This window comes from Helicoverpa armigera, chromosome 21 (genome assembly GCF_030705265.1).
Source record: "Helicoverpa armigera isolate CAAS_96S chromosome 21, ASM3070526v1, whole genome shotgun sequence".
NCBI classification, from domain to species: Eukaryota; Metazoa; Arthropoda; class Insecta; order Lepidoptera; family Noctuidae; genus Helicoverpa; species Helicoverpa armigera.
Genome location: NC_087140.1, coordinates 1,497,496 through 1,727,553, shown reverse-complemented (window position 1 = coordinate 1,727,553; position 230,058 = coordinate 1,497,496). Strand labels below are relative to the sequence as shown.

Sequence of the window (230,058 nt, the reverse complement as noted above, 5' to 3'; positions counted from 1 at the left end):
TAGATATAGGAGAAAATTTTATGGCCAGCATACTGACTAACGCAAGATTGATCTAATGAAAACATGTGCATAAGAAAAAAGAGATACATTTGTATGTACAATTTTTTCCTAACAATGTGTCCATCAGAACATCAAACCAGCAACATTGAATTCCTGTCATTGTCATACTAATGATCAAAGAATGCAATGTTTGTTTGTTGTAGCTCTTGTTTTCAATATGAATAACTATTATTAAAACATTGTGTTCTGATTAAATGAATGTACATTGAATTCTCTGATATGCTTCTCTGAGTGTGTTTCATCACGACAAAGTTAGCAAGATCAAATTGACTCTCTCAGAAAGGAAAAAAGGCCAGTCCTCCTTCCTGACAGAGAATTCAAATGATCCAGTTGTATGACGGGAGAGAGTGTTAGACTTTTACTGAATAAAACCTATGGTAACGTGGCTCTAGATTTCTGGAGTATTTTGTCTAAAGGGAGCACGGTAACCCTTTCGTACAACCCGCAGTTCATTAAGCCTGGTCCGATTCTTGCAACTTGGTGAGGGACGAATTGCAGTTTCCTTCTTTTCTAATATACACACTGTGCTTAATTAAAAAGTCTTACAAAAACTACGCCATAAATTCTTCAGTGAAAATATTTTGAAGTTACAACAACCTCAATATGTCCAGTTAAACGAAGCATGAAACATTAACATTATATAACAATAATTTGTAACGACCTCTGCACAAGGTCACTGGAACATTGAAGTTAATTAGTAACTTATAATAATTACTACGTGTAAAGTGCTCGTACATCAACACTCAGGCTTCCGTGATCCGGTGTTCGAAATATATGACTTATGGTGAATTTCTATAACCTATCTGATTATTGAATTAAACTAGAAATTGAATTTTAACACTAGCCCAGATTCCTATTCCTAGTTCCTACGTATGTAATCCGAATTTTTTTTGCTGTTGACAGCTGTCCATTTTTCAAGGGAAATTAGCATGTTTGATTGTCAGGACTGTCGATTGCACCAAAAAACGGCCAGACCATACCTTGTATTATGTGGAGTAGTTAAAGATGTCATACGGGGACTAATCTAAGAATTGCTTACGTGAACCTAAAGAAACCATACTGAGCAATCAGTGTCGTTCCGTTTGAAACATTAATATTGTAGCGAGTTACATCCTCTTTCATTGAACATACAACCTCCCTCCTCCCATCAGACATCACCACAGCGTGAACTTGCATCTAATGTGAATATAAAGGCGTATTACTCCGAGATTACATGCAACGTGATAATGCACCGTGAACTCGCTCTGTGGGAATGCTGCATATCTTCATGCCGATGCACTTCTGGGGAAAACTATTATACGAGATGACAGGAACGCTATGGTTCTTGAACTTGACATATGTTTCAATTAAAAGGTTTTATCTTGATGATACAACGTGGCTTGCCAACCTGCAATATCCAGCATAAGTTAAATAAAGTGCTTTGTACAGCATCTATTTTGCATAAAAAGACATTTAATACCTACAAAATCATTTACTAAGTATCCTTCCTTCCATAATACATGAGCATCCTACTTATTGCAAACAAGCTTCTACCAGCGGTGTTATCCAGGTCCCGTGAAAACTATTCCACGATAAACAGAATTTCTGGCACTGAGAGAATATTTCAAATCAGGTCAGTAGGTACCTAGTTCGTAAGATTGGTGAATTCAAAGTAAAAAATCTTCAACTATTAATAATAAAGAATAGTCGAACATAGCAACAAGCTACTGTCATCATCAACATCATTAGCTTGACAAAACTGTAAGTCAAGTCTCTCAAAAGCTAATAAAGTACCAAATATACAGCTTCCATATTTAACAATAACGACTATTTATAAGCGGGTCAGCATTACAGTGAATGAATTTATTCTCTTTCTTATAAAAAGTAATGTGTTTTAAATCGACCAAAATTTAATAGCATCCTAGCACAGTAGGTCAAAAGGCTTGTATTATATCACGTGAAAAGTGCAAGGCATTTTCATCTCTACATATATCTATAGTAAGGTTGATAATAGGTTGAAACTATCTCTCAAGTGTGGTGTGAAATTGTGTAACTTTCGGAAATGCGGTGTTAATGGCTAGCCGCAACACACTTGACCGTTGTCATATTTTTCTAGTTACTTGAATACATCCGTTTTATACGATGTTAATTTTGTTACGTGTATTCAATCTTCTACATATATCTGTCATGATAAAAAGCCTACACAACTTTACTGTCCAATTTATGTATACTACCCACGGAGGACAGAAGATACTACCCTTCCCTTATACCTCACCTTAAGAAAGCTTAGAGACAAAGTGAAAATTGCCACTTAAACAACGATACTTTTTTATCCTTAACCCCTGTCTCGTCCATTATTTTTCGGTTGACTAAGTATCCTTTTAAACACCAATACATCGTCCTATTTATCCACAAATTCGTCAGTTTTTGTCTCTTCAACCGGACATGACAATCCTACAAGCTCATAGACAGGAAACCCTCCGTTCAGCTCACTGAACGAATCGATTTACTAACAAAAAGACGATCTGTTTGTCTGTATCACTCATGGAGAATCAAATGACAAGCGGAGGTGCCATAACCAAACATCTCCTAAGAAAGTAGCGCGCCAAAATGTGGGTGTTCGGGGATCGAGGAACGTTACTGTCTTCGTCCTTATACGCCTTCTTTGGACCCGACCATTTTTTGTAATACCAAAAATCATTGTCAGCTGTCTCAATAAACCCGAGCGCCTCGTTAGTTCACTTGTAACTGATCGTTTTTATCATGCTTACCGTGCCTATTTGAGCTAGAAGGAGGCGCCTAACCTACCTGCATCATGGCATCTCCGCTCATCATTCCTTACTCCGTGGTATCACTAGACACGGCGAATTTACTCTTTTACATCGGTAGGTAACGTTGTGAGAGTATTGTACCGGGGACTTAGTGCAACGGAAGTGCAATGATCTCTAGGCAATAAGTGAAGGAAAAAAGGAGAAACTATCTATTAGGTATTATATCTAGAAAAGTTATCTATTAGGTTCGAATACCGTGTAATTAATTTTATAGTTGGGTGCGGGCCGGATAGTGATTTAAATATAGAAATTCTGAAATGAGAGTAGCTTAGGCAAATAAGTTTTGATATCTTTTCAATCTACGAAAATAAATAGACAGTTAAAAGTTCCAAGAAGCCTTCATTCCTGTAAACGTCATCAAGATCTCTGCCTGATGTTATTATATGACTATACATACAAATCAAATATAAACACACGCACACACACAAGCGCACACACCCATTCACACCGACACTCACATGCACACTTAAATGAATATGTTTTAAATATAATTATAATTTAATATAAGCTAGTATTAAAACTCTCCACCTTCTTTAAGCTGTGCCCTATAGGGTCCATATTGTCACTAATGTAAATGTACCACCTGGTATAACATATGGAATGCTAATAAAGAATTGAGTATTGAGTATATTGTCCCACACCAACTCAGTTAATTATTTTCCTCAAAGACATCACTGCCTGATCAAACATAAATAAACGTAATGCCCATTTTACCACCTCAAGAGCAATAATTTGTGGTCAACTGACATACACATAGCAATAATAAATCAAACCATATATAGCAATAAGCTGCCCTAGTAATGACTACCTTCGGTTAATTAAACCAGGCATAACTACACACGAACGGTCCAGAAAGTGACAGTTAGCTCAGTAACCACAGGGCGGAAGTTCATCGACATTCCATGTCGATACGCAATACTATCCATCGACATCTTTTCCCAGCACTCTCTCACAAACATTGTTGGTACTTGAGATTATCTACAACAAGGCATGGTATGTAAATAGGCCTTATTAACAAGTCTGATGTCTTGATATGTTTTTATCCGACTGACGATAAAGGTACTGTTTTTAAATCAAAAGATTTGAAGACAACATTATCTTTGTTCTTGTTCAGCTCTAATGTAGTTTCTATTATTGTACCTAAGCATATGGGTAGAGAGAGGAAAAGAGTAAAGTTTCCCATATTAATTATGCAGTACGAATCCTCTCAATACCTCTATGGACTCTAGGTGATACAATGAAAACTCATTCATTCAAGTTTTTTAAGACTACACGACACCGTTAGGTTACATGGCACCGCAGACAAAATCCATTACATAAATAAAATCCGCCACATTTTTTTTTTTTATTACAAAATAATTAACGTATAAATAAAGCCCATTAGATAACGTTGTAATTGACACTGCAATAGGACAGCCGTGTGTAGACTAGCCTCAGATATTATCTAACCGACAACTTTCCTACAAAAATACTGAGTCCGTTATTACGTCATCACACGGGTTAATGCTGTTAATTCTATTGGTTTTGTGAAGGTTCCGTATATGTAAGTGATAGTGGTGCAAGAATATAAAGTTCAGAAACTATAAAGAACATAGTTAATATAGAAAACTAGGCAATTTGCTTCCTTCTTCTTCGCTTCTTTTAACTCTATTAATAAATGACTACATGTCTGTAATATAAACTATAAATGATCTAGACTTCATCTTATTCCACCTCTGATAAATTCAGATTTGAGAAATGGTATGTACTGAAGGCTACTGTGATACTGACAAGTTTTGTTATTTTTAAAAAAACACATTAAAACTGCTGTAAGATTTTCCTTTACCCCGAGCCAGGAACTGCTTCAGGCACAAGTTTTCTCAAAATAGTAGGTGTTAGCTAAGCTATCAACAAGTTATTTATTGAATACTTTTCTTAATCAGTAGATCTAACTGAACCCTAAATGCATCAGTCTATCAAGTGGTCAGTCACGCACGCGCGTCTCAGTCGCCGCGGCCTCGCACTCGGCACTTTCAAGAGATGCGCGATTACGGCATTAGCACTCCAAACAATTATTATGCTTTGTTTACACCGTAATCTGTAGGACGTGGAAATATTTACTAGTATAGAAAATTATAAATGTAGGTACAGGTGATTTATGGTGTACGTGGTTACATTATCAAATCATTATTTTTTATTCTATGACTGAAATTGTAGAGTTGCTGTAAAGATCTAAAAAATATATGTTTAACGTTCTTCACATTATAATCAATATCAATTAAGCCTAAAAAAAATATTAAACTCGCAATTAAGCCTAAATCCTGAAATTAAATAACTTTGGCCAGCGCTGAAATCAAATCTGTAATCTACTCTGCGAGAAAGTCATGTATCTTGATTTCACCCAAATACACAAATACCTGATTCCACAATTAAACTGGATCTTATCACAACAAATCAATAAATAAAACATACTATTGCCGGCCCTACCATCCCTAATAATTAGTCATAGAATGAATGAAAGCACGTCTGCATTATGCAATGAATGACGAATGTACAAGTGAATGGTGACCGAGTGAATGAACAGAAACTGTCGCAGTCCGTCTCGTAGTAATGCCTGATGACAAATGATAGACGATTATGTAGATGTGGCTAGTATTAACATGATGGCTGAATGTTAATCAATTAGTTTACATATTAAAATTATTCTTTTCCTAGAACTTCTTTATTAAATCTAGAAATATTAGATTAATCAACAATTTATATTAGATCATTAATCTCATCTGTCTCTCGAATATCTTTGGCAGTCGTTGCCGGTAGTCAAAAGGCGAAACGTTTGAAACTAATCTTAGTGAGGGATATCGGATTGCCCAGGTAACTGGCTGTCACCAACTGGCACTCAGCTGCATCCGTTTAGATTGGAAGCCAGCCGGAGGCGGACCCGAAATAGTTGGGAAAAAGCTAGGCAGATGACATTACCACTGGTATGAAAATCCATTAGGTACAGGTACGGTAGACCGCACATCAGTGGTAACTGTCATGCACCTTAACTCAATAGTAATAAGTACGATTTTCCTATAAAACTGTTACCACTGACCTGACGTTGACTGTACTCCCAGATGAAGATAAAGTCATTAATCATTTGCCGACAGCTATTTCCAAGTGTTCCCCCTGACAGGCGCACTATCTAATAGATAAGCATCTGAACATCTGTAAGCTTGTAACTCGTTTGTTACGTAAGAACGGTGAGTTGTGAACCCAGGTTCAGTCAGTCTGATGACTTATGAATAATTTTTGTTACGTCATTACATATTGACATATGTTTTAGAACAGTGGTTCTTAACCGGTGGTCCGCGGACCACTGGTGGTCCCTGGAGGCATTCCAAGTGGTCCGCGAAGCTTTGTCCATCCATCTTACTTGACCAACAGAAAAAAATTAAGGTTTGAAATGTAGCCGTTTTAGGTAATTTTGGTTCTGAGTCTTAAAAATAATTAAATTTCCTGCTCGCTTCGCTCGCGTATTCAGAAACTATTATGCCCTCGTTTTACATTTGTCAACAAACAAAAGTTAAAGTACCTACGTTTGGGCTACATTGTACGTAATTTTGGTTCTGAGTCTTAAAAATAATTAAAATTTCCGCTCGCGTATTCAGAAACTATATGCCCTCGTTTTGCATTTGTCAACAAACAAAAGTTAAGTAGGTACGCTTGGGCTACATTTTACGTAGTTTTGGTACTGGGTCTTAAAAATAATCAATTTTCCGCTCGCTTCGCTCGCGTATTCAGAAACTATATGCCCTCGTTTTTACATGTGTCAACAAACAAGAAGTTAAGTACGTTTGGGATACATTTTACGTCCGTACGAGTCCGAAAAAAATTGGCATGCAACATGGGCATGTGTACGTCTTTCTTTACATTTACTTACCTACAAAAGAATAGAGTATCTACTTCCGTTTTGTAAACGCTGAACATTGCGTTTGTCAAAGCTATAATTCGTCCGTGGTTTTCAACCCTTCTGATTGTAAAAACAAGCATAGAAATCTGTTGCATGAGCATGATACTGTCGACATGCGTTTAGCTTTGAGTAGTGCTGAACCAAAAATTCAGAAGTTAGTAAAGAGAATGCAGTCACAAAAATCTCATTAAATGAAAATCTGTAGCTTTTAGTTTTTTGCTAATTAATAAAGAAATGAGTGCTAATTATAAAGTGTGCTTGTATTCTTTATCAAAGAACTATCAATTTAGGCAAACCAATGAGGTGGTCCCCGGCAAGACAAACTTTGGTAAAGTGGTCCCTCATGACAAAAAGGTTAAGAACCACTGTTTTAGAATCTTTGAGACTGACACTCCTCCTGCGTTCGTTTTCATTAAAACATCAGAACCAAATAGGCAAGAATTGATGAAAACATGATACTCTGCTGGATACAAGTTAACGTATGGCTCGGTTTCTGACCGTCGTTGCAATATCTTTTCATTTTTAAGGGAAAACCATAAACTGCCAATGTGCTACGAAACTAGCCAATAGAACCGCTCCCGGCAGTTATGAGGCTAAATGATTATCAAAAATTTTGTATTCATAGACATATAAGAGTTTTTTGTGACTGAAGTGACAACATATTAATCGTTTATGTAGGCTATTAACCTGTCTTATCCACTATTATCCAGAAGCCATCAGAAGTTTTTGTCAAGCTCTTACTCAAGCTTTATGCCATGTATTCCCCATAAGTCGATGTCACAAAAACCTGGTACCGGTCTCGGAAGCCGGCGACTTTATCGCGAATCAATCACCTTTCACCGAGTCGCAAGCATTTATTATTATAATTAATTGTCGCGTCTGTCTGTGTGTGTCAACTTTCACTAGCACTTGTTTTATCTTTTGTCTTCGATTGGCCGGTGGCTGGTGAGGAAATATTGGCGATTCATCTGTATGTTTATGCCTATGAATCTTCACTATAAATAGTTATACAACAACACTGTTCTAGTATCATCTCCCGACCCTTTTCCCAACTATGTTGGGGTCGGCTTCCAGTCTAACCGGATGCAGTTGAGTACCAGTGTTTTACATGGAGCGAATGCCTATCTGACCTCCTCGAACTAGTAATCCAGGGAACCTTATACTCCTGTGTAAGACCGGTGTCAGACTTACCAGGTATATGGTGACTGCCAAGGATGTTTTATGACAACCAATAATATTAGGTATCTAATAGTGATATGTGGATAAAAACTGCAGAAACAAATGCATTATCAATAACTGTGACGAAAAAAGTTTGCATGTTTTCAAAGATAGATTTCCAAACACAAGCTAGGAAGTTGAACATAATGCATGATGCCGTGCACACAAAGTCTAGAACTAACATGTAGGTAACTACAAGTAATTGGTATGAGGGAACAAGTCACGCTTTCGTTACGCATTCGGCAGCTTCACCCGGCAATAATCGGATAGTTAGCAAAAATATATAAATACTCTTACGTGTAAAGTGTAAATCTTCTTGCGTAACAGAATATTGGTGGATCAAATTGTTAACTGGAATTATATTTGCAAAAGCGGGTATACCAATGAAGTGATTGAATCAATATTTATTGTCCTGTTTACTTAAATTGCGTTATGGCTTTATGACATTATTGTAATTAAAATATTAAATGTTAAGTACTAAATGGTAGGCCATTAATTATATTGGCGACTAGAAGTAAGATTAATTTAGAGCAGTCCAAGAGTTTCGCGTATTTCCTTCCCGTATCATGATGTAATGAGTATGGTATAAATAAGTAATGTCTAAAGGAAATTGGTTTTCATCAGCCACATTTTTTTGTAGATACGTTTTCTTACATAATTCTGTATTACAGTATTTTTGTTACCTTTCTTCTTTTCTTCATCAAACAGTGAACTGCAGATAACATTACAAATTATTTGAGTGTTTGTTCGTCCGCGGGATCCACGTAGGCCTTTCACATCACATAGCTGTGTAATTACATAAAAACTGTCATGTCTCGTTGTGTATGATACCCAGTGTAACATAACGCAAAGATAGCTATGCAGTAGGCATATTGAGAGTAGGGAGACTCACCTGAACGAAATCTGGTGAGTAATCTAGTACAACCTAAACCTTAGTTAAACCTTAGCTGCAAGTCAACTCTCATTTAGTGCATACAATGCAAATGCACTGCAACCTTCAAAGTTCATGATACTACATGAAAAAAAACTCTAAGAAGAGTTAGTATCAGAATGAGTACGAAGTGTAATAGTAAAATTTCGTTTCAACCATTCGTCTCTTCAATTCGTTCGGCATCTTAAACGTTTAACCTACATTATTACACTTATCATGTTCTTTTATTTCCATCACCAGTTCTAATAGGACAGCTAATCACCAGCTCTCAATGTCAAGTTGGCCACACAATCAATACTGTTGAACACAGGCGGCGCCGCGGTAATTGTTGTCAAGCATCCGTCACTGTCATGACGCGGCTGCTATTGTCGAGATGTAAAGCTGGTGATTGGTTGATGATGACTGGGACAGTGTAAACTGTTTGTCATTACAACTTGTATGTTTATGATGAAGGGATAAGTACAGGTGTGCCGATATGTAGGTAAGAAAATGTACAATACTGCTGTTGGAGTTAGCAGAAGTGATACATAATTATTAATGACGTACCTACATTATTTCAGTATCATGGTCATAATAGCAAATAGGGTGAATAGTAGAGAAAATCTTTCTCGGACAGTTTTCCAAGTCCGGAAATCCTTGCACACCCTTTACTCTCTGACTGTTTCCTATTTTAGTAGTCTTATTGAGTAATTTGTGCAGATACTACTCATTCTATTTTTGGGTCTTTTCATATGAAGAAGACTGAAGATAGAAGCTTACTGTAAAGCCACTTATCTTCGTACGCAAATTGACAGTTTTGAACAAAGTAAATGTCAACGAACTTCGTACAAAACGTTCCTCATTCCATAACCAATACAACGAGCGTAAATAAACGCTAATTGGAAATCGATAAGCTAAAAAACTTAGCGCTAACACTATTTCGATCGCTAATTGATTAAGAGAATCAATTATAACGATTATATTCACGATAATCGATTTCTTTTCAGCAATTTACACATTCGTTCGATACATTACGTTTTGGATGAGTACGCACTAGTCTAGCAAAGTTATGCATTGATTACAGATCATTATTCCTACTGAGATTGTTTTACTTTTAGCTGAATTGCTGGAGAATAAAGCTATACTTATTCACAGGGTGGGAAAGGTTTTATTCCGGCTCACATCCAGCGTCATGAAGAATTTTTTTACGATGGTTCGCTATCAAAACTCCTTAATGAGCAATTGCAATTAAATAAATGTGAATCAATTGCTGCTTTGAAAATACTAACGGATTTGTTATGAATATGGCAATGTTTATTTAAATGTTTAAGTTGGCTACATGTTGTTAATATGTCAATGTTGGTATAAGCTCTCTCCCGTTCTATTGTTCTAAAAGGCAACACGTTGTACAAATTATATGTTCAAATAAAAGACAAGTTAGTCCACCGAACAAGTCCTGTTTAATTTCAAAAACATCAGGTTATGGGCCCAGGCACGGCCATAACAGCTTGATGTAGATTACTTGCGGTGGCAGTAAAAGTAAAATCGACGAGAAGAAAAAAAGTGAGGTTGTCACTTTTGCGGCATCGGCTGACGGCTCGGCCATTGCGGAACAGCGGAACATCGTCGAGAAGGAGTACTTGTTCTTATTTGGGAGAGGAGAAGGTAAAAATGACGGAAGGAAATAACAATAACGTCAATGTGATCAAGTTAGAAGGAGCCAGAAATTGGAATTTATGGAAATTCCAAACAACAGTACAATTGAGGGGCCATGGATGGTTAAATATCGTGGAGGGAAAGCAATTGAAGCCCGAAGTTGCCGCTGAGATACCGGCATGGGAGTCCAAAGATGCCAAAGCTCAAACGTTACTGGTAACACGAATGTCAGAAGAGGCAATGCTACATATTATTACTTGTACGAGTTCTGCGGAGATGTGGCGAAAACTTCATAGTGTTTATGAACAGAAAACGGAGACCAGTGTGCACATTATACAGCAGAGATTTTTTCAATATAAGTTCGAAAGAGGAGTCGACATGTCTGTTTTCTTATCTAAGATACAAGAACTACAAAACCAATTGAAACAGATGGGTGAAGAAATCTCAGATAAATTTGTAATCACGAAGGTGTTGATGTCGCTACCAGACGAATATAAACATTTCATTTCGGCCTGGGAGTCGGCGCCGGATGACAAACAAACGTTTGAAAATTTAGTGGCCAGACTACTGATTGAAGAAGAGCGAGTAAAGGAAAGGAACGAAGGAGCACAGCAAGCAACACCGTCTGCATTCTTTGTGAAGAATAAAGGTCCAGGACCGTCAAGAGGTTTCAAATTTGGTAAAAGCGGACAGTATAATACCGAAAGTAAAAGCAACAATAAAACTAACAGTGAAGGGAACATGAGTAATAATAATAACTGTTTTTATTGTGGGAAGTTCGGACATTTTAAAGCTCAGTGTCATTTTCGAAAACAAAGAATGTCAAGAAGTGAAAATAAAACGAATAGTAATGCGTTCGTGGTGTCTAATCTGTCGCATCAACTGCAAAAATCTAAGTGGCTGGTGGATTCTGGTGCCACTGAACATATGTGTAGAGACCGTGCATTGTTTACATCATTCTCAAATACTTCGCCAAAACCTGTTATCATCGGTAATGGAGCAGTGATAAATGCGATTGGTTATGGACAGATAACAGTTCAAGTGTCAAACGGAATGAATGGATTGACACAGTCATAGACAATGTCTTGTATGTTCCTGAACTAAAAACGAACCTGTTTTCGGTAAATCGCGCCACAGACAAAGGTTATGTTGTAGTGACAGATGACAGTTCATGCAAATTTTACAAGTCAAATAAAATTTGCGCTGTTGCGGAAAGAATTGGAAATTCTTTTTACTTGAATTTACGCTATAATAGTAATGGTGAAACTGCGAGTACTGCAGAACTAGCGTGGAACGATTTAAACGAGTGGCACAGAAGATTGGCGCACCAAAACTTTACCTATGTCAAAGATATCTTGCGAAAAAACAACATTGTGGTTAAACAAACGTCCAACCCGATGTGTGAGAGTTGCTTGGTCGGGAAAATTCATAGATTGCCATTCAATAGAAGCGAATTCAAGAGTACCAGGACATGTGAGTTAATTCATGTTGATACATGCGGTCCCATGGAGGAACCGTCAGTTGGTGGGTCAAGGTACTTTGTTTTGCTAACAGATGACTATTCGAATTTCAGAAGTGTGTATTTTGTGAAGACAAAAGATAGGATTAAGTATATAATTGAGGATTTTATAAATAAAGCCGAGAATAATACTGGAAACAAGGTGAAGACAGTCAGAAGTGATAACGGCCTGGAGTTTGTGAACAGGTATGTGAAGGAAATGTTTACAAGACGTGGAATAACACACCAAACTACAGTACCATACACCCAGAGCAAAATGGAAAGGCAGAGAGAAAATAGAACATTGGTGGAAGCGGCCAGGACAATGATACATGAGAGAAATTTACCAAAGAAATTATGGGCAGAAGCCATAAATACTGCAGTGTTCGTGTTGAACAGGACTGGGAAGAGTCACGAGGATGGGCGATCTCCATATGAGGTATGGACTGGAAAACATATAATATCATGGAGTTGAGAGCTTTGGTACAGAAGTATATGTACACATACCAAAAGAGAAGAGACTGAAGTGGGATCCGAAAGGAGAGAGGGATTGATGGTCGGATATGAGGAGAATGTGAAAGGTTACCGTATTTACTATCCTGAAAAGAATGTAGTAGAAACAAAAGGGATATTGTATTCTTACAGCAAGAAGAGAAGGAGAAACCCTAGTGAAGAAAGGTGAAGAGCAAACTGTGGTGTCCTTAGACCTTGAAGAGGACACAGGGCAGGAGAATAGTCCCGATATTGATGAGGTAACAACCCACAACCACAACGAGGTAGAGACATCCCACATGAGTAGTGACTTAGCAGACAACTCTGAAGATGACAGTGACTACTTGCCATGCAGTGAAGAAGAACAGTTATTGGAAGATATTGTTTTACCTGTAGAAAGGAGCAAGCGTGAGCGTAAAAAAACTGACTTCTACAAGTGTAATAACGTAAAATTAGAGCAAAGTGAGTGTGAACAACAAGATATAATGAATTTAAGTGACATTTTTGCTCCAGTTGCTAAGCTAGCAACTTTTAGATTGTTTGTAGTAATTGCAACAAAATATACTTTACCTATACACCAGATGGATGTCACTGGAGCTTTTCTATATGGTAATATTAAAGAAAATGTATATGTAAGGTTACCAGAAGGGGCATACTCAGGAGAAAACAATATTGTAAAGTTAAACAAGTCACTGTACGGGTTGAAAAGTTCACCTAAAGCTTGGAATATTAAAGTTGACTCTGTATTAATTAGAGATGGTTTTATAAGGTCTAAATGTGATCCATGTTTATATAAGAAGTATAGTGGTAAAGATAAAATATTTTTGTTAATATATGTAGACGATTTGTTAATCTTTGGAAGTAATGAAAGTGAGGTCACTAACCTAAAAACAATGTTAAGTAAAGAATTTAAAATGAAAGATTTAGGGCTAGTTTCAGAATTTCTAGGAATACATATAAACCAAAACTTAGAAAAGGGTATAACTACATTGTCACAAAGAAAGTACTTAGAAAATGTATTAAAAAGATTTAATATGGAAGATTGTAAACCTATGTTGACACCCTTGGATAGTAATTTGAATACTAAAATGTTTGATTCAAATACTTATTGTGATATAGACATTGAAAGAGTCTGTAGGCAAATTATTGGCTGTCTTATGTATGCTGTCTCAGGCACTAGGCCTGATCTGTGTTTTGCAGTTTCCCTACTAAGTAGATATCAGAAATGTGCTAATAGTGCATTACTTAGTTCACTTAAGAGAGTATTGCGTTATGTGAAGCATACATTAGATTATAAAATAGTATATAAGTGTGATGATAGTGTATTACAAGGCTATTGTGATGCAGATTGGGGAGGTGATCAGAGGGACAGAAAGTCCACCTCTGGCTATTTGTTTACTTTTGCAAATTGTTTGGTTATGTGGTGTTCAAAGAAGCAATCTTCTGTAAGTTTGTCTTCAACTGAAGCCGAATATGTTTCTATGAGTATGGCAGCAAGCGAAGCGTGCTGGCTTGTTAATTTATTGCATGATTTTGATGTTCAGAATGATAGCCCTGTTAAGTTGTATTGTGACAATCAGGGAGCTATTTTGAATGCAAGTACAGACTCACTGAAACGTCTTAAACATGTTGACATTAGATACCACTGTGTTAAAGATTTGATCAAAAATAATAAAATTGATATTCAGTATATTAATACTTGTGAACAATTGGCAGACATGCTAACAAAGTCGTTAAGTAAGGAGTTGTTAATTAAGTTTTTAACACAATGCAATGTCAAGTGGTAAGCTAAGAAGTAGAGATGTTTATTTGGTAATGTTTTAAGATGTTTTAAGTTTTGTTTTAATGTTAATGTTATTTGTTTAAAATGTATAAACATTGAGAAGGGGTGTTATGAATATGGCAATGTTTATTTAAATGTTTAAGTTGGCTACATGTTGTTAATATGTCAATGTTGGTATAAGCTCTCTCCCGTTCTATTGTTCTAAAAGGCAACACGTTGTACAAATTATATGTTCAAATAAAAGACAAGTTAGTCCACCGAACAAGTCCTGTTTAATTTCAAAAACATCAGGATTTTTTTTACTTTTGAGGTTCTTTGTATATTTGATGTGAACGAAGATGACTTAATACAACGACAACATACTGAATAGAAAGCAAGAGTTTCGAAAGAGCTCTTCAATACACATAAATATTATAAAAGGACTCTTGACATTCTACTCACGATTGTGGACAAGCGGTGACTCATGCGCAATTAGCCAACACTTGTACTTAGGTGCTATTCTTCCAAAATTTTATGAAAGTTAATTTTTGGGTATGTAATTAGTTAAGAAAAGTTGATTATTTATTTATTTATTGTCATCAGACAGATGATTAAATTGTTTTTAGATGTTCGTTTTATAATTTCGATGCTAATTTCGATAAAAAACTTTTTTACAAAAAAAGTAAACCGACTTCCCAAAACACTAAAAAGCAAAAAAAAACTATTTTTAGGTGCATCGGCCTAGAATTCGGTGTCTAATGGATGTTACTAAGTTAATTTTGCCACCGACTTCTAGGCCGATGCACCTAAAATAGTTTTTGCTTTTAGTGTTTTGGGAAGTCGGTTTAATTTTTTTGTAAAAAAGTTTTTTATTTAAAGCTTTTCAGTGATACGTATAGTTGTCACTATCCATACAAGTGGGAAGTTCTCATCAATACAAAGAATATAAGTCCAAATACGAGGTATTTTACATATTCAGTTGTCGAGTTCCCTCGACTTTCTCTGGTCTCCATCATCAGGTCAGCTTCAAACCTTCACTGTTGCAAAGGTCTTGTCAATACAAATAATTTGAGCCCAAACACGAGGTAGTTTACATATTCAGTTGTCGAGTTCCCTCGACCCTTTCTGGTTTCCATCATCAGATCAGCTCCAAATCTTCACTGTTGAATAGTGCTTTTAGGCGTACACCCAAGTATCAAGTTTTTACCCTATGTATGCCTACAACTTTCGAAGGTTGCCCTCGATTTCTCAGGGTTTCCATCATCAGATCCTGACCTGATGACTATGGGACCAACTGGCAGCTATTCCGAGTCGAACAAAAAAAGAATCACGTAAACCGGTCCATAAACCTCGGAGTAATCGATGTACATACATAGAAAAAAAAAACATACCGGCCGAATTGATCATCATCCTCCGAGCCTTTTTCCCAAACTATGTTGGGGTCGGCTTCCAGTCTAACCGGATTTAGCTGAGTACCAGTGCTTTACAAGAAGCGACTGCCTATCTGACCTCCTCAACCCGGGCAACCCGATACCCCTTGGTTAGACTGGTGTCAGACTTACTGGCTTCTGACTACCCGTAACGACTGCCAAGGATGTTCAATGACAGCCGGGACCTACAGTTTAACGTGCCATGCGAAACACAGTCATTGGTGTCTAAGATATACTTAGAAAGTACATACAAACTTAGAAAAGTTGCATTGGTACCTACTTGCCTGACCTGGAATCGAACCCGCGCCCTCATACTCGAGAGGTTGGTTCTTTGCCCACTAGGCCACCACGACTTCCGAATCCTTCACACCGGCCGAATTGATAACATCCTCCTTTTTGGGAAGTCGGTTAAAAATCAAACGTATTCAATAAAACCGTGTTCCTTATCCCATCTCTTTCCTAATTACTAACAAATACTGCAATCCTCTTAAGTCAAATGGGGTAATCTGCACTCATATTTGCACTCTCTAGCAGCTGAATAATTAAGGCTATAGAAAAGTATGATGTAACAAATAATGCCTCCTGCTTGTTACCTCTAAAATCCACATAATCGAAAACCCAGTGCGTGTCCATCAACTCGCGTGTCCCGCTAACATCGCGTGCTAGTCACAATGACGTGCATCTGCATTACAGAGCTGCATCAGATACTAGCGGTGACACTTTACTTACATGGAATGTGCACTGTACTGTCAGTAGCCAGACAGGCAGGTACGAGGTGTACTGAGCTTAGAATGGCTATGGATAAGCTGGTAGATAGGTACTTAGTTATGAGATGAGCACACAAAATTCAGATCAGCCACTGTTACAGAACAAAGTGCACATGGCTGTATGACAGATAGGGGTGAAAAACTTGAAAATTGTGGCACGTATTTCCATAAGGCCATATCACCAATGAATAAAGGGACTAATGAGGAAAGTATAAGTACACTAACCAAGAGCGATCCCAGTTTCATTTTAATTATTTTCTCATTAACTGATCTCAATAGTTTCCGGCGGAGGGTGAGCCTGGTGTTCTGTAATACAGGATCAACCTACCACAGACACCAGTCTCTATATCCAATGAAACGTGTACTACCATATTCTTGTACTTGATGATGAGAAATAAATAAAATGATTGATCGCTGCACTACCTATATTTATTCCAAACTTCCAGACAAAATAAGCTCACATCCATGTGCCCTGCAATAGTTCCCATCAAAAGAATCAAAAGCTTTATTAAGTGCTTGATTTATTAGCTAATCAAGTATTGAAGTTGGCAACAGGCGGTTTTCATCTCCACAACTAATATCATAATCACATTATGTTAAATTCGTCCCACGCCCAACACTCTATCTCACAAGTACTAATGTACTTTCGAAGTTAGTCTGGCGCTAGTTGACACTGCGCAGGTAAAAGCCAGAGCTATTACCTAATTGATTACATAACGCTTTGCTCATTACATCTTATTTGTGCTAAGATTGGACAAGTGTAGTGTTTGTCCTGCTTTTAGTGGTAGATGATGGTGTTCTTAGGTGAATACGTAATATGACAGGTTTGCAATTAATGCTGTAATCATTTTGTTTTGGTTTATTTTGAATATTGAAATTATTGGCCTTCTGGTGCACTGACTTGGTACATTGACATTGCTGACTGATGGGCAACCACTAAGAAGAATGCTATATTGTATTGTTGTTGACAGGCCTTGGTGAACTCTAAATAAAAATTACAAATTAATTTGGAGACTCTCACTGATTAAAACTCATCCAGCATTACTCGATGAACCTACCTTTTGATTCTCATAGCCACCTATTCAAAGTAAATCATGTATTTTTTAAGTATCTGTGATTTATTTATGTGATGCTTATTGATCCCATTGTATTCTCATCCTATCATTGGTCCCGCTCGTGGCACCGAACCGTTTAACGTCGCACGCGCACCTCGCATCACCCATGTATCGTGTCGCGATCACTTACCGATTTATCATAAGTGGCCATAATTGTCACATGGTATTATGATGGATATTATTCGAGACTAGCTTCTATGCATACTATTATTTAGGAATCTATTTTCAGTTTCAGTCGGCACTCAGCTACATCCAGATAGACTGAATTTAATTTAGTGATTAACTCAATCAATACAACATACCTAATTAGCAATACTTCTGCACTGCTTACTTATTTATCCAAAACGGCCGGTACCCAATTACATTAGATTTCCTTTTAAAAGCATTCACACCCATTCCTTACATGCTTGAAACACCCGTCAGTATCGTCTTCCAATCGTCCGCAAACGAATCAGTCTGCAAAGTCAGACTTGGCGTTTATATTGCTAATAAGACGCGCAATATGATAGTGATGAATGAAGGAGTAAGATAAAATTATACAATTATGTTCATTCTGCTGCACAGTACTTCCAAAATTCTGGTCTCTCGAGTATGTTACATCATATAAAACAAGTTTCTATAACTATTAAGCTTGTTTGACAAAGTGACAAAATTTTACAAACTTTCTAAATAAGTACCTACCTATGTATGTATAGTAAATCGATCATAGTTATTTATTAAATGAGACAGTTTACATTGCAGCTGTGAATTTAAGTTTTTTTTATCAAACACTTGTAGACTTAAGTCGATGATTTGTTTGATTTATCCAAAACTGACAGGAGTTGCTTACGTAATTTTAACACTCAATGGGTTTCATAAAGCCATGACTAACATTTTGTTGTTGATTTAGCCAATAACTATGTAGACTTAGGAAAATGTGCAGGTTCTCAGATGATGATGTCCATATCTGTTGGCTAGAATTATTCTTTATATTCATCTAATTTTGAAAACCTTTTGATAATGTTTTAAATGGGATTCCATAAACACCAGCTGTCTAAACGTCTATTTCTTTCTGTAAGACTCACTTTACAAACACAACTAGGTTCTCCTAAATTAGAACCGTATGATCCTAAGATTGTTTGCATACATATGCAGGGTCATGCTCGATCATGCTCGGCATCTGGGGTCATCTCGCCGTGCCCACAATGGTGCGAAAGTGCATCACAAACAAACGTAAACATTAGATGTGCACTACAGATAGTGCATCTCTCCTATGATGTATTACGAGCTTATTATATTGTGGTTTTCTCGTCCGACCTTTCAAGGGACGGGTATAGGTACCTCGGAGAAAAACGGAATAAGAAGATAGTAAGTAGGTATTTTCAAATAAAGATACTTCAAGAAACTAATAAATCGTTTTCCTTTTAATTACTAACTCTCATAAATCTTACGCTGAAAAAAATAAACTCTTGAAAAACCTTCAAGCGTGCCTGCCCATGTTAAATCTCTGCCATCCTCTGCCTTGAATTTAGTATTTGTAGGAAGTGTCTATGGTAGACAGTGACCAAAGCCATCGATTGAGCTTATGTGGTACAGATAGAGCCAGCCCAGTACACAAATAGTTATTATAACATTTGCAGATGTATTCAGAGCAGAGTCATAACATCGCTTATCAGTTCTAGCACATAATATTTCCGCAGTAGGTCGGCGGTACTACAAGTATGCCGTCGGCAGCCATTTAAATAAAATTTCAATAATCTGAGCTATCCCCCCGCGCCGTCATGCGTGTCTCACCCCCGCTCGCCCGCACGCTAATAAGTGAAAGTTTATCACTGTGATGGAAATATTAGTTTGGTGAGTGGTACAAAGTTATAAGCGAAGCTTCAATGTTTTATGATTTTTTCTACGCTTTTTAGAAGTCTATATTTTATGTATTACTCTTTATTATTTATTATGTTCTTACGTATATGTGCATTGGATATACTTAAGACGTCTCTTCCTCCTTGCGTCGTAATTCCTCAATGCTGAGGGTCGTGACCTCAATGTTTTTTCACTTTCGAACGTATGGTATTCTTCCATCTTCACATCAGTTCAATCACTTAATTCAGATAAGTTTCAAATATAATTGTGTAAGTTCTATCATCATTTATTTGATATCTTAGAGTAACAAACATAGAAACGCTTCAAATCAGGACTCCATACTTACTATCTGGCTTCTTAAATCCGCTACAGTTTATAACTTACACATTCTAATCAAATACTTGAAGTCCATTATAGGAAATATCTCCATAAGTTAGATTGCCATACATTACAAACATAATTATAGACAAGTTGGTACCAAACATATGTCGGTTCGGATAATTATTGGCTTATAATGTGGCCCCGGGGCTAATGATGGACCATTTAGTATTTCAACCCACTCGTTCACTATGGATTGAAGAATTCAGAAAATGGAAAATTGTAGAATTTTCTAGGTGTTTACGTAAATATATATTGAGCACTTAGGACTTATTATATACTTTACCTAAAGACTTTTGGGTTGGTTGTAGTTCTTCAGTACCTTGGATGAGAAGCGATCAGACAGGCAAATGAAAGTATCTTGAAAACATGTGTATACTCCAACTCTATATAACCATGTCATACAGAAAATATGCCTTATAAAGTTATAACACTTACAGAGTGGAAATAAAATACTCGTTCATGTAATAAAATATAAATAAAGTCTAGAGGAAAGCTAGTGTTAAAACTATACCAATCCTTTCCCCATATGAGAGTTTATGTTTTCCAATAAACCTTGATATGCGTCCCGATTGTGGGGGAAAGCCGCACACACACACACACACACAGGCATGGGGCACATACGCCATAGTTCGTGGTTCACCATCGTTCGCTATACAGCTTCATTCAACTTTCGCTTTTGTCTCGCGTGATGAGCCGAACGATGGCTTTTTGCCATAAACATGAAAATGTATGGGTTCATATTATTGTACTAGCTTCAACGGTTTCACCCTTGTAATATTTACCTTCCTCGTTTAATGAGCTATAATAGTACCGAACACTTGAATTTTTTTTTCAAATTGGCCCTGTTCTTTCTAAAATAACATATCCACGTCCACGATAAGAGTACGCCCAAAGTTTGGACTCAGGTTTTAGCTGAAGACTGGAATTGAACTACAAACAAACCCTTTTGGTTAATTATATTAGTAATAGACATAAATGCACTAAGCCTTATGTGATACTTATCTCTCCACAAATAGACAAGCACATCCATCCACTATTGAATCCCCTACAAAAAGCAGGTGCTACAAGTAAGAGCGGCTCCTAGGAATGTGCACAACAAATGCGATGCTATTTTTATTGGCAGCACACTTAGGACCAGTCGGACAGGGCCGCCCGGTAGAAAGCGCCTTACTTATCGATACCACGACGAGACCAAATATAAAGCGGTTTTAGGGAAAAGGGTGTGTAGACTTAATCGAAGTGCTCCTGGTACCTAGTTAAATGCAACAATGGAAAGGAGCAGAAATGTTACGGAACTTTTTCATGATATCTCATGCCATGTCTTTTCTCAGTAAATGTGAATGAGATTCAAAGTTTAATAGCATTAAACTGTTTTATTATGCTATGCATAGAAAATATCATTTACCTATAACTATTATGTGGGAGGTGGGAGTACTCAAACGATCGAGAGGTGTGGAGGCAAAATGGGGCGGCCTTTGCCCAGCAATGGGACAGTACAACTAAGAAAAAAAAACTATTATGCAAAAACTGAACAGGAAAAAGCTAGGCCAGATGATGGGCTACATAAATCAGCACGAGCCTTTGATAAATAATCAGCTGAACTTAGTTTTCATTGCGAACACAATCAAAGATTACAATAAATTGGTCACGAGCAATGTGATCACAACATGCGCAGTGTCAATGTCGGCTTACGTTCCAATTTACCCAAAAAGGATATTTTATAGCGCTGACGTAAAGTTGTTTTGAATAAGCGGCGCCAATGCGGGCATCAATATAAACATTCATTTTATAGATTTATGTACCTATATCCGATAAAAGATTGAGTTAATAAATTACAATAATTAAGTGAACTAACCTCCTACCATAATGTTATTAATGTACTGATTCAATAAAAAAAACTAGATGGATATAATTAACTTTAATGGCACTGGTTTCTTTCACCAGCTATCCTACCTATAGCTCTCAATTTACTTTAGATTATCCTTTGCAAATGGCGCAAAATTACCTCCTTGTCTTCAGCTTAAAGTCGTAAGTTTCTGATAAAGAGTAAGACAGCATCACGTCTCAGATGTAGTCACCTGGTGAACATGAATATTATCAGCTCCTCACATCACGGGAGTGGGTCAGCAGAGCCGGAGCTCGTTCATCAACCGCTTTGTAATTATGCATGCAACTGCATGTGCTGTTAATGTAAACAATGAGGATGATATCTGAATAAATAATATAATAACAATGTTTAACCACAATATTGTACCTAGCTTGATTGTCATAGCAATACGCGCGCATGTGAATTTTTAACTAGTTGTGGTCAAGACGAGAGCGTATGTTCCTTGAATATTAGGGCGTAGGTATAGGCCTACCACACTGGTCATGACTTACACCGGCTTCCCACGATGCGTGTTATCGAGGACGCACGCCGACGGACGCCGACCAGCACAGACGACGCACCGTGGGAATGGCCTCATCCGTGGTCGTCTGCAACGTCTGCAGCGGTGCGCCGGTATCAGTCGCGAGGCGGTAACTTCAAAGGACAGGGATTTTATGTCAATCGTTAATTTTCTACCGTGATCCCACTGCCATGTGTGACAAAACACAAAATAAATAAAATTAGATATAATATATCGAATTCAAATGTTAATGTAAGTGTATATAGACATATTAAGTCGTTAAACGACTTTTGTTGTATGCTGATATCCACCAGCGCCGTGGTTTCTATTTACTTCTACTACTCGTAGATCGCATAATTTGGTACTTGTTAATTAATATCACAGCCGCTGCTGCAGCGACGACACGTTCTCTTTCACTTTGCATTTTGAAATGAAGTTATAAAAGATCTGCACAGACCGACACAGACCGACACGCACCGTGGGAAGATCCCTGTCCGTGTGCGTGGCCGTCCGTGAGCGTCGGCTGTGGTGCGTGAGAATCCGCAGAATCACGCACCGTGGGAACCAGGCTCTAAATTGGAAGATACGGAGGATATGCATGCGTAGCTGATACAATTAGAATTTTTAAAGGGAAATAAAACACCTAAGAAACACTGATATGATATTTTAATGTTTTGCTGTATCTCCATATATAATTATCTACCCGTGTAGTCTTACCTTGAACAACAGTAACGTGTAAGTGACAACGTCCTCGTGTACCGCGGTACAGGACATTGTCTACACTATCTATTTACAACTTACATCTAACTTATCCTTACATACTAGGGAAAGACAAGAGGACAGGAACAGAGCAGATACATGCTGATTTCGGACATATAATTATGCTAAGCGTTTTCCCGGCTTTGAATGCAGCGATATAAACTAGAAAATGGTACAAAAATAGTCTATAAGCAACGCTTCAGAAGCGAGTCTCCTGAAGCGTTGCTAGCGCTCGGGCTGTGGGTGGCGGCGGCGGGCGGGCGCTGCGCCCGCGGGCCCGGGACTCCCTCAGTCGCCTCTTACGACTTGCGCGGGACGAGAAGCAGCTGATCCTTCTATGTTTTTCTCTCATTCCCAGACCAGCATGGAAAATACCTGCTTCACGTACACTAACATGCGTACACCGAACTAAATTCACATTGATTTCGTAGCGTGTAGCATGCTATTGTACGTGACCTGTGTAGAGGGGGTAATACTCGTGATGGACTTCATTACCCCAAGGAAGCTCCAAAGAGTGATTATGTTGTTTTGATAAAGATACAAGACCTCATCATATCCATCATATAACGAGGCTTGTAGTTCGCGACCGTGGTCACACAAGTGTTGAGTAGAGCAACTGTTGTGAATCATTCGCTGACAGTGATGGTGAGCTGCTTGCTCCTGTTGTTCTCGAAGCGGTCCATGGTCTTGATGTCCATGATCATGGTGAGCGAGATGCCCAGCCCGACCAGCATGATGAACGATACCATGATGCCTGACCTGCAAACAAAACGAACATTACTCAATCTGCTGACTTTAGAAAAAAACAATATAAGTTAAGGACAGTAGGTACTTACCAGATCGGTACAGTTGTGAAGCCGATGCAGTCGAAAGCATCAGCGAACTTCTCCGTGCTGTCCATGAACATTTGCATCTGAAAACATACAGTTAGTAGTTATAAGAGTGTGAAGAGATAATAAGCTTTCACAGACATTGTTGACTTGTTCTTACCTGTACATCTGGCAATACTAGCGTAGCGTCTTCGGAAGAGTAGACCAGCGGCAGTGAGCAGTGGTAAGACTTGCCGAGCACCGCGGATGGAGCGTCTAGTGGAGAAGGCGCCTTCAGGCTGATGCCAGTCGTCTCCAAGCCGAAGCGAACCTCCACGCCTACCGCCGTCCACCATCCGCCTGATTGCTTGAAACTGAACTCGAGAGTTATCTGAAAGAATAAATAAATCTAGTTATCTTTCACCGTTTAAAGTTTATAAATGGAGTTGCTTGTATATTTGTCTGTCATGACCTTATCCCTGCTGTCTCCATCGACGAACCTCACGACCATGATGGTGTAGAGGCGAGTGGGCTTGATGGTGGGCTCGCCGACCGGCGTGCTGAGCCTGATGGTGGTGCCGTTCGTGCGCCGCAGCTCCGGCCAGCCTGACGAGTACAGGAGCGCTCCTTTGCCGGGAGGACCTGGGAAAACACATACAATAACAAGGGATAACAAGGGAATCAATCCTGTTAGCTATGTTAAGTTCCAGGCTATTTGAGTTTCATCCTTACCTGTAGCGTTATAAAGTGCAAACTTCTGCATGACCTTGGAAGGTCTCTCGTCCTCAGGAGAGGTGGTCGACGAGGCGGACTCGTTCTGCGCTTGGCGTCGAACCCGCGCCCATGGCTCGCCGTCGATGTAGTCAGCTGATTGGCTCTGAGATACCGAGTTACCTGTAACGTTGGAATATAAGGGTGATATCAAGTTGTGCAGATGATAAAACAAATTCAGTTTCTGTATCTGGTGTCATAAATGTTTGAGTGAATGTCTCATCTACATGTCCCATGCATGTTACCATTATGTTTATTTGTGAATTATTTTATCGTTCGCATGAAGAGCACCTTTCTGAAAACATTGTAGGTACAATAGTACATATTACACACCTAGTATGCCGAGCACCCTGCCGGTGCCGTAGATGTCCTGCAGGCGCGCGAAGGTCTCCGTCATCTGCGCGTCGCGCTCCGACCACGGCCCCTGCAGCGTCAGCACCTGTGGGTGACGAGGGTGTGTAAACCAACGACAACCTTGCCTTGCTGGAGGACAACCCCTCACCGAACAAATAGCTCGAAGCCACCGCGACAAACTTACTAACTATCGAGACATACTTTCCAAAAAAAAAAAACTATTTTGTAAATATGTGACTTTATTACCAGCGCCAACTGCCTTAAAGTACGATATTCGCAAGGGAAGTGATATATCCCGATCGTTAAGCAGCTCACTAAGGTCACTCCTCACCATTTTGTTCGGTTATCAGTCCGCCCTTTGGCAACGTCCAAGGTCATCGTTGGTTTAAGGAACACCCCAATATAATATTTTTTAATCATATTGGATTCCCTACGTTAAACTAATACAGGAAGAGATATTAAAAATAATTAATAATAGATACAAATTGTTCTTAAAGACTAAGTTATAGTAACAAATTAGGTAAGAACTTAATGTAAGTTATGGCTCTATATAGGTAATACTCATAGAAAGTAGAATCAATTCTGTGCTCGTAGTAATACAATATCTCAGTGTACCAAGGAATTAAATCTTTCACTTTCTTTATCAACACTGTCAGCATTTGCAGCAAGTATTCCCACGGCACTTGGACTGTCCTAACATATATACATATAAAGTAGTAAGTAGTGTATGTAGGAGCGGCACCCACCTGCGTCTCGTTGCTGATGTAGTCGGGGTGCACGTCGAGGAAGTCCTGCGTCAGCACCAGCGTGCTCTGCCGCTCCAGCATCTTCCTGAGCCGCGGGAAGTAGCCGCTCGACAGCGGCACCGAGTCCTGGTTGTTGAACACCACGATGGCCGCCTGCTCGCCGTAGATACGCATCAGCTCATCCTGGTCTAAATACTTCAACGCGGGGCGTTTGTATTTCTCCAAGGACTTGGGGCCGAAGAAGAGGAAGGGCCCTTCCAAGTTGGCTTGTACTGAGTACAGGTATAGCAGCAGCAGCTGCAGCCCGTGACGCATGTTGCCGGGGCGAGGCGCGGCGCGAGACTGCGCGGCTCGGGGGGCCCGCATCGACCGCGGCGTCGCGCATGCGCGACAGCCCCACACATAGCGTTATGTAAGCGCCCCCTCGCTACCTAAGGGTTGCTGCGCGTCTAGACTTACTATGTATTTATCAATTTGTTGAGCTTTGAGAGCTTCCACAGACTAATTGAATTTCCTGTGAATTGGAAGCTTAATTAAATTCAGATATGCCATTAAAGGGTAGGTATTAAGGGGTGACTACTGCGAGGGTCAAACCATAAAAGTAATTTGAATGATAAATTAAACGTGTTAAATTCTAAATATTAATAAGTAGGAATTACACTCCAACATGTATTTTTGTAAAGATAAGATTATCATAAAGTTGAGGTTGTGAGTGCATTACATACATAGGGTGTGAGTACTCGGCGGGTGGTGGCGTGTCAGTAATGGGGGTCAAATGCCATTCAATGATATGTCATTGATTCATTATTTAAGCAAGCCCTCGAATTACAACAGTTTGTTGACGTCCTTACGGTACTTCGTAATAAAAAAAAAAGTTCCAATAAGGTGGAATAATAAGTGCGATTCGAATAGATTCCCTTAATAAACCTAATGATTTAGGATTCTAATGAACAAAAACATAAAAAAATATACTTGTCTTAAGTTGCATGTTCAGAAGTTTTGAGAGCGGGCTTCGGTCATAGTGGTGAACAATAAAACAGCAGACGTTTGTAACAAGTAATATATTAAATACATATGTACAGTTTGGCATGCAGTAGACAGTACAACTAGAGCCTCGCGAGGCGCAGCGCCGCGCACAGCAGCAATAGCAACGCCTGCGCCGGTGACGTCAGCGTCGCTGAAGATGGCGATGACGAGAAGAAGTACGAGTTCTCTGGAAATTCACAAGTTTAGAAAACGTGAGAAAACACCTTATAACCTTTTTTCCGGATGGGAAATCATCAAATGACTCCTCCCGCAGTGAGGAAGCGTCAGACTTTTACTGACTAAAACCCATCATGTTCCATCGTAGGCCTTTTATGTACCAGGGCCGCGGTAACTCTTGTGAACAATCCCGCAGCAGCGGCAGGCCTTGAAAACAAAGTTTAACCTGCGCTTTGCATAGTGTCTTGTATAGTTAAGCCGCGCGGGTGCTTAATGCAGTTTTAGGCTTTGAGAAGTCATTGTCGTCAGAGCTTATTTCTTGGATTTTATTCTCACGTTATGTTATATGCCACAAAGGGATTAAAATGAAGTTTTAATTGTTTTAGAGAGCAGTAGCAATGAGAAAATTTCGCGCCTTTTCGTCGAGTGTTCCTAGTTGCCACAAAAGCATAGAAACATCCTCTTTTTCTGGGACATCACGCAATAAAAGACAACTCTCAAACAAAACAGAATCTCCCTTTCTGTGAAGGAGCTGTGGCAAAATTTAAATTTCATTTAAAAAAATATTTAATAGAAAACTGTTTTTATAATGTTCACGAATTTTTAAATAAGTAATCTAGTTTATGTAATGTAATGCCGTGTAATGCCGTGGGACGCCGGCTTAGAATTGCGCTCCCCCCAAATCATCCCGTGGGTGTCGTAAGAGGCGACTAAGGGACAAACCGGAGGTCGGGCAGCAGCGTCCTCCGCGTACTGCATACCCTCACTGCGATCGCCAACCCGCCTGCCAAGCGTGGCGATTATAGGCAATTACCCCAATGAGAAGCACAGAAACCAGGCCCCAGTCCCCGGCAGCTCCGCTATCCCTGGCGCGGGTAGCGGTCAAGGTAACGGCGGAGCAGGGGGTGCTAAGAATCTCCGGAAGAGATCCGGCTACCCACCCCCACGACGACTGGCCCTGGTAACACACAACATACGCACATTGAGGACTGACGAAAAGATCTGCGAGCTGGAAGAGGAGTTGAGCAAGTTACATTGGGACATCATAGGGTTATGCGAAGTCCGTAGAGAGGGAGAGGACACCGTAACCCTGAAGTCTGGTAACTTGCTCTACTACCGGGAGGGCGACCAAAAGTCCCAAGGTGGTGTCGGGTTTCTCGTTCACAAGTCCCTCGTAAACAACATAACAACCATCGACAGTGTGTCGAACAGGGTGATATACCTAATACTCAGAATATCCGAAAGATATTCGCTGAAGGTCATTCAGGTATACGCACCGACCTCACACTCCGATGATGAGGTGGAGACTATGTATGAGGACGTAAGTAGGGCCATACATAGTTCCAAAACCCACTTCACTGTTGTTATGGGGGATTTTAACGCTAGGTTGGGCAAGAAAAGCGGTGATGAGTTGAGAGTGGGGCAATTTGGATACGGGCAACGGAACCCTAGGGGACAGAGGCTGGCTGACTTTCTGGAGAAAGAGGAACTCTTCATGATGAACTCTTTCTTCCAGAAGCCGCCTCACAGGAAATGGACCTGGTTGAGTCCCGATGGTTTCACGAGAAACGAGATAGACTTCTTCATGACCGACAAGAGACGGATATTCAGTGATGTCTCTGTGATCAACAGGGTAAAAACCGGAAGCGATCACCGAATCGTAAGAGCCTCACTGAATATCAATGTTAAACTTGAAAGGTCCAGTCTGATGAAGTCTACGCTCCGACCTACTCGGTCCCATATTCAAAACCCGGAAAGCTTTCAACTCGAGCTCTCTAATCGCTTTGCTTGCCTCGAGAACTTAGTGTCAGTGGACGAGATCAACGACGGGCTAGTGGAAACTGTCCGCACGGTAGGGGCTAAGTTTTTTAGACCTTGCCGTAAAGATAGGCCTCATAAACTGACCGACCAAACCTTAAACCTCATGGCTGAACGACGCTTGCTACAGTTGCAGTCTTCCCACGACGCGAAGTCATATAGGCAGCTCAATAGACGAATATCCAAGTCCTTGCGACACGATCTGCGTCTCTTTAATACGAATCGTGTTAAAGAGACCATACAGCGAAACCAAGGCTCCAAAGTGTTCGCAAAGGACAAGTCTATTGGGCAAAGCCAGATGACTAAGCTGAAACGGGAGGATGGCAGCATAGCGTCGACCAAGGCAGAGGTTTTAGGCGAGATTGAGAGGTTCTATGGACAGTTATACACTTCGGTCGCAAAGCCCGTCAACAGCTTGGCAGGAGATCCAAGAGCCAAGCTGTCCCGACATTATACCGAAGATATCCCGGACATCAGTCTGTACGAGATTAGGATGGCCCTGAAGCAGCTTAAGAACAACAAGGCGCCGGGTGAGGACGGAATCACTTCAGAGCTTCTGAGAGCGGGTGGAACACCGGTACTTAAAGTCCTCCAGAAGCTCTTTAACTCCGTCCTGTCCGAGGGCAAAACGCCTGAAGCATGGAGCAGGGGTGGGGTGGTGTTGTTCTTCAAAAAAGGTGACAACTGCCTGTTGAAGAACTACAGACCCATCACACTTCTAAGCCATGTTTATAAGCTGTTTTCAAGGGTTATCACGAACCGTCTCGAACACAGGCTTGATGACTTCCAGCCTCCCGAACAAGCCGGTTTCCGAAGAGGCTTTAGTACCATAGACCACATCCATACGCTGCGGCAAGTTATACAGAAGACCGAGGGTATAACTTGCCATTATGCTTAGCGTTTGTGGACTATGAGAAAGCCTTCGATTCGGTGGAAACATGGGCGGTACTTGAGTCACTCCAGCGATGCCATATTGACTATCGGTACATCGAGGTGTTGAAGTGTTTGTATAATAACGCCACCATGTCGGTCCGGTCCGAGTACAGGAGCATAGCACGAAGCCGATTCCATTGAGAAGAGGCGTAAGACAGGGGACGTTATCTCCCGAAACTGTTTACCGCCGCAATGGAAGACGCCTTCAAGCTCCTGGAATGGCAAGGACTTGGCATCAACATCAACGGCGAATACATCACTCACCTTCGGTTTGCCGACGACATCGTAGTCATGGCAAAGTCGATGGAGGAACTCAGTATGATGCTCGAGGGCCTCGACCGAGTTTCACAACGGGTGGGCCTGAAAATGAACATGGACAAGACGAAAATTATGTCAAATGTCCATGTTCAGCCCACCCCAGTCTCTGTTGAAGCTCGGTACTCGAAGTTGTTGACTCATATATCTACCTAGGACAAGTAGTCCAATTAGGTAGGTCCAACTTCGAGAAAGAGGTCAACCGCCGAATCCAACTCGGCTGGGCAGCGTTCGGGAAACTACGCAATGTCTTTTCGTCCGACATACCTCAGTGCCTCAAGACGAAAGTCTTCAACCAATGTGTGTTACCAGTGATGACTTACGGCACCGAAACGTGGTCTCTCACTATCGGCCTCATCTCAAAGCTCAAAGTCGCTCAACGAGCTATGGAGAGGGCTATGCTCGGTGTTTCTCTACGTGATCGAATCCGAAACGAGGAGATCCGTAGACGAACCAAAGTGACCGATATAGCCCACCGGATTAGCAAGTTGAAGTGGCAATGGCAGGCCATATTGCTCGCAGAGCAGATGGCAGATGGGGCCGAAAAAGTGCTGGAGTGGAGACCACGGACTAGCAAGCGCAGCGTAGGACGTCCACCAACGAGGTGGACAGACGACCTTATAAAGGTCGCCGGAAGACGCTGGATGCAGGTCGCTTCCAACAGGTATCTGTGGAGATCAAAGGGGGAGGCCTATGTTCAGCAGTGGACGTCCTATGGCTGAGATGATGATGATGATGATGATGAATCTAGTTTATATCTTAGTTTAATTTACTTTTCATATTTTTAAAATTATTTTAGAAATGTAAGCATTATCTTTTATTTAACTTTTGTACGCCCTTGTGGGCAAAACATGCAAGAACTATGATTTTTTATGTAACACCCTGCTTTGCAAACCTGTTTTGTACTGCATACTCATGTTTTGGACAAATAAATAATCTTTATCTTTATCTTCAAAGTGGCGACCTGTTGATCTTCCTCCGTGGTGTAGCTTAGTCACCACAATGTGTTGTGACACGGTCACCAGGACTCCTGGCACAGTGCCAGCCTGTTGAATACTGTATTGTTTTGTTGTGGCAAGCGAGAGAGAACACATTACACTGTTGTTTTGTTTTCCCTAGTCTAGATTTTGTGGTTGGTGTCTTTGAGCTAAAGTTATGAACATCTTTAAAAGGTCGATCACGATGAATACCATAACACGCTTAATTTTTATTTAGTGGACATGTTTTCGATAGGTATCTATAGGTTTTTAATCATATACTAAAGTCGGAATAGTCGAAAATTCATCACGCGTGAAAATCTAAAGTTGAACATGAGATAAAATCATAAGGTAACAGAAATGTTCCTCTCATCTCATACAAAACAGAATTGATAGCTCAATAAATACTACATCCTGACTCTAGAAATACTCCATTAGAGCTTGTATTTATTGATTGTGAGCCGCGGGCTCGGTTATGTACCACCTCTGTGCTGCCTATGTACCCGGCGCACATAGGACTTAACATATCGACCGGTGAGTTCCCGCGCATGCGTCCCGCGCCCGTGCCAAGTGCACAAAGAGATGCACACAGCTGCAGGGAACTGTGGTGTATGTACGATGTTGCAGCGGCTGTGGGAAGCTGGGTGTGGTCACTCGCCAGCTTTCTAGAAAGTTCCACAGTTCCCCATGTGGAGTACCAGTGTTGGTGATTGAACGTGGACCATGACCTACGACAATGTGTCCTTTGTGAACACGTCTTGTGTGACTATAAGTGAAATAAGTTTTGGGATCGGTTTAATAGTTTCAAAATTACTAACAAATGATAAAGTTGTAAACATTAAATAACTGTTATTTTCAACATAATCTGATCAATTTTGCGAGTCTTTAAACCGACACTTTATTATTGACACAGAACATCTATTCAACGAATTTAAATAGGTAAATGATTAATAGGTAAGGAATAGGCTAAAGCTATAGGCGTCTCAAAACGTTCGTTCTAATAGCACAAACCATTTATGAATCAATTTTGACTACCAAAACATCATCATCGTTAGACTTTTTTATCATCCCACTGGTATTAAGGCCTTCTCTCAAGCAGAGAAGGATAAATATTAATAATGAGACTTGTGACTATAAATATATTCGAAGTAATCATTCATTAATACTTCAATGTACACAGTATTATTAGGATACTAGTCAGATATGAGAATGGCTGGGTTTATAATTATTCCCGCGACTAGCTCTATGTACCAGAGGCTGTTTGAGTCTCGTATATCGTATGTGCCGCGAGTCTGTGTGCGAAATTAATTAAATCCTTGCGCAAATATACTATGTATACTTGTAACATGGCCGGAGGCTGCAATATTGAAATTGGACGACATAATACCGTAGTAACTAGGTATTTATTAGTTTGAAGTTATGTGATAATACCAGATTGTAATACAGCCGTTCTATTAACATAAACTTGTTTTTTACTTTTGTATGCCTTCATTTAGGAAACAACTGGCGTACCTAAATTTTTAACGCCTACAAGTTTTGCAGAAGCAAACGTATCTACTAGCAATAACGATTCCAATTCGGCGCGTATTCCAGTTAGTAGCGTAGTTTCTGAAGAACAACAAAATAGTAAGTAGTAGCTTTGTACAGAACTGTGTTAGTTTAGTTGGACTTACTTTTGCTTTCATTGGGGTCGGTGGTGCCGCACGGCCGGTACGAGATGGTCTTCTTTCTCTTGGTGTTCACGTAGCCGGGGATGAAGATGCTGGGCGAGTCCAGCCGCCCTGACGCCAGCAGTCTGCAACAAACATGGTCTTCTGAACTATTCTTGTAAATAATTTGACCTAGCGGGATGAGGATCAACTTTTTTGACAGCCGTTATAAAATGACGATTCAAGCCTCAAATGGCGATAGCGATCACTATCGTGATACATCAGCAGATCATTTGGTGCATCGGGGCTGCAATATACAGTATATGTAGGCAGTACATACTTGGTGAAGTCTAGCTCGAGGCGGTTGGCGTGGGGCCCGGTGAAGTGCAGCAGCAGCTGGCCGCAGTGTATCGGCTACAGTATGTGTAGGCAGTACATACTTGGTGAAGTCTAGCTCGAGGCGGTTGGCGTGGGCCCGGTGAAGTGCAGCAGCAGCTGGCCGCAGTGTATCGGCTACAGTATGTGTAGGCAGTACATACTTGGTGAAGTCTAGCTCGAGGCGGTTGGCGTGGGGCCCGGTGAAGTGCAGCAGCAGCTGGACGCAGGTGCCGCCGTGCAGGGCGCGGGTTCGCCTGGCATCTACCGACATCATCCACTCCGGCACACCCAGCACACGACGCATGTCCTCCAGGAACATGCCGCTACACAACATAGTTACATTAGTTTGTGACGCATACAACGACTGGTATTGATATCAAGTGTTTTGAATGAGACGCAAAACTGGCACTTTGTAGTGTCCTACAGTAGTGGATTGTCAAGCACTGCAGTACGTTGAGTAGTTTCGCGCCCGAGGAGGTCAGCTTCTGGGCTAGAAAAGGTGCAGCTGTAGCGTGGCTGCGGCTTTTATGAAATGACTGTTTTTGCGCGCACTTACGATGATCGCATCGGCCACACGTTTATTGTGTGCTTAATGAATCCGAAATAAATTCTTGGGCCCTTTATTTATTTAAAAACATACATACTATCATTACAGTTTACAAACCAATTTGATAGAGATGTCCACAATAGCTACACATACAAAAATAATAAAATGTAACTTAAATCTAATACAAAACAAAACAACACGAGAAATCAAAATAATTATACCAAAATTATAAAAAAATTAACACTAAATAACACAATAAAATCTCCTAATAACTATAACTAATAATATTTAACAATACTATTGCTAATTCACTCAGATTGCACGAAAATAAATCTATTCTCTCATGCACTTCGTTTAATACCCGTATTGTGCGGGTGAAGGGTGCCTTCGCCAGCAGATTGGTTCTGGCTGCCGGCACTGCCAGCAGTGGCGGCCGCCGCCGTCTCCACACGTACCTGTCCGGCACGCACAGCTGCAGGTGCAGCACACCCGGGTTGTGCGCCAAACCTCGCAGGAGCTTCACCGCATATACCGCGATTTTGTTCGCTTTTGTCTTAATAAACGAATGTCCACTTTGTAGCATGTGAATTTGATTGACGAATATGGTGCAAAGTATGCTAGCTTGCCGTGCGGCCTGGCCACCTATTGCGGGGCACATAGACACACACCAGCTGATCTCAAACGTCAGATCATCAAATCCTCTAGAATCTATTATTAATTTACCGATAATACACATTACCTTAGATATATTCAGTTTTTCTCAATAAATACCAAAAAAGTTTAAATAATGACATGGTATACTTACAGCACGAATCGCGGCGGCTTCATAATATTGACGTACTTGATGATGTCCTTGTCGGGCTCGATGTTGGCGCAGGCGAAGCGCTCGGCGCTGCGCTCGGGGCCGAAGATCACGACGGAGCGGCCCAGCGCGCTCACTGTGCCCTCCAGCGGGAAGTTGCTGTCCATGAACATCTGACGCTCCGCGCCTATGTCTAGCGGGGACAAATTTATTTAATACACTTTGGAAGACTTATAGCTATATAAAAACAAAACTTCAGAGGGGTCAAGGGACACCCGGATGGAATGGAACGAAATTCCTTTCGATTAATTAGTGAGAGTGACAAACAGAGAGACGCCGCACAGCTTACAATAGCTTACTATAGCAAAAAGTGTCGTGACAAAGTTTTCGTAAGAATTTTTTCCGTCTAGCTCCCTTTCACAACGCGCAATAAGGAACTTCGTTCCAATAGAAAGAAGTCATAGACGACAGAGAACCAATGAATGAAATCCTCGCTTATAAATATTAATAACGTGTTAATAACGAGAGTACATAAGGAGAATACAAGTTACTAAAGTCAAAGTCAAGTCATTCGTAGGCCAAGGCCAAATACAAATAGTAACAAATAGTACCATTGCAACATAACAAAGTGATCGGAATGTGTATGAGTTGGTACTCACTGATGGTGCCGAGGCGGGCGGTCAGGTCGCCCACGTCACAGCGCAGCGGGTTGTCCGGACCGCACTCTTGCTGGTACAGGTCATGCTAACACACGAAAGTTTATATTTATAACAAGCTAGAAAATACTAGAGACACCAGTTTCATTATAAATGTGACTAACAAAACTTTATACTAATCTAGGATACATAGGAACTTACGAGTGTTTGAAACATACCGTGTTGCATTCCAAAACAAGGCTGGCTTTTCGAAAGATTAAACAAAAGTTATTATTTTTTTCAAGCACTCGACATAGAAAATAATTCTGCTCTGCATATAGGAGCATTTTTTTTTATATTGGGGCACCTTTTCACTCCCTGGTGGTTAGACCATGGTACGTTATTGATTCACTTGTGTTATGGGTGTTAACACAACTGATAAACTACATGTAGCTACATATATACATAGGTGTAAATATCTACATATTAAAACACCCAGACCACGGCCAACAAGTATGCTCATCATATAAATGTTGATCGAACCGGGAATTGAACCCAGGTCCTCAGGTTTGGTAGTCGAAGTCGTTAAATACTCGGTTATAGATATTATAGTCGGTGAATGAATAGTGCAGTTTGTGAAGCTAATATTCCTCACATTGAGCGGATCAGCCAGCTGCGTGAAGTAAGGGTTCCAGCGGTAGCCGCCGGCGACGCAGCGCGTGTTGGTCACCTTCACCGCCGCGTCCACGCCCACCGGGTTCACGAAGATCGCCCAGTTGTGGTTACGTGTCTGCGAGGAGACAAACAATAATGCTGAAGATTTTATTCAATACTAGCTTCCGCCCGAGGCGAGTTCGGTTATATCGCATTTCCAAGAGAATACTTCAAAAGTCCGGGATAAAAACTATCTTATGTTCTTTCTCAAGGTCAACTCTATTTCTGTACCAAATTTTATTAAAATCAGTTAGACGTGAAAGCGTAACAGACACAGACATACAGACAGAGTTACTTTCGCATTTATAATATTAGTAGGTATTAGTAGGTAAGTAGGGATTAGTAGGGATTATCTATATTTATCTTTATTTAGACATAATTATCATAATTATTTAATGAAAAGATTTTAATTTATCTTCAAAAATATTTACAATATATTGAAAAAGGTTAGTCTTGAGAAACTTGAGGGAGAACTTGAGGGCCGCCTAAAACTGTAGGAAAATTAAATAAAATATTTTTTTAGATATTACTCACGACATTAGTGTCCCTGAGCCCCGGGTGTCGCAGCTTGACCTCTATGATGGTGTCGCTAGCACTGCCGTCGTTGTGTATGAGCTGCGTGAGGCGGATGTACCCGCGCGCGAAGCCGCCGGGGTGGTGGAACGACGCGATGGCGCGGAGCTCGCGAGCCTCCGACGGACTGTAGCCGCGCTCGATAGACGAGCATGCCCAGCGACGGTTCTTCTGTAAGTCACAACTAAATGGTTACTTATTTCACATTAATCAATACATAGTGCCTGCTATTTCCCACCATTCCAGGGAAATTCTTCGTTATTGTCACCTTTACTATCAAGTTTGTCATCATCGTAATTGTCATTATGTTCACCATCGTCATGTATGTCATCTTCATTTTGAACATTATTGACAGTCAGAGAGTCTGATAACCAGCCTTAAGAAAGGGTATCATTGTACCCCGGGTGACTGAGTGGAAGAGATCAGGCGGGCAATCACTATGTAATATTTACCTACATTTAGTTCATTTGTTAAAGATAAGTTAACATGTGCAAGTGACAAGTGATAAAAGCATGCGGGTGGGTATTTTTAGTACATGCGCGAGTCGCTAGCTACTTGCACCGTTTAAATGCACCCAAAGCGAGCTACCCGCGTGCTACTGCTGAGCTCGAGCACATAGCTCGTGCCTACTGCCTGCGCAAGGAGCCCGACTCTCTACTTGCTCCAGATATTTAGCAGCTTGCGCACAGTCCTCACCTTCTTGTGCAGCACGAGTGACCTGCCCAGTATGCTGTGCGGGCCGTAGAGAGAGCTGCGTCTCGTTGTAGGCGGCCGTCAGCGACTGCGCCTCCACCAGCCCGTACTTGCCGCCCAGGTCGCCCAGCTCGTACTGGTCCGCCGTGCCTGAACCACACAAATAATAAATAAAACATAACACAATAAAAACATAAAACGTAAATATCGGTCCTTCTTATGATCTCTCCGGTGGTGTCGGATTGCCGTCTCATCGGGCGCAGAGAGTGCACCTGTGTCTAGATAAAGGCTTGTGTACCACAAAGTCATGCGCAGCTGGCTGATCTCCTTCTATGAGAACGGCCGCAGTGACCGACAATTGGCTAAGAAGCCATGTAGTCGTGAGATGCAGCTAAAGTTACGGGTTAGGATACAATATGTATGTAAATATGATGGAGGTATATAATAAATGAACAAAATAAGCTACCTTTGGTGGGCGGTGGGCTGAGGCTCTTGTTGACGTGGAAGGGGTTGAAGGTATCGTACAGGGTGGTCTTCTCGCACGGGAACTCCAGGTCCTTCTCCACCGGCACCTGCAATCAGCATACAATGGCGTCAAACAATTGCTACCAATATATCGTATGCAGGGTATACAGACGGTACTTTATTAAAAGGAAGCTAACGCTTAAACGCAGATAATTTTGTATCGCGAATTTTTTAATATTTCTTTTCAGCAAGGACATTGATAGATAGTAGATAAGTCGTCGAGTTCGAAATAAATTTTAGTTAATTTCCAAAAAAAAAATGTTTTCGTCTTTATCTAACGTTTTCCAATAAACCAGGTAGACTCTATGATTAATATGATTAAGGTGATATGAAAACTGCTGTAAGACATAGGCCCAGCACACACCGCTGGAAGCGCGGCGGAACGCATTTAAAGAAAACAATTTAATATTTTATAAAAATTAATTGACTTGACACGGACTGCAAAAGAATAAATTCGCATGAGCCGCTCGGGCGGCTTCAAGCTACCACAAGAATCCGGCGCGGTTCCTGTATGTGCTGGGCGATAGTTCGATGCTGACCGCATGTATCTTGTAGTTGTGAACATCTTGCAGGCCTTCTAGCGCCACGTGCACGTTGGCGACGTCGTACTCCGACTGCTGCGTCACCTCCAGCCGCCCGCGCGCCGCGCCGCCGAACCAGCCGCGCGCCACCGCCTTGCGACGCGGCAGCCCCGACACGCTGACACACCACACAAAACAATACTACATCGGGTCGGCATTAATTGCCACATCTGAGCGATAAAATCAATCAATCAATTTATTTCTTTCTCACCATCAAAATACATGAATTTGATAGATACAAGTTGCTTTAAACATAGAGACTGGTGTCTAAAGTAGATTAGTCCCGTACTACACCGAGACCAAGCTTACCCTCCGCCGAAACAAAAATCTTAAAACTATTGAGATCAAATTATGAGAAAAAATATCGAATATGTGTAGATGAATATTCGGATATCACTATGCGGTCGGCAGCCGAACCGCAAGAGTCAACTCATACCGTTCAGCTTTAAATGATGAATTTTACAAACCAAACAAGTATAATAAATTGTTCGATATATACTGCCGAACCTATAATGCCAACCCGCTTCACATCTCTTGGAATTTTAATACATACATATATTTAAAAAAAAAAACTGATTGTAATCTATCCAGATGAACGACTATTTTCGATCTTTTGAAGCACATACAGAAAACGCATTCTATATAAATGTAAATAGCAAAAGCATAAAAGAGCTATATTCTCACATGGAGCATGCCATCCTCTCGCCGCGGGCGACGGGCCCGTGGTCGTCGTAGATGACGAGCGACTTGCGCATGATGGAGAACTTGCCGGCCAGCGCCACCGCGCCGTCTGTGAACAGCCGCCGCGTCAGCCGGGCGGAGTCCCGCTTGCGGCCTGCCACCGCCAGCGTGCCGTGTCTGTGGGACGAGGACAATGGCATAATTAGAATTAACTTCCAGTTATAAGGATTGGCTTCCTATATGGAGAAGTTTGCGGTATAAAATCCCCAAGTCTGGGAGTGATAAATTAAGGTGTCATTCCCAACTGTTACTGCAGCAGACATTGTTGTCATCATTCCGTATCAAACTACATCACGCAGATTTGAGAACTGCCACTAGTTCCACAGTAGTTCATACAGTAGTTACCTGGTAGTGAAGTCTCCCAGCCTGCACAGCCCCTCCAGGCCGGGCCGGCAGTAGGACTCGGGATGCCTGGTGTCGATGTCCAGCGCATGCGGCTGGTACACCCTGCCGGCGCTGAGGCACCGCGCCGTCCAGTTGTAGTAGTCGGCGCCCGGCGCGTGCTCGTGCAGCGCCCAGCGGTGCCCCGCCGTGTTGTTCACCGTGGCGCCGTCCGCGTGCACCTGACACACAATACCACCATATAGTCACAACAGACTGCCTCGTTGGTCTAGTGGTCGCAAGCGCGGCTGCTGTGCTCGAGGTCTCGGGTTCGATTCCCGGGCCGAAATCGCTTTGTGGGTTTTTTAAAAAATTCACAAAGCAGTGTGGAAGTTGGTGATTAATTCACCCGTGCATCGGAGAGCACGTAAATGCGGGTCCTGCGCCTGATCTCTTTCAGGTCGTGTCGGATTGCCGTCCCATCGGGTTATGAGGGTGAAGGAATAGGGAGTGCACCTGTGTCTGCGCAAATGCTTGTGCACTATAATATGTCCTGCGCAGCCGGCTGATCTCCTTAAGTGAGAATAGCCGCCGTGGCCGAAATCGGCCGTGGACGCCATTATTATTGTCACAACTGACAAAAGTATCAAAACAAGATCTTAATCTTAGCATTATAACGCTACGCGTTACCGACATTGAAGGTTGAGTAAAATCGTAAGAATCAATTTAGACTTTGTTCACTAGAACCTATTGAACTCAAGGTGAGCCTACCCCACATAAGATCCATATCGAATAATCAAGAACTGTAACAGTCAATATAGTCTACATTTTATAAATTAATGTGTATTCCTAAGTGGAAACATATCATTATATGTAGTTTCCTTCATGTCCATAAGCAAGCATGCAGTCGCATTCAAGTTGTTAATCAGTCTCCAATACGCCAATACGTCTCTACTCCGTTTTGATTGAATTTTCTTTTGCGTAGTCCGAAGCGTTTCATTGCGTCCACAACGATATCCTTATACGCAAGTTACAATATTACGTCGTACAAAACGAAGTTTTAATGGTGATGGAATCATATTGACATCATAGGTTGCAATGTATAGCTATCTACGCTGCTCAGTCTTTAGTCCAGCCTGTTCAGTTAGGTGGGCCTCGGGGCTTGATACTTGGTCCGTTCTTAACAATTATTTACCATCTAAAAAACCTATGTATGTGATGAAGTGATATTTGCAGATAATATACGTTATCTCTCATTTTCATGAACAAGATTTATATAATATTCATTATATGTCAAAAATTTGTAATATCAATCAAAACAAATTTTGTCTGTACCTAAACAAAGTAAAGTCACTCACCAATCCTTCGACAATGATGGTGGTGTCCTCCCAGGGCCGGTCCTGCGGCTGGCGGAAGATGATGCGGCCCACCAGTGGGTAGCGGAAGATGACCTGGGCGGAAGACATCGGCGTCTGGTACTCCGTCTCCGCCTCATACTGCAGGATCGTGCCGCACACGTCCTGCTTCGGAGACCGTCTGCAAGTAAGCCGAGGAGTTTGTGAGATGACATGCTACAACTTAGTTTTTCGTTATGTACTCGGCCTCTTTAGACTGCCTCGTTGGTCTAGCTTTCGCAAGCGCGGGTACTGAGCACGAGGTCACAGCTTCGATTCCCGGGTTGGGCTTGCTTTGTGAATTTTAGAACCTTTCACAATGCTGCCCGTAGCCTGGAAGTTGGTTATTGATGCACCCGTGCATCGCAGAGTACGTTAATGTCGGTCCTGTGCCTGATCGTGTCCGGTCGTGTCGGATTGCCGTCCCATCGCGCTATTCAAGTGAGTGCACCTATAAATGCTTGTGCACTATTTTATGTTCTGCGCAGTTGGCTGATCTCCTTATATGAGAACAGCCGCCATGGGCGAAATTGGCCTTGGACGTATTACTTCGGGCCTGTAACGTACCTCTCGACGAGCAGCGCGCGATGCAGCACACTGCTGGCGCCGTGCAGCGGCAGGTACACGTCCCAGTAGGCGCCGCTGAGCTCGTGCGCCAGCCCGGCAGCAGGTAGCGGTGGTGCAGGTGTGTAACGTACCTCTCGACGAGCAGCGCGATGCAGCACACTGCTGGCGCCGTGCAGCGGCAGGTACACGTCCCAGTAGGCGCCGCTGAGCTCGTGCGCCAGCCCGGGCAGCAGGTAGCGGTGGTGCAGGTGTAACGTACCTCTCGACGAGCAGCGCGCGATGCAGCACACTGCTGGCGCCGTGCAGCGGCAGGTACACGTCCCAGTAGGCGCCGCTGAGCTCGTGCGCCAGCCCGGGCAGCAGGTAGCGGTGGTGCAGGTGTGTAACGTACCTCGACGAGCAGCGCGCGATGCAGCACACTGCTGGCGCCGTGCAGGCAGGTACATCGTCCCAGTAGGCGCCGCTGAGCTCGTGCGCCAGCCGGGCAGCAGGTAGCGGTGGTTCAGGTACTCCGTGCGGTCCTTGTGCTTGCCCAGCAGGTCGCCCACCGGGTACTGGTCCTGGGTACCCATGCCTGTAATTTGTGAGTGTAAGTCTAAGCCTAAGGTTGCGCGGTCCATTTTAACAAAGTTTTGACCAAGTACCTCCAAGAAAACATTATCGTTGCCATCAGTCCATAGGTGGGTAGGTAAACATTGGGAAAATACCTATCATAAAACATGTTAGTACTGCGTATCATATGGAAACAAACGATAATATTTCACATACTTACCATTTACAACTTAATCTCTTCATACGTAACATATTTAAACAACTGCGAATGACAACTTGCTCACTATGCTTTCAAAAAATGTACATCGAACAATGATAAAGTTCCTAGCATTCCTAATCACACTATACTATTCGTAGGATTGTCGCAGTGAGATCGAGTGGTTATTTTGGAAACAAATGTGTCGATGGTCGTCGGCGCGTCACATCGCCGCGGTAAACACGAGTGTTGGCTCCGCACCAGCTGTCCACGCGATCTTATACATTCTACTAACTATGACGAATCTCATATCATATCGTTTATTGCATTCCATAATGTATATTAGGTGAAAATATAAAAATCGATAGTCACAATTATGGACCCTGATGGGCACAGTAAAATAATTAGAAGAGAGGGAGGCGTTTAATGTTAGACAGTAGTAATATATTATTTACTCATTTCAAAACATATGTACCAACTAGAGGATGCAAAACTGCAAAAGTATCTTGAATAATATAAATAATGATACGTCCCAGTGTTGTTGTCGAGATGAAACAGGGCCAACATCTATAAATACTTCTACATGAATCACTTTCTAATTGTTTCCTGAAAGAGGCATCTTCTAAAGTTTCTAGTACAAATGTTCACAAGAATGTGTAATTGTGTATTCTCGCTAACTGAACTGGGGAACCTAGATACTATAATTAGCCGCGCGTCTGAAATAGAACATTCTTTACGTGTGAGCTTGTCTTGTCGATATAGATGCCTAATTTTCCGCTAGCGTATATCCTAATCCCATATTTACATAATAATTGTATCTACGCCTTTCTATTATTCTGTCAGTTTATTTTACTAAAATTGGCCACAAACAGTCAAGCTTGAACAGCCACAGACCTATTTGGATGATGTAGACACTTAGACACTGATAGAATTTTGAGCTGGCTTTTATCTTGATATGTGAAACCTTCATGATTTCATTCCAATCCTTCAGGAAACATGCAACATGGTATGTCTTAGAGTAGGTAGCTAAACACAAAAATGCCCCAAATTTAAACTCACCCGGCGGAGGCAGATTCGACAAATCAATGTTAGTAGGATTATAGATCCCTCCGGTAGTGTTGCATATAGAGGCGATATCGTCCCCCACGAGCCTCGGAGGCAGCTCCTGCACGCTGTACTGCAGCACGGAGCTCACGAAGCGCAGGTTGGACTCGTAGTCCTGGTCCGATGCGCCCAGCTGGAAGTTCGTCCACGTCGGGTCGAACGGCGAGCGCTGGGTGAAGTCCACTGAACCGCGGATGCCGTCCATGTTTATAAGGGCTCTGCAATTTTGGATTACTATTAAAACAACGAATAAGTAAACAAACAAAGTAACGAACTTCCATCCCCAATGTTACGAGAGGATAAAATAATGTCTTCATTGAATCAAACTACGTATTGAATTATCATACTCACTTAGTACTCTTGGCCTGCAAAGGCCTTAACTTGGCACACGCAAGGAAACTATCAGAATGTCTGTTGTCGTAGATAACGACGTAGAGACTCCGCCGCGTCACCTCCATGTCTCCGCGCAGCACGTTGATCACGTCATCCTTGAACAACGTCTTAGTCTTCTGGACGTTCGCGTCCGTCGCCACCTTGATCAGCCCCAGCCTGCTGTCCAGGTCCCCCACGCTCATCCCATCCCCACTGTTCTCGGGATCAAACACCAACTGAAGAACATTACAATTGTCCTCGTAGTTACCCTTGTCGGCATCAAAAATGTCCGTCACAAACAACTTCCACTTGTGTTCTGTAAACTGCACTTTTTCTGAAACGGCTTTGGTATGATATAAGTCTGCTTGGATATAGGAGTCTGATTCGTCAGACTCCTTGGCTGAAAGCCACCTAAAATGCAATGTCCCCGCTACTGGGGAGGTAAACCTAGCTATAGCATTTTTCTCATAAGTCTGGTCTGTTGATAGAATAGATGCACAAATGACTCTATCTCGTTCTGCTGTTTCAAATACTATGCTCTTGCCCCAGAGTCCGTCGGGACCTGTCAGAGTGTTCTTGCTTTCAAACTCAGCATGGTCCTTCCCCGGGATGATGAGGTAGCCTAACTCTTCGGTGAGATCAATGAGCTCCTTGCCCAGGTTAGCGTCGGAGCAGCGCGCGTCGGAGAGGTCGCGGTAGTCGACGGGGAACTCGTGCACGGTCCAGCGCCACACGCCGTCGGGGAACTGCAGCGTGGGCTTCAGGTTGGTGCGGATGCTGATCAGCGTGTCGTTCTTGTGCGAGAACTCCACCTCGCCGTGCAGCCCGTGCTGCGACAGGTACGCCCGGAGCACCAGACATTTTGATATTTCTGAAACAATCCGAATTATGGTTTACAGGAACACACTTAAACCTACGTGATTCAAAACATCCCAAAGAAACCATTTATCACCCTGCGTATAATCGACTTTATTTAACAAGCTTGAAGATTCATGGAAGTAGAAACTCGTGCCTTCTCGGCACTATAAACCGTCGTATTTTGTAAACATCATGAATGATGCAGAGACACCGCCGTACTACGTATTTACGTTACTTTCGATTGTGCGCCGCGTATTGTGATAATACCCAAAACATGAACGTGAGAAGCCCACAAAAATACACAAACCTCCGCAAAGGAAATCTGATTTGGTTGTTTGATTTCGTAAATATTTTTAACAGCTAAACTGGTTGTGCCTAATAGGATGATCCCAAGCCAATTGAGCGTGACCGGTATGCAAATTCAAAATAAGGATGTTAATAATAATTTCCACCGAGATGAGAAAGGTTTTATTCCGTCAGGGTGTTCCACCACCTCTCTAAAACTCTTGGGTATTCTCTTAACTATTATGAGTAAGTATATGAAGAATCCTGTAAATTTTTGTGGAATTAGTCTGGTAATTTTTTTTTTTTACTTTTGGACTCCAACATCTAGAACCTAAAGGTCCACCTAACCACTATTGTTTATTTGATAACATAACAGTACACAAACTTGGCGACATCGCCAGTCATATGTTACTTAACATTTAGCCCACACATTCCTATGTCCAGTTACGTGTGCTGTCTCCGAACGTGCTCGCCATCACAACTAGCTGAACTAGCACGCCGCCCGGCGTTGTCTGCGCCCTGAGACACTTCATGCTTTTGTTGTTAATGCACAGACAAAGATATCTTGCGCTTATTGGAAAGTTCATTTCGTAATGACTCAGTTGCAAATTGTTTGCTGGTTTTGTTAATGATTGTCACCTAATGCTTAAGAGGATTCCTTTACGTTGCGTTAAGTATGTTTTCTGTGTAACCTTATGTTATATCTAAGTTTACTATAAGTTATAATCTTATTTGTGACTCTAAATAGGATAGTCTAAGTACCTATTGCGAAACAATGATAAATAAGAAAGTTATCACATAACTAAAAAGTTACTTAATGCTAGTTCAATAGCAGTTATTCGTCAATCCCTACACTAACTTAAAAGTTAAATCAATATAAACTTCTACTGTAAGTACTTCCGTATCTATATTTATCCTAAACTTAAACATGACCAACAAAATAATAGAGAAATCGACTCAAAACCTGTCTGTCAGGATTGCTCAGTTAGGAAGTTCGAGCAGAGCTCGTGTCCAACTTACCAACACTTATCAACACTAAGTACACTAAACACAAGAACTTTGGTCTCACATGACTATACTCGTAACTCATTGTCACTGCACTAGTGTAGCTGCCTACACCGACTTCGCACAACGCGTCATGCCACCGGTTTCTCTCGCCGAGTGAAAGGCACTGCCTCACTTCAAACATTCAAGTATAACTTAACGAACGAGACAGATACATGTAAGAGAGAAGCAGAATGTTAAGGTCGTATGGAAGGAAATGACAAGACGTCATGCAATGATGAAGTTTTCGCGGTAAAACGGAGGAAATGCGCGGATTCTTTGCCGTAGTCCGGAAACATGCAATCCTTGATGGCATTGTTGTTATGCTCTTCCAAGTAAAACTTAAGAGAAAACAGTTGATAGCATAAAGGCCAAGAGAGGAAAAAACAGAAGGACGGACGGACAAAGTCGAAGTCTAAGTAACAGGGTCCTTTAATACCCTTGGTGTACAGAAAATAGGAAGATCAATATTTTCGTTGCTTTAATAACAAAAATAAAGTCTTGACTAAATAAGTAGTCGCACATACTTCTCCGCTAGGCGTTACACCTCAGTGTATGAGAGATAAATGTTAGCTAACATGACCCCCAGTTTACAATGTCAACACACAGAGTGTTATTTGGATATTACTTAACAACTATGACATGCGTTAAGTACACGCAACTAGTAATAAAGTACAGATAGTCTAAAGCCTGAGGCAGACCAAAGGCTTGTTTCCATCCGACTGCAAAAACTAGTTCTCTTGGGACACGAGAAGAACCGCGAGGAAAAGCTATCAAGATTATGGAACAACTTACTGCTGCCTACTTGAATTATGTCATCATTAGAATTAATGAGGTTTCATTAAATTCGCGATTACAGCTATTACCGGCTAAAATTCCTCCAAACATAAGTATCGCTTGGAAGCCAAGAAATTGTAAATTCGGTTAACGGCCAACATAAATCGCAAATACTCTCAATGTCAAAGTTAATTTAGTTCTGCATCTGTTTCTACATCTAAATTATATTAATTTGGATGTCTCACATTAATTTCTGAAGTCTTGCTTCTTACAATCCGAAGCATCCAAGATGAACTTATTTTAGTTAGGTCTTTGTAACTAAGTCTTCGATCACAGTTCTCGAACACAAGAAGAGTCAATAAAATGAAGAGCCTATTGTTATGGGCACATCTTATTAAAGTGTAACCGCTTTTAATATCAAACAATTATTAAAACATGAATGTTGCCTGTGGTATGTGACGATTGACCATAATAGCCGGATACATATATGTACCAGCTTTATGTGTTTCAAATCGCTCATAAATCTGTTGCTCTTCGATTTTACACAAATAAATTGAAATATTTCTGTACGTAACGTCGACGGCGCGGGCGTGCCAATTATGTATTCCCAACTGTTGCGAAATCGTAAATAAATACTCCAACACTCCCTTCAATAGTAAGCACTAGCACTCCTAACAACGCATGGTTATCCGAATGGAAAACTTATAGAGAAAGCATGTGCCCGTAAATTTAGCCACTGCACCTTTTTATCGTCTCTTAGGACCGTATCTTGTAATTATAAAAATTATAACACAATTCGAATATGAATATCGAATTATGATAATGTAAAATCCTCGTGTTTAAAGCTATCTGAAGCTAAAAACAAACGTTACGCATCCATAGAGACGAGCATCGAACGTAGAACCGAAAAAGGCTTAGATACTGACTGATCCGCACCGACACATGGAAAGAGGAATATCTCACTTGGCAAATGAAGGCCACCACGTCAATAGATGTTAGATATCTATTTTTAGATATTGAGAAAAAGATTTCGTCAAAGGGAGTACGAAAAAGTCATTACCTTAATAAATAGTATAGGTTATTTCATTACATTTGATAGCCCGTAGTTTTCCACAGGCTCAAGAAGTAAGCACTAGATAGATTCTTTAGTTTTTACTAGTCGGTTAACAACAGAGGCGGATCTATCCCATACTGCAGAAAACTCACATACGTTCATATTCATTCAGTAGTAGTCAAGGTACAAGAGGAGTACCTAAGGGAGAATATCATAAAGTAAATAACCACTAGAGAGCGCACTCGCCAATTTCTTCTAAGAACACGACTCACCACTGCGGGCAGGGGGGGGCGACATAATCCGCGGCTACTATTGGTCAGTTCACGGTCGCTACTAAAGGATCGTACTGATCGTAGCCTTATAGTACGCAAAATCACTAACTTTGGCGAGCGTCGGGGCACTGTATGCGCAGTCAAGTGGTTTTATAGTCTTTGGAGAATATAGAGAGAGTGCTATTGGACTATATGGGGGAGTACATAAAAAGACGAAATAAGTGAAATATCAAAAGTAAATTAGGGTGCTGGGATCCGCCACTCATTGAATATGGTTCACCTCACCACACGTTTGTTACATCAGCAATATATTTCGGAACGGACAGCAACAACAAGTCATGTATTACCGAATATCTACAAAGATAAGCTCATGCAGACTTTTATACTTAAGACTATATTCACTCTCAGTAAGTACCACCAGGGAAGAATAGAATCTGATCCTATCGGAATTAATAGTCTCGATTTCAACAATATATTGATGCATTCACCGCCAGAAAATCATGCGTTGTCTTAATGTTTAGGATGGAAAGAAAACATAATATTATGCACAAAATAGACGGCCTTCGTTCTACGATTTGTATCACGTTCATAGTGATTCTGATCAAAAGCTCACGTAGACACACACAGTCGAGCCAGCAGGATTACGGAGAAGTACAGTGAAGTCTCTTTCAATGCGGAGAAATCATTAATTGTTCCAAAAAGTCTGCCGATATCCTGTGACCATCGAATCGAAGCCTAGAACTGAAAAGGCAATCGATGGTTGGGTTTTGGTTATATAATATTTATATTGATCTCTCATACTCAAACAAATGATTGTACCTACGTGAAGTGAATGCATCCATATATGCAAAACCTCAGGATGTTAATAGTTGTCCTAACTATATATTATGTCAAAAGAAAGTTGCAGTCTAGCTTATATATTTCTTTACATAATTTGCTTACGGACTGTACTTTTGCTTCATAGAAACTTCTAACGTCTACCATCCGTGAGCAAAATGAATTGTGTTGGTTTAATAGTAACCGAGCAATAATCGGCACTGCCACAGAGACGAGTTTCCTCATCAGCTGATCTTCATCGAGTATGCTGTAAAGTGGAATTTCTGCCGTATCTCTCGCAAGTCCAGATGAAATAATTCGAATGTGTGACGTAAGTGCGCCCGCGCCGCGCCGCGCAGCTATTCCTGGCGCAGGCTGAGTCACGCGCTGAAATAAGGTCATTGTAATCCACACCGATAGGATCGCCGTTCGATTCCCGGCTCGCGTGATGTGTACATGCATTTTCATACCTACATTTTTAGAATGAGCCAGAAGATTGAAATACAAATTATTACAGATTTCTATATTGGCTATGTGCGCGACGGTGGCGACGCGTAGCGTTTGCAACATTTGCGGAAGCTGTCAAATAATAACCATGTAAACATTATAATTTTCTTTGAAAATATAAGTAAAAATATAATTAAAATAGTATTTTTGACATTATTTAAGTGCAATTTATTCAATAGTTTTACTGTAAAATGAATATATAATAATAAAAACCGGGTTTGAAACATCCGCATTTGTTTCCAATTTCTGCCATGTTGTGCGCTGCGGTCGTTATCTGCCCGCCTCTACTCGTTTGCACATAGCCAATAGGAAAAATGGTTGGCGCTCACTGAGCGAGTCTACACTCAGTTCAACAGTGGACGGCAATACGCCGATATGATGATGATCCATGCTTAATATAATAATAAACCTTCCTTATTATATTAAGCATGTGTTAAAGTTGTGTTAAAGCCTGTACTACTCTAAACATAGATATCTTCAGTATCTAGAAATATGAACGATAAGGAACAATTTTGCAGACATTAATCTTATTTGTTAAATTACCACACGATGTTAATCGGCAGTCAAATCCATTTGCAACGTGAAATTCATTAAAAATCTAATTAATGAAGTGATGTGAGTGCAATCTGGAGTTATGATCTCCCCGCGCTAGCACCTCAGCGCGCTCGTTACCGACAAATGTACGACATAATTTTATGATTAGTGTTTTTAAAGTATATCTCAACATTGCTGGAATGAACACATAAATTGTCACTAGTATTACGAGAGCCGCATCCAGTTTTATTTTGCAAACAATCTTGTGCTATTGACAAAAATGTGAAACATGTCCATTTCGCATCTATGTATGTGCATAATTTTGAAGATAAATATTATGATTCTATGCAGATTCCAAATCAGTGAAATGGCTTAGTTTTCTTTGCAATCTGATTGGAATCACTTGAAACTGTGCATAAAAGAACAGATCCTAAGGCCAAAGAGTCTTCGGCATAAGAGCGATTAATTTGTGTGTGCACTATGTCAAGTTCCGCACATCTGAAGTACGAGAATCGTCTTGGCAATAAATACATATCTACTGTAGTCGAACCTAGCTCAGAGTACCGAGCCTTCTAGCCACATTTTTCTGTATAGTCATGTATTCTGACTTCCGAATTTTTCTGTTTGTAGATGGATTTTTATCTTAATATATATAATGTACCTGGTTACCGTATGAAGTTAACTATAGATACGAATAACCCTTAAAGTTGGCAGACTTTAAATGTCAGACTTCAGAATTTGATACACTCCGGCCTTGACTTTCAATCAAATTATGAAAGTATGGAAAAGTTGGCACTTTCTGATCATCAACATACGTCATACTCCTCCCATGACACACGTGAGTCAGGTTCCAACTGTCGCGAGAGGCTCGACAGGCACGCCGCGCGCCTGCCAAGTGGCACCGCCCGAGCTGCTGCCAGTGGCGCAATCATTACTGTCCCAACAATCGATACTGTTGGGAAATGCATCGACACTTTCGTGTTCTTATAGCATTTCTACATTGTAGTTGAACATGGAATTTTACGGGCATAAAGTCATTTATCTCGGATCACCATAGCGTGCTGAGTTTATGGGTTCAATAAGCGTGAAATTCATAAAAAATATGTGGAGTTTCTATACTGTTGGTAATAGTGGTAGTAAAGGATTATCAATCAATATTAATGGGCAATCGGCTTATTGCAGGCCCAAAAGATTCGTATGATTCCTTTACCATCCTCACCTTTGTCTAATTAAACTAAAACCAAGTAAACCCACTTATGTAAATATAGATTAAGTTTATTTTAAAATACTAAACCCAATCTCATTAGGTTAGGTTTAAAGTCAAACATATGCACTACCGTGACTGCTGTGGGAATGCAATTGAGTATGTTTACACCTGTGGAGGCCGGTAATCCGTCAGCTGCGGAAACCCTGGCCTCAATAGTGGCACCAGTGCGTCAGAGTTGCATTGATGACACTTATATGTAGTGTACTTCATGCAATATAACAGTATTATTTCTAGAAAGGATAAGGAGTCCTGATAATTATGTGAGGCAACATTCGATACAAACATGGTAACGTACAGCAAACCTGAAGAATGCTTTATTCATCATCTAACGAGCCTTTTCTCAACTATGTTGGGGTCGGCTTCCAGTCTCTAACGGGATGCAGCTGAGTACCAGTGTTTCAAAGGAGCGACTGCCTATCTGACCTCCTCGACCCAGTTACCCAGTTACCAGTTACTTACTGGCTTCTGACTGCCAAGGATGGTCAACGACAGCCGGAACCTACAGTTTAACGTGCAATCCGAAACACACTCATTGGTGTCCCAAGATACACTTAGAAAGTACATACAAACTTTGAAAAATTGTTAATTGTTTGTCATTTTGCCAGAAGAGATTTTTTTACCTGTTCACCTATGTTAAATTGTAATTAATTGATGCAATAAATGTGACGGTCATGTCCCTTAAGATATTCCATTCTTGATACTTCCCTTTCTCAAAAATATTGTAGCATTTCTATGCATATAAACATCCACGGTCTGAAAACGATCTATTCCTATATTTGGAGCTAAGCTATTCAAAAACAAAATGTATTCTTTCATGTTTGATCTTGTAACTTGTCTACGTGTTACTTATTTCACTTTGATCAACTAAGTAATCTTTCTTACTTAAAAACTTTAAAACATGGTAACCGTGGTTACTTTGGCGTAGCAGTTGTCCCTGTAACTCATTGAACAAGTACAACATCGTAAACTAGGCTACTTGAGGTGGACTCCGGTGTTGGCAGACGACCAAGAATGTCCCATATATCCAATGACTTTCCAATAACAGTGCATAAAGAATTTGGGACTGTGTGTCTGTATGCTTCCGTAAGAGGAGCACCCAGAGGGAGTCTCATATTAAGAAGTGACCCACATTATCAATGCTAAACTAACTATATCTGATCTGTATTGATTCCAAGGTGTGTAAATACAACGGCGTGTGCAGATAAGTCCAAACCTATGGAAGGACGAAAAACTATAGAAAGAAATATGACTACTTCCATAGAGATATTGATATAAACTATAACGTTGAGTAAGAAGTATTCCTGGAATATTGCTTTCATAGTAATCTAATCATCCTACAATTATCTCTCGATACGCATGTCTGTTGGATTATAAAACTTATGTTGCAACACTGTTAAAGACTTCTAACACCACATTAGCTCTTGAGAGACCTGAAGTTGATGATGTTAAATCTCTAAAATCGACCACACCAAAAGGTCGCCTGCGGCTGATTCGAAAAGAGCAGAGAAAACTCTGACAAGGCAACACTTGTTATCAAACCATAGTCTACCTAAATGAGTATCTAATTTAGAGCATCCATTGAAATACTGTATTGAGCAGCTTTCATAAATTGACATTAAAAAGCCAGTCATAAAGAAAGCTAAGGCTGTTAGCCGAGTCCATGTAACATATATACTATGAAAAGACATGGCTTTTGTAAAAGACGATAGTTAAGGTACAAACCAATAGACCTACAGAATTCAGCGAGTTTATGAAGTTCACTACCTGTAACACTAATGATATCCTAATACAACGGTACTTATGTGTAGATATTAGCTACCACTTGAACGCACTGAAGCGTATAATATTGAACAGATAAACGGGTAACTTCTTAACACAGAACTTAAATCAGAGAATCATCAGCTGCTAGTGAATACAAGACCAGTGTCCTGAGCTGCTAACCACAACTGAGTAGAGTCGCAATAGCTACGTGAAATACAAGACAACCCAAGGCTACGTATGTGGGGCTGGATTAGCAGCAGCACGGAACAAAGTATTTCAAGTGGCAATGGATACGGCCGCGGTAAACTTCCATTCAATAAAGTTATATTTGTAAAGAATTGAGCGGCGTTCGTTGTACCCAGGAAACTGCCCCACCACAGGTGAGCTGATTATTTTTAAATCCAAACAAAAGCGTTGCCACGGCTGAGCCGGCGCGCCGCCCAAACTGTTCTGATGCCGAATCGAAGACTATCGTATTTGTCGAACTAAAAAAGGAATCGCGAGCGCAGCGGTCGTGGGGAGGGGAGAGACGGAGGGGGGATTCTCCTGGATCTCCGAGAGGGAACGAAAACTCGGAGTCAGGGTGGGACTGCCGAGCGGAACAGTCTCTCCTTCGTCGATCGTCCAACACACAACACAATGGTAAGTGTTAGACACAGTGACACCCAGTGAATACACAAGTGATAGTAAAGTGAATTGTGATGAAGTGGTGAACACTTTGAAGATATCCGCGATACACATCCCGATGGAGAAGTCACCGGCCTAACAGATAACAACGCGAACAGAACGGAACAACGCCGCGGTTAGATCATAGTGAACCCGTCGACTGTGATACTGCATCGTGATATAATTATTTTTCAACACTGAACACGCTTAGAACGGTCTTGCGAATATCTAGTAGTACAATGAACATTAATATTATCCGGACGTCTAGAACTTCGAAATCAATCAATAAGCGGTAGCTGATGCTTATTTAAAAAAAAAACGGTTGTTAAAATTAACTTCACGTAATATCGAACAGCTGTTAACATCTAAATAATTCAATGAACATCACACAATCATAATAAAACTAGAAAATATAATGTTGGATCATACAACAGTACACGCTTAAGACTTAACACGTCAATAGTTATGGCGCTCATACAAGATTTACTCAAAGCAAATCTTTAAACAATATTAGCAATCAAACTCAATTCATTAATTCAAAACGTAATAACAAATATAAATAATTAATTAATACCTGAAGCTGAAGAAATGGGAGCACGCGCGCTTCTATAAATAACATGATGTAACTGAGCAGTGGTGATGAGGCGGGCGTAAGCGAAACTGGGAGCTAAATATAGAGGCGCCTCCACGCCACGCCTAAACGGGACTGGGCCGGTGAAAACACGCGGTAATTATCTTGCAATCACTGACCAAAAACAAAACAACCAACCTAATGATCTTCATGACGATTTCCAAATTTCGCTTTATTTCAAAACTATCACCGTAGCTGCTATTTTCTAAATAAATGATGAAGGCAAATGGAATTCTTGAACGAACGAACGAAGGCAAACAGAACTAGGTACGGTTTAAAACAATCAAATCTATTAAGCAACGAAGCAGAACCTCCTACAACTCCAATTCAAAATCATACAAGCACATCTTGTTATCTACACTGGGAACACAATACACTAAGTCGAACTTAAGGAATATGAACGAGAAATCACTAAAGATAATATTTATTTCCAGGCGGATAAAGATAAGAAGGTAAAGAAGAAGAAGGCAAAGGAAGATGCACCAGCAGAAGAGGCGCCAGCTGCGGCTGCGCCCGCCGCCACTGGTGGCAGCGACAGGCAGTCGTCGCGTGGAAGCCGCAAGGCCAAGCGCACCGGCTCCAATGTCTTCTCCATGTTCTCACAGAAGCAGGTCGCTGAGTTCAAGGAGGTAAGCAAAGAAATACAATATTATCCTCTAGAGAGACTACAATAAAGAGAAGATTCAGTCTAAATCCCCTCTCTCGCTGAAATTACATTATTTTGCTGATGTTTGGGAACCATGTAGTTCGATCCATTTCGATCTAGGCTAGAAATACATATAAGAGCAATCTAAGCAAAATCATCATTCTATGAAATTGAATACAAACAAAGCTGACTACGTCAACTAAGTAGAACTTGAGGATCTGTGTCACAATCGTGTTTAGCTCGTGCTCGGCTGCCTGTTTAGTAAACACAGCCCGCTATCTCTTGTTTTCATTGTCTTTAATTACGCATACATTTTCAAAATTGTGGGCTCGTGACGTCCTTAGTTTACAACTTAGCACAGCTTAGATTGCCAATTCGTAGATTGCCAATTATCTTTGCATATCCTGATCCTTCCGCAAACCGTTGCTGTATTTATTATTTTTGTATGGAATAAATAGTAATGAATCGTCTCTGTTCTGCAGGCCTTCCAGCTAATGGACCACGACAAGGATGGCATCATCGGCAAGAACGATCTGCGCGCCACCTTCGACTCGCTCGGCAGGCTGGCGTCGGAGAAGGAGCTCGACGAGATGGTCGGTGAGGCCTCTGGCCCCATCAACTTCACCCAGCTCCTGACCCTCTTCGCGAACCGCATGTCCGGCGGCTCCGACGAGGACGACGTCGTCATCAACGCCTTCAAGACCTTCGACGACGAGGGCAAGATCGACTCCGAGAGGCTCAGGCACGCCCTCATGACCTGGGGCGACAAGTTCTCCGCCGACGAGGTCGACGAAGCGTACGACCAGATGGACATTGACGACAAAGGCTTCATCGACACCGCGAAGCTGATCTCCATGCTCACCGCCAGCGCGGAGGAGGAGGAGGGCGGCGAGGCCGCGTAGATATTCCATCGAGTCACCATCGAAACAAGGTGTTGAGACGCAGCGCAAGCAGCACACCGCCCGGCCGCCGCACGGTTCTACTCATCGGATTAAAGAGCACGATGTGAACCGACAACATTTTTTATTTAATTTCTTTATGTAATTAATTTATTGTTTCCATTTTTTTAATTTATATATAATGAAAATATAGTTCTACTATTACCAAAGTATTGTGTAGTACTGTCCCCGTACTATGTTTGACCAACTACAGAAGGGATATTTATAAGGAATACTATGTATTCATATTCTGTTTCAAATAAAGAATCTATAAAGTCTGAACTAAATGACATGTGTCCAAACGGTCACACTTTTACAGAAACATGAATGTTATCATTACACCACACTCAGCACAAGGCACCTGCATTCAGACACGGCCCCCTCGTGGTACACAATCAGTAATGGCTACATAGAATTATGTATATTCATACCTACATTATATGCACATTCAAAAATTGGAAACTTTCCCCGATATTCACACTTAACATTTAAATAAGAACGCATACGCAAAAATTACCAAGAGCAACTTCCTTGTACCTACACACTTTGAACATAATATTATACCAATACAAGAGCCTGGAAGCTGACCCCAACATACTTGGGAAAAAGGCTCGGGAGATGATAATTATACCAATACAAACCAAGCACTCAGTAAGTTATATTAGTAAAACAACAACAGATAGATAGAGCAAACAAGAACATATGCTTTTTCCCTTTATAGTTGTTTACAGAGCTACATATAATTGCCAGCTTAATGTTTATCTTACCCTGATGAAAAAAAACCTTCAGGTCAGTACCGTAACTAGGGCGGTGCCAGCGGTGCCCAGGCACAGGGCGCAGACCCTGGAGGGGCGCAGAAATGACCAGATCAGTATCTAGTTTTGTTTCATACATGGTAGTTAGTAGGTACATTTTGTTTTATTGCGAATATGGTGTAGACGCGCCCTCTGTACTGTCTATATCTATATGCCATTTTTCAAGCGATCTTGAAACAACAACACTTGTAAAGGTACAAGTTGGCAGCCGACCGCAGGCGACAACTGCAGACGACATGTCGTCGCTTCATGCAACTACGGAGGGAATTTCATAGAAATACATAGAAACCAGTAGTGTCGTTGCGACACGTCGCGTCGTCTGCAGTTGTCGCCTGCGGTCGGCTGCCAACTTGTACCTTAAAGGTGGTTTTATATTTGTCTGATGTGTCGTGACGTGACGCGTCAGAACGGTATCGGTTTCATACATTTAGTACTAGCTGGTGCCCGCGACTTCGTCTGCGCAGGATTAGTATTTCGAACTGAATGATGTCTGACATGGCAGATGTAATTCTATTTGCAGATGACACTTCCCTTATTTTTAAAATTAATAGAAAAGAATCTAGCCATGTACATGTAGATGATTGCCTGGCTACTCTTTCAAAATGGTTTGCTGCCAATAATCTATTACTAAACAGCACAAAAACAAAATGTATAAAATTCGCGTTACCCAATGTAGCCCAAGCTGATCTCAACATCACGCTTGAGGGCAATAAACTAGACTTAATTAAAGAAACCACCTTCTTGGGCATAACCTTAGATTCAACTTTACAATGGGGTGCCCACATTACAGCCTTGTCGGCTAAACTTAGTTCTGCAGCTTTTGCAGTAAGAAAAATAAAGCAACTTACGGATGTAGCAACGGCTAGGCTAGTATATTTCGCCTACTTTCACAGTCTAATGTCTTATGGCACTTTACTGTGGGGGGCAGCGGCTGACGTAGAATCTGTTTTTATACTCCAGAAACGGGCAATTCGAGCTATATATAATATGGGACCTCGCGAATCACTGAGAGAGTTTTTTAAAGAAATCAATATTCTCACGTTGCCTTCTCTCTATATTCTTGAAAACATCATGTTTGTTCGAAAAAATTTACACCGGTACGAGGTAAAAGGCGACATTCACAATATTAATACTAGAAATAAGCATAAAATAGTCGTCCCAAAATTTAGATTAAGCAAAACAAACAAATCGTTTCTAGGGAATAGTGTTCGGTTTTACAATAAGCTACCTAAATGTATAACAGACCTTACTGATAAAAAATTCAAGAATGTCGTCAAGTCTACTCTTATTAAGAGAGCATACTATAAAATCAAAGACTATATTGACGACAAGGATGTATGGCGTTAGTCCTACATTGCACAAGTGGCTTCCCTGGCGACTGGCAGGCTGTCTAGGAATATCTCTGTCCTCATTAATGTTCTTGCTCTTATCATGTTGTTATTATTATTATTTCTTTTTTCTTTTGCTTTATATAACTTGGTGTGTTTAATTTATTAACTTCTTAAAATAGTTTGTTTGATTTTCTCTTATAACTTCCTAGTTCAACTTGCATTGTATAACTTTCTCAAAGTCAACCCAAAAAATATTGTAAACATTTCTTTTTCATGTTATTATCGTATGTATCAATACATACAAATTGTAACACTTATTATGTTTTTAAAAAGAGTAACCATGGAGTTTCTTGCCCGTTCTTCTCCATAGGAAGCTACTTTTGGAATGGGCAACTAGAAGCAAACTTATTTATAATTTTGACGTTCATAAGTGCTTGTAAAGGCCTACATGAAATAAATGATTTGATTTGATTTGATTTGAACAATATGTTTATAAATTGTAGCCTATGTATCATCATAGCCATGTTTATAATCGAGAATCGCTTAATAAAGGAAATATTTCATATAGCTAATATAGCAAAATACGTCCTTTAGTAATTTACACAGCGCTCATAAATGTTTAATTAAAACCAGGGTGAGGAATGCTAGCAAATTCCTATCTATCTGGAGATGATTGATCTGACAGTAATTAATAGGGAAACCGATAACTCAGACGATAGGCAGACTACTAGAAATGTACCAGGAAGAAACTCTCAGCCTGAATTTTCCTGGAGTTGCAGGCCCCAGATCAAAACTACTTGCGACGAACTAAAATCAATGATTTTCTCATATTTTATTACTACGTGGTGTACTCGCATGTGATTCTGGATACCTGTTTGTACTTATTAAAATAAGCTAAGCGAACATGAACAACTAATAGAACAACTGCACATGACTACTATAAACTTTTAGGACACTGACTGAGACCTGACTTTTTGTATAAAAAGTTTCTGAACGAGTTATTGATTGTCAAAGTGACAGCGCACGTTTATGCCAATGGAGTCACTGTCACTTGTCAGTGTCACAACAAATACTTGTTTTGTTGTGTTGTGAATGTTTGTAGTTTTGTAATCGACAATGACGGCTGAAAACAGCGAGAATACAACGAAGACATTCAATTACTCGTTCCCGACATGCATCAGCGAGGAAGTGCAGTTCAAGCTGGAGGTGCCGGTGGAGATCCCGCACGCCGGCTCCACCAGGGAGCTGGTGCAGCGCGTCATCAGCATGTTCCACATCCCCGTCTACTTGGAGGAAGGTACGGAGCTGTGCCCGCTATCATCTAGGAGGGCGGACCAGTTTCGTCTCGCTAGGTGTGCGACCACTCGAGTATCGAGTATAGTTAACTCGTTATCATGAAACCTCCCACTTCCTTGCAATCAGTACCAGTGTTTACATTTATGTCAGTGTGTTTTGGGAATGTACACTGCAGATATTCTTAATTTTACACCATCTAATCTAGATTATTATCATGGAGCCCAACTTTTATACTTAAACCAAATTGCTTTTAAAATTGCAGACCTAAATGAAAAATTAGCAAAATTTGTAGCTGAAGAAACCAAAAACTTTCACAATGAAAGAGACAGGAAGCTTCTGAACCAGCTGAAGAACAGTGAGATCAATGTGGAAGGCATTGTGAAGGGCTGGGAGAAGCTGTTCAAGGACAATGTCATGGAGTTTGCAGAACAGAAGGGCACCTCCGATGAGGAAGTGTTCGCAGCCGCCTACCACAAGCTGGTGCACTCCCCACTCGAGACTATCCTACAAGTAGAGAACTCATACGCTAAGACTGTCATGAACACCCTCAATAATAGGGATGAAGATATCAAAAAACTCACACAGAAGTAAGTTCTGCTCACTTGAATGCCCAACATTGCATGATAAATCAATAGCTCATGCTTTGTCTCATTATAAAATCCTTTTCTGATTACAAATATTTCACTAACAGACAAACAGAGGAGATGGAAGAGAAAGTCCGTCTACTGAACACATCAACAACAGAGGAAGAGATCAATGAGCTGGCAGCGCAGCAGTTTGAGCAGCAAGCCCTGGTGGCCGGCCGCTGGGGGTCACAGCTAGACGCACTGCGGCAGACGCAGCGGGCACAGCACCGCGCCTGGCTCATGAACACACTGGAGGAGTATCAAAGCACCTCTGCACTCAACACACCCAGGTATGACTGACTATGACACCTATGACTTTGCATTTGAAGTAAACAGCTGCCAAACCAATTACTGTGCAGTCTGGAGCAATGGCCGTAGCATCTACTGTGGTAGCTAATATCTAGTGCGGTAGTAAGTAGTGTGGTGGCACCATTGGTATGCCCCATGCAGGGCTTTATAGTATGCCCACTACCCTAATTCCTTTTTCTTCTTTTTATGTAGCCCCTGATCTACTCCTCCTAAGTACTTCTTAAGTAGTCCCCTTTTATTTATTTATTTATTTAATATTTCTGCACATTTTGTACAAGGGCGGACTTAACGCCTTAGGCGTAACTTAACTTAACTTTTTATGTATTGCCTGATATCTACTTTCTTATGTATCCCTACATACTCCCTAATGTATTTCCTTATCTACCTGCATATATACTTATCCATATACTCCCCGTATGCACTCCCTCAAGTATGTTCAATGCTTTTCATTGACACATGGGGCAGTAGTTGAGTATGATTGTGTGCAGCAACTCACCGCTGGGCACGTTCTCCCCGGAGGCGGGCGGCGCGGCGGCGCCGGCGGCGGCCAGCGAGCGCCTGGAGGAGAGCTTCACCATCCACCTGGGCAGCCAGCTCAAGCAGACGCACAACATCCGCATCGTCGCCATGGACCTGCTCGACCTCTGCTCCGTCGACCATGTCGACAAGTCAGTCCTCACTGCTTTTCATGTCTTCATTCAATGATATTTTAGTAGTGTTAGTTTTTCCAACGTAATGTTTATGTGTATACGTTTGTTCCTTTGTAATGATCGCGTTTGATTATTGTTATGTCAAGTCATTGCGGACGTATGTAAGCATCATCACATCGAGGAAATTACTAAATGCAACAAAAAACAAAATGGCGCGCACATATGAGTATCAAATTGAAAAGATGTATCTATTAAAGTTCATTTCTTTGAAAACTCAGTTTAAAAATGAAACGAGGTTAAAATCTATGTAAAAACAATAATAAAAATTACTTAATTAATTGAATTAGCAGTATTTTATTTGTTTAATATGTATTTATTTGAAAAGTCTTATCAAGATTGTCACAAATGGAGTATTGCACACGATGTTCTAAATTCAAATCACTTTGCCGCTCTAGAGGATAAAAACGGCTTTTGCGCTCAGATATCAAAGGGTAAAACTACTCTTTCTGAGATGGTGGGATGAAAATGTTATTTATGTATGGGCGTATGGCACAGCCCGAGCGAGTCGTCGCGGCGGCTGGGCACGGCGCTGTCGCTGTACGGCTCGGAGCTGGCGGGCGCCGTGCTGCTGACGGAGGCGCCGCCGCGCCGCCCCGCGCCGCCCACCACGCTGCTGCTGCGCGCCGCCGAGCGCTCCACCGAGCACCACTTCGCCGACGCCGACCACCAGCTGCGCACCATCAGCGAGAAGGTCCAAGAACCGGTATGTTAACACTTACTTTTACTCAATAGCTAGTGAATGGATTTTGACTTTTGATATATAGAGGTGTACTTAATCGATGAACGCCATATTTCGGCCTTATTAAAGGCATAGTGATACCCGCTATAACTTGTCATACTCTGTGATAAGGTGGAGCGGCGGAACACGCAGCGGCTGCAGCAGGCGGACAGCGCGGCGGGCTCCGGCAACGGCTCGCGCTTCAAGAGCAAGCGCAACCTGCAGACCGGTGACATATTCATCACCAAGCACAGCAACCTGGCCGAGGTGCACGTCGTCTTCCATCTCATCGTCGACGACTCCTCGCTCAGATCTGGTCAGTCCCGCAGTACTCCGCTTCAATTACAAAATTAGAGCATGACCATATTGTAGATCAGCTCTTTACCAACTCTTAGAGACCGGCGGGCGCCGCTTGACGGTACGGCGCAGCATAATTAGGTGATGAGTGAAAGTATAACTTACTATTAATTACAGTAGAGGTGTAGCAATGAAATCGAAATTTTCTGCTCTTCGCTTTAAAATGCACTGCGTGACACTATGGTTTTAATGTTAATTTACAGGAGACATCACATCTCGGCACCCTGCTATTTTGGGTCTGCGGAACATCCTGAAGGCGGCGTGCAGCAACGACATCACCAGCATCTCGATACCGCTGCTGCTGCGCCATGAGATGTCCGAGGTATAAGTCAAACACTAAGCAATTCAGTTTTGTTGAACGTCTTTATCTTGGGACTGACTGGTTTCTTTAAAAAATTTAAAAGTTGTTTCACTGCCTAATTCATAGAGGAAGTGTACTAGGCAAGCTTTTAATCCGCGGGAAAGATTAGGAAGTAGAAGTTTCCGGTGGAGGAGTAGTAATGCGGGGTTTGTGCTTAGGAGATGACGGCGGCGTGGTGCGTGCGGCGCGCGGAGCTGGTGCTGAAGTGCGTGAAGGGCTTCATGCTGGAGGCGGCGGGCTGGGGCGGCGCCGAGCTGCGCACGCTGCACTTCGCGCTGCCGCCGCGCGCCGCGCCCGCCACCTTCGCCGCGCTGGCCGCGCTCACGCCCAACATCTTCCGCGTCTCCAACCCCGTCAAGTTCCGCACCTGGTGCTGAGCCCACTCACACATACGAGCGGGCGACGCGACGCGACGTGTTGCACTCGAGGCGACTGTTCCATTATGTAATCAAAGTAGCTTATTCAGTTATAACTTATTCCTTAGGCTGAAAATTGGGCGTTGTTTAGAGCGTGCAGGCGAGCGCTACTAAATGCATGTTGAGACTGAAGTCAGTGGAAAATCAAACAGTTTTCCAAAACAACTAATTATTGTTGTTCGGTAAAAAGCTATAACTTAAGAGCAGGAAAACTCCTTAAGTTAGAAATGTAGTATAAATAAATATCGCAACTAGCTTTTGCCCGCGACTTCGTTCGCGTGAAATAGTGACTTCCGGCAGATTTTTGGTTTGACCAATAGATGGCGCTACATGGAATAAATTGTATTTATATATATTTTTTTTGTAATAAGAACTATTCTATGTCCTTTCTTAAGTTCCAAACTATGTCTGTACGAATTTCACACAAATCGTTACTGAAACGATTTGTGTGAATAAAAACCAGCATTCATGGACACTGCGAACGAACGAAACTTTTATTTCCCGATCGTCCAGTGTTGAAGAAAGGGTGTTACCGAGCGGGAACAACCCGCGCGAATTAATTGCGGCCATAGTTCAAGATGACAATAAGTTACTGTAACATTCCAAATCAAATCGGTGGACGGTAGATAGGATTGAGTAGGGGGTAAAAAACAGTACAGTATTCACGAAATTGTTTATTAAAAGCTATGCAACAACATTTTTAAAATATCAATTCCAAATCTTATATTAATAATTTTGACTCTTGTCAGTACGTATATCTTGTCATTTTTCAATTAATTCAATATTGTACTTTGTTCCCTATATATTGCCTACTTTGCATTTCGTACTTCCAGTTACCTGCAACTATTTCATGTTTTTTTTAATAATGGAAATCTGCCAAGTTTGTAATTTTCATCAAGGTAAAAAGATAAAAACTTATGATTAGTTATGATACAATAAAACAATAATCTACGAATTATGAAAACAATAACATAATCCAAGAATATGTACTAACCACTGAACAATGTGCGTTCACTAGCACCGATCAGCTTTTAAACTAAATGTGTTTGCATTCAGGATCCCGACATTGTATCCTTCTCAGTAAAATATAAGATGTATGCAACATGTGCTAGTTTGTGTTACAATTAGCGTATTAAAAAATAAGAAAAACCTTATAGCAAAAAGAGCTTACAAATATAATTGAAATGAACATGATAAGAGAGAAGCTACTTTGTGAAATATTGTGCTAAGGTATTTATTCTGATGTAAATCACTGGGCACTGGCGGACCACAGCGCGGTAACTCCAGATAACTACTTGCTCTACCAAGTATCAGAGAAATGTTAGAATTTTTAAAATCCATCATAATATACCTAGATAAAATCTATTAGTCAGAGGGTAAAACATTGATGCGGTTTAAAATAAATTATATTCGACTGGAACATAATCCATAATAGATTCGTTGTGGACTGAGTATGAATAAAATCGCCCGGATATAAACTATTATTTCATACTTTGTACATAATATTACTACAAGAACACAAGGTCCCTGAGGAACGCTAAAACATAAAATTATCCCAAAATATAGCGCGCGGCGTCAAACATGCGCGCATCTGAAACAAAACTTAGCGTCGGTCACATTGTCTCACAACATATACACATTGTAACATTGCGACGCGGTCCTTCGCGACCACTGCCACGGCGATGACCAACAATAAATAAACGTCTTGTTTTACTTTATATAGTTTTGTTACATGTATCAAAATATTTAAATTTTCTTCTTTTCTTAAATTCATTCATTCATTCAGTCATTATTTGTAATTATAAGTGTGTAAAATCATTATACTATAAGTGTTTAAAAAGTATAAAACTGTATAGTTATGTATATATTGTATCATGTATAGTTTGTAAGCAATAAATATAAATTATTTATACTTGGAGTTTGTTATGAAACCCTGAGTCTCACCTTATGATAAGTATTATTTGTACTTGAGTTTAGTGTAGCACGTTGAATGTTCGTTATCTCCGGCGACTCCGGCCCGCGGTCTTGCCTGTTCACAGACAACGAAACATCAGAGGTTTACATCAGAAACAAACGAGTGAGAACTGTGCCATCACCACAAACCAAATTACTCGTGACGTCATTCTTCTTTGTACGTTTTATACATATACTCCCTGATTTACTCTCCTATATACTGCCTTAGTTAATTCCTGATGAACTCCCCCTGTATACTCCCTTATGTAGTACCTCTACGTAGTCTCTTTTGTTCTCCCTTGAGAACACTCTTGTGTTCTTCCTCTATAAACTCCCTTAGAATGCTCTCCCTATGTACTCGCCCAGTAAGTATATTCCCTTATGTACTCACTATTCACTTACTTATGTCCATTTTTATGTGCTACCCTATAAACTATATGTATATTCCCCCTGTATAAACAGTTACATTATAAACCTTCCTATTAAATCTCTCTATGTATGAAAAACCGCATGAAAATCGGTTGCGTAGTTTTGAATATTTAAGCGTACAAAGGGACAGAAAAGGGGACTTTTTTTATACTATGTAGTGAAGGAACATAAACATAAGATACATGCACGCGAAGTAGACAAGGATATAGAGTAATGTGTAGAGGTACCTGCGGGCTGCAGCGCGGGCGCGGCTGCCTTGCCGCGAGCTCGCTTGCTGCGCTCTGCACACAAACATGTCACGTTACTCCATTGCATTGTGTCATATTATACCCAACATCAGACATCATGTAACATTACCTTGCACAGGTGACGGCTCCACCGCAGTTGCTCTTTTACGCTTTCCAGTCTGAGTTACAGGAACAATCTCACTTTTTGCCTAGAAACACCAGTCATATATAAATCATTGGAACAAGAAGACTTTCATTTTAGTGAAATCTAAATACAAATGAATGATTAAGGTCTGGTTTCAATGCTATGTGCCAGATAAAGACTTCTTATAATTTCTACTAAATATGTATTGCAGTGAAACTAAAAGTTATAGTTTATCTGTGAGAGAAGGTCCTGATAGGCTATAAAGAGGCTTTATAAATAGATTTACCTTTCTGCCTCTAGCAGGTTTGTGGTTGGGGTCGGGCGACGGGTCCGGCTTGCGCAGCTTGGCGGGCGCGGCGGCGGGCGCGGCGGAGCTCTTGCGCTTGCGCGAGGCCGCACCCGCCGGCGCCGAGGCCACGCCGGATTTGTCTTCCTTATTATTACTCGCCTTTTTATTGGTGGCGGGTGGCGCGTCTGTCTTACGAGATTTCCGAGTTTTGGTAGCAGACCTCGCCACGGACTCGTTGTCTTCAGACTCCTTCGCGTTGGTCTTCCTTCCTCTGGTTTTGGGTTGTACTTCGGCTGGACGAGTAATTCTCTTAGAGTGTGTTTTAGGTTGAGATTTGTTGGGAGATTCGGATCGGCGATTCGGCGGCGGGCGGCGGGCGGCGCGGGGCTTGAGCTGCGGCGAGGGCTTGCTGACGGCGAGGGTGGCGCGGAGCACCTTAGCGCGCGTACTCTTTGGTGTCTTTGGTTTTTCGTCTTTCACAGATTGATTGTTTCGAGTGGCGCGAGTTTTCTTGACACTAGGCTTGGGCGTCGCGGGAGGCTCTGGCTGTTTTCGTTTTCTTGACGCTCTGGGCTTCGGACTCATTACGGGAGATTTCTTTGCGACGACCACCTTCGCACCGCGCTTCTTAGTGTTTGTTTGAGGAGTGGAGGGAAGAGTAGACACATCTTTTCTACGAGACCGAGTCGTTTTGACTGGAACAGGCGTCGCTACTTTTTTAGTAGCTTTAGTTTTTTTAGCAGAACTCACTTTTTTAACAGGACTCACTTTTTTCGCTGGACTCACTTTTTTTGGAGAACGCACTTTTTTAACAGGACTCGCTTTTATAACTGTGCTTGTTTTGGCCTTAGTTGTGCGAGTATTCCTAGTCTTCACGGGACTTGTCGTTTTCGCTTTAATAGTGGTATTTCTAGCTTTGGCTTTCTCTTTTTTGGGGCTAGTATTTTTTTTTGGAGTCTTAGGTTTGGCCCTACTGCGAGTCTTTTTAGGAGAAGGTTTCACTATTGCAGGAGTTGTCGCGTCTTCTACATTTTCAGTATTAGCTCTCGTGCTTCTCGCGTTCTTCTTTGGTTTCTCTTCGGATGCTCTGGAAGGAATATTAAAATTATATTAAATGTAAACGGATCAAAAACGTGGGATAATGTATGAAAATAACGAACACAAGTGGATGCGGCAGTACGTGTACGTACGTGGAGTGGTGGAGAGCGGCGATGGGCGACATGCGCGCCAGCCCCTGCAGCCCCGCGGCCGCCGCCGCCGCGCGCGCCTTCAGCGGCGTGGAGTGGCCCCGCGCGCGCTTCTTGAGCGGCAGCGGCGCCAGCGAGCGCTTCTTCAGCGGCAGCACCAGCGAGCCCGACGCCCGCCCGCCGCGGCCGCTGTGTCGAGCCTCTTCCTCTAGCGCCTGCTCCGACTTGGACCTCCGCGCCTTCGATCTGTTCGCGGCGGAGTCGTCGGCGGCCTGTAAGGACTCCAGGTAGTTCTTTATTTGCAGTCTCTTGTTCAACTCCTGTTCCAGCCAACTGTCGGAGTTCGTCACCTGATCTAAGGATGCGTGTAATGATTTAGTTTTCAGAGCTTTCGTCTTCTGAACTGTCTTCTCGGTGGAGAATGTTTTAGAATAGACCGCTCTGATCTGCTGCTTGCCGACCAGCTGATCGAACAGGCTCTCCGCGCGCGTGGACACGGTCGCCGACGACAGGTTGGACAAGTTGAACAGCTCCTCCACTCCGCTGACGTCACTCAGATCGTTCCGTGTCTCGCGCCTGAACGTTCGCTTCACCCCTCGCACATCGCTCAGATCGTTTTTAGGACTTCGTCTTTTTAAAATTCTTTTAACTCCAGATACATTCCGTAGATCATTGGCAGGACTTCGTGTTTTAAATAATTTCTTTACGCCCCTTACGTCATCTAATTCGTTTCTGGGCGATCTCCTCTCAGCGGTTTGGAACAACGCTTTGACGCCGGTGACGCGGCGCAAATCATTTTTGGGCGAGGAAGCGAACACCTGTTTAACTCTGACGTCACTCAAGCGGTTCCTAGGGCTCCTGGCGAATATGTTCTTGAGGCCAGTGACGTCGGTGAAGTCGTTCTTGATGGAGCGGCGGGCGCGGGGCGGGCGGCGCGGCGCGGGGCTGGCGCTGCGCGGCGTGCTGAGCGGGCTCACGAACAGCTCGGGCGTGTAGCGGTCGGCGTGGTCGGGCGGCGCCTCGTCGTCGAACTCGCGGCGCCGCGACAGCTCCGTCATGCTCTGCGACAGCTTGCGCTTCACCGGGCTGCTGAACAGTTGCTTCACGATGTCGGACTCGTTCAGGTCGTCGATGATGGACCGCTTCGACTGCGGCTTCTTGGCCGTCGAATGTTTGTTCTTCACCGCCTCCTGAACTAACTTGACGGCGCTCTTGGGCGTCGCCACTTCACCGTTGTGGGTCTGGTTTAATTTGTCCACAGAGTCACTGCTCAACCTCAATCTAGTTTTTCTCACACTGAAGCTCATAGACTTAGATTTAGCCCCGATTCTGGTCCTAGGTCCTGAGATTCCTCCGATTGTCTTTCTTTTAGTATTGAATGAAGTCCTGCCTTTTCTTGTAGCTTTTTGTGAAACAAAAGAACTTTGGCTGGAATCTAAAAGGCTTTGAATACTCAGAACAGGTGTGCTGGCTTCCTCGGGACTATGTCTATTTTCCGGTGTACTGATGCCTTCGTTTTGCGCTGGTGAATGCGTGGGCGTCGCTACAGTATCATCGGCAGCCAAACGTGTGCTAATTCTGATAGATTTTGAAGTGGTGCTGATGCGTTTGGAGGTCCTCGGGGAGTCATCGTCGTCTTCGAGCAGCAACAAGTCAGTGTCGTTGAGACGCGACCTGCTGCGCGACGCGCGCGATATCCGAGTGCTGTTCACCGTTATATGCTTCTTGGCATCCTCCGTGTTCTCGGGGGTCGACAACGATTTCGATCGTTTCGATTTGGACCCGCGGACTGTGGAGCGCGATCCGTTCACGGAAACATTACTGAAAGTGTCGAGGCTCGGGTCGGACCGAGATCTAGGAGTGGACGGCCGGCCCTTAGCGTAGGGTGTGCTGGAGCCCAGGAGGGTCGCGTCAATGGTGGAGCGAGTCTGCCGCCCGGCGGCGGTGCGAGGAGTCCCGAACGTCGTGAGGCCGGAGCCGGCGGAGTCGTACACGGAGTCTTCGGTGTCCACGGACACCAGGTCCACGATGGAGTAGGACTCCAGCGCGCGCGGCTCGCGCGGGCTCAGCGTGCGCGTCAGCTGCGCCACGCCCGCGCCGCCCGAGCGTCTGCCCAGCGCCCGCGCCACCAGCATGCTGCCGCGCGAGCTGCGCGCCGCCGAGCGCGGGGCGGCGCCGGGGGAGGCGGTGGGGGACGCGGGGGCGGCGCCCAGGCTGCGCTGCAGGAGGTGTGCGGAGCGCGCGTGGATGGAGCGGCGCGGGGAGGGCGAGGGCGCGGGGGAGGGCGCGGGAGAGGGCGCGGGCGAGGACGAGTAGCGCAGCGTGGCGTCGTCGTCGGAGGCGCCGCCCGACGCCAGCATCGCGTCCGACGCGCCCGAGTAGTTCTCCAGGTTGCTCAGGTCGAACTTGATAGACTCCGCCTTCCTGCTGCCGCGCTTGCCGGAAGGATCTTTCAGGGCCGACTTTCTGGGACTTTTCGCCGCGACCGACTTCCTGGGACTGTTATGTCCTGACGAGCGCGATGCTCTGTTACTATTTCGTAATGATGAATTGCGTCCGTCTGAATCGGAGATCTCAAGGATTGTTACCTAAGAAAAGAACAATTTGAAATTATGATATTCTATTTAACATGGAATTGGTTTATAAAAATTCTATTTAAGTAAAAAAAGTTAAGTTTCGTATATGACCTACTGCCACAGTAATTTCAACATTCCACCTACTGTGACAGTTATGTACATTGTACAATATAAAGTCAATACATTACAGGCAGTATCTAAGTGCAATTTAGATATGAATGAGCGCGGTGACGTGAGCACCGTCGACGAGGAGCTAGCACTGACCGAGCGGCTGGCGGCGGGGCGGCGCGGCGCGGGGCGCGGGGCGGCGGCGGGGCTGGGCCTCTTCACCAGCAGGGCGGGCGAGCTGGCGGCGCGGGACACCTGCCCCGTCATCAGCCGGAGCGCCGCCTGCTTGGTCTCGTCTGCACACAAGCGAACCCTCACTCACGGTGCAAGCGCATCACACATACACAACATTTTAAACAACAGATTTATTCTATAGATACAATGCTGCTGAAAAGTACGAATATTACAGAAAAAAAAAAGAAACAATGTGCTTGATTGTATTACTTAGGTACTTAATTGAAAGAGACTTACTTTGTGCTAAGTACTAATTTAATAGAGTATTATTGAACGAATCATAGGTATCGCGCCGTGATGCACCAGCCAGTCAGTGGTTGATTACGTAATAATATGTAAATCGGTATGCGCGCGAATATATGATAATGAATGACGGCGCGACTAGAATGGCGCTGTAAGTGGGAGTTATCGTACCGATATATTTACCAACTTTATAATTCAAGGTCGCTGCACTCCTACAGCACAGTCTGCTTGTGACGAACTCCGCTCTGACCTCGCTAGTCTGACGCGACACTCGCACTCCGGAAATACATTAAGCTACCCGCAGTTCTATCTTCCACAAGTTTCAATTCATATCAAAGTCCATCTGATTGAGTTCATCAGGTCAGAGCGCAACGTATAAGGCGAGCGGAGCCAATACAATGGTGCAATTGGGCTGTTCTGTTTTACCGTAAGTATCATGTATTAGTTTCAATTTTGTTTAGTCTCTAAAATTAAAGAAATGTCTGGCTGCCTACTGAAGGTATGTAGGAACTTACCCATTTTAAGCGGTTCTTCGATTTTAGTGAGTTTCAGCTTGTGTGCGCTCTGCGCCCGCTTGAGCACGGCGAGGCGCAGCGGCGTGGCGCTGGCGGCCGTGCGGCGGCGCGGCGGCGTGGCGCCGACGGCGGTGCGGCGGCGCGGCGGCGTGGCGATGGCGGGCTGGCGGCGAGGCGGCGTGGCGCTGGCGGCGCGGCGGCGCGGGCTGCGCTTGCGGGACTCGATCCACAGCGTCGCCTTGGTGGTGCCGTGCAGCTGCGCCGCGCTCTTGGGACTCACGCGGCTGTTGGACTTGCGCTTCCCCTTGTCGCTCTCTGCGTCCGTGACGGACGTGTCCGCCTCACCCTTAGATGTTCTAGGCCGCTTGTTCCCTTGTACCGGCGTCCTCGGCGCGTTTTTATCTAAGACAAACGCACATAAGAAATGCTATACCAGTGGCACGTATGTAGGGCTGGGTAAGTAATTGTAAGAAAAGACTACCAATTGGCTGCGCGATGTCTCTTCTCTGCGGCTGCACAATGGCCACCTGTTTGCCGCCGGCGCTGCCTGCAACAACCCAGATCTTGAGCAAACATCCACGTTTTGTTGACCACACTTGACTCTTGACTCTACTTGACTCTACACATGAAACTTTCGAGCGACAGCAGACGGCTGTCTAGAGTTTCGCGAAGAAACAACGATCGATCGATCAGGTGCAGGACCGCCATGCTTTGCGAGGCATGGAGCTGTATCACCAGACTCCAATTTTTAAAAGCTTTTTTATATAACTTGCAATCTATTACTATATTAGAATAAAAAATAAAAGGAAACAATCAATCCAAATTAAACAAAAAGAGGTCGTTAAAACCCACAAACACCCATCAACCGTGGAAATGTATAATATGTGTGGTACGCACCAGGCATGGAGGCTCTGTGGGACATCTCGATGGCGCGGCGCAGCGCGGGGTCGGGCGCGGCCGCCGGCGCCGGCCCGCTGCCGCGCCGCAAGCCGCGCCGCTTGCGCCGCGACACGTGCAGCGCTGCGCACACAAACACGCTCTCACATCTGACACATCCGCCGAGCTATGCCCACTCGCGCACTACGTACCCGGCTCGGGCGCCTGCGGGCGCGGCGCGCTGGCGTCGGCGTACTCCCAGCGCAGCTGGCGGCCGCCGATGCTGATGACGTCGCCGTGCCGCAGCGCAGCCACGCTCACGCACCGCCCGTTCACCAGCGTCTCCTCCTCGCACACGTTGCGCACCACCGTCTGACCGCACAACTCTTATTCTATACATATTCTCAATACATAAACAAATTACTGAGTTTCTATCAATGGATTCGTGTTAAGGACTCCCACACAAAACTGTGATGCGATTTTGTCCGGCAAACCGTTTAGTAGGGTAATCGTACCTTCAAGTGTGTCATTTTTTTGGGCATGTTGATAATAAACTCCAAAACTCTTCAAATGAGCAGTTGTTCATTCTAAATTAATTTTAAAAATATGTTCTTCAGTTCTCAACCCATAGTACTTTCTAATAAATAGCTGAACCCAGAATCTTCTTTTCCTTTTATTTCTATTAAACAATAACAGCATTGCAATAATCTTTTTGGGATCCATCTTACAAATCCTAAAAACACATCCAATATGACACACTTGATACACTTGAAAGTTGTTACTGTATCAAACCGGCTGCTGAACATAATCGCATTACATTACAGTTTTGTGTGGGCCCTTAATAATCTTTACAATACAATTGTAGTTCTAATTAACTTTTATCTAATTTTTGTTATAACGGCAGTATTAGACTACTCATAATATAATGATCAGCGTTCAATGTAAACCTCAAAAAAATTAATGTGGGCAAAACGGCATGCAGATAGTGGCATACCACCCCAAATAATTCTCATTTCCATGTACAGAAATCAGTTTTCTACTAGTAGTTATTACATGCATACAAAAAAATAACTTAGCATAGACATTGTGCCAGAATGGCGACCATCTGACATCCCAGTGAGTGTCAACTTGGCCAACTCCTTTAATATATTATGATTATAACATTTCCTTAAATCATAAACATTTAAAGTATATTTGTACATAGTTTCTATAGCAATAATAGCAATTAAATTGTACAAATAAAGTTATTTACACCAAACCAAACCTTGTTCTTACCTAAGCAGTATAGTGCTGGTTGCAAGTGACTACTACAGAATGCATGTCTGTGCCAGATGTAGGAAAATAACCACCTTGTTATATTAACATGGATTACCTGGTTGGCATGCACTACCACAGTGGCATGGTGAGGGCTGACCGTGGGCAGCATGATACGGATGTCGCAGGCGGGGTCACTGCCCAGGGTGGCCAGGCCCTCCGCCAGCGGGAACCGCTTCACGTCGCGCCCCGCGCGGTCCACCACCACCAACCGACCACCCGACATTTCTGACAAACAACATTACTCTCATGTACAACATTACACTCTCACATAAGCTTGACAGGAGATTTGCAATTAGCTCTTACAACTGGCGCTGTTCATTCATTTGTACGTTACACGGGAAATGTTGTTATTGTGGTTCAACTAGACTAAACAGATCATGTATATTAATCATTTAGACTATTAAAAGGCACAATGTCGGAAATACAATAGGCTGATTTCATGGAAATTGTTTTTAATTTCTGGACGAATTGTTATGACAGCCAAACTGTTTCCCGCCAACAGGTCCCTGAGCTAAGCGAGCCCCCAGCAACTTCATTAGCTATGGTGATTTTAATCGTCGAAATATTGTACACAACACCCTGTTAGAATACATTTTCGATTAAATAAATGTCGGATTAAAAATAGCTAATGGGAACTTTGCAAAAACAAATATAAACTAATACAACGCAACCGGCTATGCTCAAATAAACTCACCGCTGTCAAATTTCTGCTTTTAATTTTGATAATAATTTATGCATAATACGTATTGTGGTACAAAACCTGTTGAAACGGTACACATTTATCATAAAATAACATTAAATCGTTTAAATATACACAACCGTATTGCGATAGTCAACAACAACGTCAAACACGAACACAATTACAATAATGGCGTCGTCCACCGTTTTGTTTGACTGACTGAAAGCGCGTGTCAAACTCAACCATAAATCGGCCAACCCCGACTGTTAATGTATTGTCTATGGACATACAGGGCGGTAGGCATGTGGTAGGCTTCGGGTGGCTTCGGGTCAGCATACTAGACGTAATAATACCTACCACTTGCTAGTATAACTTCCTACTACTATGGTATGGTACTACGTTCTATGCATCAAGAATATGCCTAGCTATGATCATATTATCTCGATGGCTATGATGATGAGGTCAGCACTTTATGTCCACAGAGTACATTTTTAGGGAAGTTGGGTCCACAGGTTCATCTTTATAGTTGAGGTGTCGAATGGAAGGAGCTTACATACAACAAAAAGCCTAAAGGATAATGAGAGGTTTTCTTTTTGTTTTGAGAATAATTAACACTTTTGGGCCGAGATCCAAGAAATTGAGATTTCTGGACAAATTGTTTTCAAAATCTCGTGGGACATTCGGATAGTTATCTGACTGACTTCTTTTCTCGTTTTACACAATTTTATTCCCTATTTTCTTTAATTATTGATAACAATATTTGATAACATTTTTTTATTGTCTTAGTTTCTTGACATGTAGCAATGCTTTAGTTGTTGACATTTTGTAAAGGTTTAGTATTATTTTATTTTATAATTTTTTATTCTTTTTAAATTTTGACTATTTGTATGTTTTAGTTTATAATTTTGTAAGTGTTCGTTTTTTTTTAAATATTGTACTTGTAACTGAGTAACTTACCACTTTTGAGTAATATAGATAATTGAGAATTATGTCATTTCATACCTATTAAATTTGCATGCTGAATATGAGGCGAGATATGAGAAACATAATTGTATTGTAAGACCCAGTGGTAAGACCTATTAGATATTGTACCTAACCATATTTCAAGCAAATAAATTATTCTTCTTCTTCTAACAAAAACGTTTCGTTGTACGTTGTACATACGACGATGAAAATTATATAACGTTCCGTTCCTTGCATTCACGTACCTAGGTCAGCTCTTTCTAGTCATCAGCTTGGAAAAAAATGTAAAAGAAAATCCCTCATGCAGGTAAAATACGGGTGAAAGCGTTGTCACTAAGCGATTAACATAAATGTACCTACCTATCACAAAATGTCAACAGATAACGTATACGGCCAAATTATTTGTAAGGAGTGTTTTGTCTATCGTTACAATCGATGGTTAGAATATAATATGTATTATGTTGTCAAGTTGACAATTGTGAAGTCAATGCCTCGGCTAGGTACCTATTTGTATATGCAATATAAATCTGGATTATTTTTATAATTCTAGTTATTGATTGATTCGGTATAAGGCATTGTACTAAAATATAACATTCGTTCTACGAATGGATATCAACAATCCCCATAATCAAAGTTATTGGTTTGTGCTGAGGGAAGATCAGAGCAATGTCATATTCAGTAGCAATAACTTCGCCATACAGAATCCACAAAGTGAGTTTCCATTTCTTTCATGGACTATATTTTGATCAATTTTGGTGTTACAATGGACCCGCAGTAATCCCAACAACGTTTCATAGGACATTATCGCTTTATAGGTTTTCTCTGTTTCAAGATAATTTCCAAATAAAAATGTTGACTGACTATATCTAGTGTTTTTTTAATAAAGTAGTATCTTTGAGTATGTATGCATTTATAAAAACAGCACAGAGGTAAATGTATGCATTGGCAAACCATAAGCTGATAAATAATGTCCAACATTATAAATAAAATAGCAGCTAAAAGAGAGTTAATAAAATCCTTTTGATCAGAAGAACTATACCCATCACTCTTCTATCACTTTTGCTCACCTAGTTTCACTGTTTAGTTCAATTGACCTAGTTGCAAGTTAAAAATCAAATTGAGATGCAATGAGTCAAGAGTTGAAAGATTTGTTTTACAATAACGTCTTGAGCCAGGTAAATGCTACTAATACAACTAAAGATATCCGGAGCCATTCAGGAAGGAGCAACTGTGAGCTACATTTTAAAGAGCCCGCTCAATTTGCCCTCTTATTTGCGAGCTTACCTACTCATGTCTAAGTTCCTGCATCTTAAAACAGAATTAAAGCCTATTGATGCAGTTGGTTTGTGTGAAAAAAATATTTCAGCTTGCTCACTGGTTGGTTATTTAACATGGGAAACCAATGAGCTGTAGGCACTTTGTACTTGGACAGAAGTAACTTAGCAAGAGGATTTTCCCGTTTTTTAATATAGGATTACTTTTAACCGCTTGTATGTCGCTAATTAGAGAACAATAGAAAATCCATAGTGTCTCGCGTAGATCTGCGCACCGGCATTCAAGGAGTTAAGATAAAACATTATTGCTGGCATTTATTCAACTTTTCAATAGTTAAGAAGTGGTTCAGCCATAAATACCTGCATATACACATAGGGCCATACCAAGACAGCATGAATCTGTTTTATTCTTTGTTGTTAAAATGGTGTTGTCATCAGTTACAGGACAGGACGCTGAGATATATAGTTGACACTGGTGACAACAGACAATATATACAAGTTAATGAAGCCCCTATAGTTGTACAAGAGAGTATCTCAGAAAGTGCTGAAAAGGAAATTAAACCAAAGGATGATGACAATTTCTGGGACAGGAACAAAATAAAATTACTACTAACATTGTGCTTAGAGAATAGATACAGAAATGTAACAAAAGACAAAACATTTTGGGATGAAATAGCAATCCACTTGGGCTCAAGTTCTGATGTGTAAAAAATATAGAAATTTAAGGAGAACTTACATTAGACTCTTGAAAAGAAAAGATTAGGCAAAGATATCAAATGGGTCCACTATAATACTTGTGAAGAAGTATTCAAAGAATGTAAATCACTTCCACCTTCTGTGTTGGAGCCATGGGAAGAGCACAAGGTGCGACGATTGTTGAGCCTCTACATAGAGAACCTGAACAAATTCAGAAATCCTGATTGTCTTCAGAAGGATGTATGGAGAGAGATAGCATCTCAGTTAGGCACAACAGAGTACAACTGCTATCATAAGTTTAAGAACCTGAAGAGGGCATACTTCAATTGGAAGAGAGAAGTAGAGAATCTGGAAAACCAATTAAATGGCAATACCATAACTACTTTGAGAGAATATTTTACAATTATAATCCAAATATTGGCCCATGGGACAAAAATAAAACACGCTTGTTAATAGAAGAATACAAGCAAATAGCTGATAAGTTCAAGAATCCCAGATATCAGAAAAAAGAGCTATGGAAAGAGATAGCGGCGTCAGTAGGGGAACGTCCTATGGACTGCGACAAAAAATTTCGTAACTTAAAGCAAACCTATATTAGGTTAAAGATGAGAGCTGACACAGGGAGATGTATAACCAAGTGGCGTTATTATAAAGATTTCGAAACTATTTACAGTGGGCCGACTTGCTTCATGAGCAGTCAAGGACCCATCAAGGCCAACAAGTCACCAGAGGATGATTATGTCAAGCAGCTGTTAACATTCTATGTCGACAATAAGGACAGATTTAGAGACCCTCTCGTCAAAAAGAAAAGTGTGTGGCGAATGTTGGCTCCAAGAATAGGCATGACTTCAGAAGAGTGCGATCGTAAATTCCGTAACTTGAAACAAACTTATATCAGGTTAGCTGAAAGAAAGAAAGAGACTGGAAAGATTAATAGCTGGCCATATTATTCTTATTTTGAGAGAATTTTTGATGATAACACGGGAGGAAATCATTTATGCAACCATGGATTTAACATAGATAACATGACTGTAACTGAAATAAAGAGAATAATGCAAGAAGTTCAGGACAGAAAAGATAATGATAGGTTTGAAAGTTTGGTGCAAGCTGTGGAAGAGTCAAACAACATACAAAGAGAACGAAATCGAATATTACAGGCTTTGCTTGATAAAAAGTGACAATACATAATGGGACAAAATTAAAACTCTTGAAAATGTTTAGAAATGCTTTTTATTGTTACCGTTCTTATGCTTTTATAATGTATATGTACAAACAAACTATAATAGATTATCAGTTTTCATTCTGAAATGAGAAATCGTTAGCAAATTCAAATACATTTCGACCGGTAGCTACTCCATACAAAATGGTCAATGTCTTAAAGTACACTGATTATGCTTAATTATGTCTTAACTTAAAAATACATCTGTGAATTTAAGACTTACTTTATTATTAAATTTGACATCCATAACACTATACCACAGTAAGGAATGGAAATTTAGTTTAGAAAAAATAAAAAATAAGTGAAGAAATCACGCTCGATCGTCGGTAACCACGGATCGGATCGATAAGTTTGCAGATACCTCGACCAGTAAGTAACTATCACAAACAAATACTCACACTTCCACTCACCCAGGCACGCTCGAGTCGATACAACGCTAACCTAGACTGAATTACCACACTATGTCGTACAACTAAGAGATACGCCGGCTGCCGGCCGCGCCCGCTCGCTGCCGCGTCGCACTGCCATCTACTGGCCTGTGCTGCTGTCGTAAACGAATATCTCCATTACGCTAGGTAGAGAATACCTATTGATTAGTGATCGAGGATGTAGTCAGTCTTAAATGGAATTGGTCTGTCTGACTCTAGTTCCGGGCGCGTGCGACGCGACGCGGGCGGGCGGGCGAGGCCGGCGGGGCGGGCGCGGCAGGCGGTTCACTTCTTGGCATTCTTTTTGGGCGACGGAGCCTTGCCTTTAGCGTTGTTTGACATTTTCGCCTTCTTGCCTTTGGGCTCGCCCTCTTCGTCATCTTCATCCTGTAATTGAAGTAGTATATTAGTGATATTAAAGGTCAAAATCAGCACAACTGAAAATTTTCAACAGAAATTCATCATCACATGAGACAATTAAGGCCAACTTGATTGCTGTTTCTTAAGGCATAAAAGTGGCCTCTCTTGCTCATCTAAATTTTCATTTTAGCTATCAGAAGGTAAAGGCTACCAAAGAGTATACAGAAAACCAACAGCCAATTTATTGTTATGACAATATCTCAAATAAATAATTTTGATATCAGTGGGCAAGCCCAGTCATAAAAAGAGAATGGCTTGATAAATCAAGTTTTTATTTAGATAAGCCCAGCTTTGTTAGATCAAATCTAACATGAAGTGTTTGCTAAGTGGAACTGGGCCACAGGTCCTTTTCCCTCTGTAGAGCATGTACAGAACCTGTCAGTATAATTTCATATTAGTTGAAGGTTTTCAGTACCTCATTAGTCTTGCGCTTGCCAGCTGATGCTTTCCTTTTATTCTCATCTTCCTGTAAATGCAGCAATCTACTATATCACCAATATCAATTTATAAATATTTTATGATAAGTGAAAATGCTTTCATACATCAGAACAGAAATTTGCTGCAACCATCAGTTCTCTGGCATCCCAACAAACAAACAGTTCCATACCTTAAATTGAGAATCGTCTCCTTCCTCCTCGTCTAACATCTCCTCCTCCATTTCCTCCATATCTTCAAACTCCTCAACGAGGGCACCAACCAGGTGTTGACCAATCAAATGCACTGGCCCTGATCCCTGTATAGTACAATGTATGTTAAATGTAGCAGAGTTAGTTGTCACTCCTCTGCATATAATTAGTGCAGTGTAAGAGATCAGACAAATGCCTCAAGCAATCACAAGCGGACAGTGCAACAATCAGAACGACGTCGCGCGCCCGTCAATTTACCAATGGTAATGTAATGTTTTTATCATCATTTTGATTCTTAGTCTATAATCAATTAACTTTTACAGTTTTTAGGTACTAATTTTTTATTTAGTCTTGAATGAAAAGTTCATTATTTGCTATGTTGAATTGCAATGACTCATTTTAAAAGCTACTTTGTACAAAACTGTATTTTCCTTAATGACATGTTCAACAACAAATACAGTAATATTACCTGAATAAGAGTGAATGTGACCGGAGCATCTGGGAACTCAATGTCTAGACGTGCATGTCTTGACTCTCCTGCTTTCAAGACAGCCACAGGGATCTTGACTGACTCTTGAAGTGACATTGTTTCAACCTGCACGTATGTTCCATTTTATTGATATTTAATGAAATACATAGAACTTACTGAATATTATGTAATGCTAAGGAAAATTAAGAGGTCATTGTCCATTAGTTGGATAAGTAATATTATGTTTAAAAAATTTTATCTGCTTGTGTCATGTTATTTTTATTATAATTATTATTTTGACATACTCAGGTTATGAAAGAAACAGTAGGGTGCTTCTTTAACAATCTGCTGTCTAATGACTCATTGATGTGAAACATCTTAAATAACCCTCCCTAAGAAAACTGGGTGGTCAACACAGAGGGAGCACATGTGTGACAGGATGTCCTCTAGACAAACATGGCATTGTAAAGGCCTTGTGAAATCCACAATGATATGTTTATACCTGAACAACATTGAGTTCATCGGGCTTGGCGTCGGGACCCAACAGTGCTTGACGTATGAGCAGCTTGTTGCTGCGAGGGTATTCCGCCTTTGCCTCTGGGTCCCATGTCTCCGACTGATGTGATGTCGACAAGGTAACACCTGCAAAACAACTGAATTGTCAACACGTTGTGATGACTAACTCACGAGACATGGCGGCATTAAGCGGCCGCATCGCAACTCGTGTTAATTTTGTCATCATAACCTCAAAACGCTGACGCCGCATCGGCGCCGACATAAACAACAACGTTCGTATTTAAGTGCTCTGGGCAAACAAAACCAGCGAAAATTGTACTCAAATATAAGGCGTCTCAACGACATGTAAACTGTTGCGGCTTGGACGCCGCTCATTCGAATTACGCGCCTAACCACCACTGACTCCGCACAATCGAAACGCACCATGCGTTTGTAAAAAATCAATAGCACTCATCTCGCGTGGGTTGTAGAATTATTTCGTTGCTCAGAAACGCCATTACGATATCATTGAAGAAATTAGCCATTTCATTTCGTTAATCAAAAATGGCGGCAAGACTGATATAAACTACAATCTATTGAAATACAAAAATAGCGACAAGCGTAAACGATTAAAGAGTTAATGTACACCTTCATATCATATGGAATTAAACAGATATCCATAATATTGTGAAATAAAATGGCGAGAGCCGGGTGTCAAAGCTGACGCTAATGTTATATTCATATTTAAGATCTAAGTACTGTCTGAAACCGGTAAATAAATCTGTTTAGGTAAGCAGAATGATACACAGATTAAGACTTACCATAGAAATATTCGTCCGACATGGTGATTTCACTAATTTATTGAGATTTTTGCGACACGTTCACGTGCGATGCCGGCGCACACAAATCTGGAGATCAATGTTGCCAATGCCAAACTCTGAGTTGACCTAAAATTTTATTGTCCACTACACCCCTTCCAAAATTCCCTACTTAATATTTTTCTCAGTTCAGTAATTCATTACAAAATTCTGTTTTGCAGTATTTATATATTCAATTGATTTTAACGGAAAGAAATTTGAAACGTATCTGATAAAAAAATCGGTAAAAAAACTTTTAAGTTAAACGGTTTTATCTTATGTGCACTGAAAACTAGAAAATAAAAAAACTTTTACTTACCTATAAACCTACATAGGTGGTCCCGGTCATATTAGACTAAAATAAAAACGTGGGGCCCATTACCTAACTATTGCTGTAATACTTTCTTCTAGAGGTATAATAGGTGTGGATTTCTACCTACTATAATCGTAACTGGAGATTTTGACAATCAATAATCAGCCGTAGCGGCTTCACCAGCGAACGCCGAGCTCACGATCTACCAAAGTATAAAGATATGCTTTGCCATAGGTAGGATTTCAGAGGGCCCCCACGTTTTTATTTTAGTCTAATATGACCGGGACCACCTATGTAGGTTTATAGGTAAGTAAAAGTTTTTTTATTTTCTAGTTTTCAGTGCACATAAGATAAAACCGTTTAACTTAAAAGTTTTTTTACCGATTTTTTATTTTCTAGTTTTTAGTATTTAATGAAAATGCCTACTGAATATTCCTCATTCTATATATGGCTCAGCAGCGGTGAGGGAGTGCCAGACTCTTACTGACTAAAAACCGTTGTGTTTCGTCGTAGGCCTTTTATGTACCAGGACAATCCCGCAGCCCAGGCAGGCCTTGGCCCTGTTGGCCCCTGGGGTTGCTGACAGTATTCTACTTGAGTAGCCCTTTCATTTGATACCCATATTGAGGGGGTTGTGGAAAAAATATGTAATCCGCCATTTTGTACCGGCGGCCATCTTGGATTTACAATGTTATTGATATTAGTATATTGTATTGTCATCGGAATTAAAGGTGTGTACCAAATTTCAGATCAATCTGACAACAGCAAGGTACTTAAATTTGAATTACTAAATTTGACCCAAGAATAAATAATAAAACAAACAGGGTAAGCTAAATAAAACCGTTTAAAAATTGAAAATAGGTAGGTAGGTAGGTACCTAATTATGGTATAGTAATTGCTCTAACAATAGCCAACCTCTAGCAGGAGATTACTCCTAATCGTTGCTATACAAGATTTAATAATTTTATTTCTAGCAAAATTCAGTACAAATAAAGCTACACACTGAATTTGGCGTTTTGAAAACTATTATTTCATTTACGCTCACATTCTCTGTATTTACAACAATTTTTCTACAAAAACTGTTAAACAAATAAATATCTACCACATAATGCTTCTTGTTTCGTCTATTTGTATCCATATTTTATGTATATGTATTTTTTTTTACTTACACTTTCTATCATTATTTTTAATTTGAAAATTCATATACTAATATTCCCAATTTTTGTAATGTAATAAAGCAATAAACTTATTTTTTTTATAAATGAGGAGACAAAACGAAAAGACTTACTTGGTACATAAACTCATGCTATTCGATCTCCCACAAATAAGGGAAAAATAAATATTATTTTAAGGGCAACATTATTTTGAAACACTTTTCATAGACAACGATCGCACCGTTCTGAAACGAACGGAACTGAAGTAGGGAAGTTTATTCTATGATGGGCATTTTATTTTTTGCTTAATTTTCCATATTACTTTATTTCGTAAATCGTAATATCGTAACTACATAAGCGGTTTGTATTATGGTAAGTAAGTGCCCAAACCGCGGTTGCTTTGCTGAATCCACCTTCCTGAGGTATAATCATCGGCAAGGATATTGAGCCCTGACTTTCACCTGCGCAGAAGTGATTTATTGGTTTATTGCCTTAAGTGTACAGTGCGCAAAGCGATTCCCACTCTTCCGCCGAGAGCTCATTATCCGTGCCGATAACTATATACATACGATGCTATCGAGGAACCTAGATAATTCTTCAGTCAAAATAAAACAATTGGCAATAGATTTACAATATATTACTAGCATTCACTAATTCACTTAACGTCGATCTCACGATGCAAGAATCTGAAACTGACCTATAAATCGTACCTCGAACATTTGGCGAAAAACTTCTATGAATGTACTTGAAACTTTTCAGAGCTTCAAAACCATGCGTATTGAATAGTTTGAACTTTGTATTAATGTAATGATTCATTTTTTCCTCGGACTTGGTTTCAAACGACGTCTGCTTGTCGGTGTCTACGGGGCAGCACCTGTCTGAGTGATGCTGCGGCACGCTGTTGCTGCTGGTAGACTCTTGTTGAGATGAAAGGTATATTTTAAGTTGAGTGTTTTCGTAATGCAAGCTGGCATTTATTTGCAATAGCTTTAAATACTTTTTACTATTGGGAGATACTGAAGAAGATTTTAAAAGCTTATCCAGAAGATTGTCCAACGTTTTTCTATTATCTTGCAACAACAGAATAATCTTCTCGCACGTCTGAAATTATAATTAAATAGTTTGTGAGAGTGACATGGATATCACGAATTTCAAGACTTTCCCGCTCCGAGAGGAGCGTGGTGGCTGGCAAGCGGCAGCCTAAACTTCCGTTGAAGGAAGTGAAACATGGCACGAGACGCGACTGAATGAGATTATCAGAATTAAAAACTGTCAACAATCAAAACAAAATTTTCTATAATAATAATGCTGCAGTATTATTCCTACCTATGTACCTACTGAAACGAAAACATTATTGAGCTACATATAGACTTAAATCGTCGTAGGCCTTTTATGTACCAGGGCCGCGGTGACTCTTTTGAACAATCCGGCAGCCCCGGCAGGCCTCGGCCCTGCTGAGCCCCGCTGGGGTTGCTGACATCTCCTTGAGGAGCGCATGGAACAACGCGCGCCGCCGACACGGGTAGCTACATATAGACCAAGTATAGACGGAAGATGAACCATTTATTTTAAAAAATACCTTTCTGACTGCGTAGATTCAAACAGTATACCTTTTTGTTCTGTGCTTGTAATTTTTCCAATTTCTTTTGAAAGAATATTTTGCTCGATTTTATTTTTAGATACTTAGTTCCAATGTTATAAATAACTTCATCCTTAGCTTTTAATTCTTCATGCAAAGAGCTTTTTACTTGATCTTCAGTTAACTAAAATAAATGAGAATCACGAGATATATAGAGTAGTATAATAGAGAGACTAAGACGACTAAGAAATTCGTGCGGTTACAAATATGTACAGAGAATAGACTGATAGTGCCTAAGTAGGTATATAATTATTGTACTTACATCCTTACTCTCCTGCTCGTTACTTTCGTATTCGTTTCGTTTAGTCAATCTCTTAATCTCATTTATGAGAAAATCCTTTTCCTTAGAATGAATATCCCTACAATTTTGATAAACGATTAACTATAAATTAATGTTACCAGTACCTAACTACTTAACAAACTGTTTAGGAAGGTAGGCGCATTAACCAACAATAGGTTCCGTCGGTTTACTTTGGCAGCAGTAGGTACGAATGGGTATTATATAATCTAGCGAATGAATATGTAGGTATTTTTGCACCTTTCATCAACAAGCTGTTGATGTAAATTCCTGTTTGTTCTTTGTGCGCTCTTTAATTCCACGTATATTTTTTCCTTTTCACGAGCTAGCGTACCTATTGCTGCATCTCTACTTTCTACTGAAACTTTTAGAGAATCGATTGTTTGCTTGAGTAACTCTATTTCACTTTGCAACTTGGCGACTTCCTCCGGATGACTTTTCCCGATGATGACGAGGACCGCAAGGAACTTTTCGACAAAATGCGTCTAAAATTCATTCGAATACATAAACTGAATTTTTTACTTATACTAAATCATTTTAAAGTATTCGAGCTTGAAGTTAAAACAATTATTTTGTATATTATGCGGAAAACAGTAGTACCAAAAATTTGTCATTTACATGACATTATTTATTTAGGTCTTTTGAATGTTTTGATTATTGTTGCAAAAAAAAAGCTGCTTGTAGTAAGTGAAACGGAGCGCATTACCACAGACATCATCATTTTTTTAGGGTGGCCATTTTGAATAAAGTTCTAGTTCCATAGACCATTTGAGACTATTTGAGTAAAATTTTTGTGATTGGTAGTTGGAAAGAACAATGAAAAAAAAATGTGTTTTACAACCAATCACTGAACAGTATATCACAATTTTGACACAAGTTACTCCACCATAGCTGAACCATAGTGAGCGAGCCATCTCGTTTCTTTAGATGACACCAAAATTGACACAAAATTTGTCAAAATACCGTATAAACATAATTGCATCTATCTCCATTGTTTCTTTTATGTTTTCTTCCGCCTCCCCTGGGTTTGTTTTGTCCACTGTTTGGCAAATTACTCGTGCAAAAACGTACTAAGTTGTTGATCACACATCGTCAGCTCAGTGTGAGTAAATGATATTGCTCTAGTAGTCTTGACCTTATGCCATCGCACTCTCGATGCTTTATGTTGTGTAACGACGCCAAAATTCTATTAAGAACGATGCCAAGTTTCATATCAACAACCTCGGATCTATAATAATTAAGTTTTGCATTTTCGTGTGTTGTGTCGCTATCTGTCAATGATACCAATAAGAAATTCTTGAGGTGAAATTATCACTCTCCTTTCTATTTGTCTGTACGTGAGTATGTATTGTTATTCGCTGTGGTCGGTTCATGATGTACATTTCTTTTTTAGGTCATAGGAACTGTACAGGCGCACTTAAAGGAACAATAGTCGACAAACTGCACCTGTGTAAATAGAAGCTTAGCAATACTAAAGAATCTCGTATGATGAGAACGTCATAGTAGTCGATTGTGAAGTGTAGCGCGTGAAGTTGTATCCTCAATGTTATAATTGATGGTAAGATGAGTGAGGAGGTGCAGAATGAGGGGAGCAGGCACAGCGCGTCGCTGGGCGAGCCCGGCGCGCCCGCCGCCGAGTGCGCCGCGCTCGACGCCTCCACCGCCGTCTCACAGACCACCATCACCCAGGTGACCAGTGCACTTCTGCTGCTCTCACTAATCTATACGACACTTGAATCCACACTACAAGCTTTAATGGCTTAGATGAGATTGCAACTCAATACAACCAATTCATACGCTCTCACCATGATCATTATTCAAACATGGACTTTTGGCTAGTTCACAAGTTTGCTTTAGCTTTGATATGGACAATTGAGAAATATACAATCAAGTAAGTTGAGTTCTGTATTGAGCCCCGGCTACTACATTGAATGACCAAGTGTGTTTTGTATCTGTTTCTCTGCTTGTTTAACCAACTTCTAAAACAGTTGACATGTTTTCATTTGATTCATTTAATTATTTTTTTTTTCCTTATAGCCATTTTCTGCATCTCATGGGAAAAATATAACGTATGGTACTCGGAAAGAGTGTAGCTTTCCAACAGCAAAATGATTTTCAAATAGGTTCATTAGTTTCGGACCATTTAGGGTAAAAGCTTGCCAGGTCATATAGTTTATATATAAAAATATATAGAATATTTGCTTTACAGTTTTTCCAATTTGTAAAGCCACATAGTATGGTAATGCAGTGTGTTCCTGTCCCGCCGCTGCACTCACACTAGCACACTCAGCTGGAGTGTCAGCGAGCTCATTACGATTCACATTAACATAAAGTCAATGCAAGTAGGAACAGTTGTGTAAGGTCACGTGTCACTTGTACAATGACTGATATTGAGCACAAGCATTACATTCATCATATAAGGTAGATGATCATGAACAACATGTCAGGTTAAAGAAACTAGTCACTACTGAGTACATAGTACTACTAGTTCCTTGCAGCTTGGAAGTCTTATTTGCTTACACAGTATTTGCATAGCATCATGTTTCACTGGTTGAATGGCTTGCCATTAAGGGGCAGTCTAATGGGAACAAATGGTTCATGATTTCTTAAGCTAACAAAATTTTATGATTATTTGAACTAAAAAACTAATTAAGTACAGTACTAGCTGAACTCAGCGGAGTTATTTTAGTTTTATTTTATTTTGTTAATGTTTCGAGACGATATTTATTGTTTGCTGTGGTTTATAAATATGTAAATGGTTTACTGAGACAGACCCCTTCTTTCCTCATGTGGATGAGTTTAGACACAGTGGGGAGTTTTACCATAGCCAAAAGATTTTGTTTGAAGTGGTTTAAGGTGGTAATCAAATCTAACTATGAATTACTTTTTTCACTTGCGCAAGTGGCGATTGACGCTCAATCCCTCTCTGTGTCAGAAGTTGCCTGTGTCCAGCAGTGTTACGACAAAAAAGGCTGATGATGATGTATCTGTTTTAGCGTAAAATATAATTTGATTGGCATGTAGTAAAATCTCCATATAATAAAGTAGTTGTGTAAGAATATTCGCTGGAGTGATGCATGTGTATGGGCGCAGATGACGGCGAGCTCCGCGCCGGCCGCCGAGGGCGCCAAGTGGTGCTGCGACGTGTGCACCTACGAGAACTTCCCGCTCTCACGCAAGGTATCCATCGACTTCAGCGCAGCGCTGTCAGTGCTCGCGTCGCACGCCTCACACGGGACTGTTCACTGCCTCCATTCCTATGCTCTTTCACTAAAATAGTTTTTGGGTAATGTATGTACGGGATATTGAAAAAGATAAATAAGGGGTTGAATTTAGATTAATAATACGTATTTCCCAATTCAGATTATGTATTTTTTCTCTCGTTAATAACTGAAATAAATTCCTGCTCTTAGGAATAGTTCAAGATTCATTGAGGTTTAGTAGCTTTCTAGACATAAATAGTAATCTGACTAACGGCTAAGATGTGAGGTCGCCCTCTCTGTGCAACAGCGGCATGAGTGTAGTAAGACTTGATGCATTCTTACTGAATAGAAAGTTTTAGTGTTAACGCTTATCACATCAACAATGACCGCTTTAGCTCTCGTCTAGATATCGAAGCGATTGTGCTGACAATCAAACTGCTTCGCTTCGTGAGTCGCCTATCAGTCCAATTTGAAAATAAGCGATAAATACGAAGGCATTACAATGAGAAAAACTGAACAAAAGTCTAGTCGTTCGCTGCCGTTGTTGCTAGATTGATTTCGTTATTGTCTAGCTGCGAACACTTTCACTTGGCGAGTCTCGCGGCGGTTACACTTGCTTAACCTGCAAGTGTGCACGTTCAACATTGACAGATTCCTATAATATATTTCTTATCTATTTATTTATATATAACGCTGGTTCTTATTACAATTAAGTCCCGAAATAGACACAAATATTTTCGCAATGAGCGAAAGTAATCCTTGAAAATGCTTGGGCAGCAATTGTTTCATCGTTGCTGGTTGTATGAATGATTGCCACGCGCGCCACTCGGCCGTGCGTGTGCGCGTGCGTGGCGATGATGAAACATGTGGCACTACTACTGTTGCAGTGCACCATGTGCCGCAGCCCTAAGTCCGCGCTCAACGAGGACATCTTCCGGCTGCAGGACGGCGCCAGCGCGCTGCCGGCGCCCGACGCCACCGGTAAGCTCTGCCGCGACTGCCTATCACCACATACCGCTCATCACCTGTACAAACTTATTGCCAGCCCGCTATAGCGATGTCGTCACATCACTCCAGCTTAGTGTCGCGGAGACACTCATTGAAATTGTTTGTGAAAGGAGTGTGGTGTGCGCAGGTGCGGAGGCGGTGGCGGAGCGACTCTGCCGCTGAGGATATCTTCCCCGCAGGGCGCCAGCGCGTCGTCCGTCGCCAAGTGGTCGTGCCCGGTGAGTGCTAGCCTCACGCGCCACGTGTGCACACGCGCGAGCAGCGGCAAGTGACGGCTCTGTTGCAGACGTGCACGTACGACAACTGGCCCAAGGCGCTGAAGTGCGCCATGTGCGGCAGCAGCAACCCCCTGGGCGCGGCGCCGGGCGGGCCGGGCGGCGCGGGCATCAACGAGCTGAGCAGCCCCGCGTCGCTGCACTCGCTGGACAAGCGCAGCAAGCGGCGCGCGGGCCCGGACTGGGTGTGGCTGCAGGCGTGCCTGGGCGTGGTGGAGGGCTCGGCGCGCTGCGTGGACGCCTACCTGGCGCAGGGCGGCGACCCCGCCCGCGCGCTCACGCCGCAGGAGGTGGCGCTGCTCAACCGCGCCTCCGCCTTCGACGCCGGCCACACGCTCGTGCACCTCGCCATACGGTACGCGGCCGCCTGTCAAATGTCTAATGTTCACTTATACATATCGATGAATGGCATGTACGATGTTTCAGGTTTCAGCGACAAGAAATTTTGTCGACATTACTGTCGCGGATATCGGGCGGCGGGCCCGGCCTCAAGAGATCTCCTTCATACATCGGTGAGTAGGTCTCTGGTGCGAGCCACGCGGCGAGGAGACGCAGGTTGTGTAACGTGTCGCGTTACAGCGCCGGACCTGGCGTCGGCGATCCGGCGGCACATCGCCAGCTGCGTGCGCTACAAGAAGGGCAGCTTCCCGTGCCGGTACATCAACGAGTTCTGCACCTTCTACCTGCCAGCCGGTAACACACTCACTGCTTTGCTTAATTATTCATTTCACGTTCAACGGTGGTAAGCGGCACGAACGATCATTCCGTTTGTTTGGTTGTATCGTGTTATGGCTTGTCTTTTTTCTGTTCAGTCGAGTCGATTCGCTAGGCGCGCTACTATACGAGGCGTGACGTTGCAGAGATCGAGGAGCTGCCGGCGCCGATCCAGGAGCAGCTGTTCTCGGAGCTGCTGGACCGCGACGCCATGGCCACGCTGGAGGCCGACCCGCCGCTCATCAACTGGAGCGCCGAGCTGCGGCGCCACGGCTCGCGCCTGTACGCGCTGTGGAACCGCTCGGCCGGCGACTGCCTGCCCGACGCCGTGTGCCAGGCGGCGTACGGCGTGGCGGACCGCGCCAACACGCTGCGGGCGGCACTCGGGGACGCGCTGGGGGCCCGGGCGCTGTACGCGCGCTGGGCGGCGTGGGAGCGCGCGCAGGCGGCGCGGCTGCAGTACGCGCCCGACGAGGCGCAGCTGCGCGCCGAGTGGCGCGCCTGGCGGCCGCCGCCGCGCGCCCGGGCGCCGCGCTGCACCAGCTGCACGTGTTCGCGCTGGCGCACGTGCTGCGCCGCCCCATCCTCGTGTACGGCGTGGACGTCGTCAACTCGTTCCGCGGCGAGGCGCTGGGCTACGCGCGCTTCCGCGGCCTCTACCTGCCGCTGCTGTGCGAGCCCGACGCCTGCAGCAAGTCGCCGCTGAGCCTGGGCTACACGCGCGGCCACTTCTCCGCGCTCGTGCCGCTGCAGCCGCGCGCGCCCGCCTACATCCGCGACGCGCGCGCCCCGCAGGCGCTGCTGCCGCTCACCGACCTGGACGGCAAGCTGCTGCCCGTGCACTTCCTCACCGGCGACGAGGTGAGTCCGCGCCGCGCGTGATGCAGCGTGCTGCACACGGCGGCGGCCGCTACAGAGCTCGTGTCGCAGATGGCGGACGCGGAGGCGGTGGTGCGGCGCTGGGTGTCGGCGTGCGTGACGGGCGGCGGCGTGCTGGCGGCGCGGCAGACGCTGCACGCGCGGCCGCTGCTGCAGGCGCAGATGCTGGAGGAGTGGCTCAACCACTACCGGCGCCTCGCGTGAGTACCGCACGGCCGGCACAGCGCCGCGCCGGCCGCCTCTGACCGCGCTGTGTTGCAGGCAGCAGACGCGCGGCCCCTTCCCGCCGCGGCTGCAGCCGGCCGCCGCCGAGTTCTCCAGCGACGCCGACACGGACGAGGAGTAGCCGCGTGTCCGCCGCTGCACCGACACCTCACGTCTCGGAAGATTGGCGCTCTAAATCTTTGTGACTCTGTGATCCTCCGGTTACGAGTGTGCACGTCTGCACGATAGTGACGTCATTTGGGGTAAATTCGTAAATGTGCGATGTTCATTTCCTTGTCTCGCTCAGAGTGTGGGCGGTGGCACACCGGCGCCGAGCCGATGCGAATCATTGTTTACTTCAAATGTAACGTAGCCGACTGAAGTTTGTTCCCACTGCGCGCCATAACTTTCATACTTATAGTATGCACAAAAGGAAAATTAACTTATACAAGAATAAGTATAACTTAGTCTGAATAAGTTATAGTGCGGAATGTCCGCAGCGCCGTGCTGTGGGAGGCCAAATCCTGGAGTGAGTGCCGTCTGTCAGTTCGCTCGTTATACAGCACTCTTTATGTTTGGCGTTCAAATTGACGGCCGCCGCCGGTTCTAGTTAAATTTACTTATTTTAGATGCAATTACTGAATTGCAGTGGTATATTTTAGTGGTGTTTCATCATTGCCCTTTGTTCCGGTGTAGATCTTTTTTTATTTATACATTATTCGTTTAGTAAATATTGTTGTGGAGAGTCGCCCAATACGTTACCTTAGCGATATCGAAATTTTACAATCTGAACCTTGATGGAAGGGCTCAGGGGTTTACTCTCCTTCTGGAACACTGCTGCAAACTGTATCTACCGATATAGTGAAGCGCTTCATTATGAATACGTTCTGAGAGGGGATATAAAGGCTTTACATGTAAATTGTTTCTACAATGAAGCTTGTGAATAATATCTACTACAGTGAAATCATTTCTGGGTGAGTGTTGCCCATTTTTCCACAACATTATTATGAACTTGAAGCATGTCGATCTGGACATAAAAAATATGCAAATAATAAAAGAGATAAGAGTCTATTAAAATTAACGACATTGTACAGAGAGTAATAAGGTTCTAATATTTATATTATTATAGATTCTCGGTTGTAAATAAAAAGAAATTGGTTAAAAGTAATAATTATAATAGATGTATAGTTTATTATTCCGCTTAGTGCATACGAATCATTCGTTCGCCTGTCGTTAAAACAAGGGAAATTGCAGTAGGATATGGTTGCAAGAGGCGGGGTCCCGCGCGGCAGTGGCGCCGCCGCCTGCTCTCGCCGCCGCTGCCCGCGCCTGCCACTGCCGCGCGGACCCTCACCGCGCCTAATGTCACGCAAGTCAAAACGTCATCGTGTCGGACAAGTTCCGCGTCTCATGCAGATATTACAATCCAATCACCACACTAAAAGTTCATTGAAATAACTGAATCACGTGAGCTGCTAGAAAGCTTGCAACTAATTACACTACTTTTGATCTAATACATTATGTTACTTTATTTTCTTCAAAAATCTGTAAATAAGTCGATAGGTACATGTTACGAAAACGATTTGAACTAATTTTGTTAACAGTCACGTTACGATTTATTCAAATTAAGTACCTATACCTACTAATTTTTAATCAATAAAGCACTTATTTTATGAAGCTGTTCGATATTTTGTGTTTTATTTCATTCAAATATTACATTGCCGTAGACTTATTGCCTTTTCATTGGTAATCCTTTTACTCAAGCAAAAAACAAACACACACCATTGCTACAAAGAAATAAGTACCTACCTATACATAGTACTATTATAATAGTGTTAAGTATATTCATATGTAAATTGTAAATTTACAAAGAATTAGAGTTGGTAAAAAATCATACTAAATTACCAACAGATTATAATAAATAAATAATGCCAGGACACACCAGCGGCGGCCCTAGCCATTGCGAGGCTACGTGCGGCAGGTCTTATGCGAGGCCCTTTGTCCTACATAGGGCTGCCATTTCGAATTCCGCCAAACCCGGAAAAACATTAAAAAAACCCGGACATTTAGCGTAAATCGCATTTTTCCCCGGACGAGTCCGATTTTTTTAAAACAAAACTGGACCTAATTTTTTAAATTCAATGAGGTGCTTCCTTACATGAAAAGTCAGGGCCCTAGCTCATGTAGTACCTAGTATTGTTAGTTAGTAATAGGACTTTAAGACGGCGCTACCTTTTTGATAGGTTAGTTAGACAAAAAAACACAAACAACTGTAAAGTGAAGATGCCGCGAGCGTAGCGAGCGCGAAAATTTTTGAGTTTTGGGTCACTAAAGCACCTAATCTTGTATAATAAAAAAAATCCGCAAAGTGAAGAAGCCGAAGCGAGCGCAAAATTGTTTGAATATTGGGATATTAAAGTAGCTAAATATAAAAAAAAATATTGCCAAGAAAAGAAGCCGCGAGCGAAGCGAGCGCGAAATTTTTTGAGTTTTTGACACTTCGACTTCTGCAGGAAATGCTTGTCTATTTGTAATTTTACAAGGTTAAACTTCCATACAAGGCAAGCAATCTCATGTATACTATGTTTTCAACTCGTAGTTGATAAAGGCGAGGCAGGCTCTGAATTGGCTTGGTTGGTGGATTTAACTATTGTTATTGAAAAACCTGTTTGACTTCCTATCCTCTCAAATCGAGTGATCATCCTCCGAAAGGAGGTTAAGACCATAGGCTAAGACGGCCCTGTGAAAAATGTCCGGGTTTTCCCCGGACACTTCTTGAAACCCCGCCCGGACGGCTTCCAAACGAGGACAGATCCGGGGAAACCCGGACGGATGGCAGCCCTAGTCCTACGTGAAAAGTATGTGTTGCGAGAGTAAGCTGGAGTTTTGATTTAGCTAATCGTTGTTTGAGGAGAAATGCTCAAGTTAAACAAATTAATAAAATTTTATTTTTACTACAGTTTATATTTAAAGAATCACAAAATTAACAAATATTAAAAAGATCTGATGCTTGCGACTTTTCTTAAGACTAAAATCTTTAATTAAAGCAGTATAATACAATGAACAAGCAACAGTGCAAGGTGAAGTCGCGAGCGTAGCGAGCGCGAAAATTTTTGAGTTTTTAAAGTCAAAAAATGCAAATTTCTTGGATCAGGTATATATTTTTTAATGATATTTTTAGGGTTCCGTAGCCAAAATGGCAAAAACGGAACCCTTATAGTTTCGTCATGTCCGTCTGTCCGTCTGTCCGTCTGTCACAGCCGATTTACTCGGAAACTATAAGTACTACAGTGATGAAATTTGATGGGAATATGTGTTGTATGAACCGCTACAAAAATGTGACACTAAATAGTAAAAAAAAGAATTGGGGGTGGGGCCCCCCATACATGTAACTGAGGGATGAATTTTTTTTTTTCGATGTACATACCCGTGTGGGGTATCAATGGAAAGGTCTTTTAAAATGATATAAAGTTTTCTAAAAAACATTTTTCTTAAAGTGAACGGTTTTTGAGATATCAGCTCTCAAAGTCGTAAAAGTATGTCCCCTCTATTTTATAACTACGGGGTATAAAATTCTAAAAAAATAGAGGTGATGCATGCTAATTAACTCTTTCAACGATTTTTGGTTTGATCAAAGTATCTCTTATAGTTTTTGAGATAGGTTGATTTAACTGTAATTTACGGAACCCTTCGTGCACGAGTCCGACTCGCACTTGGCCGGTTTTTTTATATTAGTATGGGTTGTAGCGCGAGGCCCCCCCAAGCGCGAGGCCCTGTGCGATGGCACAGTTCGCACACCCCTAGCGCCGCCACTGGGACACACACACGGTCGGTTAGCCCCGTGGTACTTAAGTTATTAATTAACTTGTGTTATGGGTGCTAACACGACTGATGAACATATAGCTACATGTTAGGTACGGGAAATTTGATTAGTCTGGGCACTATTAATAATGGCCGGTCTGTATTTATAATGCCCGCCCGACTCAATTGAGCAATAAGATAAAAACAGCAAGGTTAATCAATTTTCCCAGCCATTATGAATAATGCCCATCCTTTATTGAGAAAATGAGAAAAGTAATAAAATAGGTGAACTGCTGAGTTTCAGTTTAATAAATAAAACCAAAGTACCTAACAAAATTTTCTTGAAAAGGTAACAAGAACATAGTAGTTAAAAAAATAACTTAAAAATTTTATAACCAACATCATTATTTACTACTTGCTTTGATAAAAATATTATTTAAAAACTACTACTACTTGTATTTGCAAAGTAAAAATTATATTATATTTAAAGAAAATAGCCAAATGAGAATAATCAACAGTTATATCCAATAATTTTAAGGATTGTGCAAGAAAATTATCAAGTTTGGAATTGCTTATTCTTGCAAGATGAGCTTTTGTGACATTTGGAATCGCAAAGAATGTTTGATTTCTTGCCGTTTGAAAGTTTGGCCGATTCTTTAATCTAGTTGTAGGCAGACATTAGTTTGATGATGATGATGTTATATTACTAAAACATTGGGTTCTAATAAAATAACGGCATGATCCGAGCGCGCATGGTTTTGTCGGACGAGGTCATTTCAGAACGACACTACATCGACAAAAGCTGTTGAGTAGTTTCCGAACGCACGCGCCTTCCGTCAACTGCACAAGACAGTGGGAGCGTCGCGCTGCGCGACTTGGCCAATTTTATATTTTATTTATTGGAAAGTCTTAAAATTTTATGTTAAATCGGTGCAGAATTTGTGATAGTGTCGTAATAAGTGTAACTGTGATGATGAAAACCATATTCTGTATGTAAACCATCTTCAGCTCAGCGGGCTTTGCAGGCGAGCGTAACAAAATGGGTGAGTACGCCGGTAATTAATTGGTTTTACTTTTATTTCTTCAAGTATCTGAATGTAAGAGCAGTATTGCACGAGACCATCAGGATACTAACAGGCGATCATGCCTATTGTCTTATTGGAATCGTGATGGATTGAATGTGCTCCTGTGTTTATTGGTAGAATTATCGATTTTTCTCATGCGTTTCTAAATTCGACTGTGAGGTTACAAGAATTGACTTTTTGATCCATTTTTACTCGTCTTCGCTTAATGCCCTTGTGTATGTTGTTAATGTAATTTTAAAATGAATGGTAATTTTTGAGTTTGGTTAAATCGTGGAAATGTTGAAAGTCTAGGTGTTGCCTGCAGTAAGTGTTCGAGCGAGAATAATACATTGACGTAAGAGGCAGTAAGTGTGCTAAGTGCTGAGTGGTTATCGGAGGCTCGCCAGGTGGTTACGGCAGGCGCTAATCGCCGCGTCCTTGTGCAGCGAGCGCCGCCGCCGCTCGACACTCTTTGTAACTTTGTGTTAGGCAAAAAATACTTGTACCTAGCTCAATAGATTGGTAATGGTAATGTTTCACAGCTTCTCAAAAGTGCCAATTTGCCTCTTGGCTAACACCTAAATCAAATTCTAGGGTTTGTCCATCTATATTATCTAATTTGCAGGGTTTTTTTTACAAAACTTAACACATTATAACTTTTGTTAATTAATCTCTGAAACAGCTTTACCTTTAGTATGGAATTTTCTTTGAAATGACACACTTATGAACTTAGCTTATTATTTATAAAAACCTTCACAAACATAAAACAAAATTCTGAACAGAATGGGTTTCTGTAAAAAACTTATTACAACAAAATAGAACCAACTTCCAAAAACACTAAAAAGGCAAAAAAGAATAATTTGATCTGCCTGGAAGTTGGTTTCTAATGGATGTACCTATTTGTAAGAAGCTATTTTATTTTTGGCTTTTGAGTGTTAAGCATAGTTGTCATTATCTGCTTTAGTGCAAAGGTCTCGTCAATATGAATAATATAAGCCCAAATACGAGGTCAGGATCAAAATCCCTACTAATATTATAATTGCGAAAGTAACTCTGTCTGTCTGTTACGCTTTCATATCTAAACCACTGAACTGATTTTAATAAAATTTGGTACAGAGATAGACTTGACCTTGAGAAACAACATAGGATAGTTTTTATCCCGGACTTTTGAAGAATTCTCTTGGAAATGCGATATAAGTGAACTCTACGCGGGCGGAAGCTAGTTGATTAATAAATGGTAGTGTAATCGCGTAACAAACATACAAAAAAATACAGTCGAAATTGAGAATCCCACCTTTTTGAAGTTGGTTAAAAAGGAGACAAGTATTTAATTGAGTAAAGGTGAGCAATGCAGTGGTAGGCAAACGGAGGTCATGATTTTGACACAGAGCATCTTGGTCAGATGATTGTGGCAATGGGTGCCTATGTGGTTATTAGTGCCGCAAGCACTTTCTTTGTATTCTTCTAGAATTCTTCCTAGAAATAGTGAATCTAGCTATCTCTTACTACCGCTCTCAGCAAAACTGAATTAATGCCCATTCATTGTGGCACCATTTAATGATTCTCTTTTCTATTAATTCAAATTCTCCATTAAGATCCATTGCATTTGAAAGACACAAGAGTAGACAATGTATTAGCAATATTCTAGCATTGCTGAGTCGGTTTAACACTATATCATTTATATTGCTCATTAGGATCTGACCCCTGTGCACTGAGTGCAGCAGCACGTCGCGTCGCTGGAACGGGGCAGTAACAGAAACTTGAGAGTGCCTGCAAGTCACGCCGCGCGCGCGTATGCGTACGGTTGGATATTGTGCGTGACGGTGTGGTATTACGGATTTAAAAATGTCCTCTGTGGTTAAATGTGCAAACTGCAATGTAGTGATCAACGAAGTTTTGGCCTTCGTCCATAATAAGATTGCTGTTATGGACGATGAAAGTATTAGCAGAATCTGTGTGAGCGCTTTCTCTGAGAGTGAAATAGTAGCGGCGAAGAATCTGTTGTTCGAATCGTTGCCGACAAAGAAACGTAAGATAACGAGGAGGAAGGCCGGTAAAAGTGTTCGAAACATAGACGACATCATCTGTGTTATTCGCGATACCGACTCCGAGGATATCCCCGTCTTCGTGGCCCGCGATCTTGAGAAGTTACCCCCGGTTCTGTTCGATCATGTTGACGTGACGAGGCTACTGAAAGATATTGTTAAGCTGCGGCAGGATCTCGACATGATGAAAGAAGATTATGCTACAGTTAAACAGATGAACCAGTTGAGAACTGAGGTGCAAAATCTTTCATCAGGATGGCGCAATGTAAACACCAAAAGAGGTGCAAATGTCGCAAGACTTGCAAACTTTGAGTGCGATAGTGGTCCCATCGGGTTGCCGCCAGAGTGCAATGAAGGCAGTAGTGAATGTTATCAACAACAATCTACGTTGGAATCAGCATTAAAAACCGTTATTATCGATAATAAAATATTGGAGGGTAATAGTCAAAGTCATCAAGGCGAGTCTACCGTCGAACGACGAGCAACGGCTACGATGACGCATGTCGCTGGTCAGCTGATCGAGTCGCTTGCGGCTCCGCACGCGCAGTCGGCGCCCGTTCTACCGCCCGCGCCGGTGCGCGAGGCGGTCGCTGGGGCATGGCCCCTGACGCCGTCCCCCGCGGCGACCGGCGGCCGCGGTCCCCTGTCCCCCGCTCAGCTGCCGACATTATCTAGTCCGGCCACCAGTACTGCGCCGCTACCACCACCAGTCGATAGAAATGGATCCAGCCCTATGGCGCCTAAATCCTTAGCGGAGATTGTTAAAGAAGGGAATTGGAAGACACAGGCCCCGAGTGAACAGTGGATTCGTGTTCAAAACAAAAGGTTTCGAAACCGTTTCGTTGGGAAGCGAGGAAAAGCGGAGCCTGAGCCTGGATGTAATTTTATGGCAGCGGAAACTAAGGTTCCCATGTACATTTATAATGTGGCAAAGGGCGTGTCTGTGTGTGATATCCATACCTACATAAAGAAAAAAACTAACATGGATGTTAAAATTGAAAAAATGGACATGAAGTTAGCGAAGGATTACGAATCATACAAAATATTCGTACCAAAACATTCCTTAATAAATTTCCTTAATGATGACTTCTGGCCAAAGGGGGTAGCCTATCGTCGATTTGTTAACATTATCAAACGTGATAAGGAAAATGTCCGTGTGACTAGCGAGAATATAGGCAAATCGAATAATTTATGAATAATATCAACTTGATAAGTTTTAACTGCAAAAATGTGACGAGGTCAGTGGAATGCGTGCGGCAGCTTTGTCGCTCGGCAGATGTTGTGGCGCTGCAGGAGACGTGGCTTATGCCGCACGACCTTGATACCTGGCCACGATAGACAACGACTTCGCCTGCACGGGTACCTCTGCAGTGGATACAGCGGCAGGAGTGTTACGCGGCAGGCCCTATGGCGGAGTTGCCCTACTGTGGAGAAAGGTTGCGTTTCCGACGGTAACCGTAGTAAAGTGCGATAGTGTGCGTCTCGCCGCGATAAAAATCGAGCTCAGTGATCGTTCCATCTTAATATTTTCTGTGTATATGCCTACCGAATCCAATGATAACTTAGTGGAATTCACAGAGTGTCTTAGTGAAATGACAGCTATAATTGACAGTCACAATGTACAGTCAGTGTTCATGTTAGGGGACTACAATGCGCACCCCGGTGAGTCATTTGCTACCGAACTTTTATCTTTTTGTGCAGAACAATCGTGGTACTGTGTAGACCTAGAACTTATGCCGTCGGACAGTCATACGTTTGTCAGTGATGCGCACGGTTGTCGGCGCTGGCTCGATCACCGTCTTGTGACAGGTGATGCGCGGCAGTCCGTGTCCGCAGCCTGCGTGTTATATAATACTTATTGGTCTGATCATTACCCCATATCTATACGTTGTAATTTTAATTTGATTAAGCCTAAGATTTGTATACCCACTGTTTGTATAAATAGAATAGTCTGGGGCGAACGTGACTCGACTCAAATAGCGAAATATAATAGTGTATGTCACTCTAGACTTCGTGAAATTGATTTTCCCTCAGAATTAAGAAGTTGCTCAGATAATATGTGTTGTAACAAAAGTCATAAAATCCTGTTAGATAACATGTATGACGAGATTATTTGTATAATGTCGGAGGCCGCTTTAAGTAGTTATAATGTTACTGAAAAGCGTAGAGGTAAACACATTACTGGGTGGAATAGGCATGTCCGAGGCGCTCATGAGGCTCGGATATGTTTTCTGGCTTGGCTGTATGGGGTAAGCCTGAGGCGGGACGTCTTTATGATGATATGTGTGCAACAAGGCGCGCTTTTAAATCAAAATTAAAGTGGTGTCAAAAGAACCAAGAACAGATAAAAATGGATATTATTGCCGAACTTCACTCAAATAAAAAATTCGGTCAGTTCTGGAAAATACCAATAAAATGAATCATAAGCCGGGCCTCCCGTCAGCGTGGCGGGAATGCACGAGCCTAGTGAGATCGCCACTATGTTCTCCCACCATTTCAGAGTGGTCTCGCCTCTGGGGCCAGCGCGGCAGGAGCCCGATGCTGAGGAAGGTGGTGAACGTAGTGTTTATTTTACTGCGAAGGAAGTGCGTTCGGTGATCAAAGGCATGGTGAGGGTAAACCTCGGGTCACGACAGCCTCAGCATCGAGCACCTGCAGCACGCAGGTGTACACTTACCCAGAGTGCTTGCTATGTTTTTACTCTGTGTTTAGGCCACGCTCATCTGCCTGATAATCTAATGCGCACTATAGTTGTACCTGTCATTAAAAATAAAACTGGTGATACATCGGATGTAAACAACTATAGACCGATCTCACTAGCCACAGTGATAGCCAAAGTGTTGGACAGTCTGCTTGGTCAGCACCTGGATAAACACGTCTCGCTAAATGATGCGCAGTTTGGATTCAGGCCTGGGCTTTCCACCGAGAGTGCTATCCTGCCTCAAGCAGACTGTACAATACTACACGAGTAGAAAGACCCCAGTCTATGCATGCTACCTAGATTTATCGAAAGCATTCGATCTAGTATCGTACGATATTCTATGGGATAAATTAAAGGACGAAACTTGTTTACCTAGGGAATTTGTGCTATTATTTATGTATTGGTATAATAAGCAAAAAGAATGTGTAAGATGGGCAGGCTCTTCGGAGGAATATAGGCTGGATTGCGGGTGAGGCAGGGGCTGACCTCTCCCACGTTGTTCAGCCTGTACGTCAATGGGCTGATCGATGAGCTCAGCAGCACCGGCATAGGGTGTCATATAGATGGAGTATGCGTGAATAACATCAGCTACGCAGACGATATGGTGCTGCTGAGTCCATCGATTGGTGCCTTACGAAAGCTCCTAAAATTTGTGAGTCCTATGCGGTGGCTCATGGGCTCAAATATAACGCAAAAAGAGTGAAATAATGATTTTCAGACCGGACAACAAGCGATACACATTCGTTCCGAAGTTCACTCTAAGTGGAACAGCTCTAAATAAAGTTGAAAAATTTAAGTATTTGGGCCACTGGGTCACCGAGGATCTTAAGGACAGTGAGGATTGAAAGGAGCGCAGAGCGCTGTCCGTCCGTTGTAACATGTTGGCCCGCAGGTTTTCACGGTGCACAGGGACTGTCAAAGTTGCGCTTTTTAAAGCATACTGTCAGTCCTTTTACACCTGTACCCTGTGGGTTAACTATACGCAGCGGACGTACAGCGATCTGCGCGTTCAATACAATAACGCGTTCCGGGTGCTGATGGGGCTGCCGCGCCACTGCAGCGCCTCCGCGATGTTTGCGGCGGCTGGCACAGACGGCTTTGCTGCCATTATGCGCAAGCGGTGCGCTTCTATCATGCGCCGCACGCGCGACAGTCCCAACAGCATTCTGCGCGCGCTGGTGGATCGGTGGGACTCTCCGATACTGGCACGCTGGATACGGTTGCATGCAATCGTCTAGCTGTCCAACCGAACCTGCCAGTTCATTATTTATTGTGATTTAAATGTTTTAGGTATTAGTAGTTACTAACACTAGTTTATAAGCTTGTAATTTTACTAACAAATATGGATGTAATTTTAGGATGAATCCGAAATAAATGATTTATTATTATTATTATTGTGATGAACGGGTTGTTTGGCAAGGCATTGTTATCCCATGGAGTCCCCTGGGGCTGTAGTTAAGTTGTTCCTTGTGTTTAGTATTGAAGTGATAAGCATGTCGTTAGGTGAGAGGGCGCGGGCAGGGCGCGGGCAGGGCGCGGGTGTGCAGGTATTCGGTTGGGCGCGTGTCCGGTGGAGCGGCGCGGTGTCCGGTGTCCGACGGTGTCGCCGGATCGCATGCTCCGCCGCCTGCTCCGGTTACACCGGATACGCACGACTATTTATTAATATCTATTATTATAACTAGTATTTGCCTCCCGACTTTACGTTCTGAACTGTTTATTCTTTTCATACCCGCGGTAAAGCAATGTTTCGTAATTTCGCGCGCGGTCACTTAAGGACAGGCTGGGACTCAGCAAGACGGTCGGCTGTGCTGCAGTCTTCGTAGTTCGTACAGTTCAGAACTTGGTTATCTCGAACTACAAGTTTGGCATGTGTATTGTAGTTATAGTTACCGGCACGGATATTGAGCTCTCGGCGGAAGAGTGGGGATCGCTTTGCGCACCCGTACGCATAAGGCAATCGCTATCGCTTCTGCGCAGGTGAAGGTCAGGGCTCAATATCCGTGCCGATAACTGTACTGTGTTAACAATACCTAATAGCTTAAACTAGGAAGAAGTATATGTTTGTTGCTGGGGAGTTTGTTGCGCCACTTCTTCTTCCCAGCAAAAACACATAGGAAGTGGTGAAGGGTGGGCGTTTTGGGGCTGTCTTATGTAAAGTCCTGGCGTTCAAAAAGTGCTGTCTTGCAGCCAAGTTTGAATAAATGATTTTTGATTTTGATTTTTGTTCTGTAACATCAGTAAACTTATCCAAACCGCGCAGCAAACGATCGCACATATACAAGCCACATACAATCAATTTGCAATAATTAGAATCGTCGTCAGCATTAAGCCGGAGAGTGCAATACGAGTCTGTCAGAATTGGGCGTTTGCGCAACAGTACAGCAACGCTGTAAAGTGATAGTCTGCTTGTAACGCGATCCAAGTCGGAATGTTTCAATTTGTCATGAGAACATTCGTTCACCGACAAGTACACGAGGTGGCCGCGACCCTTCAAACTTTAATGTCAATCGATTCATTACATTAGATTAATTATTCATATACATTTAATGTTTTCCTAAAGTAACTAAAAATAATGTCTACTACTAAAGTCGAAATTCAACAAACCAGTCAAACATTAAAAAAACGGGCCAAGTGCGAGTCCTAAAAACCCTAAAATCCCGAACATTTGGTGTAAATCGCGTTTTTTGAAAATATGCAGAAAAAAGACCCAATTTTCATATTATTTTTAGGGTTCCGTACCCAAAGGGTAAAACGGGACCGTATTGTTTTCGCTCCCTGTCCGTCCGTCCGTCCGTCCATCTGTCACCAGTCTGTATCTCCGTGATAGTTAGAGAGTTGAAATTTTCACAGATGATGTATTTCTGTTAGATACCGCTATAACAACAAATGCTGAAAACTAGAATAAAATGAATATTTTGGGGGGCTCCCATACAAAAAACGTGATTTTTTTGTCATTTTCTAACTAATGGTATGGAACCCTTCGTGTGCGATTCCGACTCGCTCTTGTCCGGTTTTTTCATTTGGCATTCTAATAAACCACTGAAAATAACGTGTAAGTTCATTATAATTTAGTAGTTTGCCCAAAAATAATATTATAGGCTACTTTTTATCCGGGTTCGTGCAGAGGTTTCCACGGGATGCGGGTGAAACCGCTGGCAGAAGCTAGTGGTTAATGAATGTCTACGAAATTTTGTAAAATAAGAAGTAGAGACGTTTTCTTCAATGTAATTATATTCTATCAATTCAACGAAATACATATTTGGTAGAGGCCATTCATCAAGTCATCATGGTGAAAAAATTTGTACGTGACCAGTTCTATCTATAAATATCGCGTGAGCGCCTTCTAAATAATAAACTAGCATTGAGCCGAACGGGGAGACAACATAACTGCGGTGAACGCCCCGGGGTTGCTTCAAGCAAAATACACACTACAACTAATACTTAGATAACTTGTGTGTAATTTTATGATCTGTAACTGAAAGAAGCTCACTAGAATGAGCATGATATAGCTACAGAGGAGTGAGGAGTCTACAGAAGGTTCAATTAAATTGACATAGCGTAGCTACGGATACGTACTCTATTTGACTCAGCTTTTCTTGTTTGGTAGATTATTTGTTTTAGTCGTGATCTACTGCAAAGCAGCAGTTGGTGATAGACTGTATAACGTTATCTCGATATACCGACCTTCTTGACTGCCTCGTTGGTCTAGCTGTCGCAAGTGCGGCTGCTGAGCACGAGGTCTCGGGTTCGATTCCCGAGTCGGGCCGAAATCGCTTTGTGGGTTTTAGAAGACTTTCACAAAGCAGCCCGGAGCCTGGAAGTTGGTGATTGATACACCCGTGCATCGGAGAGCACGTAAATGTCGGTCCTGCGCCTGATCTCTCTCCGGTCGTGTCGGATTTGCCGTCCCATCGGGTTATGAGAGTGAAGGAATAGGGAGTGCACCTGTGTCTGCGCAAATGTTTGTGCACTATAATATGTCCTGCGCAATAGGCTGATCTCCTTAAATGAGAACAGCCGCCGTAGCCGATAATCGGCTAGGAGGACATCATCATCACATCATCACATACCGACCTTCAATGTTAGACGTTCGGAGTGGTTATGTGTACGGGACCAAGCAGTCTCGTTACGATGGCACATATATTGACGAGTGCTCGTTGCCGTTGCGCCTGCTCTCTGCCGCGGGCGCTCAACTAATGGCACACTACCTCGGTGACTCCATGCTCTTATACGTTTGTGAATTTCAAAACACATGTAACGTAAGTGCAAAGTTACTGCCTTTGGCAATATAATCTGGGACTAGGTGCCGCGCATCGCTCTTCCCACACCCTCCTTAAGTTCGTCGTAAATGATAGAAACAGCGACTCGTTCCCCTGTGGTTTCCACGTAACTCTTTATGAATGCTCGCCGTGTATCACGTACATGTACACTGTGTAGCTTTGCTCAGTAGAGACACTCTTGCTTTCGTCCGGCACCGCGGCGCCGGCCGGCCACGCCGCCGATACAGCGATCAGGTTTACGTGTAGACGGTGGACGAGGATTTATGGCCCATAATGTTACGATGAGTCAGACGCTTAATTACGAATTTCAATAAGTAGGTGAAGGCGAGCCACACGCTTACGCAAAGCTCACATACCGCTGTTGTAGGCTGATTATGACTATTGAACGAATAGCTTTATTCGTGAAAAACAACATGAGAACCACGACTATTCTACAGGATTTGCTTGATTCTTTGGCCGATAGAGGGAGCTTGCAATGCTATACGAATCACACAAAACAAGAAAAGTGCATGCGGATATTGTAGCCAGTATGGCGCATAGCAGACCTCGCCACTGAAGGATTACGTAATGGGCCTCAAGTTCTGCTCGCCAATACCACGAAACGCAACATCACTGCTCACTGACACTTACATTTTACTGTCGGTAGGACATGCAACGCGGGCGGGACCTCACGGAGCCGCTGCTTGCTGTTAGGATTTGTCGCAGTTTGGATCTTTTTAATTTTGAAGTTATGCTCTGAGAATGTGCCAGGATACTATTACGTTACCCACCTAGATATTAATGCAGGGAAATCTTTATCAGTTCAGTGTTAAAATCTATAATGTCATTTACGAAATAAAGCACTTAAAACGTATGTGAATTTGTCAGACAGGCGCACCTAACTTTGAGCAGTTCGTGTCTCGTAATATTAGGTTTATGTAATGTTATTTCACACCAGTTTATAGCGCCGCTGTCGCCCACTCACGCAACCTAAACACAACTAGAATTAGGATACCTGCGCGATGAAGTAACGGCCAACGCTTGCCAAAGTGCCCACACGGACAAACTTCACATCCCAGACAGCCGTGAACTGTAATGTTATGTGTTAGATAAGTGCAACACAAAACAAGCGCTTTATGTCATTATGTAGGTCGCATACACGATGAATGTTATACGATTGGTAGTTTAGCAATCAGCTGCAAACTATAAAATACCTCATGATAAGATAACCTGCGCTCTCTGTACTGTGGAATCACGTCGAACAGGTTTGTTGTATGCGTGCGGTATACAAGGCGGGCTGCGTTCTCAGCGGCTGGTGTTCCGTCAACGGACACTGCCTGTGTACACGACGCGCTTGTGGGAATACTCAACAGGATTGTGCTCGGACACAAACACTACCTTCGGTTCATGTTCGATTTCAATTAATTTGTTTATCGGACGAGTTTCGACTGATTTATAATATTTTGCATGCATAAAATTATAATTTCGCGATAATGAAAATATCACGTCTCGCAAGTTATCTGTTAGGTTCACCGGAGCGGTGGTTAAGTGGCATTTAATGAATTTAAGGCATCCGATGATCGATTTTTTGCCGTCCCACTGCTTGACAACACGCTCTACCTTGAGGAAGCTTCATCAGTCGCTTTCTTAGGACTAATTAATTTCAGATTTATTAGCCAATGACGTTCAAGAACCCGTTTGATAGGTCCACAGACCTTTGAAGATTTTGCTTGGATCTTGCCCCATAGGGGCAGGCTCATTATCCGATAGACCACCACGACTTTTTGAAGCATTTTGTCTGTCAACAGTTCAAAACCCAATGTGATCGGCCACGGGATTGATAATGCTTGACGCACACCGCATGTTTTGGATATCATCAGAGTGGATATGGAATGGAAGTAATGTTGTGTTAGTGGCATGTGTCGAAGTTTTAGTGTGGCAGGTAATAACGTGTGCGGCAGGCACGTGTGTCTCCGGCGAAGTGTCCCGGGACGTAGGTCGCCGCTCCCGGAAACGAGCCGTATATAGCGCTCCGCGGCGCCGCCGACACACCCGACATCGACATATCAAATCAATTGGCTTGCACATTTTAGTTACGTTTCACTTAAGAATAAATGTGTAGGAACCAAGCTGTCAGTAGAGTGATTCTAAATTACATAATATTTATCTCTGCGTTTTTAACAGTCACTGAGGCATTGTCATCATCTAGAAGCAATTCCTGCGGCTCTCGTTCGTCTAATGAAGTTATCAGTTGAATCTGTGGCGTGAGTGGCCGGAGTTAGGGTGAAGTGATCGAGCCTAGACAAGTGTGTGCAGACTCAGCCGTACGTGCTCGGAGCGGCCGCTGACTCCGTCTGGCTAGTGCCAAGCCGGGGGCCCGATACTTGGCCACGGCCGTCGCACATTGCGATCTGATCTTTTTTCCAGAACCACTTCAGATTTATACTTGGAAACATTTTTTTTTTCTTCCCTAACCTTGGTACCTGTAGTAGTGCATAATTTAGGTAGTATTTCTCCCAGACTAATGGTTCTGATCATTAATAGTTACTTAAAGATAAACATCAGTTAATTGGCGTCTAGAAAAAACGCTGAAGAGAAACTCCCAATTACGCGCTAGATTTGTTTCCAATTTCCCAGCAGTAATTTAATGTTTAATAAGTAAAGTAACTTTCTGTTAAAGTGGGTCTCAGTGCACTAAGCCTCTATAAAGTATCTATCAAGCTTATCCGGAAAGGAACTTTCTTCAGTCAGATTTAATTACACGCTTAATCTGAGGTCTGAGCTGAGAGCTTCGGCGCGCGGCACCGACAGTACTGGACTCACATGCATGTCAAACGGCAACTACATTCGTAAGGAGCTTCCTCTTATTCTTGAATTCATGACCGATTTGATAAGAATAGTATGAACCTATACTGAATTAGTATGGACACATGAAGATCACTTAATTTCAAGGGTAATAAATAGTCCATTAAGCAACATCAATTTATTACATACAAACTTACTACAAAATGCCAATAAGAAAAGTTTGATTGGATTCTTTCGGCAACATTGTAGAATGATCTGTCCATTGAGCAAGGTAGAGCGTGTTTGCGAATGTTATCGCAGAGTTATCGCCGAAGGTGTTGGGCGATAATCACGTCTGCGCGCTATGTGCGGATATTGTTCCTGCTGATGCAATGTTTTCATTTGAAGTTTCATGTCTCCCAATCATATACCTGACAGAGAATTCTCTTCACTCAAGTGTTCTGGCACTCTCGTCACCTGCAAGTCGTATTCCGCTTATCTATGATTTCAAAGCTTTTCTAGCACGTTAAGTTAATTGGGTGCTCTCAGGTTGAACGTGCTGTTACAGCCTTTTTATCGTCCCACTGCTGGGCACAGGCCTCCTCTCACATGGAGAAGGATTGAGCATTAATCACCACGCTTGCTCAATGCGGGTTGGTGATTTCAGACTTTATAGTCCAGGTTTCCTCAAGAGTTTTCCTTCACCTTTTTATCAGCCATTGGTGTCTAAGTATACTTAGAAAGTACATACAAACTTAGAAAAGTTGAACGTGCAGCAACTTATTATTAGTTCTTTCGTAGTTACTATTATATTACTATTTTTGAAGCTGGGATTTCATAAATAGGTAAACAATGTCGATTACATTATCTACGACCTTGCCGCTCTGAGAATGATATGATAAATATGTGATTTGATAGAATTGCAATTGAAGTTTTTGTCGCTGCCCAGTTTTGTGAGAATATTTATTGGTCAATCTGATACTTTCGGCAAATTCTGGAAGGATCCTTATTGGAATACATTATTCGAATATTTATTAACAATTCATGAGTTATTCTGAGATTCTGTGACTGTCCTAATGAGTTATTCTGTTGAAACACCCAAAACTTATCCCATAGGCAAGCAGCCACCCTGGTTTGCAATTCATGTCCAGTGAGCATTCCGCTGTTGTTAGTCATGTTACTTCAATCTAAAGTAAGCGCAAGGACAACATAATTATTAAACGGGGGTTCTAATTCAGAATAAAGAACCTTTAAAATTTAACCTTGTATGAGGAACGTACGATGATAAAATATGAACTTGTCGCTAACTTTAAGACCTTGGCATCGAAACTGTCGTATCCATTTGATGGGATCTTATAATCGCCTGTTGGTGTTAGGTTAGTCATCGGCCGCGAAATGTTTTCATGGGTTCAACGGCCATAAATCGTCTTCTGATTCCAAGTTATATATTAGGAAGTGAGGCTTTATTTATAGAGTGGAAGGCACGCGTCGCTCGCGTCTCGCGCTCGCTGCGGTGCGCCGGCGTCGCTCGGAGCGGCGTCAGTGCCGAGGCCAGGGGGGCGCAGCGCGAGCGCCCGTCAGTCACGGTCGGTGCTTCACGCGCTTCGGCCACACCGCACGTCGGCGTCCTAGCGATCGATCTCCGTATCATCGCGCACTTTGCTTTTGAAATCGTTCAAGAGTGCTAGTGATAATTTCGATACCGTTTCGCCAATAGCGAGCATCGGTCGTAGCTACGTGTACGATAAAGCGAGCGTCGGTCGCCGCTGCGCGTTCTGTGCCGAATTGTAATTCTTCACGCTAACGAAACCTCGAGTCGAGATAAATTCCTAGAGAGTGCATTTACAGGGGATTTTGTTGCTATATTTACATTATCCTTGTGTGAGTTAGTGTCGCGGTAGTGATACACGATGAGGCCGAAAGAGGAGGTGGACACGAAGGTCCAGACGGGGACCTTCATCCTGTCCGAGAAGATCGACGACACCAAGTCTAAGAAGAGCGAGAAGGAAATGAAGAAGGAAATGAAGCGCCTAGAGAAGGAGAAGCAGGAGCGCGAGAAGAGGGATAAAAAGGCGAGAGAAAAGGAGAAGGAACGAGAAAAGCAAGCAAAGAGAGGTCAGCATATAAGTCATTCTTATTATTTACTATGACTCAGATTATTTGTTATCACCGAGCCACGTTATCATGATGTCATCTCGAGCAAAGGTCTGTCGCAGGTTGCTTCACACGTCCACCACTAATAGAGTTGGCTATTAAAGCGTACACTTTAATCCGCGTCTATTGTTGTTGCGGTTACATCATTAGAGCTTGACCTTGATTGACGTCACTTATCAAATATTTGTCATTGATTACTTAGTATTTATAATATTGACTTACTCCGGTGACTTATCAATTAACATATTCAATATTTTATTGTGCATGCAACAAATGTGTGAGTGCGCAGTCGCGGGCGCAGTAATAGCTAATATGCGCGTTAAAATTAATCCGCGTTGCAAATCGTACAAACTGGTTTTGAGTAAACAAAGTTTAATTTAAAGCTTTGTTCATTCTGCTATAGCTCGTAAAATTTACTATTGTCTCTGAAGCCGTGTTAGGTATATGTACTTACTTTCAATAATTCGTTTTCGATTCTCATGATTCTTTATGACACCGTAATGTATTCTGCCGGTAGCGTTGTGTTCGTGTCGTTTACCTTTATATTCTCGGAAATTGAATTTTCCTAAAATATCACGCCACGCTTGTGTTGGTTGACGGTGACATTTTGGCACTCACTCTTTACGGATTTCTCGGAATGTTTACTCATATCTACTTTATTTTGAATTGTGCCACAATCGTCGTGATACAGTTTTTCGTATGTTATTAAGAACCATCGTCCTTGGATCTACACATCAGCTGAACATATGTCATAGCTCAAAGCAGAGCGACGATAACTCTGTAGTCATATTGAAACAATGCATTACACGCCATACGCTACGCTGCTTCAGTATCGTTTCACTCACTCAACATGCATGTTATTGAAATGAATGATTCTTGATCGATTGCATTCAAACATTTGTGGGCATTTATAAGTCCAGCGTTATTTGTTGAAACTGCAGCGAGCGTGACCACGTCAGCGAACGCGTCGGTCGCAATGAGATTTATGTACCGCTTTGCATACAAAAGTCCCGGACCGTCACGATTTCGCCTGCATTTCAATGAATTACAACCGCTCTTAAGTCAACCGGAGAGAAATTACTGTAGAGTCCACCGGGGCCATTGATTGCCAGTCCGTGTTCCTGCCGCTACTTATTTGGCCAGTTTATAGCGAAACAGCTTTCTTGTCGACTTGCTTGTTTCCTGTACATGAATTATTTGCAGTTTTCGTTTTCCTCGGTTCTTTTTGCGTACTGCCACAGCTCAAATAGCAATACATTAATCGTAGTCCACTGTTACTTCATGCACGCAAGTTTCTGCTGTGTTTTTTTCCCTCAGCTATGTGTAAGCAATTTTGTGTAGCACCGGCACTGGCCGACGCCGACGATTTTGGAAAGATAACAATGTTCTAGCCTACGGTCTGAGTCTGCTCTTAACTAGGAGTTATGTAATTCAGTGAATCTAGTGAAGATGCATGTTTATCTACTTGTGTTTTGCACGTTAATGACTGGCGTGTGTTGTATCACGGGATATTTACCGGCGCGCGCTCCGGTGCCTCCGAAAACGATCGCAGTTACCGCCGCATGCATAACGTTATTATTTTGTCCCAGTTCACCTGTTGCTTCATATTACTGATTGCGTTTATGATATTCGCCAACATTCGTCCTTCTGTTGTGTTGCACAATCGTTGTGAGGGTGATGTCATACACATTTATTTTACTTTTATTGTCGCTTTAATTATCTCTCTATGTTAATATTTTGTATTCTGTCATAATATATAAGACTTATTAAAATTCTGTCACACCATTTTTATGTGGTCCCTTTGCAAATACATATTATAATGACGATGCATAAAAAGAAACAGACAAGAAATCATCATGAAAAACTGAAATCAATGCAAGAACTCTTCCGAAATGGAATGCAGCGAGGACACGATGGTTGATAAATACAATCGTTATTATTGGAGGACTATCTCAAGTATTCGAGCGCTAAGTCTGTGACGTCGCAGTGCGCGAACAGTTTGCACCAGCTTGCGAGTGATATCTTGTTTAGCGAGTGGAATCACTTCCGCGTGTATTGTGTGTTACTGCTCCTGCTTTACGTTCTGAACTTTCAGGAAGGTACTACAACTCACTGCCACAATAAAATGTATAATTAAAAATGCTGTACGCTTGTGAAAGCTGATGGGGTGTGTTCTTCACTTAGTGTGGTGTTTGCCGCAACCTTGGCAGTTGCTCACAGATTCACTAATCTTTTTATTTAGGTACTGCACTGGAAATAGAAATAAAGAATTTAGTTTAGATAATCTTTTTGGTTGATTTTTTCTTTTATGGGATAACTGGCTTTTGTATCGTTGTGCCGACAGGGAGGCGGAGCAGTAATCGACTTAGCCATAAACCGCATTAATCTCAGGCTATTCGTTGACGCGTGAGTTTAGTGCCTGGCCACAGATTACTGCAGTATTGTGTGCCTGATTGTATTTGGTTGTATTCATATTTAAACCCCTACAAAAAGGGACCCCTATGATTGAACGCTATGTGTGTTTATGGTACCGACGCAATCAAAGGGATTAGTAATATTATATTAGAGGTATTAGTAATATAACATACCATTACTAGATAAGTAGGAATGTAGGCCCAACCTGCTCGCACTTTGTAACTATTGTTATTAATATCTCCTGGCAAAGATTATATGAAGACTTGACTAGTTTTTATTGTGTAAGCAGTTTCTCACGCGAGCCGGTGGGGCGGGAAGTGCTCGCAGTTTTTGTGACTCGTCTTGGATCGCGGCTGACCAATTTGTTGTAGTATACAGGTTTGTATAGTACTCACAGTTACAGGTTTGCTGGCGGCCTGTACTCGTGAGCGCTAGTGACTGGCTGGTATTCAGCTCACGTTACATATCCTCGCAGGATTAGCACCGCGCTGACAGTCACGTGCTCGACTGCACATTAGCGATCACCAAATGTCGGCTAATGAGCACTCGATTTAATGCTCTCATTAAAATTCTATTGCAATTATAATGATGTAATCCAATCAGTATGTTGACGAGGCAGCGGGTGACTCAGCTAACACTGTAAATAAATGTTAAGTATATGGTGTAATTTTCTTTGTGCTTTAATCATGCACCATCGCACCGACACTGGTGTAGATACAAAGATTATTTTGACACTAAATGGAAGCGAAGTCGCAGAACAGAATAGCTAGCTCTGCGAGGTCTGGATTCGGAGGCCGGCACAATCCGGCACATGCCTCGTGTGATGAGCATGTGTCGGCAGGGGTTGCACTGCTCACAGCTGGTCGCGCCTCGGCGCCGGCACGTGCGGGAGGGTGCGCGCGTCTCGCTTTAAATAACCACCCCAATCATGAGCCACAAACACCTGGAGTGATTCATGTTTTTCGAGCCAATGCTGTCTTACCACGTAATTAGGGCCAATTACATTAAACATAATATTAGAAGTGAAAGTTACGTTTTTTAATAGATTAAGCAGCAATAATATACGTACAATAATAACTAATGATTTTCATCAGGACTTGTAACAAGCATTTGGCTTTAAATTGACGAGTCGACATACAGGTCGTGTTTACAACTATAGATATGGCATGGCATAACTTATGATGTAATTGTGTGGCTTCTGTTGGCAATCCTATAAATAAAAAAAAATAATAATATTGTATTTCAATAGTCGATCGGATCTTACAATTACCTATTGAGTAGTCTGTGCTTTTTCGTCGGTCTAGTGGTCGCAAGCGCGGCTGCTGTGCTCGAGGTCTCGGGTTCGATTCCCGGGTCGGGCCGAAATCGCTTTGTGGGTTTTCTTAAACTTTCACAAAGCAGCCCGTAGTCTGGAAGTTGGTGATTGATTCACCCGTGCATCGGAGAGCACGTAAATGTCGGTCCTGCGCCTGATCTCTTTCCGGTCGTGTCGGATTGCCGTCCCATCGGGTTATGAGAGTGAAGGAATAGGGAGTGCACCTGTGTCTGCGCAAAATGCTCGTGCACTATACCTAATATGTCCTCCGCAGCTGGCTGATCTCCTTAAGTGAGAACAGCCGCCGTGGCTGAAATCGGCCGTGGACGCCATTATTAGTCTGTGCTTACGAGCAAGATGTTTTCATTTGTAGCCGTAGCCTACGACAATAATGTTCGTATTCGAAAAGGTGATAAGCCAAATTAGTTCGTGGTGATGTTTGGTTGGTTCAGTGATCAGTGGCGCTCCGATCCGTTTCAGATTTCCATTCGGCACTAGAGACATGTTTTCGTTCTGGCAATACTTGCGCAGTACGTGCCGATGCCTGGCCTGACAGCATTCAATCTTTTTGAATTTGAACAACTTTTGGTTAAATAAGATTATGTTGTAACGTTTGTGATAACGCGGTCCAGATTTAGCAACATGTTATTCGGAGCTAGATGCCAATACTAGTAGTGATAACGCGCGGCGACACTGAACCGTCAGTCAATCAGTTGGGCAACAGCACGCGGCGCGCCAGATATCGCCGGCTCATCTATTCGCTCTAACGTGCGCCCTGCTTGCATTCCATCCATCATTACTGACAACATGAACACCAGCTTCAGAAACTTCACACAGACGAATTTTCGTTTGGAGTATTTCATACATAGAAATATTCAAATGAACCACAGACTTTAGCTAAAGCTCTTGCTGAAACTTAAAACACTTGTCTCATGTCTGTTCACCTAAAGGAGGGGTCCATAGTCCATAGCTAGACGCTTCAGCCCGCATACTAGTTGCTTGCAGTGTTCAAGCAGTGCTTATGTCTTTACCTTGATAATAAAAATATGCCTGTAGAGAAAACCGGGGCACACCAACCCAGATAGTCAGTAGTCCGGAGTTCAACATTCCCCAACCGGGTCAAACAACCCTGTGGCCGGTGCGCGGCTGCCGACGCCCCGAGCACCCGACGCGTGCCTTGTAGCAAGCAGCACACTCACGGCAGCTGTTCACAATCACTACGCGCCTAATCATTTCGTTATCTATTTTTAGACCAAGTCGAAGGGCAAGGATCCTCCGCGTACGTGAATCTGTGATAGCTTCACGTGTGAGCCACTAATAGTATAAAAAGAAAAATAAATAAAGTTTTCAACAATAGTTTGTAGGTACTATAAGTATCAGTGAAGGAATTCGCACGTCAACGTTCGTACGAATGACCAAGTCAAACATCGCAGAACTACGTACAAAATAGTGAATGTTTAAAAACTGGTCACGAATATAATTTATTCGGCCCGCGGAGCATTATTTCCATTTTGTGTTTATTTAGCCTTGCCGTGGACAAAGTGAACACGTCATGCTCTGGCTTTAGGTACTGTTGAGGTAAGCGCGGGGTATATGAAGAGATGAGAGATCTCCGAGGGTCGTGTCCACGCGTCAAGGCCAAGGCGAGGCGGTCGCGGCTCGCGCGGGCCTCGTGCCGCGTCTGTGTGTTGTCGTCAAGTGCACCTCGAGTGCGCCTCGTCGCGTGTAGTCGCGCGCTGACTCAACAACTCATTTCTGAATGTCATTTCACTGGATGCTTTTAGCGGTGACTCTGACAAGTGCCATGAATGCTTTCAACGAACGCTTGTGCTTTTTGAATTTATTATAAGATCATGAATATTTTCCCTTCTTTATCAACAAACAGAAAGCAGTCCTGCTTTGCAAAATTTTCTTCATCCAGGCTATCCAAATAAACTTTATATCTAGAGTGCGATATTTTACTATTGAAGTCATAAAGTAATGCCCTGGATGTAGGTCAGTGCGTAGAGAATGGCGTGAGGCTGAGAGCCAACAACAACGATGAACTCGAACTTATCGTCACTCCGTCAGTCCCGCGCGTCCTCCGCAACTCTGATATTGCTCACACACAAATATGCCATCATATTAGAAGAGCCGTCATAAATGACATTTAACGACCTCGCCCCGGTCAATTAAATATCGCGTCAAAGACAACGTTAAATGATTTTATTACTAACGTATTAAGGCCAGTCAAACCTGCCATGGCCGTGTATTTATTATGATTATTATTCTTTCTTGGCGAAGTAGAAGTATACATATAAGTGTTTCAGAGCGTGGGGCGCTTGTCGTTGCATACCTATGTAAGATGTCGATGCTTATTTCTCTCAGTTTTTAACTAGTTTCATCAATGCATGAGCATGGTCGTGTCTGCCAGGTGCGATTCGCTATTTGCATTCCGAAGCTTTCGCGCTCGCTGCAATGTTTAAATTACGTGGTCGTCGGAGTGAGGTGAGGCGTGTACATATGTGCACATGAGCAGCGCACGCGACGTGAAGACGGTTCACTTCCTCGGCCGCGTCGTAGGCGAGCCGCGTCAGCCAGTCCCACTAGATCGCGCAGTATTTCGGTAACGGATGTTTTGTTTGGCCTCTAATTTTTCACATAAACCATCGGCGTCTGCGGAGTAGCTCCCTCGCTGCGCCGCCAACTAGCGCCTCACTCATTCATTCAGTCATAATCAGTGGGCGGCCTTGTTCGCGAATTGTTTCGTCTGCCGCAGGAACCCGTCCCCTGCGTTTAGACGCTAACTAGTGGTCGAGGTCGATTCTTTCATCAATTGCGTTGATTCCTGTACTTCCCAGCGGCTCCGGCGGTAGCTTAGCGTCACGTGATGTTCTCACGTCCACACATTCGCTGTGCTTTGTGCGCAGTCTCCTCTCGTGTGTACTTTACAAGCAATTAACATTTATCGTGGGAAGAGATCGCCATTGTCACGTTTCGTAGTAAACTATAAGTTGTTTGTAAATAAATATTTTGGTATTTCTGTATGACATTTATAGTGACTTGTTAAATTGATCAACTTTTGTCATTAGTATTTATGTTTTCCTACCCTTTAATATTTTGGCTTTGTAGCAACAGAATGGATTACTTCACTTCGCCACAAGTGGTAGGAGTTAGGCACAGGAAGGACAGTGTTTGCCTGCCCGACTAATGGACACATTAGCGGGTTGTTTACTTCATTATCTGTGCTACGTTGGACAATAAAGTGCTTGTCGAGTTCAACGCGGGCGTCACAATAACATTTTTTCTTGCCAAAATTCAGTTTTGATTTCGTGTCTGCGTAGAAGATGTTGTGTTGTGTCAGTCTTCGGGCGCAAGCATTTCCATTTTGAACAAATGTTAGGTGTCGCGTTGCTAAGCCGTGAACTGAGCTGCGGCATACTTTGGTTATCATAACCGATCGGATTTAGATGACACCGTGAATATTGCCAATTATCTGTTTATCTAACCACAAAGCTGCTAATTTGATCGAATGCGTCATCTAATGTGACTCGCTCGTGTGTGCTTCCGTTTGCCAACAAAGTAATTAATGGAGAAGGTCCACGCGTTACTCGTTATATTCGGTTCGTTCTTGAGCTGAGTGGATGATGATATACTGCGGTGTTATTGCCCACTAATTCAGTTTACTATCGTTTAATACATATTGTGATATTAACTTATGCAGACGGACATAATGTGTCGCTGGAGAGTTTATTCTTCATTTTCTTCCCAATACACTTAGGAAGTGGTTTAGGTGGTGGTAAAGGGTGGGCGATTTAGGGACTGTTTAGTTGCAACAAACGACTTTGAATTTGAATTCTATAATTTCTGACGGCGCATTTTGGTGAATTCATACAGTAGCGGCCTGATTTCAAAGTTTCAGTTCAACCATTTTGTTTGGGTGGCGTCTTTATTCGCCGACGCTCTTGTGGTCCGTATCTGTCAGTCGCCGCTTTGATGAGTGTGCGTCTGGGCGCGTCCCACTTTCATCCCACTCCCGACCAATCGACTAGACGTGACCCGCAGGGCTCACTACCCGAACCGTCTTCATATTCTCCTCTTCTGAATATAAATAGCCACGTAACAGTTACAGTTATTCTGACAACTGGATGGCTACGAATTCAGAGACCTTAACTACACGCGCGAAAGTATTTTTGTTTATTGACGATTTCGTTTGGTTAATTAAAGGAATCATGTGATAGGCCTCTTAGGTACACACATTGAGATATAACAGTAATAGTATGAATACGAGCATAGGAAGCCGACCCCAATATATATGGTTGTGAAAAAGGCTCGGAGGATGATGATGAGTATGAATACGAGCAAAAAAGTGCATCATGCTGGTTTGATTTCACTGAATAACGAGCAGCCAGCCCTGGGCACGTGCTCGCACATGGTCCCGCTATGATATTTCCGTCAGACAGACTGCCACTCTTCAACTGGTCGCAAGTATCGCTCCGTTTGATGTTGAACTCCACTAACCTGCTGGGTGACCTTATCCTTCTATAAATAAAAACTTGTTGTGGTTTCATAATAGAACAGTTTGCCGCTCGGCTCAACAAAACAAACGTTCATTGTACAGCATTGCTATTGGAACATTTCTCTTGGAATTGTTTTAAACGGTGCCATTTATCTTGTGTCATTATAGTGTCTGCCGTGTGCTGTATTCAGAATCATGCACGAGAGAGTACCACGGAACGTTAATTATTCACAAGTTCTATAGAACGCTTTCTTGACGAATGTTAAGAATTCCACAAAGTGCTGTGGCGGATGGTCAAAACATACGTGTGCGGAACTTAAAGCAGCGATGAGTCACAGCGGGTACGGTATAGTAATAATGTGTAGCTGTGATGTGAACATTATGTATTAGCTAGCATGTTCCCCGGGCCTCGGGCTCGCTGCGTCATCCGGGTCAATTGGACCAGTTATGTAACGTTACTAACCACTGTCACTTGCGCTCAGCCGGCTCTGCTCTGTGTGTGTGTGCGTGTGTGCACGCTGCCGCCTGCGCGTGTGTGCGCCTCTGCGGGGAAATAATCATTGCTCCATGTAAGCTGGACGAGTTTACATTACTTTTTATGGTTCCGCTAAATATACGAGTATACCAATGCCTTCACAGGAAACGACCTAACCCCTACTACATGCAACAACGACAAGCCTTTGTAAAAAAGAAAGAAAGCTGTACTTTTGACTCAATACCTTTGTAATTCCACGTGATACCTACATACCATTTTAATTCCAAAAAGGAAATCGAAGCGAGAAACAATAGAAGAGAAGAAAAGCAATTGAAATAAAAAAACATGCTGACCGCGCGCGCCGCTCTTTGTTCTCATGCTTCAGCGACGACTGTCCCTCTGTGGTCCCTTGACAGTCTTGCCCCCAATACTGCTCCCTCATCCATTACATGTAATGAGCTCGACTGGACTACTCGCAAACGACCTATTCTTACTCTCTCCTACTGCCGGATTATTGTGAAATTAACTAACAAATATAATAGAACGTTTTTCTATGGAAGAAAGAAGCGCCGACACACGTTAACGTCTATCAATTGTTGCAGTTGATAAGTCTGTTGAAGTTTGGCGACAGATTTGGTGGTGTTTGGTAGAAAGTCTCATGACGACTCGGGTCAACGTGAGTGATATTCCAGCCTTTCAAGTTTTTACGTTATTTCGTACAATGCGATGAACAATGCAAATGATAGTCTGCACTGATATCAATTTGTATTACTCCCTAAAATGTGTTTCACCAAGTTTGTGTACATTTTTTCGTAGATAGCAGCGATAAAACTAATTTAATCAGTACTGATATGAATGATAATGATGTAGTGAACAGTGGCTGTACCGTTACATGAACATTGACACGTGCTCAGCTGTTGTTTCTGTGTCTATTGTTCCACGCAGGGCGCTGATCAATTATGTATTTTATTTACTGCTTATATGTACCAACACATGATACCTGAACTTTCTGTTGTTATTCAAACGACATCTTTCAGGTAATTTCCATAAATATATGATAATTGATAGCAGCTGGTGTTACTGATGTAGTCAGAGACATATAGGTTTCCAAAAGAAACACGAATGTTAACATTCTCCGAGTATAGTGAACCAGTGAAAACATTAGACACATAGCAGAGGTATGAAGGTGCTGAATGTGAAGTAGGTGATGATGTCTCCGCGTGCTGTCACACACTGATGCGCGCACGTGTGCAAGCCCTCACACTGCAGTATTGGGACACCAACATGACCGAGCTCACTACTTATACACTTCTTTATGTGTTCCTATACTATGAACATCGAACATACCGATATGAACGGAGTGCTACCCTGGCGGTCCTGTGTACGCGTACGTGAAGAAAGCAGTAGACAAATGTCTAAGTGCATCGATGTACTGTATGTATTGAATGATATCATATTGAGTATTGCGGTTTGTCCACTTTATCGGGTAGACTAGTCCTATTTAGCGTATGATCTAGCTGTGGAGCTTTATGTGCGGTGCGTTCAGCCGCGTGTACTGGCACTGTGCAGCGGGCAGCATGCGTCAGTCGGAAGCACGTCCGCGCGCTACACGTGCACAGGCGCGCGGAAGCTCGCTGCCGGTACATCCGCTACACTCGTGCTGTTGCTGCTAACCACATGCTGAAGGTGGCGAGGTGACGCTATTGTACGCGTTTACAATCCTTTACTTTTTGGGATGGTCTGTAGTCAGCCTGTCATGACAGTGCTTAAGGATATTGAAAATTAAGAAATTAACACGCTCAATCCTTCTCCGTGTTAGAGGAGGCCTGTCCCCAGCAGTGGGACGATAAAAAGGCTGTAACAGTAAGACATTACCTATCCCTACAAGCAAGTTATACAATATGCAAGTTAAATAGCATTGCATTAATCTTCCTGTTTCAAAACTGAAAGTCGTGCAATATGTAGGTATGTATTTTCTAATACCTACGTACGTAGTACGTATTATTTGCTAACGGCTCATTAGCTTAGAGCGAATATATAAAATGGAAAGCTGCGAAATTAGCAATCAGTCAAGGCGCTATGATTACTTGATCATCTGTCAGTCTGAATGCCCATGATTAAATGTTGCGTCTGACCGCGCCGCGCAAAGAGAACGCGTGTTTTATTTCATTCCCATGAGTCTCACAAGTCGGTTGGGATAATGCTGATTTCCGTTAGCGAATAGTCTCAATAACGATGATGACATTGAATGTGGCATAAATGCTAGGTGCTGGTATTTTGCCGCATGATCGCGTGCAGTCGTCCGTCTGCAACGCCCCTCGGCGCAGGTCGTTGACCCGCGACACGTAGGACGCGCCGCCGCCGTCGCGCCGCGCCTCTGCCGCATCGGCGCGAACTATCGAGATGTGCTTTGTTTTACTCGCTTCAATGTATTCGTCAATGTTTCACTGTAATTCGATCGTTGCAGTTATAATGTGGAACGAAGGACGACATAACACGCGTTTGTTTCGATAGGCTCGGGTTACATCGATATCGGGGATTTACTTTGCACATTACTCAGTAATGAGTATTTATAACTAAGTTGTGCTTTGTTATACAAAACAAACTACTTCAATTCATGCACTTCCTACATTTTACCAGCTATGTATTTGCTAATATGTAGAATGATTGCATTAAATCACTCAAACGAATGTTCTGTTGGTTTCGCTGAAACCAATGGTGAGTGCTTATAAGATACTAGCTTCTGCCAGCGGTTTCACCAGCATCCAATGGGAACCTCTGCACGAACCCGGATAAAAAGTAGCCTATAGCCTTCCTCGATAAATGGGCTATCAAATAAATTTAAAAAATCTAAATTTTTCAAATCGGACCAGTAGATCCTGAGATTAGCGCGTTCAAGCAAACAAACAAACAAACTCTTCACGTTTATAATATTAGTATAGATAATTATTATTGTAGCTTTACGCATAGTATACTTTGTAAGTGTATAACTATGTATTTTATAAATGGTCGTCGTCGTCGTCACACGGGAACGCAAGAAATATGTGATCGCGCGGCGCGACACAATGTGTCGCCCGTCTGCTCAATCTGTCTCAGCCCCGTGGAGTTCGTTTTCTCGCCGGCCTGTACTTGTCGATTTCAACTGAACATGTTGACCTCGTGGTCGTCGCTAGTTATTTTCAGCGGGCGCCACGACTATAGTTCACACCACTGTAGTTCAATGTGTTTGTTGTTGTCTCAGTGCGCCATGATGCTACGACTCGTTTAATATGAACATCGTGCGTATTGTGCTTGTCTAAATATAACTTATTTCTATTATGATTCATGATACAAATAAATACCATAGGTCTACCATAGGTAACTCTGTCTGTCGGTTACGTCTAAACCACGTCCCGGACTTTTGAAGAATTCTCTTGGAAACGCGATATAACCGAACTCTTCGCGGGCGAAGCCGCGGGCGGAAGCTAGTTTCTCTATAATGTAATCATAATGTCAGTTTTATGGTGCGTAGAAGCTGCATTACAGCGAGCGCGTTGTGTTGCGAGGTGCGCCGTAAATCGCACATATGAGAGTAGGTACCTAGATACCTAGGTATCTGTTGAGTTGAGTGACGAGTGCCACAAATGCTTTGGTCAGGCTCGGCGGTTGAGCGCAACAGCCGCTTCACGTATTGACGGTACATAGAGATCTTCTGGTTACTAGGTAGGTATTATATTTGGAGACGTTACCTTACCACATATTAAGTCATCATCATCCTCCGAGCCTTTTCCCAATCATGTTGGGGTCGGCTTCCAGTCTAACCGGATTCAGCTGAGTACCAGTGCTTTACAAGAAGCGACTGCCTATCTGACCTCCTCAACCCAGTTGCCCGGGCAACCCGATACCCCTTGGTTAGACTGGTGTCAGACTTACTGGCTTCTGACTACCCGTAACGACTGCCAAGGATGTTCAATGACAGCCGGGACCTACAGTTTAACGTGCCATCCGAAACACAGTCAATGGTGTCTAAGATATACTTAGAAAGTACATACAAACTTAGAAAAGTTGCATTGGTACTTGCCTGACCTGGGATCGAACCCGCGCCTTCATACTTGAGAGGTTGGTCCTTTACCCACTAGGCCACCACGACTTTTTACCACATATTAAGTATACCTCTTTCCTCTCCTTTCGACCTCGATGGCGCAATGGTCACCATGCCGGACTGCCGAACCTGAGGTCCCGGGTTCGATTCCCGGTTCGGTCGACATGTGTGTGATGAGCATGTTTGTTGGCCGTGGTCTGGGTGTTACAATATGTATATATGTAGCTATATGTATAGTTTATCAGTTGTGTTAGCACCCATAACACAAGTTAACTAATAACTTACCATGGGGCTAACCGACCGTGTGTGAAAATGTGTCCAGACATGTGTCCAGACATTATACCCATGAATTAGTCTCTCAGCTTATTGTGTCTCTTCAGAAGGTACAGCGGAATAAAGTGGTACCTACTGAACACATCAGTCAATAATACATTTTATGTCAAGATTTAGGTATAATTTTGTCCTGAAGAACAGCTCGCTCGTAGTCAACCACAGCCGATAACAAGAAATAAAAATATTTTCTTCAACTTGGTTATATGAAATAATTCATATGAAAAGAGGATCAAAACGTCCACTCCACTGTACTGCATTGCGCACCGACAGACCAGGTTCCTTTTGAGAAGCATATCTTGCGGCAGGACTTCAATGATAAGTCTTCACGAAAGCAAAAATACTATAATAGTATAAATAATAATTTAATATAATAGTAGTAGTATACTAATAATAGATGCTGATTGGTCTTGTATGTTCCTAATAGAACTATTCCGCCGCAGTATGCCAATGTGACACACAGTGTGCTGCACAAAAGCTTTTCGCCTCATCTAAGCTAACAAAAATCGTGCGCAACACGCTTTTTGTGAAAAGGGACACAAAATGTCAACTGCTATATTTTGGTGGATAAGTGTATCCATATTCAAGAAGACGACTTGTATAGACTCCGATAGTACATAAATAAGATTTCGCGACAGAGGCTGAAAGACGAGATAGTCGTGGGTTTTGTGTAAGCGCGGCGTGAGATGCGAGGCTGCCCGCGGAGCAGATTTGTAGCGTGTGTGTACAAGTGGCGCGGTGACGCGATTGCCCTTGGCATTATTAGCGGCCGCCGCACATAGGGGTATTTTGCATTTTTAGCCGGGCGAAACTATTAGTTCGGGTTTTTCTGCTGTAAAGTAGATAGAAGTTACAAATATTTACAAAAAACCATTGAAAAGCCCTTAATTCAAAAGTGAGTATTATTGGCTGATACGATGATAAAATAAAGGAATATTCATGATTTGGAGAAGGTTTTATTGACTAACTCATTAGATAAAAATCATATTGAACAGGTATTCTTTACTTAAATGTTTGTAGTTAGAGCTCCCTGGTATGCCTAAAACAATAAATAAGCGTGTTAAAAAGAAAACATTTAATTATTTTCTTGAAAATAATGATTAATTGTTTTTAGTTTACACCAGCAGTAACGTCTAAGTTCTGTCAAAAGTAGCAAAAAGTAGCACCTAATGTGTAATATCTATCATCTGACAGTGTTTGTAATACGTTACAACAGAAATCATTAGCCGGAAGCACTCGGAAGATAACTATATTCACTGTGGAAAGTACAATATTCATTAAAAAACGGTTCAAACATTTTGAACTTTAAGAATTGATTTTGAACCTTAAAAAATACACGTAAACATTATTAAATCCTAACAAATAAAACTGTTCTATATTGTATTATAATAATCCATAGTAGTTTTGGTTAAATAGCTGACAATAAAAAAGTTCTGAGGTTTCAAACACGGTACGTTTTTAATGTAGCCAGAAACTGACGCGAGTGCATGTCACAATGATCAAGTTCCGAGAGGTTTGTGGCTGGATGGCGCGGGAGTAGGAGCCTGAAAATGGTCGGATTTTATTCAGTAGTTACCTGGCTTTCTAACAAGCATTAAATTTTTCTTTTCTGTTGAAGTTTGTTTTTCTAGTTTCGCCCGGCTAGAAATGCAAAATACCCCTATGTGCGCCGCTATCAGCCGGTGACATCAGCGCGCCCGCCGCGCCCCGCCAGCGCCTGCACGAGCTCTCTACCTAAGATACCTAGCTCTCAACACACTGAAAGTCTTATTTTACCTATCAAATATTTCTAACATAGTGATCTATTGAATCAACGCACAGCCCAAACCACCGCACCGGAGGGATTTTCATGGTTTGCCATGTCAACGTGTATCTACCAAATTATGATTAAATCTATAACTGTAGTTTTACTTTTACAAGATAAGGTAGCTCAAGGTAGAAGCGGCGGTTTCGAAACGTCCGATATTGAATGTGGGACTACTATAATAGTTACAAGTCCATGTAGCTCGCAGTCAAAGGTTGCGAGTCGACAGTTCAAAGCCGGTTGTTATTAGCTTCGTTCATCGTCGACTGTGACGCTCCGGCTAAACAGCATCCCAACAGCTCAGTAGCCTTGCGTAAAGTTCTTAAGTAAAAGTTTTATCGGCTCTATATATCCTTGTAAATGAAAATAAATAAGAGTCAATATTTTTGTAACAGTATTTGCCAATCACCGCGACACAGCAACTGGTCGTGATCGAAATCGTAATGGCGCGCTTCAATCTTCCTTCGCACACAAATAGCTAATACCGCCCTTGAATGAAACTGGATTATTGCACGGCCGGCACGCGGTGGCGCGCCGTACGATATCGTGCACCCTGCAGATTATTGAATACTTGGCACTCTTGACGTTCAGGAGGTTCTCAATTCCAATGTTTGTAAGCTTTGTTCTCTCTTTACGGTGACATGTCCCCGTTTAGATAAATTGTGTGACAATGAGACTGAGCGACACGGCGATGTTCCGCACAATGATTAGCACATAAACCGGCAATGTTCCAGTATGTTATCGTGAATCGGTGTGATCGGCCCGTTTAATGTTCCCATTGTGCGGCTCGCCGATCAATGGGCCGTGGCTTCTTTTGTCGGCGCCGCGGACACGTCATCTGCTTACTGTGCACGGCTGGTACACTTCTCCTTGCAGCACCATGAACCCTTAGCACTGCAACAAACTAGCAACAAACCCGATTTAATTACAGCCACCAGCTGGAAAATTTCAGGACTGTGTTGTGCAAGTCATATTCTGGACATCGCGTTATGAATACATATTGCCGTTTGACCATGGTTTCAGAAAACACAAGCTCTGCGATAGGATATCATAGCTTGCATGCAAAGATAAATGTTTACCTATTAGTATCTGTGTTGTAGAATTCAAATTAAGATGTAGGCATAATCATTTTGTGGTTTTCCTTGAGTATTCGTATATTTATTTCCACAATTTATAAACTGTCGTCATTTTCCTGTTAGGTTACGACATCGCTATACTTATGTATCTACAAAGAGACATTTTCTTGTTGTATGTGCAAGTTTCTTATGATAGGTGGTTTGTATTTGACATTGTTCATAAGTGATAGTGTCGGCCTCGACCTCAGCACCAGTAAACAAGGTCGGCTGATGTTTTGCCAACGTGACACAATCGCCAGCATTGTTTACATAGAGCGAGTCAGCGAGCACTCCGCTGTTCATGAATGAGCCGAGCGCGCCACTGTTGCGCAACCTCAGCCGCCACACGCTCTGCCAACACCTGTCGTCGACGATCTTACGGGATATTTTATTAACGGACAAATGGTTTCCAGATAGTACTCAAACCATTGCAGCTTCTTATGATTTGTCTCTGTCCACGTTAGGAATTCAGAAATACTTGTGAAAACGTTTTTGGCAGCCCGTGACGTTTTACATGTTGTAAGATAATGAACTGTTTACCCCAATGTGTGCACGTCGCGCTCTAGTTGCAGCAGTGAATGCGACGTTGCGCAACATAATGGCACGTCCATGCAGCCGCTATCCGGTGCAGATGTCTGATAGCGCCGCTCCGACTGCGACGCTTTGTGCACCTCAGCACTTCCGATTACTTATTGTGCCATCACTACTATACTAATTACCCCATACTCAGTAATAGCGCGCGGATTCATCATTACAAAGTTTTGGCCTCTAACTGAGACCCTCAGAATATTGTCATTGTCAGTACCGTCTAAGTTTGTGAGAGAAGATTCATACCACACATTTCTTCATAATTCTGACAACAATAACATTTTCGGAATATCTACAATAATGATATTTACCTACAAATATGACACCAAATATGTTTACAAACTCCCATTGTAAGCAAGAACGCGCTAACGGGGTTTAATTCTAAACAATCTCGATATCGTTGCGTGTGCGCTTACTGGTCAACAGTGAAGTGAATTCGTGCACTGTTTCCACTGGCCCACCGATGGATACCGATGGGATCCCAAGTTTTGACTTTGTTTCAACTATTTGATATTAACTGTTCCCTAGCATAAAACTGAGGTAATTTTCTCTTCATCCTTATTCATAAAACTTTTTGTTTATTTTCAGGTAAGACATGTCAAGGTGAACGCAGTTTGCATACAAGTGTAAAGGTACAACCACAAAGAAAATAGTACTTATTAACTACATAAGTACAAAACTAGTGCATCATAATGACTAACAGAGTGCAACTGTGCAATGAGAGAAGTCAGAGATCAAAATGGTTCGAGACAAAGCGTGAACGCTTAGATTTGGTGGTGGCCAGCTGTGCATAGTTGCATACGAGTGATTCAGAGAGCAGCTGCGCTTATCTGCTTATCCGTCCATACCCATTGAACTTGCAGTCTCTTTGGATCGCCCCTTTCACACATCTCACTATGCTGCTTCTCAGTGATTGTCACTTACAGGCAAAGGAGGTTCTTTATGCTTTACGTTATGTCCGACTGTAGAGCACCATTTCAATTGAGATCTTTACCAACAAGGTTTTCCTCCTAAGTATTGGCACAATAATGAATGTTGTAAAGTATAGGTACTTTATTGCCCCCTACTGGGATGCTAAAAATACAATTTATCATAACGAAAACAAGTGCAGAGAAAGGCAACACCGAACTAATGAAGTTCGCAACTTAGATTGCATCTTACGCGTGCTTCGATGTCGCTTTCTATTTAGTGATATCGATTGCCGCTTGATCAGACCGCAGCGGCTGTTGCGCGGGACTGGAACGCGCAGTGTACAGCGTCAGGAGCAGCTTTAGAAAGCTTTGCACGTAACGTAATGGCTCGTTGTCATGTAGACGAGTCCGCGATATGATTGCGTTCAACTTCATTAGGCGGTACAATAGACGTCACATCTGACGTGAAAACTTATTATTATGAATAGTTATTAAAGTTAGACTAATTATACGTAGAGTACTAGAGAAATTATAAAGCCGCCGTCTTCAGAAAGATATGGCACTTCAGTTAAATTAAAGGAATTTCTGAGATATATATTATTTGTCAGTACGATGGCTGGAGTGTCTTTACGGTGTAGACATTCCCTATTTCATTACTACCAGTAAACATGATTCCCTACGATATTGGGCTTTTATACCGGTGAGTCGTATTGCGTCCTGTGCAGCTACGTTACCGTTTGCCTACAGCCTACATTCTGGGATACCGCACGTCACGTGTACGGTCTGCCGTGCTTGGCGACTACCGGTGTGTGACAGCAACAAGTCCTAAATACGAGTGGCACTTGTGCACGCGTGTGAGTACTCTGCAGCACCGACTGCCGATTCAGAGAATTGCACTGTGCGGCGCCGCTCAATACACATTCGAACATTAATGTCGTTTACCCCACACGCTGTATACAACCGCATCACATAATGTACTTTGAATATAGAAAAAGTTTGATTGCTCAAATAGCGTATAAAGGCAAGTGCAATCACTAGATATTAATAAATGTTATCGTGCGATTTACATAATCGTTGATACTGACACGAATACATTACAACTGTATCAAATTCGTATCTCGGATTATGTCGTGGGTTGCACCGCGTCACATTGTATTTTAAGCATTTTATCTTGCATTATCATTTCCTATTAGACTTGCTTAAGGTTTTGAAATATTTGCCTTAAAGTAACAAAGTAGACGTTATTGCATGTATTGTAGTGTGGAACACGTCCAACGTGTGTAATGGTAGAATGGAAGGTCTGGTGATGCGGTCCCGATGCGCGAGCTTTCTACTTAATGCCGGGGTGTCGCGGCGTCGGCGTGTGCCGGTGAAAGCCTCTAATGTCAGCAGTAATTGCGAGCGCGCTGACGACGCCGCCCCTAATGCGACCACCACCACTCACACACATCTAATTGCTAATTGCACATTGATGGAATCCTACTTCTCCACAGGAAATAGCAAACAAACCTATTTCACTGGCAAATACATTAACTCGTAACAAATTGACGCATTAATAAGCCGACTGATTTTCTGGTGCAAGGCAGTCCTCGGCCATTTTACAGTAATTGTGAACGCGTGTGGTCCGGCAGAGAATATTGAAACGTTGCGCGCTGTTGCAGCAATTGTTATGGCGTTTGGGCATAAAGTGAAATGCTCGGCCCTACACAAATAGCTGATTGTTTAAACAAGTTTGTTCCGAACTTCCTACAATGGTAGCAGCAACCAGCGACTCGACCCGTCTATATATAGCGCCGATTAAATAGAGGAAACGGCGGTGCTTACGATTCAACAAACAGTTGGACTTTCTGTTGTTACGTACACGATGTCGTGCGTGCCTGTACCTATACTATGTATATAAACTTGCATAATGGTTTCGACACTAAATGTGATAGCCGTAGTAGGCTAATAGTATTTAGATATGAAGTGTCTCGGACCATTTGATTTGTTCTAACTAACGAATAAGAATGCTATCTTGTATTTATTTCAAAGCTGTGTTCTAAAATTAAGTTATGATAGCAGATCAGTATGTCCATGGCAACAGTTATGGTAAATACTTGATAAATAACCATGTGGGCGCGAGGCCTCACAAATGATTCCCATCCTGCGGCACCGGGGCCGCGGGGTCGCCGGGTTGCGCACGCGCATTCCGCTACACTACATATTTATCTGCCTAGATTTGCCTGAATATAGTGAGTCGGCTTCCAGTCTAACTGGATGCAGCTGAGCACCAGTACGACCTCTGCTGATACAACTCAACACAAAGTTATCGTGTTTGTAGCGGACCTTGCGTAAATGGCATACATTAATACGTCGTAGTATTATTCCCAACGATGTACACTTTCTCTCAATTTGGGAGTTTATAAGGGAGACCTGTAGTGTCGTGAGACGCGAGCTGTTATCTTATCTGTACATTAGTTGTACATTCGTGTACATCATCAACTTGTTGTACTTGACACCTTTCTTAGCTATCAGCTGCTGCAGCGACGCGTGCGCGCTTATCTCCTACCATTGTTTATTTTAGCGCTTTGTGCGAAACTACATATTAAAGATTTACTTTGTGCTGACGGAATTCCGACAGGTCGTGTTGATGATCATCCGTCAGAGAATGTGAATCATTTTGTACATTGATCTTACAAATATTGGTTTGAAGCCGCAGAAGCAATATGGATGAGTTAGATAATGTTACTCAAATAGACAAGACGACTGTATGAGCAAATGAATCATATGTAAAGCAGCAAGTAGCAAGTGGTCCAGCTGATAATGATCCGAGTGATTGTGTTAGCGACCATCTGTCCGCCGCGCCCGACCTACTTCGCAGAATTGGGAACGTCGTGTAGGACGCAATTACTATGGCGGCTGGTCTAACTCTTAACCATTCCGACGATTTTATTCCCACAATGCCTGATGATGAGATGACGACGTTATTTCCAAAACTGACCACTATCTTAAAAACACAAATAAAAAAACTACAAATGTTTAGTGACATTCGGTAAGAATTAGAGTAGAAAACAATAGTTCCATAATGCTTTGAACGGTTGAACCAGTAATTGGGTTTAGTCGTCTCGTAGATTAGCGGATGATGTGTTGGTCAGAGAAAGCTCCGGCGCCGCACGATATGCCTCTAGTAAGAGAACAACAAAAGCAGTAGATGAGGGCACTCCGCTGTCACGAGCCGCGAGCCGCGCGGCTGCCAGGCCGGCTGATGCTCTCCTATCGCTATTCATCAAGTTTTTTATACATCACGCCGCTCTGAAATAGATGTTTTACAGTTAGGTGTATAAGCCTAAGATAGCTGTATTACGAACAATGTGACGGGAATTGGGATAATAATTTGATAATTTACTGATGTTTATACGAATCGTGGATATTGTGCGGGCTTAGGAATATGTCTAGCATCAAGATCCCGTGTAGAATAAATAAACTGTAGGAAGATAGAGGTAACGTGCGCAACAAGCGTGCGCGTCTCGAATATATTTTCTCACAATTTATACATTTGATGATACATATTACTACATATGTCCGTTTGAGTACAACAGATTTCTGCTTCCATTACAATCTGTAATCTGGTTTATTGTTAGTAATAAAGAAAAGATCAGGCGGTCATTATCATAATACAAACGTTCGATTTTGGGGCCGACGTAAGAACGCGAGCGTACTCATTATAAATAGCTTTTGTTCTTGTGGTATTCAACGAAATACATCCGGAATGTAATTGTGAGTAATACTAGAAATTACTGTAACAAGGTATTTGCATGCCAGTAATGAGTTGGAACAAAAACCTCGTGCGCGCTAATATCTATCATTTGAAGTAATTCGCTCGCTGATGAGCTCAGCTCGAGGAGCTGCGCACTCGTCTCACCTCTGTCGGCTGCCACTATGTACGTCGCTAAACAATTACCAACAGATTCTGCAGTATTCTCAAAATATGAGGACTTAAAACGATTCAACCTTTTCAACGGCCGACAAATAAAGCCATGCGTATAAAGTGACATCATTCGTGCACCGGCTGTCTAGATTTCTTCTAACGCTATCCTTTTACAGAACCTAATTCGAATAAAACCTTCGCCTACACGACGTGACTTGTACATTTAGTATCAAGTTTCTTGTCGTGTACTGATTGTAGGATGCTGATGTGAATCACAACAACGGTTATCTTGTGTTTGATGTTTGTATCAGAGGTGATTGCATTTTATTGTAAATCAATTGATGTGGCTATCTGTGAGGCTGCGTGCACTAGACTTGCTACAGTTACAACAGGCTACAGAGCTTGTTATCAGGCAGCTAATCAAGTGCCCTGTGTCAACACTGCGACATCGGGTCACGGGATATAGGCTTCGCTTATCTGTCACACAATGTACTGTTCTTCTGATTTGTCTCAGTTGAGTCGGGTTAACTAAATAATCATGTAGATATAGCTCTCGGCGGAAGAGTGGGGTTCGCTTTCCGCACTGTACACATAAGGCAATAAACCAATAAATGGCTTCTGCGCAGGCGAAGGTCAGGGCTCAATATCTTTGCCGATGATTATACTTACGTAGAAATGAATGAAACGGGCATTAAAATCCTGTGATCGACATTTGCCTATTGTAGTTCGATCGACTTGTCTCATTGTCTTGCCTTTACTAATTTCATCGGATGTTTTCGTAACTCAGTTATTTTGACACTCCCAAATTGATTGCAAAATAAACGATTTGATTTAGTGGTGCTTACGAATGTCTAGTGCGGTGAGTGCAGAGCTCGTGCTGGTGTGGCGGTCCCGGCGGAGCAGTGCGACACAATGCCGCGTCCGGGGGATTGCGGCGCACGACAGGCCCCGGGAGACTCGCGCCGTTGCAACACTGCTCATGTGTACTGTACTGCGCATGTCATTACTTACATTGAGCAATTGCTGTGACACACTCTATTCTAGGGAATCCGAGTACCACATTTTGGTCTGAGTGTGTGGAATTAGCTTGAGTAAATAGTGTGGTATCGGAGTTATGTATGTCCGCGGCACCGGCACGGCGCGTGTTGAAATGTGCAGTGGCACGTATTGCACGAGAGCGCTGTTACGTCACCACTGGTCGAAGCATCACACCGACGACGAAATCTCTCACTTTCCAGCTAATTTTCCAGTTTCAATAATCAGCTGTAGTGGGTATCGCTGCAATGGTCGTCAACTTTTGAAGCAGACTGGCACAGCCCAGCTTTCCAGTGTCTATGCTCAACTCATCGTACGTATCGAACGTTGTGGCGTGACTCACGGTGTTCGTTCGTGCTCGAGCTATGGCCGTCAGACTGTTTTTGTATCTCTTGCAAAAACAATGCTCATGATGAACCTAGCAGTTTTTGGCTGATGAACATGGAGGAATATAAACACTTTTGAATACGAACTTAAAAAAAAATAGTGCCCGAGTACGACGTTTTACCAAGAAAGTCATTAAAGTGCTCTACTTTTTGTTAGATGGGTGTATTGATTGACAGTGGAGTAGTGAACTGGGCGTAGTTCGTCCGCGGTCACACCTCGCCGTATGCGAGTTCGTCATAATGGTCCGCGCCCGCCAGCCAGCATAGGCGGGCGCCTATCCGTGTTGCCATCTAATTGAATTAACCTATTGGAATCGACAAATAAAATTCCCATATTTTTAATTAAACTGGTTCGGTGCCAATTGAGTCATTGATTTAGAACTGCCTGGGGAGTTTTGTATTATTTTATTTATTTATTTATATATTCTTAGATTATGGCGATAGTATTATGGCGATGTCTTGTTTGCCCTCGTTATAATCTTTCGAAGAATTTATATCGTTATAATCTATCATAAGAAATGTTTAGCTGGTTAAAAAAAGAGAAATTTGAGACGTGAATAAACCAAAGGCAAGATAGGAAACCAGTACGACGCAACGACTCCCAGAGTTCACATCCTTATTGAGGGATTTTCCCTGGAGCACCGATGACGATCACAAGCTTTATGGGCGATGAATTAACTGGAATGTTGGTTGAGTAGTATAACAGTTGTTAAGGCGATGTATAAACAGTAGGTCACGACAATCACAGGGCACATTAAGGTTAATCGAGTACATTAGCAGCGGCACACCGCGCCCTGCCCGCGCCGTTTCACACACGAATAGGGATCACTCCCACTGGCGCCTTCACTATCAATGACTTGTCACTTTTCACATTGATTTGACTAGTTCACTAATAGAGTTACGCCAGTGGGCCTGTGACTGCAACTTATGACTTTCCTGTTCCAAACTGTCCCAAAACACCTGGATTTATACTTTCTGCTCTTAAGAAGTGATTATTTCTTGCCTAATTCTCAAATGACTGCGTGAATCTTTCCCTTATTTTGTGTGTGTTCCGACATAATATCGGGTAGCTTGTGTGCAGCGACTGGCGGCGGTCGGCGATGGCGCTACGTCTCGCCGCATTCCTGGTCACAAATTAGCGCGCGCCGCCGCCATGATAACCTATCTCAATAGAGCGCCCTACGCAAGGCGCTCCAGCCGCTGGCGCCGCGCCAACACCCGCTATATTTACCGCGCCAACTACACGGAATTCCAGCTAAACGCTTTTGCCTATACGTGGCTGTTCACTCGGTTAATGGCTCTAGATCTGCGCCGAGTTATCTCGTTCCGCTTTTATTTGATGCTCTTTCATGTCGCTTATCTTTCACTTTCGTACGTACGAGCCGTAGCGTAGCGACTGCTGGCATTCATTAAGACATCTCAAAAATAGATTGTTTCCTCCATTCTAGACCGTATCTGTGTATAGTTTTATTTAGGTGTATATATTTATTCATCCAAAAACATTGAATGTATTAGCGTAAATACACGCCCACCCACCCACACATACACACACACACACACACAGTCCTTTTGTTATAATTACTTAAGTCTTGTATTAGTTTTTTCTTTTGATCTCATTAGTCCTTAAGGAAATCGTATTGTTGATAGCCGCGATACAGGCTTTGCCTAGTGCGGATGTCATTGTAAAATATTATTGTAAACTTGGGACTGCCTAATAAAGATTTATTATTTACTAGCTTTCCGCCCGCGGCTTCGCCCGCGTGGAATTCGGTTATATTGCGGTATAAATCACAACGATAAGAAAACTTCTCATTCCCACGGAAAAATCTAAGAAGCGCGATGTAACGCTGGATACGATTAGTTGTTAAACCAAAACTGAATGGTACACTATATTATATGTTTTCCCTTGTGGAGCAAAAACATGCAGATTTTGGGCACTGGAAACCCGGGAACACGCTACATAGAGCTGACCATGCGAAAACAATGTTTTCTAAGTGTACTCCAGCAACCCTTAGAGTTTGGCCTTGTGCTTTATTAATGGTCATTGCAAATGAAACCCTTATAGGAAATTGTAGTCTTTTAAATTGAAATGGGAGGTCTGTTGGAATAATCGGAATCCGAGGAATGAGTACACTTTCACCCTTTGCTACGCCAGTTAAAATAGTGGCTGTAATAATGTTCCGCCCAAGCTGAGTGACACGCAGCCTGGTACCATTACACAGTCTAGGGGCATCGAGATTACGCATGAGCATCACCGGAACACCTACTTTTAGTTTTAATTTATGAGAAGGCACCCCAGATAATTCCAAAGAATTTAAAAACTCCACAGGACACACAGCGCCATCTACAATCCATCCATCAAGCAAACAATATTTTTGTTTTCCCTCGGGAATATCTATTTTTTTCGGGATAAAAAGTACCCTATTATTTAATCCGGACTTCTAACTTTACGTCTGCAAAATTTCAAAGCAATCGGTTCAGTAGTTACGGCGTGAAAGCGGAACAAACAAACAAACAAACAAACTCACTTTCCGATTTATAATATTAGTAAGGATTTAAATCCTATGTGATTTCGATAAAATGTGTTGGACTGGCAAGTGATTTGCCGAGATATCCTTATCCCCAACAGTCATGATGGTCAGGAAGCAGTGCGTCCAGTCGACTGGCGGAGTACAGCGCGCGCGCACGAGCGACCCTAATGCGCTGCACATGCGCCCGCTCGTGCTCACACTGCTGCGAGTGTTCACTGCACATGTTACGTTAATTAGTGCTCTGTTCGTATCTGCTAAGCCATATGTACCGAATCTATCGATCTTAGCACATTTCTAGTTGTACATCTTACTTAGGATATCCTAAAGCTATAAAATGTTGAGTATGCAGCATAATAAGCAATATGTTAGTATAATCATAGATTATTGTGTGGTTGTGAGTGGCGTGGGTGCAGTATGTAAGCGGAGCTGGTGTCAGTTAGTCGAGCGCGTGCGAATAGATCCTTGTGCCACATAGCGGGGCTCGTGACATCAGCGCGCACGGGCTGCTTTTGCCACATGTTGTCTAACAATCACTCGTCAGCTCTATCCTTTGTAAAGACTGCCTTACAGGAGCTCTTTTAACATTAAGTGCCTAAACGATTGAGATCAGGAGCGGATCCAGCCGACAAACATTTAGTATATTGGGGTTGTGGGCATATGGTAAATCCGCCAGTCATCACTGATTGGTATAACAAACTTTCTGCTTGACTCATGTATGGGTTTCGTAGAGTTTGTTTGGGTGGAGCACATTGCCCTATAAGTGGAGGTGTAGTGTCACCGGCTCGCCATAGCACGTCTCGTGCGGCGCGCCCGCTCGTCTCGTGACTCGCGCCATAACGCGCTTCTATACATACGCCCAAAACCTACTCTTTATTTATAATCCATACCATGAGTGTTGAAACTATTATATTGTCGACGTTATACTCCAGTCGAGTTATCAAAGTACCTAACATTCAGCATTTTGCGCGATGAATGTTCGCTGCATATGAAGCCTGAATGGTGTACAGTTGAGACAGCAGGCCGCTCTCGACTAGCTAACACTGCATAGCATTGATTAGCGAGTGATGCGCGTGCGACTGCGCGCGGGCGCTCCCCGCGCGTCGAGGCGACACCATTGCGTGACACCCTCCAGCAAACTACTGCGGGCGACGTTGCATTCCCGTCACGTTTGCACACTTGCTGTATTTCTGTTGCCGTGTAACAACAAGTACTGTTAAACTATAATAAAATATTTGTAGTTCCCGTACAATAAACTGGATTAAACCCATCCCAATCCCAAGTGTGCGACTTGGACTTCTACTTGGCCGGATTTTAATTTTCGTGGATATTTATAGAGACACCCCAGTTTGTATTACCTAATTCTCATCATATGGAGCATTATACTCAATACAAAATGGGGTTGAACATTGGAGTCATTCTCAGCCATGTACACCGTACAAGGATTACATCTGTCGCTAATAAATAGGAAAGCCCCTCGCATGTGGGCCATTGTTATAGCGGCCAGTGCACGACTGCGCCCCTAGCGTTACACCGAGTTTTGAAATACTACAATACCCCGAGCACGCTCCGAGCTCTCCCACTCGTCGTGTGCTGATGCAGTCTGTTCGGGCGGTGTGTTTACGATCACTGTCATCGTTAAGTATTTTCTGTTTGCTAAACAGTAATCGCAATCAAACCTTTCTGTAGCTAGTAGAAATTCGTGTGTTGTATGCCGTTTTATTTTGTAACAGGATTCCTTTATGAAAGGCGGCTGCTGTGGGTTGTCTATCTCCGCAATGTATGCGCGTGTGCGCGCGGCTCGCGCTGCCCCGCACTAATCATCACTTGACCCCAACTCACTATTTACAATCGCTTTATATTAAAGCGTTTTATCGACTACACTTAACAGAGTCCAGTTTGTTTCTAAAATGTAATACTGCCACGATACTAAGTATTACCCAGTATTTCGCCTGTAAAAAACTCATATCAAACATACAATTAAATGGTAATGTTCAGACTTCTGTATATCTTAGACACCATTGGCTGTGTTTCGGATGGCACGTTAAACTGTAGGTCCCGGCTGTCATTGAACATCCTTGGCAGTCGTTACGGGTAGTCAGAAGCCAGTAAGTCTGACACCAGTCTAACCAAGGGGTATCGGGTTGCCCGGGTTACTGGGTTGAGGAGGTCAGATAGGCAGTCGCTTCTTGTAAAGCACTGGTACTCAGCTGAATCCGGTTAGACTGGAAGCCGACCCCAACATGATTGAGAAAAAGGCTCGGAGGATGATGTTCAGACTTCTGTGTGAGTCTCCATTTACCTGCTAGACAAACACCTAGCCCAGACTCACTGGAAATAGAGGTAAAATTATAACAGGAGCTTAGCCTTCTGATCGGTATTTTTCAAATAATATATATTTCTCACACATTTAGTAAAAACGTTTACCTATTAATACTTCTGCGGTTGTTTGGCTTACGCCGCATCGATTTATTCAACAACTAATTGAATGGCTCTATTTGATTTGAATGAGTTGAGCGGAGTGCGTCGGATCGCAGTCGTTATGATAATGTGGACACGCTGCGACCAGGGTTAATTAATTGAATTAAACGTAATGGCGGTTTCATGTAAATTGGGGAAGCCCTACCGCTCTATGGCCACTTTGTGAGCCATTACACTAACACGTCTCAACTGTGTAGTGAAGTAACGTATTCTCACGTCCAAGGAACTTATTCTGGGTGTGTAAATTGTAGAGAGGCATAATAGTTGTAATGGTCTGTATAGGTATATGTGAGCGAGCGATGTTGAGCGTTGTGGTGGCGTGTTGCAGGCAAGGTGGTGTGCGCGTCGTGCGGCGGCAAGTGCAGCGGCGAGGTGCTGCGCGTGTCCGACAAGTACTTCCACACGGCGTGCTTCACGTGCCGCACGTGCGCCGCGTCGCTGGCGCGCGGCGGCTTCTTCTGCAAGGACGGCCACTACTACTGCCCGCACGACTACCAGCGCGCGTTCGGCACGCGCTGCGCCGCCTGCGACCTGTACGTGGAGGGCGAGGTGGTGTCGGCGCTCGGCAACACCTACCACCAGAAGTGCTTCACGTGCGCGCGCTGCAAGCGAGCCTTCCCCTCGGGCGAGAAGGTCACGTACACCGGCGCCGAGGTGGTGTGCTCCAGCTGCGTGGCGGCGCCGCAGCGGCAGACGGCGCGCGCCGCGCCGCCGCAGCCCGCCGCGCCGCACTCGCCCGTCTCGCGCGGAGACACCGCCACGCCGCACGACCAGAACGGTATGTACATTACTATTCTGTGCCAAACCACCTAAATATGTATGAGTTTTACAAAATGCTTTCTACTTTCTCTGCTGTCGCACAAACTTGCAAATTCGTTGATCCTTGACCTTGACCCACGCCGTGACATTGACGCGCTGTCACGCCGTCGAACATTACCACCTCTCGTCTAGTACACCTGATGGGATCACTCGTGTATATGTAGAGTTGGTAGTAAACAATGCTTTGTCCTGACTGCAGAGTGTGCGGGATGCGGGCAGGAGCTGTCGGAGGGCCAGGCGCTGGTGGCGCTGGACAGGTGAGGCGGCGCTCGGGGTGAGTGGGCACTGTGGCGCGGACGCTGTGAGTGAGGCGTGGGTGGTGTTGCAGGCAGTGGCACACGTGGTGCTTCGCGTGCGGCGAGTGCGGCGCCGTGCTGCAGGGCGAGTACATGGGCCGCGACGGCGTGCCCTACTGCGAGCGCGACTACCAGCGCCTCTTCGGCGTGCGCTGCGCCTACTGCCAGCGGTACATCTCCGGGAAGGTGCTGCAGGTACGCAACTATCAGCAACGGTGAACGAACAGGTGGCCTCGTCTCATCCATATGAATATCGATCGTCCCATTATGTGAAGATAACTGTATCCTGCAGGAAGCGAGTGATTCACTCGTTACATAACCCAATGATAACAACAATAGCGAGCGAGCGCGTGACGTCACGTGACGTGGCGCGCGTCACGCATGCGCTCGCGCGTCACAGCACGGGACATGCAACTATAAGCTTCGTACAACTTAACGGCAAAAATTACTACCATATACAACGCAAACAAATTGTGACGTTTCATGTAGGTGTTTGTAACGGGGAAATAAATATTTGGGACAAAGTCAATTAATGGGACAAATAAAATGTTATTGGAGGTAAACAAAACCAAGGAACGCTATGAATATTCTTGGTTGATTATAATATTGTGATGTGTTGATATGGCGTGTCGTGCGCAGGCCGGCGAGAACCACCACTTCCACCCCACGTGCGCGCGCTGCAGCAAGTGCGGCGACCCGTTCGGCGACGGCGAGGAGATGTTCCTGCAGGGCGCCGCCATCTGGCACCCGCGCTGCGGGCCCGCGCCGCACGAGCCCGACCTCGAGCCCGCCGCCGACCGCGCCTCCACCGACCTGCAGGTATACTATCCACCTCGTCATCTAATCAATTATGTAATATCGACATTGTTTCGACTGCATGTTTATTGTAGTTTAGCTCAGCTTAATTCTGCTATAAATTCAAATAGTAGTGGTTTTAATTATAATTGTGTATATAGTCGTCCGTATGTTGTGTTTAAACAAGCGCTCAGCAGCCCGACCCTGGCCAGGGTTGGTGGCGACACCTATCGATGCCGTATACAATATGTTGCGCAACATAATGAGAAGTGTGATGTGAGCAGCGCGGCTGGCCACATGTTGCGAGATACTTTACAACCACAGCTAATGTTCTGACCGACCAGCACTTGTTTCTGCAGCAATAAGCTTGCTTTTTATATTGTTAAGCTTTTATTTAATATTTTTTTTTATTTTTTCAGTGCCGTAGTGTCTTGATGTTTTGTAAAATGTGTCATGTGCCACAGTATACACGACTAGATGCGAACATAGAGCACCCACATTATGCTTTAATTTTATTTCTTAAATACAATAGCATTTTTTTTTTGTTAAAAATGCATTCATTTGTAATATAGTAGTTTTTGTGAATTAGAATATTTTGACATTAGTAATTAGGCCTTGTTTACTTGTCATATATTTAAAACACAAGTGCACGGGTGTTCGTACCGGGCGGCAAGGCGTCAGAACAACATTTACGCGTAGAGAAGCGTGGAATATCGCGAATGTAGCGCCTAGTCGTGTGCACTCGTGGCGGGCAGCTCGCACGCGCGCTTGGCTCGTGCGAGTGGCTCGCGCGGCTCGTGCGGGCGGCTCGTGCGAGCGGCTCGTGCGAGTGGCTCGCGTGGCTCGTGCGAGCGTCTGACGCGGCTTGTTGTCGGCAGTTCTCGCTGCGCTCGCGCACGCCCAGCGTCAACGGTTCCTACTGCAGCCCCTACAGTAGCTTGACCAGGAAGGTCCGTCACATTTTTTTTTATTATTTTTTAAGGTGTGCTCTCGAATGTCTAACCGGTGCCGCTACACTGTTTTATGAAACAAAGTCAAAATTTCAGTTTTTTGCAATAATGACGAAATTAATCTGATTTATTATGTTGACTTCAAGGGCATACATATTTTAATTCAGTTGACACATTTACACGTTTGTTATTATTTGTAATTCACTTGTCACGTCGCGTCGTCGCATTCGGTGTCGCTCGGCGCCTGCGCATGTGAATGTGTTGACTAGTTGTGCTGCTGTTACGCATTTATATGCTAAATCTTCACATTAGGTAACCAAAGTAGAACTTTTCTTTAATTTAATTTTCTCAAGTTTATTGAAAACTGGTATTTGTAGTATCTTACGGGCCAAAGTGAGATACAAATTTATTGACGGGACAATTTGAGAAAATGAATTTTATTATTAAAGATTTGCTAAAAACGAAGCGTGTGAGTATGGCAGCACAAAGTCGTGCGTCGTGTTGTGAGTGGGCATGGCGTGTTGCAGTACGGGTACCGCGCGGTGTCGCCGGGGCTGGTGCTGCGCGAGTACCGCGACGCGGGCGCGTGCTCGCCGCACCGCATCACCACGTACTCGTACCTCACGAGCGAGCCCTCGTACCTGCGGCGGCCGCTGCAGCCCTACGACCGCGCGCCCGCGTCGCCGCACTTCCACCGGCCGCCGTCCGCCGCCAGCCGCGCCTCCAGCCGCGCCGCCAGCAAGGCGTCCTCGCGCCCCGCCATGCGCGCGCTCGTGGACTCCATGCGCGCCGAGACGCCGCGCCCCAAGTCCCCGCGCATGAACAACGAGGAGCCCATCGAGCTGTCGCACTACCCCGCCGCCTACAAGCCGCCGCCCGGCACCAAGCCCAAGATCGAGCGCGACGACTTCCCCGCACCTACCCGAGAGCGCCGCCGCCGCTGGTCCGACACCTACCGCGGCGTGCCCGACAGCGACGACGAGCCCGACGCCGCCGTCAACGGCAAGCTCAACGGCGCCGACGTCGACCCCAAGCTGCGCCGCGAGGAGCACGAGCTCGCCAAGATCGAGACCGGCATCGCGCAGGTACCGCCGCCCTCGTTGTAACGACACTACATACTGCATTCATGTGTGCTAATGGAGTCAACAACTGCAACTGTTCACTGTTCCAGGTATTCCTGAAAGAAGTCAAGGAGCGAGAGAAGCTCCAGCAGTGGAAGAAACAGAACCTCGACCCCAGGAACGCGAGCAGGTGAGACTCACATAAGTTCCTCCGTGGCTCGCAAGACACGTTAACTTACTGTGTCGGTAGAGTGATGTGCTTGTGTCTATGGAGAAATAATGCTTAACGGAGATGTCATAACGGAAAATTTCCTTAAAAAAGTGTCAAAATGCTAGTGCCCTTATACGCTTTCCTTACAAGCCACCCATTTTTTACCAAAAATCAAAGAATGTATGTCCCCTTAGTTCACTCGTAACTGATCGTTTTGGTCACGGGCATTGTACATATATAAAGTGTCGCGAGGTCGCCCTCGCTACACGCCCTCGTGGAGTGCGTGGTGCTAACTGCCCGGTGGTGCCGCAGGACGCCGTCGGCGTCGCGCGAGCCGCTGCCGCGCCTGCGCTACTCGTCGCCCGTGGGCGCGTCGCCGTCGCGCTCGCTGGACGCGCGGCCCGACGAGCACGAGCACAACCACGCCTCCCACGCGCATACCCACGTACAACGGTGAGCACGCCGCCCATGCCACTACGCGCCCACTAGGCTAATGACTTTCATTAATGTGTCTAATCCTTAGTTCCCTCTGTATGCGCACCGAACGTACGCGCGTCACTGCCGGCCGTACGTTCGGTGCCACTAGCGCCGCGCCGCGCGGATACCTCGCCAGCCTCGGGCCCATAAACTGCATAAAAATGTACATAATTACCAAGAAATATAATCATAAGTACCAGCAATAAAATGTCGGCACACCGGCTGGCAAGGTGTCGCGGGTGTCGCCAAGCCCCGGACTGCCCCTACTGTCGCCTACTGCCGGCTACTAACACTGTCACTAACCACACACGACTCGGCTCGCTAACACTACTAGCTCACGTCATCGACTGCGTGCTCGCGCCGCTGTCCGACCGACAAGGCCTGCCACTGCCCACTCTTGTGACGTGTCGCTCGCACGGTGCTAACTTTCAGTCTGTTGCAGTACACACGTACACGTACTACACAGACGAGGGTGAGTATGTTATGGTACCGCAGCTCTGTCTCGCTTGCAAGTAAGATACCGTCCGGCGTCACACACAGTTGCTAGTGTGGTGCCGGCTGAGTAGAGAGCTTGGCGCGTAGGTCGCGAGCGGGCAGGGCAGGCTTGTCGTCGCGCGGCGCGGGATGAGCCGGCGCCGCCGCAGGTGAGTGCTGTGTGCCTGACCGCTGCCGCCGCCACTACCCGCGCCCACACACTCGCGCATCGACAACTCGACTTCGACGCACATTTACTCTACTACCCATTTAGAATATCAATCTCCCATACCTAATTAAAAAGAGATTGTAAATAATTTTATGAACAAGTGAAACGTTTTTGCCACGTCACATAAAGTTACGTATGTACTTACAAAAAGTAACAGTTCAGTTACATAACTATGAATTCCCGATGTTTTGTGGTTTGTCTTACAATAGCAACACTAAATCAAACTCAGCATGGTCGATGTCGGTGAAGTAGAACAGTTGCGATGCGAGTGTGTCGACGCGTGGCGCACGAGTGGCGAGCCACCGTGAGCTTCTGCTGCATCTCCCGCTTCTTACTAAACCTGCTACACATACAATACTTGCATTTCATAACTACTATTAAGTACTCAATAATAATCAACTACAAATACAATTTATTGATTGTCTCATGTACAAAAAAAACATTAGGAAATCTGTCAGTATGAGCACTTCTGTTTCTATCAGTTTTGAGCTTTTTTCTGAGACAAAAGGTTACCAGTTTCAAAAAATTTCAATTTGTCATAATCACAATTATGGTTTTGAGCTAATATGCAGAGTGTCAAAAACAGCTTGTTAAAGGCGCTTGTCCATCACCAGCTGCGTCTCTGTCGCACTGTGCACTGCCTAGGACTGACACCAACGCGACACTTTCTAGTTCACTTATGCTCTGCTCATATACCTTATAAGTTGACAAGAATGATTCCTGGTTACCACTGCATTATACCGTTGTAAACTGATTTGTTTGTTTGTAACCTTGCGGTTTCGAAACTACTGAACCGATATAATATAAATCTCACAATTGGGAAGCTACACTATCACCGGGTTAGTTATTTCTACGGGATGCGGGTAAAACCGCGGGAAAGAGCTAGTCTTCCATAAGCTTGCAATGTCGCTAGAAAGATAATTTCAGTGTAACATGCATGGTCGTCGCAGGGTAGAGTTGTCATCATGTGTGTTGCTTTGGTGCTGAACAAACACTAACATATCCGCATTTACCTATGTTCATGTCACTTCTCTACTTATGTTCTCGCTTTTGATATGTGTTAAGAGTTAAGCTTTTTACGATTATTTAAGTACTAGCTTTTGCCCGCGGCTTCGCTCGCGTTAAAAAGTATACAAACTTTCATCCCCTATTTTATCCCCTTAGGGATGGAATTTATCAAAATCCTTTCTTAAGGGTTGCCTACGCCATAGTAGCTTTATGCATGCAAAGTCTCAGTCCGATCGGTTTAAAATTGACAAAGTTTCATACAAACTTTCATCCCTATTTTATCCTTGGGTAGAATTGATCAAAATCCTTTCTTAGCGGATGCCTACGTCATAACATCTACCTGCATGCCAAATTTCAGCCCGATCCGTCCAGTGGTTTCAGCTGTGCGTTGATAGATCACTATGTCAGTCAGTCAGTCAGTCAGTCAGTCACCTTTGAGTTTTATATATTTAGATTGTGAGTATCGCCACAGTAGCAGCGGTGATACACACTTACACATGTGCAGTTGACGCCTACACTGTATGTCAGTGGCGAATCTACCGCAACGGCCTCTGTGGCATGCCCTTATGTAATCACTTATATGTACTTCGTTTTGTACGCCCCTATATATTCTGTATCGTTGTGTGAGCACATCAATCCGATGCCTCCGATTGTGAAGGCTAAGATAAGTGCCCTGATGCACCTGAATTTAATGAATGTCAATGTTTGTGAACTTTCAACCATATCGGATGGATGTGCCCCCGACGTTAGTCCCTGCTGTATGTTATGTTGCGTGTCTCGATGCATGGTGCATGTCGAGTGCACTCACACGGACGGCTCTGATGATCGATGTCGTTACTGTGAGCGAAGCATACATTAGCTGAGCACGTGTGAGTGCACCGTGTTGTTGACGTGGCGCAGTGGACGTGCCGGAGCCGAAGCTCCGCTGCGCCTCGTCGCACTCAATGTTGTTACTGTTGTCATGTGCGCCGACGTACCGCACCCTAACACGATACTACGACACTATTTGTGATACTATTCAATTGTATTTACTTTGCGGTACCCACTGGTCACTGCTTTAATTTTGATTCAATTAATTCTATCACCGCATTCTTCGGGTTTGTGTACAATGAAATAGAATATATAATAGCGAAGATGACAAGGCCAATGATAAAAGGCTCGGTAGCGCTGCGGCGTAGTGTCGTGTTAGCGTGCGGCGCGGCTTGGCGCGGTGTGCGTGCTAGCTAGCGTTGTGCGTAGTGTCGCGGCCCGGCTCCGGCCTGCGCTCCAGCACGCTGCCCGCCGCGCTCCCGCCGCCACCACCACACACACACACACAGCAGGCAGTAGGCAGGTAGGCGGCAGGCGGTACAGCGCGCATGTTGCAGTGGTGTCGTCGCTGCGGGCGGCGCCGCGCCCCGGCTACGGACTGGCGCCGCGCTCGCACACCTCTCCTCCACCGCCGTGAGTACCCGCACACACACACACAGCCGATACCAATCGCTGTCACTACTCATAGATTCCCTTCAAATACCTACATAAAGAGAGTTGCGACCAGCTGCCATTAAATGCTACCCTCGTGGTTTTGAAGATAATTATCCGCTAAAGATCATTTCGCTATTTAAATCACTGACTTTAAATATATCCCGACATGATTTCATCAATTTTTAATTATTTCGTGTTACTATTTATTATAATAAATACTTCTTACTGCACATAATCTGAATACTTCATTTAATAGGTAATATTAAGAAAGAAATCTCATCAAAAGTGATTTTTCAAGATAGCAGCTTGCTTTAGTTCGCTTTCCGACCACATTCATAACAGCTAAATAAATATTGCAATACCTCTACGGTCGGTTAGTCCTAAGGTAAGCAATTTTTGCTTAGCTTGTGTTATGGTTTCCAACACAACTGATAAACTACATAGGTCATTTATTAATTAGGCAGCAACTCTCTATTTGTGTTTCGATGAGTGACAGCGATTCTGGTGAACACGAGATGCCAGTTTACACAGAATAGCGAGAACAAGCGTCTGCGTGTTCATTCTTAGAGATTTATTAATGTTGTATCGAAATCACTTGACGGCTGAAACAAGCCTCAACCTTTAAACAAAACATTGTACATTCCACACAATTGACAAGTGAAGATCATTAGATGAACTGCCACTAACGCGAAGCCACACTTTGCGAGTACAGGGTATGTATACCTGTTATACAAATTATAATTTATATACTGCTACTGCACAAAACATACGAGTCATTATTTTGTTAAAATATATTTTTTAACGATCTACTTTTTTTAAATCCTACACAAATTCAGTTATTTTTTTTTGGTCATTGGTTAATGCTAGTTAATTTGGTTTGCAATTTGGTTTGCATTTATAATGTTTAGTTTGTAAGGCACACCCAGCACGGGTGTCCCCACTCAAGTATTCCTTGTTTGAAGTTCCTTACTTCGTTGAACAACAGTTTGAACTACTAGGAGACTTGCTTGCTTCACTTGCCACTGACTACGTCACGTAATACACACGTTGCGAGTGTGCAGGCTTGTAGTGGTGTGCTGCGCACATGTTCCATTAAGATTGTCTGACGGTGTGTATGTGTGTTCCTCAGGGAGACTTCACATTCAGCGGCATGGGCGACAAGACGCATAGCACGGACTTCAGCAGCGGCAAGTCAGACAGTAAGTAGTGCGCGGCGGCGGCGCTGTCTCCCCGCCGTGCAGCGTGCACGCGATGCGGGAGCCAGCGCCCGCGTCTACCGCCAGTCGCTAACTACGATAATGTTTATGTAATCTCACCCCCCACACCTCTACTAATACCTGTTTACTTGACACTACAACAGCCCTATACATTGGCTAGTACTTGTGGACAAACATCGAGTCTCACTCGTCCACGTCACAGACCAAGGGTCCTATGTCTATTGCAGACCTTGGGCCGGGCACATGGATGCACTATAGTTTTCTTCACAATACATGTTGTGCAACTATTGGAACTCCTCAGTCAGTACTTGCTAACCAAATGTACATGTTAACGATTTATTCGTCAACTCGCCCACGTCAATTTTGTCCACTCGGGTAATTCAAAATAGTTGTGTGTGTGGAACATGCGTGGGCTTGGTGTAGCGATATAGTGGTGAGCTGCGGCGCCGTGTAACTGACGTGTGGTTGTGTGTTGTGCGCGCAGTGCGGACGGACCTGTGCAGTAAGTAGCGCCTCGCTCCGCCTCGCGCCTCGCGCCTCATGCCACGCCGGCTGTCCGCATTCCTATACTGCTCACTTAGTTTTCCCATGCCAATCATAACTAACTCGATATCATAAAAAAAGTAGCAATCGCAACACTGTTCAATGTTATATCATCAATTTTGAAAGTTTTAGAATGAAGAATCAAAAATTACCTCATATCCATTTATTTGCTGCCACGGATTAATTTAACTTGTAAACGTAAAGTATTAAAAAGTTTCGATTTGCATATACTTTTATGTTGCTTTTACGCTATTACTATTTTTGTGTATTCCTCATAAAAGGCTTTTAAGAATAATCATAGCAAAGATAGTACTTACCCTTTTTCTTACGAGAGAAGTAATACAAAACAAGGTGCTGATAGTTGAATTCATCTTATAGAAATACTTCTTTAGACAGGTAGAACCTCGATGTTGGCGCCGCGGTACATGATGGCACGCTCTTGCGGCCAGGAACGAACTATCTCAATACAAGTTATCTTTCTTTATAGAACGGCGTTCCTGGCAATTATGATCCTGTCACTACAAACCCATTTAAGTTTCCGAACCCATTCCCGCATGTGGGCATTTCACAATTTATATGAAAGAGTAAAAGCGGAAATACACTTACGTGTCGTGGCGTGTCGTGAAGCGCCTGACGTTATCGGTTTCATACATTTAACTACACGTGTTGAGACACGACGACAGACAAATATGTAGGTCTCTAACCATATAACATGTATGAAACCGAAGGCTTCTGGCGCGTCAGAACACGACACGTAAGTGTGTTTCCGCCTTAATTCGCGTTAGTGGCCTCCTATACACGAAAACGCTTGTATGGCCTCCTGTACAAACGTTCGTGGCTGGGAGGAGGGGCGCCAATATCGAGATTCTACAGACACGTGAGTAGCGTGTCGCCTGCGTACTGCTGGATGCTCATCGCTCGTGTGTTTCAGTATCTGCCGGCTCCATCACTGACGTGGATCGAAGTGCTGTGGTGAGTACATCATCAACTGCTGTCTCGATGGAACTTCTTCCTGCACCCTGCTCTACTCCTGACTATCTGTGGACCAAATTTCATTTAAATTGCATCAATAGTCGTGAAAGACAGAGTCACTTTTTTATATACTAGCGACCCGCTCCGGCTTCGCTCGTGATAACAGTATTATCCCACTATTTAATGTATGTTTTTACACGTATAAACCTTTCTTTTTAATCACTCTATCTATTAATAATAACCGCATAAAAATCGGTTGCGTAGTTTTGAAGATTTGAGCGTACAAAGGGACATAGGGGCAGAAAAAGCGACTTTGTTTTGTACTATGTAGTGATTATAACTAGTTTCAGCCAGCGGTTTCACCCGCACCCGTGAAAGTTCTGCAATAAAGCGGATTTTTCAAATCGGATCAGTAGTCCCTCAGATAGCGTGTTCAAGAAAGAGATTAAGGATTGTATTAGATAGAAAACCTTTAAGTGTGGATAGTTAAGACATAAAATATTTTCGCAATGTGCGTACTGTTTTAGAAGTAGTCGGTATACATGTGTGTAGAGTGTTGTTGTGGGCGCGCAGACGACGGACGGCGGCGTGGCGGTGCGCGGCGGCAGCGCGGCCTACCCGCGCGCCGGCGCGCGCGCTCGCTGCCAACATGGCCACCTCGCACCTGCTGCACGAGCCCGCCAAGCTCTACCCCTACCCTGCTCATCACCAACTACCGCCTGCCGCCCGACGTCGACCGCCTCAACCTCGAGGTATGTACCGCTGTGTCGCTGTGCTGCACTCCCGGCACCGAGCGAGCCGACTCACCGCCCACCCCATCGTGTTGCAGCGGCATCTGTCCGACGCGGAGTTCGAGGCCATCCTGCAGATCGGGCGGCAGGACTTCTACCGCCTGCCGCAGTGGCGCCGCAACGAGCTCAAGCGCCGCGCGAGACTCTTCTAGAGCCGCCGACACCGACCGACTTCATTTGCCATTGTGTGCGAGCGCACACCGTTCCATCATACAGATGATATTAAAACGTTTACATAATAATATAAATGTTAAGTTGCGCGGGGCGCTCTCCGACCGCTGCCTTGTTTATTACTGAGATATACAGATACCTATATATTATTATTATATATTGTGATTTAGTGTGGGCGCGTGGTATTCATTTTAATTTAGTGAGAACCAAATATATTATGATATGTAAGATAAATATTTTGATTTAGAATTTAAGTTGGGACATAGACGACGACTTCGCTATGTCATCGGTAGCTATAAGTGTAGCTTTGGTGGGTATCGGACGAGCGAGCGAGGTGTGCCTGCGACGAAGCGTGCTTCTATCGTAATGCATCGCTTACTGATCAGAACACGAGTGAAGTCATAATACCCGCTCGCTGCGCACTGCGCTGTCTGCCACTGCGCTGTCTGCCACTGCGCTGCGCAGCGAGCGTGCGAGTGTGTGTGTGTGTGTGTGAGTGCCGCGGCGGAGCGCGGTGACGTCACGAGCGCTGTGACGTCATCGCGCCCGCGCCGCGCTCTAGTTACATCGTTGTTTTTAATATTATTCTAGACAGATATTATATTTGGTTGCAACATGCATTGATGAAACTATATTCAAAGTATTTTATTGTTTATATTAAGCATTTCGATGGCTTATGTACGAGTTGTTATGTATAAATAATAAGGTATGCATAAGAGTAGATAGCTTACCTACATACGATATGCCTAATTTGTTACCATACGCAGTCGCAGTAGACGTGCTGTCTACGTAGCCTAGTTATCACAATTCTCTAACATTATGTTTCGGCAGCTTTAGCGCAAACTATACTATATTTCCAACAATCATTTTACAATATAGCTATTTTACTAATAACTACAACAAAATGTTATAAGTGCTAAAACAGTCTCAGATTATGTTATATTCTATTTATTTTTTAAATATCTTGTGACCTACATGAATGTTGTACATAAATTATGTATACTTAATAAATAGTCAAGTTTAACATAAGTTGCCGAAGGATCGAGTCCGTCAGGGGCTCGATTCTGCTAATGTTACTTTGGCCACTCATTGGATTCAACTTTGCGTCCAATATGGCTATAACTTGAAATGATCAAACTACTGCTCTATATCTGTATTTGCGTCAATTCCAACTTTGTAACCAAACAATGGAAATAGACCAGAGGCCCGATTCTCCTAAGTTAATAATGTCAAAATCGAATAGAAATCGAATCGCAATAACAGTTTTAACGACATTCGATTGGTTTGCCATTAGTCTGCTATTTTGGTGATTTTGGTCTATACGGTAGTTTGCTCTACAATCATATTGCAATCGTTAATCCTTTGCAGACAAAATGATTCATTATTGAATGACAGAAAAGGATAAAAACGTTTATTTCAAAGAAAAAATATCGGAATGCCACCGTATGCAATCTTAATCGAGTCGTGATTGGATCGCAGTCGAATGTGAATATGTCACTTAACCGTCAAATCCGTAGCGGACCCCAATCGGGGTCTGAACATCAATGTCACCGTAAGCTCGGTTTAGACCCCAATTGGGGTCTAAGAATCAGTCATACACTTTCCTAATTATTTACGCTCATATTTATTTTCTTTCCAATCAAACCACATTTGTGAGTACTAAATAAAATAACTAAATAAATTTAAATTATTTTTACGCATTCAAACCTTTCATATTTAGCATCCCGTTAGAAATATACCTTTTTAAAATCCAATCGTAATTACCGGGAATTCTGATCGAACTCGCCATGTTTGTTTACATTAGTTGTTTTTTTAAATTTGAAGACGCATAGACAAGATGGCGACGGTGATAGAAGTTTTGCATCGAATGATCCGAATCGTTAAAATAAAGAATCGATTTAATAATTTAAATCGATATTATAATATTACTAAATTGCACTTTTGTATACTTACCATAATCTGAAAATAAATTAGGAAAAGTAAAATGACTTAACTTATTTTGAAAAAAATGCTAGAAAATCAGTGGTAGAAAATACGTTGTAGCCGGAATAAAAAAAATCTTCGGTTTTTAGGGTTTCTGAAGACAGCAAATGAAGACTTATTTATTTCTTCGGGTGTTTTATGTGCAGGATTCCTGTAGACCTGCCAAACTTAATGGCGATTCGTTACTTCCAACTTTTTAACTGAGCGGCAAAGCTATTTGACGAGAGCCGTAGTTAGGTGTAGTTTTATGACGAGTGCGCAAAATTTTATGACGAGTTTATTGTTTGAAAGGGCAAATAGTTCGCTGTTCATCGAAAGCTGCTCCAAGATGGAAAGATGGCCGCCGCCGACTTATTTTTAACCGACTTCCCAAAAAGCGGAGGTTCTCAATTCGACCCATCAGGTCAGGATCTGATGATGGAACCTTGAGAAATCGAGGGCGACTTTCGAAAGTTGCAGAAATACATAGGTTGAAATCTTATCACTCAGGTGTTTGCCTGGTAGCACTATTCAACAGTGAAGGCTTTGAGCTGACCTGATGATGGAGAGCAGTGAAGGTCGAGGGAACTCGACAACTGAATATTTAAACTTTCTCGTGTTTGTGCTTATATTATTCGTATTTACGAGGCCTCTGCAACAGTGAAGGAGATGGAGACGAGAGAAGTTCGGTTGTCGAGTTCCCTCGACCTTCTCTGGTCTCCATCATCAGGTCAGCTCCAAACCTTTACTGTTTCATAGTGTTATCAGACATACATCTGAGTGTCAAGTTATAACCTTATCTATGCTTACAATTTTCGAGAGTTGCCCTCGATTTCTCAAGGTTTCCATCATCAGATCCTGGACCTATTAACAAATATGGGGAATATAGCCCTTCGACCAAAAACAAACATCCAAATTGAGAACCACCTCCTTTTTGGGATTCGGTTAAAAATATTTGGTGACTTTAAAATCAATCAATTACCTATTATTATTGTTTCTCATCATCAAATAAGAACATTACTTTGGTAGTTACAAATTGCATTATATTTCAGAACACCAGGCTTACCCTCCGCCGAAACAAAAATCTTAGAATTGTTGAGAAATAATATAAGAATAAATTAAAATTCCGTAACAGGTAATAAAAATTCAATTTAAGTTAAAAATTATTACGAATGACGCAACACCAAAATAAATAATACATATAAAAATTTAATGCTAAAAACTTTCATAAAACTTAAATATCTTTTTTCTTAACAACAAAAACAAATTGAACCTATAATTTCAAATTAATAAATAAAATTGAAATAAGTTGCTATTAAAAAATAGGTATATATAAAATTGGTATTCGATTATTTATAATAAATATCCGATTTAGGTATCGAATGCACAACGCTGATTGAAAAAAAAAAATACTCCATTCCAAACTCTTCTTGTCTGTGACTTTGATCTTGTAAATTGTTCATTTTTATTGTGTATTTTATGTGCTGATTTTTTAGTTATTGAACATAAATAAGTGCACATAATGTATTGCAACGGATTGAAAATGTTATACATATGACGTTTGTGTTGTGTTTAAGAAAGTGATGCGATTATTTGTTGGTAAGTTTTCACCAAATTTGAAATGCCTAACTTTTCGATAGACTTAAAAACACCGTAATTATTATCTTTTTCTGAATTAACTGACCCCATTTGACCTTTGCACGCTGTTGTCAAATAAGTGAGCTCTAAAGTTATAGTTAAAATACTTCTGATCAGGCATTTCGGACTTAGAATTCATGTGTTGAAAGTTAGTACCAATTTTTGACTTCCATGTCGCGATTCAAAATATCCCGCCGAATCAACGGTAAAGTCATATGTCAAAATCTTGTCGAGCAGAGGGGTTAAGTAAAATTAGGAGAATCGGGCCCCAGCTCTTTGCGCCATAGTACCGGTACACACATGGGTGCATTGGGCGCAAAACGTTACGTTGGTGCAAGTACCTATCTCCAATGTGTGGCCGCGGCATTAGCAGAATCAGACCCCTGGTAGGCCATATAGCAGCTTCGTGACGTACGTCAATGGCCGTTATGGAGGTATCACCACGTTACAGGCTGTCTGGCGCTACAGATAGGAATAGTAAGAGCCACTCGCCGCCTGCTCCGCACGCCGACCGGCCGCTTCGTATTATATTTTATGTAGTCAATTGCCTGCTAGTAGTCGCTACGACCCTACGGCTAATATATTTTTAACTTGTCAAAATTTTAACTTGAATACGAATGTGGCGCCTAATGCCGGCGACACGGTGGCGGGAAGCGCCTCTAGCGCGGGGAAACGCTTGAACACTTTGTAATGTTGTCTTTACTACACCGCTAAAATTCAGTTAACGATAAGCAATGACAGCTTCTCACGCAATGCTTGGGAATGAGAGAACGAGGTAAATTATTTATATTGAATTGTATCTAGATGTATATATAGAGTTTATTTTGTAATAATGCTATGTATGTATAGCAGCGCGCTCTCGCGGCGACTCGTGCCGCGCCGCCTTCACGTGAACTTATATTTTGTTCGCAATTATACTTCATACATAATATTCTTGCGATGTTTGAATGATGTGTGAGAGGGATCCTACAGTGATTTTTAACGTGGAGACTATATGCTTTTAAAGTAATAAACTTGCATTTCTGATTAACGGTGTGTTTTAACTCATTATGACCTCTACCTAGGTACCCGTTTTCTTTAGAAATATAAATCAATTGTACAGTCAGCAATAAAAATCCATTAACATGTTACTAATAAAAGACCAATCGTATTCGATTGACATTTGATTGGTGTGCGATTGGTCTGCTATTTTGGTGATTTTGGTCTATACGGTAGTTTGCTGTACAATCATTTTGCAATCGTCAATCATTTGCAGACAAAATGATTCATTATTGAATGACAGAAAAGGATAAAAACGTTTATTTCAAAGAAAAAATTGCGGAATGCCACATACGCTTCAATCGTAATCGGGATTGGATCGCAGTCGAACATGAATCGTATGTTGCTTGAGTAAAATTAGAAGAATCGGGCCCCTGATCTGAGATCAAAGAATTGATCTGAGATTCTGATTTACTGATTTTAATTTCATGGATTTTACAAATCGACAAGAACAATAAAATAACATGCTAGGTACTTACATGATATTTCAGAAATCAACAAACAAAGTGAACAATTTCCAGAAAAAAACAATGGGGATAAATACAATGACCACCATAAAATTCTTTGATACCCTTAGTTTTGTAACCAAAAATATCAACTTAACACTAGAAAAATAAAGTCTAAAAATACAATGGTAGGTACCAGCTGTTTTAGTCAATTGTATTCGACAATTTAGTAAATGATCACCAAATCTTGACGACCAAATTAATGTATTATTTTTGCCATAAAATGTAGGCTTATTATCAAATAAAGTATTATGATGCCATATTAAGTTATGTGTATATAGACTCCACGTAGTCTTGTTTGCCCTACCCCTAGAGTGCAATTCAAAACCGCGTAGACGCGGAGGGGCGAGGCGGCCTGCGAGATGAGGCGCAAGTAGTTTCAGTGCTCGCCGCCGCGGCGCCGGAGCCCCGCAGCGCCGGAGCCGTGACAGAACCCATGCTTGCTGCATGTTGCATGTTTGCTTCCATGCTGCATGCCTGCTAACTTATGTATGAAGTTTGGAATAACAATGATTTATTTGGACTCATTTTGCTTAAATAGGATATTAAAAACTTTGGTCATAATTTTAATTTGAAATGTTGGTTTAATTTTGATGATCATTTACTATTTTTGTCTGCTATTTGTTACTATATCTGGTGGTAAGTTAAACATAAGCCAAAAACAATCTCCTAAGCTAGAGATCGATCAACAGACAGGGGAGAATAAACATGTTAGAATAGTATTGATACGACCAATACTGGTACACCTGAACTTAAAATGTGAACAAGCGCGGACCTAGTTTACTACGGAACCCTCAAAACTACTACAAAAGTGTGGTACAAAGAGAAATCATCATCATCATCAGTTGCGCGTTGCCACCACAGAGTATAATAATTAATAACTATACTGTAGCCACTCGTACAGAACAGATAGAAAGAGATAGCAGTTGTTTTCATTGACGAAGGGACACTAAGCGCGTAATTTGTGAACCTTGTTATGCAGAGTAGAGCCAATGTTAATTTAACTTGTTTAATATCTCAAATTGAATTGACTGTTTCGGGAACGAAATTTCTTCACTATTGTAATCTATAAACGCAATACTACCCCCCCATTCAATCAAGTCCTGGGGCCCGATTCTTCTAATTTTAAAATATTAAATATAAAAATAAAAAACATTTAAAAATATAAAAAATAGGTTGCCACCGATATCGGGCACAGGGTCCGGCGTCGTCCTAATTGGGGCGATCGCACGATGGCGCGATGCGTTTTCATCTCACTATCTCGAGGGGTTCAGGACACTCTGATGAAATGTATGTTTGAACTCATCGAACGACGAGAACGCATCGTGTCATCGTACAATCGCTGTCAATTAGGACGACATCTTAGATGAAAAAGGCATCGCGCCATCGCACGATCGCTCCCAATGAGGACGACGCCTCCAAGGTACCGGTGGTTAGGGTCCCAGAGACAGAAACCTCCTCACAATACGCGCCGTATCAAGGAGTACTGCCTTCTGAATCAGTCCCTTGATCCAGCTGCCCAACGAGAGCCTCCTGAGGTGTTCGTCGAGGCTATTAAACCATTGGCCGTAACGACAATCGGCACAAAACAGCCGTGTCGACACTCCACATGGCGACAACCTCGTGCGCTAAGTCGAGATACTTTGTTTCTCTTTCTCTGCTTTCACGAGGTTCTCGTCATGCGGAACGGTGAACGGTGAACGGTCAAACTCAATTGGACGCCCTGGGCCCCGATTCTCCTAATTTTACTTAAGCGTCATACGATTCAAGTTCGACTCGATTCGACTGAGATCCGATCCCGAATCGATTACGATTGAAGCGTATGTGGCATTCCGCTATTTATTCGTTGAAATAAACGTTTTTATCCTTTTCTGTCATTCAATAATGAATCATTTTGTCTGCAAATGATTTACGATTGCAAAATGATTGTACAGCAAACTACCGTATAGACCAAAATCACCAAAATAGCAGACCAATCGCACACCAATCAAATGTCAATCGAATACGATTGGTCTTTTATTAGTAGCAGAATGCCCGATATGGTTAAAACTGCTATTTCGATCATATTGCAATTCGATTTCTATTAGATTTTGTCATTATTAACTTAGGAGAATCGGGGCCCTGACAGCTGACAACTAACTTTATCTCTGCTACTTTGCTCTGCTATTAAAACGAAAAATTACTCTTGTGGCTAAACGACTCAATGGATTAGGCTTTTTTTTTACAATTCGCCATAGAATAGCATACAATACAGTATAAGTGATAGGATTTAATGTGATTAGGTACGACACACCCGATATATGTGTCATTTCATGACAAAAGGTACCTTATGGACTTTGGCGCTTAAGCCATTTGGAGATACAAATTCTACAATCTTGCTTAGACTAAAAAAACATAATGTCGTAGGCCAACACCCAAACACCTTTACCGCGAACTGACACATATATAAACTCTTTTGCAAAAAAAACGGGCACCTATGCGAAATCTTAGTTTTTAGGACTTTACGTGTACTTCAAAGGGTTTTAATGATTATAGTATGTTTCTAGCATCAAAAGAGTTAGCCGAGCATGCGTGAGAGTGTATTCTAAATTTGAATTTTGTACAATTGCTAAGAAATTGGTTAAAACCTTGTTTTGGACTAATTGCTGGCAGAAAGTTCGTCGGTGTTTTGAAAAGTTTTTGAAGTGATTTTCAGGAAAATGATAATGCAGTTTTAATTAATGATTAATGTACTTTTTTGTTAGATCAAAACATTTTTGAAAAAGTATGCGTATTTGATAAATTTTTCACCTGCTCTAAATGGGCTATACTGATGATTGATGGCAATGTTAAGAGTTTCGGTATTTTAGTGTAAACCGTTCTATTGTTAAGATATTGTACCCACGTGTTTTAAAAAATCGCTTTTTCATAAATAAACACTATTTAGAAGAGTATCAGTACCTTTGGCTGCGATAAAACCAATTTAAAGTAAGCAGTGCCCATCACAACTCGTCTCCTATAGGACTTTGACATTTTTAAAAGTCTTGAAATTTTACAAAATACAGAAAGTAGCGCATAGACTGTGAGCACGAGGTCTTGAGGTCTCGTAATTACTGATTGTTAAACAACCTCGTCTCTTGGGAAACTCCGTAGACCTCTGAAGATCTATAAGTCTGAGCGTTCAAATAGCGTGTTTTCATCCCACGGATATTTTATTAAATAAACTTGCCTATACCGAGATTTTCTGGCATCTGCAGCACTTTCCTGCTTAAATCACAACAATAATATGGCTAGCTGCTCATTTCTTAAGAAACATACGTTTGGCCAATAATTTTGAATTCTTGACTCCCTTTCAGCTAAATCGTTGTTTAGTAACCCGATACATATGGAGCTATCGAGAGCTTCAACGAGGCAATAATTTGACTTTTTAGATAGCTTTAACCCTCCTCATCATTTTTCATGTGGTTAATTTTAACATTTATCACAAAATTTGTCACAAAGTCCTATAGGAGACGAGTTGTGAAGGGCACTGCTTACTTTAAATTGGTTTTATCGCAGCCAAAGGTACTGATACTCTTCTAAATAGTGTTTATTTATGAAAAAGCGATTTTTTAAAACACGTGGGTACAATATCTTAACAATAGAACGCTTTACACTAAAATACCGAAACTCTTAACATTGCCATCAATCATCAGTATAGCCCATTTAGAGCAGGTGAAAAATTTATCAAATACGCATAGTTTTTCAATTTATTTATTTATTTATTCGACTTACACGGCTTTAGCAGCCAATTACATAAATCGTAAACTTAAATTTAAAATGAAAAAAAAAAAAGAACTAAAAATACAGTTAACTAAAGTATAAAATAATATTAAAAAATAAAATAAAATGAAAATAAAGTAAAAAAAAAACACGTTAGTAACAAATAATAAAATTAGAAATTGTTTTCACAAAACTTTAGGCATACTCTCATTATATGGACAAATTTATCTTCAAATATATCGCAGTCCGGGTTGGCTTCAACGAATTTGTTGATCGTATTCAACACGCGCGGTATGGGAGCCGTAGCGCGGGCTGCGGTTCGACACGGAGGCACCTCTAACAGACGATGCCTTCTGTTGCAGATAATTATTCGGCGTGTATAGTCGAATCAGCTCATTAAGGATATCAGGTGCATCTGTCAAACCTTTACAAATTTTGAGCATAGTTCTATCTGGTCACACTCCGTCTTACCATGTTATACCCCAAACATCCCAAAAGGAACTTGGTAGGGTAAAGGTAAGGATAGTATCGAATGTTTTCCTGAGAGAACCGCAAAATGCTTTTGCACTTTTCTAAAAGAAGTGCGGCTTCCGGATTCCATACAGAAGAACTGGCTTCTAATTTAGTTCGTACTAGTGCACTGTACAGAAGCTTTATGACGTTTTTATTATTAAATTCACGGGCAATGCGGAGTACAAACCCTAACCTTTTAAAGGATTCCTTGGCAACCGTTGAAATATGGTCATGGAAAGTTAGCTTCAAAAATGTATTGATCTAACAAAAAAGTACATTAATCATTAATTAAAACTACATTATCATTTTCCTGAAAATCACTTCAAAAACTTTTCAAAACACCGACGAACTTTCTGCCAGCAATTAGTCCAAAACAAGGTTTTAACCAATTTCTTAGCAATTGTACAAAATTCAAATTTAGAATACACTCTCACGCATGCTCGGCTAACTCTTTTGATGCTAGAAACATACTATAATCATTAAAACCCTTTGAAGTACACGTAAAGTCCTAAAAACTAAGATTTCGCATAGGTGCCCGTTTTTTTGCAAAAGAGTGTAGTTCATATATATTAAAACTACGAATGTATTTTAAGGAAACAGGGCTCCATACAAACCGTTTTGAGGCAGCCAACACAGAACGTAAGCACCTTTTTGCAAAGCCGCGCAAACCCGCTGATGTTTCCCTTTGGGATACATAGACAAGCGGTGGCTAACGTCCGCTTTATGCTGTGTGAGTGCTGGCGGGATCCGCGGACATTCCACCCCATGTTTAGATAGAATAGATTTTACAAGTTTCATACGGAAATTTCGATGAGTGACAGAAGAAGTGTGTTGATGGATGATATACGAATTTAATACAGAGACGTTTAGAAGTCTCCTAAATAATTTTTTGTACCACACCTTTAAACGTTTTCTTTCGACAGGATACATGGCCAGAAGCTGGTCTTTTTATCACCCACCCATCATGATATTGTAATCCAATATCAAGATGGGTTTGGTCTCTCCGACTGTTTGTTGGCCGTTGCCATGGTATGTAGAGATCATAGCTACTCTACTGTTATCTCTCCATACCATGATATCGACGTCCCCTGAGCTGAGACCAGCGATCTGTCCCCGTCGCATATTAGTTTTAGTTAGGCTGTTTAGGACCTGCGGGACAAATTTGCGATCTGTCCGCAAAGTCCCTACGCAGTCAAAGCCCAAACACTTGAGTCGACGAGCCAGACATGGCGAATTGTAAAAATTGTCCATCCAGAGCGTGTACCCCTTGTGTTCCAGTCCTTGGACTAGTTTTAGGACAATAGCCGGGGTAGACGCGTCCAGTGGACTTTCGTAGTGCTGAGGCTGAGACCTTTATAGCGTGAATCTCAAACCGCCATAGGTAGCCGGTTCGAGATTCACAAATCTCATAAGTTTTAATGCCCCTATTGGCTGCTTTATTTGGGATAAGCTGGCAAATTTCCAACCAGCCTTTCCACATTAAAAGACTTTCGTCCAGCGCAAGGTTCTGCGATGGAGTATACATACTTTGAAATTTTTGGTTTAGGTGTACCAGTATTGGCTTAATTTTAAATAACCTGGCCTCGGAGTAGTCAGGTCTAGCGCATGTCATCGTTGTTATTAAAATGCAGACATTTATTAATAAGTAAAACGGTCGATGGACATGTGTGCGCTAAAACCCAGTATGAAATACGTCAGGGGTGGAACCCCAGTATTCCTCCAACCGTGATTTACTCACAATCCCCATGGCTAGATTAAGGCCGAAATAAACATATAGTTCATCGGCCGTGGTGTCATACCAACGGATGATGCGGCTTCTGGGGAAGAGCTGATTACTGTTACACATCTGGGATACCACCTGCCGAGCGTATCTATTCGTCTCCGAGGCAATGTGCTCCATAATTTGCCGATCCCATATTTCGATGAAAATGTCATATGGGTCGGCATGTGGAGTTGTCGGACCGACATTAATATTGGAAAAAAATTCTCGCCTCGATACAGGTGAGGGAGGAGGGTTTGGAAACTCTCTCCAGTTGAAGTCATAGAGACGCCATGGCTGCTCCGTCGCCCTAAGGGGGACATCGGCGGGCTCAAGTCCACCGGCAAGTGTGCTGTGAGTGGCTGGTGCTGGGTCCCCGGCGGTATTCACATCATAGTCATGGTCCAAGGGTGTTTCCATCAAGGTCCGACACACTCTGGGAACAACTGGAGCAACAATATCCCCTTCCTCATCACTGTTGTCAGAGTCATCATCACTTCCTGTAACAAATGATAGATCGGTTGCAGTTCTAATGGGAACTAGACATTTTTGGCATGTAAAATAAAAATAAACCGGTAGGCACTTACCATAATTGATGAGGTCGGAGGAACATTTATCTCGCAGACGCCGACGACGACGAGGAGAAGCTGGAGATAGATGCGGCGACGGAGCAGCGCGTGCAGACCTCGATGGCGATGATGGCGACGCTGATGAAGGTGGTGGGACATTTGATCTAGAAAGAAATTAAATATCCAGGCATCTTTGGGTCATCAGTGAACATATATAAACAAAAAAGATCCTGACGAATTGAGAATCTCCCCCTTTTTGGGAAGTCGGTTGAAAACTATTGCAAATAACTCTCCTAATCAAGCAAGCCTACTTACGGTTGCCATCTGCGCATCCTTTTGGGATGCAAAGCAGTTTCCAGACCCCGACCTTCCGGCAGCTCTTCAATATTGCGGATCATGAGGCTAAAAATCAAAAGATTCAATTAAGTCATTTCAGCAAAACAATTTTTCAAAAAAATAATAAATAATTGTTTACTGAAAAAAGCTTTACAGGTAACTGTAAGTGAGGTCCTGGTCGCTCGTGACATTGGTGCCCCCCTCCCGATCAGCCACCTCAAGCAAATGCACCAAGTCGTCCACCGTGCACGTACCTGGGCCCCGATTCTCCTAAGTTAATAATGTCAAAATCGAGTAGAAATCGAATCGCAATATGATCGTAATAGCAGTTTTAACCATATCGGGCATTCTGCTACTAATAAAAGAAATCGAATTCGATTGACATTTGATTGGTGTGCGATTGGTCTGCTATTTTGATGATTTTGGTCTATACGGTAGTTTGCTGTACAATCATTTTGCAATCGTAAATCATTTGCAGACAAAATGATTCATTATTGAATGACAGAAAAGGATAAAAACGTTTATTTCAAAGAAAAAATAGTGGAATGCCACATACGCTTCAATCGTAATCGAGTCGGGATTGGATCTCAGTCGAATCGAGTCGAACGTCAGTCGAATCGAGTCGAACGTCAATCGAATGGCGCTTAAGTAAAATTAGGAGAATCGGGCCCCTGCGCGTCTTCCACGTCGAATGTCGCGCATGCGAGGCGAGGACGTCTTGTTTCACTCAGTTAGCACATCAAATTAAGCAACTCGCAAATATGTAAATAAAAGCAATAAAACCTAAGGCTAATAAAAAAACCGGCCAAGTGCGAGTCGGATCCGTGCACGAAGGGTTCCGTACTATTATTTTTAAAAAGTTCCATAATTATAATACCTACTTACATTTATAAATAGATTCCATATTCTGTGAATATTTCAAGCATCTATTGCCGTTATCGATATCGAGCAAAAAAAATCACGATTGTGTATGGGAGCTCCCCAAAATATTTATTTTATTCTAGTTTTCAGTATTTGTTGTTACAGCGGCAATAGAAATACTTCATCTATGAATATTTCAACTCATCTAACTATCATGGTTCATGAGATACAGCCTGGTGACAGACGGACGGACAGAGGGCAAAACAATAGTGTCCCGTTTCACCCTTTGGGGACGGAACCCTAAAAATGAGTGTCACTGACCTCAAATTCCGTATTTGTCGATCAAGCTCCTAGAGCAGTAGCGTAGTAGGACGTCGTAGCCCGTAGGATTAGCAATAGTGGTATCCAACAAGTTCCACTTTAAGGAGTTCAACTACTTACTTGTTTCTATAATACTTTCCTGTTTGTCGTGGTTATAAACAGTAAGGTTTCTGGTTTCTTATTTCACATCTGACATTGGCAGAATCGTTGACATTGACTTTCACAAATCACTTGCCAATAACCAACAGAGTATATCACTACGTTTTATTGATAACCAAAATAGAACTTTATTAATTGAAATTTACATTAATTTTAAAATAGTAAAATTATGATTAACTTGTTATTGTTATCCTTGGCAGTCGTTACGGGTAGTCAGAAGCCAGTAAGTCTGACACCAGTCTAACCAAGGGGTATCGGGTTGCCCGGGTAACTGGGTTGAGGAGGTCAGGGGCCCGATTCTCCTAATTTTACTTAAGCGACATACGATTCACATTCGACTCGATTCGACTGAGATCCAATCCCGACTCGATTACGATTGAAGCGTATATGGCATTCCGCTATTTTTTCTTTGAAATGCTAGTGCTAGTGACTTGTTGTGACATAATACGAATAGCACGGATCATACGAGTTCAGTGCATCTAAGCTCGATGGTTCAGTGTAGTCATTTCGTTATTAAACGTATTTTTTGCCGCAACCAGTTAAGATGTGCACAGTTCGTCGTATATATCGTTAGGTAGACATAAAGAACACTATTCAAGTTAACTGTAAGGATTTTCGTAGAAATACATGGCTCAAATTATTCAGAAATGACCCTGAACATTTTTCTGTTCAATTCCTGCTTTTGGGCTGTGTTCGAGGGACATTGTTCTTTCCTTAGTCGATTTTATGTATTAGTAACGATATAATGGAACATCACTGTCTCGCAGATTATAAAAGACCGAATGACACGATAACGCTTATTACTCTGTGAAACCGCAAAAGTCGCGCGTGCTTGAGTCGCATTTAGGGAATCAATTTTGATTGTTCTAAATTTCGGATGACTTGTGATAAAAATAGTCAGTGAAAATGATACTTCTAATTCGGTAAATCAAAATTGAAACCCCTGTAAATTTTTCTGTAATAGTGTTTTTTTTTGTGCGGAGTGTCAGTATTTAGTGAGTATTATGAACTTTGACGACTATGAAACCCTTCCGACCCAAAACTCCGTACACATGACCGCCGGAGCAATAGCGGGGTGATGGAGCGCATAATGTACCCGCTCGACTCCGTAAAGGTAAGGCTGTCTCGAGGCCCGCAGCCAGGGCCCTGCTGCTGCTGCCATTCTTGTGGAAACTAACCTAATCAGTGTGACAGTTGTATCGGATCGGCAGGCTGGCTTGTTACGCCACTAATTTGCGATCTCGCGTTATGTAAAAGTTCTTCCAATTACCTGTTCGCTAAATACTAGTGTAATGTATTATCTGTCAAAGCGATCACGATGACCTTAACACTTTTCACAGTAGCTCCTCATATACTGAAATAATTGTCACACTGATTATTAGTTAATACAATTATTGCTAGTATAGTAGTTCTTGTTGAAACTTTTTATCCACACAGAAATAATTTCTCGAATATAAGTGGAGACAGTAAACTACTGACATGTGTGAAGTGCCAGTCCAATAAGAGTCTGATACCTAGTATTACCTAGATATAGTATATGTATTGACATGACTGTGTATTGTATTAATTACCAATGTTATAGTGATTATTGTGTTAGTTAAAATGATATGGTAGTGTATCTGAACACATGTTACAATGGGCAGGCACAGGCTGACCTTGATCCATGGTAGCTTGTTATATACAATGATGCAGCACTCCGCTGAGTGGCATGGTTGCCTCCACTGCCGTCACTGCTCTCAACAATTGCATGTCTACACATTGTGTGTATTTTGGATTGTTAACAAATTCAAAACTTAATTTTCATAATATTGCAGGATTATGCTGTGACTTGTTTGACAAATACACACACAACATGTAAACATATTATTGTGATCTGTGTTACAACATAAGAGCATATTCATTACAGAGATTGTGTCGTTACTGTGTGATTGTAATGTGCCTCTGGTGTTAGTACATTTGTGAATGTAGGCATGGACTGACACAATTAGATAACATCACAGGCTCAATGCCTTCATGAGCAGGGAACTTGTGTTTCCTACTGGTCTTCAGAGAACCAATGTGTTAGCATTTCACTGACCACATTCAATATAAAGCAGGTTAACATATTTTGAAAGTTTCATTCCTTACATGAAATATGTAACATACTGAAAGTGTGCTTGTGAAAAAAATAACACAATTAACTTAGTACTAACTAAACATTTTACAATAAATTCTCATTTTATTTACATTTAAAAAATGGACTCAATTTGTACTGTAAAAATAGAAAAACAATGATATAATATAGTTATATTGCTAGATATGTATGTTTTATTTATTATTGTAATATTGTAAAGCACATAAGTTACAGTTACAGTCCTCATCCTCAGCTTCTTTTCAGTAGTACCAACTTGACTGATTATAACTAAATTAAATCGTGTGTGTTAAATAAATAAATAATGTTATGTTGGAATGTTATAAATGGAATGTTCAATGTACACAGGGTGTACATTGAACATTCCATTTATACAGGCTAGATTGATTACTTGAAGTGAAACATTATACATTATTATTTGTTAAACTTGCAAGTTAGCATGATCATTTGCAGACATTTAGTTTTTATCTATACCTACTTATATATTATAAAGAGGAAAGAATTGATTGTTTAAATCAACAAGGCTCAGGATTGACTAAATAATTCATTCATTGTTAGGAAGCTGCACTATCTGTGCTGAAGATGGGCACGGGAGGAAGTTTCCCAAGGATGTGGGTGAAACCGTGTGGAGCAGCTAGTATTGAATATAGCAGAACTTTAAATAAACCAGTTATTGCATTTCAAATAACTGTTACCATATGTATAAGTTCTGGCCTAATGGGTAAAGAACCAAACTCAAGTATGAGTAGTGGGTTGTACTCAGGTCAGGCAAGTACCAATGCAACTTGTCTAAGTTTGTATGTACTTTCTAAGTATGTATATCTTGGACACCAATGGCTTTGTTTTGGAGGGCACGTTAAACTGTATGTCCTGGCTGTCATTTAACATCCTTGGCAGTCATTAAGGCTAGAAACAGTGCTCGGTTGACGGTTGGTGCTGACTGTACGTCCCGACCGAATCACATACCAAATCACGCGCGTACCGTAACTGTGGGCGCGTTCATAGACTTGCACGAATATACCTACGTCGACCGCTGTTTCCAGCGTAAGGGTAATCAGAAGCCAGTAAGTCTAACACCAGTCTTACCAAAGGGCACTTGGTTGCCCTGGTAACTGGGGTGTGGAGGTCAGATAGGGCACTTGCTCCTTGTAAATAACTGGTACTTAGCTGCATCTGGCGAGACTTTACGCCGACCCCAACATACTTGGGAGATGATGAGAAAATTTTTGACATTCATGCAATCAAGCCCCATGCAATCTTCTAGGACTACTAATCTTATTATTTCAATAACAGAAAGAGACAACATCCCAAGAGTCAGAAATGATGTGATTAAAGAGCTTGAACCCAATATCAATAGCAGATATCTCTACATAGAAGCGAAGCGAGGGTGGGCCACTAGTATGATATAATCAGTGGGCATAGAGTGCTATGTACATAAAGTGGTCAACCATTATGTATTTATAATTGTGATTAGATTTAATTCAAGTGAATCACATTGTTTTTCCTTATAGGAAAATCCATTCAAGTCTAACATTACATAGTAATTAAAACTTAAACTATGTATACTGCTACTCTCTGTATCTATATGAATAGGTATAGTCAGGATCACAAAGTTAGTAAACAATAATGGTGTATGAAAAGTAGTGGGAATCTCCTGATTACAATCAGGATACACAACTAGAAGTGATGTAACAACGTTCATTCAACGTTCACCCACCGTCGCGCATTGTCATGACAAAATAATAGAATGATGAATAATATACGAGAGGCATGTGTAAGTGTTTATTGTGCAGTGCACTATATGAGGAAGTAGTCGGCCTTGTTCGCGTTCTGCCTGCTGCGTGCGGAAGGCGGTGTCGCAGTGGTCGGCGCCGCGCACCGTGCCGCAGGCGCGCAGCGAGCGCGTTGTGCTCCGCCAGCTCGGGCGGCAGCAGCGCCAGCACCGCCTCGATGTCCACCTCGCCGTCCGCCATCATGCCGGCCGTCTCCATGGTGCACTTGATGCGCGGCTTGTCGTCCGGCATGAGGTCGGCGCCCGCGTTGACGCGCTCCACCAGCGCCGTCGGCGCCGCCCGTCTCACGTTCTCGCGCACCATGCGCGCCAGCTCGGCCATGTCCTCGTCCATGGCGACGGCGCGCGCCAGCGCGCCAGCAGCGCCACCAGCGTCACGCTCCACGCACGCATGCTGCCGCTCGCAGGAATGCCGCCGCCGCCGCCCCGAGCCCTATATAACGACCGGCTCAATGTCACTCATACCTAAATTACATGCTCTTCGTTAATGTCCTGTGATTAAAAAATGTTGTTTGTTTGCAAAGTGTACTGTTGTAGAGGAAACTGCAATTTTGATTGACAGTGTAGAATCATCGGAAAAAATTACATACTCGCTAAACGAGAGAATTACAGGTTTCAAACGTTTTTTTATAGAATTTCAAAAATGGTAGGTTTGTTAGTGAAATGATATATGTTAACGTGTCACTTGTGCGCAGTAGTCGCACAGCGGGTATATAATAAGGAGAGCGGTCGCGGATGGCCGGCCGCGGAGCTACGACGTTGTCGTTGAGTAAGCTGTGTCTCGTTGTTGCAGACGCGGATGCAGTCTTTACGGAGTGCAAACAACAGCTCCATCTCCGAGACGTTCCGGCACATGGTGAAGAAGGAAGGTCTGCTCAGGTAACACGCAACGTTCAACACTTATACATATTTGGTCATTGTTATAAGCACGTCCGTACTACGAGCGTGCGACGTGTCGGGAATAATGTAGCGAATCTGCCACAATACAGGAAGTTTATCATACGAAGCTAATCGTTTACCATCAACAGCTAGGCTTGTTTAAAATGTTGCACACTAAAAGCAAGCCTCATGGGTCGCTGTGTTTGTTTACATTAAGGATGGTCCATAGAGTAGCCGCAGTGCAGTATCTGGTTCGCATCACTGTGTTAGCTTGAACGCGGACAGGGTGCGGGTCGTACGTGTCGGCGACACTTCGTCCTGCTGCCCGCTGTGCCTGCGCAGGCTCCGTGCCCCGCGTGCTGGTGTTTATTCCGCAGCGAGCGCATGCGCGGCACATGTAACTCGGTTGATATATGTATAGCTGAGAGCTTCTGAGAGGAGCGGCTCGCTACGCCCCCATTATTATGATGAGGCAGTAGAAGTATCTTTGGTAGATATAAACTTTAAGTTCATAGTCAAGTAGCAAGTAATGGACATTCTGGCCTGTACGAATCTTGGCTACAAAATTTACCAATGACCTAAGACTTACTCCTTAGGAAAAAATGTTCGCGGACTGATGTCGGCGGTGCTCAAGACGCGGGCGACGCATTATCTAGTTAATTACGCGATAGGTATCGAGATTCGAGTGCGAGTATTTATAGAGACGCGATATGCGGCTGCTTGATAAGTTGTACGTAGCGCGAGCTTGATACCGAGAGGTGTAAGTCTTATCGCCGCTACAATACCTACACACAATTGGGTCAATGTTGCGTTATCCGTTGAGCGTCACCAAAGCCAGGTCATCGGCTCCGGGTGTTAGGTAACATTCGCAAAGTGGACTGTACAGCAGGTGTCGCAAGTGCTCGGGTGCGCGACAGCCCGCGCGCAGCAGGCAGGCGTGAGCGTTGGTGCGGTGCGCGGAGCGGGAGCCCGCTTATCGCTCCTATCGCCGGCGTTATCAGCGTGAGGCTGCGCCCGCGCGCGCGCCCGCTGCTGCCTGCGCCGGCTGCTTGCATATCTCTGCGTAACATGCCGTACTTATCGATAGTTCGTACGTGCGCCGCGAGCTTGAGCCGCAGCATCGCCAGGCTGCCAGACGAAGCCGAGGGTCGCCCCTGGACCCAAACAACCAAAGACTAACTTCTTATTTATTATACGGAGACGGATTATTTAAATAAGGAAATTTTACTGGTTATTTCATTACAACTTTACGACTCCGCTTCGCTTTGGTGTAGTCTAGTCTAGACCTTATTACTAATCCACTATCGGGAGCCGCGAACACTTTAATATTTGTAACGAAGTATTATCTACATATACTTCTATGTATAATGTTTGTTAGACACCAATGACTGTGTTTCGGATGGCACGTTAAACTGTAGGTCCCGGCTATCATTGAACATCCTTGGCAGTCGTTACGTAGTCAGAAGCCAGTAAGTCTGACACTAGTCTAACTACAGGGTATTGGGTTGCCCGGTTAACTGGGTTGAGGGCAGATAGGGCAGTCGCTCCTTGTAAAGGACTGGTACTGGTGGTTGGGAAAAAGGCTTGGAGGATGATGAAACTTCTATGTATAATCATATTCTATGTAAAGACTCGAGCTACTGAACTGATTTGAAAAATTGTGTTAGAAAAAGCTGCCCTATCCTGGCCAAATTTCACCCCGGTACGGGAAGAAGTTCCGCTGGGACGCGGATGAAGTAGCGGTGACATTTTTGCTCAATTCTTGTTAAATATGGAATAAAATATACCGAGATGTGCATTGATCACCAGTATTCACCAGCGTGTGACTTGGATGAGTAGAGCGAGCTCGTCAGTGCGCCAGTGTCGCGAGCGTCGTAGCTCGTCGCTAACATGCGAGGCTTCTTCAATCAGTTACTCATCTCCGTGTTGTTAAGCCAGACCAGACTAGGTCTCTTCTAAAGGGACGAGCTACTTAGCCGCAATCGTTTGAGTCGCTGCCAGACTCCAGACCGCGTCATTTCCATATTTAATGAAAATGGATGAATGAATGCATGTAGTGTACATGGAGCCAATATGACGTTTGATACGTGTATGCCGTGTGGTCGGACTGGCGTGCGAGTGCGGCAGGCGCAGGTCGGCGCCCCCGCTCCTGTTATCAGGTCACTAAGGCTAAGTTCACACTCCGCTAAACTCGTGTGCATAGAGCCTACACATGAATGTGAGTGTCTTGAAGCTTCACATGAGGAAGGCGCTCAAACGGAGAAACACGTGAATGTGCGTGCATCAACTGCGTACACTTTGTTTGCACTGCCTAGTACGCCTGAATGGGTGATTGTGTAAACCTTACCTGAATGTTGAAATTTGAAATGTTTAGCATAGATATTATCTAGACGCGAAACATCGGCTGAAGTAGAATGATGCTTCGTTCGTGACGGAACATGGCGCGAGTAGCTGCGCACAAACCATTGTCGCGATAGGCTTAAGATCGGGAGATGTGCCATGTGCAGCTCACATACGCTCGGAACTCAGTTGCAAACCGGCCTTGAGTTAACGCGAACTATAACAAAAGTGCGGCAGTGTAAGCATGGGTTAACAGTGTAGCGTTATCTCGGCGCAAGCGCGCCCTGCGTGATCCGACACTATCGCGTCGCTCACTGCAACACTGCCTCATTTAAAACTCCTCAACATCACATTTTGTTCTTCGATTTTTCGCTCGTGAACAAGTCATAGTTTCAGTTTTATGATAACTTTTGACATTATGTATGTAGTTTTGACATTTGCTGAGTCGGTGTCTTCAATACAAATACTCGTAATATTGAAGATGGGGCTGGTGCGCTAGGTGAGCACTGGCACGATGGTGTCGCGTTGCCGACTGCTTATCGCGGCAGGTCGCGCTCCGTGACCCGCGCACAATTAGCCTTGCTAAAACATCGCCGATTACGTACACGTCACGCGTTACGCGACCCACATGTCAAGCCATGGAATGTATGTAAACATTACATAAACACAACAAGAAAAAACTATACGGTTCAATAAGATATCGATAAGAGACTGTAAGGTTACATTGGTCCATTGGCGTGAGTACCGATACTGTGTGCACATGCGCGCTCCTCGCATCAGTGCCGTGTGAGCAGCAGGCGGAGCATCGGCCGCTGCCTGACCTACCTTCAAAAATATTTCATAAGCAATGTATAAATATATTTATAGATAAGTAAACAAAAACTCTCACTACAAAACAAAGGTACCTAATTAAAATACAACGCCTTCGGATCTTGTTCCAAAATATTAGTATATGGTGAGCGCGCGACCGATAGCCCCGACTGAAAATAAGTTTTTATTTACTTAGGTACATAATATAGATTTATGGTCATGGTATTTGTCGTTTTTAATTGCACTTATGTCTAATGTATTAGTTTACCGCAGTGTAAATTAGATAGCGACAGTTCAGCTTGACATACTTATAGTGGTGCGAGTATTGTATTGTATATTCTTATGAAGGGGGATTTCCGAGTCAGACGTTCTCTCTTGTAAACTAAATATAAACGCATGACACGTTTGACATAAGACGCAATGAGCGCGCGTACTGAGCCCCGCATCGATGTCTTCGCTCACTGCTTAATTACATAGTAGCAGCCAGCTATCAGGCGCAGTTCAGCAAACACGCTCAGTTATAACTAAACAAACACCAATTACCAGGCCATCGAGTCACGACTCGCAAGTTTTATCTACATTCGTACAGAGTAGGTACCTACTCGTTACAGATATATAAAAAAAAGCAACATGTCGCGATACGGCGCCGCAACACGGGTTGATAACCACCGCACAACTGGGAAGTGCCACCACTTCCACCACGCCACCTGCGGGCTGCCCGTCTCCTAAGCCTTGGGGCCCGATTCTCCTAAGTTAATAATGTCAAAATCGAATAGAAATCGAATCACAATATGATCGCAATAGCAGTTTTAACCATATCGGGCATTCTGCTACTAATATAAGACCAATCGTATTCCAACGATATTCGATTGGTTTGCGATTGGTCTGCTATTTTGGTGATTTTGGTCTATACGGTAGTTTGCTCTACAATCATATTGCAATAGTTAATCATTTGACAAAATTATTCATTATTGAATGACAGAAAAGGATAGAAACGTTTATTTCAAAGAAAAAATAGCGGAATGCCACATACGTTTCAATCGTAATCGAGTCGGGATTGGATCGCAGTCGAACGTGAATCGTATGTTGCTTAAGTAAATTTAGAGAATCGGGCCCTGTGCTATACTGCAATATTCTTTTAATTTCTTAGATGCCTGATGATTAAAAGTTTCTCCATTTATCAAAAACTTGTATGGGAGAGCAGCAGCCCGATTAGAGCCTTTTTAAAAGAGTTAAAATAATGCTACGTAATTAAAGTGGTATGATAAGTGATGGATCGAGAAAGTTAACTAGCAAAACTCACTCTGCTCACAACTATGTTTAAGTCAGCAAATGAGGTTTTACAGCGGAGCAGACGTGATCCATACACGCTAGTTCTTGATGACCTACCTAGACTCACAAAGTATAATAAAAACTGCCTTGCAATGTGTGTACGTATTTATAATAAAATTCCCAGACGTCTAAAATTATTAAATGTAAGAGCTCTGAAGGCACAACTACATGAATGGCTAGTCAAATGTAGCTTTTATAGTGTTAGTGAATTTCTTGAAAGAAATTTTGATCTCAGATAGGTTATTTATATGATAGAGTTAGTTTTAAGTTTGAAATTTTTGCATGCTATAACATAGCTAAACATGCTTGTACCTTTATATGTTATGTAACACCAAAAATACCATGTTTAAAAAGCAAATAAATGATTTATTATTATATTATTATTATAACTCACAATACTTGCGATCTTGTGTTATCGGAATTATCTAATAGAGCGCACATTGTATTTGCACGTACTAATGCAGAGTTTGTCTTCTACAAACTCGTGCGCAATCTGAGTGCACGATAACGTGGTCGCCGTCCCCGAGCATCAGCCACCTGTGCCGATGTGCACATTGAGCGCTAAATCAGAAATCACCGGATAGCGCACAATTACCTAGCAACTTGTAAAGGAAGCTATTGTTGAAGGATGAAGTGAGTTGCGCAACGCCGCCGCGCCGGCCGCTAGAAACTGCACGCAAGCGTCGGCGCCCGCCGGCGCGTTTCACGATGTAGTCCCGGACGCACACTACGCCAGAAGGAACGGTTGCTAGTCCCCACGCAGCCTCGCCCTCCTAACTCGGCCTGAACCAAATATTTCAATGAAGTCACCGATTCAGTCGCCGTTTTCTATTGCACTTTTGATTGCGCTTACATATTACTTATGGAATGGAACTAGCGTCATCCTGTTGGACAGCAACTTTACCTCAGTAGCTCCTAGTAGCTCATATTTCTTGTAAACCGGCTCAAGTATTTAGTTGGTACGTTACATAAGTGCGGAGCGGTGACGTCAGCACGGCCGCGCCACGTGGACGTCGCGTCATGCCCCTTGACCTTACCTGCTTCTATTGTTCCACTGGTATTATGTCAAGCTGCCAAAGTACCGAAACAATCCAGTTCTTTCATATTAAGCAAAAGCGATTGGCATTCCCGTCATTTGGCAATACTTTACTAGAGGTATTATCCAAAAAAATAGCGACCCGACAGGCTTCTATGACATTCGAGTGCCTTGGTCTGTGACTTGTTCCTGGCTGCGTAGGTAACACGCCCGACACACTTCACCTGATTTGTTCGTGCGTTTATAAACGAAAGATTGTCCTCAAGTTTTAACTTCCGTATGCCTTGGTGATTTTATTAATGAAAGCCAGCAGCGCATGAAAAGCCACGCTAGTTGTTCTATATTAATGTTTCTTAGGAATATGATCGTGATTCACTGGCTTGTTATGAATGCATTGAACTAAATGCGTTAATATCGTGACGGTTCAGACAATGTTATCAGCATTTGCTCCTATTTTATATTTCATTTGACTAGCGGAACCGACTGCGACTGCTCGAATTAAATACATTTTGTAAACGACGCAAATACTGAAAAGTATTTAGTTAAGGAAGACGCCATAAATGTTGGATGTGGATGTGGAGCGTCGATATCGATTCAGGCACGTAGGAGTAGCTGAGGTCGCCGGCGGCGGCTGGCGCCCTTGAGCCGCAAGGTCGCGGCCGCTCCTGCCGCCGCGAGCCGCGTGCTCCGCTGTGCCGCGTCACACGACACGTCGCTGCAGGCCCGCTCCTCCTGTATCTGAGGTTCTACGTTACTTGTCTTGCTATAACATTTACACATAATATTCGGTTCATTCGGTTATGGAAGAGAAAAGGTAGCCTTCTTGTTTGAACTGGATACTGAACGTGAAATGCAGAGGAAACAAAGCAATAAAAATCATTAAATTTGCGCAAGCGTATACACCGAAAACCGTTATTTAAACATAAAAGATAAAACTAAAGAAAAATAACACTGAACAAAAATTAAAAATACAAACATCCGGATTGAGAACCTTCTTCTTTTCGTGAAGTTCCAGATAAGTCAAGTTAAAATGTGAATTAAAAACGATTACTCAGGTAACTTGAGGTATCCTATGCATGGCCATGTTCACGTATCACGATCGATGGCGTATCGAGGGGTTTCTGTCTCTGTAGCCCTAACCACCGGTACGTTGGACCCTGTGCCCGATATTGGTGTATATAATTTTTTTTGTTTAATATTTAAAAGTATCAAATGTAGTTTAATGAAAGATAAAATCTGAGTATTGATCGGCCACAGCATCATACTCAACGCAGTTGTACATTCAACATTAACTAGAATAAATTGACTCGGTTTCATCAGAAGAATTAGATAAAATTATAATGGCAATCCTGTCTGAGTGACAGATTCCTAGTCGATCGAGCGCAGCAGTGGTGAGCTAACGGCGTTGAGTGCGCCGGAGCCGCGTGACGTCACAGCGTCGCAATCCGCCAGTAGGTCCGGCTGTCCCGCGGGCCGCAGCGCCTGCGACACCCGATTGACTCTTGCGCCATATGAACGCTACAATTGTCTAAATAAACACGTCATGTCACGTAACATCGTTAACATTGTTAACCCCGAGATCGGGCGCTTATCTTCACAAAAATTGAACTTTGATATCATTGTTTATTCAAAAAAGATTATTTATTCTCAAAATTCAAAAAAAGAATCTAATGTACCGTGCCTACAAATATTATCGTTTTACAAAAATCGTTTATTGGAATTTTCCACTTTGCATGCAATGAATGCCGTAAGTACGTATGTCCGTAGTAACAAACGAGAAACTTTCTCTGGGGTATGCAGAAGTCCGCTGCGCAGTAGAGTTCAGCTCGACGCTGACCAGTTCAATACGTCGTGAGCGGCTGCACCGTGTTCCAAACGCTCTTCACAGATAACAATCCAACTGCAATTTCACTCTTTATATTGTTATCGGTTCTAGGATAAAAATGATTAAATTAGTTTAAACATGTGCACTGTTTGCCGCAGAGGAGCAATAAAAGTAATATTATTATCCAGAATAGTTGAGCAACAACAAGTTAAACCGTGTCTGTATTTCGGTAAAAAAAACCATCCGCTTTGTTTTTGTGTAGGTGCCGTGTTTTAGCCAATGATTAGTTTAAACATGCTTCATATATTGACGTAGTCACGATGATGATACATTTTATTGGAGTGCAACGTTACGCGGAACTGCGCGCCGCGATACCTACTCCTGACAAAAAAACATGCGCGTCATCTTATCAAACAAACATGTATGCGAGCGAGTATTGCAGGGTAACGCAATAGCTCGTGCAAGAGTTCACATTCACTGTGATGCAGTCTGGTCGGCGCCCGACAAGCTGTCCGCCGCCGCCGTCACGCTGGAGGGAGTTTTTCTGCCATCTTACATCTTGTGAGAATGCGCTCAGCTGTGCAAGTGTTCTCTATATTACTAATTAACCCTTTTCCCGCGTCCTTTGCGAACTACTACCCCTACCGAGATATAATAATATAGTCTATGTTACTCGGGAAGAGTGTAGCTTTCGAACAGTGCAATTTTTCAGATCCCTTTAGTAGCTTCGCAACCCATAGGGTACAAACAAACTAAAACATGTTACCTGTTTATTATTTCAGCATAAATAATATCAGAAGAGCTCGTGGTTAAGTGAAAGCCGCGCGGATCGATTGATATTAAAGTTAAGCAACGCTTAGCGCAGTCGGTCCGTAGGTGGGCGACCACCTTGTCACGAGTGACTTGTGACGAGTTCTGCCGTGTTTCGGAAGTCCCTTGAACATCCTTGGCAGTCATAAAATAGTCAGAAATTCTGCCAACCAGTCTTACCAAGGGTACCTGGTTGCCTGGGTAACTGAGTTGAGTAGGTCAGATAGGCAGTTGATCCTTGTAAAACACTAGTATTCAGTTGCACCCGGTTAGACTGGAAGCTGACCATAATTTCCACTGCACTGCCAAAAAAAATTGGTGGTCCAGAACGAGTGCATTATTAATTTATTAGTTTAAATTACAGGTGCAACGGTGAAACAACAACCATACATATAGTCACGATACATAGATGTTGAAGGAAAGGTGTGAAATGTAGTGTAATAATGTATTTGTGTGGTTGTCGGTCAGGCCCGTGCGCGGCATGTCCGCCGTGGTGCTGGGCGCGGGCCCGGCGCACGCCTGCTACTTCGCCACCTACGAGCACTGCAAGCACTCGCTGTCGCACCTCACGCGCCACCGGCACGACCACATCACGCACGGTGAGTCCCGCCCCGCCCCGCCCCACCCCGCCCCACGCCCGGCGCCGCTCACCCGCTCTGTGCTCTGTTGCAGGTCTGTCGGGGTGCATCGCCTCGCTCATACACGACGCCGTCTCCAACCCCGCCGAGGGTGAGTACACTCAAGCTGAGCGCACGCTGCACCTCGCTGATAACATTCAAATTATAATATTCCTCGAAGTCAACTAATTGTACGAACAATTGATATCACAAGTCATTTAAGTATTCAAGTGTTCATTTATAAGCGTTCCATGAAATGTATACGCACACAAGTTGGCGAGTATTGTGCTAATTTATTAGCGTGAATAATGAGCAGCTGGCGGCCTCTTGCCGCAGTAGGCGCGGGGCTAATGTAGTAAATGGAGCCGTTTCTAGACTCCCGAAACGGCTCAGACATTCACAGAGCTACAGTGAACATTCAGCTGACTAATAATGTGCCGAGTCAGCGCCTGCCACCTCTGGGACATGGAACCAAACAGTTCGATGCATTACAAATTATAGAGAAGTTTGTGGCTAAGTAACGGCCGCACGGTCGACATCAATTATAAGGTTAAACACTGCTTGGGGGGCATCGGTCTGTGGATGGGTGACCATCTTGTTATGGCGAGTTCCTCCGTGTTTGGGTAAGCATGGAAAATTGCCGGGTCCCGGCTGTCATTTGTACATTTTTTGTAGTCTTTACGGTTAGTCAGAAGCCAGAAAGACAGGCAAAATAGGGGTATCAAGTTGAGAAGGTCAGATAAGCAGTCGCTCTGTGTAAAAAACTGGTATTCAGCTGTATCTGGTAAGAGAGGAAGTTTTTCCCAACATAGTTGAGATAAATAAATGTAATGTATGTACATTACATTAGTAGAAGGTAGGCGTCGGACTGAGTGCTAGCGAGCGAGTAGTGGCGGGCTTCACCGGAGGCTGCGCGCCGTCCGACTCACCGCGAGACTATTCACTACCTTACAAGTTTTACAATGTGTAACATTATATGCGCAATACCTTAGATATCCTAAGCGACTTTTCCTTTAACTGACCAAACTCTGAGAGAAAAAAAAAACGCCATCATCCTCCGAGCCTTTTTCCCAATTATGTTGGGGTCGGCTTCCAGTCTAACCGGATGTAGCTGAGTACCAGTGCTTTACAAGGAGCGACAGCCCTATCTGACCCCTTCAACCCAGTTAACCAGGCAACCCAATACCTCTTGGTTAGACTGGTGTCAGTCTTACTGGGTCCTGACCATATATCGACTGCCAAGGATGTTCAATGACAGCCGGGACCTGCAGTTTAACGTGCCATCCGAAACACAGTCATTCGTGTCTAAGATATACTTAGAAAGTACATACAAATTTAGAAAAGTTCCATTGGTACTTACCTGCCCTGGAATCGGACCCGCGCCCTCATACTCGAGGGGATGGTTCTTTGCCCACTAGGCCACCACGACTTTAGTCGTTTTTCGTTTTAAAAACGCCAATAAAAATAAAAGAAGCAGCTTCTCGAATTCGACATCGACGTCGTGCGCAGAACCTACATAGACTCTGGCTCGAGTGAGCAACGTGGTCGAAACCAGTGATAGCGCCCTGGTGTGCTTGTTTTAATTTCATCAAGATAATTAACTTTATTAACGTAATGTTTGAACAATATGTATGGGGCGGTAACATCTTTTTTATTCATATTTTTTGACAAATAACATTTTGACACGTCACAAAAATATTGAAAAATATTAATCGCGTGGCGACCGCTACAGCCGACAGCCTGCTAGATCGAGGCAGAGGCCTACCTACTATAGGAATAATGATAACTGCATATATATTGATATACTGTAGGATAGGTTATCATTTCGAAGGTAAATATTGTCAGGAAGGAAGTTGGTGAATAGGCAGTGTTGTGTCGCACACGTCCGGCGGCTACTTCCCTCACAGCAGGCCGGTGTCGGTGCCGTATCCAAGCACCCCTGTGTGTGTTGTCATAACAATCGCAAACTGGAAAAATCACAGGACATTTCAAAGGAATTCGGCCTTCCCTCCGGACTTCAAATTTTTCATCTGGCAGCCATGTATCCCGATCCATTATTTCGATTGTGATCGACGGCAAACAATAATTAATAGGGAATAAAATGTCTCTCCCCCGTGACTCGTGACCTCACAACTGTTCTGGAATATTGAATATGCGGAAATGTTAACTTGAATACATTCAATACCTATTAAATTGCTGAAAACATTTTATTCCTGGCTGACTACTGAAGAGTGATACATTTTTATTGTAACATTATTATACACTAGCTTCTGCCCGCGACGTCGTACGCGTTCAATTACGAGTTTAGGTAAAGAAGTAGGCGTTACAAAGAAAGGAAAACATTAAATGCGAAATGGACACGTCAACAACTTCTGGCCAGACAAGGACTAAGTTATTCGTTTATAATACTTTTTGTACACATAAAAAAAACAATGTACAAAGGCGGCCTTAACGCCTTAAATGATGGAGAAATTTTATGGTAGGTTTTGAGTTACGTACAACTTTTATGTATTTGTAGATGTTACGTGATGCGCACACAAACAACAGAAAAAATGCTACAAATGGGTTCTGATGGTTATCCTTTAACACGCTGACAATTTTTTTTTCAATATATTCAATGTACAAATATGACCCCTCTACAGATATGTATGTTGATGAATACATATGAGTATGTGTTGCATATTATTTACAATAAAAAGTCGCTATCGGAATTAGTTATACGCAGTTAAAACTATTTGACGTGTAATAGACCGTAGCGTAGACTTGTAACCTCGATGCGCTTGGGGGATAAAAACAACATATTTTAAGTCGAATGACTACTGCAATGCACTTACAATTAGATGTTCTCTGCACGTGCCGATGAGGAAAACGTGGCGGGCCAGGCGACGCGTGAGTCAGCGGCCGCAGCCTCTACTCGCGGGCTCTCGGAACTAATGATAGGTCGTCCGTGTTGCAGTGGTGAAGCAGCGCATGCAGATGCTGAACTCGCCGTACCGCGGCGTGTGGGAGTGCGCGCGCCACGTGTTCCGCACGGAGGGCGCGCGCGCCTTCTACCGCTCGTACGGCACGCAGCTCGCCATGAACGTGCCCTTCCAGGCGCTGCACTTCGTCACCTACGAGGCCTGCTCAACCCGCGCGCGCCTACGACCCGCTGGCGCACGCGCTGTCGGGCGCGGCGGGCGGCGCGCTGGCGGCCGCCGCCACCACGCCGCTCGACGTGTGCAAGACCGTGCTCAACACGCAGGAGCGCGCGGCGCGGGCCAGCGGGCTGCGCGACGCGGCGGCGCACGTGCTGCGCGCCTCGGGCCCGCGCGGCTTCGGCAAGGGCGTGCAGGCGCGCGTGCTGTACCAGATGCCGGCCGCCGCCATCTGCTGGCTCACCTACGAGACCTTCAAGCACGCGCTGGCCGAGGAGAGCGCGCCGCCCGCGCCCTCCGCGCCGCTGGCCTGCGCCGCGCTGCGCCTGGCCGCCGCCGACGTGCCGGCCCGCTCCTAGGCCGCGCCCTAGGCCATGGACTCGCTGACCGCACACAGTGAGATGCTGTTCGATTCTAGTGAGATTAGATTAGTGTGTACATGTCCTATTTTTTATGTACGTTTGATACGCACACGACCGCGGCGACCTCGCCGCACCAGTCACTGGAGTCGCTCGCCCGCGGTCCGGCGCGGAGCGCGGGCGGGCGGGCGAGCACGAGGTCGCGGCGGCTTTGTTTCCATTGTTTTGTAAATGATTTGTTATCGCAGTCCACGATTGCAGCTAGTACTTGTTATGTGAACACTCTCGGCTGTCGATGCGACTGTTCAGGCTCAGGCGACATCCTGACGGATGTAAAACATGTTGGAGGTGCTATGTATAATGTATATTGTGATGGAGGGAACGGTGTGCCGCTCAGCTCGTTGGGATGCGTCGAATTATGTTGTTGTTTGTGTAAATTACTATTATTATTAATTGTATTTGTTGTATTTATGAGTTGTATATGTGAGTGATAAACTCGATTTAAATTGAGAGTTAAAAACTATTTGTATAGAGTTATGAGTTAACGCGGCGAGCGCGCGGCTTGGCCCGCCGCCCGCCGAGCTGTAAAATTGCAAATTGAAAAGAATATTATAAAATAAACAGTAAGTGAATAAAAGTTGGACAATACGCTGATGTTTTATTTCTCTGTAACACATAGTGTTCGAGCGTTCGGCGAGCGGGACTCCTACACGGCTGTACACGAGACTGTTGACTAGGAGATTAATGAAACTCGACGGTGAAATTACAACTTTATTAATACAATAACAACATTTTAGATTTATTGTTACATGATATAGTATTATGCATGAATAGAAAAAATAAAAAAATCCAAAAATAAATTGATTATTATGTATAGTATTATGCACGAGTGGGACTAGCGCTTGGAGAGCAGGCCGTGGTAGGCGGCCAGCCCCAGCAGCGGCGCGGCGGTGGGCGGGTGCGGCAGGTCGCCGGCGCTGGCCGCCACGTCCAGGTGCGCGTAGGGCACGTCGGCCTCGTGCAGCCCCGACACCAGCAGCAGGAAGGCGGCGGGCGCCTGGTGGCCGCGCGGCAGGGCCGAGGACGCCGCGTTGTCGGCCTGGTGCACGTGGTCGCCGGGCGCGCGGCCGCGGTGCGCGCGCAGGTCCTCGCGCCGCAGCGTCGACACCTCCACCATGTCGCCCAGGCGCTCGGCGGCCGCGCGGAAGGCGGCGGCGTGGCCCAGCGCGCGCGCCGCGTGGTTGTCCAGCAGCGCCGTGTAGCCGAGCCCGTAGGCCCGCACGGCGTGCCCCGTCAGCGTGGCCACGGTGTACAGCTGCGGCCGGCGCTCGGCCGCCGCGCGCTCGCACATCTCGGCCAGCAGGTCGCCCATCACCATGCGGCCCTCGGCGTCCGTGTTGCCCACGCGCACGGCCAGCCCGCGCCGGCAGCGCAGCAGCTCGTCCGCCACGTACGCCTCCTCGCCCACGGAGTTGCGCACCATGCCCAGCGCCGCCACCACCTTCAGCGCCGGCCGCAGCTCGTCGCACGCCTGCACACACGCGGTACTGTCTCGAGCGGCCCGCGCGCACCACGCCACGGCCACTCGCAGAACCATTATTGGATTAATGGAACTATAATTATGAAGTTGGCCAAACAACGACTTGCAAATAGGTACACGGCTGGATACGGTTCGATTATCGTTATAGTCGAATGGTGCTACTCATCGTTAGAATCAGTGTTTAAAAAACCATAAGTTAAAAATAACATCGTACCTACTAATTGAGATCTACGTATTATAATAAGGCTTATGTTTAACTGATCACCAGATATAGTAACAAATAGCAGACAAAAATAGTAAATGATCACCAAAATGAAACTCGCATTTTAATGTAAAATTATCACCAAAGTTTTAACACTTTGCTATCCTATTTAAGTGAAATTACTCCAAAATAAATCATTCGTAAGCCAAAAATAGTAAATGATCACCAAAATTAAACCACCATTTTAAAGTAAGATTATCACCAAAGTTTTTAAATTCTGCTATCCTATTTAAGCAAAATGAGTCCAAATAAATCATTGTTATCCCAAAAGTAGTAAATGATCACCAAAAGTAGTAAATGATCATCATTATTATACCAGTGTTTTAATATAAAATGATAATCAAAATTTTTACATCTTGCTATCCTGTTTAAGTAAACTGACTCTAAAACAATAAGTTCGGCCTGATAGAATAAAATGTAATAAAATTATGGGGACCCTTTTAATGCACTAGGGTGGAAAATTGTCTATTGCATGCCTCTAAACAGTGCGTGTTTTCGAGGGACAGAGAAACACATTCTTCTTCTTCTTTCTCCTGCCCTGTTCCCAATTTTACTTGGGGTCGGCGCAATATGTCATTTTCTTCCATTTTCCCCTGTCACTCGTCATACTGACACTCACGCATGCATTGCAAGCCGGACACATAACTTAATATGGCATCATAATACTTTATTTGGTAATAAGCCTACATTTTATGGCAATCACAGTGACTTATTTAGGCAAAAATAATACATTAATTTGGTCGTCAAGAGTTGGTGATCATTTACTAAATTTGGTGGTCGAATACAATTTAAGGTGTAGTCGTGACTAAAATAGCTGGTACTATTACATTTTTAGACTTTATTTTTCTGGTGTTCAGTAGATATTTCTGGTTACAAAACTTAGGGTATCAAAGCATTTTATGGTGGTCATTATATTTGTTCCCTTATAATAATCTACGTATCTTATCGGGTATGGAAGATAAGAAAGAATACAAGTAATACTAAGGTACCTACCTACAAATAATGGACTCTGATTTCGACTGCCGTTTTAACAAATTTTTCAAACATAAAAGTAGTCATATAGCAAGCGATAATATTTAGATTCTAGATGATTTCCCGCGGTTTCAGCCGCGTCCCGTGGGAATTATCGTGGGCGTATAGCCTATGTCACTTGCCGTGTGACACTCGGGAAGAGTGTAGCTTTTCAATAGTGAAAGAATTTTTCAAATCGGTTCAGAGGATCAGTTGGAGCCTTGTACAAAACAAAATGTTTCCTTTTTATCATATTACATAACAATTGTACCATCATGGATGTTTTAAACCTTTTAAAGGTACAATACTGAACCTCTAGTAAATTATTTAGATGTACCTCGTAAAGTACGTGAAAACATACAACTGACTATTTTGGAATATCTGGTTGTAGTAATCTGGCTAACTGTGAGATGTCACGTGCGTGGATGATCACTCGGCTGACTCACCTTGAGGAAGCCGGCGACGGCGGCGGCGCCGCACTTGTCGCGCGACATGCCGGCCATCACGCCGCCCGCCTTGATGTCACACCCGCCCGTGTCGTACGTGACGCCCTGCAACACGCGCCGCCCGCCCATTATACTACTTGATTCGCGAGCATTGACTAAAGGGACGTACACGCTATGCAAATGCAGAGATTGCGGCGTATCATTTTACACTTCATTCATATCTGTCAGTAGGTACATTGTGGTGTTGTAGTACCTTGCCGACGAGCATGACGGTGCGCTCGTAGTCTGCGTACTCGAGGTGCACGACGCAGCCGCGGTGGCGCGGCACGCTGGCGGCGGCGCGGTCCACGGCCGCCAGCAGCGGGTACTCGCGCGCCAGCACCGCGCGGTCCTCCACCACGCGCACCGCCACGCTGGAGCCCGCGAACGTCTCGCGCAGGTAGGCGGCCACGCGCAGCGGCGTCATGCGCTCGGGGTCGGCGCCGCCGATGTCCCGCGCCACGCCGCGCGCCGCCTCCAGCGCCGCCGCCTCGCGCACCAGCACGTCCAGCGCGCCGCGCAGCCCCTCGCCGTACACGCCCAGCTCCGCCAGCTTGTGCGCCTGCGCCGGGAACGACTCGCGGATCTGCAGCGGCTGAACACATACCGACACACGTTATACTCTCCCTCTCCGTATGCGGCGTACGTATGCTGTCTCCGCAGCGGGAACTCACCACGTAGAGCACTTCGAGCGCGGCCAGCAGCGCGACGAGGTCGGCGTCGGGCCAGGAGGGGTGCGGCTGCAGCACCAGCACGGGGCGCGTGGCGCCGGCCGCCGCGGCGCGCTGCACGCCGGCGCGGGCCGCCTCGCCCACGGCGCGCACGTCGTCGTACGCCGTCAGCGGGCCCGTGGGCGACAGCACGAGGCGGTGGCCCGACACGCGCGGACAGCGCAGCACGGCCGGCACGCTGTCCAGCTGCGCGTCCAGCAGGCGCGCGTCCGCCACGAAGTCCTCGAGCGCCTGCGGCGGCGCCACGCCCGGCGCCGTCACCAGCACCAGCGCGTCGTAGTGCGCGCTGTTCACCTCGCTCACCACGGCCACGCGCACGCCGTGCACCAAGCACTCGAACCCCATGTCGCCCTCACGTCCTCACGCTCCACACTACAACTGTTCTGACATGCTTGTATTGCTATCTATTAAATTACTAGTAGACCAAACTAGTAGATTATTAAATTACTAAAAGATTCGCAATAAATTCCTTCCATAATATGGATTTATATTTTTTCAGATGCAAGAGATGATGTCATAAAATGTGTTATATCTCTAAAAATACTTTCTGTTGATGCTTAGTATTTCAGGACAAATTGTTACACATAAAGAGATCTACACTTAAACAAGTAGCTACTTGTATGAGTACCACCGTAATAACTATTATAGTAATCTGCAGTAGCTATGTTAAGTAGATATCCACAACAAGTTACGTGTACGTACAGTCACACAATGCTCAACATTACATATGTAGTAAAAATTTAATTTTGTATGACTATCAGAATTTACGATAAGCTTCCAAGCTACCTAAACAATCTTAATATAAAATTGCTAGACTAATTATTACTATTCTACTATAGCATTGACTGATGACATTGAACGTTGTTGTAGTAACATGCGAGTGTTATAATTATTATGAGACAAACTGATTTCCTGCAGTTGTATGCAGATTTACTACCAGCAGTACATGATAAAATATAGCCTGTTACTCTAGCAAAGTTTAGCTTTCCGATAGTGAAATATATGTTCAAATTGATTCAGTAGTATTGGATCAAAACAAATAATATTTCTTTTATTATAGTGTTTGTACAACACTTAGGAAGAATGTTTGAGTCTGGTCAGAATGGTCATTGGCTTGTCTTAGTTACACCATAAAACACTTACCTACCTATTACCTATACTAATTCTACTGAAAAATTATTTTTTCTTTCTTTTAAGTATGTTCAAGGTCAAACGAATTTGTTTGTTAAGTCCGCCCTGGTACAAAATGTGCAGAAGTATTAAATAAATTTGCAAGAATTATCCAGCTATTGATAGTATAGTTGAATCAATAATTTAACTAGACATGTTCACATATTAAGTAGGTAAATAAGTTTAAAGCATACATAGTTATAAACACATATATAGTTAAGGAATGAAGAATAGGTCTTTAGTACCTATTTCCTAAGATCATGGTTTCTCAACGTTGCATTGTTTTACACATACTTGTAAGTATGTATTTACGAATAGGCTATGAGAGATAGGAATTTAAAAACTTAGTTTACACAAGTGGCATCCTGGATTGTACCTATTTACAGTCAGTGGGTCGTCTTAGGGGTGGATAGCATATATACACAATACTGTTGTTCAAGTAGCGATGTTCTCGAGTTAGACACAACAAGAACTACGTACCTAGAGATAGCAGTACGTTGACCTGTTGAAGTGCGCGCAGCTGTGGCGCGACCGGGCGAGTCTGCGCTGGCGGCTTACTGGTCAGGCCGCTCTCTGATATCTAGACGCGCCGCGCGGCACCGACGCCCCTTCCTTATCGCGCCGGTATCTGTTTCAGTATTCCATCGTGCAACTTTATGAGCGATTCATACATAAACTATATTGCAATTGAAAGCAAAACACAATAACAATTACCGTAACGGTAACGGCGACACTGATTAAGTAGATAACACTAGATCAATTTGCCGACAAGGTAACTCGCAAGTCACTATGTACGCTAAAAGAGTTATGTACTTATATATTTTTGTACTGATTTTATTTTAATTTAAAAAAAAAAACATTACTTTTAGCTAATGTTTCATAATTGATGAGAAAACTTCATCAAGTACCCAGTATCTACAACAGAACCTTTGATTATATATCCTAACGTTAAAGGCTTCCTAGCAAACTTCCTAGATAGAGTAATCTAACGTAATAATTTAGTTCGTTTTGAGGAAAAGTATAGTGTTGTAGAGTGCAGTCTCATGTTGTTTTGTTTTCTCTGACATTTATAGATGTGACGTGCGTGACAGGCAGCCATCAGGCAGCAGACAATAGAAATGAACGGATGATGTAGCTATATCTTGTAATACCTACAACACAGTCAGATTTTCAACAACAATATCGTCTTTTGATGCAGTTGACAGTAAACAGCGGTACCTATTCTTATTTAAATTATAATAATAATTTGCAAAGTTTACAAATAGATGGAGGAGCTGATAGGGTGACAATGATTTTTTCACGTTTTCACTCTACCCTATTCGCGGAGCCATGAGCCAAGGGGTAAACAAACCATAAAAAGGGTTCTTTATAAGTGACGATTGAAGCAATGAACATATTTATCAAAATAAATGCCATAAATTGTTTTCTTAATCTATATACATAAAAATAAACCCACTTTCCGTTTGTCACGACATAACATGAAAACGGCTTGACCGATTTGGCTGAAGGGGATGTAACTTAGACCCGGGAGAAGGTTTTAAGATATAGTTTTTGTCACCATCCGGCTACGCGACGCGGGTGAAACCGCGGGCGAAAGCTAGTTTTAATTAAATATGTTTTAAATCGTTTACATGAAAAAGAATACCTAAAATACTTGATTATCAAACATGGAACGCTTCTAAATTGTAGATATAGTTATATGTCAATGAGATTTTAATAAAAATGTGACGTTTTGTCACATTGACTTATCCTATCTCAATGTTTTGTTTTGTCATCGGTCGGGTTATACCCAACATCTTGAAAAAGTATTGTTCTTTGTTTACCTTTTGGCTCACGGCTCGGCGAATAGGGTATAGAATAAGGATGAGGGATTTTCGTTTTATTTTTTTCCTGGCTGATGCCTAGATGGTGGATGGAATCCTCGATTATCATCATCTTCCGAGCCTTTTCCAACTATGTTGGGGTCGGCTTCTTTTTTTTTGGGAGGGGGAAATCTTCATGGACTTCCTCCGCTTGGGGAGAGGTGGAGGGGTGTGCGTGTGCCGGACTCCTACCGGCTAAAACCCCCCTGTGTCCTCCTTGCACGTGGGCGCGGGGACACGGGAATCCACATTCTCACGCAGCCCCACACTGGTGCTGGCCCTCGCTTGGGCCTCATCTCGGGCACGGGGTAGTGAGGTGTACACCTACCCCGTGCATCACCTCATGCTTGAGAGGTTGGTTCTTCAGCACCAACTCGAAATCAACTATGGCGACCGGTCGTACCGCTCTAGAACTCCCTAAATGGAAGTAAGGCCTCGTACATAAGTAGGTAATCTGTGTTATAAACCTTATAAACTGACAGCGACAGGACAGCTGTCAACTGTACGTAAGACGCGGAGGCGCCATACGGTGTTTGAATTTTTTAATGCATTACTATTTAATTCAACAGCAATGCAGATATTTTCTTGCACTACATTTTAATCTGCACAAAGTTATACATACCTTAAATTGGATATAATATCGAGTCAGTATTTTACTGTTCATTAGAATAAATATGTCCTTTGAATTGAACTGAGTAGCTGTTGTGTTATTGCAAGAAAATTGACCGTGTTAGAAGTAATGTGTCGCAATGCAGATACGCGCCAGACACCTGAGAAATGAAATAAAGTACTAGATGGGCTTGCTTGGATGTATGGCCTGCGTGTGGATTGAGTGATGAAGCGCGGCATGGGCGCTGTGTGGCGCACGCCGCCGGACGGCAGGCGCGCGGCGGCGGCGGCGGCGGCGGTGGCGGGCGCCGTGGCGCTGGCGGTGCTGGCGCCGCGGCTGGGCGCGCCCGGAGGCAACTACTGTCTGCATGCTTACTTTACATCATCATAGACCGCATTGCACCTCATCATGTAATTGAATTCTAACATTTTATTATTTCTAGGTTTATCAAATGCTGTCTGCTTGCATCATCATTTACACAGTTTATATTTATATAGTCCTTAAGACAACCTACTGACTGGTACTGTTATATTCAAATAATGCTTGCTTGCTGAACTCCACACAGAGAGCTAGTCAGGTGGGTGGCAGGCAGGCAGCACTTGTAGTGCACCCTAATGTTTTACTTCCATGAACAGCATTGAATGCAAATGTTAATGCTTGACTTAAGACTGGATTGGTGCCGGCGGTGGGCCGGGACTGACCCTGACTGACTGTCAGTCGTCCTCATGTGACAGCGGAACAAGCACAGCATCGATTGCTGTGTTTCAGGATACAAACGTTAAGGAGCAGGGTGCACCAACATTACACGTTTATTTCCTTAACATAAGCAAAGCATGACAAAAATATTACTGTATAAAATACTGAGTGACGACTTGTAAAAAATAAAATATTTTAATGTATGGACAACTCTGTTACTATTATTGCAGTAGTTGCATCTTGGTAGCAGAATTTTATCCCTGGAGTTAAGAACCATCACACCGCATAGGTATGTAGATTGCGGATGGCTTGAGCACTGAGCGGTGGCGGGCAGCTCACAACAATGACACGCGTCAGCCATACACAAGCTGTCAACAACTATTGTTATGTGTATTCATCAAAAAGTATTTATGAGATCGAAAATTAAGGTAAATATTATTCATCTGTAGAACTTTTAGATTTTCAGTTGTTACCTTTTTTATTCATATTTTATTTACCCTAGAATGCACAGCATAAAATGAGTGCTACGAGTACCCGCCTGGTAGGGTAAAAGCAGTCCTAGGACATGCAGCTCAGTGGTGTCAGAGCGGGTGGGTATCTGTGAGCGCGCTTGTGTGAGTGGCGTGACACGGTGGTGGTGCGCTGCGGCGCCGAGTACTGCGGCGGGCGCTGCAGGGCTACGATGCACTACGCGGCGGGGCGGCGCGCATGGGGCGCGGCGGGGGCGCGCTGGCCCGCGGCGCACGCGCTGCTGGCGTGGCCGGCGCTGGCCGCCGCGCTGCTCAGCGCGCTCACGGACGGCGTGGACTACCGCATCGCGCAGGGGTCAGTACTGCGTCTAGCTGCCGTCGTTCCGCGTAACCCTGCTTTGGAATGACTAGTCTGCAATAAACTAGTACAAAAGTAAATAAAAATATTCAATCAGTCATCAAAATTTCTTTTTTAACACGCTTGTATTAGCTTCACTTGTCTGTGTATGTAAGCAAATCTTGGAAACTTAATTTGACCCACTTCCCGGGGCTTGATTCTGCTAATTTTACTTAAGCGACATACGATACGATTGATATCAAACTAAGATTCAATCACGACTCAATTAATATTGCTATTGCAGCGCATGTGTGTGTGTGCAGCATATGTGGCATTCTGCTTTTTTTTTGTTTTTTAAATAAACGTCTTTATCCTTTTCTGAGATTCAATAATGAATCATATTGTCTGCAAATGACAATTGCAATTGCCACCTGGAGTCGCTGGAGGGGGTGTGTCGGACTCTTACCGGCTAAAAACCCACCCAGTGTTGCCTTCAATTACCTATTGTCGAGGGCACGGGTATCGCAAAAGCGACAGGTATTGGCCCGACAGATGTTCAAAGGCGGGCCCCGTCACCCTCTGTGGCACAACAAGCTCCACTAAGAGAGGCGCGCGCAACACAACGCCACTGTCTCGAGGCCTGTTTCTGATCGGACGACAGACGCCCCTAGTCTGTAGCCCGCAGGCCGCGACCTATGGTGGCCGGAGATCAGCACACGCCCACTACGTCTGCTGCGGGCGGGGAGAGAGGAAACAGTTTCTCTCTCCCTTCCCGCCGCCTTCTTTAAAACCTCAAAAAAGGAGACGACGGCGTTCCACCCTTCTTCGCTGCCGATCATGCAGGACACGACAGCCGGCAGCGAAAGACTCCCCGCAGCATGAACTGCTGCCGCTAGGTCACGGCGATGCGTTTCCCATGCTGTGCACTCTACCAACGTGTGCAGCGCCGAGTCTTCGCTGCAGATGCCACAGTGGGTCCAAGTCCCATGGCGGGGATTCGGCTAGGAGGCATGCAGCTTCGAAGAAGATCGTGCGGTATCCTCTTATAACCCTGATGACCACCGCTCGCTGTGGTCTTTTTTTTGCTGCTATTGAGATATTTTGTTATCCAATATTCACATTATTAACTTAGGTAATATCAAGCCCCCATTAAGATTTTGCACTAACTCTGAGTTCTGATGACAATACACGACTAGCTAAGAAATGGCGGCCTTCCCGATATGGCGGACTGGCTGTTTGAAATCCACCCCCATGATATGGATATTAAACAGTTTTGCTGAAAGGGATACAAAAAATTTATCACGTGACCTTAATCCAACATGGCGGCCGTCCCAAGTTGACTGATTGTCTATTTGACTGATCCGTTGGTCTAGTGGTCGCAAGCGTGGCTGCTGTGCTCGCGAGGTCTAGGGTTCGATTCCCGGATCGGGCACGCCACGATAATAGCGGTAAGTCCCCTCGTTAAGGAGGGTTTTTATCACGGGAGCAGTCATGGCGCCCTCACCTTCCGCGTGATGCATGTCTTCACCAACCACGGATCTTCTGTTACTTTCCGTAGGTACTAAAGCGGACTTTTCCACCTGACCACTGGCAAAAAAGTAATAATATATTTTATAATTCCTGTAATTGTCTATCATATCGACTAAAGCAGGATGGTGTCCTTGCGTTCCTCTCGTGAAGGGCCAAGAAACTATGACTCTTCTGTCAGTCTATAAATAAATAAGGTCGCCCGGTATGTGTACAGCGTGATGCTGTGGTCGAGTGGCGGCGGCTGCTCGTGGCTGTCGCTGGCGCTGGGCGGCCCCGGCGCCGCGCCCGCCGCCTGCGCGCTCGTGTACCTCGGCTCGCTGCTCGCCACGCCGCTGCACACCGCGCTGCTCGTGAGTGTCCCCGCCCCCGCTCCCACACCGCTCCGCCCGACCCTCACGTCACGCACCGCGCCGGCAGTGCGGGCGCGCGGCGCTGCCGTCGCTGCCGGGCGTGCTGCGCACGGCGAGCACCACGGCGCTGCCCTTCGCGGCGGGGGCGCTGACGTCGGCGCTGCTGGGCTCGCCCCCCGCGCCTGCCGCGCCGCCGCCGCGCAGCGTGCACGTGGCGGCACTAGCGCTGCTGTATGCGGAGTGCTGCGAGCGGCTGTGCGACGCGGAGGCCATTGTGCATCCCAGCCACGTGATGGTTGCTCTCGCGCTGGGTGAGTGCGGGGCGGGGCGCGGGGGGCGCGGAGGGCGCGGCGCTGACGGACGGGGCGTGTGTGCAGAGGCGGGCGGCGTGCTGGCGTCGGCGGCGGGTGCTCGCTGTACGCGCGCGGGGCTGCTGTCGGCGGCGGAGGCGCGGCTGGTGGCGCGCGTGGCGGTGCCGCGGCGGCTGGAGGCGGGCGGCGCGCTGGGCTGCGCGGCGCGGGGGCTGTGTCGGCTGCCCGGCGTGTTCGTGGCGCCGGCGCAGGCGCTGCTGCTGGCGGTGCTGGCGCACGACGACTCGGAGCCCCCCTCTCCTCTACATGACGCGACCGTTGGATTTCAATGAATTCTACTTTTCCATAATTATCATAGTTTCGATCATTCCTAGTGTCTCGTCTAGGTAGTGTTTCCATAGATAGGTACTTAACATACGTGTATCTTTCAGAGCTCTTTTAATGCGATTTTTGAGTACCAAAAGTTAGATCGTAATTAATAATATAAAGAATGAACCGCGCTGAGTAGTCGTAGTCGAGACTCGAGACCAATGATGACATTATTCTGTAACTGAGGCCTTTGAATTGCCTTCTGTAGTGCTTTTTGTCATAAGGTAGCTTAGAAACTGTACATACTATTTATAAGCTTTGTCCACTCAAAATGGTTTATGCCTTTACTTTACTGGACTGACTCAGAAACTGTCGCCGTCGCTCAGGGCATCCGCCACTCCTGACTGATTTTGAAATTTTTAATACAGAAAACCCCATGAAGGAAATATTAGGTATCTAGATAAGTTTCCATTTACATCACCTACGCCCGGACAGAAGAGAAATATACCATAGTACCATACCATGCTATGGTAAACCTTAAGGTTGCCGGTAAACCATAAGCGGGCCGGCATTGTCGGTTCGGCCGTATATGTCGAACAACAAAGCCGACCACAAGCAGTACTACACCACAGTTTAAATATATGTAGAGCAGTTCGGAAACTACGAACAAACGTTCGAAACGGCTCACTCACACAAACATGCACACCGACGAGGCTCCGAATGGGCTCTCGCGATGCTCTCAGTAACGCGTGTCAAGACGAGTGGTCGCGTTTAATTTTATTTTTTCTCTGAAAATGCCACGAGCGAACGCTTCATTTATTGTTATACTTATCATCGTTATTATTCGATTTAAGGCCGTCTAAAAAAAATGTGTCTGCAAAATGAACCATATGTCAACGTCATAATCTGACATTTTTTTAGACAAGTCTTAAAATGACGTTTGAAAGTTTTTGTGGTAAGACGGTTAATGATTACTTTAGTCACTTCTTAGTGACAGAATGTCATACAAATCCTTCACTAATTTTACTGAAGATATTATCACTCCCGACCCGTGGTACAACTGCGATGACCAACTGGTTGTACCACGGAGAAATAAAACCCATGGTTCAACTGGTTGTTCTATGGCGAAATATCTTGACCAATCGTTCAAATCGAGTGAGTTGTTCTTTACTTGGGCCAACTAATTGTACTTCTGGGAATTGAATGTATCTATGGAACAACTACTGGTATTAAACAGGAAAAGGTTATCTTTCAATGCTGAAGTGCAATGCAATTACCTACTACCTCTTTTGATTCATTGTCTATTGATGATTAAGACGTTAATATTGACACGTGAATATTTCTCGTTTTCACACCATACCAAAAGAAAATGTCGGAAAATTGTGAAATAAGAATATTGAAAGAAAAGGCGGTGGTGAAGCGTCAATGTCTTTTTTTTCAATGCAAATATTTATTCAATAATAAATTAAATACATAAGTTATTTTTCCCGCAACTTAAAACTTTATTTCGATCATTTTCATATTTATAATAACCCAATTGAGTCTCTGGTGATGATATCCGAACGACAATACTAGCTACCGCAGCGCCCATTGGTTCGTATCGAGTGTTCTAGAGGATACTCGCAACAAGCTAGCAGTGTTGCGTCTGACCACCGCCAAGGACGGACGTAGTACTTCTCCCGCCGCCATTCGCATTGTGTCGAATACACACCGCTCCGCGTCATTATTTCCCTATATGTGATTTCCTGAAGATTCTCGTGTAATAATTGAACCTGCTGCTAGAAGACATTGCGGACTTAAAGTGCAGTGCTGATTTCACGAGTTTTAACCAGTCCACCGGTGGATGAACCTAGATTTAGCTCGCCGGCCGGCAGCCCTTACCGCGACCACGCGCCCCGGAACGAGGCATCTTCACATCTCGCTGGTTCTAAGTGAGGTCCCTGGATTCACAAGGTACGTGGGCTTTATTGCTGCAAATAGTTGTAGTGGTATTGGTGTCTAACGGAATATCATCGGCAGGGATTTAATTGAATTACGATTTGAAATTCACCGCCATATTGTTTTTCCCGCATTCGATTTTCAAGATTTGAAATCACCGCTCCCGCATCCCGCACTTCTCTTTTCTTTCTTCATTCCACCTTTTAAATTTGTCCCAATTAAATCCATTAATTTTTTATTATTTTTCCCCGATGAGGCTATTTACACGCCTCATCAGGCGGTAATGTTTTATTATTTAAAAGTCGACAATTTTACGAAGTGAAAGCTTTTAAAGATGAGTCACGTGGCGCATATTGGCGGTGCTCTATGCCTTTTAATAGTTAATTAAACTTTAATTAAAAGAATGTGTCATGTGTCCTAACGCAATCATTATGATAAAACTTACCGTTTTGCTGCTTTTGTTTTCAGCTTGTTGTGAATTAATGTAACTTCACACAAATTTTTTGATCTAATTTGACTGGACTAGTTTAAAAGCAGGCTATGGTTTCCTTACCAAACATAATGTAAGTCTCATTTTCAAATTAAATTATACTAGGTCTTGCTATTTTGAAGAGTGTTTGTTTTATTTTATCATCAGTTGGTTCCTTAGGAAATAAGGATCAAAGTTAAACAAGTATTTGTAAGAAAGAGAGTCTGCAATAAATATTATTATAATTTCTATGAAAAAGTCTATCATATTTTGAATTTCTCACTACCAGTGTAAGCATTCACCCCTATAAGTAGGAGCGTGCTAGGCGGAACAAAGTTGTACACAATGGCTAAAGTTATGTCCTACATGGAAGTTATGTACAATGGGTGAAAATGTGTCCAACGAGTGAAGTTGTGTCCTACGGGTGAAGTTGTGTCCTACGGAGGAAGTTGCATCCAACGGGTGAAATGGTGTCCAACGGGGGAAGTTTTGACAGTAGGTCCCGGCTGTCATTGCACATCCTTGGCAGTTGTTACGGGTAGGCAGAAGCCAGTAAGTCTGACACCAGTCTAACCAAGGGGTATCGGGTTGCCCGGGTTGAGGAGGTCAGATAGGCAGTCGCTTCTTGTAAAGCATTGGTACTCAGCTGAATCCGGTTAGACCGGAAGCCGACCCCAACGTAGTTGGAAAAAGGCTCGGAGGTTGATGGAAGAAGTTTTGTCCTACGGGGGAAGTTGTCTCCTACGGCGACACAACTTTTTTTTTAACGACGCCGAAAGTACAAAAGAGGAGTAAGAAAGGATTAGGTTAGGTTAACTCAGAATTAGGTTTCGGAGGCGATCTGTCACTGCCGGCCATAGTGCGGAGGATGGTCGGCAGTGCAGAGTCGTGGAGGACGAAATTGAAAAAAATCTGCGGAACGGGAGAGGGAGATTTCGATTCCCTTCCCCGGCCGCAGAAGGCACAACGGGCGCAGGAGAAGGGTGGACAACGCCCTCAACCCTCTTCTCGTTAGCTCAGAGTTAGGTTCTCTCAGAATTAGGTTCTCTCAGACTTAGGTTCTCTCAGAATTAGGTTCTCTCAGAGTTAGGTTCTCTCAGAGTTAGGTTAGCTCAGAGTTAGGTTAGCTCAGAGTTAGGTTAGCTCAGAGTTAGGTTAGCTCAGAGTTAGGTTAGCTCAGAGTTAGGTTAGCTCAGAGTTAGGTTAGCTCAGAGTTAGGGTTAGCTCAGAGTTAGGTTAGCTCAGAGTTAGGTTAGCTCAGAGTTAGGTTAGCTCAGAGTTAGGTTAGCTCAGAGTTAGGTTAGCTCAGAGTTAGGTTAGCTCAGAGTTAGGTTAGCTCAGAGTTAGGTTAGCTCAGAGTTAGGTTAGCTCAGAGTTAGGTTAGCTCAGAGTTAGGTTAGCTCAGAGTTAGGTTAGCTCAGAGTTAGGTTAGCTCAGAGTTAGGGTTAGCTCAGAGTTAGGTTAGCTCAGAGTTAGGTTAGCTCAGAGTTAGGTTAGCTCAGAGTTAGGTTAGCTCAGAGTTAGGTTAGCTCAGAGTTAGGTTAGCTCAGAGTTAGGTTAGCTCAGAGTTAGGTTAGCTCAGAGTTAGGTTAGCTCAGAGTTAGGTTAGCTCAGAGTTAGGTTAGCTCAGGAGTTAGTTAGCTCAGAGTTAGGTTAGCTCAGAGTTAGGTTAGCTCAGAGTTAGGTTAGCTCAGAGTTAGGTTAGCTCAGAGTTAGGTTAGCTCAGAGTTAGGTTAGGTTAGGTTAGGTTAGGTTAGGTTAGGTTAGGTTAGGTTAGGTTAGGTTAGGTTAGGGTTGGGTTAGGTTAGGTTTTGTAACCAACCACATTTATTATGCCTTATAATTAATTCTCTTCATACCAGTTCTCGCTGATTTTCCTCTCGTACTTTCATGCTTCATACAGTTCTTTCTACTATCCTTCCTCATTCATTCTCGTGGTGGACTCCACTTTTGTTTTCCTATTCTATTTCCTATTCTATTATTACATTTATTAAAATTTTAGGGAAATGAGTTCTCTTACTTCTTTTTATTTTACAACTTATTATAATAATATTTTACGTTCTTATATACTATTTGTTTTATTTCACTTATATTCTACCATGTTACACATTCTATCTTTCTTATGACTATTTCTAATTTTCTTATGTATTACACTTACAGTTTTTTTCTTATTACTATGTTTCTATGTTATAATCTATATTATAAATAAAACATAGTTTTATACACTACTGTTTCTTTTTATAACGGTTTTGGCTACATTCTCGCAGTACTCTAAAAATTTATTTCTACACCTGCCCGACATCACGTCTCTCACGTTGTCCCTCGTCAATACGACATCTAGTTGGCTTTCTAAGTTGTATCTGTCCCGTGAGAAAATTGGACACTCTAGAATTATATGCGGGACACTCTCTTCTGCGGTTAGTCGCAGACGCACGATGGTCTCTCCTTACACTTGAAACGGTTCAAGTATTCTGAGAACCCACCGTGCCCTGTTAATACCTGTGTGAGAACGCCTGTTGGCCGCACCTGTTTCACAATACGGAAGGCGGCGATGGCGTCAGGAAGAAACATCTTCGTCACCGAGGCCGTCTCGCCCGACACATATCTCCGATTCCACTCACCGCGAATCCTGACGGATTTGTCGCCTGATGTATGAAATCGGACATTGGTCGTAGTCTGGCCTCCGTGACGACAATGCTGCCTCCTTCGCCAGCTCGTCCGCACGCTCATTCCCCGGCAGGCCCGCGTGGGCTTTGATCCAGAACAGAGACACAGCTTTGCTCTGGTCCAAGGCTTGAGACAAATTTGCTCGCGCGCGGACCGCCAGGGGATGAAGCGAGCCATGGTTTGACAGCGTCTGCAATGCTGCCATTGAGTCGCTGTACAAACCATAGCTCGATTCCGTGCGTTTGAGGATTACGTCTGTTGCCCTGCAAATGGCCAGGAGTTCCGCCTGGTAGACCGTGCAGTACGCGGCAGGCTAAGTTTGAGGTTCTGGACTTCGCCTTCATTATTCCATAAGGATAATGCGCTCCGACCTTCCCTCAATCTTGCTGCCGTCAGTGAAATTCGCACTGTCTGCACGTTGTATGTGTCTACCTGCTGTTGATCAGCAAGGCACACGAACTCCAGGGGCATTTGCGTGGCTGGATGAGGGGCTTCTGCAAACCTCACCATACTCTCTATCTCTATCGCCCGGCACAAACTGGGACGACCCTCTCCTCGCCGCATACAGGCTGCTGCCTCTTGTATGCGGAGGTCTAGAGGAAGTATCCCAGAGAGCACCAGTGCGGCATTGAGAGAGACAGTACGGTAGGATTTACAGAGCTTCTGGACGAATCCTCTGGACAGAGGCAAGCCGCTTCCGTATTCCCTGCTTAGCGGTAGCGGGAGCCCAGGCAGCAGCCGCGTACGTGATGATAGGTTCGATGGTTGCTGTGTAAATGGTGTGGATTATGTCTCGATGTAGTCCCCAACTGATTTTGCGGCGCGGGAAAGCTGCTTATATATTTCGGCTGCCTTCTTGCAAACGTTTGCGGTGTGTTCGTTGAACGTGAGTTTTTCGTCGATGGTGAGTCCTAAAAGCTTCATCTTTTCACCATACCAATGTCGACCCGGCCATGTTCAGGATTGGGGTGTCGTACTTAAGCTTATTGGTTATGAGCATCGCACAAGTCTTGTGCGGTGCAAACCTGCTTGTTCCTGACTCCCCACTCCCGAACATGGGCGAGGGCTGCATTGGTGATCCGTGAGACTTCAGCTGCAGTGTCCCCATCCACGACGAGGACGATGTCGTCCGCAAACGCCTGGACAAAGTTCCCACGCCGTTCCAGGTCCTGTAGTAGTGGGTCCAGAAGTAGGTTCCACAGGATTGGTCCACCGATTGACCCTTGGACACAGCCTTTGTTCGTCTCTCTTGTGCATTCCTCTCCGGCATATCGAACCCTGACTTTCCTACTGTCGAGATAGCTGTCTAGTAGCCTCCTGACATTTACCGGGCACCCTTCCTCAGCCAGTCTGACTCTAATGGCAGGCCACCAGGCGCTATCGAACGCTCCCTCTATATCCAATGACACCAAGACAATTAGCTTTTTCAGCCTCAACTTGTCCTGTACGTGTTTCACTAGCGTATAGAGGGCGTCCTCGGTGCTCCTCTGGGGCATAAAGCCAAACTGACGAGTACTGAGCCGCGGCACGAGCTGCCATTTAATCCGTGCTACTATCATCCTCTCCAGGACCTTCCCCAAGACCGGCAGCAGACCTATCGGTCTATACGACTTGGGGCTCTGATAATTGTCCTTGCCCGGTTTTCTGAGGACCACCACCGTTGCCTCTTTCCAGATGTCCGGGAAATGTGCCAGTTCTAGGCATTTGTTGTATAGGGCAAGGAACGCGTCCGGGTCCTGGTAGATTGCTCGACTGCAGATATCTGATGTTAATCCATCCCTCCTGGTGCTTTCTTCGGATTGAAACCTGCCACGGCGGTCTTCAGCTCCAGTGATGTAAACGGTGGATCATGGTATTCATCATGAGTCCACCCGTTTATCGACTGGCTGCTTCCCTAATCATCTTGTGGTCTGCGTTGTCCTCTTCTTCTGTGTCCTTTGGATAGAACGTATCTGCAAGTAGGGCTGCCGATTCTCTTGGGTTTAGGAATGCACCATCGCTAGATAGGGTCAAGTCTTCCTGTCTCCTGGTGGTTCTGCCTATGATCCTGTAGATACCTTCCCACATTCCCCTCGATCTTGCTTCCGGCAAACTCCTTCCAACTGGCGACTTGGGCTTTTTCTTCGATCTCATACTCTTCTTTGCTTTCAGGTACGCGTCAAGGACCATCGCTCGGACCGGTGCGGCATTGCGGATGCGGTTCTTCTTTCTTGTTACCTCCTTTCTCATCAAGGCGAGCTCCTCGGACCACCACGGAATTGTAAGTTTACATTTGTTTTTAACTTGTGGAATGGCTTGTTCACATGCTTCTTGAATAATTTTCTATATATTATAACTGTCTCTTCCAATTTTGTTTGCTATTAATTAACTTTATACTTTCTAAATTTAAGTGATTTTCTTCTTTCAGTTTCTCTAAGTTTGTCTTAAATTTTTCCCAGTCCGCTTTCCTTGTGTTGAATTTTCTTGTCGTCCTGCTTATGTTCATACCCTTTTCCCTTTTTACCTTAACATTAAAAAATATCGTGTTGTGGTCCGAGGACGTTGCACTTGTGTCGACCCGCCAGTCGTCTACCAGGTCAAAGAGGTTGAGCGAGCATGCCGTGACATCTACATGGCTTTTAAACGCTCTACCACCTCTCATGGTATCGAAAGTAGGGGTGTCGCCAGTGTTCAGTACCTGAAGCTCTAACTCTTCCAGGGTCCCGGACATATCTTCACCCCTGGGGTCTTCTACAGTACTGCCCCACCAGGAACTCTTTGCGTTGGCGTCGCCACCCATCAGCAATCCACCGTTGGCCACTTCCGTTTTGATCTGGGCGATCTGGTTCAGGTATGGCCCTATCGGTTGGTCTGGCTCAAAATAGTATGAGACTACTGCGATTTCCCAGGCTTTGGTTCGGATCCCCACCACGACGATGTTGTTTGTGGTGAGTTTCGGGTGGGGGATAACATCAAGGTCATCATCAAAGACAGCTATTGCTGCCTTAACCCTCCCACTTCCTTCATCCTCGCACTGGTAGATTCTCGCACCACGGTAGTTCTTCATACTTCGCCTCGCCTCACGTACGGCTCCTGAATCAGCCCATGCGATCTGCCTTTCACTGGCCTCTAATAAGAGTTCGGTGGTAGCCAGTTCCTTGCGTTGTAAGTTTGCTTGGGCCACACGGTAAGGTCTTGCTGATTGTTGGACAGGAGTGTGGTTAGGTTAGGTTAGGTTAGGTTAGGTTAGGTTAGGTTAGGTTAGGTTAGGTTAGGTTAGGTTAGGTTAGGTTAGGTTAGGTTAGGTTAGGTTAGGTTAGGTTAGGTTAGGTTAGGTTAGGTTAGGTTAGGTTAGGTTAGGTTAGGTTAGGTTAGGTTAGGTTAGGTTAGTTAGGTTAGGTTAGGTTAGGTTAGGTTAGGTTAGGTTAGGTTAGGTTAGGTTAGGTTGGGTTAGGTTAGGTTAGGTTGTTGGTTAGGTTAGGTTAGGTTAGGTTAGGTTAGGTTAGGTGGGGTTGTTAGGTTAGGTTAGGTTAGGTTAGGTTAGGTTAGGTTAGGTTAGGTTAGGTTAGGTTAGGTTAGGTTAGGTTAGGTTAGGTTAGGTTAGGTTAGGTTAGGTTAGGTTAGGTTAGGTTAGGTTAGGTTAGGTTAGGTTAGGTTAGGTTAGGTTAGGTTAGGTTTTTTTTTTAAAATGCACCCGCCATCTGGGTACTGCCGTGTACCTCTGACGTTATCAGAGACTTTTATATCCTATCTGGTTCTGTGCTTCATGGCATTTTGTTATGAAGAGAAACGCCTCAACTCAGTCTGACGCGTTTCTCGCCACTACAATTTTGCAGATTTGTTCTGCATAGGCTATGAAGTGCTCTCTCGTCTTTTTGTCTGCGACGAGCCCATAGGCTTCGCCGAGTGTCACGTTTTTATCAATCATTTGAGCGAGGTTGAATCTTTTAGTTTCAAACATTGGACACTGGAACAGTATGTGCTGGACAGTTTCCTCAGCCGCAGGGTCGCAGACACATGACGGGCTCTCCCGACACCTGAAGCGGTACAGGTATTGGGAGAACCCCCCGTGGCCCGTAAAGATGTTAGTTAAAATTCCCCGCGGCTGTATTTTCCGCACCAAGCGATATGCCTCCCTCGCGTCCGGGAAGAACACTCGTGACGGAGGCCGTCTCGCCCGTTTTGTATCTTTGGTTCCATTCGTCAAGAGAGTCTCCACGAAGTTCACTCCTGACGAATGAGACCGGGCACCGGTCATAGTCAGGCTGCCTCCGGCTCGAGAGTGCTGCTTCTTTTGCTAGCTCGTCGGCGCGCTCGTTGCCATCGATGCCGGCGTGGGCCTTGATCCAGAACAAGGTCACAGCTTTGCCAAGGGTCAAGGCCACGCTGAGGTTTCGGCGCGCCTCGATTGCGAGGGAGTGCATAGACCGGGATTGGTTACAGTCTGCAAGGCCGCCCGCGAGTCACTATAAATGCCGCAGCTCTCCGCTCCGCTGTTCAGGGCTTCGCTAGTGGCCCTGCATATGGCCAGAAGTTCAGCCTGGTAGACTGTGCAGTACGCTGGCAGGCTCGGCTCCGCAGTTCGGTCTGGTTGTCCCATATGGACAACGCAGCACCGACTTTGCCCTGGAACTTGCTGCCGTCTGTGAAAATTCTGAGCGACTGCACGTTGTGTTGGTCTACCAGGCTTCGGTCATCTAGACACCTGAAGTTCAGGTCCATACGCAAGGCGGGTGTGGTAGCTCTGCAAATCCAACCACCCGCTCAACCTCCCGGTCTCCCAGCACTAGCCGGGTTGACCCTTTGCGAGCCTCATATAGGCCGGCTGCTTCCTTGACGCGTAGGTCCAAAGGTAGTAACCCGGCGAGTAGTAGGGCCGAGTTTAGGGAGACGGTGCGGTAGGATTTGCAGATCTTCTGTGCGAATCCCCGCTGGACGGTGTTTAGGAGCTTGCGGACACAAATTTTTTGAGCGGCGGGCGACCATGCGGCCGCAGCATAAAGGATGACGGGCTCCACTGCTGCCGTGTAAATTGCGCGGATGACGTCGGGGTGCAGTCCCCAGCTTATTTTTGCTGCTCGTTGGAGTTGCTTCGCGATATTTAGGGCCTTCCTACAGACGTTGGCGACGTGGGTGTTAAAGGTCAGCTTATCGTCTATAGTCAGGCCCAAGATCTTTATTTCGCGAGACATGCCAATGTCGACCCCGCCCATGCGCAGAAGTGGGGTGTCATGCTTCAGCTTGTTCGTCAGCAGCATTGCGCAAGTCTTGTGTGGCGCGAACTTGAGTTTGTTCCTGATGCCCCACTCCCGAACAAATTCGAGGGCGGCATTGGCATGTCGCTGCACCTCCAGCGCAGTATCCCCGGCAAACAGCAGAACCACGTCATCGGCAAACGCCTGGCACACAACCCCGCGGTCATGTAAGTTCTTGAGGAGGGGATCTAGGAGGACGTTCCATAGTATCGGCCCGCTGATCGAGCCTTGGACGCAACCCTTTTGTGTGTTTCTACAATGTTCGACTCCGGCATACCTTAGTCGCACACATCTGTCGCCAAGGTAGCTGTCGAGTAGCCGCCTAATGTTGACCGGACACTTTTCCTCCGCCAGTCGGACCTTTATGGCTGGCCACCAGGCGCTGTCGAAGGCGCCCTCTATATCCAGCGAGACAATGGTGACCAACTTTTTGTTCTTGATTTCAACCTTTATTTGGTTCACTAGATTATAGAGGGCGTCCTCGGTGCTCCTCTGGGGCATGAAGCCGTACTGGCGGGTACTCAGCCTCGGTACTAGGTGCCACTGGAGCCTCGTGACAACCATCTTCCAGGACCTTTCCTAACACGGGCAGGAGCCCGATCGGCCTATACGATTTGGCGTTTGTGTAGTTGTCCTTGCCCGGCTTCCTCAGTACCACAACTGTGGCTTCTTTCCACTTTGGGGAAGTGGCCCAGACTGAGGCATTTGTTGGCCAGGGCAAGGAACGCCTCGGGGTCCTGGAGAATTGCCTGGCGACAGATGTCCGCGGTGAGACCGTCCGCGCCTGGCGCCTTTGGGTTAAAGGAGGACACTGCTGTTATGAGCTCATGCGGAGTAAAAGGCGGGTCATGTTCTTCATCATGATCCGGGTCGTTTACCCGCATGGCTAAACGTCGGATGTCCTTTTGTTCTTCAGTGTCCTCTTCTTCCAGGTCCTGCGGATAAAAGGTCTCAGCCAGGTGCGATGCGGATTCTGCCGGAGTCAGATATACACCACTTCTAATTAGGGCGTCTTCGTGCCGTGTTGCGGTACGCCCTATCACCCTGTAAATGCCCTCCCACATCCCCTCCCTATCCTGCTTTGTGCAGAACTCCGTCCAGCTCCTCGTTTGGGCTATCATGGCTTCTGTTTCATATTTATCTTTGTGTTGCAGGTACTCTTCGACGACGATCTGCCTTCGGACTGGAGCGGCGCAGCGGACTTCTCTTCCTGGTGGTGACCTCCTTCTTCAGGCTTTCGAGCTCCTGGGACCACCACGGCAAGGTAATTTTTTCCAAGTTTTTCTTTTTCGGTATAGTTTCCTGGCATGACTTTTCTATTAATTCTAAATATTTATTTATGGTTTTTTCTAAATTTTGACTATTTTCAATTTCTTCAAATTTTGTCTGATTTATATTTTCTTCTATTTTAAACTGGGCCAGTTTCTCACGAAACTGGACCCAGTTTGCTTTTTTGGTATTAAAAGTCCTAGTAGTTGATTTTATTGCTGTGCCTAAAGATTTTTTCAAGTTTATCCTAAATTTTATGCCGTTATGGTCCGAGCTCGTCAGTCCCTCGTCTACCTCCCAGCCTTCAACCAGGCAGAGAAGATCCGCCGAGCATGCCGTCACGTCGACGTGACTGCAGTATCTCCTGCCCCCTCGGATGGTGTCAAAAGTGGGCAGGGTGCCGCTGTTGAGTACCTGCAACTCCAGCTCGTCCAGTGTGGAGCATAGCTCCTCCCCCCTGCTGTCCTCCGTAAGGCTCCCCCACCATGAGCTTTTCGCGTTAAAGTCGCCTCCGATGAGAAGGTGGCGACTTCCCAGCTTCCGCCTGACCGCTCTGAGGTGCTCCAGGTACGAGTCCATGGGCTTGTCCGGTTCGAAGTACACCGATGCCGCTGCGATCTCCCAGGCTTGGGTCCGGATCCTCACCACGACGATGTTATGGGTGGTGAGTTCTGGGCACTGTATGACGTCGAGGTCGTGGTCGAACACTGCAATGGCAGCTTTTACAGTGCCCTCTCCCTCCTCCGAAGCCTGGTAGATTCGCGCCCCCCGGTAGCTCCGCATTCTCCGGACAGAGCCCACGTAAGGCTCTTGGATGAGAGCGAACGACGCCTTCGACCGTGAAGCGGCCTCAAGCAGCTCGGCGGTCGCCAGCTGCTCTGAAGGTTGGCCTGCAGAACTTTGTATGACCTGGTGTCCACCGCGGCGCCCTCAGCAGTATCCGATTTTTGACCTCGCCAATGCGTCCCATCTGCGTCTCACCGGGCAGTCCGGGCTGAACGCATTATGCGTCGTTCCCTCCAGCCCGGCTCTAGTGCAGTTACAACAGGATGGGGCGCATTGGCTTTCGCTTCTGGGCAAGAATTGCGTAAATGAGGGCCACCGCAGTGGCTGCAGGCTTCTTCTTTTCTGTGCAAAGGCGTCTGCCGTGCCCATATCCTAAGCATAGGGAGCATTGAACCAGGGAGATTGGTCTTCCACCCTGATCCGCTGCATATCTATATACACGGCAGACGCCCCTGTCAATCTGCTCCAGAGGGTGGGGAGACTCGCAACAATGTGGCACATCAGCTGGTTCCGAGCCTTTTTCTATATTTTATTATGACGCGGTCATCCTCAGCCGCAAGGTCGGCGAAGAGCTTGGTGTTCTGCGTCCTCAGGGCTTTCGTGACGTCCTCGTCGGTGTTGTAGCTGAGGACGTCCCTGAGGATAATGAGCGGGTCTAGGTTTGCTGCGTCCTGGACGGTCAGCTGTTGACCGGCCGACCTAAGCTTTCCCTGACCCTGCTCCGCTCCTCCTCGTCCCTGCAGCTGATGACGACCTTGCTGTCCTTAGCCTTCCTGACCCTGTCAATGCGGTAACCACCTTCTTTGGCGTTAATAGCAGTGCGGATTTTATCCAGCACCTGCTCGCCAGTTTCTTGTTTATCGTTGGAGGCGACCACAACCGAGTGTAGTGTTGGTCGCGGTGATGCTGCGAGCGGCTTTGCCGCCAACACTCCCGCGTATGTGGTCGCCTCCAACGCTGTCGTGTGTTTGACAGACTTTGTTGGAGTTCCTCCATTTTTCGGCGTTCTCCTTCACAAGCCTACTGTGGTCCGCCAGTGAGGAGAGCAGCTGGGAGTACTCTTGACTGCAACGTTCCGGTGGCACCGCATCGACAGTGGCTGGCTGCTCCTTTTGAGGATATAAGGCCCTCCCTTGTCCGCTTCCCCATCCCTCACCATGCGATAGAGGGTGTCAATAGCCAGGGTGACATCCTCCTTGATGTCGGTCCGAGGTTCCGGCTTTGGCCAAGAGCAATCTTGGCCTTAGTCACCAAATTTCTGGCTTCTTGCACCCTGCTGACGGAGGCTGGGGTTTTGGGCCTCTGCTGCCCCAGCGGGTTTTTCTGGAGCTGGTGACACGCTCTTTAGTGTTGTGATCTTTTAGGTTTCACTGGGGCGGCAGGTGCCGAGCTGGGCAAGGTTTGGCTGGACTCCAACACCTCGATGCTCCTCCTGACGTTTGTGTTTGTCGGCTGAGCCGGACTCACGTTTGAAGAAATGCCAGGAGAAGCATCTTGGGCTGGAGGAGCAGTCTTCCTGTTAACGGGCGTTCGGATTCCAAACATTATTCGAGTTTGTTTGCTGGCAAGGACAAAAGACAATTTTTGAGATGGATGGCGGCGTCCGAGCAGCTAGCTGTGTGGGCACCTTAGCAGGGCTACTCTTCTTGCTAGGAAGAAGGGTCCAAAGGGCCCTGGTTAGCCTGTGGATACTTCACGAAGCTAATTGCCGTCGCGTGCTCGTCCAGGCAATGCACCGTCCAGTGTATAGGGCTGGAAGGTGCTGTCAATAGTTTCAAAAGTAAAATCAAAACGGATCAAAAGATCTAATAATGTTTTGTGGTGATTGTATAGGTTTTAAAATAGTTTGTTAAAACAGTCAAATATATTAGAAAAATAAAATAATAAAATAAATAGGCATAGATAAAAAAGTACAAATTAAAATTTCGGTCACAGTTGACTAGAGTAGATAAGGGCAGCCAGAAAGGCTGTGGGTTCAAATTTTTAGAATAAAATCTAAGTGCAGCGGTCAATAGACACGTTACACTGCGTGTGAAAAGATAACTTATGTTGGGGACTTCGCCCCGGTCAACTGATTGGTCAAAATGTTTTGATAACTTTTCTTGGATAAAACAGTACTTCAACCTACGCTAAAACCGCTTAATTTGAGTAAAAGAGCCTAGATTGAAGCGAATTTTATGTTATCTGAGTCAGGAGACTACTGTGATGCCAAATCCGTCAAAAAATAATTTTCAAAGATTTTGTCCCAAAGTCACACCCTTTCCTATAGTAAATTTTTGATGCTCTTAATTGCGACTAAAGGGCGGGTGGGTGGGGCATTTTTTGACGTTTGGTGCGGCGTAGAGGGACGTGCGATACGTCAAAAGATGCGTCTCGGCGAGCCCTAGCCAGCTGTCCAGAAACTAGAATAGGCTTTCCTAGAAATTTTGAAAATTTTGCTAGAAAAACTGTAAAATTTAGTGTTTTTTAATAGAAAATATTTAATTTCGACGTCCAAACCTACCCAAAATCGTGCAAAATGCAGTCAGGAAGACAGGTCGGAGTGGTAAGTATTTAATAAAATTTTTACAATGAAAAAATCTAGTCAGAATTTTGATAAATAATTAATTTTGTGTTTTTACAGGTCGAGAAGGGTGGTGTCAAAAATCGGGTCACACCGCTTCGATGTCGCGTTTGAAGGGTTATCGCGCTTACAAGCCTGTTGTAGCTATTATACGCAAAACCGCATCAAAATCGGTCCTTTGAAAAGTTATCAGGAGTACTAGTGTTTTATAGGGCCTTAGGTGGATTTCGGGCGTCTACTATTTGTATGGAAACGGATGTTTCGCGAATTTTGACGTTTGTGCGGCGTAGAGGGACGTGCGATACGTCAAAAGACGCGTCTCGGCGAGCCCTAGCCAGCTGTCCAGAAACTAGAATAGGCTTTCCTAGAAATTTTGAAAATTTTGCTAGAAAACTGTAAAATTTAGTGTTTTTAATAGAAAATATTTAATTTCGACGTCCAAACCTACCCAAAATCGTGCAAAATGCAGTCAGGAAGACAGGTCGGAGTGGTAAGTATTTAATAAAATTTTACAATGAAAAATCTAGTCAGAATTTTGATAAATAATTAATTTTGTGTTTTTACAGGTCGAGAAGGGTGGGGTGTCAAAAATCGGGTCACACCGCTTCGATGTCGCGTTTGAAGGGTTATCGCGCGCTTACAAGCCTGTTGTAGCTATTATACGCAAAACCGCATCAAAATCGGTCTCCTTTGAAAAAGTTATCAGGAGTACTAGTGTTTTTATAGGGCCTTAGGTGGATTTCGGGCGTCTACTATTTGTATGGAAACGGATGTTTCGCGAATTTTTGACGTTTGGTGCGGCGTAGAGGGACGTGCGATACGTCAAAAGACGCGTCTCGGCGAGCCCTAGCCAGCTGTCCAGAAACTAGAATAGGCTTTCCTAGAAATTTTGAAAATTTTGCTAGAAAACTGTAAAATTTAGTGTTTTTAATAGAAAATATTTAATTTCGACGTCCAAACCTACCCAAAATCGTGCAAAATGCAGTCAGGAAGACAGGTCGGAGTGGTAAGTATTTAATAAAATTTTACAATGAAAAATCTAGTCAGAATTTTGATAAATAATTAATTTTGTGTTTTTACAGGTCGAGAAGGGTGGGGTGTCAAAAATCGGGTCACACCGCTTCGATGTCGCGTTTGAAGGGTTATCGCGCTTACAAGCCTGTTGTAGCTATTATACGCAAAACCGCATCAAAATCGGTCTCCTTGAAAAAGTTATCAGGAGTACTAGTGTTTTTATAGGGCCTTAGGTGGATTTCGGGCGTCTACTATTTGTATGGAAACGGATGTTTCGCGAATTTTGACGTTTGGTGCGGCGTAGAGGGACGTGCGATACGTCAAAAGACGCGTCTCGGCGAGCCCTAGCCAGCTGTCCAGAAACTAGAATAGGCTTTCCTAGAAATTTTGAAAATTTTGCTAGAAAACTGTAAAATTTAGTGTTTTTAATAGAAAATATTTAATTTCGACGTCCAAACCTACCCAAAATCGTGCAAAATGCAGTCAGGAAGACAGGTCGGAGTGGTAAGTATTTAATAAAATTTTACAATGAAAAATCTAGTCAGAATTTTGATAAATAATTAATTTTGTGTTTTTACAGGTCGAGAAGGGTGGGGTGTCAAAAATCGGGTCACACCGCTTCGATGTCGCGTTTGAAGGGTTATCGCGTGCTTACAAGCCTGTTGTAGCTATTATACGCAAAACCGCATCAAAATCGGTCTCCTTTGAAAAGTTATCAGGAGTACTAGTGTTTTTATAGGGCCTTAGGTGGATTTCGGGCGTCTACTATTTGTATGGAAACGGATGTTTCGCGAATTTTGACGTTGGTGCGGCGTAGAGGGACGTGCGATACGTCAAAAGACGCGTCTCGGCGAGCCCTAGCCAGCTGTCCAGAAACTAGAATAGGCTTTCCTAGAAATTTTGAAAATTTTGCTAGAAAACTGTAAAATTTAGTGTTTTTAATAGAAAATATTTAATTTCGACGTCCAAACCTACCCAAAATCGTGCAAAATGCAGTCAGGAAGACAGGTCGGAGTGGTAAGTATTTAATAAAATTTTACAATGAAAAATCTAGTCAGAATTTTGATAAATAATTAATTTTGTGTTTTTACAGGTCGAGAAGGGTGGGGTGTCAAAAATCGGGTCACACCGCTTCGATGTCGCGTTTGAAGGGTTATCGCGTGCTTACAAGCCTGTTGTAGCTATTATACGCAAAACCGCATCAAAATCGGTCTCCTTTGAAAAAGTTATCAGGAGTACTAGTGTTTTATAGGGCCTTAGGTGGATTTCGGGCGTCTACTATTTGTATGGAAACGGATGTTTCGCGAATTTTTGACGTTTGTGCGGCGTAGAGGGACGTGCGATACGTCAAAAGACGCGTCTCGGCGAGCCCTAGCCAGCTGTCCAGAAACTAGAATAGGCTTTCCTAGAAATTTTGAAAATTTTGCTAGAAAACTGTAAAATTTAGTGTTTTTAATAGAAAATATTTAATTTCGACGTCCAAACCTACCCAAAATCGTGCAAAATGCAGTCAGGAAGACAGGTCGGAGTGGTAAGTATTTAATAAAATTTTTACAATGAAAAATCTAGTCAGAATTTTGATAAATAATTAATTTTGTGTTTTACAGGTCGAGAAGGGTGGGGTGTCAAAAATCGGGTCACACCGCTTCGATGTCGCGTTTGAAGGGTTATCGCGTGCTTACAAGCCTGTTGTAGCTATTATACGCAAAACCGCATCAAAATCGGTCTCCTTTGAAAAAGTTATCAGGAGTACTAGTGTTTTATAGGGCCTTAGGTGGATTTCGGGCGTCTACTATTTGTATGGAAACGGATGTTTCGCGAATTTTTGACGTTTGGTGCGGCGTAGAGGGACGTGCGATACGTCAAAAGACGCGTCTCGGCGAGCCCTAGCCAGCTGTCCAGAAACTAGAATAGGCTTTCCTAGAAATTTTGAAAATTTTGCTAGAAAACTGTAAAATTTAGTGTTTTTAATAGAAAATATTTAATTTCGACGTCCAAACCTACCCAAAATCGTGCAAAATGCAGTCAGGAAGACAGGTCGGAGTGGTAAGTATTTAATAAAATTTTACAATGAAAAATCTAGTCAGAATTTTGATAAATAATTAATTTTGTGTTTTTACAGGTCGAGAAGGGTGGGGTGTCAAAAATCGGGTCACACCGCTTCGATGTCGCGTTTGAAGGGTTATCGCGCTTACAAGCCTGTTGTAGCTATTATACGCAAAACCGCATCAAAATCGGTCTCCTTTGAAAAGTTATCAGGAGTACTAGTGTTTTATAGGGCCTTAGGTGGATTTCGGGCGTCTACTATTTGTATGGAAACGGATGTTTCGCGAATTTTTTGACGTTTGGTGCGGCGTAGAGGGACGTGCGATACGTCAAAAGACGCGTCTCGGCGAGCCCTAGCCAGCTGTCCAGAAACTAGAATAGGCTTTCCTAGAAATTTTGAAAATTTTGCTAGAAAAACTGTAAAATTTAGTGTTTTTAATAGAAAATATTTAATTTCGACGTCCAAACCTACCCAAAATCGTGCAAAATGCAGTCAGGAAGACAGGTCGGAGTGGTAAGTATTTAATAAAATTTTACAATGAAAAATCTAGTCAGAATTTTGATAAATAATTAATTTTGTGTTTTTACAGGTCGAGAAGGGTGGGGTGTCAAAAATCGGGTCACACCGCTTCGATGTCGCGTTTGAAGGGTTATCGCGCTTACAAGCCTGTTGTAGCTATTATACGCAAAACCGCATCAAAATCGGTCTCCTTTGAAAAAGTTATCAGGAGTACTAGTGTTTTATAGGGCCTTAGGTGGATTTCGGGCGTCTACTATTTGTATGGAAACGGATGTTTCGCGAATTTTTGACGTTTGGTGCGGCGTAGAGGGACGTGCGATACGTCAAAAGACGCGTCTCGGCGAGCCCAGCCAGCTGTCCAGAAACTAGAATAGGCTTTCCTAGAAATTTTGAAAATTTTGCTAGAAAAACTGTAAAATTTAGTGTTTTTAATAGAAAATATTTAATTTCGACGTCCAAACCTACCCAAAATCGTGCAAAATGCAGTCAGGAAGACAGGTCGGAGTGGTAAGTATTTAATAAAATTTTTACAATGAAAAATCTAGTCAGAATTTTGATAAATAATTAATTTTGTGTTTTTACAGGTCGAGAAGGGTGGGGTGTCAAAAATCGGGTCACACCGCTTCGATGTCGCGTTTGAAGGGTTATCGCGTGCTTACAAGCCTGTTGTAGCTATTATACGCAAAACCGCATCAAAATCGGTCTCCTTTGAAAAAGTTATCAGGAGTACTAGTGTTTTATAGGGCCTTAGGTGGATTTCGGGCGTCTACTATTTGTATGGAAACGGATGTTTCGCGAATTTTGACGTTTGGTGCGGCGTAGAGGGACGTGCGATACGTCAAAAGACGCGTCTCGGCGTGCCCTAGCCAGCTGTCCAGAAACTAGAATAGGCTTTCCTAGAAATTTTGAAAATTTTGCTAGAAAAACTGTAAAATTTAGTGTTTTTAATAGAAAATATTTAATTTCGACGTCCAAACCTACCCAAAATCGTGCAAAATGCAGTCAGGAAGACAGGTCGGAGTGGTAAGTATTTAATAAAATTTTACAATGAAAAATCTAGTCAGAATTTTGATAAATAATTAATTTTGTGTTTTTACAGGTCGAGAAGGGTGGGGTGTCAAAAATCGGGTCACACCGCTTCGATGTCGCGTTTGAAGGGTTATCGCGCTTACAAGCCTGTTGTAGCTATTATACGCAAAACCGCATCAAAATCGGTCTCCTTTGAAAAAGTTATCAGGAGTACTAGTGTTTTTATAGGGCCTTAGGTGGATTTCGGGCGTCTACTATTTGTATGGAAACGGATGTTTCGCGAATTTTGACGTTTGGTGCGGCGTAGAGGGACGTGCGATACGTCAAAAGACGCGTCTCGGCGAGCCCAGCCAGCTGTCCAGAAACTAGAATAGGCTTTCCTAGAAATTTTGAAAATTTTGCTAGAAAAACTGTAAAATTTAGTGTTTTAATAGAAAATATTTAATTTCGACGTCCAAACCTACCCAAAATCGTGCAAAATGCAGTCAGGAAGACAGGTCGGAGTGGTAAGTATTTAATAAAATTTTTACAATGAAAAAATCTAGTCAGAATTTTGATAAATAATTAATTTTGTTTTTTACAGGTCGAGAAGGGTGGGGTGTCAAAAATCGGGTCACACCGCTTCGATGTCGCGTTTGAAGGGTTATCGCGTGCTTACAAGCCTGTTGTAGCTATTATACGCAAAACCGCATCAAAATCGGTCTCCTTTGAAAAAGTTATCAGGAGTACTAGTGTTTTATAGGGCCTTAGGTGGATTTCGGGCGTCTACTATTTGTATGGAAACGGATGTTTCGCGAATTTTGACGTTTGGTGCGGCGTAGAGGGACGTGCGATACGTCAAAAGACGCGTCTCGGCGAGCCCTAGCCAGCTGTCCAGAAACTAGAATAGGCTTTCCTAGAAATTTTGAAAATTTTGCTAGAAAAACTGTAAAATTTAGTGTTTTTAATAGAAAATATTTAATTTCGACGTCCAAACCTACCCAAAATCGTGCAAAATGCAGTCAGGAAGACAGGTCGGAGTGGTAAGTATTTAATAAAATTTTTACAATGAAAAATCTAGTCAGAATTTTGATAAATAATTAATTTTGTGTTTTTACAGGTCGAGAAGGGTGGGGTGTCAAAAATCGGGTCACACCGCTTCGATGTCGCGTTTGAAGGGTTATCGCGTGCTTACAAGCCTGTTGTAGCTATTATACGCAAAACCGCATCAAAATCGGTCTCCTTTGAAAAAGTTATCGGTTAGGTTAGGGTTAGGTTAGGTTAGGTTAGGTTAGGTTAGGTTAGGTTAGGTTAGGTTAGGTTAGGTTAGGTTAGGGTTAGGTTAGGTTAGGGTTAGGTTAGGTTAGGTTAGGTTAGGTTAGGTTAGGTTAGGGTTTAGTTAGGTTGGTTAGGTTAGGTTAGGTTAGGTTAGGTTAGGTTAGGTTAGGTTAGGTTTTTTTTTTGTGGCAGGATGGAAATCCTCATGGACACCCTGAGGGTAGTGCCGGACTCTTACCGGCTAAAACCCACTCCTGCCGTCCCTTGTTCCCCTGACGTGATCAGGGACCTGTTAAGTCTTTTTGTCTTATGTTTTATCTTAGGTTATTATTTGGTGATACGTGGAATCTGAGATCGTTTTAAATATATATTTGTATATAATAAATATTCATATATATTTACATAGTTGTGTATATTTATATAAAGTAGTTCATGTGTATTCTATATCATAAAGTCTCTGTATTTATACATAATAAAATTTCAGTTTTGCATATAATACATTGTCAGTTTTGTGTATAGTTGTTTATAGTATAGTTTCATTATTTGTATATATTAGATTATAAATTTTTGTATATAGTTGTATAAATAAAATGGTAAATATTTGTGTATAATTGTATAAAATAAATAATTTAAAATAATATAATAATGTAAAAAGTAAATTTGTGTATATATGCATATGTAATAAATTATGATCTTATTGTGTACCCCATGCTTACCAGGCCATATTACTTCTAATAAGGTGGAAGCATGGGTCAGGCTTTGTTCCTACGTATGATTTTATTTGCAATTGTTTCGGCATACTCTAAAAAATTTTCTCGAACTTTCCGTTTATTCATTATGTGGCTAATATTTTGTAGGCTCAGCTCTATGTCTATCTCCTGTTCCAGTGTCCACCGTTCTCGCGAGAAGATAGGGCATTCTAGGATGATATGGGGACAGACTCGATCGCACTGGGGTCGCAGATGCACGATGGGTTCTCCACACTTGAAGCGGTGCAAGTATTCGGAGAACCCGCCGTGCCCCGTCAGCACTTGTGTTATTACCCCACGTGGCAGAATTTTTCTGACGATCCTGTACGCGTCCGCAGCGTCCGGCAAGAAGATCTTTGTGACCCCGCTGTCGCTCCGTTTCCGTATCTCCGATTCCATTCGCCCAGCGACTCCAATCGGATCTGCCGCTTGACGAATGAAACCGGGCAGAGGTCGTAATCTGGCCTGGTTTTGTTCTTAAAGCCGCTTCCTTGGCCAGGTGGTCGGCGCGCTCATTTCTCCAGTCAGCGTGTGCCTTTACCCAGAACAAGGATGCAACTTTGCCCTGGGATAAAGCCTCGCTGAGGTTCGCCCTTGCTTCCACTGCCAGGGCGTGGAGGGCACTGGTTGGTGACCGTTTGCAGGGCTGCTTTCGAGTCGCTGTATATGCCAAAGTGCCTCCCGGCGCCGCAGTATATGCCTGGTGGCTACGCATATGGCCAGGAGTTCTGCCTGGTAGACAGTACAGCAAGACGGCAGACTGAGTTTCGAGGACTTGATCTCGGCCTCTATCCCAAAGGGAGAGCGCTGCGCCGACCTTGCCCTCGATCTTGCTGCCGTCTGTGAAGAACCGTATCTCCTGGCTGTTGTGGGTTTCCACATGTGACTGGTCTACCAAACTCACGAACCCCATGGCCGTATGTTTCGCCGGGTGCGGCGTATCTGCGAACGCTACCACCCGTTCCACCTCACGACCAGCCAGCGAGGTCACTCCCTTTTTCATTTCATACAGCGCGGCTGCTTCCTGTATTCTAAGGTCGAGTGGGAGCAACCCCGCCAGCACAAGTGCCGAATGCAGTGAGACGGTGCGGTAGGCTCCACACAGCTTCTGGGCGAATCCTCGCTGGACCGAGTTTAGGTGCTTTTGCACACCGACTTTCCTGGCTGCTGGCGCCCAGGCACTGGCCGCGTAGAGGATCACCGGCTCCACCGCCGCCATGTATATGCTGCGGATCACTCGGGTAGACCCCAGCTCACCTTTGCCGCTCTGGCCAATTGTTTGTAGATGTTGATGGCTTTCACAAACATTTGCGACGTGCGTGTTGAAGGTGAGCTTGTGGTCCACGGTAAGTCCTAGTATCTTGATTTCTTCGACATGCCAATGGCGACCCCGCCCATGCTCAGGAGGGGGACATCGTACTTTAGCTTCCTGGTTACGACCATGGCGCATGTTTTGTGTGGCGCAAATTTCAGCTTATTTCTGATGCCCCACCCCCGAACATACTCGAGGGCGGCATTGGCACGTCTTTGGATTTCGAGTGCTGTATCCCGCTGAAAATGAGGACGACATCGTCTGCAAACGCCTGACAGTAGTCGCCTCGCTGTTCGAGACCTTTGAGCAAGGGATCCAGCACCAGATTCCAAAGGATTGGGCCTCCGATCGACCCTTGCACACACCCCTTGTTTGTGTCCCTGCACTCCACCCCAGCATATCTGACCCGGACACACCTGTCGTTGAGGTAGCTGTCTATCATCCTTCTTATGTTCACGGGCACTTTCCTCAGCCAGTCTGGTCCTGATGGCCGGCCACCATGCGCTATCGAAGGCTCCCTCTATATCAAGGGAGACAACAGTGATCAGTTTTTTGTCATTTAATTTCTCTTTGATGTGTTGTATCATGGTGTAGAGGGAGTCCTCGGTGCTTTTTTGTGGCATGAAGCCAAACTGGCGAGTACTAAGCCGCGGGATTAGGTACCATTTAAGACGAGCTACCATCAACTTTTCCAGGATTTTTCCCAGGACAGGTAATAGGCCGATGGGCCTGTACGACTTCGGGGCGGTGTAGGTGTCCTTCCCTGGCTTTCGGAGGATCACCACTGTGGCCTCCTTCCAGGCTCCGGGGAAGTGTCCCTGCTCCAGACATTTATTGGCCAGTGCGAGGAAGATCCCCGGATCGCGGAAGATGGCTTGAGCGCAGATATCGGCAGTGAGACCATCTGCCCCTGGAGCTTTTTTCGGGTTGAAGCTATCCACCGCCTTTTTTAGTTCCTGTAGCGTGAACGGTGGGTCATGGTGTTCATCATGCGACCACACGTTTGCACGATCGGCAGCTTCACGAATACGGCGGTGGTCCTCGGTTTCACCCTCTTCCGAGTCCACAGGGTAGAAGGTCTCCGCCAGGAGCCGCGCGGAGTTTTCTGGGTTCAGTGGCAATCCGTCCTTGACCAAAGGCACATCCTCACATCTCCTAGCGGTGCGACCGATGACTCTATAAATCCCTCCCATACGCCCTCCTATCCTGTTTCTCGCAGAACCCTTCCAACTCTGCACCTGTGCCTTTTGGCTTCGAACTCATATTTTCTTTGCTTGCAGGTACTCATCAACGACCTTTTGTCTCCGGATCGGTGCAGCGCAACGTATGCGGTGTTTGGTGTTGACCTCTTTCTTCATCTCGACGAGCTCGGTTGACCACCACGGTAAGTTTACTAAACTATTATTTTTAATTTTGGGTATTGTATCCTGACTTGCTTTACGATGTTGTTAATATAATTTTGAATGAACTGGTCTAAAGATATTACGTTATTAATTTTGTTAATTTCTATACTATTGATTTTATGTTCTTCCAATTGAGCCAATTTCACGAAATTGGCTCCAATTGGCTTTTAGTGTTATAAATTTTGTTTGCCTGTTGATGTTAATGCCTTTGGATTTTTCTAATTTTATTTTGAACACAATACCGTTGTGGTCCGAGCTCGTGATGCCGCTCTCGACTCTCCAGTCCTCGATAAGACCGAGGAGTCCTTCAGAGCAGGCTGTGAGGTCAACAAAGCTGGTGAATTGCTTTCCTCCTCTGATGGTGTCGAAGGTCGGAGTATTGCCGGTGTTGAGTACCTGCAAGCCCATGTCCTCGAAGCTGCCAGCAACTCTTCCCCCGCCATCGATGATTGAGCTACCCCACCAGGTGCTCTTTGCATCGCATCGCCCCTGACTATTATATTTAGATGACCCATTTCCTCTCGGATCCGCCTTAGTTGCTCCAAGTATGGCTCTATGGGCTGGTCCGGTACAAAGTAGAACGAGACTACCGCAATCTCCCAGGCGCGAGTACGGATCCTTACCACCGTGATGTTGTTGGTGGTAAGTTCTGACACTGTAGTACGTCTAGGTCATGATTGAAGACGGCTATTGCCGACTTTACAGTTCCTTCTCCTTGGTCGGCGCTCTGGAAGATTCTAACCCGTGGTAGTCTCTGCATCTTCCGGATCCCGCCCACATACGGCTCCTGAGCAACGCCAGAGCAACTTTCCTATCGCCGGCCTCTATGAGCAGTTCTTGCGTGGCTAGGTTCTTCCTCTGGAGATTGGTTTGAATTACCGAGTACTCTGGGTCAGATCGGGGTCGAATAGCTGGCTGGCTGATTCCGGGTGCGGTAGGCTCAACCTTAACAGTAGGCGACTGACAGACGGGATAGTGCATCCCACTTCAACCGGACGGGGCACTCGCTGTCGAAGGCATTGTGATCGACCTTGGGCATTTTCGCCAGAAGGCAGTTGCGGCATTTGGGAGGTTCGGCTGCTTGCCTGGAGGGGCAGTCTGCTCGGAGGTGGAGGTCTCCGCAATGAATGCAGACATCGGCTGTTTCCGTGCACATCTTCCGGTATGACCATAGCGCAGGCAGCGCGTGCACTGCACCAGAGGTGACTGTCCAGTACACGTACCCTCTGCAGGTCGATGTGCAGTCTCCCGCCGATGTCAGCCTCTGCCATAACGCTGGGGACACCTGCAGAATGATGTGGCACGTGTGGGGATTTCTCGTCCTGCGACGGTATTTGATGCCCATTCTAGCATCCTCTGCAGGTACGTCCCCAATCAGATGGTGATTTTGGCATTTTATTGCCTGGATGACCTCTTCGTCCGAGTGACAGGAGAGGACGTCCTTGATGATTATGAGCGGGTCCTTGTTCTTCACTTCTTCCACCATCAGGTTACCCGCTCTCTTGATCCTCTCCGTCGCCCTAGTCATTTCCTCCCGGGATCCAAAGCCCACAACTACCTTCCGGTCCCTTGCCTTCCTCAGCCGTTCGACCCTCGTGCCTCATTTTTGCATCGACCGCCGTCCTCAGCTTCGATGACCACTTCACCGGTGTCTTGATCGCTGGTGGATGACATCACCGAGTGCAGTGGCTCTCGGAATTGTATTTTGAGGTTGCGGCGATCTCTGCGAACGTCGGTCCCTGGCCAGCCACGTAGCGTGGCGCCTCCTAAGTTGTTCCGACAGAGCCTGCGTGTGCTGTTTGCAGTCCTCCAGGGCCCGGTTGTGGCTCTGGAGTGAATCCATGAGCTGATTCACAAGCTCTGTCGGAAATTCTGGCGAGGAGTCTGTTGAGGTGGGATGGATTCTGCATTCTCCAACTCGGCACTTGTTTCCTTATCTGCCCCTGCCTCCTTGACGAGGTGGTAGAGCTCTCGGCTGCCTTGGTGATCTCATAGGCGATTTTTTTTTACGAGAGCTCACCACCTGCATTTTACTTTGAGAGGCAGGCTTTGGCTTCGGTCATCCTGTTCATGTACCGAGTTGGCTGCGTTGTTTGGGAAGGTGGCGATGACAGGATTATTGTTTGCTCAGGCCGTGCCTCTTGTGGGAGGATTGTTTTGGGCCTGCTTAGTGAGATCTTTCGGGGACTTTGGCTGAGGTGAAGGTGTTTTCTGAGTGCGGGCCTCACTGAATATCTCAGCCTCCCGCTCTTCAGGACTGTGACAGACTGATGGTCCTGCCTCAGCCACAGTTGAACTTCCTGATTCCGACCTCTACTCTGGCCTTGAGCTCTTCGCCACTGGAGTTCTCATGCCGAACATTGTCAGGGTAGGGTAAATATGGTAAGCTAAATCCCTGTAAAGGGGGGATAAGTCAAATAAAATATAAATCAATATTAGCAATAATCATAAAGTATAATTGTAATAAAAAGTCATAAATTTGTGGCAATAAACCAAGTCTATATTTTTAAAAATTTGTTATTTAAATATATTCTAAAGCTAAGTGCAGCGGTCAAAGACCGTTGCACGGCGTTAGGCACAATATTTTGTTAAGGGTTGGTCCCCAGTCAGTTTGTGAGGTAGAGAGCCAATAAATTGGTGATAACTTTTCTCGCTTGAATTGGCCCTAGAACCCGCACAAAAGTCGGTTAATTCGAGTTAAGGAGCCCGGATTACCAAAATTAATGTTTTCCAAAAGGAGAGTATAGAATGCCAAATCTGTCAAAAAATATTTTTCAACAATTTGGTCCCAGAGTCACACCCTTTCCTATAGTAAATTTTAAATTTCTACTAATGCGTCTAAAGGGCGGGTGGGTGGGGCATTTTTTGACGTTTGGTGCGGCGTAGAGGGACGTGCGATACGTCAAAAGACGCGTCTCGGCGAGCCCTAGCCAGCTGTCCAGAAACTAGAATAGGCTTTCCTAGAAATTTTGAAAATTTTGCTAGAAAAACTGTAAAATTTAGTGTTTTTTAATAGAAAATATTTAATTTCGACGTCCAAACCTACCCAAAATCGTGCAAAATGCAGTCAGGAAGACAGGTCGGAGTGGTAAGTATTTAATAAAATTTTACAATGAAAAATCTAGTCAGAATTTTGATAAATAATTAATTTTGTGTTTTTACAGGTCGAGAAGGGTGGGGTGTCAAAATCGGGTCACACCGCTTCGATGTCGCGTTTGAAGGGTTATCGCGCTTACAAGCCTGTTGTAGCTATTATACGCAAAACCGCATCAAAATCGGTCCTTTTGAAAAGTTATCAGGAGTACTAGTGTTTTTATAGGGCCTTAGGTGGATTTCGGGCGTCTACTATTTGTATGGAAACGGATGTTTCGCGAATTTTTGACGTTTGGTGGCGTAGAGGGACGTGCGATACGTCAAAAGACGCGTCTCGGCGAGCCCAGCCAGCTGTCCAGAAACTAGAATAGGCTTTCCTAGAAATTTTGAAAATTTTGCTAGAAAAACTGTAAAATTTAGTGTTTTTAATAGAAAATATTTAATTTCGACGTCCAAACCTACCCAAAATCGTGCAAAATGCAGTCAGGAAGACAGGTCGGAGTGGTAAGTATTTAATAAAATTTTTACAATGAAAAATCTAGTCAGAATTTTGATAAATAATTAATTTTGTGTTTTTACAGGTCGAGAAGGGTGGGGTGTCAAAAATCGGGTCACACCGCTTCGATGTCGCGTTTGAAGGGTTATCGCGCGCTTACAAGCCTGTTGTAGCTATTATACGCAAAACCGCATCAAAATCGGTCTCCTTTGAAAAAGTTATCAGGAGTACTAGTGTTTTATAGGGCCTTAGGTGGATTTCGGGCGTCTACTATTTGTATGGAAACGGATGTTTCGCGAATTTTTGACGTTTGGTGCGGCGTAGAGGGACGTGCGATACGTCAAAGACGCGTCTCGGCGAGCCCTAGCCAGCTGTCCAGAAACTAGAATAGGCTTTCCTAGAAATTTTGAAAATTTTGCTAGAAAAACTGTAAAATTTAGTGTTTTTAATAGAAAATATTTAATTTCGACGTCCAAACCTACCCAAAATCGTGCAAAATGCAGTCAGGAAGACAGGTCGGAGTGGTAAGTATTTAATAAAATTTTACAATGAAAAATCTAGTCAGAATTTTGATAAATAATTAATTTTGTGTTTTTACAGGTCGAGAAGGGTGGGGTGTCAAAAATCGGGTCACACCGCTTCGATGTCGCGTTTGAAGGGTTATCGCGCTTACAAGCCTGTTGTAGCTATTATACGCAAAACCGCATCAAAATCGGTCTCCTTTGAAAAGTTATCAGGAGTACTAGTGTTTTTATAGGGCCTTAGGTGGATTTCGGGCGTCTACTATTTGTATGGAAACGGATGTTTCGCGAATTTTTGACGTTTGGTGCGGCGTAGAGGGACGTGCGATACGTCAAAGACGCGTCTCGGCGAGCCCTAGCCAGCTGTCCAGAAACTAGAATAGGCTTTCCTAGAAATTTTGAAAATTTTGCTAGAAAACTGTAAAATTTAGTGTTTTTAATAGAAAATATTTAATTTCGACGTCCAAACCTACCCAAAATCGTGCAAAATGCAGTCAGGAAGACAGGTCGGAGTGGTAAGTATTTAATAAAATTTTTACAATGAAAAATCTAGTCAGAATTTTGATAAATAATTAATTTTGTGTTTTTACAGGTCGAGAAGGGTGGGGTGTCAAAAATCGGGTCACACCGCTTCGATGTCGCGTTTGAAGGGTTATCGCGCGCTTACAAGCCTGTTGTAGCTATTATACGCAAAACCGCATCAAAATCGGTCCTTTTGAAAAAGTTATCAGGAGTACTAGTGTTTTATAGGGCCTTAGGTGGATTTCGGGCGTCTACTATTTGTATGGAAACGGATGTTTCGCGAATTTTTCGTTTGGTGCGGTAGAGGGACGTGCGATACGTCAAAAGACGCGTCTCGGCGAGCCCAGCCAGCTGTCCAGAAACTAGAATAGGTAGAAATTTTGAAAATTTTGCTAGAAAAACTGTAAAATTTAGTGTTTTAATAGAAAATATTTAATTTCGACGTCCAAACCTACCAAAATCGTGCAAAATGCAGTCAGGAAGACAGGTCGGAGTGGTAAGTATTTAATAAAATTTTACAATGAAAAAATCTAGTCAGAATTTTGATAAATAATTAATTTTGTGTTTTTACAGGTCGAGAAGGGTGGGGTGTCAAAAATCGGGTCACACCGCTTCGATGTCGCGTTTGAAGGGTTATCGCGTGCTTACAAGCCTGTTGTAGCTATTATACGCAAAAACCGCATCAAAATCGGTCTCCTTTGAAAAGTTATCAGGAGTACTAGTGTTTTATAGGGCCTTAGGTGGATTTCGGGCGTCTACTATTTGTATGGAAACGGATGTTTCGCGAATTTTTGACGTTTGGTGCGGCGTAGAGGACGTGCGATACGTCAAAAGACGCGTCTCGGCGAGCCCTAGCCAGCTGTCCAGAAACTAGAATAGGCTTTCCTAGAAATTTTGAAAATTTTGCGAAAAACTGTAAAATTTAGTGTTTTTAATAGAAAATATTTAATTTCGACGTCCAAACCTACCCAAAATCGTGCAAAATGCAGTCAGGAAGACAGGTCGGAGTAAGTATTTAATAAAATTTTACAATGAAAAATCTAGTCAGAATTTTGATAAATAATTAATTTTGTGTTTTTACAGGTCGAGAAGGGTGGGGTGTCAAAAATCGGGTCACACCGCTTCGATGTCGCGTTTGAAGGGTTATCGCGCGCTTACAAGCCTGTTGTAGCTATTATACGCAAAACCGCATCAAAATCGGTCTCCTTTGAAAAAGTTATGGAGTACTAGTGTTTTTATAGGGCCTTAGGTGGATTTCGGGCGTCTACTATTTGTATGGAAACGATGTTTCGCGAATTTTTGACGTTTGTGCGGCGTAGAGGGACGTGCGATACGTCAAAAGACGCGTCTCGGCGAGCCCTAGCCAGCTGTCCAGAAACTAGAATAGGCTTTCCTAGAAATTTTGAAAATTTTGCTAGAAAACTGTAAAATTTAGTGTTTTTAATAGAAAATATTTAATTTCGACGTCCAAACCTACCCAAAATCGTGCAAAATGCAGTCAGGAAGACAGGTCGGAGTGGTAAGTATTTAATAAAAATTTTACAATGAAAAAATCTAGTCAGAATTTTGATAAATAATTAATTTTGTGTTTTTACAGGTCGAGAAGGGGGGGTGTCAATCAAATCACACCGCTTCGATGTCGCGTTTGAAGGGTTATCGCGCTTACAAGCCTGTTGTAGCTATTATACGCAAAACCGCATCAAAATCGGTCTCCCTTTGAAAAAGTTATCAGGAGTACTAGTGTTTTTATAGGGCCTTAGGTGGATTTCGGGCGTCTACTATTTGTATGGAAACGGATGTTTCGCGAATTTTGACGTTTGTGCGGCGTAGAGGGACGTGCGATACGTCAAAAGACGCGTCTCGGCGAGCCCTAGCCAGCTGTCCAGAAACTAGAATAGGCTTTCCTAGAAATTTTGAAAATTTTGCTAGAAAAACTGTAAAATTTAGTGTTTTAATAGAAAATATTTAATTTCGACGTCCAAACCTACCCAAAATCGTGCAAAATGCAGTCAGGAAGACAGGTCGGAGTGGTAAGTATTTAATAAAATTTTTACAATGAAAAAATCTAGTCAGAATTTTGATAAATAATTAATTTTGTGTTTTTTACAGGTCGAGAAGGGTGGGGGTGTCAAAAAATCGGGTCACACCGCTTCGATGTCGCGTTTGAAGGGTTATCGCGTGCTTACAAGCCTGTTGTAGCTATTATACGCAAAACCCGCATCAAAATCGGTCTCCCTTGAAAAAGTTATCCGGTTAGGGGTTAGGTTAGGTTAGGTTAGGTTAGGTTAGGGTTAGGTTAGGTTAGGTTAGGGTTAGGTTAGGTTAGGTTAGGTTTAGGTTAGGTTAGGTTAGGTTAGTTAGGTTAGGTTAGGTTAGGTTAGGTTAGGTTAGGTTTTTAGGTTGTGGTTAGGTTAGGTTAGGTTAGGTTAGGTTAGGTTAGGTTAGGTTAGGTTAGGTTAGGTTAGGTTAGGTTAGGTTAGGTTAGGTTAGGTTAGGTTAGGTTTTTTCTGCTTTTCCCCGTTCATGAGAACAACGGGACCTTAGTATTCTAATTTTCTCATTCATGCCAGTTCTCGCAGTTATTCCTCTCGCACTTTCAAGCCTCATACGTTACACATGCATACTTCATCTCTTATTCTTTGCCGGGTGGGATTCCCGCTTATAGCCTATGTGTTTTCTACTGGGATATAACTAGCAGGTTTGTTTTTTATTTCAATAAGGTAGGTAACACACTTTAATTTATTTACATTTTGGAATTTTAAGTCTTATATTTATACCTTTACAATTTTTAATACTTACTAGCTATGTACCTGATTATGTTTGTTACAGACAATATTTAGTGATGCATATTTATTTTTTTATGTTTACAATTTTAAAGGTTTCTATCAATTTTACATTTGCTAATTGTTACAGTGTTTACAAAGCTTGATAATGGTTTACAATTTCTTAACTTTATTGTACTTTATACTATGCAAATAATTTATTTTAGATACATTTCTTATTTTACTTAATGATAGGCATGTCTATGTATCTATAACGCTAACTTTTTTCTTTAAAACATTAAGTTTCATTGAATTTAACATAAAATTTTAGTTTGTTCATTACATATTTAATTTAACAATATCTTAATAAGTTTTTGAGATTTCTATACAATTTTGTTTATTTAATGTTTAATTTGTAAACTAGCTTTTGTTTAAACACATTCCAGTTTTATGACATGTAACAACATATTTTATAAAAAGTAGTTCCAATAAGGAAACTACTATATCTTATGCATTTTTCATTTTCTAGAAGTTTTAAGCTCTTATTTCACTCAATGGCAGGCACGCCCTTATTACACAAACTTTAGAATACTTAAGTCTATTTTGCAATATGTTGTTTAGGTACTTTGTCTTATACAAACCGATGCATCAATATAGGTAGATAACTTTCATTACATTTTATGTTTGACCATAATTAACATACAACATATTATATGTAGACAACGATTACAATAGAATTAATTTGTTTATTTATGTACTTCTAACTTACTCAACTAGGAACTTTATGACATTTTTAATCTTACTACCTTTATTGCTTATTAACTAATTAATACTTATTATCTATTATTTACTGGTTTGTACTACATTTCAAACTTATTTGTTATTTTATCTATAAGCATATACCTACCCCGTAGTTTGGAACTTGTTTTTTTACTTTTTATAATATATTAGGTACCTCTAATATTTGTTTTCTAATTTATCTATTTACATTGTCCAAGCTTACACTATGTAAATAAACTGAACTTTTATATTTATTCATACTGGTGTACCTTTCTATTCTAGCATTAAGGCACTGTATTTAATTCAATTCCCTGGCGATTATTGTATTTTTGTGGAAAGTCAAGTTTGTAGGTAGGTAGTTTTGTTTTATAGTGCTTGATGACTACATTGCGTTTATAATGTCGGTTTGTAGATAATCCAATGGCTATTAGCATTTGTGTACTGTTGTTTGGTTTAAATGTAACATACTTATTGCTTATACCTACTTGCAATCCATTATGAGTTAAGTACTATTTATTAATTTTGTACTATATGTTTAAATAATATATGTCTGTTTTTCTTAGTTGTATTTAAGCTTTTAAGCAGTTGATTTAGTAGTTATATTACTCACTTTTTATTAGTCTAATTCATTTACACTTCTGGATAACTTTTGGTAATAATATATATATACTTATTTTATATATATTTATTAACTTTTCTTATACTTTTTCTTAATTTGGGCGTGGTTGTGGGTTTGTGAGGTGTGTTGTGTGTTGTGTGAATGTTTGTGTTTGCGATATACAATATATATACTCACTATATATTTGTTATATCGTTTTTTGTTTGTTTTTTGTTTATCCGGTGTCGCTGTATCTGGTTTAACTGATAGTTTGTTAGATTTTGTGTTGCATTCCCGGTTTGTGTTATTGTGTGTCGCGTGAATGTGTTTGTGTGTTATCGTGTGTGTTGCGTGCCAGCCAGTGAGTGGTGAGTCATACATAGGCTGTTGTTTGTCGGGCCAGGTAGTCCCATTTTCGGCGGACGGGGCACTCAGCGCTAAAGGCATTGTGGTCGGTCCTTTGTAACTTCGAGTGCGAGCAGTTGCAGCACTGCGGTTCGTTCCCTGCGATGAAGTCTGCGCATTTCTCGCGCAGATGCGGGCCACCGCAGTGACTGCACCTGTCCGCACCTTCCGTGCAAAATTTCCGGCCGTGCCCGAATGCCAAGCATTTCGTGCATTGGATGAGCGGAGACTGGTCCTCCACTCTGACCCTTTGCAGGTCCAGGTAAAGGGCTCCAGCCTCCACCATCCTCCGCCATATAATGGGTTTTACCTGAACTATGATGTGTGCCGTTTTCGGATTTCTAGTCCTCTTTTTAAACTTAATTGTCATATACGTGTCCTCTTCCGAAAGGTCCATAAAGATTTCTTTGTTCTGAATACGTATTGCTTGTGTTAGCTCTTCGTCGTCACTATCAAGAAATACATCTTTTAAGATGACGAGTGGGTCTTTGTTCTTTATGTTGGAGACTATCAAGCCCTCTCCCCGGCTTTCTATTCTCTGTTTCACTTTGTCCAGTTCGGTTTCGGTATCGCAACCAACGATTATGGTTTGGTTCTTCGCCTTTCGCACCTTGTTTATTTTGAGCCCAGTTTCCCTGGCATCGACCGCCCTCTTCACTCGCCCGAGCACCTCGTCGGCAGTCTCCTGGTTGCCTTCGAGTGTGATCGCCATCGAGTGAAGCGCCGGCCGATGCCCGGGTCTGGCTGCTGTGACGCTGGCGTAAGACCTGTTAAGGGTCTCGCCTGGCTGCCTGCCTTTTGCGACGTCAAGTATTGTTTCTTTGGCTGTTACGACATCACCGGCAATACCGTCGAGCTTCTCGTCGAGAGTAATCTGAGTGCGGCCCACCACCAGGACGCTTTGCGTCGTCTGACTGATGGCCGCCTTAGCCTCGTCGATTTTGTCGACGATCTTGTCGATGATGTCGGACCCGCCATCGTCGCGCAGTGCTGTTTGCTGGTCGAAGCACCAAACCATTTTCTCTTCCAGTTGATTAAGCCGCGTTTGCAGTTGGGACTCCACTTCCTCCAGTTTTTCGAGCATGTGACCCTCATTTCCGGGAGGCCTGGGTAGTGCTAAAGCTGGTGTTCGTTCTTTAGTTTCCAGGCCGGTCACTCGTTTGCTAAGCTCGAACAGGATACGCAGACATTTATCTGATCTCTCCTCCAGGAAGGTCTTGATGTCCTTCCTCATTTGAGGGTACTCTTTGACCTTTGAGGGAATGTCCTCAAAGGTCTTCATCACTTCCTGAAGGAGCTCGTCGTTTGTTTTTGCCCCGTAATCCTGTTTTTTGTATATCGCCATGTTGTCCAGCGACCTCCTGTTTCTGTCTGGTCTGCGGATAAATGTTAAAGCAGCGTCCTGCGCTGGAGCGGATGGAGATGACGGGGTACTGGAGGAGGTGCCCGGCTTGGGGTGTAAGCCGGAGGTAGTCGGTGTGCGATACATCTTGTTTATTTTTGTGTAACGTGTATATGTTGTGTGCGGCTTATGTGTGTGATGTGTGTGTGTTGTGTGTATGTGCTGTATGTTTGGCGAGAAGAACGGGGAACGTTGTCAGTCTGACCCTGTATAGGGGGGTCTGAGTCGATAATAGTGTAAAAACTGTACAGTTAGTTTAGGTATCAGTTGTACCTGAAGTCGGTTTGTGGACTATGTTTTAGCTCTTAAACGCCACCGGTTTGTCATCAATTATGTATAAAAACAAAGTATAAGAAAATAAAATAATAAAATAAATAAATAAATTTTAATTTTAGGGGTAAGGGGAGGTCCAAACTGGGGGTTCCTCTTATATGATCTTTTGCCGTGGTGTCTTCGACACCACAAAGGCAGGATTTGAGTCCAAATTGAGCTATCTCCCTAGTTTCGGAGATATCGAGATTTGTAGGTTTATTTAGAGGCGGGGAGGGGGTCCAAACCAGGGGGGATAGACGTTTTATATCCGACTTTAACCGTGGTGTCTTCGACACCACAAAGGCCGGATTTGAGGTCGAAAATCGTCTATCTCTCCTAGTTTCCGAGATATAACTAGCTTAAACACAGAACCTCCGTTGTGTCGGATAAAATTGTAGAATTTGTAAAATTATTTAACTACGTTTCTACTGAACCGATTTCGACGTGTGTAGGCTTGTTAGAAAGCTCTCGTCGGTGTCTTTCTATGCCGCTTTAAATTTTTATTTATTTATTTTTCCCCTTAAAACTACCCTAACATAAACATAAAAAGAAATCGAATTTTAAGCCGGGGCGTGTTATTTAAATTTAATTATTGAAGAGGTCTATTTATTAGGGTTGCAGTGTTTATAACGAGGGTTTTTGGGTAAGATCATCCGAATAATATTTAAACATTTAACCCCTATGGTTAAGTTAAGACTTGTAACTTTAGGGCTGATTTCTACCCTGTTCCAGGGTGTTTATGTAAATTTTTTCGACGTGGGGGTTGGTTTTTCGCCAAGCCCTTTACAATGGTATATTTGAAGATGAGAATTTTTTGTTATTTTGGAAGTCGATTTTCGATTCGCGATCTCGTAGATAACCTTGTTTTGCGGTTGATGCCGCTTGTAAACAAAGTTATCAAAAAGTCTAGCGACTCGAAAAACACTCCAAAAATTTCAAACTAAAAACTAGCTTATAGCTTAGAGTCTTAACTATCTTAAAATCTAATTTGCGTCTGCGCGCAACCACGTCTTCACCCTCTTCTGAGGGGTGTTCTCCGTGCCACCCTCCCGCAACAACCGCAAAGTGGTTTGTTTTTATTTAAAAAATAAGTTAAAATAAATTTTGGTGTTATAGTCCGATAAAGGGCTAACTGAACTACAATTTTGAAATAAGTTTTTTGAATTTGATTAATAGGGGGGGGTTTTAATTTCGAAAGTAAAGATTTTGGAAAATATACTGTTGTTTAAAATTTCAATTTTGACTTAACTACCGGGCCGAAAAATCTGAAAATTTGGGAAATTAAAGTTAAGGTAGTCTCTCATATAATAGTAGTGTAAAATTGGGGGGTCGTCGATCTTATTTTGCGGGAAAATGGCACTGAAAATAGTACTAAATTTTTCGACCTTTGAGGGGCTGTAACTCCGTCCAGGGTGGTCCGATGGTCTTGATCCGGCTGCCAGGAGACTCGCCTTTCAAAGACGCGTCTTTTGATATAAGACACGCCTTTCCAGCTGTGCTGGAAGTAAAACCATGTGGCACGTGGTAGATGTTTTTCCGGGATTACGTCGGCGATTTTCGCCGGAAAATCCCGGATGGTGTCCAGTGGACGGGGCCTGTCAAGCCGGTTGTTTTGACCCCAAAAAAGTGGGGGGTCGTCGATCTGGTTTACGCAGCGTTTCACAAAAACACCAAAAATCACGGTTTTTTGAGCACAACTTTCACGCACTTTCTCCGATTTCCGGGCGGTTTTCACTATTGTGTTCTCCTCACTGAGACGCGTACTTGGATATACAACACTTGTATATTTACGCGAAAAAACCTATTTTAACGATTTTAGCAACGGAGCGTGGAAAACGTGGCGCTCGGTGGTGGCTGCCAGCAGACTGGTTAGGTTAGGTTAGGTTAGGTTAGGTTAGGTTAGGTTAGGTTAGGTTAGGTTAGGTTAGGCTAGGTTAGGTTAGGTTAGGTTAGGTTAGGTTAGGTTAGGTTAGGTTAGGTTAGGCTAGGTTAGGTTAGGTTAGGTTAGGTTAGGTTAGGTTAGGCCAGGTTAGGTTAGGTTAGGTTAGGTTAGGTTAGGTTGAGGAGGCCAGGCCAGGCCAGGCCAGGTTAGGCCAGGCCATAGGCCAGGCCAGGCCAGGCCAGGCCAGGTTCAGGCCAGGCCAGGGCCAGGCCAGGCCAGGCCAGGCCAGGCTGTGGCCAGGCCAGGCCAGGCCAGGCCAGGCCAGGCCAGGCCAGGCCAGGCCAGGCCAGGCCAGGCCAGGCCAGGCCAGGCCAGGCCAGGCCAGGCCAGGCCAGGCCAGGCCAGGCCAGGCCAGGCCAGGCCAGGCCAGGCCAGGCCAGGCCAGGCCAGGCCAGGCCAGGCCAGGCCAGGCCAGGCCAGGCCAGGCCAGGCCAGGCCAGGCTGTGGCCAGGCAGGCCAGGCCAGGCCAGGCCAGGCCAGGCCAGGCCAGGCCAGGCCAGGCCAGGCCAGGCCAGGCCAGGCCAGGCCAGGCCAGGCCAGGCAGGCCAGGCCAGGCCAGGCCAGGCCAGGCCAGGCCAGGCCAGGCCAGGCCAGGCCAGGCCAGGCCAGGCCAGGCCAGGCCAGGCCAGGCCAGGCCAGGCCAGGCCAGGCCAGGCCAGGCCAGGCCAGGCCAGGCCAGGCCAGGCCAGGCCAGGCCAGGCCAGGCCAGGCCAGGCCAGGCCAGGCCAGGCCAGGCCAGGCCAGGCCAGGCCAGGCCAGGCCAGGCCAGGCCAGGCCAGGCCAGGCCAGGCCAGGCCAGGCCAGGCCAGGCCAGGCCAGGCCAGGCCAGGCCAGGCCAGGCCAGGCCAGGCCAGGCCAGGCCAGGCCAGGCCAGGCCAGGCCAGGCCAGGCCAGGCCAGGCCAGGCCAGGCCAGGCCAGGCCAGGCCAGGCCAGGCCAGGCCAGGCCAGGCCAGGCCAGGCCAGGCCAGGCCAGGCCAGGCCAGGCCAGGCCAGGCCAGGCCAGGTGGGCCAGGCCAGGCCAGGCCAGGCCAGGCCAGGCCAGGCCAGGCCAGGCCAGGCCAGGCCAGGCCAGGCCAGGCCAGGCCAGGCCAGGCCAGGCCAGGCCAGGCCAGGCTCAGGCCAGGCCAGGCCAGGCCAGGCCAGGCCAGGCCAGGCCAGGCCAGGCCAGGCCAGGCCAGGCCAGGCCAGGCCAGGCCAGGCCAGGCCAGGCCAGGCCAGGCCAGGCCAGGCCAGGCCAGGCCAGGCCAGGCCAGCCAGGCCAGCCAGGCCAGGCCGCCAGGCCAGGCCAGGCCAGGCCAGGCCAGGCCAGGCCAGGCCAGGCCAGGCCAGGCCAGGCCAGGCCAGGCCAGGCCAGGCCAGGCCAGGCCAGGCCAGGCCAGGCCAGGCCAGGCCAGGCCAGCCAGCCAGGCCAGGCCAGGCCAGGCCAGGCCAGGCCAGGCCAGGCCAGGCCAGGCCAGGCCAGGCCAGGCCAGGCCAGGCCAGGCCAGGCCAGGCCAGGCCAGGCTTCAGGCCAGGCCAGGCCAGGCCAGGCCAGGCCAGGCCAGGCCAGGTGGGCCAGGCCAGGCCAGGCCAGGGGCCAGGCCAGCCAGGCCAGGCCAGGCCAGGCCAGGCCAGTTCAGGCCAGGCCAGGCCAGGGCCAGGCCAGGCCAGGCCAGGCCAGGCTTGCAGTTGGCCAGGCCAGGCCAGGTTGGCCAGGCCAGGCCAGGCCAGGCCAGGTTGGCCAGGCCAGGCCAGGCCAGGCCAGGCCAGGTTGTGGGGCCAGGCCAGGCCAGGCCAGGCCAGGCCAGGCCAGGCCAGGTTGAGGCCAGGCCAGGCCAGGCCAGGCCAGGTTGAGGCCAGGTTGGGCCAGGCCAGGCCAGGCCAGGCAGGCCAGGCCAGGTTAGGCCAGGCCAGGTTGGCCAGGCCAGGCAGGTTAGGCCAGGCCAGGGCCAGGCCAGGCCAGGTTCAGGTTAGGGGTTAGGTTGAGGTAGGTTGGCCAGGCCAGGCCAGGCCAGGTCAGGCCAGGCCAGGTTGGCCAGGTTGGTTGGGCCAGGCCAGGCCAGGCCAGGCCAGGCCAGGCCAGGCCAGGCCAGGCCAGGCCAGGGGCCAGGCCAGGCCAGCCAGCCAGGCCAGGCCAGGCTGCAGGCCAGGCCAGGCCAGGCCAGGAGGAGGGCCAGGTAGGTTGGTTTGTGGCCAGGCTTGAGGCCAGGCCAGGCCAGGTTAGGTTGTGGCCAGGTTGGCCAGGCCAGGCCAGGTTGAGGCCAGGTTAGGCCAGGCCAGGCCAGGAGGGCCAGGAGGCCAGGCCAGGCCAGGCCAGGCCAGGTTCAGGTTACAGGCCAGGCCAGGCTGGCCAGTCAGGCCAGGCCAGGCCAGGCCAGGCCAGGCCAGGCCAGGTGGGCCAGCCAGGCCAGGCCAGGCCAGGCTCAGGCCAGGCCAGGCCAGGCCAGGCCAGCCAGGCCAGGCCAGGCCAGGCCAGGCCAGGCCAGGCCAGGTT

General features: G+C 43.7%; 17 protein-coding genes across 28 annotated transcripts in view; 8 read left to right on the top strand and 9 right to left on the bottom strand.

Annotated features, from left to right (window-relative positions):
- Positions 1-22,904: 22,904 nt before the first annotated feature.
- On the bottom strand, positions 22,905-26,054 carry LOC135118341 (uncharacterized). Its single transcript, XM_064040093.1, has 7 exons — positions 25,696-26,054; positions 24,929-25,034; positions 24,557-24,718; positions 24,297-24,466; positions 24,006-24,215; positions 23,852-23,928; positions 22,905-23,774 (listed from the first exon to the last, which is right to left on the bottom strand). Exons 1-7 carry the CDS (start codon positions 26,008-26,010, stop codon positions 23,642-23,644), a joined length of 1,173 nt encoding a protein of 390 aa, XP_063896163.1. The 5' UTR covers positions 26,011-26,054; the 3' UTR covers positions 22,905-23,641.
- A 697-nt stretch (positions 26,055-26,751) lies between these two features.
- Positions 26,752-45,706, bottom strand: LOC110380795 (uncharacterized). The gene is given in 19 exon segments (XM_064040091.1): positions 26,752-26,908; positions 32,615-32,736; positions 33,130-33,291; positions 34,321-34,510; positions 34,977-35,061; positions 35,608-35,742; positions 36,201-36,410; positions 36,936-36,987; positions 36,989-37,082; positions 37,399-37,504; positions 37,997-38,156; positions 38,723-38,896; positions 39,125-39,342; positions 40,459-40,636; positions 41,062-41,158; positions 41,546-41,635; positions 42,869-43,131; positions 43,265-44,156; positions 45,449-45,706. Coding segments are annotated over 19 exon segments (3,504 nt in total). The 5' UTR covers positions 45,618-45,706; the 3' UTR covers positions 26,752-26,801.
- Positions 45,707-52,944: 7,238 nt separating this feature from the next.
- Positions 52,945-55,511, top strand: LOC110380796 (myosin regulatory light chain 2). Its single transcript, XM_021340909.3, has 3 exons — positions 52,945-53,102; positions 54,192-54,386; positions 54,886-55,511. Exons 1-3 carry the CDS (start codon positions 53,100-53,102, stop codon positions 55,303-55,305), a joined length of 618 nt encoding a protein of 205 aa, XP_021196584.1. The 5' UTR covers positions 52,945-53,099; the 3' UTR covers positions 55,306-55,511.
- A 2,518-nt stretch (positions 55,512-58,029) lies between these two features.
- LOC135116676 (protein C12orf4 homolog) lies at positions 58,030-63,461 on the top strand. Its single transcript, XM_064040092.1, has 8 exons — positions 58,030-58,784; positions 59,046-59,370; positions 59,475-59,699; positions 60,207-60,386; positions 60,924-61,131; positions 61,279-61,462; positions 61,707-61,825; positions 62,023-63,461. The coding sequence occupies exons 1-8, from the start codon at positions 58,604-58,606 to the stop codon at positions 62,239-62,241; spliced, it is 1,641 nt and encodes a 546-aa protein (XP_063896162.1). The 5' UTR covers positions 58,030-58,603; the 3' UTR covers positions 62,242-63,461.
- On the bottom strand, positions 62,938-73,435 carry LOC110380793 (serine/arginine repetitive matrix protein 1). Of its 8 annotated transcripts, none has more exons than XM_049849079.2 (13): positions 73,416-73,435; positions 72,435-72,604; positions 71,275-71,434; positions 71,084-71,206; positions 70,668-70,733; positions 70,187-70,588; positions 69,351-69,490; positions 66,514-69,098; positions 65,321-66,410; positions 65,020-65,098; positions 64,890-64,943; positions 64,225-64,309; positions 62,938-63,871 (listed from the first exon to the last, which is right to left on the bottom strand). In XM_049849079.2, the coding sequence occupies exons 2-12, from the start codon at positions 72,600-72,602 to the stop codon at positions 64,278-64,280; spliced, it is 4,899 nt and encodes a 1,632-aa protein (XP_049705036.2). In that variant the 5' UTR covers positions 72,603-72,604; positions 73,416-73,435; the 3' UTR covers positions 62,938-63,871; positions 64,225-64,277. The 8 variants fall into 8 exon arrangements, with proteins under 8 accessions (XP_049705036.2, XP_049705034.2, XP_049705033.2 ...); XM_049849077.2 differs by lacking the exon at positions 73,416-73,435 and adding an exon at positions 73,236-73,325; XM_049849076.2 differs by lacking the exon at positions 73,416-73,435 and adding an exon at positions 73,074-73,294.
- Positions 73,436-74,464: 1,029 nt separating this feature from the next.
- LOC110380777 (uncharacterized) lies at positions 74,465-77,511 on the top strand. Its single transcript, XM_064040057.1, is given in 6 exon segments — positions 74,465-74,732; positions 75,321-75,325; positions 75,734-75,996; positions 75,998-76,047; positions 76,050-76,319; positions 76,322-77,511. Coding segments are annotated over 6 exon segments (1,542 nt in total). The 5' UTR covers positions 74,465-74,626; the 3' UTR covers positions 77,170-77,511.
- On the bottom strand, positions 77,204-80,627 carry LOC110380778 (nucleoplasmin-like protein). Of its 2 annotated transcripts, XM_021340882.3 has the most exons (6): positions 80,470-80,627; positions 79,656-79,795; positions 79,154-79,279; positions 78,666-78,791; positions 78,474-78,524; positions 77,204-78,025 (listed from the first exon to the last, which is right to left on the bottom strand). In XM_021340882.3, the coding sequence occupies exons 1-6, from the start codon at positions 80,489-80,491 to the stop codon at positions 77,924-77,926; spliced, it is 567 nt and encodes a 188-aa protein (XP_021196557.1). In that variant the 5' UTR covers positions 80,492-80,627; the 3' UTR covers positions 77,204-77,923. The 2 variants fall into 2 exon arrangements, with proteins under 2 accessions (XP_021196557.1, XP_021196558.1); XM_021340883.3 differs by lacking the exon at positions 78,474-78,524.
- A 1,966-nt stretch (positions 80,628-82,593) lies between these two features.
- On the bottom strand, positions 82,594-84,823 carry LOC110380780 (uncharacterized). The gene is made up of 5 exons (XM_049849105.2): positions 84,791-84,823; positions 84,150-84,394; positions 83,874-83,970; positions 83,583-83,735; positions 82,594-83,073 (listed from the first exon to the last, which is right to left on the bottom strand). Exons 1-5 carry the CDS (start codon positions 84,821-84,823, stop codon positions 82,600-82,602), a joined length of 1,002 nt encoding a protein of 333 aa, XP_049705062.2. The 3' UTR covers positions 82,594-82,599.
- Positions 84,692-91,878, top strand: LOC110380792 (ubiquitin thioesterase trabid). The gene is given in 13 exon segments (XM_049849097.2): positions 84,692-85,011; positions 85,303-85,598; positions 87,003-87,089; positions 88,000-88,093; positions 88,248-88,271; positions 88,274-88,338; positions 88,407-88,750; positions 88,822-88,907; positions 88,975-89,088; positions 89,256-89,603; positions 89,606-89,970; positions 90,040-90,188; positions 90,250-91,878. Coding segments are annotated over 12 exon segments (1,887 nt in total). The 5' UTR covers positions 84,692-85,011; positions 85,303-85,472; the 3' UTR covers positions 90,335-91,878.
- Positions 91,879-108,358: 16,480 nt separating this feature from the next.
- Positions 108,359-152,980, top strand: LOC110380782 (actin-binding LIM protein 2). Its single transcript, XM_021340888.3, is given in 16 exon segments — positions 108,359-108,964; positions 137,201-137,650; positions 137,891-137,948; positions 138,020-138,182; positions 138,627-138,806; positions 139,661-139,732; positions 140,260-140,817; positions 140,904-140,983; positions 141,317-141,457; positions 144,560-144,635; positions 145,786-145,855; positions 147,348-147,388; positions 147,962-148,017; positions 148,019-148,084; positions 148,086-148,140; positions 148,218-152,980. Coding segments are annotated over 16 exon segments (2,385 nt in total). The 5' UTR covers positions 108,359-108,759; the 3' UTR covers positions 148,332-152,980.
- A 6,375-nt stretch (positions 152,981-159,355) lies between these two features.
- LOC110380791 (uncharacterized) lies at positions 159,356-161,846 on the bottom strand. Of its 2 annotated transcripts, none has more exons than XM_049849093.2 (4): positions 161,595-161,846; positions 160,392-160,478; positions 160,095-160,240; positions 159,356-160,007 (listed from the first exon to the last, which is right to left on the bottom strand). In XM_049849093.2, exons 2-4 carry the CDS (start codon positions 160,472-160,474, stop codon positions 159,421-159,423), a joined length of 816 nt encoding a protein of 271 aa, XP_049705050.2. In that variant the 5' UTR covers positions 160,475-160,478; positions 161,595-161,846; the 3' UTR covers positions 159,356-159,420. The 2 variants fall into 2 exon arrangements, with proteins under 2 accessions (XP_049705050.2, XP_049705051.2); XM_049849094.2 differs by having other exon boundaries at positions 161,715-161,845.
- A 674-nt stretch (positions 161,847-162,520) lies between these two features.
- On the top strand, positions 162,521-179,469 carry LOC110380785 (mitoferrin-1). The gene is given in 7 exon segments (XM_049849108.2): positions 162,521-162,827; positions 162,830-162,867; positions 166,470-166,555; positions 175,177-175,307; positions 175,381-175,437; positions 178,282-178,447; positions 178,449-179,469. Coding segments are annotated over 7 exon segments (921 nt in total). The 5' UTR covers positions 162,521-162,757; the 3' UTR covers positions 178,822-179,469.
- Positions 165,653-167,511, bottom strand: LOC110380784 (uncharacterized). The gene is given in 5 exon segments (XM_064040162.1): positions 165,653-165,718; positions 165,720-165,785; positions 165,787-166,030; positions 166,033-166,109; positions 167,145-167,511. Coding segments are annotated over 4 exon segments (384 nt in total). The 5' UTR covers positions 166,070-166,109; positions 167,145-167,511; the 3' UTR covers positions 165,653-165,681.
- A 110-nt stretch (positions 179,470-179,579) lies between the features above and the next one.
- On the bottom strand, positions 179,580-185,083 carry LOC110380779 (putative aminopeptidase W07G4.4). Of its 3 annotated transcripts, none has more exons than XM_049849103.2 (6): positions 184,735-185,083; positions 184,501-184,648; positions 182,794-183,222; positions 182,334-182,714; positions 182,081-182,185; positions 179,580-180,352 (listed from the first exon to the last, which is right to left on the bottom strand). In XM_049849103.2, exons 3-6 carry the CDS (start codon positions 183,193-183,195, stop codon positions 179,717-179,719), a joined length of 1,524 nt encoding a protein of 507 aa, XP_049705060.2. In that variant the 5' UTR covers positions 183,196-183,222; positions 184,501-184,648; positions 184,735-185,083; the 3' UTR covers positions 179,580-179,716. The 3 variants fall into 3 exon arrangements, with proteins under 3 accessions (XP_049705060.2, XP_049705058.2, XP_049705059.2); XM_049849101.2 differs by having other exon boundaries at positions 182,794-183,228; positions 184,735-185,082; XM_049849102.2 differs by lacking the exon at positions 184,735-185,083 and having other exon boundaries at positions 182,794-183,228; positions 184,501-184,719.
- Positions 185,084-187,870: 2,787 nt separating this feature from the next.
- On the top strand, positions 187,871-193,044 carry LOC126056382 (uncharacterized). Its single transcript, XM_064039957.1, has 3 exons — positions 187,871-188,013; positions 189,740-189,875; positions 189,943-193,044. Exons 1-3 carry the CDS (start codon positions 187,871-187,873, stop codon positions 190,516-190,518), a joined length of 855 nt encoding a protein of 284 aa, XP_063896027.1. The 3' UTR covers positions 190,519-193,044.
- An 8,896-nt stretch (positions 193,045-201,940) lies between these two features.
- LOC135118323 (uncharacterized) lies at positions 201,941-202,855 on the bottom strand. Its single transcript, XM_064039956.1, has one exon. It carries the CDS (start codon positions 202,853-202,855, stop codon positions 201,941-201,943), a length of 915 nt encoding a protein of 304 aa, XP_063896026.1.
- A 24,207-nt stretch (positions 202,856-227,062) lies between these two features.
- Positions 227,063-230,058, top strand: part of LOC135118322 (uncharacterized) — a 3,832-nt gene continuing 836 nt past the window's right edge. The window contains exons 1-5 of the mRNA XM_064039955.1: positions 227,063-227,146; positions 227,965-228,099; positions 229,348-229,496; positions 229,565-229,741; positions 229,800-229,957. Coding sequence (XP_063896025.1) covers positions 227,063-227,146; positions 227,965-228,099; positions 229,348-229,496; positions 229,565-229,741; positions 229,800-229,957 — 703 coding nt within the window. The remainder of the gene's footprint in view (positions 227,147-227,964; positions 228,100-229,347; positions 229,497-229,564; positions 229,742-229,799; positions 229,958-230,058) is intronic.

What these genes read in the sequence shown, in the direction of transcription:
- LOC110380793 (XM_049849079.2), bottom strand. Translation starts at nt 72,602, where the DNA reads ATGTCGGGTGGTCGGTTGGTGGTGGTGGACCGCGCGGGGCGCGACGTG. An exon ending in CCCGCAGGCGCCCGAGCCGG is followed by an intron (nt 71,207 to 71,274) that starts GTACGTAGTGCG and finishes TTGTGTGCGCAG; the next exon opens with CGCTGCACGTGTCGCGGCGC. An exon ending in GGAGCCGTCACCTGTGCAAG is followed by an intron (nt 64,944 to 65,019) that starts GTAATGTTACAT and finishes GTTTGTGTGCAG; the next exon opens with AGCGCAGCAAGCGAGCTCGC.
- LOC110380791 (XM_049849093.2), bottom strand. Translation starts at nt 160,474, where the DNA reads ATGATCCGCAATATTGAAGAGCTGCCGGAAGGTCGGGGTCTGGAAACT. An exon ending in AGGATGCGCAGATGGCAACC is followed by an intron (nt 160,241 to 160,391) that starts GTAAGTAGGCTT and finishes ATTTCTTTCTAG; the next exon opens with ATCAAATGTCCCACCACCTT. An exon ending in CTCCGACCTCATCAATTATG is followed by an intron (nt 160,008 to 160,094) that starts GTAAGTGCCTAC and finishes CATTTGTTACAG; the next exon opens with GAAGTGATGATGACTCTGAC.
- LOC110380778 (XM_021340882.3), bottom strand. Translation starts at nt 80,491, where the DNA reads ATGTCGGACGAATATTTCTATG. An exon ending in GTCGGACGAATATTTCTATG is followed by an intron (nt 79,796 to 80,469) that starts GTAAGTCTTAAT and finishes GTTGTTTTGCAG; the next exon opens with GTGTTACCTTGTCGACATCA. An exon ending in ATGAACTCAATGTTGTTCAG is followed by an intron (nt 79,280 to 79,655) that starts GTATAAACATAT and finishes ACATACGTGCAG; the next exon opens with GTTGAAACAATGTCACTTCA.
- LOC110380780 (XM_049849105.2), bottom strand. Translation starts at nt 84,823, where the DNA reads ATGGCTCGCTCACTATGGTTCAGCTATGGTGGA. An exon ending in CAACAGCTTGTTGATGAAAG is followed by an intron (nt 83,971 to 84,149) that starts GTGCAAAAATAC and finishes TCAAAATTGTAG; the next exon opens with GGATATTCATTCTAAGGAAA. An exon ending in ACGAGCAGGAGAGTAAGGAT is followed by an intron (nt 83,736 to 83,873) that starts GTAAGTACAATA and finishes CATTTATTTTAG; the next exon opens with TTAACTGAAGATCAAGTAAA.
- LOC135116676 (XM_064040092.1), top strand. Translation starts at nt 58,604, where the DNA reads ATGACGGCTGAAAACAGCGAGAATACAACGAAGACATTCAATTACTCG. An exon ending in TCTGCACTCAACACACCCAG is followed by an intron (nt 59,700 to 60,206) that starts GTATGACTGACT and finishes GATTGTGTGCAG; the next exon opens with CAACTCACCGCTGGGCACGT. An exon ending in TGCGCCATGAGATGTCCGAG is followed by an intron (nt 61,826 to 62,022) that starts GTATAAGTCAAA and finishes GTTTGTGCTTAG; the next exon opens with GAGATGACGGCGGCGTGGTG.
- LOC135118341 (XM_064040093.1), bottom strand. Translation starts at nt 26,010, where the DNA reads ATGCGTCACGGGCTGCAGCTGCTGCTGCTATACCTGTACTCAGTACAA. An exon ending in CAGGGTGCTCGGCATACTAG is followed by an intron (nt 24,719 to 24,928) that starts GTGTGTAATATG and finishes CCAACGTTACAG; the next exon opens with GTAACTCGGTATCTCAGAGC. An exon ending in TGCACTTTATAACGCTACAG is followed by an intron (nt 24,467 to 24,556) that starts GTAAGGATGAAA and finishes GTGTTTTCCCAG; the next exon opens with GTCCTCCCGGCAAAGGAGCG.
- LOC135118323 (XM_064039956.1), bottom strand. Translation starts at nt 202,855, where the DNA reads ATGCGGAGCTACCGGGGGGCGCGAATCTACCAGGCTTCGGAGGAGGGA.
- LOC126056382 (XM_064039957.1), top strand. Translation starts at nt 187,871, where the DNA reads ATGCACTACGCGGCGGGGCGGCGCGCATGGGGCGCGGCGGGGGCGCGC. An exon ending in GACTACCGCATCGCGCAGGG is followed by an intron (nt 188,014 to 189,739) that starts GTCAGTACTGCG and finishes GTATGTGTACAG; the next exon opens with CGTGATGCTGTGGTCGAGTG. An exon ending in CGCTGCACACCGCGCTGCTC is followed by an intron (nt 189,876 to 189,942) that starts GTGAGTGTCCCC and finishes CCGCGCCGGCAG; the next exon opens with TGCGGGCGCGCGGCGCTGCC.
- LOC110380779 (XM_049849103.2), bottom strand. Translation starts at nt 183,195, where the DNA reads ATGGGGTTCGAGTGCTTGGTGCACGGCGTGCGCGTGGCCGTGGTGAGC. An exon ending in CCGTCATGCTCGTCGGCAAG is followed by an intron (nt 182,186 to 182,333) that starts GTACTACAACAC and finishes CGCGTGTTGCAG; the next exon opens with GGCGTCACGTACGACACGGG. An exon ending in CCGTCGCCGGCTTCCTCAAG is followed by an intron (nt 180,353 to 182,080) that starts GTGAGTCAGCCG and finishes GCGTGTGTGCAG; the next exon opens with GCGTGCGACGAGCTGCGGCC.
- LOC110380796 (XM_021340909.3), top strand. An exon ending in AGGTCGCTGAGTTCAAGGAG is followed by an intron (nt 54,387 to 54,885) that starts GTAAGCAAAGAA and finishes TCTGTTCTGCAG; the next exon opens with GCCTTCCAGCTAATGGACCA.